This window comes from Rana temporaria, chromosome 2 (genome assembly GCF_905171775.1).
Source record: "Rana temporaria chromosome 2, aRanTem1.1, whole genome shotgun sequence".
In the NCBI taxonomy this organism is placed as follows: domain Eukaryota; kingdom Metazoa; phylum Chordata; class Amphibia; order Anura; family Ranidae; genus Rana; species Rana temporaria.
This window is the reverse complement of record NC_053490.1, coordinates 32,607,871-32,840,069: the sequence shown is the minus strand read 5'-3', so window position 1 is coordinate 32,840,069 and position 232,199 is coordinate 32,607,871. Positions and strand designations below refer to the sequence as shown.

Genomic DNA, 232,199 nt, shown 5'->3' with positions numbered 1-232,199 from the left:
AAAATGGTCGTGTGTAGGCTTTAACGACGGGGGAAAAAAAGCACATGCTCAGAAGCAAGTTATTGAAGGGAAATTTGCATAATCAGCCCAAAGGGTGGCGCCATTCGAATGGAACTTACGCTTTATAGTGCCGTTGTACGTCACCGCGCTTTGCTCAAGCATTTTTTTTCACGATCTTGTTTATGCAAGGCAGGCTTGACAAGAATCACGTCGAGAAAAACTTTGGCCCAGATTCTAAAAGGGCTTACAACGGCGCAACCCCATGTGCGCCGTCGTAAGTCCTAATCTGGGCCGTCGTATCTATGCGACTGATTCTTATAATCAGTTACGCATAGATAACCATTAGATCCGACAGGCGTAAGGCTCTTACGCTGTCGGATCTAAAATGCAATTTTTTTTTTCGCCGCCGTGTCGTTTTCCTGATCGAGTATGCAAATTAGCAAAATACGCAAATTCCCGAACGTACGCTCGGTCGACGCAGTGAAGATACGACGTTTACGTTAGATTTGCGACGCGTAAAGTTGCCCCTGCTATATGAGGGGCAACCGATGTTAAGTATGGCCGTCGTTCCCGCGTCAAAATGTAAAAATTACGTAGTTTGCGTAAGTCGTCCGTGAATGGGGCTGGACGCCATTTACGTTCACGTCGAAACCAATGACGTCCTTGCGACGTCATTTCACGCAATGCACGTCGGGAAATTTTAGGGACGGCGCATGCGCAGTACGTTTCGTCGCGGGAACGTGCCTAATTTAAATGATCCACGCCCCCTACCCGGATCATTTGAATTAGGCGGGCTTGCGCCGGGGGATTTACGCTACGCCGCCGCAACTTTACAGGCAAGTGCTTTGTGAATCAAGCACTTGCCCGTAAAACTTGCGGCAGCGTAACGTAAATGAGATACGTTACGCCGCCGTAGTTTTACTCCATTCTACGAGAATCTGGGCCTTTATTTTTTTCCATGACATGAAAAATGGTCTTTAGTAGAGACACTTTTCGAAGGTGATTGCTTTCATAAATTCATGCAAAAGAGGGATATCCTGGGGTCCATGGAGAAGGACAAAAAACCTTGCTTGACCCTACAGTAGGGTCATTGGGTCCAGGTGAGGGCACAACTGGTGGTGGGCACAAGCAATTTTAAAGGCACATGGGATTACTTAACAACAAGACACAGGATCGTAGAGAGACTTTTATTTTTATATATATTTGATATTATTTTTAAAAGACACTGGAAAAGACTTTATCATTAGTTACTATTTTTTGCATACATTTTGGTATATATATTGGTCACAGGTTTATTTTGTATGACCTGATTAGATAGTATATTGGAAGGCGCTGCACCATACATATACAGTATATTCAGAATAATGCTTGGCGATCTATTTGACAACGTTGTTTCCTCCCGTCTCCCTTTTCTCCGCTTTCCCTGGTGGCGGCACAGGAATTGCTATATCTAGAGCACTAATGTGGTCAGCACTTGGCCAGATGGTACATCTGTGTCCTTGCACATTTAGATTTGCATAAAAGTCTCAAACATCATGTGGAGTGGCAACATTTGCATCCTTTATCAGGGAAAAGGGAAGAAGGCAGAGGAACCAGCTTACCGGGGAAGGACAAAAGCGATCCTGTCTGGATTGGGGTCCCAAGACAGCGGCCACCACAGTCATGTTTGTACAGTAGATACCATATATACTTGAGTATAAGCCGAGTTGTTCAGCAGAGTTTTTTGTGCTGAAAATGCCCCCCCCCCCCCTCGGCTTATACTCGAGTCACCTTTTTGCGCCTGATCTCCTGGATTTTGGGGACCCGGTACCGGCCGGCCAAACTTGGCACACATGTAGCCCTACTCTTCCTCTACAAGTGTGCAAAGTTTGTTGTCTGGGGGACCTGTGGCCGGGGGGGGGGGGGCACCAATTTTTCAAAGCCAGACACCCCTTCCATAGACTTCCATGTTAAACATCAGTCTAGGCGTGAGGCACAGTGAGGCATGGGCACAGTGAGGCATGGGCACAGTGAGGCATGGGCACAGTGAGGCATGCACATGGACACAGTGAGACACAGTGAGGCATGGACACAGTGAGGCATGGACACAGTGAGGCATGGACACAGTGAGGCATGGACATGGACACAGTGAGGCAAAGTGAGGCACAGTGAGGCATGCAGATGGACACCCTATACTTATACTCAAGTCAGTGGCCCGGATTCACGTAGATGCGCGTAACTTTGTGCGGGCGTAACGTATCCTATTTAGGTTACGCCTCCGCAACTTTTACAGGCAAGTGCCATATTCTCAAAAGAAAGTTGCGGCGGCGTAGCATAAATAGGCCGGCGTAAGCCCGCTGTGACGGTATCGGTATGATATCCCCGTCAAGCATTCCCTCCTCTCCATACAAGAACATCACAGGATCATCCACACATGAGTCAAGACTGAATGCTGGAACCAAGACTGATTTATTGGCAGCTTGCTGCTGGTTATAAATACAGTTTTACAAGCTAAATCCTTAATCAAGGAACAATGGGAGCTCCACCCCCTTTTCACACACTCTGGAGTTTCTCATACAGAATATAGCCAGACAATTTGAAGCTGACCTGAGACACATTTTCTTTAAATAATGACATCAGGGAAGTTAATTACAAGGTGTACAGAACACATTAGCTGGGCAGCCTGGCACCGCATAATGAAGCAATCAGAATACATAACATGAGTCACCTCTAATCACAGTAACAGGGTTAACATCCCTTTGAAATAAGGAGCTAGCTGCAGACGGGTCATTAACATGTCAATAGCTTGTAACACATGAATCCATTTTACCTCTAACCCACAATTTAACCAAGCAGGGAGAATTACACTGACATATCCTTCACAATGGCCCCCCTTTTTCTCCCTGCTCCGGCAAACCCGGTTGGACCTTCCCTGGTCCAGTAGGGTTGACAGGTTCAGAGCTTTTAGTCCGAGGTTAACTCCGTTTGGCGTGACTGACCTCCATTGGTAACTGCTTCCGACTCAGGTATGCCACCGGGTCGTCAGATCACACGCCGGTCAGTCCCCAAGTCTTTGTGCGATCTGCAGAGTCACCAGAAGTCAGTGTGAAGACGGCGAATGGGTCTGTGCGCCGCCGTCTAGGTGTCCCGCTATGGGAGGGGCAGGTTATGGCTCTGAAGTGACAATCACAGGAGATTCATAAAAAAGGAAAAGTTATATTTGTTGAAATGCTGTAGCACTGGTGCTCAGAGTCCGGGGGGGGGAGGGGAATCAGAGCCCCATAAGGTCAGCCACCCCCTGCTCCCTCCGCAGCCGCCGGTTCTCCTCTTGGAGCTTCTCCAGCTCTATCTCCAGTTCATGGAGCCTGGGGGGGTCGGCCTGCTGTGACCTCAGGCGGTTGTTCTCCTCCTACATGCGGCTTATGCACTCCTCCAGCTCCATGTATTCACGGATCAGATCCTGCTTGCTCATGTCCTGCAGGCTTTCCACGTGGTCCTTCATCATCAGGAACTGGGTGGTGGTGTAAGGGGCCACCGGTGGGCCCTTGGCGAACATCTCGGCCCGCATCTGGGGCGCCCGCTGCGATTCCATCTCCTCCAGTCGCTTCTTCTCCTCCCAGGTCCGCTGGTTATATGACTTCCAGGACCTCTTCTTCTTGGAGGGTAGCTGGCGGTGCCTCTTTCTGCCCAGCTCCCTCCAAGGCCCCTCCGGCTCATGGCTGTCGCCCATGACCAGCTGACAATGGTGTTCCCTGTTGCCCGTAATAACAGATTGTACCATGAGGGCTTCGTAAGGGGTGCCCAATGGTTCTTCTTGACCCAGCTCCTGGGGATCCCAAGCCGAGTCTACACAATGGGCTGCTGCTGGTGGGCGGTACCCAGGTTGAGACCAATTTGATCTGGTGTTGTCATTCAGGGGGCAATTCTGCTTGAAGTGACCCAACTGTTTGCACCGGAAGCAGCGTTGTTCGTTGTCCTCCTGGCGTGGATAGCGAGGGCTCGATGTCATCGGTCTGTTAGGCGGTTGGTATCTAGCGGCTGGTGGGTGTGAGGGCGCCGTTGGTCGTGGAGGTTGTACCCGTGGTGTGACCTGGTTTGTCTTGCGAGTATCCGCATATTCATCCGCCAACTTCGCGGCCTCTGGTAGAGTCATGGGCCTGCGATCTCTCACCCAATCTTTGACATCCGTCTGGATGTGATTGTAAAATTGCTCCAGGAGCATTAGTTGCAAAATGTCCTCTGCGGTGGTGGCCTGGCTGCTGTTAACCCAGTTAGAGGCCGACAGGGACAACTGGCAAGCCCATTCCGCGTAAGAGTCTTTCGTGGTTTTGCGTGAGTCCCTGAACTTCTGTCGGTGGGACTCTGGGGTTACTGCATAACAAGCCAGGAGCACTTCTTTAACCCTGGCGTAGCTATGGATATCCTGATCTGGCACGGTCCGGAAAGCATCAAAAGCTTTGCCTGACAGTTTGCCTGACAATATTGCAACCCACTCTCCTCTAGCTATTCGGTGCAGGTTACATTGTCGCTCAAAATCTGCCAGGTAGTTATCAATCTCACAGTCCTTTTCATCAAAAGCTTTAAAAGCGCTAAACGGAATCTTCCTTGCGTCTGCTGTGCTGTACTCACTGTTTGGAGAATGTGCGGCTGCTTGTCGGACTGCTGCCAGTTTTAACTGTAGCTCTGCGTCTCTTATTTGTTTAGCCTCCTTCGCTAACAGGTCCATCACTTTCAGCACCACATCCGGCGTTGGGTTCGGGCCGAACCACGCTAGCTTCTCTCTCATTAGCTTGTTGGTTGGTGACTCCTCCTGAATCACTGGTGTCTCCATCTCTTGTACTGCTGGCGTTGCTGCAATCCCGTCCTCCTGGTCTAGCTCCATTAATTCTGCTATGATGACCCGCTTGGTTTTGTTGCTAGCAATCCTTCCACGAACTTCCAGTAGTTCTTCCAGTGTCTGCTTGGAATCCTGGTGTAAGGGAGAGTAGAAGGGAAAATCCCACTGCTGCCAACCAATTGTGACGGTATCGGTATGATATCCCCGTCAAGCATTCCCTCCTCTCCATACAAGAACATCACAGGATCATCCACACATGAGTCAAGACTGAATGCTGGAACCAAGACTGATTTATTGGCAGCTTGCTGCTGGTTATAAATACAGTTTTACAAGCTAAATCCTTAATCGAGGAACAATGGGAGCTCCACCCTTTTCACACACTCTGGAGTTTCTCATACAGAATATAGCCAGACAATTCGGAGCTGACCTGAGACACATTTTCTTTAAATAATGACATCAGGGAAGTTAATTACAAGGTGTACAGAACACATTAGCTGGGCAGCCTGGCACCGCATAATGAAGCAATCAGAATACATAACATGAGTCACCTCTAATCACAGTAACAGGGTTAACATCCCTTTGAAATAAGGAGCTAGCTGCAGACGGGTCATTAACATGTCAATAGCTTGTAACACATGAATCCATTTTACCTCTAACCCACAATTTAACCAAGCAGGGAGAATTACACTGACATATCCTTCACACCCGCCTTATTCAAATTGTGAAGAGGTGGGCGTGTGTTATGTAAATTAACCATGACCGGACGTGATTGACGTTTTTAACGAACGGCGCATGCGCCGTCCGTGGACATATCCCAGTGTGCATTGCTCCAAATACGCCGCAAGGACGTATTGGTTTTGACGTGAACGTAATTTTTCAAAATTCGACTAGGAAACAACGTCCATACTTAAGATTGGTACGCCGCATGTACGCCACCATATAGCAGGGGTAACTTCACGCCGGGAAAAGCCTAACGTAAACGGCGTATCTGTACTGCGTCGGCCGGGCGTACGTTCCTGAATTCGTGTATCTAGCTGATTTACATATTTCTAGGCGTAGATCAGCGTACATGCCCCTAGCTGCCAGCGTAAATACAGTATGTAGTTAAGATCCGGTCGGATGTAATAGAAATCTATGCGTAACTGATTCTAAGAATCAGGCGCATAGATACGACCGCTCAGACTCAGAGATACGACGGCGTATCTCCAGATACGCCGTCGTATCTCCTTTGAGAATCTGGGCCAATACGTTTTGTGGTAAAATTAGGTGCCTCGGCTTATATTTGGGTCGGCTTATACTCGAGTATATACGGTATTTCCAAATGTGCAAAGTTTATGTAAAATCGTACTCAGCAGCCAATCAGATGATACCTTTCAATTGTAGTCACAATTCACAAAGGCCATTGCTGGTTGGCTGCTGCATTTACACATCCGCGTTCTTCGCACTTCAAAAAAAATTCTTATTACCATACCATATTGTCATAATGCGTGCGAGCCTGGCCCTATGCTTTCTTCCCCCCCCACCGTTAAGATGAGATTCTCTTAGACAGAGTGGCGCTTTTCGTAAATTAATGATGAAATTTTACACGCAAGAACGGGCAATCCTTTCAAAACAACTCAGCTGGAAAAGTCATGTCCTAAGGTGAAGTCTATAGGATGTCTATAGCAGTTAATTCCTTTGTTTCATTATTTTGGTTTGGAAAATGGTAAAAAAAAGCCCTGGACTGCCTGTGTTTCCATGTGGCTATGTGCATGAAAACCCTAACAATGAATTGTTCTTATTAGCTCTATTTTGGCCTTTTTAATTTACTATTGAAAAGGATTCGCTATAAAAGTTGGATAAATGCAAAAAAACAAAAAACAAAAATGATAGATCCTACTAGAAATGCAGTGACCTACGAACTCCTGCCCATACTGCATTTATCAGCTCTGTGCAGATCACTTCTGTGGACTACAGACCCCCCCCCCCCTTCCCAGGTTATGGAGAGAGCGAGAGATGTTATGTAGTCCATTTCCAGGGTGGCTACGTTGCTCCAGGCCTTTCCTGGCACATTTTATTTACATGTAACAATCTGTATCTTTTGATAGAAAATTTCTTAGAATTCCCAAACATTTTTTTTTTTAAAGCAGAAGCCCTAGAGAATAAATTGTTGGGTGTTTCAATTTTTTAAGTCGCATGGTATTTGCGTAGCAGTTTTTGAAAAAGCAATTACTTTAGGAAAACATTTTTTTTTTAATTTGAGTGCAAAAAAATTTCTTTTGTAAAGAAATAAAACTGGATGTTGCGTTGAGTAAATCGAAAACCAAACGTGGCACACTTTAACCACTTAAGCCCCGGACCAATATGCTGCTAAATGCCCAAAGGCGTTTTTACAATTCGGCACTGTGTCGCTTTAACAGACAATTGCGCGGTCGTGCGACGTGGCTCCCAAACAAAATTGGCGTCCTTTTTTCCCACAAATAGAGCTTTCTTTTGGTGGTATTTGATCACCTCTGCGGTTTTTATTTTTTGCGCTATAAACAAAAATAGAGCGACAATTTTGAAAAAAAATCAATATTTTTTACTTTTTGCTATAATAAATATCCCCCAAACATATATAAAAACATTTTTTTTCCTCAGTTTAGGCCGATACGTATTCTTCTACCTATTTTTGGTAAAAAAAAAAAATCGCAATAAGTGTTTATCGATTGGTTTGCGCAAAATTTATAGCGTTTACAAAATAGGGGATAGTTTTTTTGCATTTTTATTAATTTTTTTTTTTTTACTACTATTGGCAGCGATCTTTTTCGTGACTACGACATTATGGCGGACACTTCGGACAATTTTGACACATTTTTGGGACCATTGTCATTTTCACAGCAAAAAATGTATTAAAATTGCATTGTTTATTGTGAAAATGACAGTTGCAGTTTGGGAGTTAACCACAGGGGGCGCTGTAGGAGTTAGGGCTCACCTAGTGTGTGTTTACAACTGTAGGGGGTGTGGCTGTAGGTCTGACGTCATCGATCGAGTCTCCGTATAAAAAGGGATCACACGATCGATGCAGCGCCATAGTGAAGCACGGGGAAGCAACAAACAGCGTAGATGTTAAGAGAAGAGAAGAAAAAGGCGCACCAGCCTAGTGTGTTACCGTTGACAATTTAATAGAATAAAAATATAAAATAAAAGCTACTCACAAGGAGAGCAACATAATCGACAATGCTGTAATGGATACCCCTCAAACTGCACTCCAAATGGGGGGGATAAAGGTGTGTCACTGCCGCCTGACGCGTTTCGAGGCTACAAGGACCTCTTCATCAGAGCCCAGCAGTGTAGACCCTTCCAAAGGCTCCCCTTATATACACATGAGCACTCATGCAATTGCCCACCCAACCGAAAGCCGCGGAGGACCTCCCAGGGGCCATCCAGGCTCCTCCCACCTAAGTGGGTGGTCCCAGAAACCTCACACAAATCAAAGGAGCAAAAGTGAGAGTGGTAGTATTAATATTGATAGTGATAATAATGTTGGATAGAAATGGGAATGGAAGTAAATATAAATAAAAATGGGAACAAGATGACAAGCGTAGATGTTAAGCCCTGTACACACGATCGGATATCTGATGGAATCTAATCCGATGGATTTTTTCGTCGGATATCCGATGAAGCTGACTTTCATCAGTCTTGCCTACACACCATCGGTCAAAAATCCGACCGTGTCCAACGCGGTGACGTAAAACACAACGACGTGCTGAGAAAAATGAAGTTCATTGCTTCCGAGCATGCGTCGACTTGATTCTGAGCATGCGTGGATTTTTGACCAATGGACAGACGATCGTTTTTTTCTATCGTTTTTTTATCCATAGGAAAATTTTGTTCTATTTTTTTTTTTCACCGATGGAAAACAAACTGATGGGGCCCACACACGATCGGTTTGTCCGATGAAAACGGTCCCTCGGTTTATTTTCATCAGACTATTCATAGGCGACACTTTAAAAGCCTTTACAGGTTACCGTTTAACCACTTAAGGACCGCCTCCTGCACATATACGTCGGCAGAATGGCACGGCTGGGCACAGGCACGTACAGGTACGTCCTCTTTAAGTGCCCAGCCGTGGGTCGCGGGACCCGATCGCGACCTGGTCCGAAGCTCCGGGATCGCGGCCACGGGACCCGCGGACCTGATCGCCGCTGGAGTTCCGCGATCGGTCCCCGGAGCTGAAGAACGAGGAGAGCTGTGTGTAAACACACCTTCCCCGTTCTTCACTGTGGCGCTGTCAATGATCGTGTGTTCCCTGATATAGGGAAACACGATCAATGATGTCACACGTCCAGCCCCACCCCCCTACAGTTAGAAACACATATGAGGTCACACTTAACCCCTTTCAGCGCCCCCTAGTGGTTAACTCCCAAACTGCAATTGCCATTTTCACAGTAAACAATGCATTTTTATAGCATTTTTTGCTGTGAAAATGACAATTGTCCCAAAAATGTGTACAAATTGTCCGATGCGTCCGGCATAATGTCGCGGTCACGAAAAAAAAAACGCTGATTGCCGCCATTATAGTAGTAAAAAAAAATTATTAATAAAAATGCCATAAAACTATCCCTTATTTTGTAAACACTATAAATTTTGCGCAAACCAATCGATAAACGCTTATTGCGATTTTTTTTTTACCAAAAATAGGTAGAAGAATACGTATCGGCCTGAACTGAGGAAAAAAACTTTTTTTTATATATATTTTTGGGGGATATTTATTATAGCAAAAAATATTGATTTTTTTTTTCAAAATTGTTGCTCTATTTTTGTTTATAGCGCAAAAAATAAAAACCGCAGAGGTGACCAAATACCACCAAAAGAAAGCTTTATTTGTGGGAAAAAAAGGACGCCAATTTTGTTTGGGAGCCACGTCGCACGACCGCGCAATTGTCAGTTAAAGCGAGGCAGTGCCGAATCGCAAAAACTGGCCGGGTCCTTTACCTGCATTTTGGTCCAGGTCTTAAGTGGTTAAATTTACACAGGAGGTCTGGTGCTAGAATTACTGCCCATAATCTGACGTCCGTGGTGATACCTCACATGTGTGGAATTTCTTTCTGTCACGAGGAATATAAACATCACTTGTGACAGCAATAGGCATGCAACAGGTACTCTTTATGGAGAGATCTGGGCTCTAGTTTACCCCGAATCCCTACTCTGCCCTTAAAAGTATTTGATGACACTAAGACCAGTGAGATCAAAGGCTTTTCATTTTTTTAAAAATAGCGCCGTATACAGTGGAACCTCGGATTGCGAATAACGCGGTTAACAAGCATTTTGCAATACGAACACTGGGGTAGATTCAGGAAGCAATTACGCCTGCGTATCCATAGATACGCAGCGTAATTGCTAAGTAGCGCCGGCGTATCAACATTCTGTATTCAGAAAGCTAGATACGCCGACTGTAGCCTAAGATACCACTGGCATAAGGCTCATTATGCCGTCGTATCTTAGGCTGCATTCTGACGCTGGCCGCTAGGTGGCGTTTCCGTAGTTGTCAGCGTAGAGTATGCAAATTGCATACTCACGCCGATTCACAAACGTACGCGCGCCCGGCGGTCGTGTTTTACGTCGTTTTGCGTTAGTCGCTTTCGTCATAAGGCTGCTCCTGCTATTAGGAGGCGCAGCCAATGGTAAGTATAGAAGTCGTTCCCGCGTCGCGATTTTCGAAATTTACGTCGTTTGCGTAAGTGAATCGTGAATGGCGCTGGACGCCATTTACGTTCACGTCGAAGCAAATGACGTCCTTGCGACGTCATTTACCGCAATGCACGTCAGGAAATTTTCCCGACGGAGCATGCGCAGTACGTTCGGCGCGGGAACGCGCCTAATTTAAATGATCCACGCCCCCTACGGGATCATTTAAATTACGCGCGCTTACGCCGGCCCCTTTTACGAAACGCCGCCGCAAATTAAGGAGCAAATGCTTCGTGAATGAAGCGTAGCTCCAGTAATTTACGGAGGCGTAGCGTAAAAACGGTACGCTGCGCCGCCGTAGCAGTGCGCGCCCCTACCTGAATCTACCCCACTGTATTTAAAAAAATCCTGACTCGGTTTGTGAGTGTTGTCTCGCAAAACGAGGAGGAATTGAAGCCACAGCTGTGTGTAGTACCGCGTTTGGCTTGTGGTGGAGGGCGCCGGAGCCGTTCCCAAGCCTTTCCAAGGTTTTTTGAGTTCAGTTCTGTCCTCGGGCCTTTCCAAGTCTCTCCGGCGCCCCCCCCCCCCACCTCTGGCCACATGCGGTATTGCATGCCATTGAAGTCAATGCGGAACAAATTATTTTCGCTTCCATTGACTTTGATGGGGAACCTCGCTTTGATATGAGAGTACTTTGGATTAGGAGCATTCTCCTGGAACGGATTATGCTCGTAATCCGAGGTTCCACTATACAGGAAGTGATGTAATTGTCATTAAAATGTCCCCAAAAGTTGGAGTTCTTTAACTGACAAAGGATACTTGGAAAATGCTAAAAATGAAGAAGCTTTACAATCTGCTGGAGTAACACAAGGGCACAGCTGTACAGAAGGCTTGGGATCTTTGGGCCAGATTCACGTAGCCCGGGCGCAGCATAACGTAACCGATTTACGTTACACCGCCGCAAATTTTCTGTCTAAGTGCCCGATCCACAAAGCACTTACCTGAAAATTTGCGGCGGTGTATCGTAAATCCGTCCGGCGCAAGGCGGGCCAATTCAAATGGGGCGGGTACCATTTAAATTAGGCACGCTCCCGCGCCGGACGTACTGCGCATTCTCCCGACGCAAATTTCCCGACGTGCTTTGCGCGAAATTACGACGCGCCGACGTTTTGTGAATCGCGACGTGAAAAAAAGAAAAATATTTTTTTTTTAAAAAAATTCAAAAGCGACGTGGGAAAGACGGGTATACTTTTACATGGTGGAGTAATTTTCCACTTTGTAAAAGGTGCCCTATCTTTGCGGCGGCAAACTAAGGCCCCGTACACACGAGAGGATCCATCCGCTGGAATTGATCCGCGGACCGGCTCCAGCGGATAGATCCCCTGGTGTGTACAATCCAGCGGATCTGTTTCCGCGGATTTTTCTCCCATGCGATGGATTTCAAGCGGATAAAAATTTGAAGACATGCTTTCAAATCTATCCGCTTGAATCCATCCCAACGGACTGATCCGCTGGTCTGTACAGACTCACCGGATCAATCCGTCCGAAGGGATCCCCCCGCATGCGTCGTAATGATTCGACGCATGCGTGGAATTCCTTATATGACAGCGTCGCGCACGTCGCCGCGTCATCATCGCGGCGACGGCGCGACACGTCATCGCGAGGGGATTTCAGCGCGGATTTCGATCCGATGGTGAGTACACTCCATCGGATCCAAATCCGTGGAAATCCTCGAGAGGATTTATCCGCGGAAACGGTCCGGTGGACCGTATCCGCGGATAAATCCTCTCGTGTGTACTAGGCCTAACACTCGCGGCGACGTAACGACGGGAAAAAGCTGTAACTCCTAATTTGCATGCCCGACGCTGGTTTACGACGCAAGCGGCGGCCGCGGTATTGCATCCTAAGATCCGACAGTGTAAAACTATTACACCTGTCGGATCTTAGGGATATCTAAGTGTAACTGATTCTATGAATCAGTCGCATAGCTAGAAACAGGGATACGACGGCGTATCAGGAGAAACGCCGTCGTATCCCTTTTGTGAATCTGGCCCAATGTGTCTTCCTGGTGTCGGGTCAGCAGTAAAGCGTCCTAGCCATCTGGCATGGTTCTCGCTGTATGTATGTGGAATCTCATACAGGATGCGTGTTCTAAAACAGGAACCAGTGCATAGTCATTAGATTAGAACACCTTTTTGAATTTTATCATTTATGCCAGGACAATAAATTGCATGATCAATTTCCTGTGTTGACCATTAGACATGAGCGGAATTGAGGGTTTTTGTTTAGTCAAAATTTTGGCGAAATGTTCTGGAGTCAATGAGGAAGTGAAATTAAAGGGGTTGTAAAGGTAAATGTTTTTTCACCTTAATGCATCCAAACATAGGCCATCGTTCTTATAGGCGGCGGGAGGGGACACCCCCCCCTCCCGCCGCCCTGCGCCGGATAGGAAGCATAGAGATGACTGGTGACCAGATGGTCACCAGTCATCTCTATGACCGTCGGAGGCCCGGGCGCGATGTGATGACGTCACGCCCGGATACCCGTAATCAAACAAAGCCGCGGCTAGTGAGCATTAGATCTGTGAAATTTTTTTCACGATCTCATTCTTTCCAGCCTGGAGGAGAGATGTGGGCTCTTATTGACCCCACATCTCTCCATAAAGAGGACCTGTCACACACCATTCCTATTACAAGGGATGTTTAGATTCCTTGTAATAGGAATAAAAGCGATCAAAAAAAAAAAAAAAAGTGTAAAAAAAAGTGTAAAAAAAAAAAAAAAAAAAAGGGTTTTATTAAAACGCCCCTGTCCCCGGTAGCTCGCGCTCAGAAGTGAACGCACACGCAAGTCCCGCCCACGTATGTAAACGTCTTTCAAACCACACATGTGAGGTGTCGCCGCGTGCATTGGAGCGTGTGCAACAATTCTAGCACTAGACCTCCTCTGTAACTCTAAACTGGTAACCTGTAAATGTTTTCAAAGCGTCGCCTATGGAGATTTTTAAGTAACGAAGTTTGGCGCCATTCCATGAGGGTGCGCAATTTTAAAGCATGACATGTTAGGTATCTATTTACTCGGCGTAACATCATCTTTCATATTTTACAAAAAAATTGGGCTAACTTTCCTGTTTTGTTATTTTTTAATTCATGAAACCATATTTTCTTTCCAAAAAAAAGGCGTTTGAAAGATTATTGCGCAAATACCGTGCAAGATAAAAAGTTGCAATGACCGCCATTTTATTCCCTAGGGTGTCTGCTAAAAAAAATGTGCTAGATTCAGGTAGGGGCGCGCATAGTTACGGCGGCGCAGCGTATTGTATTTACGCTACGCCGACGCAACTTACAGGAGCAAGTGCAGTATTCACAAAGCAACTCCGTAAGTTGCGGCAGCGTAGCGTAAATGGGGCCGGCGTAAGCGCGCGTAATTCAAATGTGGAAGGGGGGGGCGTGTTTTATGTAAATCTATGATGACCTGACGTGATGCGCCGTCCGTGTACATATCCCAGTGTGCATTGCTCCCAAGTACGGCGCAACGACGTATTGGTTTCGACGTGAACGTAAATTACGTCCAGCCCTATTCGCAAACGACTTACGCAAACAACGTAAAAAAATTAAATTTAGAAGCGGGAACGACGTCCATACTTAACATTGGCTGCGCCTCCTAATAGCAGGAGCAACGTTACGCCGAAAAAGTCTTATGCAAACAACGTAAAAAACTACCGCCGGCGCACGTACGTTTCGTGAATCGGCGTAACTAGGTAATTTGCATATTCTACGCCAAAAACAACGAAAGCGCCCCTAGCGGCCAACGTAATATTGCACACAATTATACGCCGCCGCATTCAAGTTACGTCGGCGGAGGAAGCCTATTTTTTAGACGTATCTGCCTTGGAGAATTGGCGTAACGATACGCCGACGCAGATTTGAAATTACGGCCGCCGTAAATGCTTGCTGAATCTAGCCCACTATATATAATGTTTGGGGGTTCTGATTAATTTTCTAGCAAAAGAATGATGATTTGTACATGTAGGAGAGAAGTGCCAGAATAGGCCCGGTATGGAGGTGGGTATAAAAGCCCGGTATTGAAGTGGTTAAGCGGGTGAAACCTTCCAGGGCTGAAGTGTTTAATATGCACCGATGAAAACGATAGACAATTAAATCTGTTGCTTTTTTTTTTCTAGAGCAGTAAAACACATTACGCTGCCTTCAGCATGTCACAATGTGCAGCTCTACATAAGGAAAAAAAGCAAGCACTGCTTCTTTACTTTACTAGATGCTATATTATGTCAAAGCCTGAAATAAAATGACTGCCACCTAGTGGCTCTAATTTGAAGTGCTGTGTCACTGTAATAGGCCTCATGCATACTGAGTGTTTGTTCAGCTCCCCGGAACGCCTTTTCTCCCGGCAGCCTCATCTACTGAATGCGACGGCGGTGTTTATTTTTATTTTTTTATTTCTGCCTGTAATTGCTCCTCTTTAACCACTTCAGCTCTGGAAGGTTTTACTCCCTTACTGACCAGCCCATTTTTTGCGATACAGCACTGTGTTGCTCTAACTGACAATTGCGCGGTCGTGCGACGCTGTACCCAAATAAAATGTATGTCCTTTTTTCCCCAACAAATAGGTTTTTATTTTGGTGCTATTTGATCGCCTCTGCGGTTTTTATTTTTTGCGCTAAAAACAAAAAAGTGTATATTGATTGGTTTTCACAAAAGTTATAGGGCCAGATTCACAGAAGAAATACGCCGCGTCGTATCTTAATTTGTGATTAACAAACAAGATACGACGGCATTTGGCTAAGATCCGACAGGCTTACGGCTTCGTACGCCTTCGGATCTTAGGCTGCAATACTTCGGCCGCCGCTGGGTGGAGTTTGCGCCGTTTTCCAGTGTCGGGTATGCAAATTAGCTTTTACGGCGATCCACGAAGGTACTCGCGTGCGTTACGTCGTCGCAAGTCGTTTTTTTCCCGTCGCAAAGTTAAGCCTGCTTTTTCATGGCTTAACTTTAGACGAGCCATGTTAAAGTATGGCCGTCGTTCCCGCGTCAAATTTTTTTTTTGCGTAAGTACGTTACGCACGTCGCCATTCACAAACACGTCGGGGCACCGTAATTTCGCGCAAAGCACGGCGGGAAATTTCCAAACGGAGCATGCGCAGAACGTTCGGCGCGGGAACGCGCCTAATTTAAATGGTACACACCCCATTTGAATTAGGCGGGCTTGCGCCGGACGGCTTTACGCTACGCCGCCGAAAGTTTACACGCAAGTGCTTGGTGAATCAGGCACTTGCGCTGAAAACTTGCGGTGGTGTAACGTAAAGACAATACGTTACGCCGTCGCATTTGTACCTGAATCTGGCCCATAGCGTCTACAAATTATGGTATAGATTTAGGGACTTTTTTTTTAATATTTTTTTTTTACTAGTAATGGTGGTGATCAGCGATTTTTTTTTTTAAATCGGGACTGCGACATTGCGTGACACTTTTTGGGGACCAGTGACATCAATATACTGCAATTCTGTACTTCTCCCTCCACTTAGTCTGACTTGCAGCCATTTTAACTGCGGGCAGCTGAAGCTTGCATTTGCACAGACACAGAGGCACACCTCGAGCTCTGCAGCTCTCATTTTCCCTCTTATGACTCACCCCGCCTCCCTTCCTGGCAAACTCTCACAAGAATGAGAGAGAGAGAGCTGTGCATGATGTCATAAGCCTAGGCTAATGACCAGACAACAAACAGGAAGTGGGCTGTATAAGGCATTTACTGGCAGAAAAAGTTAAAGGGGCTGTAAAGGTTTTTTTTTTTTCTAAATAACAAACATGGTATACTTACCTCCTCTTTCCAAGGGTTTTGCACAGAGCATCCCTGATCCTCTTCTTCTGGGGTCCCCCACCGGTGCTCCTGGCTCCTCCTCTTCATCGGGTGCCCTCATGGAAAGCTGCCTTTCTATGGGGACACCCGTGCAGGCTCGTGCACGTCACTGGATCAGATCGAGCTCAGGTAAGAAAAAGGGGCTGGAGGGGCGCTGCAGCACAGAATGCATTAAGGTGCAACACTTTAAGGCTTTACAACCACTTTAATGTTGTTGAATATTAACCACTTCCGCATACCTCCCAACTGTCCCTGATTTGGAGCAATGTCCCTCTGTCCCTCATTCCTCCTCATTTGTCCCTCATTTTGGTCTGATCTATATAGATGTATTTAAAATGCAATTTTTTTTATCTATCAAAAAGTGTTTCCCAGCACTAAACTTTCATCTGATTTCTAAATTGCTGCATTTGTAAATTCCAAAAGCCAATATAAAGGAATAGTAGTGGTAAAAAAAGCACTTGTGGGTGTAACCAATCTTGTTTTTTTGTACAATTCTCCTTTAAGGGGGCGTGACAAGGGGTGTGTGCTATGCCTGCATACTTTTGTTGATAGGTGTCCCTCATTCCCATCTCAGAAAGTTGAGAGGTATGCTTCCGGACCACCCGCCGCAAGAATACGTCGCTATTTTGAAGAGAAATGCCGTTGTTATGGTAGCAGCTGGCTACCATAACCCCGGTTTCCTCTTCAAGAGCGGCCGGTACGCTTTCACATAAAAGTGGTCACTTTTATCGGTGGCGGGCTCCCCTCCCGTCTCTCAGGAGCCCTCCGCCGCTTACTGGAGCCATCTGCAGCAGCGGAGGCGATTGCATGTCATCTCTGCCTGTGTATGGAGACGAGTGAGGGGAAGATGGCCCCACCCATCTCCACATCATTGCAGGGCGGAAGCAACGTCAAAACTTCACTACGCTTATTGCAATTTTTTTTTTACCAAAAATATATAGAAGAATACGTATCGGTCTTAACTGAGAAAATTATTTTTTTTTTTTTTTTTTTTTTATTGATATTTATTAAATCAAAAAGTAAAAAATATGGTGTTTTTTCAAAATTGTGGCTCTTCTTTTGTTTATAGCGCAAAAAATAAAAACCGCAGAGGTGATCAAATACCACCAAACGAAGGGCCAGATTCACGTATAATCGCCCTACGCTGCGGCGGCGTAACGTATTACATTTACGTTACACCGCCGCAAGTTTTCAGCGTAAGTGCTTGATTCACAAAGCACTTGCCTGTAAACTTGCGGCGGCGTATCGTAAATCCGCCCGCCTAATTCAAATGGGGTGGGGACCATTTAAATTAGGCGCATTCCCGCGCCGAACGTACTGCGCATGCTCCGTCCCTAAAATTTCCCGAAGTGCATTGCGCTAAATGACGTCGCAAGGACGTCATTGGTTTCGACGTTATGTAAATGGCATCCAGCGCCATTCACGGACGACTTACGCAAACGACGTGAAATTAAAAATTTCGACGCGGGAACGACGGCCATACTTAACATTGGCTAGACCACCTAGAGGGCAGGTTTAGTTTTACGCGGCGTATCTCTACGGAAACTATGTAAATTTACAGCGACGGGCAAAGCGTACGTTCGTGAATCAGCGTAACTAGTCATTTGCATATTCTACGCCGACCGCAATGGAATCGCCACCTAGCGGCCAGCGTAGAATTGCAGCCTAAGATCCGACGGTGTAAGTCACTTACACCTGTCGGATCTTAGGGCTATCTATGCGTAACTGATTCTATGAATCAGGCGCATAGATACGACAAACGTATCTCAAAGATACGACGGCGTATCAGGAGATACGCCGTCGTATCTCTTTTGTGAATCTGGCGCCGAAAGCTCGATTTGTGGGGGGGGGAAACAGAAAATTTCATTTGGGTACAGTGTTGCATGACCACGCAATTGTCATTCAAAGTGCAACAGTGCTGAAAACGAAAAATTGGTCTGGGCAGGAAGGGGGTGAAAATGCCCGGTATGGAAGGGGTTAATTTGAAGCGCAAAAAATAGAACCCGCAGAGGTTATAAATTACCAGCAAAAAAAAGTTCTATTTGTGGGGAAAAAAATAATAGAAATTTTGTTTTGGTACAACATCGCATAACCGCGCAATTGTCATTCAAAATGTGAGAACGCTAAAAGCTGAAAATTTGCCTGGGCAGGAAGGTGTATAAGTGCCCGGTATTGAAGTGGTTAAGTAAATAAAATAAAAAATGTAATAGTAAAAAATTTAAATTACACCCAAGCAAATCCCCCCCCCAAAAAAAATTCCAAACATTTCTAGTGCCAGACCTCCTCCATAACACTAAACTGATGACCTATAGGGTGCTTTTAATGCATCGCCTATAGAAAATATAGGGCACTGAAGTTTGTCACCATTTCACAGGCGCACGCAAATTCAAGGTTTGACATGTTGGGTATCTATTTACTCGGTGCAACTTCATCTTTTATATTTTACTCAAAATGTTGTTAGTTTATTGCGTTTGTCTGCCCTAAAATTCACGTTAGTGGCCCAGATTCAAGAAGCAATTGCGCCTGTGTAACCATAGGTTACACAGCGCAATTGCTTACTTGCCCCGGCGTTACGAATGTTCCTGATTCAGGAACATCGTAACGCCGACTGCAGCCTAAAATCTGCGTGGCATAAGGCTCTTATGCCACGCATATCTTAGGCTGCATTCTAGCGATGGCCGCTAGGTGGCGTTCCCGTTGTGCTCAGTGTATAGTATGCAAATTGCATACTAACACCAATTCACAACGTTGCGCGAGCCCTGCGTACGCAATTTACGTAGTTTGCGTACGTCGGGTTTCGCGTAAGGTTGCACATCCTAAAAGCAGGGGCAGCCAATGCTAAAGAATACCCGTCGTTCCCGCGTTGCGAAATTTGAAATCTACGTCGTTTGCTTAAGTGATTCGTGAATGGCGCTGGACGCCATTCACGTTCACTTTGAAGCAAATGACGTCCTTGCGACGTCATTTGCCGCAATGCACGTGGGGAAAGTTTCCCGACGGAGCATGCGCTCTACGCTCGGCGCGTTTCCTAGACCTTTGCGGTAATATCACATGACATAAAACATTGGAACTACCACTATTTTATTCTCTAGGGTGTCTGCTTTCAGAAAATACAGTATCTCACAAAAGTGAGTACACCCCTCACATTTTTGTAAATATTTTATTCTATCTTTTCATGTGACAACACTGAAGAAATGACACTTTGCTACAATGTTGTGTAGTGAGTGTACAGCTTGTATAACTGTGTACATTTGCTGTCCCCTCAAAATAACTCAACACACAGCCATTAATGTCTAAACCGCTGGCAACAAAAGTGAGTACACCCCTAAATAAAAATGACCAAATTGGGGCCAATTTGCCATTTTCCCTTTCCAGTGTCATGTGACTCGTTAGTTTTACAAGGTCTCAGGTGTGAATGGGGAGCAGGTGTATTATTTTTAGTTATCACTCTCACTCTCTCATACTGTTGCTCTACATAATGATGGCCTAGGCTAAAAGAAGATTGCCAAGACCCTGAAACTGAGCTACAGCACGGTGGCCAAGAACATACAGCGGTTTAACAGGACAGGTTCCACTCAGAACAGGCCTCACTATGGTCAACCAAAGAAATTGAGTGCATGTGCTCAGCGTCATATCCATAGGTTGTCTTCGGGAAATAGATGTATGAGTGCTGCCAGCATTGCTGCAGAGGTTGAAGGGGTGGGGGTCAGCCTGTCAGTGCTCAGACCATACGCCACACACTGCATCAAATTGGTCTGCATGGCTGTCATCCCAGAAGGAAGCCTCTTCTAAAGATGATGCACAAGAAAGCCCACAAACAGTTTACTAAAGACAAGCAGACTAAGGACATGGATTACTGGAACCATGTCCTGTGGTCTGATGCACTGGCTGAAGAAGGAACCAATGAGCTGTTCCGAAACGCATCCCGCCTCTATGACACACTTCCTGCCCTCTTCCTGTTTGTGTTCCATGCTGGTTTTTGTCTCGCTTCATCTGACATCATCCCCAGGCTCCATCACCATTATGTTCCCTAAACACTCACAGCACAAATTGGCTGTTATCCTGTGGACTTCCCTGGAAGCTTTATCATCGGACTGGGACTGCCCTGCCACTGGAACATCTTCTGGACACACTTACCTGCTACATGCATGCTTCATCCACCATCTTGTAAGTGTTTTTAACCCCTTTAGGGGATATTTAAAGTTTTATATTTCTGCACTTAGAGGCGCCTTGTTTGTTTTTCTACTCACTTTTGTGCCAGCGGTTTAGACATTAATGGCTGTGTGTTGAGTTATTTTGAGGGGACAGCAAATTTACACTGTTATACAAGCTGTACACTCATTACATTACATTGTAGCAAAGTGTCATTTCTTCAGTGTTGTCACATAAAAAGATAGAATTAAATATTTACAAAAATCTGAGGGGTGTACTTACTTTTAAACGTGTGCAAAAACGGCACAGGTGCGAAAAGGTTTAATAACAAAATGTACCTTCATGGAAACCCAGGAGGCTGTAGTGGTGTAAAGTTGGGGTTTTACTTTAATATCTACATACGCTGATAAATTTTTGCTTCATTGGCATGTGTGCAGAGGAATGCTATTGAGCAAAGCTGATAATATCGGACAGGGGCTGATAAGTGAATACAGTTCCCACTGATTACTGACTAGAGTTCAACCATGGAGGTGAGCGGGGCAGCTTTGCTCCACATCAGAGGATTGCAACATCCCGTCTAATAGCCGGCAGACTTTGGACCCCGGTTTCCAGCTTTCAGGAAGCTCTCTTGTCGGTGTCTGCTCGCTGTGAGAACATGGCGATTGAGTTTGCTCCGCGCTCGGTCCCTTTGGAAAGGAGGCTGCAGACGGTGGCTGTCCTGCAATGGGTGTACTCCTTCCTGGCTCTGGGTAAGGAACCGTTTACTGTGTTGGACTTCGTTAATGCGAGGCGTAGTAAAGCGTATGCCTGTGGGGGGCGCCATGTTTTCCTGCACAGGTGTTCCCTGCAGTCCCATTCATGTCAATTGGGATGCAATGGATGCGGATACTGCTCCCAATATGACATCCATGCAGGTGCATGCAGGGGCGGTGTGACAACTGGGAAACTAGGCAGCCGCCTAGGGCGCACTGCTGCCTAGGGTGCCTGGCCACTGGTGTTTCTACTCTCTTCTCTCTGCAGAAAACAACTAAGTCTAAGCATCAGCAGGCGGCTGCCGCTCTGTTCTCACATAGTCGCAGAGGCACAGTGGCGGCAGAGGACTGTGTCTGTGTCCCGACTCCCAAATGAATGGAAGCGAGCAAACATTTATTGATGGGCACTGGTGAAGCTGCATTTGATGGGTGCTGATGAGGCTGCATTTGATGGGGGCGCTGGTGAGGCTGCATTTGATGGGCAATGGTGAGGCTGCATTTGATGGGCAATGGTGAGGCAGCATTTGAAGGGGGCTGGTGAGGCTGCATTTGATGGGGGCGCTGGTGAGGCTGCATTTGATGGGTGCTGATGAGGCTGCATTTGATGAGGGCGCTGGTGAGGTTGCATTTGATGGGCAATGGTGAGGCTGCATTTGATGGGCAATGGTGAGGCTGCATTTGATGGGCAATGGTGAGGCAGCATTTGATGGGCAATGGTGAGGCTGCATTTGATGGGCAATGGTGAGGCTACATTTGATGGACAATGGTGAGGCTGCATTTTATGGGCAATGGTGAGGCTGCATTTGATGGGCAATGGTGAGGCTGCATTTGATGGGCAATAGTGAGGCTGCATTTGATGGGCAATAGTGAGGCTGCATTTGATGGGCAATGGTGAGGCTGCATTCAATGGGCAATAGTGAGGCTGCATTTGATGGGCAATGGTGAGGCTGCATTTGATGGGCAATAGTGAGGCTGCATTTGATGGGCAATGGTGAGGCTGCATTCGATGGGCAATGATGAGGCTGCATTCGATGGGCAATGATGAGGCTGCATTTGATAGACAATGGTAAGGCTGCATTTGATAGACAATGGTGAGGCTGCATTTAATGGGCGCTGGTGGGCCCATGGGCATACATAGGAAAAGCAAAGGGGGTGGAGTCCGGGGTGGAGCCAGGGGGTGGGCAGCAAAATGTGGTTTTGCCTAGGGCAGTGATGGGGAACCTTGGCACCCCAGATGTTTTGGACCTACATTTCCCATGATGCTCAACTACACTATAGAGTGCATGAGCATCATGGGAAATGTAGTTCCAAAACATCTGGGGTGCCAAGCTTCGCCATCACTGGCCTAGGGTGTCACAAATCCTTGCACCATCCCTGGGTGCATGGCCCTGAATGCACACTCTGATGTCTGATTGGGGACAGAGTCTACATCCGTGCATCCGCATCCCACTTGACATGAATGGTACTGCCTGCATGGGGGTACACAGAACACCTGATCATCCCTATGTGGGTAAATACAGCTCTCCACAAGTGTATGCTTTAGTACACCTCATGTAAATGAGGCACTAAAAGCAAAATAGTTTTTTTTTATAAGTTTAGATAGAGTTGTGAAGAGTTAGACGTCAAGGTGATGACGTCCCTTTAGAGATTACAGAGCAGAAACGTGATACAGGATACTGTGTAGCAATACCTCTGTAGGAGCCATGGGTAACCATATATGTGACCGAATACTTCAATTGAAGACTCTCAGACAAGAGGGGCAAGACTTAGACCCAAGTGTTTGACACACTTCCCACAACCCAACTGTGCCTCCAGGTAGACAACAAAATCTTTACAGTTCAGGAAAATAGTTTCTGCTGGCTCAGGTGGGGCCCTTTTAACATTGGTGTGCTTACAGTTCTGCACCTTCAGTAACAATGTCCAGGCACAGTGGTGTCTGCTGGCTCTAAAGTAGTGTGTTGTGTGAATTACAAGACTGGCTGGTGGGAACCGGCTGTTAAAGTAGGTTATGGACAGTTATTACAACTGTGCCTTAAAACATTTGGATAGAGATTCCACAACTGCGGTTAGCAAGGATTTCAATGCACTTCTTTATGTGAGAATTTAGTAGTGGACCCCAGGCGTCACTCCAGACAAACAGGAGTTTGGGTGTTCTCTACATCATCTCTCTCTCACATAAAGAAAGGCGTTGAGCTACTAAGGATGGACGCATTACGACCAGAGCTTAGCATTTAAAATTATAATATACACCTTAAAGATTCCAATGCACCTCTATATGCAAGTGATTATCAGTACAGGACCCCAGGCGTCACTCCACGCAAACAGGAGTTTGGGGGTTCTCTACATCATATCACTTAAACATATAGAGATGTATTAGGCCACTAAGGGAGTTGGTATGAAATACCATCAACCCTTAGCATAGAAAAGTTAGAGCGAACATGTTCAACAAGTTAGGGCAAGGCCCATAAGCAAATAGCACTTGTGTCAAGCACGTAGTAAATAGGAGTTGTAGAGACAACTAATAGTTGCATATGAGAGGCAATATAGCTCAGGTAATAATAGTTGTATATGAGAGGCAAATATTGCTCAGGTAATAATAGTTGCATATGAGAGGCAAATATAGCTCAGGTAATTTGAGAGTTGATGTCCCTTTAAGATATTCCTTAGAAAGTCATAAGCACAACAGTCTATCCCAAGTAGTATGTTAATAGCCACAAGCCATAATAAATATCAGCAATTGTTTTAGGTGGAGAGTATGCAGCAGATGTACAATTGACACAATTGCTACTTATCGTTATCAGGGCTCCAGTGTAGCAACAAGGGATTTTCTGCAGTGTAGGGGTGTCAGCAAGGAAGGTCTCAAAGGTTGTCCCCGGCAACGACAGTCTGTTGCAGCAAATGCAGTAGCATTAATGCAGGAGTTGCAGGCTGGTCAAAGTTTCAGCATGGGGATCGATGGCACCAAAGGCCGAGCTGACAATAATAGAATGGTGTGCAGTCAGCACACCGCTCTTTAATGGATAGGGGCAGGTGCAGTGCATTAGCACTGATTCAAAGAGAAGCGCCATAGAAATTCTTCAATAAAATTTTATTTATTTTTTTTGAAAAATGAGAAGCGCCTTATGTTGCGGCGCACTTCCGCGTTCCACGGTGGAACGCACGTGGCGCTGGGCGATGACGTCATAGCGTGGTCGCCGTAATGCGTTCCAGCGTGGAACGCACTACAGGAAAGAGAGGGCGCAAGGAGCTTCGAGTTCGAGTCAAACTCATGTTCGACTCGAACATTGCCTGTTCGCCGAACAGCGAACAATTTGGGGTGTTCGCGGCAATTTCGAAAAGCCGCGGAACACCCTTCTAAAGTCTATGGGAGAAATCGAAAGTGCTCATTTTAAAGGCTAATATGCAAGTTATTGTCCTAAAAAGTGTTTGGGGACCTGGGTCCTGCCCCAGGGGACATGTATCAATGCAAAAGAAAGTTTTAAAAACTGCAGTTTTTTCTGGAGCAGTGATTTTAATAATGCTTAACGTGAAACAATAAAAGTGAAATATTCCTTTAAATTTCGTACCTAGGGGGGTATATAGTATGCCTGTGAAGCAGCGCATGTTTCCCGTTCTTAGAACTGTCTCTGCACAAAGTGTATTTTCTGAAGGAAAAAAAGTCATATAAAATCACTTGCAGCTATAATGAATTGTCGGCTCCCGGCAATTCAGAGAAAAGTCATTCATTAAAAAAAAAAGCATGGGGTCCCCCAAATTCAATCACCAGGCCCTTCAGGTCTGGTATGGATATTAAGGGGAACCCCGCCATCAAATTTTTTTAATAAAGGACTTTTCCACGGTGTGTGTGTGTTTTATTTTTACAATTCTTTACACTTTCTTAGTGAAATGGTAGAGGTACAATGTACCCCATTACCAATTCACTCACTGAGGGGGGTCAGGATCTGGGGGGTCCCCTTTGTTAAAGGGGTCTTCCAGATTCCGATAAGCCCCCCGCCCACAGACCCCCACAACCACCAGGCAAGGGTTGTGGGGATGAGGCCCTTGGCCCCATCAACATGGGGACATGGTGCTTTGAGGGGTCACAAACCCCCAAAGCATCCCCCCAATGTTGAGGGCATAAGGCCTGGTACGGTTCAGGGGGGGGGGCTCTCTCTCATCCCCCCCCTCTTTTCCTGCGGCCAGCCAGGTTGCGTGCTCGGATAAGGGGTCTGGTGTGGATTTTTGGGGGAACTCCACGCCATTTTTTTTTATTTGGTGTTGGAGTTCCCCTTAAAATCCACACCAGACCTGAAGGGAATGGATATTTGAGGGGACCCCCACGTCATTTTTTTTAAATTGACGGCAGGGTTCCCCTTAATATCCATACCAGACCTGAAGGGCCTGGTAATTGAATTTGGGGGGACCCCCACGCTTTTTATTTTTTATGAATGAGCCGGGAGCTCATTATAGCCGCGAGTGATTTTAAATTACTTTTTTCCTTCAGAAATTACACTTTGTGCAGAGACAGTTCTAAGCACGGGAAACATGCGCTGGTTCACAGGCATACTATACACCCCCCCCCCCCCCCAGGTACCAAATTTAAAGGAATATTTCACTTTTTTTTTTTCAAATAACAATTTTTTTATTTAGTAAAAGGTCAATACAAAACATAGTAGCATTCCAAATGTAGGAAAGAGTGCAAAATTTCAGCAGAAGGTGCTTTCATATTAAATTCACGGTTATTCATGCACTTAGTAACATTTATAAACAACTGGAAATCGAAGATAAAGGAAGGAAGAAAAGGAAGAGGAGGGAGAAAAGAGAGAAGGCGGGGAGGGGGGCAGACTAGGAGAGCAGGGATGGTGATGTACCTCGGTATTCTGGCCGTCTGGGAATATTTCACTTTTATTGTTTCACTTTAGGCATTATTAAAATTACTGCTCCTGAAAAAACGGTCGTTTTTGCATTGATACATGTCCCCTGAGGCAGGGCCCAGGTCCCCAAACACTTTTTAGGACAATAACTTGCATATTAGCCTTTAAAATTAGCACTTTAGATTTCAAACGTTCAAGTCCCATAGACTTTAACGGGGTTCTAAAAATCACACAAACTTTTGGTCTGTTCGCAGGTTCTGGTGCGAACCTAAAGGGGTGGTGTTCATCCCTACTTAGGAGGAGGAGGAGGCATGCTAGCCTAGCACCCTCCAGAACCCTGCACCCTGTACCTAGCACCTTCCTGAACTCTGCACCTTGTACCTAGCACCCTTCTGAACCCTGAGTCCTGTACCTAGCACAATCCTGAACTCTGCACCGTGTACCTAGCACCCTCCTGAACTCTGCACCGTGTACCTAGCACCCTCCTGAACTCTGCACCGTGTACCTAGCACCCTCCTGAACTCTGCACCGTGTACCTAGCACCCTCCTGAACTCTGCACCGTGTACCTAGCACCCTCCTGAACTCTGCACCGTGTACCTAGCACCCTCCTGAACCCTGCACCGTGTGACCCTGGTAGTTCCGCCACTAGAGCAGAGGTTACGAGGGGAGGAGCAAGTCGACAAAACTTCAGACAGATAATGGGGTGCTAAGCCATGAAGAGCCTGGAAATATGGAAATTAAGTAATGGAATCTTTTAAGTCCAATATTAACCACCCAACAACCATTTGTTTCATTTAAAGGGTTGGTTAGGGGAATTGTTCCAAACAACATTTGAAAGTGTCCTTTTTTTCCCTTTTGTGTGCACTCCTGTACACATGCACAGTGCATGTGATTGCACTGTCATTTGATGGTGCAGATCACTGTTTGTGTTAGGCAGAAATTCTACTTTAAATAAACACTTGAATTGCATACTGTTTATGGGAACTGCATTACCCGCCAAAGGACCTGTAATTCTGTTCAGGAGTCTTTTGATTCAGACACCCCTGCTAGTCTGCATAGCCAGGTCTGGAACGTCCTCGGCAGACAGACCTTTGCTACCCCACTAGCCTGTGGCTGGGCAATGAAGGAGCAGCAGCACACTGTTGAGGTCATCCTTCTGCTTACTCTTGTCTCTCCATCTGTCAGCTTGTTCCCTGTGCATGCCCAGGCTGGTTAATTTTACAGATTCATTTGGTGCTTTCCTGCAATCCCTGACCTCCCCTGGTCTGCCTACAGGCTTCTGCAACTCCTGTGTAACTTTTGACTTGTTAAGCATATTCATTTAATGTATTTTTATGTTTGTTTTTTTAATACAGAACTGCATTAATTGATGCCTTTTATATCTCCCCGGAGTTAAGCTTTAAGGATTTCCAGCTGTAAGCAATATTGCCTTGTGATATACAGTCTCCTCCTCTGTGAATGTCTGCTCAGCTTACCTCTTACATAATCTCAGCGGCTCGGTTTATACCGCGTGTCATTGCAGTTACTTACAGCAAGTCAGTAAAATATTATGAAATATTTAAAAAGAAGTGTTGTGTCTGTGCGGTCGGCGACATCCCCTCTCTCCCATAGTCTGGAGTCTGGACGAAGCTCAGCGAGACATGTCATTAATATTGCATCAGATAATAAGCCACCCTCTGGCCAAATGTGCACCTAAAAAGGACTGGAGTCAGCGCTGCGATAGGAATGCAAAGCAGCCAAAGCACATCAAAGAGGACCTGTCTTTTGTCAGTTACCATCCAAAGCTGACAAACATTTGGAAGAAGAGCCAGTTGTGGGCCAGGAAGCTCACTGCAGTTGTACACCGTCCCAAACCAGCACCTAGAATCAGCAATGGCAGACTTCTCCAATGGGGAAAACTTCCCTTAACCGCCAGGAGATTTACCCCAGGGGCGGCCCATCCATTGTGGGTGAATGGGCGCCGCCTCCCATAACCACCGCCACCGCCCTTCCTATCCATGCGCCCGGGCCCCTTTCAGGATGCTGGGTTCACAAATTTCTATGACGGGGTGGGTGTTTTTTTTGAAGCACCTGATTAGAGGCAGAGGCCCTAATAAGCTTCAAAATAGGGTGGGCTCGGGGCGTAGAGCACTGAGTCTGGAGTGGCCCAGTTGTGTTGCAACAGCGAATGAATATTTGCTGTTGCAGTACTGATCCTCCTCCCGGCCAATCGCAAAGAGGGTCTGTAACTGAAATCCCAAATGGGACAAGGTTAAAGCCGTTTAGGGTATAGAAATTCCTGAACACAAGGCAGCTATCGACACTCCACAATCCAGCGAACACGACCCATACAAATTCCCCCATTAACGAGACACACAGCTCTGTTTGAGGTTCAACAGGAATAGACCCCTTTTTTTGAGAAATATACATTCATATACAGTTGAGGATACTGTAGTAACCAAATGAACAATGACCCAACTCCACCCACAACATCACACAATGGTTCCTAACGAGCCCCAATACACATCTTTTAGTAGACATCCTGACTCCGGATCCTGACATATTTTACATGAGCTAATTAACTACAGCTGTTCCGACAGGACGTCATATGACATCCTGTCATTTAAAGCCTCTAGGGCGCACGCACGCGCACCCGTCGCGTCACTGGGAACACAGTGCGCGATTGCCCAGTAACTGAGCAGGGACGTGGAGCTCTGTTTATAAACACAGAGATCCACGTCCTGTCAGGGAGAGGGGAGACCGATCTGTGCCCCTTGTACATAGGGACACAGATTGGTCACCTCCCCCAGTCACCCCCTCCCCCTACACTTAGAACACACCCAGGATACACATTTAACCCCTTCCTCACCCCTTAGTGGTTAACCCCTTCCCTGCCAGTCACATTTATACAGTAATCAATGCATATTTATAGCACTGATCGCTGTATAAATGTGAATGGTCCCAAAAATGTGTCAAAAGTGTCCGATGTGTCCGCCATAATGTCACAGTCCCGAAAAAAATTACAGATCGCCACCATTCCTAGTAAAAAAATAAAATCATTATGACCCCTATTTTGTAGGAAATATAACTTTTGCGCAAACCAGGTTATTGCGATATTTTTTTACCAAAAATATGTAGAAGAATACGTATTGGCCTAAACTGAGAAAAAAATATATATTTTTTAAAAAAATTGGATATTTATTATAGCAAAAAGTAAAAAATATTGTGTTTTTTTTTTCAAAATTTACGCTCTTTTTTGTTTATAGCCCAAAAAATAAAAACCGCACAGGCGATCAAATACGAACAACAGAAAGCTCTATTAATGGGGAAAAAAAAAGGACGTCAATTTTGTTTGGGAGCCACGTCACACGACCACGCAATTGTCAGTTAACCACTTGAGACCCACGCTATAGACAAAAGACGTCAACAGCGCGGCTCTCAAGTGCCAACTGGACGTCTTTGGACGTCTTTTAAAGTGCATTACTCGCGCGCGCTTCTGGGGGGCGCGCAGCGGGTAAACACTGTCCTGGCGCATCGCTGGGAAGCCGATGCGTGTACCTGGCGGCCGCAATGTCCGCCGGGTACACGCGATCGTCGGAAACACAGCAGGGACGTGGAGCTCTGTGTGTAAACACAGAGCTCCACGTGCTGTCAGAGGAGAGGAGACCGATCTGTGTCCCTTGTACATAGAGACACAGCTTCGTTCACCTCCCCCAGTCACCCCCCTCCCCCCACACAGTTAGAACACACCCAGGTTACACATTTAACCCCTTCCTCACCCCCTAGTGTTAACCCCTTCCCTGCCAGTCACATTTATACAGTAATTAGTGCATTTTTATAGCACTGATCGCTGTATAAATGTGAATGGTCCCAAATTTGTAACAAAAGTGTCCGATACGTCCGCCGCAATATCGCAGTCCCAATAAAAATTGCAGATCGCCAGCCATTACTAGTAAAAAAAAAAATAATAAAAAAAAATCATAATTCTGTTCCCCATTTTGTAGGCGCTATAACTTTTGCGCAAACCAGTCGCTTATTGCGATTTTTTTTTTTTACAAAAATACGTCGAAAAATACGTATCGACCTTTACTGAGAAAAAAAATTTTTTTTTTTTTTAAAAAAATGGGAGATTTATTATAGCAACAAGTAAAAAAAAATTTTTTTTTTTAAATTGTCTCTTTTTTTGTTTATAGCGCAAAAAATAAAAACCGCAGAGGTGATCAAATACCACCAAAAGAAAGCTCTATTTGTGGGGAAAAAAGGACGCCAATTTTGTTTGGGAGCCACGTCGCACGACCGCGCAAATGTCAGTTAAAGCGACGCAGTGCCGGAAGCTGAAATTTCGCCTGGGCACGAAGGGGGTTTATGTGCCCAGTAAGCAAGTGGTTAAAGCGACGCAGTCCCGGAAGCTAAAATCTCAGCTGGGCAGGGAGGGGGTGTATGTGCCCAGTAGGCAAGTGGTTAAACGTCTTACGTCTGTGATTGCCAACAAGGGTTTCTTCACCAAGTACTAAGGCCCATATTCTCTCTAAAAATCCGCGGGCTGCGCTTAAGGCATTTACACTCCGCTGTCCCAACTTACAGGAGCAAGTGCTGTATTCCCCAAACACTTGCTCCGTAGTTTGGGGCGGCGGAGTGTAAATGGCCCGGCGTAGCCACGCGTATCTCCAAGGGGGCGGCTTGTATTCAAATTAAGCGCGCCCCCGATTCTAATGAACTGCGCATGCGCCGGGCTTCAAAAAGCCCAGTGCGCATGCTCCAGTTCTCGGCGGAAAACGTCAATGACGCTGACGTGTGCGTCATTGACGTAGAGTCGTATTCAAGAACGACTTACGTAAACGACGTACCCGACGAAAAAACACGACGCGGACCCGACGCCATCCGTAACATGGCCTACGTGGGACTTGCGGAAACTTACTCCTCATATAGCAGGAGTAAGTTTCCGCTTACGCAAACGACGTTACCGACGGTTACGCGACGCAAACTCGTTCGGGAATCGGCGTAGAAGGATCATTTGCATACTCAAATGAATCCTTCACGTAAATGGCATCTAGCGGCGGCCGGCGTCATTACATTTAAGATCCGCCAGTGTAAGTGACTTACAGATGGCGGATCTTAAGTGTATCTATGCGAAAATGATTCTAAGAATCAGTCGCATAGATACACGGGCCAAAAAAGGGAGATACTCCATCGTAACTTCTATGAGAATATGGCCCTCAGTCATGTTTTGCTTGGGGATCAAATACTTATTTTACTCACTGAACTGCAACTCAATTTATAACATTTGTATCATGTGTTTTCTGGATTTTTGGTTGATATTCTGGGCCAGATTCACAGAAGAAATACGCCGGAGTATCTACTGATACTCCGGCGTATTTTCAAATTTGCCGCGTTGTATCTTAATTTGTGATTCACAAACAAGATACGACGGCTTTTGGCTAAGATCCGACAGGCTTCCGGCTTCGTACGCCTTCGGATCTTAGGCTGCAATACTTCGGCCGCCGCTGGGTGGAGTTTGCGTCGTTTTCCAGCGTCGGGTATGCAAATTAGCTTTTACGGCGATCCACGAAGCTACTCGCGTGCGTAACGTCGTTTTTTCCCGTCGCAAAGTTAAGCAATCTTTTTCATGGCTTAACTTTACACCAGCCATGTTAAAGTATGGCCGTCGTTCTCGTGTCGAATTTTACATTTTTTTTATCGGCGTAAGTACGTTACGCACGTCGCCATTCACAAACACATCGGGGCGCCGTAATTTCGCGCAAAGTACGACGGGAAATTTACTAACGGAGCATGCGCAGAACATTCGGCGTGGGAGCGCGCCTAATTTAAATGGTACATGCCCCATTTGAATTAGGCAGGCTTGCGCCGGACGTCTTTACGTTACTTCGCCACAAGTTTATACTCAAGTGCTTTGTGGATCAGGCACTTACGAGAAAAACTTGCGGCGGTGTAACGTAAAGACGATACGTTACGCCGCCGCATTTGTACCTGAATCTGGCCCTCTGTGTCTATAATTTAAAATACACCTATGATAGACCTTTCTTTTCTTTGTGGGCAAACTTACAAAATCTACAGGGGATCAAATACTTATTTCCTCCCAGTACAAACAATGGGATTTTTTTTGGGCCTAGGCAGTATTTTTGTGTACTGTGGGGGAGGTGCTTTCACTAGGAGAAGGCATTGATCCATGTCCCTCGTTATCACAGGATCCATGCCTTCCCCACTGACAGAATGGCAATCTGCCTTGTTTACATAAACAGACCGACATTCTGCCTCCGTACCGTACAATCGGCGGGAGAATAAGTGTGCACAGCCTATTGCATTAGGGTGTGCACCCCAAAGCGTAAGGGATCAGAGGGATGAACAGCCGGCTCAGAGAGTCCAGTAAAGTGAAAGTAGATTTATTCAGCAAAAAGGCAAATCAAACAGAAACGACAGGCTTGTCTTGTAACACAGTTTCACACACTGGTAAAGTTCAGTCTCTGTAGCAAACAGGTTTAGGTGCACAGTTCACAGCTGTAGCCGGAGCTATAGGGCCAGATCCACAAACAAATTACGCCGGCGTATCTATTGATACGCCGCGTAATTTCAAAGTTCCCCCGTAACAAGATACGACTGAATGAGTGATCGATCCAACAAGCGTACGTCTTAGTGCGCCGTCGGATCTAAGGTGCATATTTACGCTGGCCGCTAGGTGGCGTTTCCGTCGAATTCCGTGTTGAGTATGCAAATTAGCTAGATACGCCAATCCACAAACGTATGTCCGGCGCATTTTTTTACGTCGTTTGCGTTCGGCTTTTTCTGGCGTATAGTTACCCCTGCTATATGAGGCGTATCCTATGTTAAGTATGGCCGTCGTTCCCGCATCGAATTTTGAAAATTTTACGTCGTTTGCGTAAGTCGTTCGCGAATAGGGCTTTGCGTAGAATGACGTCACCGTCGTAAACATTGGCTTGTTCCGGTTTAATTTCGAGCATGCGCACTGGGATACCACCACGGACGGCGCATGCGCAGTTGAAAAAAAACGTCATTTACGTCGGGTCAAGACGTATTTACATAAAACACGCCCCCATCACATCCATTTGAATTGTGCGCCCTTACGCCGCCAAAGATACACTACGCCGCCGTAACTTACGGCGCGCATTCTTTGAGGATACAAAAAAAGTAAGTTACAGCGGCGTAGTGTATCAGAGATACGCTACGCCCGATGGAAATATGCGCCAGGGTACGTGGATCTGGCCCATAGTCTTTTAGAAGGTTTAGCTCACCCCAGCAGGTCACAATCCAGCACCAACACTCTCCTCCCAATGTGCTGATGTCTCTCTCACTCCAAACAAACAGCATCTACCGGGTACAGATACACTTCCTGCAATCAGTCTCAGGTTGCAATCAGCTGCAGGAGATGATATCAGCTCCAGACTGCCAGGAGACACCCGCTGGTGGACACTGAAACTGCGGCCCATAGATCTGGGAGCGACAGTGCCACCAGCAGGTGAAACCTTTCCTGACAGGAGCTCTCCTCCCAAAGTGCTGATGTCTCTCTCACTCCAAGCAAACCGCCCCACTTACATTTCCAGAGCAGCTGATTAATATGCAGGTTTGAAGGGGGAAGTACCTGCCTGCCCTCCTCAGTAAACCATCCATTCACCTACTCCAGGCTGACTCTCTTTACAATATATATACTTTGGGAGTTACGACGGTGTATCTCAGGAAACTCCGTCGTATCTCTGTTTTTTGACCCGCGTATCTATGCGAGTGATTCCTAGAATCATTTTCGCATAGATACGGCCTAGATCCGACAGGTGTAAGTGACTTATACTGTCGGATCTTAAATGTAATTCACCGCCGGCCACTAGGTGGCGTTTACGTTCAGGTCTCATTTGACTATGCAAATGAGCCTGATACGCCGATTCCCGAACGAATTTGCGTTGCGTACTCGTCACTTACGTCGTTTCCGTAGGCGTAAGGTTACCCCTGCTATATGAGGGGTAACCTTACGCCAGTCCGCCGTACGCCATGTTAAGTATGACGTCGGGTCTGCGTCGTCTTTTCCCGTCGGGTACGTCGTTTTCCTAAGTCGTTCTTGAATACGACTTTACGTCAATGACGCACACGTCGGCGTCATTGACGTTTTCTGTCGTGAGCTGGAGCATGCGCACTGGGCTATTTTTCAGCCCGGCGCATGCGCAGTTCAATCGACGCGGGGGCGCGCTTAATTTAAATACAAGCCGCCCCCTTTGAATTACGCGGGGATACGCCAGGCCATTTACACTACGCCGCCGCAAACTACGGAGCAAGTGCTTGAGGAATACGGCACTTGCTCCAGTAAGTTGCGGCGGCGTGGTGTAAATGGCTTACGCTACGCAGAAAGTACGAGAATCTGGCCCAGTATCTCCCAAAAGTGAGTACACCCCTCACATTTTTGTAAATATTTTATTCTATCTTTTCATGTGACAACACTGAAGAAATGACACTTTGCTACAATGTTGTGTAGTGAGTGTGCAGCTTGTATAACAGTGTACATTTGCTGTCCCCTCAAAATAACTCAACACACAGCCATTAATGTCTAAACTGCTGGCAACAAAAGTGAGTACACCCCTAAGTGAAAATGTCCAAATTGGGCCCAAAGTGTCAATATTTTGTGTGGACACCATTATTTTCCAGCACTGCCTTATCCCTCTTGGGCATGGAGTTATGTTGCAATTGCTTGTGCTGATCAGTTTTAACAATTCTCATTGTGATTTGTTCTCCTGCAGCCCAGACTTGCATTATCCTGTTCTTCGCTCTGCTCTTCACCCGCTTCTGGATAATCAGTGTTCTCTATGGGATCTGGTGGTTTACAGACTGGGACACCCCCAGGGAAGGTGGAAGGAGGAGCCCCTTTCTGCAGAATCATGCGGTCTGGCGATACGTAAGAGACTACTTTCCTATAAAGGTGCGTTCTGACCTCATTCTATTCATTTTTTCACTGTTGACTCATCCGGAGATTGGTGTGTGTAATATATATATTAGTGCTGTCAAGCGATTAAAATTTCTAATCGCGATTAATCGCATTAATGTCATAGTTAACTCACGATTAATCGCGCGATTAAGGAGGTTCACCCTTTAAAACATTTTTTTTTTTGTTTTCTTATTTATTTTTATTTTTTTTTATAATATTAAATTGTGTTTTTTTATTTTTTTACATTTTGATCACTTTTATTGCTGTCACAAGGAATGTAAACATCCCTTGTGACAGCAATAGGTGGTGACAGGTACTCTTTATGGAGGGATCGGGGTCTAAAAGACCTCCGAGCCCTCCTTTGCACTTCAAAGTATTCAGATCGCCGAAAACGGCGATTCTGAATACTGTGTACTTTTTTAAATCCGGCGCCATTGGCAGCCGAGAAACCCGGAAGTGACGTCATGACGCCGCTTCCGTGGTTTCAATGCGGAGACTGAATCAAAGCCGCTTACGGCTTAGTTTCAGTCTGCGCCTGGACACAGAAGGCGCCGGATGGAGGATCGGGTCTCCCGGTGGGACGGGAGGCCCGGTCAGAGCGGCGAAAGGCGGCGGGAGGGGGGGATGTCCCCTCCCGCTCCTCCGGCATAACAACCGAGCGGCTTTTAGTCGTTTGTTATGTCTGGATAGCCGATCGCCCGCTCTAAACAACGGTACCGGGATGATGCCTGCGGCTGCAGGCATCATCCCGGTATAACCCCCGAACGCCGAGGACGCATATATGCGTCCCGTCGGCGTGAAAGGGTTAAGAGGTATGTGCTGACAAAAAAAAAATGTTTTAAAGGGTGAACCTCGTTAATCGCGCGATAAAAAAATTGACGGCGTTAAAATGGGTTTGTGTTAACGCCGTTAATAACGCGTTTAACTGACAGCACTAATATATATATTACACGCACACAGTAGAACCTCGAATAACGCGATACGAGCACTGGATTTAAAAAAAAAAAATCCTTATTCGGTTTGTGAGTGTTGTCTCACAACACGAACAGGATTCAAGCCACAGCAGTGTGCAGTACTGCGTTTGGCCTGAGGTGGGGCGCCGGAGCCGAGCGGAGCCAATCGGAGCTGTTCGTAGCCATTCGGAAATGCTCGGAAATCCTCCTTTCCCAGGCCTTTCCGAGTTCAGCCGAGCTGTCCTCGAAACTTTCCGAGTGTTTCTGATATATATATATATAAAATGTATGTCTTCATTTACCTTTGATAATTGTTTAAAAATATTTAACTAGCAAAAGTGTGCCTGTTCCAGAACAGGAACGTTTTTAGTGCAAAGGACAGCAATTTTAAATCGTGGGGGGTGGGAGGTCAGCCGGGTGGTCTGGGGGGGGACAGACAGTGGGGTAAAGTGCAACTGTTCATTAATGATCAATCTATATTTTTACAGCCAGCAGAGTGCGCTCTATGCTTCTTTTTTTGCTTCTTTGTGTTTACCCGTCTTTTCTTAGCTGCTCAGTTGAGTTTACAGAGCTCAGTAGCTCAAATTGTACACAAAAAAAAAAAAGTTCTCTCTTCCTGCCCTTCTCATTAAGAGCCATAGAAAGAATTAGTAAGAGAAAGAGTGTGAGGGCAAACAGCTGCCAGCGGTTCACCTTTAACCAGTTACTGACTGCATCATAGTAGATTTCCTGCTTCAAGGTGTCTCTCCGTTGCAGACTTGTGTGTGTTGTTTTATTTATTTATTTGTATATCTATCTATATCTATATATATATATATCTATATATATATATATTAATTTATATATATATATATATATATAGATATATATATATAGATATATATATATTTATATATCTATATATAGATATAAATATATATATATAGATATATAGATATATATATAGATATATAGATATATATATAGATATATATGAATATATAAAATTGATTGAACTCTTCCGCCCCCCCACGGAGCTCTTTTCTGACAGGGAATAAAATCCATCACTTCCTTTAGCAAAATCACCTTACACAAAAACACTGGCTAGGCACACAGTTCGCCCTTCAATTGCCCTAGATGTTTAATCCCTACCCAGCCAGTGTCCACCGCAATATCGCAGTCCCGCTATAAATTGATGATCGCTAACCCTTACTAGTAAAAATATATAAATAACATTTCTAGTGTATATCCCATAGTTTGTAGACGCTATGGGCCAGATTCATAAAGAATCGCGGCGGCGTAATGTATCGTCTTTACTTTACACCGCCGCAAGTTTTCAGCGCAAGTGCCTGATTCACCAAGCACTTGCGTGTAAACATACGGCGGTGTAATGTAAAGCCGTCCGGCACAAGCCCGCCTAATTCAAATGGGGCGTGTACCATTTAAATTAGGCGCGCTCCCGCGCCGAACGTTCTGCGCATGCTCCGTTAGGAAATTTCCTGACGTGCTTTGCGCGAAATTACGGCGCCCCAACGTATTGTTTGAACGGCGACGTGCGTAACGTATTCCCGGACGTCATAGGAAAAAAAAAATTGAAATTTGACGCGGGAACGACGGCCATACTTTAACATGGCTGGTCTAAAGTTAAGCCATGAAAAAGCAGGCTTAACTTTGCGACGGGAAAAAACGACAAGCGACGACGTAACGCACGCGAATACCTTCGTGGATCGCCGTAAAAGCTAATTTGCATACCCGACGCTGGAAAACGACGCGAACTCCACCCAGCGGCGGCCGAAGTATTGCAGCCTAAGATCCGAAGGCGTACGAAGCCGTAAGCCTGTCAGATCTTAGCCAAAAGCCGTCGTATCTTGTTTGTGAATCACAAATTAAGATACGACGCGGCAAATTTGAAAATACGCCGGAGTATCAGTAGATACTCCGGCGTATTTCTTCTGTGAATCTGGCCCTATAACTTTTGCTCAAACCAATCAATATACGCTTATTGGGATTTTTCTTTTGCCAAAAATATGTAGCAGGATACATATTGGCCTGAATTTTATGAAGAAATTTGATTTGTAAAATTTGCTTTTTATTGGCTATTGATGTGTGTGTGTGTGTGTACACGCCTTCTGTAATTTGACCACTAGATGGCATTATATACGTACATACATCTCCTACCTATAGACCTGTGTTTCTGCACTCAATTCTTCAAGGCGTCCCAACAGGTCATGTTTTCAGGATTTCCATTATTTTGCATAAGTGAGTTGATCAGTTTCAATGCCTTAGGAATTACCACAGCTGTTTTCATCTGAGGGAAATCCCGAAAACATGACCTGTGCCAGGGCCGTCTTTAATATTGATTGGACCCTGGGCAATCATTTTCTTGCCCCCCCCCCCCCATACAATTTCGCCCTAAGACATGCAGGCCCAGATTCTCGTAGATCGGGCGTATCTCTGCGGCGGCGTAGCGTATGTCATTTACGTTACGCCGCCGCAAGTTTTTCATGCAAGTGCTTTATTCACAAAGCACTTGCGTGTAAAGCTGCGGCGGCGTAGCGTAAATCACGCGGCGTAAGGCCGCGTAATTCAAATTCGGCGGGTAGGGGGCGTGTTTCATTTAAATGAAGCGCGTCCCCGCGCCGAACGAACTGCGCATGCGCCGCCTGTAAAAAATCCCAGGGTGCATTGCTCCAAATGACGTCTCAAGGATGTCATTGTTTTCGACGTGAAAGTAAATGACATCCAGCCCCATTCACGGACAACTTACGCAAACGACGTAACTTTTCAAATTTCGACGCGGGAACGACGGCCATACTTAACATTGGCTGCGCCTCATATAGCAGGGGCAACTTTACGCCGGGAAAAGCCTAACGTAAACGTCGTAACTTTACTGCGTCGGCTGCGCGTACGTTCGGGAATTCGCGTATCTAGCTAATTTGCATACTCGATGGGGAAAACGACCGAAGCGCCACCTAGCGGGCAAAAAACAAATTGTAGTTAAGATCCGACGGCGTAAGAGCCTTACGCCTGTCGGATCTAATGGATATCTATGCGTAACTGATTCTAAGAATCAGTCGCATAGATACGACGGCCCAGATTAGGACTTACGACGGCGTACATGGCGTTGCGCCGTCGTAAGCCCTTTGAGAATCTGGGCCACAGTACATAGCAACTAGACTCAAAATCAGTTTACTGATTCAGATCGGGCAGCGATTGTGATTGGTTGCCAGAGGTTACAACGTATCATTATCGCTTACTGACTGGTTGCTAGAGGTTACAGCACACATTACAGCTCACTGATTAGTTGCTAGAGGTTACAGCACATGATTTCTTCTTGTTGATTGATTGCTAGAGATGACTGTACATCAACACTGCTCCCTGATTGGTTGCTAGAGATTACAGCACATCATCTCCTCACTGCCTGCACACCATGGAGTGGGGTAGTGAGGGGACCCATCAATCGACAGAAAACTCCTAGAGATCCTAGAATTCCTGGGATCAGTGGCAGTGCGATGGGGGAGGGGAGGGTGTGATCAATGGCAAAGCTGATTTTTTTTACCAACTACCAATATAAAGAGGAGTTTCAACACTGACCACCAATGTAATAGGGGTTTACACTGACCACCAATGTAATAGGGGTTTACACTGACCACCAATGTAATAGGGGTTTACACTGACCACCAATGTAATAGGAGTTTACACTGACCACCAATGTAATAGGGGTTTACACTGACCACCAATGTAATAGGAGTTTACACTGACCACCAATGTAATAGGGGTTTACACTGACCACCAATGTAATAGGAGTTTACACTGACCACCAATGTAATAGGGGTTTACACTGACCACCAATGTAATAGGGGTTTACACTGACCACCAATGTAATAGGGGTTTACACTGACCACCAATGTAATAGGGGTTTACACTGACCACCAATGTAATAGGGGTTTACACTGACCACCAATGTAATAGGGGTTTACACTGACCACCAATGTAATAGGGGTTTACACTGACCACCAATGTAATAGGAGTTTACACTGACCACCAATGTAATAGGGGTTTACACTGACCACCAATGTAATATAAGCATTCACAGTAACCACAAAAGGGGGACCTTCACACTGACCGCTAGTGTGAATGAAAGAATTCTACACCAAGCCCCAATGTAATGAGAAGATTTACACTGACCACCAATGTAACAGACATTTAGCATGCGTTCACATTTGTGTGTGTCGGGAATACATGCAAAATCACTTTCCTGACACCACAGAAACGTGCTGCCCTTTAGCAGATACACAGCGGTGCCATTAATTGTTATTGACACCCATGGGCGTCCGCTCCATAGGGCAAGGGTGGGGGGCAATTGACCCCCCTTGGAAAATCGAGAAGGTGTTGAAGAGTCTCGTGGCCGCGGGCTGTCAGAGCGGTCCCGGGCCGGATGTCACACAGACACAGCGAGCAGAGTGAAGCCGCCTCCCCCTCCAGTATTTATGTGTACACAGGGGGAGGGAACCTGCTGTGACCCGGCCGTGCTGATGGCTGATCTGAGGTACTGAATGGGATGGTGGGAGGAGTGGTCTGTCTGTGCTGAAAGGGGGGTTTGTGCTGAATGAGGGTCCATCTGTGCTGAAGGGGGGTCTGTGCTGAATGGAGGGGTCTGTGCGGAATGGGGGGGGGGGGCTGTGCTGAAGGGAGGGTCTGTGCTGAAGGGGGTTCTGTACATTCTCTAGGCTATATTATATGGGCATGGAGTGAAGCTGAATTATCTCAATAGCTATTTTACACTGCCAACTGGCCGCGTTATCGGTAAAGCGCCGCTTTACCATCGTTTGAGCTGTGCTATTCGGCCACTAGTGGGGCGCTTTTAACCCCTGCTAGCATTTGAAGAAAGGGTTAAATGTGTATCACCGCTGTGGAAGCACCCCCCCTGAAAAAATTTCAGCGGACGCCCATGATGACACCCTCACGTATCTGCTGACATGTGCCTTGGCACCGATCAAGTTGACTGATCGATCAACTTTGGTACAACCAGCCTGCCGGATTTTACATACGATTATCGCTAGCGGGAAGAGAAACTGGAAAAAGGGCAACCAAACTGATAAGAGGCATGGAGGAGCTCAGCTATGAGGAAAGATTAGAGGAACTGAATGTATTCTCTCTTAAGAAGAGGAGATTGTTTATACCTGTAGGCTGTTACTCTTTTTCCAATTTGCTCAAAATGTCAATTTCAATGTCACCTACTTTACTGGTAAGGAGTTCCAAACACAGGGACTAATGGGCCAGATTCACGTAGAATCGCGGCGGCGTAACTTATCCTAGATAAGTTACACCACCGCAATTTTTCATCGCAAGTGCCTGATTCACCAAGCACTTGCGATGAAAACCCACGCCCGCGGCCTCCGGCGCAAGGCGGGCCAATTCAAATGGGCATGTGCCATTTAAATTAGGCGCGCTCCCGCACCGGACCTACTGCGCATGCTCCGTTTCCTAACTCCCGCCGTGCTTTGCGCGCCGTGACGTCATTATTTTGAACGGCGACGCGCGTAGCGTACTTCCGTATTCCCAGACGTGTTACGCAAATTACGTTGATTTTTAAATTTCGACGCGGGAACGACGGCCATACTTTAGACAGCAATACACTTGCTGACTAAAGTTAAGGCACCAAAAAAAAAGTGTAACTATGCGATGGGAAAATATACTAGCGGCGACGTAGCGAACGCGAAAAACCGTCGTGGATCGGCCGTAACTCCTAATTTGCATACCCGACGCTGGTTTACGACGCAAACTCCCCCCAGCGGCGGCCGAGGTACTGCATCCTAAGATCCGACAGTGTAAAACAATTACACCTGTCGGATCTTCTGGCTATCAATGCGTAACTGATTCTATGAATCAGTCGCATAGATAGAAACAGAGATACAACGGCGTGTCAGGAGAAACGCCAGATTTGTGAATCTGGCCCAATGTGTTCAAATCAGCTGCTCCTGTCCACCACTAGAGGGTGCTAAGAGACTTTCTATTGGGGATAAATGAACAGTTCTCCATAGTCTTAAAGTGATTGAAAAGGATCGTTTTTTTTTTTTAAATAACAAACATGTCATACTTACCTCCAATGTGCAGTTCGTTTTGCACAAAGTGGCCCCCGATCGTCCATTTCTGGGGTCCCCCCGGTGGCTCTCACGGCTCCTCCCCACATTCCACATTAGATAACCTCCTTGCGCCGCCTCAGCTCCTCAGCCCCCCCCCCCCCCTGTGTATAATGGATAGATTCATGCATTGCATGAATCTATCCATGGCTGCTGCAGCCAACCCCTAATTAGGCATCTGGCCCTTTTTTGGATGCCGGGCGCCTGAATTCCAGTGGCAGGGGGTGTTTTTGAAGCACCTAATTAGTGCCAAAGGCTCTAATAGGCTTCAAAAAAGATAAACTTTGCATTGTGTTTTCAATTCACCCAGGTGTGTTAGAAAAGCAAATAAATATTTGCTTTCCTAACACTGAACCGCCTCTCAGCCAATCGGGTGCACGGGTCTGTTACCCGTCACCTGATTGGCTAAAACGACAGGTGCTACGATTGGACGCCTATCGGGAGGAGGGGAGGAGACGCATAGAGGAAACGGGAGCCACTGTCTGACCCGCTGCAAGGTCCCACCGCTCGCTGTCGCCACCCATCGCCACAGAGACAGGTTAATGATGGGCCACAGTAGCTGCAATTGATGGGCATAGTGGCAGCATTTTATATCAGCTATAGTGGCTGTGTTTGATAGCACAGTGGCTGCAATTGATGGACACAGTGGCTGCGTTTTAAGGGCACAGTGGCAGAATTTGATGGGGCACAGTGGCAGCATTTGATGGGCACAGTGGCTGCAATTGATGGACACAGTGGCTGCGTTTCAAGGGCACAGTTGCTGCAATTGAGAGGCACAGTGGCTGCGTTTGATGGGCACAGTGGCTGCAATTGATAGGCACAGTGGCTGCGTTTTAAGGGCACAGTGGCTGCAATTGATAGGCACAGTGGCTGCGATTGATAGGCACGGTGGCTGCGTTTTAAGGGCACAGTGGCAGCATTTGATGGGGCACAGTGGCAGCATTTGATGGGCACAGTGGCAGCATTTGATGGGCCCATTGACTGCAATTGATAGGCACAGTGGCTGCATTTGATGGGCACAGTGGCTGCGTTTTAAGGGCACAGTGGCTGTAATTGATAGGCACAGTGGCTGCATTTGATGGGCACAGTGGCTGTGTTTGATGGGCACAGTGGCTGCATTTGATAGGCACAGTGGCTGCAATTGATAGGCATGGTGGCTGCGTTTGATGTACACAGTAGCTGCAATTGATGGGCACAGTGGCTGCGATTGAAGGTACAGTGGCTGTGTTTGATGGGCACAGTGGCTGCATTTGATGGGCACAGTGGCTGCATTTGATGGGCACAGTGGCTGCATTTGATGGGCACAGTGGCTGCGTTTGATGGGCACAGTGGCTGCGTTTGATGGGCACAGTGGCTGCGTTTGATGGGCACAGTGGCTGAAATTGATGTTTTTTTTCCAGAATTTTTCAGTTTCTTTGCGCCCTCCCAAAGACTTTGAGCACCAGCCACCACTGGTAGCCACATATCAGGAATATGAAATGTTGGGGTAACAAACAGTTTGACTGGCTGCTTGTGCTGCTACTTCTTCTCCCACTCTGAGCTCTGCTGTACAGGGACTGCAGGAGGCTGATATCAGGTCACATTTCACAAGGCTTGCATTAAAAATACAGCATTTAACCACTTCCGGACCGCCGCATATACATATACGTTTACGGAATGGCACGGACAGGCACATTGGCGTACCTGTACGTCCCTGCCTAGAAGTGGGTCGGGGGTCCGATCGGGACCCCCCCCCCCGGTACATGCGGCAGTTCCCGTGGCTTCAGGAGTGATCCGGGACGAGGGCGCGGCTATTCGTTTCTAGCCTCCCCCTCGCGATCGCTCCCCGGAGCTGAAGAACGGGGAGAGCCGTATGTAAACACGACTTCCCCGTGCTTCACTGTGGCGGCGCATCGATCGAGTGATCCCTTTTATAGGGAGACTCGATCGATGACGTCACACCTACAGCCACACCCCCCTACAGTTGTAAACACACACAAAGTGAACACTAACTCCTACAGCGCCCCCTGTGGTTAACTCCCAAACTGCAACTGTCATTTTCACAATAAACAATGCAATTTAAATGCATTTTTTGCTGTGAAAATGACAATGGTCCCAAAAATGTGTCAAAATTGTCCGAAGTGTCCGCCATAATGTCGCAGTCACGAAAAAAAAACGATGATCGCCGCCATTAGTAGTAAAAAAAAAAAAATTATAAAACTATCCCCTATTTTGTAAACGCTATACATTTTGCGCAAACCAATCGATAAACGCTTATTGCGATTTTTTTTACCAAAAATAGGTAGAAGAATACGTATCGGCCTAAACTCAGGGAAAAAAAAATTATATATGTTTTTGGGGGATATTTATTATAGCAAAAAGTAAAAAATATTGCATTTTTTTCAAAATTGTCGCTCTATTTTTGTTTATATCGCAACAAATAAAAACCGCAGAGGTGATCAAATACCACCAAAAGAAATCTCTCTTTGTGGGGAAAAAAGGACGCCAATTTTGTTTGGAAGCCACGTCGCACGACCGCGCAATTGTCTGTTAAAGCGACGCAGTGCCGAATTGTAAAAAAAAACCTTGGGTCATTTAGCAGCATATTGGCCCGGTCCTTAAGTGGTTAATGATGCATCAGTGGATACAGGTCTACGGTAATTTGCTCAGAATTCAGCGTTAACAAATCTTTTAATATTTTAATGTAAGTGGTTAAACTAGTAATTGCCACTTCAGTAATTAGATATTTCTATATCTTTGGTTGGGAACCTGCGACCCAAGGATTGTATGCGGCCCCTTTGGCACTCACTGCGCAGCCCTTGGAGCCCTGGCCTGCAGACAATCGTCTGTTTTGGTATTTACTCAGGCCAATTGAAGAGAGTGGATTAGGAGGTAATTGGGCAGCACTTGTGCCCTTCTCAAGTACTTGACTTATTTGTCAAGTAAGTGGGATCACCTCTGCTGTAGAATATTGGTTGAACAGAATGAAGTCCCTTCTCTTTTTTGAACACTAGGTGGCGCTTGCAGCCAGTGTATGAATGAGACACAGTTTCTGTCTTCTTTGCTGTTGCTGACTTCCAAGTTTATCTTTCTAAAGGCAGTTCTTTTATCTCTGCTGGCCATAGCTCAAGGTCTGAGATCCAGGCTCCACCACTTCTCTGTGATAATAAATAATAATAATAATAAAAAAAACATTAGCCTTAACAATACCAGGGCAATCAACAGGGCACATAAGGGTGTACACCATGCATTGCCCTCCTGCTGAACTCTATCGGAACGGAAGACACACAACTGGACCTATAACAAGAGCCCATTGTCCTCTGTAGTGCCCACACGGGCCATTCACATCGCCATTCTGGGTCATCGTTAACCCTTTAATAACTTGGGTAAAACCAACCTTAACCACTTAAGCCCCGGACCAAAATGCAGGTAAAGGACCAGGCCCCTTTTTGCGATTCGGCACTGCGTCGCTTTAACTGACAATTGCGCGGCCGTGCGACGTGGCTCACAAACAAAATTGGCGGCCTTTTTTCCCCACAAATAGAGCTTTCTTTTGGTGGTATTTGATCACCTCTGCGGTTTTTAGTTTTTGCGCTATAAACAAAAATAGAGCGACAATTTTGAAAAAAAATCAATATTTTTTACTTTTTACAATAATAAATATCCCCCAGAAATATATAAAAAAATAGTTTTTTTCCTCAGTTTAGGCCGATACGTATTCTTCTACATATTTTTGGTAAAACAAAATCGCAATAAGCGTTTATCGGTTGGTTTGCGCAAAATTTATAGCATTTACAAAATAGGGGATAGTTTTATTGCATTTTTTTCGTGACTGTGACATTATGGCGGACACTTCAGACAATTTTGACACATTTTTGGGACCATTGTCATTTTCACAGCAAAAAATGCATTGTTTATTATGGAAATGACAGTTGCAGTTTGGGAGTTAACCACAGGGGGCGCTGAAGGAGTTATGTTTCACCTAGTGTGTGTTTACAACTGTAGGGGGGTGTGGCTGTAGGAGTGACGTCATCGATTGTGTCTCCCTATAAAAGGGAATCACTCGATCGATGCGCCGCCACAGTGAAGCACGGGGAAGCCGTGTTTACTTACGGCTCTCCCCGTTCTTCAGCTCCGGGGACCGATCGCGGGACCCCAGCGGCGAGCGGGTCCGCGGGTCCTGTGGTCCCGGAGCTTCGGACCTGGTCGTGGGCGCGCGCCTGCGACCCACGGCTGGGTAGATGTACAGGACGTGCATCAGATGTAGTAGTACTTGCATCTGCCCAGCCGTGCCATTCTGCGGACGCATATTTACAGCAGGCGGTCCTTAAGTGGTTAAAGGGGTTGTATGGGTTCAGTTTTTTTTTTTTAAAACAAACATGTTATACTCACCTCCACTATACAGTTCGTTTTTCACAGAGTTGCCCCGATCGTCCTCTTCTGGGGTCCCTTGGCGGCTCTTGCGGCTCCTCCCTGCAAGAGCCAACCCCCTCCAGGGAGCTCTTTCCCGAGGGGGTTACCTTGCAGGCACACTCCTGTGTGATACACTTGGCGGCCATAGCCGCCAAGAGTATGACTTGGCCCCTCCCCCATTGCGGCGTGTCATTGATTTGATTGACAGCAGCGGGAGCCAATGGCTGCGCTGCTATCAATCTAACCAATGAACAGCCAACGAGCCATTTGGAAAGAGACGCGGGAACGAGCCCACGGAAGTTTGGGGGTCAGGTAAGTAAAACGGGGGCATGGGGGGGCCAGAGAGTACAAGGTGTTTTTTCATCTTAATACATAGGATGCATAGGATGTAAAATTTGACGCGGGAACGACGGCCATACTTTAACATGGCAAGTCTAAATATAAGCCAAAAAAAAGCAGCTTTAACTATACGCCGGGAAAAGCCGACTAGGGGCGACGTAAGAGAATGCGACGGCCGCGCGTACCTTCGTGAATCGCTGGAAAAAGACAATTAGCATACCCGACGCGGAAAACGACGCAAACTCCACCCAGCAGGCGCCAAAGTTTTGCACCAACGATCTGAAGGCGTACGAAGCCAGAAGCCGTCGTATCTTGGTTTGAGGATTCAAACTAAAGATACGACGTGGGAAATTTGAAAATACGCCGGAGTATCAGTAGATACGCGGGCGTACTTCTTCTCTGAATCTGGCCCAGTGACACTAAAATGAAGCCAGATCAAGCCCTGAACTTACGATGTATTTTTTATTTATTTTATTATTTTAGTTATTATTATTGTTATAGTTTTTTTTTTTTTGAAGAGCCTCCACAAAAATACATTGGGCCAGATTTACAGACGACTTACGCCAACGTATCTATTGATACGCGGCGTAAGTTCAAAGATGCGCCGTCGTATCTATGCCCTGTATTCAGGAACCTAGATACGCCTGAAATATGGCTTCAGCCGACCGACGTAAGTTGCCGTACGCCGTCGTATCTTGGGTGTATATTTACGCTGGCCGCAAGGGGCACTTCCGTAGATTTACGCGCCGAATATGTAAATGAGCTAGTTACGCCGATTCACAAACGTACGTGCGCCCGCTCCGCCGTTTACGTAAGGCTTACGTCCGGCGTAAAGTTACCCCTGCTATATGAGGCGCAGGTAATGCAAAGTATGGACGTCGGAACAAGCGTATCTTTTTACGTTGTTTACTTAACGTAGTACGTGAATGGGGCTGTGCATAGGTTTAGTTCACGTCACAGGCATTGAGCCGGCGTATCTTAGGGAGTAAATTCGACGTGATACTGAGCATGCACGCGCATGCGCCGTTGGTTCGGTGCTTCATTTACATGGGGTCACGGTTCATTTCCATACAACACGCCCACTACCAGCCTACTTTGAATTGCGCGGGCTTACGCCGGCCCATTTACGCTACGCCGCCATAACTTAGGGAGCAAGTGCTTTGTGAATACAGTACTTGCCTCACTAAGTTACGTCGGCGTAGCGCATATGAGATGCGCTACGCCCGACTAAAGATACGCAGCTGTACGTGAATCTGGCCCATTGTATCTTTTTATTCTGATAGAGCAGTGGTTCTCAACCTTTTAGTGCCGTGACCCCTTGATACAATTTGGGGACCCCTAACAGTAACATTTTCGTAGCGTGCGTTGTCAGCACCCAAGGCAAGAAAAGTAATTTGCACCCCTGACCCACGGAAATTTTGCGCTCCCTGAGTCCCCTCCACTCGTACAATATTAAAACCTCATATGGTACATTTTAGGATGTACTACTCTTTCTCTTTGTTCTGCTTTCTTTACCTTTTATCTCTCGCTATCCTAATTTCTTGTTTTTTCTCTTATTCTTTCTCTCCCTTTTTTCTTTCTTCCTCCACCTCTTTTACTCTCCCTTTCATGTATTCTCTATTTTTATTCCTTCTCTTACTCCTTGGTGGGGGGGGGGGGGGGGGGGGGTTGTGCTGGGGGGGGGGGGGGTGTAGTTCTGATCGGCCAACTTAGGTGCTCTTGATTAAGGTCATCTGCTGATCTGAGAACTGTAGTGGGGACGTTTAATGGCAACTATAATCACAGGTAATGTTACTCACTGTGTGTCCGACTTTGTGGTGTCTCGTAGCAGTGACACCTATGCTGAAATCAGGAGATAGGGTCTCCTCCAGCCCCTCCCACCTGACGATCCTCACCAGTCAGCGGACCTCTAGTCTCTGCCCCCCAGCCATGCCGTGAACTGAATGGGCGGCTGTGAAGAGGCTGAGTGGGCGGCTGTGGGCTTCAGGAACAGCCCAGGATTTGGTGACCCCTGGCAAATCATCTTTTGACCCCCGAGGGGGTCCCGACCCCCAGGTTGAGAACCACTGTGATAGAGGGAAAGGAGATACAGGGAAAACTTGTCAATCTAGTGATCAGGAGTTTGCTGGCTTTTTGGTTTAATGACAGATTCCTTGTAACTCTCTATCCATACCTCCCAACTTTTTGAGATGGGAGCAAGGGATGTCTATTATTGGCACGCCCCCTTACCACTTCAGAGAGAAGTGGAGAATTTGGCTGCCATATGACCGGGCCACTTTTTGCGATTCAGAACTGCGTCGCTTTAACTGACAATTGCGCAGTCGTGCGGCGTTGCACCCAAACAAAATTGATGTCCCCCCCCCCCTTTTGGTGGTATTTGATCACCTTTTTTGCGCTATAAACAAAAAAAGAGCGACAATTTTGAAAAGAAGCTATATTTTCTACTTTTATCCCCCAAAAAATATATAAAAACACATTTTTTTCTTCAGTTTAGACCGATACGTATTCTTCTACATATTTTTGGTAAAAAAATATCGCAATAAGTGTATATTGATTGTTTTGCGCAAAAGTTATAGCGTCTACAAAATAGGGGATAGATTTATAGCATTTTTATTAATATATTTTATTTACTATTAATGGCGGCGATCTGCGATTTTTATCGCGACTGCGACATTATGGTGGACACACTTTTGACGCTATTTTTGGACCATTGTCATTTATACAGCGATCAGTGCTATAAAAATGCACTGTTACTGTGTAAATGACACTGGCATGGAAGGGGTTAACCACGAGGGGGCGAGGAAGGGGTTAAGTGTGTCCTAGGGAGTGATTCTAACTGTGTGGGGGCTGGGCTACGAGTGACACGACAGTGATCACTGTTCCCGATGACAAGTCATAAAACTCTGTCTAGCTCATATGGCACCCATGTAAATGACAAAATGTTTATTAACCGCTTAATGACCGCCGCATGTACATATACGTCGGCAAAATGGCACGGACAGGCAGAACGACGTGCCTGCACGTCGCTGCCTAGACGTGGGTCGGGGGTCCGATCGGGACCCCCCCGTACATACGGCGGTCGTTAATCGTGTTGGAGTGATCCGGGATGAGGGGGCGGCTGTTTGAGGGGGCGCCCCCTCGCGATCGCTCCTCGGAGCTGAAGAACGGGGAGAGCCGTATGTAAACACGGCTTCCCCGTGCTTCACTGTGGCGGCGCATCGATCGAGTGATCCCTTTTATAGGGAGACACAATCGATGACGTCACACCTACAGCCACACCCCCCTACAGTTGTAAACACACACTAGGTGAAACATAACTCCTTCAGCGCCCCCTGTGGTTAACTCCCAAACTGCAACTGTCATTTTCACAATAAACAATGCAATTTAAATGCATTTATTTGCTGTGAAAATGACAATGGTCCCAAAAATGTGTCAAAATTGTGCAAAGTGTCCGCCATAATGTCGCAGTCACGAAAAAAAAAATGCGGATCGCCGCCATTAGTAGTAAAAAAAAAAAAAATGTATAACAATTCAATAAAACTATCCCCTATTTTGTAAACGCTATAAATTTTGCGCAAACCAACCGATAAACACTTATTGCGATTTTTTTTACCAAAAATAGGTAGAAGAATACGTATCGGCCTAAACTGAGGGGAAAAAACGTTTTTTTATATATTTTTGGGGGATATTTATTATAGAAAAAAGTAAAAAAAAGTTTCAAAATTGTCGCTCTATTTTTGTTAATAGCACAATAAATAAGAACCGCAGAGGTGATCAAATACCACCAAAAGAAAGCTCTATTTGTGGGAAGAAAAGGACGCAAATTTCGTTTCGGTACAGGGCTTTAGTGGTTAAGTAAACCAAATATATATTTTCACCTGGGGGGGGGGGGGTGGAGGGAAACCACAAATGATGCGAAACCTTAACAGAGACGTTATAAGCAATTTTTATGTGAGCGTGTCTTGTGTTGGCTGGTGGAGTCTGAAGTGGTTTAAAAAAAAAAAAGACAAGATCCCAGGAATTTAATGAGGACAAGATCCAATCGGGACAAGGGTCCCAAAATCAAGATTGTCCCTGGAAAATCGGGACTGTTGGCAATTATGTATGTAAGAAGCTGCTGCCTGTTCACTTCCTGGATTTACACAGACACACAGAGGCACACCTCCAACTCTGCAGCTCTGATTGACCCTCTTATGACTCATCCTCCCTCCCTTCCTGGCAAAACTCTCACAGGAGTGAGAGGGAGAGAGAGAGAGAGAGCTGTGCACGTTGTCATAAGACCAGGCGAATGACCAGACAAGAAACAGGAAGTGGGCTGTATAAGGTATTTACTGGCAGAAAAAAAAGAAATTACTATCCGCAGTTAAAACAACAAGAGCAGAAGATTTACCGTATTTACCGGGGTATAGCGCGCTCCTAAACTTGACCCAGATTCCTGTGAAAAAAATTTTTTTTGTACTTACAGTTTTGGTGTCTTCCGCGGCGTCCATCGGCGGCCTCGTCGGGTCCGACGTCCGTCTGCGGCTTCGGGTGTCCTCTTCGTCGGGTCCGGCGTCTTTCTGCGGCGTCCTCGCGTCCTCCCCGCTCGTTTCCCGCGCCGAGTTTGAATACTGCGCCGACATATACCGAGCGCAGTACACTCGTGTATCGTCGGGCAGGCTCGGCTACTCTCGTGGTGACGTCCTGTACGTCCAGGACGTCAATGCGAGAGGCGCCGAAACTGCCCGAAGATACACAAGTGTACTGCGCTCGGTATATGCCGGCACAGTATTCAAATTCAGCGCGGGAAAGCGGGTATCGACGTATACCGCGCACCCACGATTTTACGGTATACGCCGATAAATACGGTAATAGATGGAAAGATGAAAAAATGACTGAAGTTCCATTTTAATATTACTGGTTGGGGAAAGAAGAATGAGACGTTCAGGAAATCCTGTGTATGGAAAGGTGTTTTTATTGTCAAGGTTGAAGGGCAGACCAAACTCTGAGAAGTCTAGGCAACCGGTGGAATCCGTCAAGTGTTGCGGCGTCTTGAGGGTTAATCCACAGATGCCATTCATTGTCCCAGCCTTCCAATCCTCCTGTCCTCCGCTGTCCCTGAAAACTGACAGGTCCCACTGGTGTGATCAGATTATGTAACAAGCTGGATTTGAGGTGTTGGCGTATGTTAGCGGAATACAAAAGACGCCCATCTCTAAACCATTCATTCAAGTTCACTTCTCTAGAAACTTGTGACCTAAATGACTCTCTATGCTTATCGGCCACCATTCTCTGCTAGTGTGATCATATAGATTAACCACTTCAGCCTCTTAATGACCGGGCCATTTTTTGCGATACGGCACTGTGTTGCTTTAACTGACAATTGCGCGGTCGTGTGACCCAACAAAAATTAAGGGCCCGGATTCAGATACAATCGTTTATCTTTTGGCGGGCGTAACGTATCTCAGATATGTTACGCCGCCGTAAATTAGGGCGCAAGTTCCGTATTCTGAAAGAACTTACACCCTAAGTTACGGCGGCGTAACGTATGTTGTCCGGCGTAAGCCCGCCTAATTTAAATGTGGATGATGTGGGTGTGTTTTATTTAAATTACATGTGACCCCGCGTACTTGACGTTTTTTTCAAACAGCGCGCCGTTCGTGAAAGAATCCCAGTGCGCATGCTCGAAATTATGCCGCAAATCGTCATTGCTTTAGACGTGAACGTAACTTACGTACAGCCCTATTCGCGAACGACTTACGCAAACAACGTAAACATTTTAAAATTCAACGCGGGAACGACGTCCATACTTAACATAGGATGCCCCTCATATAGCAGGGGTAACTTTATGCCGGAAAAAGCCTAACGTAAACAACGTAAAAAAATGCACCGGGCGGACGCACGTTTCTGAATCGGCGTATCTACCTAATTTACATATTCCTCACGTAAATCGACGGAAGCGCCACCTAGCGGCCAGCGTAAATATGCAACTAAGAAACGACGGCGTAAGAGACTTACGCCAGTCGGATCTTAGCCAAATTCCGGCGTATCTTGTTTTCTGAATACAGAAAAAGGATACGCCGGCGCAGATTAGAATTTACGCGGCATATCAATAGATACGCCAACGTAAATTCTTTATGAATCCGGGCCTAGGTTTTTATTTTTCCTACAAATAGAGCTTTCTTTTGGTGGTTAATGGTCACCTCTGTGGTTTTTATTTTTTGTACTATAACCAAAAATGACTGACAATAAAAATAAATAAAAAAAAATATATTTTTTACTTTCTGCTATAATAAATATCCCCCCAAAAAATATAAAAAAAATGTATTCATCAGTTTATGCCAATATGTATTCTATTTATTTCTGGTAAAAAAAAATCGCAATAAGCGTTTATTGATTGTCTGCGCAAAAGTTTATAGCGTCTACAAACCATGGGATAGATTTATGGACTTTTATTTTTATTGCTTTTACTGGTAATGGCAGTGATTTTAGAGGGACTGTGACATTGCGGCAGACAAATCTGACCCCAAGTGACACTTTTTGGGGACCAGTGACATCTTTCCATTGATCAGTGCTAATAATAATGCACTGATCAATGTATAAATGGCACTGGCAGGAAAGGGGTTAACACTAGGTGGCGATCAAGGGGTTAACTGTGTTGCCTAGGTATGTTCTAACTGTTGGGGGGATAGGCTTACTGGGACAACACAGAGATCGCTGTTTCTGAACACTAGGAACAGCAGATCTCCATGCTGTCCCCTGTTAGAACGGGGATCCGCCTTGTTTACATAGGCAGATCCCCAATCTGCCTCTCTGTACCGCCATGGCAGGTGGCCAACGGACATCGAGTCCACTGTATCTCATGCACCGACCGACATACAGGTATGTTGTTTCGTGTAGCCGGGCTGCCCTGCCACAGTATATGTGCGGTTGGCGGTCCGGAAGTGGTTAAGCTTTTTTTTTTTTAGTGCACATGCTCAACATCAAATTTAGAGAATGTCTTTGGGAAAAAGACATATGAGTGCTGTCAGCACTGCTGCAGCGGTTGAAGGGGTGGGGGGTCAGCCTGTCAGAGCTCAGACCATACGCAGCACATTGAATCAAATTGGTCTGCATGGCTGTCGTCCCAAAAGGAAGCCTCTGCTGAAGAAAAGCAGACTAAGGACATGGACTACTGGGGAGCTACAGTTCATTGAGGGAACCATGAATGCCAAACACACCTCCAAGACGACCACTGCCTTGCTAAAGAAGCCAAGGGTAAAGGTGATGGACTGGCCAACCAAGCATGTCTCCAGACCTAAACCCTATTGAACATCTGTGGGGCAACCTTAAAACGAAAGGTGGAGGAGCACAAGGTCTCTAACATCCACCAGCTCATCATGGAGGAGTGGAAGAGGACTCCAGTGGCAACCTGTGAAGCTCTGGTGAACTCCATGCCCAGGAGGGTTAAGGCAGTGCTGGAAAATAATGGTGGCCACACTTTATTCTGCTGTAGCCAATGACAGTTCGACTTGGCCTTGTACTTTGGTTTATTGTCATGTTGAAATGTCCAAGTACATCCCATGTGCAGCTTCCTGGCTGATGAATGCAAATGTTCCCCCAGTATTTTTCATAACATACTGCATTCATCTTGCCAACCAATTGGACCAAATTCCCTGTGCCTTTGTAGCTTACACATCCCCAAAACATTAGCAATCCACCTCCGTGTTTCACAGTAGGTATGGGGTACCTTTCATCATAGGCCTTGTTGACTCTTCTCCAAATGTAGTGCTTATGGTTGTGGCCAAAATTTTGGTCTTATCACTTCAAATGACTTTGTGCCAAAAGGTTTGAGGCTTGTCTCTGGCGGTTTGGCGTATTGTAAGCGGGATAATTTGTGGCATTTGCGTAGTAATGGCTTTCTTCTGGCAACTCGACCATGCAGCCCATCTTTCTTCAAGTGCCTCCTTATTGTGCATCTTGAAACAGCAACACTACATGTTTTCAGAGAGTCCTGTATTTTACTTAAAGTTATTTGTGGGGTTTTCTTTGCATCCCTAACAATTTTCCTGGCAGTTGGGGCTGAAATTTTAGTTGGTCTACCTCACCGTGGTTCGGTTTCAACAGAATTTTTCACTTCTTGATTAGAGTTGAAACACTTCTGATTGGCATTCTCAATTCCTTGGAAATCTTTTTATATCCCTCTCCTGTTTTATACAGTTCAACTACCTTTTCCCGCAGATCCTTTGACAATTCTTTTGTTTTCCCCATGACTCAGAATCCAGAAACGTCAGTGCAGCACTGGATGAAAGATGCAAGGGTCTGTCAGGAGTCCAGAAACTCATTGACCTTTAATACACACACACTAATTACAAGCTGGGATTTTTTTTTTAAATCTAATTTTATTGAATAAAAGTTTTTGTCAGCTAATGTAGTTCTACCCCATAGAAGGATTTTTGGGTCCCCCTATTCCAGTGGCGGTGCGTCCATAGAATGCGCAGGAGCGCTGCCCCCTCTCGCTCCTGCACTGCCACTGAAAAACAATACATAGATTCATGCATTGCATGAATTATGTATTGTCGCCGCTGCCCACTATTCAGATGGCCGGGCCCCTGGCTCTGATAGGCTTTCCGATTACAGCCTGAGGGCTGTAATCGGCTTCCAAATAGTTAACCAGGGGACGCACAGGGTGTGCGTTCCTTGGTTAACACTGACACTGACTCACCCAATCAGGTTCACCGGATCTGGTTACCGGTAACCTGATTGGCTGAAGCGACATCGAGGGCGGGACTACTTCGAGGGATCGTGGAGGAGGATTCGAGGATGGCTGACCGAGGAGGGGGGGACAATCTGGCTGCATTTTAGATGCAAACTGGTGGCAATTGATGGGCACAGTGGCGACAATGGCATGGCACAGTGGCTGCGTTTGGCATGGCACAGTGACGACAAGTGATGGGCACAGTGGCGAGAATGGCATGGCATGGCACATTGGCTGCGTTTGGTATGGCACAGTGGTGACAATTGATGGGCACAGTGGTGACAATGGCATGGCACAGTGGCGACAATTGATGGCACAGTGGCTGCATTTGGCATGGCACAGTGGCGACAATGTCATGGCCCAGTGGCGACAATTGATGGCACAGTGGCTGCGTTTGATGGGCACAGTGGTGACAATGGCATGGCACAGTGGCGACAATTGATGGCACAGTGGCTGCATTTGACATGGCACAGTGGCGACAATGTCATGGCCCAGTGGTGACAATTGATGGCACAGTGGCTGCGTTTGATGGCATGGCACAGTGGCTGCATTTGATGGCATGGCACAGTGGCGACAATTTTATGGCACAGTGACGACAATTTTATGGCACAGTAGCTGCATTTGATGGGCACAATGGCTGAGTTTGATGGGCACAGTGGTGGCAATTGATGGGCACAGTGGCGGCAATTGATGGGCACAGTGAGGCTGCAATTGATGTTTGTTTTTGTCGTTTGTTTTTTATTGTCAGTTAAAGCGGCGCAGTGCCGAATCGCAAAAAGTACTTTGGTCTTTGACCAGCAATATGGTCCGGGGGTTAAGTGGTTAATGAATTGTTATCATGTGATAATTTAGGTCATTGTTTTTTATTATTGCAAGCGCTGTAATATTTATATTCTTTTGATCTGTCAAGTGAATAGCACCTTGAGTACAGCAGCTGCAAGATATTTTGTTTATAATTTGTTCACAATTTTTTACTTCTAGCGTGAGTATATATATTTCGAATTTATTTTTTCACAGGTAATATTAAAGCCTCCTCCCATATGAGACCGTCTTAGGTCACTCTCCTATTGCACCTGAAATCCCACTAAATCATCTTAGACACCTTCGTAAATCTACGCCCTAAATTTAGCAAAGCAGCTGGCTTTGTCATGGAAACCTCTCTGGTCGCTGACCCGAAAAAAACTGAATTTAGCTTACTCTGTATTATCCATAAGACTAATCCAGGAGAGTTAAACAAAAGCCTTGGCGAAGCTTATGTGAAGTAAAAGTAAGCGGCATGCCGGTGACCCGCCTCCAGATGCGGCTTAGAGGTTGTAGATCAAGTCAATAAGAATGATAATGGGTTTGTAATATGAGATAATTATTGTATAGTGTGTTTTTTTTAAGTATCATATTATCCCTACAGTTGCCACAAAAAGTATGTGAACCCTATTGGAATGATATGGATTTCTATACAAATTGGTCATAAAATGTGATCTGATCTTCATCTTAGTCACAACAATAGACAATCACAGTCTGCCTAAACGAATAACACACAAATAATTAAATGTTACCATGTTTTTATGGAACACGCCATGTAAACATTCACAGTGCAGGTGGAAAAAGTATGTGAACCCTTGGATTTAATAACTGGTTGAACCTCCTTTGGCAGCAATAACTTCAACCAAACGTTTCCTGTAGTTGCAGATCAGACGTGCACAACGGTCAGGAGTAATTCTTGACCATTCCTCTTTACAGAACTGTTTCAGCAATATTCTTGGGATGTCTGGTGTGAATCGCTTTCTTGAGGTCATGCCACAGCATCTCAATCGGGTTGATGTCAGGACTCTGACTGGGCCACTCCATAAGGTGTATTTTCTTCTGTTTAAGCCATTCTGTTGTTGATTTACTTCTATGCTTTGGGTCGTTGTCCTGTTGCAACACCCATCTTCTGTTGAGCTTCAGCTGGTGGACAGATGTGGTGGACAAATGTCACCAAAGGAACATTTTTTTTTTAGCTAAATAGCTTCCTTTACCTTACTGCAGTCCTGGTTTCATATCCTCATTGTTCGTTTTTGCTCTAAACCTTCTCTGTTCTGAACACTTCCTGGTTGTCTGTTTCCTGATGAAAAAAGTCATGGGAACTTTCTCTCTGTGGTCACTAACTTCAAGGAGGTGTGATTACTGTGTGTCTAAAACCCCTCAGCACCAATCAGTTTTGTTTTCCAAACCATCACTGCCCTGTATTGGCTATGTGGCTCTGTACAGCAGAGAGGCAGGAAACATACAAAAACGAAACTAGAAACTATGGGCCAGATTCACATCCAGCGGGCGCAACGTAACTTTTCTGATTTAAGTTACACCGCCGCTAATTACACAAGTTAGTGCCCGATCCACAAAGCACTTACCTGGAAATTTGCGGCGGTGTATCCTAAATCAGTCTGGCGCAAGGCGTGCCAATTCAAATGGGGCGAGTCCCATTTAAATTAGGCGCGCTCCCACCTTGGACGTACTGCGCATGCTCCCGACGCTATTTTCCCGACGTGCTTTGCGCGAAGTTACGTTGCGCCGAGGTTTTGTGAATCGCAACGGGTAAAAAAGAGATGCGGCGGGATAAAAAATTTGACAGCGACGCGGGAAAGACGGGTATACTTTTACATGGTGTACTAACTTTACACTTTGTAAAAGTAGCCCTATCTTTGCGACGGCAAACTAACACTTACGGCGACTTCACAAAGAGAAAAATCTTCGTGGATCTCCGTAAGTGCTAATTTGCATACCCGACGCTGGATTACGACGAGAAATTCCCCCAGCGGCGGCCGCGGTACTGCATCCTAAGATCCGACAGTGTAAGTTCATTACACCTGTCGGATCTTAGGACTAGCTATGCGTAACTGATTCTATGAATCAGCCGCATAGTTAGAAACAGAGATACGACGGCGTATCAGTAGATACGCCGTAGTATCTCTTTTGTGAATCTGGCCCTATAGGTACATTATATGATTGATTTTTATCTATTTTTAATCGTTTTTAAAAGGAATCAGTTAACTATTATGTCTCTATACCCTGTAAACAGTCATTTCAGCATACTTTTTTTTTATTTATTTACAACTTTTTTAAGAGTTCCCTTTACTGGAACTAAGGGGCCAAACCCAACCCCTGAAAAACAACCCCACACTATAATCCCCCCTCCACCAAATGTTTTGGACCAGTGCACAAAACAAGGTCCATAAAGACATGGATGAGTGAGTTTGGGGTAGAGGAACTTGACTGGTCTCAACCCGATAGAACACCTTTGGGATGAATTAGAGAGGAGATTGCAAGTCAGCGTCCAACATCAGTGTCTGACCTCACAAATGCTCTTCTGGAAGAATGGTCAAACAATCCCATAGACACACTCCTAAACCTTGTGGACAGCCTTCCCAAAAGAGATGAAGCTGTTATAGCTGAAAAGGGTGGGCCAACTCAATATTGAACCCTACAGACTAGACTGGGATGCCATTAAAGTTCATGTGCCTGTAAAGGCAGGCGTCCCAATACTTGTGGTAATATAGAGTATACATTATCCAAAATGGGAAAAAATTTGCCTTTAATTCTACTTTTTCTACATTTATTTTTATTATTAAAGAAAACACTGTAGTGGGGTGATGGTCCTTCACTTTATGTCTTTTTATTGTAATATCTAAAACACAAATTATTTAAATGACAGGTTTAGGGGATGCTTTAAGGCCTCGTACACACGATAGGTTAACCAGAGGACAACGGTCTGAAGGACAATTGTCTTAGGTTAACCGATGAAGCTGACTGATGGTCCGTCATGCCTACACACCATAGGTTAAATAACCGATCGTGTCAGAACGCGGTGACGTAAAACACAACGACGTGCTGAAAAAACGAAGTTCAATGCTTCCAAGCATGCGTCGACTTGATTCTGAGCATGCGTGGGTTTTTTTAACCGATGGTCGTGCCTACTAACGATCGGTTTTGACCTATCCTTAGCAATCCATTGGTTAAATTTTAAAGCAAGTTCCTATTTTTTTAACCTAAGGTTAACTAACCTATGGGGCCCACACACGATCGGTTTTGACCGATGAAAACGGTCCTTCAGACCGTTGTCCTCTGGCTATCCTATTGTGTGTACAAGGCCTAAAGCTGCACGCACAAAGTCTCCCAGGGAGGAAGGAGCCTGATGGAGGTGCTCGCCGGGACGCGCTGCTAGTTTGAGCGGCTCCGTGGGCTCCATGGATCCCTCAGGCGGGTGTTAGCCCGGTCTCCCTCGTCCCTCCCGCACCCTCCCCCGCCCTCCACCCCCCTCCCCGCCGCACTACCTGGTTGCGCTGTGCGGCCGTGCTGCTTCCTGCTTCTTGCTTCCTGGAGATGCCGGGACTGGATTCATTCATTCGCTCATTTCTCTGAGCTCCGTGCACCCGGCGGGCTGTGTGGGCGGTGCAGTTTGAGTCAGCAGCGAGAGCTGACAGCGTGTCAGCGTATAGGCTTTTCAGCGTGTAGGCTTGTCAGCGTGTAGGCTTGTCGGCGTGTAGTTGGTAATGCTGATAGCTGATAGCTGACAGCCACAAACTATAAACCACAAACTATAAGCGGTGTGCGGGGAATGGTGTGTGGGGAATAGTGGGGAATAATGTCTCCCTTTCCTGCCCTCTACCCCCCTGCAGCACACATAGCACACATAGTCCACATAGCCCACATAGCGAGCCGACCAAACATCAAGAGCTGGGAGACGCAAGAGTCAGGAGAAAGGAGATAAGAAGACTTGAGTTTTGGTGCACAGGAGGTGCCCCACAGACCAAAGACGTCTTTTTTTTAGAGGTCCACCAACGGGTAACTATGGTCAAAGCTTGCTCCTGTAATTGACTATAATTGACTATGATTGACTGCAACAAATGGTGAGTCACTTTTTCCTTTGCTTTTATCTACTGGTGGTTCCTCTATTGAAAATATTGTTATCAGTGGATAAGATGGACTGATGAATTGAGAATATAATATTTTTTTTTTTTTATAACAAATTTTTTGATAACAAATGATAATCTTTCTATCGGCCTTATACCGCCTCACATATATGATTCTCACCTATAAATCTCCTATAAATCTGCCGGAGAGCCATTTAGCTGCCGACCCGCTAAAAGGGTAATATTTTAATCACTACTTTTTTCATTAGTCGGCTATTCAACTGTCTGTGTACTTTGTAGTGGAACAACTGGTCAGAATTGAAAACTCCTATTTAAATCAATAGCCGACTGATCGGCTGCGACCAGTGTATTGAGGTGGTCATTTGACCACCATTATTTCTGTGAAGAAATATCAGAGTATAAGGTACAAGAAATGAGAGGTCGCCCAGTTAGGGGAGCTGTAGTAAACGCCCCCAAAATAAGTGCTAGCCCTGGCACTATAAAAAAATATATGACACAAAACGCCTCCAAAGACTGTACTAGTGAAACATCCGGGACCAAAAGCAGACTATCAGTGGGCCAACAAAAAAACGGACAGAGAAGGTATTCTGAAACGGTTACAATCACAGAGACAGATGAGGATGTCGCTGACCTACAGGGTGCCACTCATAAAGACTTACCTCCATCAAAAATAGAGTTATTAGAGATGTTTTCGCGATTAGAATTATCCATCTCACGAATGGAGCTTTCGTTAAAAAACGAGATATCGATTGTACATGAAGACATGAGCCATTTATTAAGAAGAGTGGAAGAAACTGAAGAAAAACTGGATAGCCAAGCAGCGGGAGTTAAAAAAGCAAATTAAGGAATTACAAATGGAACAAAGGAACTTGCGATACCGAATGGAAGATCAAGAAAACCGAAACCGGAGGAAAAACTTGAGGATCTGCGGTTTACCGGACCAGGATGGAGAAGATCTCCAAGAGAAACTGGATAAATTATTCGGTCACATTTTGGGTAAAATAGAAACCGAAAAAAATCAAATTTGAAAGAATCCATCGGATTAGAAAACCGGTGGAATTGGCAGCGGATATACCTAGAGATGTGATCGCAAGATTTCATAATTTCCAAGATGAAGAGCAGATTTGGCAGCGTCTTAAAACCATTAGACCGGTTACATTTAATGAGGCTGATTTACAGATTTTCCCGGACCTTGCTACTGAGACCCTCTCTAGAAGGAGATTATTAAAACCGCTACTTGAACATTTGAAAACACATGGTATGCAATACTCATGGGGTTTTCCAGCATGTTTAATCGGGAGGAAGGAGGGCAGGTCCACGACCTTAAGGTTCCCTGAAGAGTTGACAAAGTTCTGTAAGCGATTGGACATTCCGTTGATAGAGATCCCTGGTTGGAGTGAACCACACAAGAAGATATCTCCAATACCGGGTCAACAGACATGGCACCTTATCTCATGAAATAAAAGAGGAAAATAATTAGGAAACGATCCGAATAGGATAAATAACTAGATTTAGAAAAGATGATGTGAGACGTAGTGGGGCCGAATGTAAAGACGGTGGTGTGGGGGTAGGGGGGGGCATGGGGGGGCCGGGTGGCGCGGGCTTGGGGGGCTGCCAGGGCCCAGGGGGTTGCTCATCCGCCCCCATCCTTAAGTTGGGGGGGGGCTGGTGGTGGCGGTTCCGGACGTAGCCCCTTTTGCAGAGCTCAACCTCCGGGGCGAGAACCGTAGGGCCGGGTGGAGTAGGTGGGCCACGGATCCATGTGCCTATCCAAGGCCGTAATGCCCCAATTGGTAGGGGATGATTAAGCACTAGCTCAGTGCGAAACGCGTCGGCTGTTCCCCTGTTCCTTTGCTGTGACCTTGTGAAGTGATGTATTTGTTGTTCATTTGAATAAAAAGACAACCTTTTTGGTTATTGGAGTGCGGCTATCCATTTCCTCTCTTCGTATCTCATGCATGGTCAGTGCATTGCCAGCACCCACGGTATCCTGAGTCAGTCTACTCTACATAGCGACCCACCTGGAGCGGTGATCCTCTTTTTTCTCTGGTAGGGGGGAGGGGGGGGAGACATAGGGTGTACGGGTTGGTTAGAGTGCAGAGTAAGTTGGGGGAGGTGGGGGGGGCTGGGGAGAGGGTTTCGGGAGGAGATGTGGGGAGGGAGGGTCGGTATGGGGGGAGTATCTCAGAATATTTGTTTTAGAAATAAGACACCTGAAGCGGTTTTGCCCATATGCTTACTGGTAAATCTGTTAATATAAAGATTGAGATGAACCATCCTATAGAGATCTACAATAACAATAATAAAATTGCGGGAGCGGTAGTGGAGAGGTTGACCATCTGGTAAATAGTATGGGTACTTTAAAAATACTCTCATATAATGTTCGGGGGTTAAACACCCCCTTAAAAAGGGGCGATATTCTAAGAGAAATAAACATCTTAAAGCAGATATAGTACTCATACAAGAGACACATATCTCGCAGGAGTCAAATCTTAAAACAAGTTCACCGGAATACCCATTATGGTATTACGGTGACTCACCAACTAAACGGGCTAAGGGAGTCGCCATAGGTTTCGCCAAGGAAGTAAGATTTGTCCTAGGAGAGAGAAAAGTAGATCCCGAGGGGCGGTATCTCATACTTAGAGGCAAAATAAATGAAGTGGATTATACGATTGCAAATATTTACTGTCCAAATAAGAACTCTATAAGATTTTTTAAGGGGGTCATCGAGATGTTTATGGATTTTAAGATTGGCCGGGTTGTCGTTGCAGGTGACATGAACCTCTGTCTGGATCCAGATGTAGATTGTACGTCACGTGTACAGCGGACTGGGGATGCACAAAGAAAATCACTTAAAAATAAATTACATCAACATCAATTGATAGATGTCTGGAGAATACAGCATCCGAAAACACGTGATTACTCATTCTACTCCGCTGTACACGGGACGTATTCCAGAATCGATTTTTTTTTTGTAGATCACAGTTCATTGGATGTAGTGACAAGTTCTGGCATTGGAATAACTACCCTGTCGGATCATGCGCCTGTATCAATTAATTTAAAAATCGAGGGAGCACCTAAAAGTAACATCACATGGAGACTTAACAAGGATTTAATACAGGATGAAGAGGTCGTAGAACGGATAAAACGGGAATTAGAATGGTATTTTAGGACAAATAGCTCAGATCACATGTAGGAAGCATTAGTTTGGGAGGCTCACAAGGCCTACATTAGGGGCATACTGATCGCAATAGGATCAGAAAAAAATAAAAGAAAGTAAGAAGAAATATGATGAGTTATATAAAACTATTTATGATCTCGAGCAGATTCACAAACTAACAGGAGAGCAGGAAGCGGAACGCACAGTTATCCTAAAAAGAGAGGAATTAATAGATCTTATTGAATATGAAAATAGAGCGACTTTCCATCGATGTAAGAAAGAGAGGTATCAATAGGGCGAACTGTCCAGAAAATATCTAGCTAAAGGGTTTAAAAATAAACCGAAGGGTAATTTCATAGAAAGTATTCAAACGGGCAAAGGGGGCAAGGTTCACACAACATCGGAGATCGCAAAAGTATTCCAAGAATACTATGGGAAGTTGTACTCAATAACTCAAGGGGACCCCCCCCCCCCGATAAACTTAAAAGGAGATGTGAAAATACAAAAAAAAATTTAAGTAACACATGTTTAAATAAAATCCCTTTGGATAAAATTAGCTTGCTAGAGGATCCTATAACAGAAACGGAAATTCGTAATAATTTAAAGGAGTCACCAAAGGGGAAAAGCCCAGGCCCTGATGGGTTAACGAACACATATTACCTGAAGTTTAGCGATATTCTGGTCCCTCGATGTGTTCTTACATAAATGGTATAGGCACTAAGTGGGATATTCACCGTGAGGCATTAGAGGCCGCAATCACAATAATTCCAAAGACAGGTAAAGACCCCTCTTTATGTTCTAGTTTCAGACCCATCTCGTTATTAAATGCGGACGTAAAACTGTTTGCCAAAATTGTGGCCGGTAGAATGAAGATAATCATGAAAGATTTAGTACATACTGATCAGGTAGGCTTCGTTCCCGGTAGGGATAACAGCATTAGAACACTTCTGCTGACACAGAAAATAAAAGATAGTAAGTCCCCAGGTCTACTCCTGGCAATAGATGCCGAAAAGGCGTTTGACAGGGTAGACTGGGGATTTATGCTGAACACATTAGAGTTCGTTGGGATTGGACCAAAAATTATGGGGTGGATAAATGCTCTGTATAATCACCCAACGGCTAGAGTCAAGGTAAATGGGAGGTTATCAGGGTCATTTGAGATGTTTAATGGGACTAGACAGGGATGTCCCCTGTCCCCTTTATTGTTTATCTTGTCTTTGGAACCATTGCTAGCTGGGATCAGAAACAACCCGGACATCAGGGGGATTCAAACAAATGACGGGGAACATAAACTATCAGCATATGCTGACGATATTTTATTATATATAACGAATCCAATTATTACTCTCCCGAATCTGTTAAAAACCCTTAAATCGTATGGGGATGTATCAAATTTTAAAATCAACCCTCTAAAATCAGAAATCCTTAATATTAGTGTGAATGCACAGGATGTACGGAGATATAAGCAAGAGTTCCCATTTATTTGGAAAGATACCGAGTTAAAATATTTAGGAGTTAATATTACATCATCCCCTGAGTTAATTTACTTACAGAATTTTATTCCGTTATTAAATGATATCAAAATAGATTTAAAAAAAATTGCATCTAGACAAAGATCTTTGTTAGGGAGAATAAATTGCTTTAAAATGTTTATCCTCCCCAAAATATTATATAAAATACAAATGTTACCGATTGCACTTCCGGGCACTTACTTTAAAATATTAAAACAGTTATTAAATAGGTTTATATGGCGGAATAAAAAAACACGTATAAGTATGGAAATACTAATTAGAGATAAAGATCACAGAGGTTTGGGGGTACCGGAAATTTATACATATTATATGGCTATTCACATGGCACGGGTGGTCGATTGGGTTAGAGATAATAAAGAGAAAAGGTGGGTTAGATTGGAAAGTAATTCAAATAAGTCACTGTTAGGAAAAGAGATTTGGATACTGCCACATTTTAGACAACAAAATGCGCACATGCACATGATCACATTGGCATCTATGTCAATTTGGGATAGGGTACACAAAAGGTATAGATGGGGTTATAATTCCCCACTAATCCCACTAACCGACACCAATTTTTTTGCACCTGGGAAAGTAAGCCTGTGCGGCAATTGGATTAAAAAAACAGATGCACAATTAAAAGATATATTAAAAGACGGTAAAATTCTTACCTATCAGGATTTAAGTAAAAAAAAAGAATGGCTCGAGCTGAATAGGTGGCGATATATACAGTTGACGCATTTCGTGGATTCCTTCCCCTCTCCGCTTAGGTCAGATAGAAATTTGCTCCCTTTGGAGCGTTTGTGTTTAGCACCAGACGGAAGGGGGGGGGGATCTCCTCAATTTACAAAATATTGACGGGATTGAAAAACCTTGGGTTTTCTCCGTATATCAATAAATGGGAGGAGGAATTGGAAATTGGCGAAACCGAGATAGACGTCACGAAAATATAAAAAATTACACATATTACCTCAACTAACTGCGCACTGATTGAAATGAACTTTAAATGTTTAGCACGGTGGTATATAACCCCGGCCATAGCACACCGTTACCAAGATGAAACCACCAAATATTGTTGGAGGGGCTGTTTGGAACTGGGAACTATGTCACATATATGGTGGACCTGTCCCAAAATCAAAACTTATTGGAATAATGTATTATTAGTAATTGAGGAAATTACCGGAATTAAAATACCTGCCGATCCGTGGGTCTGTTTGTTCCACGGGACAGCAATGTCCACTAATCAGTATATGAGAACCTTACTCCCCCATGCACTAGATGCAGCAAAGAGCTTGATTCCCAGACAGTGGAAGGACCCTATGAGTCCATCAGAAAGGAGTTGGCTTTGTAAAATGAATGACATCTATTATGCCGAACACCTCAGGTTCATGGGAGAGGAAGGCGAAGTAGGATTTAAATTAAAATGGCAGGACTGGGTTAACTTTAAGCTTTCATCGAGATACATTGATAGAATGATATAGGGTAGGAAGGCAATGGGCAAAAGGGAGATACAATACAATACAATACGAGATGGATATTCGGAGATAGGGGAGGGGGGTGGAAGGGCTAAGGGCGGGGGGTGGGAAGAGGGCATGTTTGGTTAGGGTAAATTAAATGTATTTATGTACTGTTTGAATATCTATCGGCATAGGCTTTTTACATTCACACGTTTTTTTTTTGCAATTATTAACGTTTCTCCAACTATGATGTGAACTAAGGAGACTGCGAAAGAACGCAAATTGATTAAGTCTCCTGATAGTTCTCTGAGGCGGAAAAAAATTAAAATAAAGCTGCACGCAGTGTTACAGAACGGCCCTGTTTTAAATGACAGTGTACTTTGGCAGCGCATAGTTGGCCATTGAATTGTTATTTTTCAGATGATAATCATTTCACAAGTGCATGTAATGGTCACAAACCTTCCCTTTCGAGGGCTGCCAAAGACCGTTTGATTCAGTCAGTGAGGACATCATTGTAACAATAGAGCGGACCTAACCGCACATGCACAACAAAATCTTTCCCTTTGGCTGTCACCTGTGTTGATGGGGGGAACCAAGCAATTTCCTTTCCATCCACCCTTGATGGATCGAAAGAAAATTGCATAATCTATAGGCTGCTTTAAAGACTCTGGCCTGGATTCACGTAACACTTACGCAGACGTATCTACAGATACGCCGCGTAAGTGTCAATGTGCGCCGTCGTATCTATGCGCCGTGCCCATAGAACTAGATACGCCTGAAAATAGGCTTCCTCCGACCGACGTAACTGTCCTACGCCGGCGTATCTTGGGCGCATATTTACGCTGGCCGCCTCATTGCAAATATGCAAATGAGGGAGATACGCCGATTCACGAACGTACTTGCGCCTGTCGCAGTAATTTACGCCGTTTACGTAAGGCGTACGTCTGGCGTAAAGTTATTCCACATATAAGGAGGCGCATCCCATGCAAAGGTATGGACCACGGAACAGCCGTCGTATTTTACGTCGTTTACGTAGGACTACGTGAATAGGGCTGGGCGTAGGTTACGTTCACGTCGTAGGCATTGAGCCATCGTATCTTAGGGAATATATTCAACGTGATTTTGAGCATGCGCGCGCATGCGCCGTTCGTTCGGCCCTTCATTTGCATGGGGTCATGCTTCATTTAAATGCATCACGCCCACACTCCACCTACTTTAAATTAGGCGGGCTTACGCCGACGGATTTAAGTTACGCCGGCGCAACGTTGGGAGCAAGTATTTTGAGAATACTGTGCTCGCCGCTCTACACTAGGTCGGCGTAGCGTATTTTCTATACGCTACGCCGGCATAACTATGCGCCCAGGTATGTGAATCTGGCCCATAAAGTATACTGTGCATACATCTACATAATGGCCAATGTTTCTGGGGATCCAAGGGGGCTCAATACTGCTTTGACATGGAAAAATATACTCAAAGCTTGCCATAGATGGATTCAAAATTTGGCCAGTTCAGCAGGGACCAGACAAATTTAGAAACTGTATTTTGTCCTCCCTGTTTGACAAAAGTCAATTGTTAGATCAATGCGTTAGATCATGTTTTTGAAAACTTTTGGAGATCACTGGAAAACTTTTGTCAGGTATCTCTGTTAGAATACATTGTCCCTTCTTTATGTGGATGGAGGAATCCCCTTCAGGTAAAGTGCTACCAGTAGGCAAACTAGGCAGCCGCCTAGGGTGCACTGCCACCTAGGGCCCAGCCATGACCAGTTGTTGCTGGGTCCAATCCCCCCCCCCCCAGAACGTCCTTCCCAAATACAGTAAAACCTTGGTTTGCGAGCATAATTCATTCCAGAAACATGCTTGTAATCCAAAGTACTTGTATATCAAAGCATTTTTTTTACAGGGTATAAACCTCTAAGTGTAGCAATAAGTTGCTAAATGTTGTACCTTCATTAAATGTAACCATATTACTACACTTAGAGGCTCCTCTCTTCTTTTTTATACTCAGTTGTGACATGACGCTACTCTTATATCAAGATATCGCTTGTATATCAAGGCAAAATGTATTAAAACGCTCTCAAACCAAGTTACTCTCAAACCAAGGTTTTACTGTACCAAGTTAGCATATCTGCTGCCACAGCCAAGCCACCAATCAACAGCGCAAGCTGTGCAACAATCAAGAGCCCCCCCCCCCCCGCTCCTTAAATGTTCCTGAATGTACAGCAGCTGACATCATTCACCGCTGGTTGGGTTGCTAAGACCTCCCATGTCCTAGCAACGAATCACTTGTTTTCCTGTCCCAGCATTCAAAGGAGGAGGAAATTCCTCCTCCAAACCTATCTGGTCCCAGTTCCCAGCCTTCCAGTTTCCACCTGTCCTGTAGCTGACTGTTGCAATGAGAAGGAATAGATCTTAATATAAGCTGGGGTCTTCACAATATTCCCTCCTCCTCTTCCCCTACCCCAACTATTCTCTTAAAACTCTCCACTCTCCTTACCCCACTCTGCTCTTCCTTTCTATCTTTGGGGATTCTATTGAAAGGTAATGGGCTCTAGAGACCATGATGTAAGAAGGTTTTTGGAACTCTGATGTAATGGGGCTTTAGGGACCCTGATGTAAGGTAGCTTTGAGGATCCTGATGTAAGAGGAGTTTTTTTACAGTTTACTATTTTCGAGCTACAGGGGAGGTCTAGTGCTAGAATTGTTGCACGCGCTCTAATGCATGCGACGATACCTCACATGTGGGGTTTGAACGGCGTTTACATATGTGGGCGGGACTTGCATGCGTTTTCTCTTCTGCGCGCAAGCTACTGGGGATAGGGACGTTTAAAAAAAAAAAAAATCATTTTATTTTTATTTTACTTAATTTTTTTATTTTTACTTATTTTTTTATCACTTTTATTCCTATTACAAGGAATGTAAACATCCCTTGTAATAGTAATCATTGTGGCAGGTACTCTTTATGCAGAGAAGTGGGGTCAATAAGACCCCACATCTCTCCTCCAGGCTTACAAGCATGAGATCGTGAAAAATCATTCACCGATCTCACGCCGACAGCCGCGATTGCGGCTTTGTTTACTTCCGGTACCGGGCGTGACGTCATGACGTCGTACCCGGCCTCCGACGGTCATAGAGATGACTGGTGACCATCTGGTCAGCAGTCATCTCTATGCTTCCCCAGCCAGCGCCGGCCGATTCGCTCTCTGGGCCCCCGATGGCACGGGAGAGCACGGAGAAGCACTGGATGGCGGCGGGAGGGGGGGGACGTCCCCTCCCGCTGCCTATAAGAACGATCAAACGGCGGAACTGCCGCTTTGATCATTCTTATTGTGCACAGAATCGCTGGCAGAAGACGGTGATATCTGAATGATGCCTGTAGCTGCACCCATCATTCAGATATCACCGCACAAAGTCAAGGACGTCATTTGACGTTCAGCGGTTGTTAAGTGGTTAAGAAATTGATTTATACACACAGAGGGTCTACACAAAAATATTCCAATATTTGGGACAGATGGTTGGAGGATGGGGAAACCTGTGTGTGATTGGTACATACCCAGTGAAGACTACCTGTATACCTGTGGCACACCATGAGTGTTCGTTGGATTAAGCGGCCACCTGCCTCAAGGCACCTGTGTACTGTGTGACTGTACATCTTGTATCATACTTGCATATTTCAATACACTGACTAGCGTTTGTAAATGTTTTTATATTGTTGAATGTACTTGAATGACTTGTTATCTGCTTTATATCAATAAAGTCGTTTTTTTCCCAAGTAAAAAAAAAGGGGGTCAGGCCCAGGGGACTCAGGCCTAAAGCTGTGTAGGGGCCCCAACATTTCTGAAGGTTGCCCTGTTCCTCACACACTGTGCTGATGTTCCACATATCACTGCACAAAGCTGTGTCCTACAAACTTCAACCAATTCATGAAAAAGAGGTACCCAGCCAATGAGGTGCCACGCAAGCTATGCTGCGTGCAACATCATTCCTCCCAGCTTCCCAGTCAGTCTCCACACAGAGCTACCTGTGATTAGAGTTGCCATTAAAAGTCCCCACTACAGTTCTCAGATCGGAAACTGACCTTAATGAAGAGCACCTAAGTTGACCGATCAGAACTCCCCCCAGCACTGCCACTGATTCCACCCACCACCAACACTGCCACTCATCCCAACTCCCGCCAGCACTGCCGCTCACCCCCCACCCAGGAGTAAGATAAGGAATAATAATAGAGAATACATAGAAGGGAGAGGAAAAGAAGGGGAGGAAAAAAAGAAAAAGGGAGAGAAAGAATAAGAGAAAAAAAAGGAGACGGCTAGAGACCAGTGCGGTCCACATTGACGTGGATAGTCAGTCAGTCAGTTCAGTGCTAGTCAGTGGAGAGTAGGACACTTCCCGACGAGTCTGCTCTCCCAGGGCTAGTCAGAACAGGCAGTCAGCCAGCTCAGGTTAGCAACGTCCAGCCAGTAGTGCTCAGGACTACCGATCCTCCATCCCCTGCTGACCACCCTCCTCGACCTCCCAAAGGCATCTCCTCCCAAGGTAAGGCCTGATCCATCTGGCCAGTCTGTCCTCCAACCCGGGGATCGAGTTGCGGCCGTCCTTATCAGGATAAGCCGCGGCCGTGCCCCCGGGAAACAGACGACTCGCATCCCCCCATCTACACCTCCTTCCCATCCCTAATACCGCACCGCCATCCCCCGCTACCCCCCTACTATCTTGGGACCCGGAAAACCCCGCTATTGGTTCTCGGGTGCCGCATCCGCGTCCAGGAAAGTCCGCGGCTTCAGTTGCGGCCTGGCCGGACGCCCGTGAGTCACCCAGCCATAGCCTCCCCGCCACTCACACACCCCCAAAAAAAAAACAGGCCCCTGAGGATTCTTCCCCTCGTCGCCCCTGCATATCCTCCCCCCTCCCCTCTTGCTGTCCCTGTACCACAGCCCCCGCCTCGGGCCTACTCCAGGTCGGCGGCCATCTTGGTACACCATTTTAAACAAAAACACCACTATCACCCACCCCGCCCACAATCCTGTTTCTGCCTGAAACTAGGTCCCACCGTTTAAACCAGGGGTATGTACCCCCTATTCCCCCCCCACAAAGTAATTGATCCAGGGTTTGCCGATCGCCAGCGAGGGATCAGGAAGGAATTTTTTCCCCGGTCGCTGCAGATTGGCACAGCACGCCTGGGGTTTTTCGCCTTCCTCTGGACCAATTCAGGGAGGGAAGTCTGAACGAGTGGTGCTTCACTTGCTCATTCGTCCTCCCAGCGCCTATCAAATCCTCCTATCGTCATCTCCCCCTGTGTAATTTTTGCAACCATGGGTTATTTAAAATACTCTGCAGAAACCATCAGGGAACTGAAACCATTTGCCTCTACACTTCCAGCGGTCACCAAAAAAGCGCTAAACAGTGAGCGACTGTTAAGAATCGATCGACAGAAAACAACACGCAGCTACACCAGCCCAAACGCATATTATGCGCTTTGGTCAACACAAGATCGGCAGTAAAACACTGTCAAGAAATCTATGATTTCATCCTCCAACACGATCTAGACTGCCTCTTCATCACAGAAAGCTGGCTTACAGCAGACTGCAACACCATTCTGGGAGAACTGGTGCCAGCAAATTATCGCATCCAAATGCAGAACAGAGTGGGGCAAAGAGGGAGAGGCCTGGTGGTGATCCACAAGACGCACCTCGCGATCACCAAACCAGTCCTCCAAAACTCGCTTCCATTTATGGAAACCCTCACTCTACAGCTGCAAACAAATCCCCAAGACATGGTCCATATTCTACTTTGCTATAGACCACCAGACCCAAAAACGCACCTCCTCACGTCATTGACAGAATTCATCTCCTCACACACCCTAAGCATCAAACATTTTTTGATGCTTGGGGATTTCAACCTCTGGGCCAACTCCTCGCTGGACCCCGTAGCCGACGCCTGCATAGACCATCTGGAAGGGTTAGGTCTGCAACAACTAATATTAGGCCCCACTCATGTCTCAGGTCATACGCTAGATCTCATTTTCAAACAAGATTTGGAAATTGATGTCCTCGACAATGAGCCGCTACCATGGACCGATCACCATGCCATTAAATTCAAAATCACCAATAACCCCAGCCCAAAAAAAAAGACAAAACCGGTGACAACTCACTGGACTAGATCTCAAAAGAAGCTCCACTCGGAACTCTTCAAAACAACATTAGGAAAAAAAATAAAAACAACCCAACAAAAACAAACAGCCACAGAAACACTTGACGCCATCAACAAGGCGCTGATACAGTCAGCTGACTTGGTGGCACCAAAACGCAAAACTTGCATCCGGAAAAACAACACCAGCTGATTTAATGACCAGCTGACGTTGCTAAAGCAAGAATGCAGAAGAGCAGAAGCGGCTTGGAAAAGGAACTCTTCTAAAAAAAACACGTCATTTACAAGATAATAACAAAGAAATACCACAAAGAAATCTTTATGGCCAAAAAAAATCACTTCTCCAACATCATCGCAAATGCCCTAAACCACCCCCGGGAACTCTTCAAGCTGGTTTCGCAGACTATGAATCCAGCTTGTTTAGAGGCCCCCAACTCTGATTCACAAGAATTTTGCAATGAATTGTCGGATTATTTCATTAATAAAATTGAAAAAATCTGCAACAGTATTCAGCAAAATGGAATTGTCACAAACCCTTCCCCAAATCCCAAACCAATTACCCACTTAAATCCACCGCAACCACCAAAATTCACTCTAAAACCCATCACAATCAATGCCACCAAAATCATCATTGGGACTCTGCGTAATAGCACAGCTCCCAATGACATCATTCCCACTAAACTGCTGAAAGAAAGTGCCGATATACTGGCATCAGCTATCACGCAGCTCATCAATCAATCTTTCAAGGAGGGCACGGTGCCCACCTTGCTGAAACAAGGTACAATAAAACCTATCCTAAAAAAAAACACCCTTGACCCCTAATGCCGCGTACACACCATCACTTTATGTGATGAAAAAAAACGACACTTTCTGTGAAGTAAAAAATGACGTTTTTGAAACATCACTTTTCAAAGACGAAGTTGCCTACACACCATCGTTTTCTCACAATGATCTTGCAAAGTGAGGTTACGTTCCACCACGTTTTACCATTGAAGCTCGCTTCATAAGTAGCTTCTGGGCATGCGTGGATGAAAAAACGTCTTAGAAAACGACGTTTTTTGCTACACACGGTCAATTTCTGTGAAGTAAAAAGTGCACTTTTGAAAAACGACACATAAAATTGAAGCATGCTTCAATTTTTTTTGGTCGTTTTTTACAAGACATAAAACGACGTTTTCCCCCACACACAGTCAATTAAAGTGACGTTTTTAAAAACGTCATTTTTTTTCATCACATAAAGTGATGGTGTGTACGGGGCATAAGACCCAAACAACCGGAGGCCTATAACAGGTCTAAATGTTTTCTCCAAGGTAATGGAGAAAGTAGTTGTACAACAGCTACAACGGCATTTAGACACCCATAAATTACTCGACACGTTCCAATCAGGCTTCCGTCCGGGGCACGGAACAGAAGCGGCGTTGCTCAAAATATGGGATGACGTGCTAGAGGCCGCAGATGAAGGAGAATCTTGTCTCCTGATCCTGCTGCACCTAAGCGTGGCTTTCGACACTGTAGACCACGGACTACTACTAGCTAGGCTAGCCGAAGTGGCCAAAGTCGCGGAAGGTGATTTACCCTGGTTCTCCTCCTTCTTGGAAAACCGATCACAAACAGTGAAACTGGGATCTTTCAGCTCTGAAAAACGTACGGTATCATGCCGAGTCCCTCAGGGGTCGCCCTTGTCACCCGTATTGTTCAATATCTATCTCCGCCCCCTCTTTGAAATCATCAGGAACCAGAAGCTACTTTACCACTCCTATGCAGACGACACACAACTGTATTTCCGCATCTGCAACAAAAAGGATCATTCTCTTGGACTAGAGAAATGCCTTACTCTAATAGATAGCTGGATGACGTCCAGTTATCTTAAACTCAATGGTTCAAAAACATAACTTCTTCTGTTTCACGCAAACCGGAAAAATCACCCCGCGGCAACATGGACTCCCCCATCCATTCTGGGAAAAACTATCATCCCTAGCACCAAAGTCAAAAGTCTCGGAGTAATCTTCGACTCACCCCTTTTATCCTGAAAGAGGACATTGCAGTCGTGGTGGGAACAATCATCAATTCCAGACTAGACTACGCAAATGCCCTCTATCTAGGACTCCCCAAATACCAAATCACTCGTCTGCAAGTCGTTCAAAACACGGCCGCTCGATTAGTGACTGGCAAAAAAACATGGGAATCAATCTCACCTTCGCTGAGATCCCTTCATTGGCTGCCAGTAAAAGACAGAATCACTTTCAAGGCACTCTGCCTAACGCATAAGTGTATTCACGGAAACGCCCCCCAATACCTATGCGAAAAAATAAAAGCCCATAACCCAAATCGCATTCTGCGATCCACCAATCAAAACCTCCTCCAGATACCCAAAGCCAGATACAAGTCCAAAGGAGATCGAAGATTTGCAGTCCAAGGACCTCGGCTGTGGAATGCGCTACCAACTACCATCCGACTGGAGTCGGACCACTTGGCCTTCAGGAGAAGGATTAAAACCCATCTCTTCTGAGGTCAAATAGGGTTCCTTTCCAATGGAATGGAAACAGCGCCCAGAGGCGATTCAGTTTGCATGTGCTGCGCTTTACAAGTTTTTCACTCACTCAGAGAGAGAGATTGGGGGGACAAGAAATTACGAATGAGAGAGAGATAAAAGAGAAAGAAGGGAGAACAAAGAGAGCGTGCGGTACATCCTAAAATGTACCATAAGGGGTTTTAATACTGTACGAGTGGAAGGGAGTACTAAATGTCCATGGGTTAGGGGTGCAAATTACTTGTCTTGCCTTGGGTGCCGACAACCCGCGCTACGAAAATGTATTTTACTGTTAGGGTTCCCCACACCTTGGGAAATTTTATTAAGGGGTCACTGCATTAGAAAGGTTGAGAAGCACTGATCTATAGACAAATTAGTGCTAGGTGCACTTTAAATTTTTTAAACCGTGTGTCAAACAGTGGAAGTCATAACATTGCCTTGAATAAATCTGAAGTTAAACATTAAATTGTATGGAGTTCCTACTCCATGGGTTGAGCACCCGGAGGAAAAACATGTTTATGTGGAAGTTCTGCTGGTTATAATGAGTTCAAGGTTAAAAATGTAGTAACTGGAGAGGTCAATGATTAACTGATTAGGGAATCGTCTCAAATCGATACATTAGAGACCAAGATGATGGTAGGGATTGGACAAGACACAGATAATGATCACCAATAGTACTCTGCACTGACGGGGTTTATCGTGGAGACACCCAGTTGCTGACACTGGAATTTATTAGCTGGATTCTGCCCTGAACAGGATCTACTATTCCTGGAAAACAACAGGGACACTCTGAACATGTTTCTATGTACAAAAGAAATAGGAAAATACATGTAATTTAATGACCAATTGACATTTCAGTTTAATCAGCTAAACAGTTCCAGGGGCATCAAACTAAAGTTCTTTAAAATCTTATGCCTCGTACACACGATCGCGATTTCCGACAAGAAAACTACGTTGAATGGCTGAAATGTGTCTTGCATACACACGGTCACACTAATCTTGTCTGAACGCGGTGACATACAACACGTACGACGAGCCGAGATCAATGAAGTTCAATAGGCAGTTTGGCTCTTCTGCTTGATTCTGAGCATGTGCCTTTTTTGCGCATCACGAAAATTGAGATCCTGCTCTCAATCTTTTCTTGGCTGGAAGTCTGAGGCCCCGTACACACGACCGAGTTTCTCGGCAGAATTCAGCCAGAAACTCGATCGGAGCTGGATTCTGCCGAGAAACTCTGTCGTGTGTACACTTTTCACCGAGGAAGCCCACGAGGAACTCGTCGGACCAAATAGAGAACATGTTCTCTATTTCCTCGTTGTTCAATGAGGAAAGTTGGCCCGCCGAGATGCTCGGCGGCTTCAACACAGAACTCGACGAGGAACTCGATGTGTTTGGCACGTCGAGTTCCTCGGACGTGTGTACGGGGCCTGACAGAAAAAGCGCGATGGAGCATACACACGGTCAGAATTTGCGACAAAAAGCACTTTTCTCTTCGGGAATCGCGATTATGTGTACGAGGCATAAGGCTGATTAGTGTATGGCTGAATAATAAGACATACAGATTCCTCCATCCACACAGGAATTGAGGATATTGTGTTTAAGCAGTGAGACCCAGTCCTGTCAGAATTCTCTAACCAGTAGTTGCAGCTGAATCCCTGAAGCCACTGATTATTCAAAAATTCAACATGTTCCTGTAGCACCCTGCTAGTTAGGCTGTTAGATACATTTTAGTTTTTGGCTTGCTCTGTTATTAGAGGAGCAGTGATTGTTTGGTCTGTTCAGGGCTTCACAGGCTGAGATTTGGACTTCCTCCTTTGTCTAGAAGAAGTTTCTGGAACATAGTGAGTGAGGGAGAATCCAAATGACCAGCAAGAATATTGAGCTGGACCTAGCCAATCCCTGCGGAGGTCTGTCAAGATGGTGGCTAGGATGCTGTTAAATAATCTGGAGCCCTGAGGAGATTGTCTTTCACCCCTGAAGGGAGGGAGCGGTGAGGGGGGGGGCTGCTTGCCCCTGGAGCCCTATGGACTGAATACTGGACTACTTTACCAGAGGCCGTACCTATGGACTGACTGTGTGCCAGAATCCAGTGAGTAGATCCTCTTTACTTGTTCTTAAAAGAGATGTCCAGTCTAAGCTCGTTTGGCTGGCCCTCTCCTATGGGTCACAGGAATGCAATTCGTTTTGCACTCCCGTGACCCATTTTCAGCAGGGAGCGGACTGAAGTCCGCTTTCTGCTGACATCACAGGAATCTGTCCAGGCACCGCGTCATTGCGACAATGGAAGTCTGGATCTGCCAGGTGCCTGGACTGAAACTTGTCTCAACCTCTCAGTGAGCCGACGAGAGGTCGCTCCCCACCCCTCTACAGCTCATCGCTCCAGTGAGCATGGAGGAGTAAAGCGGAGAGATGCCGATTGACTTTGAAAACCAAGCCATTGACAGTGTTCGATAGCTTGGTTCTCAGTGTAGAAGTGACCTAGTCACCTAGGTAAGTATGATGGAGGGAAAAAAAATAAACCCATACTTCTCTTTTAAGCTACTTCATGGTTCCCAGCCGTCAACCATGGACTGTTCCAGTCTGCCTTTCTGTACGCAAGCTACTTCATGGTCTTCAGCCATGAATCGTGGATGATTCCAGTCTGCCCTTCTGTATTCAAGCTACTTCAAGCCTTCAGTTGCACTCTGCATTTACATGTGGTCAAATTATTTCATGGTCCCCAGCTGTGAACCGTAGACTGCTCCAGCCTACCTGCACTAGTGCTGTTGCTACTGTGAAGGAAGTGTCCTCAGCCAACAATACCTGGTGTTACCTGATGTTTTGGAGTATGCCACATCACCCCAAATCCTCTCCCAAGTTCTATTAGTAAACAAACTTTAAAAAGACAACCCCTAGACTTATCAATGTGCAGGGGGAGTGGACTGTTGCTTTATGACTGGCTGCTTCTTCACTGATTTGAGAAAGAACCTGTCTAATCTACAGCAACCCCTAAGGGGGTAGCGCTACATCCCTTTGACAGAAGTCAAATAAAATAATCTACTTCTGTAGAGACCACACACAATGAATGAGATTCGGCCGGTCCCTCCTGGCTGAAATATCAGTCAGCGTATGACCAGCTTTACGGTTGGATTTTCATGCTTGGACACAATCAAGTAGCAACCCATCCCAAACTTGTTTACATCCAAAATGGTTTTGAAAAGAAACACTGGTTTTGGTGACTATGGAGGGTTAGGGGGCTGTTTTGCTTAATCCTTGGCCGAAGGCTGAGCACTGATCAAGCATGGCCCTGAGCTTGATCAGCTTCAAAATATTTTAGAAGTGACATTAGGGGGTCTAATAAAGAACCTGTCACCTGCACTAAGTGTAGCACTACCCCCGCAGGAGCCGCTGGTTGTTGTTGGGATCGGTATGCTAAGTTACCTCTTACCGTTGTCCAGGGGTGAAGTGGATGAGTAGACCAGTGAGCGAATGTCCAGACAATAAATAAAGGTTTTCTGAATGCTTTATTCTCGGCCCAACATGACCAACGTCAACATGAGGTAGAGAGGAAAGGTTGATGAAGCAATAGAGAACTTTGCGGTATCAGGCCTGGATATGAAGCAAGCAATCTTGCTCTCAGTAGTAATAAACACAGTTCGTCGCCACTCTAGCCAGAGTGGGTGAAGTGCCCCCGGACAAACTCCTGCCACGAGTTTGGCAGCCGAAGTGTCACTCTAGGTTGCTGGGAGGAACAGGTCTCTGCCACAGACCCGGCTCTAGGGACCTCTGCCACAGGCCTAGTACTTGAATGAGCTAAATGGATTGAGCGAATCCTCCCAGTAGATTAAGTTAGGGTCACCGGGTGACAGTTGAAGTGTACCTGTCAGTGTCCCGGTCACCAGATCCCTGATGGTTCGTTCAAGCCCTATTGGACAACCTGCCTCCGGGTTCTCCTCAAGCCGAGACCCCACCAAACGGCATACAGCCTGGGATCTCCTTAGTAGATGGGGGACCCAGTAAGTCACTGGGGCCCCTTAGTAGCATCAGTTGCTCCAGGCCAGGAGGGCCCAAAGTCTGGAACTCTACGTAGCGCGTGACCCAAGGCCAGGTAGGGCCCACGAAGGGGGGAAAAACCCTGAAGGTGGGTGTCGCACCTGGAACCAGGAACCCGCGAAGAACCAACAAAAATGGCGTCTGCCACAGATATACTCTCCCCCAGCATGTCCCGCGAGGGAAAACCCCTCTAATTGGCTGCTGGGGAAAAGCGGCTCTGCCAGAACCCCTCTAGCGCCAACTGTCGCCCAGGGGTGGGATCGGCACCCCTGGAGCGCAGACTGACCCACAGGACAGTTCAGGAATGACAGCAGCCCAAATTTAGCAAATTCTGAATGGAAGCAAAATAACTCTCCCATTCTCCACTAACTTTAGCGTAGTGCCCATACTGAAATTAAGGGGGGCGCTACATAAGCTATTACCCAGGGTTATCAGTTCCATGTGATAGCAATATAGTAAGTAATTTTTTTTTTTAATATAATAAAATACATTTAAAAAGGCCCCAGTTTTGGCACATTTGGGATCTACAGTATTTACTCAATGTAGCCTCATCTTTTATATTTTCACAAAAAAATGGTTATTGTGTTTGAGTGCACTATTTTTGTATTTATTTTTTACTGATAAACAGTAGTAAAATTATGATGTAAAAAATTTAAATGGCACCATTAAATTTTACAGAGCCTCTACTTTCAGAAGATATATAATGATTTGGTGCCGGTTCACACTAGTGCAAAGCCAAAAGCCTGCAAATCCAGTGCGGTTTCCCGCATCGCACCTGAATCGCACAGTGGTTCACACTGAGATCTGCGAACCGCTGCGGGTGCCAATGTAAGGTTAATGACACCCCCAGATTGGTCAGCAGATCGAGGTGTGAACTGTAAAATGGAGCAGAAATCGGATCGCATAAGTGTGAACACCCATGCGATCCGATTCCAGTGCGGACCCAAAAAAGGGTCCTGCACAATTTTGGTGCGAATGTGATGCGATTTCAGTCGTGCAGTTTGTATGGCTGAAATTGCACCACACAGATATCGCATGTGAGCTGAACAACAATGCGGTGCAAATCACATGTGATGTCTGGCATCGCACTAGTGTGAACGAGGCCTCAAGGTGATTTAAATTTTTTTTTTGTGGGGGGGGGTTTTATATAATAAACATGTTATACTTACCTGCTCTGTGCATTGGTTTTGCCCAGGGCAGAACATGTTATACTTGCCTGCTCTATGCATTGGTTTTGCCCAGAGAAGCCCCTGAACCTCCCCTTCTGGGGTCCCCTGCCAGCGCTCTCAGCTTCTCCACCCTTCCAAGTGCTCCCATAGCAAGCCGCTTGCTATGGGGGCACTCTTGTGTGCACACTCCCGAGATGGGCTGTGTGTGTGTGTCCATAGACTTACACAGCGCAGCTCGCCCCCACCCCCTGCTCCCTCCTCCATAGAATTCAATTGACAGCAGCAGGAGCCAATGGCTGCTGTTGCTGCTTCTGTCTTATGAGGAGAGAGAGCAACAATGCTGCTCTCAGGCACAGCGCTGGATGGAGATTGGGCTTGGTAAGTATTTGGGGAGGGGCTGGGGTGATCTGAACATGAGAAGTTTTTTACCTTAATGCAGAGAATGCTTAAATTTGGAAATTTCTTGATCATACATCACGGGACACAGAGCCTTAATTACTTAATGAGTTATGTAGTCACCACAGGTGATTGGACACTGGTTAACCCAATTAGAATTGAGTTCCTTCCCTATATAATCCCTCCCAAATGGAGAGTGCCTCAGTTTTTTCACCAGTGTTAAGGTGGTTGGTCACGTTCAACATTTGCTAAGAAGAAAAATGCTCTTTTGATGGTCTGGCTGCGGAGACCTAGAAGCTATAACCGGATCCATTCCTCGGGCCGATATCAAAGGCCTAAGATGGTTGGTACCCGGGCCTCGTCTAAGAAGAAACAAGGTTTGCCTGTAATGTCTCTCTGCAGAGGTCTGGGCTCTGGGATCCAGACTTTGGTGTACTAATACATCTGTGGCACGAAAAGTTTCTGGCAGAGTCTTCTACAGGTCCAGGTATGAGGTTTTCTTTAATAAAACCCTTTGTAAACCTGAAGGTTGGCACAACTTGTCCGCCGTGATGGGTGAAAGCTGGAAATACTTTTAGTAGCCTTTCCTGTGGTGTGGATCAGGTAAGAAGAGAATAATTTTATTTATGTATTATCTTCTTTGGAGTAGGATGTCTTCCTAGTTTTCACCACTGGAGGGAGTAATTGCAAACCTGGTGTATTCTTACATAGCCATCCAGGAACAAGCTCAGTGAAGTCGGTCAATAAAAAACGCCACTCAGCTCCTTCCGCTGCAGGCTGTGCCACAAACGCATAAAGGGGTCCCCCAAATGATACCCCAGTAATCTCTCCCTCTCCTCTTCGCCGCCCTGGGTGCCGCCATGACAGTGGCGCGTGCATGCCGGGAGCGCGTTTTTATGCTGTCTAAATGGGCAGATGGAGAGGGGGAGGCCGTGGTTGCACGTGCCCGTGCGTGGACATAGCACACCTGTGTGCAGGAGCGAGGAGGCTGATGAAAGCCCAGCATGCCAGAAACCTTCTGTAAGCGCCATGGACACCAACCTGTGGGCTGTAAGCATCCCTGTGGATTAAACCAGGCAAACCATGAGACTCCTACTTGGCATCAGGTTGTACAGTGAGCTAATATATGTGTATTGTAAGACTATAACACAACAGTGATTGCATTTTTTGTGGATAGTATCTTTGCTTTAAAGTAAGGACTATGTTCCCGAGAAGAAGGGAAAGGGCTGGTAAAGAGGCATCAGAAGATCCCCGCTTATGGCTAAGAAATCTGAGCTTGCCTGCAGTTTACCATCCCCCTCTGCCAGCCTGATAGCAGCCACACAGGATGAGCCCCTGTCTGGTTCTGCAGCATCTCCTATGGCAGCTTCTGTATACGTCACTGAGGTCGCTTTAAAAGTTGCTTTGGATGGCCTGGAAGGAAGGATTGCTACTATTATCTCAACCCCCTTAAATAATAGAAGAAAACGGAGTAGATCTCCTTCATCTGCTATGGCTCTCTCATCAAATGAGCCTTCTGAGGGTGAAAAATCCCTCTCTGGAGATGAGGATCATGTGCAGTCTCAGGATTTAGAGGATGAGAGGATTCCTGCTACCTCTCAGTCGCTAAAGATGCAGGTGCAATTTTATGCAGAGATGGTGCGTGCCACTTACAAATTGCCCCCTGTGGAAACTTCTATGTCCTCTGTTTCCTCTTTGGGATCTCGGAAATCCCTGTAGGCTGCATGCGCCTTTCCAGTTCATCCCTTGCTGGATAAACTGATGACTGAGTTCACCCAGATGAAGTGTTTCTCCTCCTACGCAGTTTTCCCTCCTTTATCCTATGGAGGAAGGTTTCACTAAGAAATGGGGGGGGGGGGTACCTGCTATAGATGCAGCTATTTCTTGTGCAAACAAAAGCCTGACCTGTTCTATAGACAATGCGCAGGGCTTTAAGGATCCAACTGATAAAAAGCTGGAGTCCCTATTGGGGAAGGGAAGGGCCAGGCAGCGTCGAAATTACTATTGCAGATTTGATCGACAAGTCATTATTTAGGCCTATGGTTAGAAAAGAAGATTCCTCCTTTTCAAGTGAAGGCGCACTTGGCTAAAGCAGTTGGTGCTTAATGGGCAGTGCATCACCAGGCCTCCATGGCTACCAGCTAGATGTGAAAGGGTATGAGGATGCCGCCGTGGAACACTTATTGCTTTGCTCAAAAACGGAGGTACTCTCCATTTGGGAGGGGGTTATATAGGGGAGGAACTCAATTCTAATTGGGTTAACCAGTGTCCAATCACCTGTGGTGACTACATAACCCATTAAAGCGGGGGTTCACCAAAAAAACATTAGATTGAGGCTAATTGGGGGAAGCACAATCGGGTGTTTTTTTTTTTTAAATCAATGCAGTACATACCATTTTAGAGATAGATGTTCTCCGCGGCTTCCGGGTATGGACTGCGGGACTGGGCGTTCCTATTTGATTGACAGGCTTCCGACCGTCGCATACAGCCCGTCTTGAGTTGCCGAAAGTAGCCGAACGACGGTGCGCAGGCGCCGTATAGAGCCGCACCGACGTTTGGCTTCTTTCCGCAACGCGTGACGCGCTGTATGCGACGGTCGGAAGCCGGTCTGAAGCCTGTCAATCAAATAGGAACGCCCAGTCCCGAAGATCATACCCGGAAGCGGCGGAGAACGTCTATCTCTAAAAAGGTATGTACTACATTGATTTTAAAAAAAACACCCGATTGTGCTTCCCACAATTAGCCTCAATCTAATGTTAAAAAAAAAATGTCGGGTGAACCCCCGCTTTAAGTAATTAAGGCTCTGTGTTCCGTGATGTATTCCCAAGAAAAGGACTTTACAGGTAAGCCTTATTAAAAAATCCTATTTTTTTACATGTGTGCAAAAGGTAAAAAATTACTCCAGCAACAAAAGGGTTAAAGGTGTACTTCTCCTCCTTTTGGGGTAAATGCTGTCCTATATCACTGAATATACGCTGCACTCCCCCTTTAAGAACTGGAGTAATTTTCAACCACCTTGTAGCAATATCCGTTATTCTCTGAATACAGGGAGACAATGATAGTGGAATGGCGTTCCGGGAGGAAGTTGTAGACTGTAGATTGACATTAGCACAATATCCGGCTGTTTTAAATACGCCCTTAAGCTGATAAATAGTATAAGCCTCTTATTTGTCTTTCTGTCAGTTGTGACTCTTTATCCAAATGTTTCCTGACTTTGTGATGTTTGACTAACAAGTCGTAATCTCTTCTTATATGGCCTTTCTCCCACCTGCCGCGCACAAATCCTTCAGACTTCTAGGAAGTGTCTCTTGGAAATGTAATGCCGCGTACACACCATCACTTTATGTGATGAAAAAAAACGTAATTTTCTGTAAAGTAAAAAACAACGTTTTTGAAACTTCAATTTTCAAAAACGATGTTCCCTACACACCATCGTTTTTTCACACTGCTCTAGCAAAGCGAGGTTACGTTCACCACGTTTTTCCATTGAAGCTCGCTTCATAACTAACTTCTGGGCATGCGCGGGTGTAAAAACGTCGTTTTTTGCTACACACGGTCAATTTCTGTGAAGCAAAAAACGACGTTTTGAAAAACGACACATAAAATTGAAGCATGCTTCAATTTTTTTTTGTCGTTTTTCACAAGACATAAAACAACGTTTTCCCCACACACGGTCATTTAACCACTTAAGCCCCGGACCTTTAGGCAGCTAAATGCCCAGGCCAGATTTTGCGATTCGGCACTGCTTCGCTTTAACAGACAATTGCGCGGTCGTGCGAAATTGGCGTCCTTTTTCCCCCACAAATAGAGCTTTCTTTTGGTGGTATTTTATCACCTCTGCGTTTTTTTTTTTTTTGCGCTATAAACAAAAATAGAGCGACAATTTTGAAAAAAATGCAATATTTTTTACTTTTTGCTGTAATAATTATCCCCCAAAAACATATATAATTTTTTTTTCCCTCAGTTTAGGCCGATACTTATTCTTCTACCTATTTTTGGTAAAAAAAAATCGCAATAAGCGATATATCTTGTTCCCTGTCTCTCTCGGACTTTCTCCCTCCCTCTCTCCTAAAGCCCAAGTTGGACCTCAGGCTAGTCCTAGATAAAGGAATGATTATATATGTAGCGCTGCCCCCAAAAGTCACTGGCCCGGATTCAGAAAGAAGTTACGCTGGCGTATCTATTGATACGCCGCGTAACTTCTAGGATGCGCCGGCGTATCTTTTTTCTGTATTCAGAAAACAAGATACGCCGTAATTTTGCTAAGATCCGACTGGTGTAAGCCTCTTATGCCGTTGTATCTTAGTTGCATATTTACGCTGGCCGCTAGGTGGCACTTCCGTATATTTACGCGAGGAATATGCAAATTAGGTAGATACGCCGATTCACAAATGCACGTACGCCCGGCGCATTTTTTTACATCGTTTACGTAAGGCTTTTTCCGGTGTAAAGTTACCCCTCATAAAGCAGGGTTAAGTCATGTTAGGTATGGACGTCGGAAACGTACGAACAGCGTCGTATTTTACGTCGTTTGCGTAAGTCGTCCGTGAATGGGGCTGTACGTAAGTTACGTTCACGTCGAAAGCATTGACTATTTGCGACGTGATTTCGAGCATGCGCACTGGGATACGTCCACGGACGGCGTATGCGCCATTCGAAAACAGCATCAATTACGTGGGATCATGATAGTTTAACATTAAAACACGCCCACTACCAGCCAAATTTGAATTAGGCGGGCTTACGCCGACGCATTTACACTACGCCGCCGTAACTTAGGGCGCAAGTTCTTTCTGAATACGGAACTTGCGCCCTAAGTTACGGTGGCGTAGTGTATCTGAGATACGCTACGCCCGCCGATAGATACGATAATGTATCTGAATCTGGCCCAATGTATTTAGTGCAGCGCAATCCTGAAGGTGGAACAGGGAATGTAGTGCCCAAAGAAGCAGGGTTTTCTGGTGGCTGTGGCATGATGACTTGATCACCGTGGAGAAGCTGAAGCAAGCTGGATGCACTGTGTGGCAGGTGTGCTAGAAAGGAACCAGACGTAGCGGGTAGCTGGGAAACCCGGTAGGAGAATCTGAAGCCGGGAGGGGGGTCATACACAGTAAGATCAGTCTTTAAAGTGGGGGTTCACCCTATTAAAAAAAAAAAAAAAAAATTTTTTATTCTATCATAAAATTCGTCATCGTAGCGCGAGCTACAGTATGCCGGTCTTACATTTTTTATCCCCGTACTCACTGTTTAATCCTACCTAGACGATTCCGACTGTCCACGGGGAATGGGCGTTCCAATCCAGACGGAAAGTGATTGACGGCCGGCTCTGGCGCGTCACGCTTCTCCGGAAATAGCCGAAATAGGCTTGGCTCTTCACGGCGCCTGTGCATAGCCTGTGCGCAGGCGCCGTGAAGAGCCGAGACCTACTCCGGCTGTCTTCGGGGAGCGTGACGTGCCAGAGCCGGCCGTCAATCACCCTCCCTCTTGCTAGGAACGCCCATTCCCCGCGGCAGACGGAATCGTCTATGTACGATTAAACAGTGAGTACGGGGTTAAAAAATGTAAGACCGGCATACTGTAGCTCGCGCTACGATGCCGAATTGTATGCTGAAATGTTGTTCAGCAGGGTGAACCACCGCTTTAAGCAGATTCTGGATTCTGGTAGGGTCACTGGAACAATATCATTCATGGTAAGACGGGCGAGGCAGATTTGGTGAGTCAAGCAGTGAAGCAGGCAGAAGTAGGTCAGAATATAAGCCAGGGGTAAAGCCCAGAGATTAGGATAAGTGGGTAGAGGAAGCCGGGTCATTCAACGAGAAGTCCAATAACAGAATGCAGGACCATGGGGAACACAGGGGAACTGGTGATAATCCAGCAACTCAGTGATCTCAGCAGTGGGTTTATATAGGCAGTGGGTGTCAGCATCTATCACAACCTGCACCTGCGTACTCCTGTTAGCGCGGTCGCGCATCTGTGTACGCCAATGCGCCTGGAGGTTTGTCTGGTGAAGCCATGATGAGTATTGGCGACATTGCCAGTCCTATGGCCATTTCCTTAACAGGCCAAAAAGACAGAAGGAAAAAATACATGCATCCATTTATGTCATAGTCTTTCTACAGAATGCCTGAGCAGTGACCATGTTTTCCTAATGCTATCCAATTTGTTTAGGTTGAAAATCTGTTCCAGCACCATGGACAGTTCAGCCTGATTCCTATTGGTATGAATGTGTACACTAAGGTGCTGTGTAAGGAAAAGTTGTGAGGGTTTTTTGCTGGTAAATTATACTATCTTACCCTTCCAATTTGTTTTCTACTCCCAGCATTTCTTAACCCGCCTTACTATTGGGTCATCCCCAGATGGATCTGTCCCTACCACCAGCTCCTCCACAGGGCTAGTCCCTGAGTGCACCCAACATTCTGTTCCAGTGTTTATTTGCTCTGCTTAGGGCCTTTTTAATAAAAATACACATAGGAACATTTTTGCCAGGCTTGCCCCCTCTATGGTCTCACCAACAGATACTCAAGTAGTGGAGCTTCCAATTTGTTGATGTTTCCCAGAGCCAGACATTTGGATGCAACAATCAAGTGTGACTTTAATGTAACCACTCAAGTTCACCCATCTATCGCCTATGCCTAACATCGCCACACTTATCCTGACCACCCCCATCCTTAGCCCTTTAAGGTTAGCTTCAGATTTGTCACAAATATTTAGAAAATCATTTCCCAACCCCTGATCAAATAAAGTCAAATCTCACCACAATACTCTCTGATGAAGTCCTCCTCCAAAGACTTAGGGGCAGATCCACAAAAGGGATACGCCGGCGTATCTACTGATACGCCGTCGTATCCCTGTTTCTATCTTTGGAACTGATCCACAGAATCAGTTTCTCATAGATAGGCAGAAGATCCGACATGTGTAAGGGACTTACACTGCCGGATCTTAGGATGCAGTACCGCAGCCGCCGCTGGGGGCATTTCTCGTCGAAATCCAGCGTCGGGTATGCAAATTAGCACTTACGGAGATCCACAAAGCTTTTACGCTTCGTTTTTTCTCCGTAAGTATTAGTTTGCCGTCGCAAAATTACGGCTGCTTTTACAAAGTGTAAAGTTAGTACACCATGTAAAAGTAGATCCTTCTTTCCCGCGACGCTGTCAAATTTTTTTTTAAATTTTTTTTTTTCCCGCCGCATCTCTTTTTTTTCCCAACGCAACTTTTTTTACCCAGCGAGATTCACAAAACTCGGCGTAACGTAATTTTGCGCAATGCACGTCGGGAAAATCGCGTCGGGAGCATGCGCAGTACGTCCGGCGCGGGAGCGCGCCTAATTTAAGTGGGACTCGCCCCCATTAGATTGGGCACGCCTTGCGCCGGCCGGATTTAAGTTACACCGCAGAAAATTTCTAGGTAAGTGCTTTGTGGATCGGGCACTTAGGTAGAAATTTTCCGGGGGGGGGGAACTTAAATCCGAATATTTAAGTTACACCCGCTGGCTGTGGATCTGGCCCTTAGATTTGTAATCTAGTTCTGGTCTTTTTTTCAGTTTGAGGCTGGGTTCACACTGGTATGACAAACGCTCCGACATTGGGAGCTCATGCCGCATGACATGTGACAATCAATGTTTCCCTATGGGAGCCGTCTTAACTGGTCCGAAGCAAGTCGGTCCGACTTTGAAAATGCTCCCTGTACTACTTTGGTCCGAATTTGATCCTACTTCAGCCCATTGCATATCATTGAAGTCGGATCAAAGTTGAATCGCCGTTTTCCTGTTCCGACTTTAGCATGCGACTTGTGCTCTGATTACCTTGAGGGGGAACTCCACGCCTTTTAAAAAAAAATGTCATGAGTTCCACTTATTTGGAGGTTAGGGACATGCACCTGAGGGCTTGCCATCAGGCCACAATGGGTGCACAGGAGAAGCTCCAGAGGTTGGCAAGGAAAATCCACTGCTGGAGGTAGAGGACTTGTGACATGATGTGGCCATAATATGTGAGACAAAGGGGGCTAAAACTAGGCTTTAACCTTTTTCCCTAATTTGGAATTTTGCCACCTGGTGCTTCAAAAACCATTTCTTGGCTCAAGTAATGAGGAATCAACTAGCCCATTGGACGTAGAGAACACGTCTCAGGATAAAAGGTAAGTATTGGGAAGAGCCTATTGGCTTTACCAGATAGTAGGTATCACGAGGGCCAGATGGACCGAATGTTAGTTTTTAAAGTAGACCGGGCATAAATCCAAGCAATCATGGGTGTAATCCAGGACCAGAACATTAAGACAGATGACAGTCAGACAGACCTCTATCTAGAACAGGGGCGTCCAACATTTTGACCTTCTTGGGCCACATTGGAAGAAGAGGAATTGGCCACACATAAAACACACTAACAATAAGGATAGCTGAAAAGCAGAAAAAGTTGGGAAGATCACAAGCTAACGATCACTGATATATTTGAGTAATAAAACTCAAATTAATGTTATATTTTTTTATTGTGAAAGACTGTTTATGATAAACGAACGCATCAATATCTGGATGGCTGTATTAGCAATTCTCAATGAATTCTCAAGGTGCACATCAGATATTATGAGGAACGACCACAAAAGCTAAATTTGAGACCCTTGAGAGGGGATTTGATTGTGATATACAAATATCTCAACAGTGACTCCCGTGGGAGTCTATGCCGAAAGTGGGTGCAACTACCTTTATTATACAGGTATCTGCACCCCCCTCCCCCCTGAAAGGTGCCAAATGTGACATTTGAGGGGGGAAAGGTTCCAAAAAGCGAAAGTTCAATTTTTGGGTGGACCTCCGCGTTTCATGGTCAGGGCGAAAAGGATGTGGAACTCCCATCCACAATCGGTGGTGTTGGCAGGAAGTATGGCTAGTTTAAAAAACTTTTGGACGCGCATCTTAGCAAAAACATATGGGAATATGTGGAAAAAAAATCCACACACACCTACACAGGTTGAACTGGACTATTGTCTTTATTCAACCTTACCAACTTTGTAACTATGATTTTTCTAACAGGGTACCAAGAACGCTAAGGTCTTAGCCAAATTGGGTAACTATGATCTCATGTCTATGGGTGCTTTAGGGTGACTATAGAGCAGGGGTGCCCAACCAGTGGCCGGGGGGCCACATGTGGCCCGCGGAGCCCTCTGAAGTGGCCCGCAACCTCCTGCTCTGGGATGGTGGGTTGGCAAGCTCAGATCACGGTTTGCCAATCTGCCATCCCAGAGCATCAGTTTTGTGAAAGAAGCAAGTGGTAGTGCAAGCAAGAGACTGCGCAGAAGAGCCACATAGACTGATGCCTCCTGTATAGCACTGGCTCCTTTCATAGGAGGAGTGATGCCAAATGCACTTTGCCTGGGGCCACAACAGCCGGTGATACCTGAATGGAAGACTTATTAACCACTTCATATGACGTCCTGGACTTTCAGTGTGGATATCTGAAAGATGCCTGCAGCCACAGGCATCATTCAGATATACATCTTTTCAGACGGCGAATCCCTGCACCATAAGAACGATCATAGCGGCGGTTCCGCCGCTTGATCGTTCTTATAGGCGGCGGGAGGGGACGCTCCCGCCGCCATCCGGTGCTTCTCCGGGCTCTCCTTTGCCATCGGAGACCCGGAGAAACGATCCGACGGCGTCCGATGGAAATCATAGAGTAGACTGGTGACCAGATCTCTATGATCGTCAGAGGCCCGGGCGCGATGTGATGACGTCACGCCCGGGTCCTGGAATGTAAACACAGCCGCAAACGCGGCTGAAAGCATTAGATCGGTGAATTTTTTTTCACGATCTAATGCTTTCCAGCCTGGAGGAGAGATGTGTGGTCTTATTGACCCTGCATCTCTCCATAAAGAGTACCTGTCACAAACCATTCCTATTACAAGGGATGTGTACATTCCTTGTAATAGGAATAAAAGTGATCAAAAAAAAATTACAAAAAAAGTGTAAAAATAAAAGAAATTGAGTAAAATAAAAAATAAAATAATAAAATAAAATAATAAAAAACATTTTTTTAAACGCCCCTATCCCCGTTAGCTCGCGTTTAGAAGCGAACACACACGTAAGTCCCACCCACATATGTAAACGCCGTTCAAACCACACATGTAAGGTATCGCCGCGTGCATTAGAGAGCCAGCAAAAATTCTAGCACTAGACCTCCTCTGTAACTCTAAATTTGTAACTTGTAAAAAAAAAAATAAGCGACGCCTATGGAGATTTTTAAGTACTGACGTTTGGCGCCATTCCATGAGTGTGCGCAATTTTAAAGCGTGACATGTTAGGTATTTATTTACTCGGCGTAACTTCATCTTTCACATTATACAAAAAAATTGGGCTAACTTTACTGTTTTGTTATTTTTTAATTCACAAAAAATTATTGCGCAAATACTGTGCGAGATAAAAAGTTGCAATGGCCGGCATTTTATTCCCTAGGGTGTCTGCTAAAAAAACATATATAGTGTTTGGGGGTTCTGAGTAATTTTCTAACAAAAAAATTATGATTTATGCATGTAGGAGAGAAGTGCCAAAATAGGCCCGGTATGGAAGTGGTTAAAGGCATGTTTATTACTAAAATCACAGTGTATATCCGTGCATATCTGTTCTGCAGTGGTTACTGGGCTGCTTTCAAACTGATCCACAGGTGCAGCGTGGTGCACCTGTGGGTTACCTGCATTGAGCCATAGGCTTGGTCCTGTGGGTTTGGTCCAGTTTCAGAAAGTGAACCACATCTGCAGGATATAATAGAATTCTACGGCAAAGTGCAGCTTACCCGCAGGAAAGCCACAGGTGCGGTGTGGGTAAACCTTTCACCCGATCAATCTAACCCTCCATTCATCCTGGAGCGGCAGATGTAAACGGTCTTGTGTCCCTTCCATCTGGGCTGATTGGATCAAAGGGCCCATAGAATAGAGTGGGCTGTGTCTGTGTCCTCTTTCCATATGCAGAGTGGACACAAGCCTATCATCCACCCGCTCTGCTCATTGTGGCCCGCGACCGGTAATGAAGTCGCTTAAGTGGCCCTCGCCCTTCAAAAGGTTGGGCACCCCTGCTATAGAGGGTCAGATGTCTACGTAAGAATGATAGCTAGAAAACATTTGCCCATTCTTTTGTGGAACCTATTGCCAAGTGTCTTATGACTCGGCTCAAAGACAGAACAATAGTGGGTCACTCCCTTCTCTCTTCTCAACAGGGCCGATCCTAGGGTCACAGGCTCCTGGGTGCAGAAATATTTCTGGTGCCCCCACATGGGCGTGGTCATTTTACTAACCCCTCCCCTGTACAAATGTTTATATGGCAATGACTCAACCGCAGAGATGCTCCCCCACAAAGTCTTCATTACCCTGGGATCCTTACATGATCTGTTAACAATAAACAAAATACAGGAAGAGAAGCAGAGTACTTTATTGGGACCTGTAAGGGGGGGCTCTCTGATGGACACAGAGAGGGCTTCTGTTAGAGAGTTTGTTAGAAAGAGCCCCCAGACATACTACAGACATGATACAGGAGATGGTCAGAGACTGCAGACATAGTACAGGAGATGGTCAGAGACTGCAGACATAGTACAGGAGCTGGTCAGAGACTGCAGACTTAGTACAGGAGATGGTCAGAGACTGCAGAGATAATACAGGAGCTGGTCAGAGACTGCAGACGCAGTACAGGAGATGGTCAGAGACTGCAGACATAGTAAAGGAGATGGTCAGAGACTACAGACATGGTACAGAAGATGGTCAGAGACACATCAGTTCTTGACGGACATATACTTATGCTCAGAACACTAGTTCTGGACGGACACAAACAAGGAGAGAAGGAGGGAGGGGAGAACTCTGCCACTTCGGCGCCCCCACCTCTGCAGGCGCCTGGGTGCAAAGCACCCTGTGCACCCTGCCTTGGATCGGCCCTGCTTCTCAATGAGTGGGGTAATCAGCCAACCTCACTTTCTTATTACACACACAAATTTTGCGGTAGATTCAGAGAGAATTTACGCCGGCGTATCCATAGATACGCCACGTAAATTCAAATCTGCGCCGGCGTATCTACTTTCTGTATTCAGAAAGCTAGATACGCCGACATTAGCCTAAGATACGACTGGCATAAGTCTCTTATGCCGTCGTATCTTAGGGTGCATTCTGACGCTGGCCGCTAGGGGCGCTTCCGTTGTTGTCGGCGTAGAATATGCTAATTACCTAGATACGCCGATTCACAAACGTACGTACGCCCGTCGCAATGTATTTACGTTGTTTACGTTAGGCTTTTTCGGCGTAAGGTTGTTCCTGCTATTAGGAGGCGCAGCCAATGTTAAGTATGGACGTCGTTCCCGCTTTGAAATTTAAATTTTTTACGTCGTTTGCGTAAGTCGTTCGCGAATAGGGCTGGATGTAATTTACGTTCACGTCGAAACCAATACGTCGTTGCGCCGTACTTGGAAGCAATACACACTGGGATATGTACACGGACGGCGCATGGTCATCATACGTTTACATAAAACACGCCCCCCCCCTTCCACATTTGAATTACGTGCGCTTACGCCAGCCCCATTTACGCTACGCCGCCGCAACTTACGGAGCAAGTGCTTTGTGAATACTGCACTTGCTCCTGTAAGTTACGGTGGCGTAGCGTAAATACGATACGCTGCGCCGCCGTATCATTGCGTGCCCCTACCTGAATCTACACCTTTATCACTCCCCAGGGTAGCCCTGAAACTGCGCGGGCCAGTTACCCATATAACTATTTCTTTAAATGTTATGCTGCATGTATTTTTATATTTATTCAACATTTATCACAAAAAAATGTAGTTACAGTGCAATGACTAGTGGGGGGGTTATATACTGTTTGTTTTTTAGTAGCTTACAGGATACCGAACTCGCGGAGAAGGGGCTCGGCCTGGTGATCATTAACCAACAAAGCTCTGTCATTGTTTTGTATATGTCACCTATTGAGCGATATCAACCAGAATCTGTTTGTTTTCCTAGTTTGTGTTTAACTAGAATGGGAAGCCTAAACAGAATTGGACTTGAACTCGAGGGGACTCAGGTTCAGGGTGAAATCTCCGAGGACACTGAGAGCTTAATAAGCAAAATACAATTCGGTGTAATAGAATTTAAATGGTAGCGATGCACAAAATACATGTTTTATTTATCTATGGGGGTCGATGACTGGCATTTATATTTTACCTGGGGCCAGATCACCACAGGAAGGCCCTTCTTAACCACTTCAGCTCCGGAAGATTTACTCGCCTTCACGGCCAGGCTATATTTTTGCGATCCGGCACTGCGATCACCTCTGTGGTTCTTCTTTTTTGTGCCATAAACAAAAAAGACCGACAATTTTGAAACAAAAATTTTTTTTTTACTTTCTGCTATGAAACATATCCATATTGTGTTTGTCGTCCATAAGAGAGGATGGCCCAGCGTGCCGCTCGTGCCCCGAGACGAAGTGACCTATCACGAAACGCGTCGGGCGGAGCGAGCGACGTGCTGACGTCATCCCCTCTCATCGTTGTAATCTCTACACGAGCGGTCTTTTTTCCTGTAAGCGCTACAGGTTTGAATGCCTATGAAAATTGTCTGAAATGTGAGTTGTTTACTTATGTGCCTGTTTTAAATAAAATACCCCTGGTTTTATGCTATGGAAGCACTTCTTTCTTTCATATGACCGCTGCCATTGAGTATAAGTGTGAAGCTCTGCTGTATCGTGAATATACCACTAACCAGTTCCCCTGTTTGGAGTGATATGCTGGGTTTGGTCCATGAGGACCTTTGAATCTGGTAAGCAGATTTTTATCAATGGTGGTGGATTCACATGAGGTTCGCTGGGACCACAAGCAGTTATCAGCCGGATTGTGCACGGGTGTTCTAATCTGACACTTTTCTATGGACTTTATTCACTCACTGGGATATTTATTCAATAATTGACTATTGAGTTTGCTTCTCCCTTTTTTTCAATAATTTTTGCATGATCAATTTATTTTTTCACTTATTGCAACTCCTTTTGCATTGGCTGGAGAGGACATTGATCTATATACACGCTTGTTTGCAGGTTGGGTTCCCAGTTGGTCGGAACCATAACATATTTTTTTTTAAAGGTAAATTTTTATTTTGAAATTTTTGTACATACAAAACAGACAATACAAGAAACACACATCCTAGGCGAACATCGCCCGGTACATCATTTTACAAAACTTTGGTAGCTGGTACACATTGAGCATTTTCATAAAAACGCACAGAGAAAGGTGGGAGAAAAACAACAGAATCGTTAATTTACTCACTTAGATCTATTCAACGGGCAGAGGTATCAGTCAAAGTTCAAGGAGCAGGAGGTATGGTGCTCTCGGAATCAACCCACGAGCCCCAGACCTTCAAGAATTTTTTTGGACACCCTCTGGCCTCATATGTCATCTTATACAGCGGTATAGCACGATTGATGGTGGTGAGCCAAAAGGTAATGGTAGGTAAGGATGGAGACTTCCAGTGGAAGGTTATAGACTTCTTAGCATAGAACAGTACTATCCGCAGGAAGGTTTGCATATTCTTAGATATAGTCTCATCATCAATGTGGCCCAGTAAACACCTCAGAGGATTACATATATTGGGTATCTCAGTCAGCGAGCTAATGAAGGCCGTGACCTCCGACCAGAACTTCCTAATCGGAGCACACTCCCACATCATATGAAAGAACGTGCCATCGGCCGCGCCGCATCGGGAGCATAGCGCTGAGGGGATTCTGCTCAGTTTGAACAGTAAGCATGGTGTGAAGTAGGATCTATATAACAGTTTGGTCTGTATTACCTTGTCACGGGACGAAATGACAGAAGGGACCTGGAGGGGCAATACCTCCTGCCAGATCTCCTCCGTCAGTTCAGGGATGTCGGCTCTCCAGCTAGCAGCCGCTTTGCTCAGCCTTTGAGTCGTAGTGTGCAGGAGAGACCCATAATATGTGGAGACTAACTTGGTGTGCGAGGGGTCAGTTAGTAGTCGCTCCAGCCGAGAAAGCTGGATGACTATGTTACGAAGGCCAAACTGCGTTGCTGCAGTGTGGCGTATCTGTAGGTAAAGGAAGTAAGCCGTGCGTGGCAGATTATAGTCTCTACGAAATTCCTCAAAAGTACGAAACACATTGCCTGAGAACAGATGTAAAATAGTTTTTACCCCCCTTTTCGACCAGTATCCCCCATCCGATCTACGGAAAAATTCCGGAAGGTTCGGATTCCCCCACAGTGGAGTGTTCGGTGAGTATGTATTACTGCTGGAGGGGACTTGCAATTTAGTGAGTTTAATAATCCGTAGAGTCATAGCTATAATACTCGTTCCCTCCCGCCCCCCAAGTGACATACGATGAATCAAATTTTGCAGGGATTCATAGGAGGTGAGGATGGCTGCCTCCAATGCAGTGGCTGCATTGTTGGCTTCGGGGTAAAACCACCAGTGTACGTGGGCCAATTGAGAGGCAATATAATACATTTGAAGGCAGGGGAGGGCCAATCCGCCCTCCAGTACTGGTAACTGAAGGGTGTCCTTGGCAATCCTGACCGCCCCCCCTCCCCACAAAAAGGAGGTGAGGATGGAATCTATCTCTTTGAATTTATTTTTTGTGACATACACTGGCGAATTACCCAAAACATACAGAAATCGTGGCAAGAAAATCATCTTAAAAATATTAATTCTACCCAGTAATGTTAATGGAAGATTAGCCCAGGTTTTGAAAGTAGTTTTCATGCGCCCTATGAGGGGGTCTAAATTAGTCTTGACATAGGAGGCCATGGGATGTTGTATTATGACTCCCAAGTACCGGAAGGAGCTGACTATCTGTAGTGGACAAGATGGTGGTAGCCGGACCGACGTCGCCTGGTCCATCATAAACAGAATGGACTTGTCCCAATTAACCTGGAATCCCGAAAAGCGGCCAAACCTCCCAATGAGATCCAGCAGGGCCGGGAGGGACGACTGGGGGTCCGACAAGTATATTAACATGTCATCAGCGTAGAGAGATACCTTCTCCTCTAGACCCCCGATCGTCAGCCCCGCGACTGCCCCACAGGACCTCACCAACGCCGCCAGAGGCTCTATTGCCAGCGCAAAGAGCAGCGGCGACAGAGGGCACCCCTGTCTGGTGCCTCTCTTTATTGGAAAGGGATCAGATATGGCTGCGTTCACTCTTAGTCTAGCAGTGGGCTTCGAGTACAGTAGTTGCACCCACCTGATAAAGGTATTGCCGAATCCAAACTTCGCCAGGACCTCCAGCAGGTAAGGCCATTCGACCGAGTCAAATGCCTTATGTGCATCTAAGGACAGAACGGCCCTAGAGCCCATCTCTTCATGGGTTGCCTGCAGATTAGTGAATAATCTACGTAGGTTGATGGAGGTCGATCGCCCCGGGATGAACCCGGTTTGGTCTGCACCAATAATGGTAGTAATGACCGTGTTCAGTCGCCGGGCAAGTACCTTTGCTAGAATTTTTACGTCCGAATTAATGAGTGAGATCGGCCTGTAAGATTCACAGAGGAGGTGATCCTTGTGTGGCTTAGGAATAAGGACAATCAGTGCCTCTGACATAGAAGGCAGCAGCTGCCCCGTCCTGATAGCAAAAATCATACACCCTGCCCAGATGAGGCACAAGCAGATCCCTGTACTGCATATACCACTCGATGGGGAAACCATCCAATCCCGGTGTTTTGTTTCTGGCAAAGGATTGGATAGCCTCCCCAATTTCCTCAGCCGTCAGAGGAGCGTCAAGGAGTGTCGCCTGTTGGGCCTGAAGCCTAGGCAGTGAGATTTCAGAAAGATAGTCATCCAATTCCACAATTGTGTAATGTGCTCTAGTAGCATAAAGGGAAGAATAAAATGTGACAAAGGCCTCCATGATCTCCTTATTCTGTTCTACTACAATTCCCCCGGAATCCTTAATCCTAGGTATACTACAAGGCTGGTAGTCCGGTCTGGAGAGATACGCCAGGAGGCGACTGTTTTTATCCCCAAACTCAAAGATCCGCTGATTCTGATACAGCAGCTTCTTCTGAGTACGCTCCAAAAGCACCAGGTCCAGTTCCCTGGCCCCATGCTTCCAAGCGGCGTGTGTCTCAGGAGAGGGGGTCGCTGAATAAGCGGCCTCTGCCTCTCTGAGAGACCTCTCTGCATCTGTCAGTCTCGATAGCGAGGCCTTGCGCGTCTGACCAATGGCCGCAGCAAAAGAGCCACGTGTGGTGGCCTTAAAGGCGTCCCACACCATCGGAACTGAGGCGCTCTGCCTGTTAGTCACCCAGTAAGAACCCATCTCTGTCATACACTGGTTCACCACAACCTCATCCGCCAACCATAACGGGCTTAGCCGCCACACTCGATAGGAGGAGGGAGAGGTGCCCAGGGCGAGGTCCACCAACAAAGGGGAATGATCAGACACCGCCCTAGGGAGGTACTTGACCTCAGTCACCGAATTCAACAGATCTGACGAGACCAAACATAAATCAATACGGGATAAAGTACCGTGAGACTCAGAATGACAAGAATACTCCCTCCCATCCGCATGCTTCCACCTCCAGACCTCCACCAAGTCAAATTGAGTTAAAAAGGATCCCAAGGGGGTGGGAGGTAGTGTAGAGCAACGCAACCTATCTATGGAATTATCCAATACTGTATTGTAGTCACCCGCTATCAATAAGGGACCCTCCGCTATCGCCAATATGGAGTTCATTACCCGCTCAAAGAATACTTTAGTGAATGGGGGCGAAGCATATAAGCTAGTTACCGTATATGGTTTACCCATGAATTCTATCACGACAATCACAAAGCAACCATTAGGATCAAGCTTAACATGTTTAATGCTAACTGGTGCAGATTTGGCAATAAGGATGGAAGTGCCCCTGGCATAAGTAGAGTATGTGGAGTGGAGAGCATAAGCGATTTTTGCCCGCTTAAGGGCCATTACTCTAGAGCCCTGGAGGTGGGTTTCCTGGAGTAGGATCACATGCGGATTATGACGTGCCAAATATTCAAACATCAACGATCTTTTCACTTTTGAATTAAGCCCCCGTACATTCCATGACACAAAACGTAATTTAGACATGAAAAAGCATGTAGTGTATGGCTGGAGGAACCCATTCCTCGCCGCACGCCGGGAGTGGCCAGAAACTGGCGCCCGACGCACCACGAGGGATGCGTACACTAAGGAGTAAGTCAGAAACATATAACAATGCTCCAGCAATACATAATATTAGGTGCATAGTAGCAAGGCCAGCTAGTCTGACCCATAGATAAACATGCAACAACAAGTACCAGCATTTCAGAAAAAGTGCAAAAAACACAAAAACAGTCCCGAACAAAAGTCCCTGAACAGCCCAGCCCACCCTAACCCTCCCGGCTCCCAAACCCAAACATATGAGAGCTTTGTTCCCAAAACCAAAATTGCAAGGCGGGGTGGCCATGACTCAAACCCCCCAACAACAATCCCTGAGAAGTGGTAAAGGTCCTTAGACGCTGGCTGCTGTCCGCAACCGCACAGAACAAACATATCAGGTGATCCCGAATCAGGATGGAGGATTCAAAAAACATCAGGTAAGGTGTTCAAAAAATGGGGGTAGAAAAGGCAAAGAAAATAATAGTAAATGCATCAGCAGGAACAGGATGACCACAGCCCTCCAGGCTGGACACATAGTGTGCAAACCATGGCACAGCAGGGGAGTACCCCACCACCCCAAAATATTTGAGAGAAGGGTTGTCAAGGAAAGTACACTCAGCATGTTCACTTTCAGTGTGGGGGCGACCTTCGGTCCTGGTTCCTGCGTTCCGGACGTCCCAGGGTGTCCACCCAGTGGGATGCCTCCTTAGGATCAGTAAAGAAGTAGGCCTTGCCCTGGTAGATGATTCTCAGACGAGCAGGATACAGCATGCCGTAGGGAAGCTGAAGCTCACGGAGCCTGCGTTTAATGGCGATGAAGGTGGCCCGTTGCTTTTGTGTGGCTACTGAGAAATCAGGAAAAATGGTTATTCCGCTTCCATTAAAGGACACTCTTCCCTTCTCCCTGGCAGCTCTGAGAACAGCCTCCCTGTCCCTGAAATGAAGCAGCTTGATAATCATGGCCCGTGGTGGGGCCCCAGGAGGAAGGGGGCGCATGGGGACTCTGTGTGCCCTTTCAATGGCGAATAGTGGCGAGAAGGTAGGAGCGCCAAACGTGGAGATCAGCCATCTTTCCATAAACATTTCTGGGGTCCTACCCTCAGACCCCTCTGGGAACCCCAGGAAGCGAAGGTTACTCCTCCGTAAACGGTCTTCCATTTCAGTGAGTCTATCTGTAGTGTGTTCCTGGGCCTGGCGCAGCTCCCTGACAGAGCCCTGCAATGGACGGATCTCATCCTCTAGTGTACTGATGCGTTGTTCAGCATTAGACACTCTATGGCTGAGGTTGTGGACATCCTGCTTCAGAAAGGATAAGTCAGTTTTAATAGAATCCATTTGAGTGGTCAGGGATGCATGGCTATGCTGGATGGCAGCCATGATCTGAGACAGGGATGGCTCTGTGGGGCCTACATCAGCAGCATCCATGTCAGTGTTCTCATGGTCAGAGTCCCTGGCTGGTAATATGAGGAGGGGGTCTTCTGGGCTCAGAATAGGGGGTGAAGAATGTGACTCACCCTTCCCTGCTGGTTTTTGCCTCGGTGTAGCCCTGGAGGAGGATGGCTGGCTGCATAAGCCTGTAGCATGGTGACCAGCACCATCTTTCCCAGTTTCACATGGTGGGGCCTGCGAGACGAATCCTGAGGCTTCCTCCATCGGTGGGCCGTATTTGACCATCTCCCGACGGGCACAAGGCTTCCTGGAAGCTGTAGGGATCGGTGGAATCCTCGGATGGCAATCGGTTCAGCAGGATTGAGGTAGGATTGTGTGCAGCATGGACAGAGCTCAGGCAAAGCACCTCCTCACATCATGGTCGTTGGCCACTCCCCGGAACCATAACATATCACTGTGTATCACTGTTATTCATATGTATCACTGAATTTGTGTCTATTTTTATTTTTAGGTACAATATATATTTTTTGGGCTTTATGCCCTCCAATTGTGTTTCTTAATGAGGAATACCAATTTTCTGGTTTAGCGCAGTTACACCTTTATCATGTCTTTCCTATGTTGTTTCACATATTAATTGCTGCTTATTAACCCAGCTTTTCTACTGTACATAGCGCAGTTGTTTCCAATTTTTCCATATCCAATAAAAAAATGTAAAAAAATCAAATTTCTTCCTCAATTCAGGCAAATATGTATTCTGCTACATATTTTTGGCAATTTTTTTTTTTTTTTTTTACCAATAAGCGTATATTGATTGGTATGTGCAATGTTTAGCATCTACAAACTCTGGGATATATTTATGGAATATTATTATTATTTATATATTTTTTACTAGTAATGGTGTTACTGTGACATTGCAACGGACAAATCAGACACGGAGTGACACTTTTTTGGGGACCAGTGACACTAATACAGTGATCAGTGCTAAAAAAAAAGATGCGCTGTCCCCGTACTAATGACCAGTGGTGGTGGGTGGGTTTTTCTTCTGCGGGGGCGACAAACAAGCACCCCCTTCCCTCCAGGCGGCTGGTGGCGTGGCACTGATTGCACCCCCCTGGTGGTGCGGCACTAACAGCACTGCCCGCCCCCCCACTGACTCCACACACACCAACCCCCCCTCCGGGAGGCTGGCGGACAGGCACGATCTAGGGCAGGTGGGCTGTGCTGTCCTCTGCTTCTCTCCAGGGATGCGGGCAGCGCCTCCAGTGTTCGCTCCCGCGGCTTCCTCCACTGTGTGTCTCCTCTCTGTTCCTTCTAAGCGCTAGTCATCCAATAGGATCGCCTGAAGCTTTGGCCAATTCTCACGACCTGCCTCCTGATTGGCAGGGAGGAACTTGAGTGTGTAAATAGCAAAAATTAATTTGCTATTGTCATACAACTGAGTGAGATCGGGGTAAAGTGCTCAGCGCCCCAAGCCCACCCTTTTTTGAAGCCTATTAGAGCCTCTGGCTACCTCTGGCGTTATCTGACATTCATTTTTATATGTCCGGCATTATTAGGTATTTGGTTTTAACTATGGAGGAGGGGATATTGTACTGATATGGAGATGTCCTTATGTTTTTTCTAGCCCTATGGGGCATTTTTGGACCCCCCCCCCTCCTCCCAAGCACATTGCATACTTTTTAGATTGCCCTCCTGATTCTTATTGGAATAAAGTTGTATCTGGACTTTTTAGCAGTAGTGTGGTGTTTCATTTTTGTTAAGCTTAAAAAAAAAAAAAAACAGATAGAGGATCTAATCCTAAGAGGTTATTCATACCACAACATACAGAAAATGCCCCGCTGTTCTCCCCACTGCCCCCCTGTCCACACCACTGCCCTCCTGTCCACCCCACCAACCCCCTGTTCACTCTACTACCTTCCTGTCCACCCCACCAACCCCCTGTTCATTCTACTGCCCTCCTGTCCACACCACCAACCCCCTGTTCACCCTGCTGCTCTCCTGTCATTCACACCACCCCCATGTCCACCCCAACAACCACCCCTGTTCACCCCACAGCTCCCTGGTTTTCCACACCACCCTCCCAGGTTCTGTATCAAATATCACTTTGTGTATTTGTGTATTTAGAACCATTTACAATCTTCAATTTTCTGTGACGACTTAGTTTTGCCAATTTACCATATTCTGGAATATGCATACTTTTGCTAGTCTAAAGCTACCAGAGTTTAAAAAATAAATTTGGGGTGCAAGGATCAGGATTAAGCAGTGCACAGAGTTCTGGTGTCTATATTAGGTAATACTGAGTTGAGGGGTCAGAATTAGGTAACACAGAAAGTTCAGGGGTCAGGATTAAGTAACACGGAAAGTTCAGGGGTCAGGATTAGGTAACACAAAAAGTTCAGGGGTCAGGATTAGGTAACACAAACTTCAGGGGTCAGGATTAGGTAACACAGAAAGTTCAGGTCAGGATTAGGTAACACAGAAAGTTCAAGGGTCAGGATGACATAACACAGAAAGGTCAGGATTAAGTAACACAGCAATATTAGGGGTCAAGAGTAAGTAACAGGGATCAGGATTAGGCAACACCTAAGAATTCAGGGGTCAAGGGTAAGTAACACACAGAGTTCAGGGGTCAGGATTAAGTAATGCTCCGAGTTCAGGGGTCGGAGGTAAGTAATATTTAGGGGTCAGGAGTAAGTAACACAAAGTTCAGGGGTCAGGCATAAGTAACACTGACCCCTGATCTTTCTGTGGTACTTCATCCTGAAAGAGGGGTGCAATCAGCGCAAATATATATAGAAAACCTCCATAAATGCTGCTCAAGGCGAAAGCGAAAGGTGCAAGAATACAAAAAAGAGGGGTGCAATCAGCGCAAATATATATAGAAAACCTCCATAAATGCTGCTAAAGGCGAAAATCATCCTGACCCCTGACCTTTCTGTAAGTAACATAGAAAGATCAGTGGTCAGAATGAAGTACCACATAAGAATTCAGGGGTCAGGATTAAGTACCACCTAAGAATTCAGGGTCAAGGGTAAGTAACACACAGAGTTCAGGGGTCAGAATTAAGTAATGCACCGAGTTCAGGGGTTGGAAGTAAGTAATATGGGGTCAAGAGTAAGTAATACACCGAGTTCAGGGGTCAGAGGTAAGTAATATTTAGGAGTCAGGATTAAGTAACAGAAAGATTTGGAGTTAGGGTGAAGTACCACATAAGAATTTAGGGGTCCGGATTAAGTGCTACATAAGAATTCAGGGGTCAGGATTAAGTAACACATAAGAATTCAGGGGTCGGAGGTAAGTAATATTTAGGGGTCAGGAGTAAGTAACACAGAAAGTTCAGGGGTCAGGAGTAGGTAACGCTGTGATGTTTAGGGTGTCAGCTCCTGGGGATAAATAATGGGTTGCCCATTGCCTGGGGACTGACCCCTTGCAACAGAGACAGGGAAACTGGAACAGAGGTTAACCTTATGCTCATTGTTACTATAAACATCCTTGGCAGCGGTATAGTTTTATCCCAACCTTTAGTGACCCTGATTTTTGTGTTTTGCAGTTAGTGAAGACAGCAGATCTCGACCCTCGCCAAAACTATCTGATTGGTTTCCACCCTCATGGTGTTCTGGTGGCTGGAGGCTTCACCAATTTCTGTACGTATGCCACTGGGTTTCCTGAGCTGTTCCCCGGGATTACACCATACCTGATGATGTTACCGCTCTGGTTCCGAGCACCATTCTTTAGAGACTACATAATGGCCGGAGGTAAGTTCCATTTAAGTAAGTCAACAGAGTTCAGGAACAGTGCACGCACACATCAGGAGATGGGGCTGAGGTGCCACAGAAAATTATTAAGGCTCATGGCTTTTAGTTAATCAGCTGTAACGCATGGGGGGGGGGGGGGGGGGCACATATAGAACTCAAGGGCTGGCTACAAAGGCACTACGATGAGGAGAGATTATATGTTGGCAAACATTAAAGCCTCTTGATGGTCATTGGCGGATTGGCTGAATTCCACACTTTGCTTCAGTCCTGAAAAGTTGTACAAGCTCCTTTACTGTACTGAAATAGCTTACTCTGAACTTACACATGAATACGGACACATGAAAAGGGGGGTGGCGGTTTCCTGTCAGAATAGCGGATGTGGAGAGAGCATGGGGGTGGTGGCCATGGATAGAGGGGGTGGCGCTCCCGTGCCCCTAATGGATGGGCCGCCACTGATGACTAAACACTTTGAGATTCCAGCCCATAACTGATGCTTCTTATGAACAGCTATTTTAAAATGTTTGGGCCAGATCCACATAGAAATGGATCGGCGCAGCGTATCAGGGATACGCTACGCCGACGTATCTTACCTGGCTTTAAGTCGAATCCAGGAAGATTTTGCGCCGTAAGTTACGGCGGCGTAGTGTATTTCTGGCGGCGGAATTTAAATCGGCGATTAGGGGGCGTGCTTCATTTAAATGAAGCGCGTCCCCGCGCCGATTGAACTGCGCATGCTCCAATTCGAAATTTCCCGCCGTGCTTTGCGCGAAATGACGTCGCAACGACGTCATTTTTTTAACTTAGACGTGACTTACGTCCATCCCTATTCACGGACGACTTACGCAAAAAAAAAAAAAATTTCGACGCGGGAACGACGGCCATACTTAACATGGCAAGTCTATCTATACGCCGCATATAGCAGCATATAGCAGCTTTAACTATACGCCGGAAAAAGCCGACTAGAGACGACGTAAGAGAATGCGACGGCCGCGCGTACGTTCGTGGATCGTCGGAAAAAGCTCATTTGCATTCCCAGACGCGGAAAACAACGCAAACTGCACCCAGCGGACGCCAAAGTATTGCATCTACGATCCGAAGGCGTACGAAGCCGTATGCCTGTCGGATCGAACCCAGATGCCTTCGTATCTTGGTTTGAGGATTCAAACTAAAGATACGACGCTGGAAATTTGAAAGTACGCTGGCGTATCAGTAGATACACCAGCGTACTCTCTCTCTGGATCTGGCCCTTTGTCTTTTATAAATCAAAGTAGCTTTAACCACACCACCAAACTAATTTCAATAATTGGAACAAGGTGCTAACTATTAACTCCAATTCACTTTTGTTGAAGTAATTAATTCATGGGTTCACTTATTTTCTGATTGTTGGTATCAGGAAGCAAATTTGGGACTTGCATGAAATGCATATTTTATTCGCCTTCCTCTGAATCAGCTGGGGCTTTGTATGTGTGATATGTGTCTAACTACCTGCCCTTCATTGTTATCCTTTCCTAGGACTGATCCCCTCTGACAAAGAAAGTGCTTCATATTTGCTGAGGGACAAGAAGGGTGGAAAAGCAGTAGTCGTCGCAGTGGGTGGAGCTCCGGAGTCACTGGATGCACGACCTGGCGCTTTCACGTTGCTAATAAAAAACAGGAAAGGATTTATCAGGCTGGCTATACAACATGGGTAATGCTATTTAACCCTTTCGCTGTTAGAGACTTTTTTTCTGTTTTTTTGCACATGCTACAAAAAATATATTTTAGGCCTAAAGTTTACAGTACATGAAACCCCCAAAACATTGTTAGCTAGATTCAGTAAGAGTTAGGTCGGCGTATCAGGAGATACGCCGACCTAACTCAGAATCTGCGCCGACCTATGTTTAAGTGTATTCTCAAACAGAGATACGCTTAAACATATCTAAGATACGACGGCTTGCGCCGTCCTATCTTAGGTTGCAATATTTCTGCTGGCCGCTAGGTGGCGCTTCCATTGCGGTCGGCGTAGAATATGCAAATCAGTAGATACACCTATTCACGAACATACGCCTGGCTGCCGCAGTACATTTACGCCGTTTACGTAAGAGATAGGCCGCCTAAAGTTATTCCATCAAATAGATGGAATAGTAATGTTAAGTATGGCCGCCGTTCCCGCGTCGAAATTCAAAAATTTTACGTCGTTTGCGTAAGTCGTCCGTTAATAGGGATTTACGTAGTTTACGTCCACGTCGAAATCAATAGGCCCGTGCGGCGGACTTAGACGCAATGCACACTGGGAAATGTAGGCGCCCGGCGCATGCGCAGTTTAAAGAAAACGTAGAAAATGTCAGGTCAAGCCCCATTAACATAAAACACGCCCCCTCAGCTAAATTTGAATTAGGCGCCATTACGCCCGCCCGGTTTACGCTACGCAGCCGTAACTTAGCAGGCAAGTACTTTGAGAATCATGTACTTGCCTCGCTAACTTACGGCGGCGTAGTGTAAAGAAGCTACGCTACACTGCCGCAAAGTTACGGCAAGCTATGTGAATCTAGCTATATATATTTTCTGAAAGCAGACACCCTAGAGAATTTTAAAAGAGAAGTATGGGTTTTCAATTTTTGTCAAATTCATACTTACCTGGGTGGATGCAGCATCGGTTCGATGCTGCGTCTGTGCCCCGGCGCCTCCAACACTGAGAACGGAGAGATCAAACACCGCCGATCGCTCGGTTCTGACAGCTTCCCGAGCAAAGAGCTATAGACTGTCAGTGACAGCTCTCTGCTTATTGGAGTGCTGGGCTGTGGAGGGGGCAGAGCAACCGGCTCAAGCTCTCTGTGGCTCACTAAGGCCCCTTTCACAACTGCGGACTGTATGTCCGCTTTTTCATCTATCCGTTTGCGGATGAAAAAGGGACATACATTGGTCCCTATGAGATTGCGGGTGTCAGCTGATGAACATCTCGTCCCTCTCTGCAATGCTACGATTCTGCAGACGGAAGAAAACCCTATTTTTCCTTCCGTCTGCGGATCGGATGAACACGGACACGCGGTTCGTGTTCATCTGATCCCCCCATAGGGGACAGCGGAGAAAAGACAGGGTGGTCCCTGCACAGTGCGCTGGGACAGCCCTGTCATCCGCCGGCTCAGCGGGGATCAACAAAGCGATCCCCGCTGAGCATACGGAGGTGGATCATTACTGATCCGCCCAGTGTGAAAGGGGCCTAAGAGGCTGAGCCGGGTGTCGGTCCAGGGATCTGGCAGATCCAGACTCCATTGTTGGGATGACGCGGTGCCTGGACTGACTTCTGTGACGTCATCTGAGAGCGAACTTCAGCCTGCTCTCTGCTAAAAATGGGTCACAGGAGTGAAAAATTAATTGCACTACTGTGAGCTTTGGCTGTACTTCTACTTTAATGTTGAATGATTTTAGCGCAACAGTTTAGGAAATGCATTAAATAAATTCCCATCACAACAAGCCTTAAAATTGTGCCCATGAAATGGCGACAAGCTACAGTACCCTATATTTTACATTGGTGACACTATAAAAGTCCCTACAGCAGGTCATCAGGGAACGTGAAGGGGGGAACCCAGAGTAAAGTTGTACATATCGCTTCAGGGTCAGCAAGGAGAGGTGAGTGGACGGATGTTCTCTTGGGGCCCCCAACTCTGCCTGGCGGCAACCGCCATGCCAGTTCAGGGAGTGTATTACCAGGGATGTTCAGAAGCAATCGGGTGGTTGCACAACTGCCAAATTGCTTCTGTCTGACAGTCAGCTTGTCCAATACACACTCTCAGACCAGGGGGTAACTCCGGCAGAGGAGCTCGGGAGCTGGAAGGGAGCCTCTTCTTACACGGTCATGGAGAGGTGTTGTCATGAATAACCTCGGCCACCAGAGGGCGCTAGCGGCGCATCGGCACGCGCAATGCGCGCGCAACCACGGCATCGCGCTCGTGCACGCGCGCACCGGCGGTAACGGCGCACGGGAGCGCGCACCGGCGGTAACGGCGCGCGGGCACGTGCAGGCGTCCATTTGGCGCCAAAACAACCTACTTAAAGTGTCCTGGGAGCCTGGCCCCTTGCTGTCCGGTCTGCAGCGTTTCCTGAGACCACCTGTACCTGTACCTGTACCTGTACCAACTACTCCTGCTTGATCCAGATCCTGATACCCGGCTTGTCTTCGTTGTTCCTGTCTTCCGCCTGCCCTGACCTCGGCTTGCTCTGACCATCCTTCTGCCTGACCCCTGGTACTCCGCTGACCGTCTGTTGCCGACCCGGCTAGTCGACCTCTCTGTTACCTGGGCCTCTCCTGTTACCAGTCCGGCTGCTCCTGCCTATCCAGTCTTCTGGGACCCTGTCCAGTCTTCTGGGACCTGCTGCGGCCAGACTTTCAGAATACCTTCCTTTCCGGCTTACCTGCTGTTCCAGTGCTCCTGCATCCAGGCTGCTACTTACCGGCCTGCACCTGCCTCTCAGAGACTTCCTTGGACTCCGCAGAAGCTCCATCCGGCCCCTGCACCAGCGTCATCCCTGGCGCTTGTGCGACTCTGCATTCCCGCTCCCCCTGTCTACTCTACCAGGGGTCCGGGATCAGAGGAGCAACAGCAGCCACTTCCTGCACGTCGGGCTCATCCTTAAGGTACGTGACAGTACCGGATAGCCATGTCCGAGCCCGCGCAGGGAGTGGATCCGATGCAGGAACTCTGCCGCCATTTGGAAGGACTAACCCAGGCCGTCCGAACCCTGCAAGAAGGTTACACACGTCTGGAAAATCGGGTCCAAGCCTTGTCCACTCCTGCCACAGCCTCTGCGACTTCAGGAGCATCCGCTTCGCCATCAGTAATAATGCTGCCACCTGAACCTAAAGTTCCCATGCCCGAGAGGTTTGCGGGAGAACGTAACAAATTCCGAGCCTTCCGCAACGCTTGCGAATTATACTTCGCCCTCCAACCCCGGACTTTCTCTCTGGAAGCTACTAAGGTGGGCTTCGTCGTTTCGCTACTGTCTGGCGAACCGCAAACCTGGGCTCATCGCCTCATGGAGATCAAGGATGAATCACTTGACAACTTAACCGCCTTTTTCCAGGCTATGTCTCTGCTTTATGAGGACCCGCATCAGACCGCCACTGCAGAAGCCGCATTACATGCTCTACAACAGGGTCGCAGACCCGCCGAAGACTATGTGTCCGAATTCCGCAAATGGTGTTCTGACACAACCTGGAACGACTCGGCTCTCTGCTACCAGTTTCGCCTTGGCCTGTCCGAACCGCTAAAGGACGAGCTGGCCCGGGTAGGAGTTCCTGGGACCCTGGACGCTTTAATCAACTTGACCATCCAGATCGATCGACGCCTGAGGGAGCGCAGGACTGAAAGGACCACTGCTCCATCCCGTCCGGTCTGGATGATGCCACGGGTACCTTCCACGTTCAATCCACCTCTACCAGCGCCCACAGCCTCTTCTACCCCTGATAATTCAGAGCCTATGCAGCTAGGCCTCCTTCGCCCTTCACTTACTCCGGAGGAACGACAACGCCGTAGGGCCAACAACCTGTGCCTGTATTGCGGGGAGTCCGGACACTACGTGAGGACCTGTCCTGCCAAGCTGCGTAAGTGTCAATCCTTGTCGTCTGTATCCCTACCTGTCCGTCCAAGCAATTCCACTCATCTGGCTATCCTTGTTTTATTCCAGCTTCCAGGAAGAACTATACAAACCAGCGCTAATTATTGATTCAGGAGCCTGTAGCTGCTTTTTGGATCAATCATTTGCCTTCAGATATCAGATTCCTCTCCGCCCCAGGACTACTGGACTTTCTGTGTACTTAGCAGACGGCTCGGTGTTAAAATCTGGTCCCGTTACCCAGGAGACCCAGCCTCTTGCCACCACCATTGCCGATAACCACCACGAACTCTTATGCTTGGATGTGATCAACTCCCCTCTGTTCCCTGTCATACTGGGAGTACCATGGCTCCAAGTCCACAACCCCCAGATTGACTGGGCCACTGGTAAAATTGACTTCAACTCTCCATTCTGCCGACAGCATTGCCTGCAACTACCGTCTCCACCCCTGCCATTACTCTGTTCGGACTCTGACATTGAGACTCGTCAATCCGTCCCAGAAATTTATCATGACTATCTGGATGTTTTCAGCAAAAAGGGGGCCGAGACCCTCCCACCCCACAGGGCCTATGACTGCCCCATCGAACTCCTCCCTGGTGCCGAAGTCCCCTTCGGAAGGATCTTCCCCTTAACCGGACTTGAACTTGAGACCCTGAAAACCTATATCGATGACAGCTTGAGGAGGGGGTTCATCCGTGCCTCCACGTCACCCGCGGGTGCAGGCATCTTTTTTGTTGAAAAGAAAGACCATTCCCTTCGCCCCTGTGTGGACTACCGGGAACTCAACAAAATAACTATTAAAAACAGATACCCTCTTCCCTTGGTACCCGAACTATTTCAGCGTCTGGGGTCCGCGGTCATTTTTACTAAATTGGACCTCCGAGGGGCCTACAACCTTGTCCGCATACGCGAAGGCGATGAGTGGAAGACCGCCTTCCGTACCCGTTTCGGGCACTTTGAATATCTAGTCATGCCCTTTGGGCTCTGTAATGCTCCGGCAACATTCCAACATTTTGTCAATGACATTTTTAGAGATTATCTGGACCTCTTTGTGATTGTCTATCTGGATGATATCCTAATCTTCTCCCCTTCCCTAGAGAAACACCGTGTACATGTGAGGAAGGTGCTTGAACGTCTCCGTATCCACGGACTGTACGCAAAACCCAGCAAATGCGAGTTCGAGCGCCCCAGTATACAGTTTCTGGGACTTATCATCTCTGTAAGGGGCGTTGAGATGGATCCTCAGAAAGTTTCCGCAATACTTGACTGGCCAGCTCCGACTGACAGAAAAAGTGTTCAGCGATTCGTCGGGTTTGCGAATTTTTATAGGAAGTTCATCAAAGCCTTTTCCAACATCATTTCTCCTATAACGGACTTGACTAAACTGTCTGCTCGGTTTCGCTGGACACCAGAGGCCCAAGCAGCCTTCGAAACCCTGAAAGGCTTGTTCACCTCGGCATCCATTCTGAGACATCCCGACGCAAGCCTGCCCTACATTCTTGAAGTGGATGCATCTGAAACCGCGGTTGGAGCAGTCCTCTCTCAGAGGCAGGGTCCCAAGGCATTGCTATATCCCGTCGCTTACTTTTCCCGTAAACTATCTGAAGCAGAAAAAAATTACGATGTTGGAGACCGAGAGCTGTTGGCGATAAAAGCCGCCTTGGAGGAGTGGCGGTACCTCCTGGAAGGAGCAGCGCACCCGATTTTGATTTTTACAGATCACAAAAACCTGGAGTACCTAAAGGTAGCCAAGAGACTTAGACCACGCCAGGCCAGGTGGGCACTTTTTTTTACAAGGTTTTCATTCCACATCACGTACAGGCCAGGGTCGAAAAATGTCAAACCGGATGCTCTTTCCCGCATGTACGCCAGTTCGGAGCCTCCCAATCCTCCGGATACTATTCTGTCATCAGGGAACTTTTTGCTACTACAAAGAGACTTGGTACCCCAGATCAGGCAGGCATCCGCTGGCATTTCTTTTCCACCTGATCCGGAGCTACAATCCAGGGACGGTCTGCTATGGTACCGGGATAAGATCTTCGTACCCGAGGGGCTGCGAGTTAATGTTCTGGGCTCCTGTCATGACCACAAGCTGGCTGGGCACTTTGGGATACAAAAGACCGCTGAACTTCTGCAACGCACCTTTTGGTGGCCCCAACTTCTAAAGGACTGCAAAGAGTATGTGGAATCATGCACTACGTGCATTCGAAACAAAGGTAGTAAACTCAGAGCCTGGGGGCTCCTTAAACCATTACCCGTACCGGAAAGACCTTGGAGAAGGATCTCCATGGACTTCATCGTGGAACTTCCCCCATCAGAGGGCTTCACCACTATCTTTGTGGTAGTGGACAGGCTGTCTAAGATGGCACACTTTGTCCCCTTAAAGGGCACACCCTCGGCTCCAGAGACGGCTAAAGCCTTCATCAGAGAAATTGTCAGACTCCACGGCGTTCCTGCGGATATTGTGTCCGACCGTGGAGTACAGTTCACATCTAGGTTTTGGAGGGCACTTTGCAGTAGTCTCGAGATTGGCCTATCGTTTTCCTCAGCATACCACCCCCAGTCAAATGGGCAGACGGAGAGGACGAATCAGACCCTTGAACAGTATCTCCGCTGCTTCTCGTCCTTTTCGCAAGAAGACTGGGTTTCTCTGCTGCCCTTGGCGGAGTTCGCCTATAATAATTCTATCCATTCGGCCACCAAACAGTCTCCTTTTTTTGCCAACTACGGGTTCCACCCACTGTTCCTCTCTAATTCTGTTCCAGAAAGTACGGTACCCGCCGTTCAAGACACCTTGGATTTCTTTAACTCAAATAACAGGATCCTGCAGGAAACCATGACCCAAACACAGGAACGTAATAAGGAAATCTTTGACAGGAGAAGAAGGGGGAACTCAACTTAGTACCCGGAACTAAAGTTTACTTGTCCACTTTGAACTTAAGGCTTGCATGCCCTACGAAGAAACTGGGTCCTAAATTCGTGGGTCCCTTTGCTGTCAAGAGAAGGATAAACGAGGTGGCCTACGAACTTGACTTACCGGAGTCCTTTCGAATCCACCCGGTGTTTCACGTGGCCCTGCTCAAACCGGACGTCCCCAACTCCTTCCCTGGACGGGATACCGATCCCCCAGAACCAGTATTAGTCGACGGTGAGGAGGAATTTGAGGTGGAATCTATCCTGGATTGCAGGAAGAGACGCAACCAAATTCAGTTCCTTGTTAAATGGAAGGGGTATGGGCCAGAGGAAAATTCATGGGAACCGGAGAACAACATACACGCCGAAAGACTAATTCAGTTGTTTAAAGACTCTCACCCGCTGAAGATGACTCAGTTGGGCATCCGGAGGCTGCCCCTTGGGGGGGGGCAATGTCATGAATTACCTCGGCCACCAGAGGGCGCTAGCGGCGCATCGGCACGCGCAATGCGCGCGCAACCACGGCATCGCGCTCGTGCACGTGCGCACCGGCGGTAACGGCGCACGGGAGCGCGCACCGGCGGTAACGGCGCGCGGGCACGTGCAGGCGTCCATTTGGCGCCAAAACAACCTACTTAAAGTGTCCTGGGAGCCTGGCCCCTTGCTGTCCGGTCTGCAGCGTTTCCTGAGACCACCTGTACCTGTACCTGTACCTGTACCAACTACTCCTGCTTGATCCAGATCCTGATACCCGGCTTGTCTTCGTTGTTCCTGTCTTCCGCCTGCCCTGACCTCGGCTTGCTCTGACCATCCTTCTGCCTGACCCCTGGTACTCCGCTGACCGTCTGTTGCCGACCCGGCTAGTCGACCTCTCTGTTACCTGGGCCTCTCCTGTTACCAGTCCGGCTGCTCCTGCCTATCCAGTCTTCTGGGACCCTGTCCAGTCTTCTGGGACCTGCTGCGGCCAGACTTTCAGAATACCTTCCTTTCCGGCTTACCTGCTGTTCCAGTGCTCCTGCATCCAGGCTGCTACTTACCGGCCTGCACCTGCCTCTCAGAGACTTCCTTGGACTCCGCAGAAGCTCCATCCGGCCCCTGCACCAGCGTCATCCCTGGCGCTTGTGCGACTCTGCATTCCCGCTCCCCCTGTCTACTCTACCAGGGGTCCGGGATCAGAGGAGCAACAGCAGCCACTTCCTGCACGTCGGGCTCATCCTTAAGGTACGTGACAGGTGTCCTGTAACAGGAGCTAGGAGAGACAGTTGGTCTGCACGTCCGGAGTAAGTCCTTCAGGAAGGATCCAGGGCAGGTGTCGGTGAGTGGCTGGGTGCAGAGCCAGAGGGAGAGATTGTGGAGTTTGCGTCAAAATCTTATTCCATATACTTTGGGGCTGAGTGACAGGCCCATATTGGTTTAGGGTGGCAGTATGTACAGTGGGGATCGAAAGTTTGGGCACCCCAGGTAAAAATTTGTATTAATGTGCATAACGAAGCCAAGGAAAGATGGAAAAATCTCCAAAAGGCATCAAATTACAGATTAGACATTCTTATAATATGTCAAAAAAAGTTAGATTTTATTTCCATCATTTACACTTTCAAAATTACAGAAAACAAAGCTGAGACCTGCCAGTGTCATGGATTGTTCTCAATCATCGTCTGGGTAGACCAGGTGATGTCAATCTCAAAGGTTTTAAATGCCCAGACTCATCTGACCTTGCCCCAACAATCAGCACCATGGGTTCTTCTAAGCAGTTGTCTAGAAAACTAAAACTGAAAATAGTTGACGCTCACAATACTGGAGAAGGCTATAAGAAGATAGCAAAGCGTTTTCAGATGTCAATATCCTCTGTTCAGAATGTAATTATGAAATGGCAGTCATCAGGAACAGTGGAAGTTAAAGCAAGATCTGGAAGACCAAGAAAAATATCAGACAGAACAGCTCGCAGGATTGTGAGGAAAGCAATTCAAAACCCACGTTTGACTGCACGATCCCTCCAGAAAGATCTGGCAGACACTGGAGTTGTGGTACACTATTCCACTATAAAGAGATACTTGTACAAATATGGTCTTCATGGAAGAGTCATCAGAAGAAAACCTCTTCTACGTCTTCACCACAAAAATCAGCGTTTGAACTTTGCAAATGAACATATAGACAAGCCTGATGCATTTTGGAAACAAGTTCTGTGGACCGATGAGGTTAAAATAGAACTTTTTAGCTGGAATGAGCAAAGGTACGTTTGGAGAAGAAAGGGCACAGAATTTAATTAACAGAACCTCTGTCCAACTGTTAAGCATGGAGGTGAATCGATCATGCTTTGGGGTTGTATTGCAGCCAGTGGCACAGGGAACATTTCACGAGTAGAAGGAAAAATGGATTCAATAAAATTTCAGCAAATTTTGGATGGTAACTTGATGCCATCTGTGAAAAAGCTAAAGTTAAAGGAAGGATTGCTTCTACAAATGGATAATGATCCTAAACACACCTCAAAATCCACGGGGGATTACATCAAGAGGTGTAAACTGAAGGTTTTGCCATGGCCTTCACAATCTCCTGACCTCAACATAATTGAAAATCTATGGATAGACCTTAAAAGAGCAGTTTGTGACACAGCCCAGAAATCTCAAAGAAGACTTTTGTAAGGAAGAATGGGCAAAGATACCTCAAACAAGAATTGAAAGACTCTTGGCTGGCTACTAAGACGCTTCCTGAAGACGTTCACAACGAAACGTACGTCGAGGCGGTACCTATTCACGCACGGCATTTCGTCACTTCCTGTCCCGCTGGTTCCGATCGAATCTGAGGTGGAACGCACGCCGGAGACTCGCTTGATACTCGAGTCTAGCACCCAGGATATGCCATCATTTTTTAAGCAGTAGCACACTGCACCTATTTTTTTTTTCTATTATTCATTTTTTTAAGTGTATTTTGTGTGTGTACTCGAGAGAGAGGAGCCGGACTGCAGGAGTTGGGAGTAGGTAGGCCTCCCCCAGAGGCAATCTGCCACCTTTCTCCATGCCCCGGGTGGCAATGGCGGGTGTGTGAGGGGGTCCTCCCACACAGCCCGCCCTACCTGCTCCGTTTTGAAGCCCAACGGGGCAGAGGGACTCCCTATAAGGGAGTGAGAGGATTTGCCCGCTCAACCAGCCCCATTAGTCCTTCGCCTCTCTTTTTTAGAGACCGCGTGGTCAAAGTGCGTGCATGTTAACCCAATTTCGAATGCGTGTAAGTGTGGTGGTTTTTGTGGGAGGGGGTGGGCGTACTAAGCACAGGCTTACCTCGCATAGCACACTCACCGGGAGCCGGGCTGAGACCACCAAACTCAATTCACATGTAGCCGAGACCGGGATCCGAACCCCTAGCTGCAGAGGTGAATGGCTTATCAGCGCAGTGCCAATCGCGTTGAGCCACCGCAGCTCCCTAGACGTTTTTAATAAACAAATTACACTATGTTCGGCATTACTCTATTTTTCATGCATCAACTGGGATATCTCTGATCACGAGTTAAGTACTGTCAAGATCCATCTGACCATACAGGTTTGCCTGTAAAAAGCCTTACATGACTCCTTTTTTGATACCAAAGTAAGAAGCAATACCTTGTGGTAAGGAGCCATCTATATCCATTCACTTCGGGTGTATTAATTGGTGACGGTGGATTTCTACTGATCTGAATAAGAGCACGCATCTGTTCATCACCAAGGATCTATTTGGACCTTTGTCTAGGATCACTGTATATATATTGGACTCACTTCCTTTATTTTAATTTTAACTTATTTTTATTATTAATGTCAAAGTACTGGCACTAAGCATCTGTTAGCACTAGTGGTGTTTAACTGACTTTTCTACTAGATCATTTTGGTTTTAGGTGTTTAAGTATTTAGCTTGTATCACATTGCTGTATTCACATACGTATTTGTTTTACTTAGCACTGGTAAAATTATTGTCAGCGCACACACCCCCCATACCACAGTTTATAATCTATTGATTATATTGGGTTACAGCTATAGTTCACTTTAGTTTAATTTGGCGCAAGATTTAATTTGCACATATTGCTACTAAAAGCGTTTACAAGCTGTGATACTTGCCAAAGGGGGCAGTACAAGATATTAACTCGGCAGGGTGCCCAAACTTTTGCAGACGCCATTTTTTTTTCTGTCATTTTAAGAGTGTAAAAGATGGAAATCAAATCTAACTTTTTTTTTACATATTATAAGAATGTCTAATCTGTAATTTGATGCCTTTTGGAGATTTTTCCATCTTTCCTTGGCTTCGTTATGCACATTAATACAAATATTTACCTGGGGTGCCCAAACTTTCGATCCCCACTGTATTGCTTTAACACAAGCCTTGTTTGTTAATACTTTAGTTAAGATTAAATAATACCTGCCTGTTTGGGGCTTTAGGACTTTACTATGTGTAATATAAAAAATGTAGTTCTATGTATTTCTCTTTCAGGGCTTCCTTGGTTCCGGTATTTTCCTTTGGGGAAAATGAGCTCTTTGACCAGGTGGACAATCCTAGAGGCTCTTTCCTCAGAAAGATGCAGGAGAGGCTGCAGAAGATGATGGGGGTGGCCCTGCCTTTGTTCCACGCTCGAGGAGTTTTTCAATACAGCTTCGGTCTGATGCCCTATCGGAGACCAATTCACACTATTGGTACGTTTTTTTCCTTCTAGAGATTTTCAAAAATAAGTTTTATTGTTTTACTGATCAGCTATGAATAATCTAGAGTAGCATTTTCTTTCAGTTGTGGCCCCTTTTAACCACTTGCCGACCGGCACCTGTACATATACGTTGGCAGAATGGCATGGCTGTGCAAAGCCATGTACCTGTACGTGGCTTAGAATTTGCCGCCGTGCATGGCACGCGCGCCCGCAGACTCGATGTCCGCCGGGTGCCCGCGATCGTGGCAGAACGTAAGCAAGGCATTTCCTTGTTCTGCCTAGTGACAGGACACTGATCTACTGCTCCCTGTCATCGGGAGCAGTGATCAATGTCGTGTGACACTCGTAGCCCAGCCCCCCTACAGTTAGAATCACACCCTAAGACCCACTTAACCCCTTCCTCGCCCCCTAGTGTTTAACCCCTTACCTGCCAGTGTCAATTACACGGTAATCAATGCATTTTTATAGCACTATTCGCTGTATAAATGACAATGGTCGCAAAAAAGTGTCCGATGTGTCCGCCATAATGTCGCAGTCCCAATAAAAATCGCAGATCGCCGCCATTACTAGTAAAAAAATAAATTAATAATTAAAATGCCAAAATAATATCCTCTATTTTGTAGACGCTATGGGCCAGATTCACAGAAGAGATACAACGGCGTATCTCCTGATACGTCGTCGTATCTCTGAGATACGACGACGTATCTATGCGACTGATTCATAGAATCAGTTACGCATAGATAGCCCTAAGATCCGACAGGTGTAACTTGTGTTACACCGTCGGATCTTAGGCTGCAATTCTAGGCCGGCCGCTAGGTGGCGAGGCCATTGCGGTCGGCGTAGAATATGCAAATGACTAGTTACGGCGATTCACGAACGTCCGCGATGCCCGTCGATCTAAATTTACGTCGTTTCCGTAGCGATACGCGTCGTAAAGTTAAAGCTAAGCCCTAGGTGGTCTAGCCAATGTTAAGTATGGCCGTCGTTCCCGCGTCGAAATTTAAAATGTCACGTCGTTTGCGTAAGTCGTCCGTGAATGGCGCTGGACGCCATTTACGTTAACTTCGAAACCAATGACGTCCTTGCGACGTCATTTAGCGCAATGCACGTCGGGTAATTTGACGGACGGAGCATGCGCAGTACGCTCGGCGCGGGAACGCGCCTAATTTAAATGGTGCCCGCCCCATTTGAATTAGGCGGGCTTGCGCCGAGCGGATTTACGTTACACCGCCGCAAGTTTACAGGTAAGTGCTTTGTGAATCAGGCACTTACGCTGTAAACCAGCGGCGGTGTAACGTAAATGGGCTACGTTACGCCGCCGCTGCGTAACGTAAATCTACCTGAATCTGGCCCTATAACTTTTGCGCAAACCAATCAATATACGCTTATTGCGTTTTTTTTTTTTATACCAAAAATATGTATAGGAATACATATCGGCCTAAACTGAGGAAAAAATATGTTTTTTTTTTAAATTAAACGTGGGATATTTATTATAGCAAAAAGTAAAAGATAGTGTTTTTTTTTCAAAATAGTTTTTTTGTTTATAGCGCAAAAAAACAAACAAACGCAGAAGTGATCAAATACCAAAAGAAAGCTCTATTTGTGGGAAAAAAAGGACGTCAATTTTGTTTGGGTGCCACGTCGCACGACCGCGCAATTGTCAGTTATAGAGATGCAGTGCTGAATCGCAAAAAGTGCTCTGGTCAGGAAGGGATTAATTTCTTCTGGGGCTGAAGTGGTTAAAAACTGTTCAAGAATCTCGAAGGCACCCCCAGTCTATAATATAAAAAAATTAAAACTTTACTTATCAATGGGACACCCGAGCATAGGACAATGAATGCAACTGCCTTGATTAAATCAACTTTATACCAGAAGCTCTCTGATTAGATCCTTTCATGACACCAGAATAACCCTTCACATCAGAATCCCCCCATGACATCAGAGGTATTTCCATCCCCATCATGTCATAGTAGTTGCCCCCACCCAATCACGTCAGAGACCCCTATCAGACTTGCCTCATCATATCAGAGCCCCCGATCACACAGTCCCCCCATCACAGACCCCCCTTGATGACATAGTTCATTAATCACAGGCTCTCCAACAGGCCCTAAACCAGGGCAAACCTGGTCCTATGCTTGCAGCACCCTGGTGGCGAAACGCTGATCTAGAACATGGGGCCTCCCAGCAATGACATTACATGCTTCATTGTGCATTTAAAAAAAACAACTCCAGATGTAAAATACAATGATCACCGTCCTGGTTTAAATCTCCTCCTGAGTGGGACAGGAATTGATAAATTCCACCATTGGTACATAATTAGTCTGGTTGAAAAAAAGGGAAAAACAAAAAAAGAAAATTCTTACAAACCTTTTTAATCCTGACTCGGTTTGCGAATGTTGTCTCTCAAAATGAGCAGGATTCAAGCCTCTGCGGTGTGCAGTACTGCATTTGGCCAGAGGTGACACTCGGAAACATTCGACAATATTCAGTTCCCGAGTGTTTTCGAGCCTTTCAGTGGGATTCTGAATGCAGCTGAGCAGTCTCCCAGTATTTCCGAGTCTCTCCTGTCCCCCCCACCTTTGGCCACATGCAGTATTGCATGCCATAGAAGTCAATGTGGAACAAATTATCTTTGTTTCCATTGACTTCTATGGGGAAACTCGCTTTGATATGCGAGTGCTTTGGATTACAAGCATTCTCCTGGAACGGATTATGCTCGTAATCCAAGGTTCCACTGTATACACAATCCTATACCCACAGTTGATCCAGAGCAAAACAGCGAAGCATGATCCAATTTGTTCCAGCGGAGGGAAAAACTTCCTTTCTGATCCCTGAGAGTCAATCGGATATTCCCTGGATTGGTGGTTCACAAAACAAGAAAACCCCTATCAGGGTTCTATCCCTTCCCCACTTTCTAGAATGCAACTTCACCACTTCCATACAGGGCACTTATACACCTTCCCTCCCAGACCAATTTTCAGCTTTCATCGCTGTTGCACTTTGAATGACAATTGCACGGTCATGCAACACTGTACCCAAACTAAATTTTTATAATTTTGTACCCACAAATAGAGCTTTCTTTTGGTGGAATTTGATTGCCTCTGGGATTTTTATTTTTGCAATTTTTTTTTGTTTCTGTTATAAATTATTGTAAATGAGTACGTTTTCTCCTCCACTGATAGGCACTGATGGTACTGCACTGACAGGCACTAATAAGGCGGCACTGATGGGCACCGATGAGGTGGCACTGATGTGGTGGCATTGATGGGCAATGATGATGGGCACTGATAGGCGGCACAGATGGGCACTGATAGGCGGCATGGATGGGCACTGATAGGCGGCATGGATGGGCACTGATAGGCGGCATGGATGGGCACTGATAGGCGGCATGGATGGGCATAGATGGGCACTGATAGGTGGCACTAACGTATGTGTTGTACTAATGTATGCCAATCAGTGCCAAACAATGCTTGCCAATCAGTGATGCCCATTGTGGGCACTGATTGGCATCCATTGCGGGCACTGATTGGCATCCATTATTTCTGTCATCCCTGGTGGTCTAGTGTGTGTTTTGCATCCCTGTGTTTTGCATCCCTGGTGGTCTAGTGGCATCCCTGGTGGTCCAGTGTGGGCATCCTCGGGGGGGCTGTGCTGATAATCGATCAGCACAAACCCCCCCTGTCAGAGGAGCAGCCGATCGGCTCTCCTCTACTCGCGTCTGACAGACGCAAGTGAGGAAAAGACGATTACCGGCTTTTCCTGTTTACATCGTGATCAGCCGTGATTGGACACAGCTGATCACGTGGTAAAGAGTCTCCTGCAACATCGATCGCCGCGATGCGCGCCCCTGGGGGCAGCGGCTCAATATCCTGAGGACGTCATATGACGTCCACTCAGGATATTGAAACCACTTTGCCGACGTCAATCTGCAATTGGCGGGCAGCAAGTGGTTAAAGGGATTGTAAAGGATTTTTTTTTTAATCTAAATAGCTTCCTTTACCTTACTGCAGTGCTCTTTTCATGTTTTTGCTCTGATGTTGCTGTATTTCTTCTCTTATCTGGACACTTCCTGGTTGTCTGTTTGGAGATAACCACAGTGACGGGAGCTTTCTAACTGTGGTCAGTAACGTGCTCGCCCCCGTCCTCGGGACTCCAGCAGTGCGTCATGCTCGCTCTCTACATGATACAGACTTCAAGGAGGTGTGTCTAAAACCCCACAGCACCTCCCCCTTGGATCCGTTTCGTTTAGCAAACCATCACTGCCCCACCTGGACCCCGCCCCCTTGCTTTCTCAACAACTCCCATACGAATATATTTATCATCAATTTAAATTTAAAATGCTCCAGTTGCTGATAATACATTTTTTGTAAATCTTACCATTTTCCTTTGTTTTTTTGTCCTGTTGTTGCTGCTGGCTTCTGTTGTCTATGGCTCTGTGGGTGGGTTTCCAAGCTTGAATATTAATCGTTGGGCGGTATAGTGGGAGGTATAGTGGGCAGTGTATTCAAAAACTGTGAGCGAGCTCTCGTGCCCATTTTTTTAAACTGCGCATGCGCGATGCGCAAAAGGATACCGGGGAATGTAGTTCTAAGCACTACGGCGACGTCACTCACACGAACGAGTGCCGAGATGCAGGAAATCAACAGCAGAAACCAAACTAGAAACTACAGGTACATTATATGAATGAATTTAATCGCTTTTTAATAGGTTTTAAAAGGAATCATAAAACTATTCTGTCTCTATACCTTGCAGACAGACATTTTAGCAAAAAAACTCCTTTAATGTTGACCTAGCATCAAAATGTTAAAGGAACACTAAAGGCAAACTTTTTTTTTTTTTTTTTAAATAACAAACATGTTATAAACATGTTATACTTACCTCCACTGTGCAGCTCGTTTTGCACAGAGTGTCCCCGAATCCGGTCTTCTGGGGTCCCTCGGTGGCTGTCTCGGCTCCTCCTCGCAAAAGCTTTCCACCTTCATGCGAGCTCGCATGGTGGAAAGCGTTTGCGAGCGCGCTCCCGTGATACAGCGGCGGGCATAGCCGCCGACTGTATCACTCGGCCCCGCCCCCTGGTGCGCCGCGTCATCCGCTGTGATTGACAGCAGCGCCTGTTTCGCCTTAATGCATAGGATGCATTAAGGCGAAAAAACATTTACCTTCACAATCCCTTTAAGTGCAGCACAGTAAGCGATGTGTAAGTATAACACTTCCAGGTATTTATTAATAGTGTTGAGCGGAATACGCCATATTCGATTTTGCGATATATCACGAATATATAGCCGAATATTCGTGAAATATTTGCTAAAATCGAATATTCGTGATATTTTATAAAAAAAAAAAAAGAAATTGATTGCGAAATTTTGACAACTGTGGTAGGAGAACTCTGATTGGCTCTGATGCAAAAGAAGGGCGGAGAAAGTATTCGCGAATATTCGGAAATCGAATATTCGCGATTGCGAATATTCGGCAACATAAAAGGATCGCCTCAGCTTAGCTACTCGGCCCAGGGTCTCTAATCATACCAGCAATGCTTTTAGACGTCGATAGGATGTGATCTGTTTTAAAAATAAATTTGAAAAAATATTCGGAATAGCGAATATTGGCCGCGAAATTCGAGTTATTCGCGAATATTCGAATATGCCATATTCGTAACGAATATTCGAAATGCAAATATTCGTGAGCAACACTATTTATTAACTCTCATTGAGATCACAGTACTCCCCTTGACATGAATGGAGCCATCTATATTCAGGCATCATCCACAGTCACCATCTGCTTCCTCCACTGAGATGCCGATTCATCTCACACAGATTAGCCCTGTTGCAGCCTCTCACTTTGTGACTCTGATCACTGGGGGAGAAGAGACTGAGGAATATATTTCCTCCTGCCTGCAGCAGACTGATGATATCTTCTCAGCCTAGGCGAAGTCATTGGATTTGTGTTTTAATGATAAAATTTAAAGCTTTTAAAAAATGATACTGTTCATTGTGATTTACAGTATCAGGAATGTATTAATGCAGACATGTAAGGTTAATGAAAGTTACATTTTATAAATCACCACTGTCATCAATGATAGGGCGCGATTTCTTCCATTGATACCAATGGTGGGGCACTATTCCTCCTACTGATGCCAACAATAGGGCACTATTCCTCAGACTGATACCAATGATGGGACACTATTCCTCGCACTGATACCAATGATGGGACACTTTTCCTCCCACTGATACCAATGAAGGGACACTATTACTCCCACTGATACCAATGAAGGGACACTATTACTCCCACTGATACCAATGAAGGGACACTATTCCTCTCACTGATACCAATGAAGGAACACTATTTCTCCCACTGATACCAATGAAGGGACACTATTCCTCCCACTGATACCAATGAAGGGACACTATTACTCCCACTGATACAAATGATAGGACACTATTCCTCCCACTGATACCAATGATGGGGCATTATTCCTACTACTGACACCAATGATGGGGCACTATTCCTCACACTGACACCAATGATGGGGCACTATTCCTCCCACTGATACCAATGATAGGGCACTGTTCTTCCTCTTACCAACCACAGGCACTTTGTAACTGGCCACCAACCCGAGGCAATGTTTACTCTCACCGATGCTGGGCTTGGGAAATTTTCTACCCCCACTGGCCACAATCAGACCCCTCTAAAGTCTGAAGGACAGTAAATGGGCCCTTTGTTTGAAAACTTTGGAGGCCCCTGGTGTAAAGGGTAAATTGTAAAATGCACCTTTCAATAACCATACATGTCTACATTAGTACATTCCTGATATATTACAATGCATAACAGTAGTATAAATTTTCTAACTTTTATCATTAACTCCAATTTAGTGATGATGGATGGGAGGCGTGGAGAAGGAAGTAGGGAAGCCAAAATCTAAGCAGAATAAACTTCAGCGGTAAATGATCACAAGTCTCTACAACTGACTTTGAGCGCACTTCCGAGGATGAGTTCATCCAGTGGCCAAGGGACAAAGGTCTGTGCTCACTACAGGAGGGATCGTCTTTATTAATAATACTGGCAGGCCATTAATCAAAGTTCCCCGGATAAAAAATTGTATTTCCAAATTTAGATCCATTCCTCCATCTTTATAGCCAAGAGACTTTGGTTCTCCTAATAAATGTTTATCACCGGCACAGTCTGTAAAAAACAATAGCAAGTCCAAGTAAAGAGCGGCGGAGGGATTTTTTTTAAAGTCTAAATTGGATTGTCTTCAAGGGGAAAATGCATTGAAATGTCAGGCCTGGATTCTCACAGGACTTACGACGGCGTAGCGCCATGTACGCCGTCGTAAGTCCTAATCCGAGCCGTCGTATCTATGCGCCTGATTCTTAAAATCAGTTACGCATAGATTTCTATTCTATCCGACCGGCGTAAGTGTCTTACGCCGTCGGAGCTTAAGTGCATTTTTACGCTGGCCGCTAGGGGCGTGTAAGCTGATTTACGCGTCAAAATATGTAAATCAGCTAGTTACGCGAATTCCCGAATGTACGCCCTGGCCGACGCAGTAAAGTTACGCCGTTTACATTAGGCTTTTCCCGGCGTATAGTTACCCCTGCTATATGGTGGCATAAGTGCTTCGTAACAATGTATGGCCGTCGTTCCCGCGTCGAAATTTAAAAAAGTTACATCGTTTGCGTAAGTCGTCCGTGAATGGGGCTGGCGTCCTTGCGGCGTACTTTGGAGCAATGCACACTGGGAAATTCCACGGACGGCGGACGGCGCATGCGCCGTTCGGGAAAAACGTCAATCACGTCGGGTCACAGAAGATTTACATAAAACACGCCCCCTGATCCAAATTTGAATTAGGCGGGCTTACGCCTGCCGATTTACGCTTACGCTTACGGAACAAGTACTTTGAGAATACAGCACTTGCCTGTCTAAGTTGCGGAGGCGCAACGTAAATCAGATACCTTACGCCCGCACAAAGTTACGCAAGCGTACGAGAATCTGGCCCTCAGTGTTCTAAAATCATCACTCCAGACTGGAAGTAATAAGATTTAATAATGACTCTGCAAGGGCCGACGAGCAATATTGGATTTGGATTGATCCAGGTTTTAGCCAATCAGTATAAAGTGAACAAAACAATGCAATATTCTGCTGTAGGTAAACCCAACGCTGTGTCTAGACACTGCAAGTGGGTGGGCTCACTGCGCCCCGAGGCCAACCTTTTTGAAGCCAATTAGAGCCTAAAGCCCTGTACACACGGCCCAGAATCTCCTGACGAGATTCTAGGCAAGATTCTCTTGCCGGCCGAGTGTATACACACTCCATTCAAAAGAACCGCCGTTCTTTTGAATGGCACGAACGCGGTGACGTCATCGACTACGACGAGCATGCACTTGTCACATTCGATGGCGTCACCGCCGTCTTGCTACACCCTACTAATGCCTTGGAAGCTACCGCGCATGCGTCAAAGTCATTTCGAGCATGCACGGATTTCCACGGCGACAGGTAAGTATACAGGCGCTCTGGTTTCTCGGCAGGAAAACACTGCTGAGAATCAGGATGAGAAAATAGAGAGCAGGTTCTCTATTTTTCTCGTCTAGATTCTGGGCAGTTTTCTTGACGAGAAACCTCAAAGCTTCGTACACACGCACGGTTTACTTGGCAAGAAAGCTCTGCCAGCAGTTTTCTTGCTGGTTTTTGCCGAGAAAACCGAGCGTGTGAACGAGGCTTCAGGCTGTAATCACGTGCTTCAAAAAATAACAAATACATTTGTAGAAATCTATGCGTCCGGTGTCCCGCATGGAAATTAGGGGGCAGGGCATGGAGATTAGGGGAGAGGCACCCCTGCGCCCCTTATGGAACGGCCGCCGCTGACCACAATACATTGTCACATTATTAGGAACATACAATGACAAGCACTGAACGTAGAATGGTATAAATAATGAACCAGAAGAAGGAAAAAACAAAAAATTGTCTTCCTTTAAATGTTGCCATCATCCCAAATTCATAGGGAAAAAAAACTAAAAGGGCATAAGTACTCCCCGGTACAACAGGATTTTAAGGGCAAACAGAGAAAATTAAAATATGTTAAAATATATAATTTATTAAAGAAAAAACGTATTATTTCTTAAAATAAATTGTTTGTATGCAAATATAAAAATATGTGAAACACATTTGGGCCGGATTCAGGTAGAATTGCCCATTATTTACGGAGGCGAATTTTCTCCGCTACCCTTGATTCACGGAGCAGAAGCTTCGTGAATTGCGCGGGCGCGCCGGCAAAATGCCCAGCGCTAGAGCACGCAATTTAAATGATCCCGTAGGGAGCGGGAATCATTTAAATTAGGCGTGTTCCCGCGCCGATCGTAGCGCGCATGCTCTGTCGGGAAACTTTCCCGACGTGCATTGCGGCAAATGACGTCGCAAGGACGTCATTTGCTTCAAAGTGAACGTGAATGGCATCCAGCGCCATTCACGATTCACTTACGCAAAGTACGTAAAATTCGAATTTCGCGACGCGGGAACGACGGGTATACATAACATGGGCTGCCCCTGCTAATAGCAGGGGGAAGCCTTGCGCGAAAACCGCCGTACGTAAGCGGCGTAAATTGTGTACGCAGGGCTCGCGCAACGTTGTGAATCGGTGTTAGTATGCAATTTGCATACTATACACTGAGCACAACGTGAACGCCACCTAGCGTCCACCGCAAGAATGCAGCCTAAGATATGCGGGCATAAGAGCCTTATGCCGCGCAGATCTTATGCTGCAGTCGGCGTAACGAGGTTCCTGAATCAGGAGCACTCGTTACGCCGGGGCAAGTAAGCAATTGCGCTGTGTAACCTATGGTTACACAGGCGCAATTGCTTCTTGAATCCGGCCCATTGATAATTCGCACATTATACATAGAATAGTACAATCATAATTTGAAACATTTCAGGAATACCAATCCTTTCTTTGGAGCCTCTTGGTAGGAGAAAGTCAAAATATATTCCAAAATTAAGCAAAAAGAAAAACATTCAGAAAATAGTTCCAAAGAATCATTGACATAATTGAAGTCACATATGTATCAAAATGTTTCATTGCTGTTAACAACAACAATGAAACATTTTGATACATTTATCTACAAATCTAGTACTTGGTATGTACAATGGATGTAATATGTGGCTTCAATTACGTCAATGATTCTTTGCAACTTTTTTCTGAATGTTTTCTTTTTGCTTCATTTTGGAATATATTTGTACTTTCTCCTACCAAGCGACTGCACTTCCAAGTGCACTTTCAGTGCAATTTCAAGTGCACTTTGCACTTAAAGTTTGCACTTGTAGTGAAAAGTGGATTTGCCTTTCGCAAATAACCCCCATTGTGTTTTTATCAAACTTGTCACTCTTCTTTTGTTTATAGTGCAAAAAAATAAAAACCGCTGAGGTGATCAAATACCACCAAACGAAAGCTCTCTTTGTGGGGAAACAAATCATAAAAATGTAATTTGGGTACGGTGTTGCATGACCGCGCGATTGTCATTCATGTGCAACAGCACTGAAAACTAAAAATTGGCCTGGGCAGGAAGGGGGTGAAAATGCCCTGTATTGAAGTGGTTAAATAAAAAAATAGAGATGTACAATAAAATAAAACAAAAAAATAAAACCTTTTTTTTTTTTTTTTTTTTGAGGGTGGCTACCTTTTGTTCATTATGGTACCACTGTATGTAGGAACCTAGCCCCACCCTCACTTGCTCACTCCTGAGATGGACTATGGGATGTATAGTGTGCTCCTTTCAAACAAATAGAAATGAATAGGGCAAAGGAGAGATTCAGGAGCCAATAAGTAGTGAGCGTGTATGGATTATTTTTTTGGAGAATATGTTTAGTGTCACTTTAAAACCCATCCACGGCATGAAGAAAAAACATTACCCTTGCAGTAGGGGCCCCATATCCTGTTAAATATTTGCTAGGTCTAAGGCAGTGGTTCTCAACCTGGGGGTCGGGACCCCTTTGGGGGTCAAATGATGATTTGCCAGGGGTCATCAAATCCTGAGCTGTTCCTGAAGCCCACACCAGTCTCCCAGCATTTCTGCAGCTGCCCAGCTGGGCTGTTCCTTGAGCCCACAGCTGCCCGCTCAGCCTCTTCACAGCCGCCCATTCAGTTTACGGCATGGCTGGGGGGCAGAGACTAGAGGTCCGCTGACTGGTGAGGATCGTCAGGTGGGAGGGGCTGGAGGAGACCCTATCTCCTGATTTCAGCATAGGTGTCACTGCTACGAGACACCACAAAGTCGGACACACAGTGAGTAACATTACCTGTGATTATAGTTGCCATTAAACGTCCCCACTACAGTTCTCAGATCAGCAGATGACCTTAATCAAGAGCACCTAAGTTGGCTGATCAGAACTACACCCCCCCCCCCCCCCCCACCAAGGAGTAAGAGAAGGAATAAAAATAGAGAATACATGGAAGGGAGAGTAAAAGAGGGGGAGGAAGAAAGAAAAAAGGGAGAGAAAGAATAAGAGAAAAAACAAGAAAGACGGCTAGAGAGGGATGGGGGAAAAAACAAGAAATTATGATAGCGAGAGATAAAAGGTAAAGAAAGCAGAACAAAGAGAAAAAGTAGTACATCCTAAAATGTACCATAAGGGGTTTTAATACTGTACGAGTGGAGGGGACTCAGGGAGCGCAAAATTTTCGTGGGTTAGGGGTGCAAATTACTTTTCTTGCCTTGGGTGCTGACAACGCACGCTACGAAAATGTTACTGTTAGGGGTCCCCAAATTGTATCAAGGGGTCACGGCACTAAAGGGTTGAGAACCACTGGTCTAAGGGGAGCCTGCTGCAGAACATGTGCAAGGGTCCCGCTATGGGACTTTAATAAAGGGCCCTGCAATGGGAGTATAGGGCCCAGGGATCTTGGAAATGGGCCTCAGGACTTCATGGTTTCTTGCACTGGGGCCCTGAAGGTTGTAGTTACGCCTCTGTATTTATTCCTAATGAACACCCAGGAATTACAAATGTATGTATAAAAATATGCTACCAAAATTAAAGCCCTGTGTGTGCGCCACCCAAAAATGTTTATATTATGTTGGGGTAACTACAAAACACTTAAAAGCTATGGGCCAGATTCACGTAGAATCGCAGCGGCGTAACGTATCGTAGATACGTTACACCGCCGCAAGTTTTCATCGCAAGTGCCTGATTCACAAAGCACTTGCGATCAAAACTACGCCCGCGGCCTCCGGCGCAAGGCGGGCCAATTCAAATGGGCGTGTGCCATTTAAATTAGGCGCGCGCCCGCGCCGGACCTTCTGCGCATGCTTAGTTTCGCAATTCCCGTCGTGCTTTGCGCGCCGTGACATAATTTTTTCGAATGGCGACGCGCGTAGCGTACTTCCATATTCCCGGACGTGTTACGCAAACGACGTTAAATTAAAAATTTCGACGCGGGAACGACGGCCATACTTTAGTCAGCAATACGATTGCTGACTAAAGTTAGGGCACCCAAAACGACGACTAAATTTGTGACGGGAAACTAGACTAGCGGCGACGTAGCGAACGCGAAAATCCGTTGTGGATCGCCGTAACTCCTAATTTGCATACCCGACGCTGGTTTACGACGCAAACTCCCCCCAGCGGCGGCCGCGGTATTGCATCCTAAGATCCGACAGTGTAAAACAATTACACCTGTCGGATCTTATGGATATCTATGCGTAACTGATTCTATGAATCAGTCGCATAGATAGAAACAGAGATACGATGGTGTATCAGGAGATACGCCATCGTATCCCCTTTGTGAATCTGGCCCTATGTGCAGAATAGTGACGTCGCCAAAAAATATATATAAAAAACTGCTCTGGGGCTCAAAGGGAGTTAGGAAAAAGTCCCCGGACTCAAGTGGTTGGTACTCCAAAGGTCTTCTTGGAAAGTAGTAAACAGTGTGCAGAGGACAAACTGACGTATTGATGTCAGTTGTATCGGTAAGTGAAGCCTGCGAAGTGCAGTGAAGTGGAATTATTATGGCAGATGGATGGACGTCCTGCATTCTAGGAATAGATCGAAATAATTAATGAGTCACAACCACTCCACAATGGTGGATAGAATGGAGGGTAACACCTGTTCTCTATCAGTGACGTGGAACGATGTTACAGGGAAACACAACGGAAATAGTACACTAAGATATCTGAATTAGTATTGAGGTTAATGGACTGTTCAAGTCCTGCTTAACAATTTAGCATTGAAACAAACATAAGAGACACAGGTTGTGTGTGTACAATCTTTAACCAGGCTCTACGAAACAAAGTAGATGCTGGTAATGCGCTGTCTGGCTGGGCAAACTACCACTTTAATCACTGGCAAAAAAAAAGAAAAAATTAATTAAAAAGGTATTCATTAGTTTAAAAGTGGACTTACTAACATAGGGCCAGATTCACAGAATAGATACGACGGCGTATCTCCTGATACGCCGTCGTATCTCTTGTCGTATCTATGCGGCTGATTCATAGAATCAGTTCCGCATAGATAGCGGAACTTTTTAATTTGACTTACACCGTCGGATCTTAGGATGCAATACCTCGGCCGCCGCTGGGTGGAGTTTGCGTCGTTTTCCAGCGTCGGGTATGCAAATTAGCAGTTGTGGCGATCCACGAAGGTTTTCGCGTTCGTTACCTCGGCGCAAGTCTTTTTTTCCCGTCGCAAAGTTAAGTGTGCTATTAACATGGTGTAAAATTACTCCACCATGTTAAAGTATGGCCGTCGTTCCCGCGTCGATTTTGAATTTTTTTTTTTTCGGCGTAAGTACGTTACGCACATCGCGATTCACAAACACGTCGGGTCGCCGTAATTTCGCGCAAAGCACGTCGGGAAAATTGCGAACGGAGCATGCGCAGAACGTCCGGCGCGGGAGCGCGCCTAATTTAAATGGTACACGCCCCATTTGAATTGGGCGGGCTTGCGCCGGACGGGTTTACGTTACACCGCCGCAAGTTTACAGGTAAGTGCTTTGTGAATCAGGCACTTACACTGAAAACTTGCGGCGGTGTAACGTAAACGGGTTACGTTGCGCCGCCGCAATTGTACCGGAATCTGGCCCATAGAACCTCTGTCGGGTCTGTCATCTATGTATGCATATATTTACATCTATTGATTTTTGTGTCCATTTTTGTATTTTGTATACATACATGTGTGTTTGTGTGTATATATATTTAAATATACATACATTTAACATGTATGTATGTACAGTATGTATGTATGTATTAATTTTCTTACATACATATATTTACATTTATTTTTGCATTTTTGCATTATTTATTCAGCATCTTTTTTTGCATTATTTATACTTTATTTATTTTTGCACCTATGTTTGCATTTTGTATACATATATATTTTTTGTATCTATTATACAGGGAGTGCAGAATTATTAGGCAAGTTGTATTTTTGAGGATTAATTTTATTATTGAACAACAACCATGTTCTCAATGAACCCAAAAAACTCATTAATATCAAAGCTGAATATTTTTGGAAGTAGTTTTTAGTTTTAGCTATTTTAGGGGGATATCTGTGTGTGCAGGTGACTATTACTGTGCATAATTATTAGGCAACTTAACAAAAAAAAAAATATATACCCATTTCAATGATTTATTTTTACCAGTGAAACCAATATAACATCTCAACATTCACAAATATACATTTCTGACATTCAAAAACAAAACAAAAACAAATTGGTGACCAATATAGCCACCTTTCTTTGCAAGGACACTCAAAAGCCTGCCATCCATGGATTCTGTCAGTGTTTTGATCTGTTCACCATCAACATTGCGTGCAGCAGTAACCACAGCCTCCCAGACACTGTTCAGAGAGGTGTACTGTTTTCCCTCCTTGTAAATCTCACATTTGATGATGGACCACAGGTTCTCAATGGGGTTCAGATCAGGTGAACAAGGAGGCCATGTCATTAGTTTTTCTTCTTTTATACCCTTTCTTGCCAGCCACGCTGTGGAGTACTTGGACGCGTGTGATGGAGCATTGTCCTGCATGAAAATCATGTTTTTCTTGAAGGATGCAGACTTCTTCCTGTACCACTGCTTGAAGAAGGTGTCTTCCAGAAACTGGCAGTAGGACTGGGAGTTGAGCTTGACTCCATCCTCAACCCGAAAAGGCCCCACAAGCTTATCTTTGATGATACCAGCCCAAACCAGTACTCCACCTCCACCTTGCTGGCGTCTGAGTCGGACTGGAGCTCTCTGCCCTTTACCAATCCAGCCACGGGCCCATCCATCTGACCCATCAAGACTCACTCTCATTTCATCAGTCCATAAAACCTTAGAAAAATCAGTCTTGAGATATTTCTTGGCCCAGTCTTGACGTTTCAGCTTGTGTGTCTTGTTCAGTGGTGGTCGTCTTTCAGCCTTTCTTACCTTGGCCATGTCTCTGAGTATTGCACACCTTGTGCTTTTGGGCACTCCAGTGATGTTGCAGCTCTGAAATATGGCCAAACTGGTGGCAAGTGGCATCTTGGCAGCTGCACGCTTGACTTTTCTCAGTTCATGGGCAGTTATTTTGCGCCTTGGTTTTTCCACACGCTTCTTGCGACCCTGTTGACTATTTTGAATGAAACGCTTGATTGTTCGATGATCACGCTTCAGAAGCTTTGCAATTTTAAGAGTGCTGCATCCCTCTGCAAGATATCTCACTATTTTTGACTTTTCTGAGCCTGTCAAGTCCTTCTTTTGACCCATTTTGCCAAAGGAAAGGAAGTTGACTAATAATTATGCACACCTGATATAGGGTGTTGATGTCATTAGACCACACACCTTCTCATTACAGAGATGCACATCACCTAATATGCTTAATTGGTAGTAGGCTTTCGAGCCTATACAGCTTGGAGTAAGACAACATGCATAAAGAGGATGATGTGGTCAAAATACTAATTTGCCTAATAATTCTGCACTCCCTGTATATATATATATATATATATATATATATATATATATATATATATATATATATATATATATATATATATACTGTATTTATTGGTGTATAACACTTACTTTTTTACCCTGAAAATAGAGGGTAAACTGTGCCTGCGTGTTATACGCAGGGGGCTGTGGAATTTTTTTCTGAAACTTCACTCTCAAAGTTAGTGTCTCCTTCAGCGCCCCCTGTGGTTAACTCCCAAACTGCAACTGTCATTTTCACAATAAACAATGCAATTTAAATGCATTTTTTGCTGTGAAAATGACAATGGTCCCAAAAATTTGTCAAAATTGTCCAAAGTGTCCGCCATAATGTTGCAGTCACGAAAAAAATCGCTGATCGCCGCCAATTGTTGTAAAAAAAAAAAAAAATAATAAAACTATCCCCTATTTTGTAAACGCTATAAATTTTGCGCAAACCAATCGATAAACGCTTATAAACGCTTATTGCGATTTTTTTTTATATATGTTTTTGGGGGACATTTATTATAGCAAAAAGTAAAAAATATTGAACTTTTTTCAAAATTGTCGCTCTATTTTTGTTTATAGCGCAAAAAATAAAAACCGCAGAGGTGATCAAATACCACCAAAAGAAAGCTCTATTTGTGGGGAAAAAAGGATGCCAATTTTGTTTGGGAGCCACGTCGCACGACCGCGCAATTGTCTGTTAAAGCGGCGCAGTGCCGAATCGCAAAACCTGGCCTGGGCATTTAGCTGCCTAAAGGTCCGGGGCTTAAGTGGTTAAGCTTCAGATAGAGGCAGACGTGCAATATTTCCCATCTAGTACAAAGTGTTCAATGTATTTGTCTGGAGCTTCTTTTCAGGGAGGAGAAGGATGAGGCTTCTACTAGGAGGGACATTCTGGATCTTGCTGACAAGCTTGATATGGTGACAGCACATCAAAGAGATAGATAAATAATTCCTCTTGTGCCCGGCACTAATGTGACGAGCAAACAGTGCATTGTACTCAATGTTCCTCTAGATACTGTTACATGCCGGCTGCTGTCAGGTTCGGTATTATTAGAAGAAGCTAATTGCACTAATGTCCACTCTCAGACCGTGTTTTGTAAAGTCAGCACTGGGGTGAATGATCCAAGGCTTGACTTTTTCCATATTGTGACTCAAGGAGGGGCTATTGTCAGCTATTAAAGCACAACTCCAGCCACAACCAGAGCAGGGGTGAGTCAGAACCATTGTTAACCACTTAACCCCTGGACCATATTGCTGGTCAAAGACCAGAGCACTTTTTGCGATTCGGCACTGCGTCGCTTTAACTGACAATTGCGCGGTCGTGCGATGTGGCTTCCAAACAAAATTGACGTCCTTTTTTCCCCACAAATAGAGCTTTCTTTTGGTGGTATTTGATCGCCTCTGCGGTTTTTCGTTTTTGCGCGATAAACAAAAATAGAGCGACAATTTTGAAAAAAAATTATATTTTTTACTTTTTGCTATAATAAATATCCCCCAAAAATATATAAAAACTGCACATCACCCTGAACACACCATCCCCACCGTGAAACATGGTGGTGGCAGCATCATGTGGTGGGGATACTTTTCTTCAGCACGGACAGGGATGCTGGTCAGAGCTGATGGGAAGATTGATTGATTGATTGATTGATTGAGTCAAATACAGGGCAATCTTAGAAGAAAACCTGTTAGAGTCTGCAAAAGGCTTGAAACTGGGGCGGAGGTTCACCTTCCAGCAGCACAAGGACCCTAAATATACAGCCAGAGCTACAAGGGAATGGTTTAGATCAAAGTATATTCATGTGTTAGAATGGCCCAGTCAAAGTCCAGTCCTAAATCCGGCAGCGGGAGGAGGGCATCTCTCCCACCGCCGATAAAAGTGATCTCGTGGAGCTGGTGGGGGACCTAAAAAGAAGAGAATCTGGGCTGCTCTGTGCAAAATCACTGCTACAGATTTTTTTTTTTTTTTAAGAAAAATGTCAACCTTTAGAACAGTGGTTCTCAACCCGGGGGTCGGGAAACCCTTGGGGGTCAAATGACAATTTGCCAGGGGTCACCGAATCCTAGGATGTTTCTAAAGCCTGCACCGCTCTTCCAGTCTTTTTGCAGCTGCCCAGCTGGGCTGTTCCTGGAGCCCACGGCCGCCCACTAAGCCTCTTCACAGCCGCCCATTCAGTTCACGGCATGGGTGGGGGGCAGAGGCTCGAGGTCAGCTGACTGGTGAGGAATGTGAAGTGGGAGGGGCTGGAGGAGACCCCACCTCCCGATTTCGGCATAGGTGTCACTGCTGCGAGACACCACAAAGCTGGAGACACCGTGAAGCCGGAGACAGAGTAACGCTACCTGTGATTAGAGTTGCCATTAAAAGTCCCCACTACAGTTCTCAGATCAGCAGATGACCTTAATCAAGAGCACCCAAGTTGGCTGATCAGAACTCTCCCCAGCACTGCCACTGATCCCACCCGCCACCAGCACTGCCACTCATCCCAACTTCCCGCCAGTACTGCCACTCATCCCATTCCCCCCACCCCCCACCAAGAAGTAAGAGAAGGAATAAAAAATAAGTTTACTGTTAGGGGTCCCTACAACTTGGGAAATTTTATCAAGGGGTCACGGCACTAGAAAGGTTGAGAACCACTGCTTTAGAATCACTTTAACTGTTATGCCGCATACACACGATCTGATTTTCCGTCAGAAAAAACTTGGATGGTTTTTCCGACGAAATTCCGCTCAAGCTTGGCTTGCAAACACACGGTCACACAAAAGTTCTCTGAACTTTAGAGCGTCAAGAACGCAGTGACATACAACACTACGAAGAGCCGAGAAAATGAAGTTCAATGCTTCCGAGCATGCGTCAAATTGTTTCCGTGCATGCATCGGGATTTTGCGCGTCGGAATTGCTACAGACGCTCAAGTTTTCCGATAGGAATTTTTTTCCGTCTGAAAATTTGAGAACCAGCGCTCAAGCTTTTCTTGGCGGAAATTCTGACAGCAAAAGTCAGATGGAGCATAGACACGGCCGGAATTTCCATTCAAAAGCTCACATCTGACTTTTGCTGTCGGAATTTCCGATCGTGTGTACGGGGCATTAGAAATCTGTTCATTCAAGAAAACTTTTCCACCTTGCTTCTGCAAATTTTCTTGCCAATTCACTCAAAAGTGCCCGTTAAATCGACCCCAGTAACGACTGGAAAATCAAATGAAAATTCTTAAAAAAAAATGTTTTACAAAATGTTTTAATGAAATTCTTTGTCTGTGAGGGTATTATTTCCTGGATTAAACTATTGTATAAAACACCTAAGGCATGCATCCGAATAAATAATACCCTCTCATCATCCTTTGATTTATTCAGGGGAACGAGACAGGGCTGTCCCCTATCCCCCTTACTTTTTTCCCTCGCCTTAGAGCCTTTAGCGGCTGCTATAAGGGGGAACCCAGACATACAGGGTTTTAGGCGGGGAGCACTAGAGGATAAATTGGCATTACAGTATATGCAGATGATGCGCTGCTGTTCCTGGGCGACACGTCTGTATCCCTGACCCATCTTATGGAACTGATTCACACTTTTGGAACTTTTTCCGGTTTTAAAATAAACTGGGATAAGTCTACTCTTCTTCTACTAGACCCGCTGATGGGGCCTTTACCGCAGATTGCTCAACAGATTAAAGTAGTGGATACATTCAAGTATTTAGGTATTATGGTCCATCCCAATTTAGATCAATATATCAAATTAAATGTGGAACCTGTCCTTAAAAAGTTTCAGGAAAAAACAACTAGTTGGATCAAGTTGCCGCTGTCCGTGGTGGGGCGCTGTAACTTGATCAAAATGATCTGGAATCCTCAGTTACTCTATGTGCTCCACAATGCTCCCATTTGGATTCCTGCTCACGTGTTTAAGAGATGTAATACCATATATCGGGCACTAATATGGAGGAAACAGGTCCCAAGAATTAAACTGGAAACTTTACAGGAGGTGAAGGAGTTGGGAGGCCTAGCGGTACCAAACCCATTTTTTTATTTTGTTGCTGCACAGCTACAACACCTGACAGGATGGCTATGCCCGGAAACCTCGGACCCCATTAGAAATATAGTGGGTACCCAGGTGACTGGGGATAATCTAGTGGAATGTGTGGACGCGGGGGAACTGGGTGCTTTGGACCAGTACCCGACTTTTATACTTATAAATAAGATATGGAATAAAACCAAACAGCACCTGCAATATATGGGATACACTAGTTGGTCACGAATATGGAAGAATTGTAACTACCCAGAACTTAATAAACTACAAAACTTTTCTAACTGGGAGAGACGGGGAGTAAAATACATCTCACAATTATATTGTGGAGGCGAACTCAGGGAGTTTCAGTCCCTGAGGGATGAATTTGATTTGCCCAACACGTCTTTTTTTCAATACCTACAACTGCGACACGCTATTTCGGCGCAGGCTACAATCTCGATATGGGAACTTACTAGACCGGTAGTGCTTACGCAGCTAACTATGGCGTCATCCAGGAAAGGACAAATCTCGTCCTTGTACAGCTCCCTTCTCGACCACGTCTCTAAGGCGATGACTTTGAGATGTAGAGCTGGCTGGGGGGACGATATAGGACATATCTCCGATGAAGAGTGGGATGCAATACTGGGAAATGTTCTTAAGGTATCGCTCTCATCGACACAGAAGCTTACGCAGCTTTTTATTATCCATCGTACATACCGTACACCTGAAAAGCTGTATAAATGGCGTAGAAGAGATGACCCGTTTTGTCCCCGATGTCTTGTGGACAACGGGACGCTTGTGCATATGCTGTGGAGGTGCCCGAAGCTGCAGCGCTATTGGGCTGCGGTGCTGGCCACTATCAATAGCATATGGAACCTTCAATTGCCTATTGACCCCAAACTTTGTCTGCTGGGTTGGGTAGATGAAGAACTATATACGCCATATACCTATATTGCTATTCTCAGGACCTTATTCCTGGCTAGGAAACTTATTGCCAGGAAATGGTTATCTGCAACAGCCCCCACTTACACAGAGTGGACTACATCTGTAAATGACTCTCTTGTCAGGGAACAACTTGCTTATAAACATCGGGGTAGTCCGGGAAAATTTGAGAATATATGGGATCCCTGGCTGGATACTCCTGGTTTGGCACCACTGCGGCTGGTACAGAATAGAATCCTTGGAGATGGTTTTATGGCAGATGTTGGGTTGTTCTAGACGTATTTAGTGAAAAGGGATTTTAATGGGTTGTTGAGAAGGGAAGGAAGCAAACACTATTTTTGCGCAGTTCCTTGGAAGAGGTAATACCACATGGTGTGGAGTCAGGGCTCTTTCTATTCATTGTAGACAATAGCTGAGTGTTAAATAATCACAGCCATCCCTGATTGTGCCCTGATGTCTAGGGGAGTTTGGTACCCTGCCTTGCCCACTTCTTTGGATAGGTGGCAAGGGGAGGAGGAAAAAGGAGATAAAGAATACACTTAATTTGCATAAGATCTGAGTGAATCGACAGGATAAGCCTATGCTACTTTTGTTGACCACTATATAATTTCCTCTGCGAATAGTGGAGGAAATAAATGTAGGGGCGAAAAGTATAAATGTGCTGTATTGATCTCCCCTTTTGTTTTGCTTTTTGTTTTTTCTTGGTGTTTCTTTTCCTTTTACATGGGTCCCTGATGATATGTGAAAACTGTTTTGCAATATATTTTGTAATGCATCTCTCAAAAAAAGAGGGGGGGGGGGGAAATGAAAAAGAAAGAATGTTTGTATTGTATATGTTTGATATGTCTATTTTTCAATAAAAAAAATATCTGATTAAAAAAATAAAAAATTCTTTGTCTAGCTTAAAACTAGAACAGCAATTTTTGGTGGACTTCCCCTTATTTTGATGTTCTCTTTTGCAATACCAACGACTTCTATTTCATTTTTCTTACAGTTGGAAAGCCAATCAAAGTGACGGAAAATATGACCCCATCAGATGAAGAGGTGGACAAGCTGCACAAACTCTACATGGAGGAGCTGAGTGAATTGTTTGAGGAGCACAAAACTCAATTTAACGTCCCGGCTGACAAACATCTATCCTTCGTATAATGACTACAATAAGCCCAAGTGACTCTCGTACACTCAACCCTGGCATAAAGAGAGCCTAAAGTCATATAGCCCACTCCTGTATTAAATTGTATTGTAATTGTTCTGTCTGCCCTCGTGTTGTAAAGCGATGTGCAAACTGTTGACGCTATATAAATCCTGTATTATTAAAATAATAATAATAATAATAATCAATGGGATTATTTCACAATTTGTTTCCCCTGCTACACTCTGTGGTTCCTCCTACCAGACTGTACATTTGGAGGTAATGTCGTATACAAGCTAGCAGGAGGAACCACAGCGTGCAGTGGGGGAGCACGTTCTTTACACACCCATGTGTGCGATACTTGCAGCAGCTGGGAAGATCTGCATTTTTAGACACACAACCACTAAAAAGGTCAGAATGTTGCCCCTTCTTTTAGCATTTGAACTCTTCTGCGCTTGTATAACCACCTAATGAACACGGGGGAAATTTTGGGAGGCAAAAATAAATACAGATTTTAGGTAATTATGTGTCTTTATTATAAACACATTTAATAAGTGAATCAATATATATGTTAGCTGTATGAAGGCATCATTTATTATATGTCTGTTATTCTGTTTTTACATTTTTTACAGCCCCTGCAATTCACTGTCTGACCCACTCTATTGTCCTTTTCAAAGATTGGCTCTCTGGATTATATGGTGTAACCAGATAATACCAACGCAAATAAATTCTATTCTTGAGTAAAACACAGTGGCAATTATTATTTCTAATCAATTGAAAGGGACACTACATTGAAACTAGAAATCTGAATTCCATGCAGGGAACATAGCTTTGATATTTGCTTTGGTTCAGTATACTCGACCAACCTCCTGCTGAAAATTACCTGGTTGGTAGTTGGAGGGGGGGGGGGGCAATTCTGTAGTCCTAACATGCTTCCTGTCCTAGGTTTAAAGGAGAGGGTGGATGGAAGCAGATTGACAATAGGCAAAGGACCTACAATGCCATCACTCTAAACCAACAAATGGTTACAAGCAGGGCCGCCATCAGGAATTATGGGGCCCCTTACACAACTTCAGGCATGGGGGGGAGGGGGGGTGCTGCCGCCTGAAATTGAGAAGGCGGGGGGGGGTGCCGCAAATTGAGAAGCGGGGGGCCCTTTACAAAAAAATAAGAAATAAAGAAAAATATATATAAAAAAGGGGGGCCCTGGGGGCCTCTGGGCCCATTAATAAAAAGAAAAAAAGAAATAAAAAAAATATATATATATATTTTTTTTTTTTAAAAGGGGGTTGCCATCTGGGGCCCTGGGGACCTATGGGCCCTTTAATAAAAAAAAAAATCTCTAGGCCCTTTAATAAAAAATAAATAAAAAAAATATATAAAAAAATAAACATTTATAAAAAAATATATATATATAAAAATAAAAAATAAAAGAAATAAAAAATATATATAAATGTTTTTTATAAAAAAAAGGGGGGTTGTCATCCGGGGCCCTGGGGATCTCCGGGCCCCTGGGGACATACGGACCCCTAAAAAAAAAATTGTCCCTTTAATAAAAAATAAAATAAAAATATATTAAAAAAAATATATATATTTTTATAAAAAATAAATAAAAAAAGGGGGGTTGCCATCCGGGCCCCTGGGGACCTCCGGACCTCTAAAAAAAAAAATTGTCCCTTTAATAAAAAATAAAATACAAATATATTAAAAAATATATATATATTTTTTTATAAAAAAAAAAGAAAAAAGGGGGGGTTGCCACCTGGAGCCCTGTGGGCCTCCGGTCCGCTGGGAACCTCCGGGTCCCTTACAGGTGTACTGCCTGTACCCCCCTGATGGCGGCCCTGGTTACAAGGTGAGAACCAGGGACTTTCTAGGATGGCACCCCTGGGTATAAAGTTAAAGCGTAGGTATAAAAAATATATTTCCAAATGTATTAGTCACATTACACAAAATAATCCAATACAATGCTCAGGACCTTCTACAAGGACCTCCTAGATGGGTACTAGGTTAAGTAGCTTAAGTTACTGGCTGACTGTAATTAGTGTAGCTGCACAGGGCCGATCCTAGAGTCACAGACGCCTGGGTGCAGAAATATTTTTGGTGCCCCCACATGGACTAACTCCTCCCCTTTACAAATGTTTCTATGGCTACGACTCAAACACAAAGATGCTCCCCTAAGTCTTCATTAGTGTCCCCCATCAGAGTCTCCCCCAGCAGGTGTCCCCCCATCAGTGCCCCCCACAGCAGGTGTCCCCCATCAGAGCCCCCCCACAGCAGGTGTCCCCCCATCAGAGCCCCCCACAGCAGGTGTCCCCCATCAGAGCCCCCCCACAGCAGGTGTCCCCCATCAGAGCCCCCCACAGCAGGTGTCCCCCATCAGAGCCCCCCCACAGCAGGTGTCCCCCATCAGAGCCCCCCACAGCAGGTGTCCCCCATCAGAGCCCCTCCCCACAGCAGGTGTCCCCCATCAGAGCCCCCCACAGCAGGTGTCCCCATCAGAGCCCCCCCCCACAGCAGGTGTCCCCCATCAGAGCCCCCCTACATCAGGTGTCCCCATAGATCAGTACTTGTCCAATAGAGCCATGTAACTCGGGTGCGCTGGGAGCAGAAGCAGATTACAGGGGGGCGGGGCATACATGGCATCTTTGGTCACTTGGAGGGTGGCACTAGGAGAGCATTTCTGGGAGTGCACAGGATGATTGGCAGCATCTCCGGCCAACCCAGAAGCCTCTCATCACACCGCCGATGGGAAAAGAGCCGACACACGCAGAGGGGGTGGGGCAGACAGGAGACTGCTCCATGCGCACTGGACAGAATTAATTAGTGGAGCCTAGTACTGGAAAAAAAAGTGGAAAGTAAAAAATATTAATTTTTTTTAAATTGTCGCTATATTTTTGTTTATAACGCAAAAACTAAAAACCACAGAGCCGATCAAATACCGCCAAAAGAAAGCTCTATTTGTGGGGAAAAAAGAACACCAATTTTGTTTGGGAGCAACGTCGCACGACTGCGCAATTGTCAGTTAAAGCGACGCAGTGCCGAATCGCAAAAAGTGCTCTGGTCTTTGACCAGCAATATGGTCCGGGGGTTAAGTGGTTAAGCTTATTTAAGTGATCAGACTCCTTCCCACAGCACAACACACCCGTCTGTTTTTACTGTGCTGCAGTGTGTATTACAGCTGGCCTGTCCTTAGAATCCTCGCGCTATACACATGGCTGGAAATATCAAGTTCTCTTCCTACTATGCAATTTTAGGCATTACCTCAGGATCTCAGAAATAATGTCCCACATGTGAGGAGATTCACAACTTCAGACTGTCAACTTTTTTTTATTCCCCATAATATTTTTTAGCTATGATAATTATTTATGACTATTACTTATGTAGCGTTACCCCCGTAAGGTCTGCTGAGTAATTGTGGTCCACCTGTAACCCTGCCCGCCCAGCATTTACTTCCAGACACTCCAAAGCAAAGACCAAGTCTATCAGCTTTTTTTGGTGTTTTATTGAGGGATTAGAATTTGGATGGGGTTAAGGAGTTCATGGGATGCCCAGAAAATGATTCTTGCATGGTTTGGGACAATTCAGATATTCTCCTCCTGCACAACACTTGCTGCAGACTATCTCTCCTTCTCCCTTCATAACAATTCTTCAGGTGCAGCTAGCACATGACTAGGTTTAACTCTGGTTCCAGCCGGGCCTTAGCAAAGAGTACCTTATAACAGGCAGGGACGGCGGGTCCCTATAGTGTAGCAAAAAAACACTAAGTGTTAGCTGCCCTTTTTGGTGGACTACTGATCCCAGTCAGCCCTTTGCAGACCCTGGCAGCTAGGGTGACCACATTTCCAAACTACCATTCAGGGACACCCTCCCTTCCCCCTCCCTTCCCCCTCCCTTCCCAAAAATCAGCTTGTGGTGTAACGAATCACAGCACAGTGATTGGACACAAGAGGCAGGTTTTATGATATCTCCAATCCCAAGCAGGGGGCAGAATTGTGCTTCTCCAGGCATTCCTGGCCAGGACAAGTACTGTCAGTGAGTAAAGCAGGGATGTGGCGGCCTTTTTTGGGGGCATCAGATTGGCCCGGGGACGTGGCTGTGTCAAGTTTCATTCTGGGACACTGTATTGTCCTGGAATGAATGTGCTCGGGACAGACCTGCAAAATGCGGGAATGTCCTGGGCAATCCGGGACACGTGGTCAACCTCCTGGCTGCAGCAGCCTGACTTCACTGCCAGTAACACCAGTCTCTCCTGCTGGCTCTACATCCATCTCTGACTACCTCCCACTCCTGTCCGGCATGTCTCTCCCGACTGTACCTGCCACTCGCCGACACCTGATGCATCCCTCCTGGAGACTTGCCCAGCAGTATTCCTCGCTGATCTCTCCTGCTCCTGTTCAGGATACTCCTTGGGTTGTATGGGGTTCCTGTTCAGCTCCGAGCCCCTGGTCCAAGGTCACCCCCCCTTCTTCCACAAAGGCCCCGATAGCCTAATACTCCATCTCCAGTCCTTCCACCTGAACAACTCCTCCCCAGCTGGGCTGACTTTAGGGCCTGTACCCTGCCAATCCAGGTTGGCGATTGGTCAGGGCTCTTTAAAACACCCCAGACAGCTCCACCTCGCTTCCCCTTCAGAAGGGAGGTAACTAGGGATGAGCTTCGACTCGAACATCGTATGTTCGACCGTTCGTCGAATTGCGAACGTTAAGGGCCGTTCACGCCAAATTCGGGTGGCGCGTCACGGCCCATAATTCACTGCGGCATCGCAGTGCATTACTGGCTGATGATTGGCCAAGCATGCACTATGACCCGCATGCTTGGCCAATCACAGCGCCGTCTGTACACAGAGCCATAATTGGCCAAAGCCAAGGTGGCTTTGGCCAATTATGCCTCAGGGGATTTAGTACACGCCCCACACTATATAAGGCCGCCTGGAAGTCTGCCTTGTGTAGTGTGTTCCGGCGTGCTGAGAGATAGAGAGAGTGAGCGAGAGACAGTGCCATTTAATTTGATTTAGATAGAGCAGGCAGGTGAGTCAGTTGGCTGCATTTACAGTATGTAGAGGATATATATGCATCCCAGGTGTTGTATATATATTTATACACTGTATTCAGTTTAGCTAGAACTGTTCCTGTTATTCTCTTCATAATATACTGACAGGCAGGCAGGCGATTGTGCTAGCTGCGGTATTTTCACTTAGTGTACTGTGTCCTCTGCACAGTGTGCACCTAAATCTTACCTGAATACAATTGCTGGTGTTCTCATACAAATACAGGCAGGGACCACCAGGATTCAGCTTTAGTGTCCCTTGCACAGTGTGCACCTAAAGCTTACCTGAATACAATTGCTGGTGTTCTGATACAGATACAGGCAGGGACCTCCAGTATTCAGTTTTAGTGTCCTTTGCACAGTGTGCACCTAAAGCTACCTGACTACAATTGCTGGTGTTCTCATACTAATACCACAGCTCCAAGTATTGTTAGTTAGTGTACTGTGTCCTTTGCAAAAATGTACTGTTTTTTAGAGCCGGCAGTTGGCTTTCTTGGGATAACAACCGATGCGGCTAAGAAGCCACTCGGCTGTTATGTTAAGCAGCGGAAGGGAATGTCCCCCCCCCCATGGCTCTCCCGGGCTCTCCTGTCCGACTAGGAGGCCTAAGCGACCAGCCAGCTAGTCGGAGACCTGTACAAAGCTGGAATCGGCTTTTATCGTGCGCGGTATACGCCGATAAATACGGTATTTACTTGGCAAAACATCATCCTTCTCATTATACATTTTTTTTTACCTAACTTTCCTTTTTTTTTATTCAGGAATGTGTATTTTTTCTGTTGTTGCTGTGTAATGTAAGGGGGCCCAGAGGTGAGGGGGGGTGTGTAAGGTAAAGGGAGTCAGAGGTGCGGGGCTATGTAATGTAAAGGGGTCAAAAGATACGGGGCTGTGTAGTGTAAAGGGGTACAGAGATACGGGGCTGTGTAATGTAAACAGGTCCAGAGGTGCAGGGGGGTTGTGTAATGTAAAGGGGTCAAGAGATACGGGGCTGTGTAGTGTAAAGGGGTACAGAGATACGGAGCTGTGTAATGTAAACGGGTCCAGAGGTGCAGGGGGTTTGTGTAATATAAAGGAGTTCAGAGGTACAGGGGCTGTGTAATGTAAAGTGGCCCAGAGGTGTGGGGCTGTGTAATGCAATGGGGGCCAGAGGTGTGGGGGCTGTGTAATGTAAAGGGGTACAGAGATACGGAGCTGTGTAATGTAAACGGGTCCAGAGGTGCAGGGGGTTTGTGTAATATAAAGGAGTTCAGAGGTACAGGGGCTGTGTAATGTAAAGTGGCCCAGAGGTGTGGGGGCTGTGTAATTTAATGGGGGCCAGAGTGCATTCACATACATTGAATCTGGACCGTAAGTGGAAAAAGGTTGCTGACCCCTGCTTTATGCTGAATCTAAGCAATACTACTTCTTTATGCAGATCACTTTGCTAGAGAAAAGCAATATCTGCCTGTATTGTGGATACATGACAGGTGCACTTTATATACACCCATTGCCTGACCTCTCCATACACCTCAGGTCAGGTAACTTCAGGAAAGGACCGTACAAGGATAACATCCTTACGTCAAAACAATTTGTTCCTTCTTTGTGATAAACACAGCTCGTGCATTGCACAATTATCAGTTATGATGAGACCTTGGAGGTGCAGGCCGCAGCCTTCACTTGGTTTCCCATTTTTACTCATAGCACATTTTGCAGAAACCTCTTTTCTCTATGGATGTGTAACAATACTGCTATTAGCATACTTGTTCCTATAGAAGGAAAGCACAAACAGTAACTGTTTCAGCTCCTTAATCTGTAACATGCATACTGCCGCAACACGTAGGTGTAATGGAGCTCTAATGCATGCCCGCCAAATTTAGAACTTGAGAATGACGGGACATGCTGGGTCAAATGATGTGCAGCTTTCTGTGGCAAAATATAGGCATGGCTGCATTACCATACTTACCAACATTATGATTTTGGGACACTGTTCACCCTGCCCATGGTCTGTAGTTCCCTTCGAGACCCCAGCTCTAAAGATGTGCGCACTACATATCATGCTCACTTTGTGGATGGAACCACCGTGCCTTACATATGCAGTAGCTGAGATCCCCTGCAGTTAATATTTTTAGGGGTTAATGCGCATGTGGACAGAGGGTCAAGATGCATTACTAACCTCTGAACTCTTAACCCTGAACCTTGTGTTTTACTTATTACTGACCTTGATCTCGGTGCATTACTTACTCCTGAACCAATCCTGAACTCTGTGTGTTACTTATTCCTAACCCCTTATCACGGTGCATTACCTACTTATGACTCTGGACCAGGTGCATATCCTAAACCTGAACTCTTTGGGGCAGATTCACGTATAATTGTGCGGGCGTAACGTATCTGATTTACGTTACGCCTCCGCAACTTACACGGGCAAGTGCTGTATTCTCAAAGCACTTGCTCCGTAAGTTGCCGCGGCATAGCGTAAATCGGCCGGCGTAAGCCCGCCTAATTCAAATTTGGATCAGGGGGGCGTGATTTATGCAAAACTACTGTGACCCAACGTGATTGAAATTTTTTCGGAACGGCGCATGCGCCGTCCGTGGAATTTCCCAGTGTGCATTGCTCCAAAGTACGCCGCAAGGACGTCATTGGTTTCGACGTGAACGTAAATGACGTCCAGCCCCATCCACGGACGACTTACGCAAACGACGTAACTTTTTCAAATTTTGACGCGGGAACGACGGCCATACTTAACATTGGCTGCGCCTCATAAAGCAGGGGCAACTTTACGCCGGGAAAAGCCTAACGTAAACGTTGTAACTTTACTGCGTCGGCCGCGCGTACGTTCGGAAATTCGCGTATCTAGCTAATTTGCATACTCGACGTGGAATTCGTCGGAAGCGGCACCTAGCGGTCAAAAAAAAATGCAGTTTAGATCCGACGGCGTAAGAGACTTACGCCTGTCGGATCTAATGGATATCTATGCGTAACTGATTCTAAGAATCAGTCGCATAGATACGACGGGTCAGATTAGGATTTACGACGGCGTACAATAGCGCTGCGCCGTCGTAAGTCCTTTGAGAATCTGGGCCTAAGTGTTACTTAATCCTGACCCCAGAAATCTATAGATGCTTAATCTTAACCCCTGAATGATGTGTGTTACCTAATCTTGACCCCTTAAATCTGTGGGTGCTTAGTCCTGAACTCTGTGTGATTCTTAATCCTGACCCCTGAAATCTATGAATGCTTACTCTTAACCCTCAGGCCCCATTCACACCTGAGCATAGCGATTTCAGGCAGAAAGTCGCGCAATTTTACAGCGTTTTGCTGCGATTTTTAACAGGTCAAAAGGCCGCTAATTTAAAAAGCAGAAAAATGCCCCAAATCTGCCTTAAAAAAAGTCTCAGGACTTGTTTGAGCTTCAGGCGTTTTAGAGCTTCTGGCGTCAGGCGTTTTGGAGTGGAGATGTGAACCATCTCCATAGAGAATAGATTTTTTTCCCCTCCAGCGTTTTGTAGCTTCAGGCTTCAAGCTACAAAACGCTCAGGTGTGAATGGGATCTTAAATCTGTGTTACTTAATCCTGACCCCTGCACCCTGTGTGTTACTTAATCCTAACCCCTAAACTCTGTGTGTTACTTAATCCTGACCCCTAAAAACTTTGACCCAGATTCTCAAAAGAGATACAACGGCGCATCTCCAGATACGCCGTCGTATCTCTGCCTAGCGCCCTCGTATCTATGCGACTGATTCTTAGAATCAGTTACTCATAGATATCAATTAGATCCGACAGGTGTAAGTCTCTTACGTCGTCGGATCTTAACTGCAATTTTTTTTTGCCCGCTAGGTGCCACTTCCGTCGATTTCCCCGTTGAGTATGCAAATTAGCTAGATACGCAAATTCCCGAACGTACGCGCGGCCGACGCAGTAAAGTTACGACGTTTACGTTAGGCTTTTCCCAGCGTAAAGTTGCCAGCCAATGTTAAGTATGGCCGTCGAAAATTTAAAAAATTACGTCGTTTGTGTAAGTCGTCCGTGAATGGTGCTGGACGTAATTTACGTCCACGTCAAAACCAATGACGTCCTTGCGACATCATTTAGAGCAATGCACGCTGGGATATTTTAGGGACGGCGCATGCGCAGTTCGTTCGGCGCGGGGACGCGCTTCATTTAAATGAAACACGCCCCCTACCCGCCGAATTTGAATTCCGCCGGATGATTTACACTACGCCGCCACAACTTTACAGGCAAGTGCTTTGTGAATAAAGCACTTGCCTGAAAAACTTGCGGCGGCGTAACGTAAATCAGATACGTTACGCCCGCCCATTTTTACGCCGATCTGCGAGAATCTGCCCCTATGTGTGCTTAATCTTAACCCCTGAACTCTGTGTTTTACCTAATCTTGACCCCTTAAATCTGTGGCTGCTTAATCCTCACCTCTATACTTGATCCTGACCCCTGAAATTTATAGATGCTTAATCTTGACCCCTGAACTCTGTGTATTACTTAATCCTGACCCCTGAAATCTATGGATGCTGAACTCTATGTGTCATGTAATTCTAACCCTGAACTCTGTATGTTACTTAATCCTGACCCCTGCACTCTGTATGTCACCTAATCCTGATCCCTGTGTTCCACTTAATCCTGACCCCTGATCCCTGTGTGTCACTTAATCCTGACCCCTGAACTCTGTATGTCACTTAATCCGGACCCCTGCACTCTGTGTCACTTAATCCTGACCCCTGCACTCCGTGTGTCACTTAATCCTGACCCCTGAACTCCATTGATCCATAGCAGCATAGGTTCAACTGGTTCTAGCTACTGATAAGAACATACATTAAAGTGGAGTTTCCATCCCAAATTTATTTTTTCATTATTGTGCTCATTAGACCTAAAAAAGTACTCATCTGGAAATGCCTGTTGCTATGCGGTCCCACAAAATATGCCTTTGAAATCACCTAGGATTCTGACATCATCTCCCTCTAATGCTCCTGGGAAATGTGTGTCATCATTTCCCAGGATGCAGTGTGCTACCCAATTATCACTCCCCATCCAAGACTTCCAGGAAGTAAGTGCTTGTAGGCTTCACAATGCCCACAAGCAAAATGACAACGGTGTGGACATAGTTTTATAAACTATCTTTTTTGAATAACTATGCGGATCGGCGGATTGTAAAATAGTAAGTGACCAGACTTATATTATAAAAACGCAGGATGAAAGGACATACATTTAAAAAATGCTAATTGTGGTTGGAACTCCGCTTTAAAGAGCTTTTTCCTAGTGGGGAGGGTATTTTTTTGCTTCCTGCTGGAATAATTGAAATCTCTACATACATGTATAGTTTTACTTTGGACCTATGTCTTTCTTTCGTCCTGAAGAGTTGTACTTATTTGAAGTTCCTGTTCTCGTTGCTGGTTGATGATGTTTTATAGGAGAGTGCAGCTGGAATATTAATAATCTCTCTGCTTAGGGTGACATGATAAGATAAAGTGCAGGTGCGGTCAGCTGTACCGGTCTTGTGTATGCAAACAGCTCCGACCTTTGTAATGAGAGTCTGAAGGTCAGTCTTGAGTTTCCCAATGTGCCAATGTATGTGCAGTGAAGTATTATTACCCTTTTTATTGTTTAACATATGTTTCTGTTTACTACGCAGCATATAAAAAAGTTTAAAGTTGAACTTCAGGCAAATAATAAAGATACAAATTAATGCAGCTATTTTTATGTCTATAGTCTGGGCACATATAAGCTTTAATGTATCATTTCGTGTACTTTTTTTTAATACAAGCAATGCGAGTACCTGCATTTGACTTACAGGTATTCGCCTCTTGTTATCCCCTGTCGAGCAAAACTTACAGGGAGAAGCAGCACAAAAGAGCAAATCAGTTGTGCTGCACTGCTCATGTGTTCATCAGTCCGCTACTGCTTCTTCATTCACAGTCCAATCACAGACTAGGGTGTCTCCTGCCAAGGCTCGGGAAACAGGGGCAGGCAGGAAGGGAAGCTGCCCTGGGCAATGTTGTAACATGGAAGGTGGGGGTGGGGGGGGCTCTGCAAGGAGATTTGGGGTAGGGGATTTGACCCCGGCCTGAAAGGCCATCGCCGGGGTCCGTTGGATGTGCGCACCCTAAAGGTGGATGCCGGACCTGGAACCCGCGGGAAGAACCAATAAAGATGGCGTCTGTCACAGATATACTCTCCCCCAGCATGCTCTGCGAGGGAAAACTCCTCTAATTGGCTGCTGGGGAAAATTGCTCTGCCAGAACCCCTCTAGCGCCACCTGTCGCCCAGGGGTGGAAACAACGCCCCTGGAGCGCAGGCTGACCTACAGGACATTTCTGGAATGACAGCAGCCCAAATTTGACAAATTGTGAATGGGAGCAAGAATAACTCTCCCATTCCCCACTAACTTTAGCGTAGTGCCCATACTGGAGGTAAGGGGGCGCTACACTTCGTTTTTTGGACATGCTTGGACATGCTAATAACTCTCCCATTCCCCGTTTTTTGGACATGCTTGGACATGCTAATAACTCTCCCATTCCCCACTAACTTTAGCGTAGTGCCCATACTGGAGGTAAGGGGGCGCTACACTTCGTTTTTTGGACATGCTAAAAAACTTCGTTTTTTTTCATGCCGAAAAAACATCGGGCTAGATTCAGATAGATCTACGCAGCCGTAACTTAGAGCGGCAGGTCCTGTTTTCAGAAAGAACTTGCGCTCTAAGTTACGGCGGCGTAGTGTAAATGGGCCGGCGTAAGCCCGCCTAATTCAAATTGTCCAGGCAGTGGGCGTGTTGTATTAAAATGAGCCTTGACCCCACGTAATTGACGTTCCTAACGAACGGCGCATGCGCCGCCTGTGAACGTATACCAGTGCGCATGCTCGAAATCACGTCGCAAATAGTTAATGCTTTCGACGTGAACGTAACTTATGCACAGCCCTATTCGCGTACGACTTACGCAAACTATGTAAACAACGGAAAATTCGACGCTGTCCCGACGTCCATACTTAACATTGGCTACGCCTCATATAGCAGGGGTAACTTTACGCCGCAAAAAGGCTAACGTAAACGACGTATCTTTACTGCGACGGCCGGGCGTACGTTCGTGAATAGGCGTATCTAGCTGATTTACATATTCTAGGCGTAAATCAGCGTACACGCCCCTAGCGGCCAGCGTAAATATGCAGTTAAGATACGATGGCGTAGGAGACGTACGCCGGTCGTATCTTAGCAATATTTAAGCGTATCTCAGTTTGAGAATACGCTTAAATATACGACGGCGGGGATTCGGACTTACGACGGCGTATCTACTAATACGCCTGTCGTAAGTCTACATGAATCTGGCCCATCGTGTGTACGCGGCATAAAACTGCAAAGCTAAGACTGGTAAAGAGAAGCAGCATTGGGAGCCAATCAGTTGTGCTCATGTGCTGTCAAGGAACATGCCTAATAGGAGGAGAGAGCAAAGTGACAGGGATGAGCCTCCTGCTTTACCTATTAACTGTCCAGTAAGTGTTACCCAACTGCAGCAGAGTAGTAAACAGGTCTCCTGCCCTCTTACACATGGTTGTATTTAGCTCTTTGCCTTACATTCAGCTTCAAAAAAATGTAACACATATAAGTTTATGTCCTTGTTTTGCATGCTGTCTTTGAAGCTACAGTGTGTCAGAGCCTGGGTTTCACCTCTGGACCTCTACTGTGTCTGGCAGTAACTCTTCTCACTGAGCTACATGAGATGCTGGATAGGTTCGTGCCTGATCCATTGGACAATCCTGCCTTGTGTCTTGTTTTCTGCTGAACGTTGAACACTTTGCTCCTCCCACGAACTTCCTGATTTAAGCCATGTCTCTGCACTTCCTGTTTGCCAGATTAGTGTGCTCTTTCCAGCCAGTATCTCTCTCCTGTCTTCCCTGCTGCTGTCCATATTTGCTACCACTCATTATCGATACTTGGCTTGTTCCTTTACTATATTTCTGCCTGATCCCAACCTGCAACTACTCATTACTGACCCTTTGGCTTGTTTGCTGACTATGCTTCTGTTTGATCCCTATCTGCTTATCTGCTTCTGGAGCCTGACTTGCCAACCTCCTGGTGGGGCATTCCTGAGGACCCGACCTGCTATTAACACGCAGCAAAATTCATCTCCACCATCAGGAACTCTGGTGAACCACCGGTAAGTACTTGGACTCTGCACCTCAGGTGATCCCGGGTCATCTGCCAGGGTGACCTACCTGTGCACCTATCCTGCTGGTTCCTGTGTGAGCTTCCCACTGCTACAGCAACTGGTCTTTGAGCCTGTCCCCTGATCGTGACACAGTGTATTATAATCCTCCAAGACATATAGCCATTGCAATGCAGTGTTTATGGCATGTTTCAATCGATAATAGAAAACAAAGGGAGAACAATGATTGCTCTATCTAACCAGTCGTGTTTTTTCTTTCACAGTGCTAAGACTGCAGAATTCACAAAGAAAAGTTCTTTCTTATCACAGTTCACACGGCACTGTTCTCATAAACCCGACTCTCCAAGGTTACTTCTACATTCCTTCTACATTTCTTTCTCTTTCTTACAGAATTTCTGCACTGACTGTGTGTCCAATGGAAAATAGGTCATTGCCGTTCCAGGTTTAGCAATGGAAACCCTGGACTAGTCATGTTAGCAGGTCCTCCAGTGGTGGCCAGCAATGCTACATGTTGGCCTAGGAACAACCTCCTGCTGCCTCATGGGACACAAAGGGAATGGTGCTTACTGACTCTTCTACCATCTTGTCTCCATGCCTACACACCAGGCCCAGGGCCCTGCAACAAGAATCCAATTCCCTTCCCCCAATAAAGAATGGCCCAGATTCAGGTAGCAATTGCGCATTATTTGCGGAGGCACAGGGCAACGATTTTGCCCTGCGCCCACGCAAATAATTTGCGCTGCCCTCGATTCACGGAGCAGTAGCTCCGTAAATTGCGAGGGCGCGCCGGCAAAATTGCCCGGCGTAAGCGCACGCAATGTAAATGATCCTGCCGGGGGCGGGAATCATTTAAATTAGGCGCGCTCCCGCGCCGAGCGTACAGCGCATGCTCCGTCGGGAAACTTTCCCGACGTGCATTGCGGCAAATGACGTCGCAAGGACGTCATTTGCTTCAAAGTGAACGTGAATGGTGTCCAGTGCCATTCACGATTCACCAACGCAAACAACGTAAAATTCGAACGTCGCAACGCGGGAACGCCGGGTATCCTATAGCATTGGCTGCGCCTGCTATTAGGATGTGTAACGTTACGCGAAACCCGACGTACGCAAACTACGTAATTTGCGTACGCAGGGTTCGCGCAACGTTGTGAATCGGTGTTAGTATGCAATTTGCATACTATACACAGATCACAATGGGAGCGCCCCCTAGCGGTCATCGCTAGAATGCAGCCTAAAATCTGCGTGGCGTAAGAGCCTTATGCCACGCAGATTTTAGGCTGCAGTCGGCGTAACGAGTTCTCTGAATCAGGAGAACTCCTTACGCGGGCGCAAGTCAGCAATTGCGCTGCGTAACTATGGTTACACAGGCGCAATTGCTACCTGAATCTGGGCCATTGTCCAGTCAAATCTTGCTTTCCCAATGCTTTACTGAATTAAGAACAACATCTCAGTCTCCGGGTACACCTTCCAAATAACAGATAAATGCATCCTACTCTGAGGGCTTGCCAGCCAGCATTCCATTCTTAACTATTTTTAACATGTGTCCTACCCCAAAGTTACTGGAAAATTGGATAGGATCTACAAAGGGGAAATCTCTTATGGCACCTTACTACCACATCTTGAATAACTTTATGACTACTTCTTTTTATCAGACCCTCCTCCAACTTTTCCTTCCACTTGTATACCAACTGCCCAGAGAAAAAGATTTTAACCCAATAGGGAACAAGGTTAGATCAGCCTAAAAGGGGTCAAAATCCCTGCTGACAGTACGCAAAAAGAGACTATGGGCTAGATTCAGGTAGGGGGACGTAAATTTGTGCTCTGCGTAGCGTATGTTATTTATGCTACGCCGCCGCAATTTAGAGAGGCAGGTGCAGTATTCACAAAGCACTTGCTCCGTAAGTTGCGGCGGGGTAGCGTAAATCTGCCGGCGTAATCGCGCCAAATTCAAATTGTCAAGAGGTGGGCGTGTTTTATGTAAATAAAACATGACCCCATGGAAATGACGTTTCTCACGAACGGCGCAAGGGCCAGCCGTGAATGTATCCCAGTGCGCATGCTCCCAATCACATCGCAAATAGTCAATGCTTTCGACGTGGACGTAATTTACGCAAAGCCCTATTCGCGAACGACTTACGCAAACAACGTAAAGTTTTCAAAATTCGACGCGTGAACGACGTCCATACTTAACATTGGCTATGCCTCATATAGCAGGAGTAACATTACGCCGGAAAAAGCCTTACGAAAACAACGTAAAAAAATCCGCCAGGCGCACGTACGTTTCTGAATCGGCGTATCCAGCTCATTTGCATACACTGAAATCGACGGAAGCGCCACCTAGCGGCCAGCGTAAATATGCACCCTAAGATACGACGGCGTAGGAGACTTACGCCGCTCGTATCTTAGCCTAATTTAAGCGTATCTGGTTTCCAGAATACGCTTGCATTTACGACGGCGTAGATTCAGAGTTATGTTCAAAGACCAGTAGCTACAGGAGTAGAAATACTTCCACTGACCAGCAGGATAAGTATACAAGCAGGTCACCCTGATGGATGACGCGGGCTCATCCAAGGTGTGGAGTCTAAGCACTAACTGGTATTAACCAGAGCTCCTGATGGTGGAGATGGGTTTTGCTCCAGGTCGCAGTGATCAGGATCACCCCACCAGGAGGTGAGCAAGCCGGGGGCCAGTTGCAGATATAGCAGGTAGGGATGAAGCAGAAACGTAGTCAGTAAACAAACCAAAGAAGGGTGAAGAGTATTAGTAAAGATACACACAGCAGCAGGAGTAACAAGCGTGGGATATTAGCTGGAGAAAGTACAATAATTCGGCAAACAGGAAGTACAAAGGCATGGCTTAACCACTTCCATACCAGGCACTTACGCACCTTCCCGCCCAAGCCAATTTTCAGCTTTCAGCACTGTCGCACTTTGAATGGCAATTGCGCGGTCATGCTACACTGTACCCAAACAAAATTGGCGTCCTTTTTTCCCCACAAATAGAGCTTTCTTTTGGTGGTATTTGATCACCTCTGCGATTTTTTTTGTGCCTCCACCGGAGGCTCTTTACCTTGATCGGAGATGCGGGGTGTCAGACTGACACCCCGCATCACCGATCGCCGCGCTGCGCGCCCCCACGGACGTTCTGGAACGTCCAGTCAGGATTTCAAAACCACTTCCCGGACGTAAATCGGCTATAGGCCGGGCGGGAAGTGGTTAAATAGGAAATTCAAGTGAGAAGGAGCAAAGAGTTGAAGGTTCACCAGAAACAAGGTTCAAGGCAAGAATGTCCAAGGAATTGTCCAGATGGCTCAGCAAGAAGAGATACTGCCAGATATAGCTGAGGTTGCAGCATCGGATCCAGTTCCTGACATGTAAAAAGTTAGGCTGAGGGATGGCCTTATATGAAGTTAACATAAAAAAAATTCTCCACTTGTCCTCAGGTCCTATCAATGTATTAGAATCTGGTTATTTATATATATATATATATATATATATATATATATATATATATATTTTTATATATATATATATATATATATATATATATATATATTTATATACCAGTAGAGAACCTTTTGGACATGCCAATGACATGGCTTTTTAAGCAAAGCAAAGTGATAGCTTTTTTTTAAAATTTTATTGCACCTACTACTGTGTCTTCTTGTGAAGGTGGACACCTTGGCAGAACAGCATGGCTTAACCTCCTTTTGCCAGATCTGCTCTCCGATGCCTACCAATTGGTGATCTTATAAAGCATAGATCCATAGAATGGATAAAGTAAAAGCAAGGAGATTCTTGCACTGCAGGTGCTCAAGTACAGTAAAACCTTGGTTTGCGAGCATAATTTGTTCCAGAAACATGCTTGTAATCCAAAGCACTTGTATATCAAACCATTTTACAGGGTATAAAAGAGAAGAGAGGCACCTCTAAAGCCGTGTACACACGGTCGGTCCAAAAAGATGGAAACGGACTGGAGGTCCGTTTCATCAGTCCAAACCGATGGTGTGTGGGCCCCATCGGTCAGTTATCCTTCAGTCAAAAATTTTAAAACTTGCTTTAAGATTGAACCGATGGACGCCTAACCGATAGGTCTAAACCGACGGTTAGTATGCAAAAGCATCGGTTTAAAACCCGCGCATGCTCAGAATCAAGTCCACGCATGCTTGGAAGCATTGAACTTCATTTTTCTCAGCACGACGTTGTGTTTTACGTCACCGCTTTGGACTCGGTTTTTTAACTGATGGTGTGTAGGCACATCAGACATGACGCTACTCTTATATCAAGACATCACTTGTATATCAAGGCAAAATTTATTAAAACATTTTGCTTGTCTTGCAAAACGCTCTCAAACCAAGTTACTCTAAAACTTAGGCCCGGATTCACGTACAGCGGCGTATCTTTGAGCGGGCGTAACGTATCCTATTTACGTTACGCCTACGCAACTTAGACGGGCAAGTGCAGTATTCTCAAAGCACTTGCTCCGTAAGTTGCGGCGGCGTAGCGTTAATAGGCCGGCGTAATGTGGAAGATGTGGGCGTGTGTTATGTAAATGTTATGTGACCCCACATAAATGACGCTTTTTACGAACGGCGCATGCGCCGTCCGTGGACATATCCCAGTGTGCATTGCTCCAAAGTACGCCGCAAGGACGTATTGGTTTCGACGTGAACGTAAATTACGTCCAGCCCCATTCACGGACGACTTACGCTAACGACGTAAAATATTCAAAATTCGATGCGGGAACGACGTCCATACTTAACATTGGTACGCCGCATGTACGCCTCATATAGCAGGGGTAACTTTACGCCGGGAAAAGCCTAACGTAAACGGCGTATCTGTACTGCATCTGCCGGGCGTACGTTCGTGAATTCGCGTATCTAGCTGATTTACATATTTCTAGGCGTAAATCAGCGTACACGCCCCTAGCGGCCAGCGTAAATATGCAGTTAAGATACGACGCGTAAGAGACTTACGCCGGTCGGATCTAATACAAATCTATGCGTAACTGATTCTAAGAATCAGGCGCATAGATACGACGGCTCGGACTCAGAGTTACGACGGCGTATCTGGAGATACGCCGGCGTAACTCGTTTGAGAATCTGGGCCTAAGGTTTTACTATACATCTTCCTCTCCAGCAAAGAGAACAGTGAAAAGAACAGTAAGAAAATTGCCAAATTTCACGTAAACCGCGTACGACGGCACTATAAAGGGGAAGTTTAAATCCAATGGCGCCACCCTTGGGGCTGCTTTAGCTGATTTTGTGTTAGTAAAAGACGATTCGCGCTTTTCTGTCTGTTACAGCGTGATGAATGTGCTATCTCCATAACGATCGCTACTTTTACCAGAACGAGCGCTCCCGTCCCCTAATTTAGTCTGAGCATGCGTGGATTTTTAACCGGTGGACGTGCCTACAGACGATCGTTTTTTTCCTATCAGTTAGTTAACCATCAGATAATTTTAAAACAAGTTCCTAGTTTTTTAACCGATGGATAAAAAAACGATGGGGCCCACACACGATCGGTTAGTATGATGAAAACGGTCCATCAGACCGCTTTCATCAGACAAACTGATCGTGTGTACGCGGCATTCCAGATATGATGCTACAGTACAGGAGCAGTTCATTAACCACTTGCCGACCTCCTCATGTAAATATACGTCAGCAGAATGGCACGGACAGGCACATGCACGTACCTGTACATCCTCTGCTTGACGTGGGTCGGGGGTCCGATCAGGACCCCCCCCGTACATGCGGCAGTCGGTAAGCCTTGGGGAGCGATCCGGGACGACGGCGCGGCTATTCGTTTATAGCCGCCCCGTCGCGATCGCTCCCCGGAGCTGAAGAACGGGGAGAGCCGTATGTAAACACGGCTTCCCCGTGCTTCACTATGGCGGCGCATCGATCGAGTGATCCCTTATATAAGGGAGACTCGATCGATGACATCAGTCCTACAGCCACACCCCCCTACAGTTGTAAACACACACAAAGTGAACCCTAAATGTTACAGCGCCCCCTGTGTTTAACTCCCAAACTGCAACTGTCATTTTCACAATAAAGAATGCAATTTAAATGCATTTTTTGCTGTGAAAATGACAATTGTCCCAAAAATGTGTCAAAATTGTCCGAAGTGTCCGCCATAATGTCGCAGTCACGAAAAAAATCGCTGATCGCCGCCATTAGTAGTAAAAAAAAAAAAAAGCAATAAAACTATCCCCTATTTTGTAAACGCTATAAATTTTGCGCAAACCAACCGATAAACGATTATTGCGATTTTTTTTACCAAAAATAGGTAGAAGAATACGTATCGGCCTAAACTGAGGAAATTTTTTTTTTTATATATGTTTTTGGGGGATATTTATTATAGCAAAAAGTAAAAAATATTGCATTTTTTTCAAAATTGTCGCTCTATTTTTGTTTATAGCGCAAAAAATAAAAACCGCAGAGGTGATCAAATACCACCAAAAGAAAGCTCTATTTGTGGGGAAAAAAGGATGCCAATTTTGTTTGGGAGCCACGTCGCACGAGCGCGCAATTGTCTGTTAAAGCGACGCAGTCCCGAACTGTAAAAACCCCTTGGGTCTTTAGGCAACATATTGGTCCGGGGCTTAAGTGGTTAAATTGCTCATTTACAATGGGAAATTAAGATTCTAAAAAAACTCTTTATTTTAATTTTTTTTCCCTTTCCCTCATATAAAAAAAGAAAATAGTGCCAATCTGTACCTCCCCTCTCTATTTTCTAGTGCTGCCCCATCTTGGTTTTTGTTCCATCACAGGAAGTCCTCTTTGGGAAGAACGACGATCTGTCATTTTGCCTATTTTCTGTGAGCCCAGCCTGTCCTTTACACACCTCAGTCCTGGAAGAATGCCTGCTGGTACCAAAGGAAAAAAAATACCTTGGTGATGTCACTGGTCTGCCCAGAAGACCGCTGGAAACAGAGATGTATAGGGCTTTGAGGGTCAAGTGGGGTGGGGGTTCTGCTTTTAGGGTATTTTAAAAGGGTTTCCTATGAGAGAGCAGATCTTCACCTTTTGAGTTTTTTTTTTTTTGTTTTTTTTTTAGTTCTGGTCACTTTAAAGGATCAAAAATTAGGCCTCGTACACACGACCGAGAATCTCTTCGTAAAAGAAACATTGTTTTCCTCGGCGAGTTCCTTGTTAGGCTTGTCGAGAATCTTGACAAGCTTTCTTTGCGTACACACTGTCAAGACAAAATCTCGTCGTTCTCCAACGCGGTGACGTTCAACACGTACGACGGCACTATAAAGGGGAAGTTCTATTCCATTGGCGCCACCCTTGGGGCTGCTTTTGCTAATCTCGTGTTAGTAAAAGTTTGGTAGGAGACGATTTGCGCTTTTCAGTCTGTTACAGCGTGACAAATGTGCTATCTCCATTACGAACGCTACTTTTACCGAAGCTGCGCTCCCTTCTCATACTTTATTCTGAGCATGCGCGCGTTTCTAAGCATACACACGAATGTGTTTCTCGTCGTAAACCAGCCCGACGAGGAAATCTTTTTTTCTCGTCGAGATCCATGACAGTTTTCTCGACGGAAAACATACACACGACCGTTTTCCTCTGCAAAAAAGCTCTGCCACCAATTTTCTCGAAGGATTTTGTCGAGTTAAACGGTCGTGTGTACGAGGCCTTAAGCTGTGTACACGCGATCGGTTTGTCTGATGAAAACAGACTGATGGACTGTTTTCATCGGAAAAAACGATCGTGTGTGGGCCCCATCGGTTTGTTTTCCATCGCTGAAAAAAAATAGAACCTGTTTTAAATTTTTCCTATGGATAAAAAAACGATAGAAAAAAACTATAGTTTGTGTGGAAGCCCATCGGTCAAAAATCCACGCATGCTCAGAATTAAGTCGACGCATGCTCGGAAGCATTGAACTTCATTTTTTTCAGCACGTCGTAGTGTTTTACGTCACCGCGTTTTGGCACGGTCAGAATTTTGACTGATGGTGTGTAGACAAGACTGATGAAAGTCAGCTTCATCGGATATCCGACGAAAAAATCCATCGGATTAGATTCCATCAGATATCCGATCGTGTGCACAAAGCATTAGAGTTACATTACAATCCCACAGGCAGCATCATTTTATTGTCAATCTGTAATACTTACAGTGCCTTGAAAAAGTATTCATATCCCTTGAAATTCTCCAAATTTTGTCATGTTACAACCAAAAACGTAAATGAATTTTATTGGGATTTTATGTGATAGACCAACACAAAGTGGCACATAATTGTAAAGTGGATGGAAAATGATAAATGGTTTTCACATTTTTTACAAAAAAATATGTGAAGAGTGTGGCGTGCATTTGTATTCAGCTCCCTTTACGGTGATACCCCTAACTAAAATCTAGTGGAACCAATTGACTTTCAGAAGTCACTAATTTAGTAAATAAAGTCCACTTGTGTGTAATCTCAGTATAAATACAGCTGTTCTGTGGAGCCCTCAGAGGTTTGTTAGAGAACCTTTGTGAGCAGACAGCATGATGAAGGCCAAGGAACACACCAGACAAGCCAGGGATAGAGTTGTGGAGAAGTTTAAATAAATATCCCAAGCTTCGAACATCTCAAAGAGCTCTGTTCAATCCATCATCCGAAAATGGAAAGAGTATGGCACAACTGCAAACCTACCAAGACATGGCCGTCCACCCAGGGCTGGACTGGGACAGAAATTTGGCCCTGGAATTTATCCAGACTGGCCCACCTTGACAGGTCTCTCCCATGACAATCAGACAACTCCCGCTAACCCCCCCCCCCCCAAAAGTGACAGAAGTGAGAAACTCCCAGGCCATATCTGTTGAGTCAGCTGTCTGTCCCCTCCCCCATGCTCCTCTGTTGTCCCCCTTGCTCCTCTGGTCCTCCCCCTGCTTCTTTGTTCCCCCCAGGTGAGCGGGGAGGGAGAGGAGGTGAGCGCTGCAGGAAGGGAGAGACAGAGGAGCGGAGGGGGGCGGCAGTCCACTGTCACTGAAGCCGGCCCACTGAGCCATCGGCCCACCGGGAAACTCCCTGTAGTCCCAATGGCCAGTCCATCCCTGCGTCCACCTAAAATGACAAGGCAAGGCAACCATTATTCAGAGAAGCAGCCCATGGTAACTCTGGAGGAGCTGCAGAGATCCACAGCTCAGGTGGGAGAATCTGTCCACAGGACAACTATTAGTCCTGCTTTCCACAAATCTGACTTTAATGGAAGAGTGGCAAGAAGAAAGACATTGTTGAAAGAAAGTCATAAGAAGTCTGGTTTGCAGTTTGTGAGAAGCCATGTGGTGATACAGCAAACATGTGGAAGAAGGTGCTCTGGTCAGATGAAACCAAAATGTAACTTTTTGGCCTAAAAGCAAAACGCTCTGTGTGGCGGAAAATGTATGCCGCGTACACGCGATCGGAAATTCCGACAAAAAAAACATGGATTTTTTCTGACGGACTGTTGGCTCAAACTTGTGTTGCATACACACGGTCACACAAATCTTGTCGGAAATTCCGACTGTCAAGAACGCGGTGACGAACGAGCCGAGATCAATGAAGTTCAATAGACATATCGGCTCTTCTGCTTGATTCTGAGCATGCATGTTTTTTTTGCTCGTTGGAATTGCATACAGACAAGTAGATTTTCCGATAGATTTTTTTTCCTGTCGGAAAAATTAAGAACCTGCTCGCAATCTTTTGTTGGCGAAAATTCCGACAGCAAAAGTCGGATGGAGTATACACACGGTCGGAATTTCCGACCAAAGGCTCACATCGGATTCTTGTCGGAATTTCCGATCGTGTGTACGCGGCATAACAATGCACATCACCTTGAACACACCGTCCCCACTGTGAAACATGGTGGTGGCAGCAGTTGTGGGGATGCTTTTCTTCAGTAGGGACAGGGAAGCTGGCCAGAGTTGATGGGAAGATGGATGGAGCCAAATACAGGGCAATCTTAGAAGAAAACCTGTTAGATTCTGCAAAAGACTTATGACTGGGTCAGAGGTTTAACCTTCCAGCGTAACAACGACCCTAAACATACAGCCAGAGCTACAATGGAATGGTTTATGTAACGGTCAGGGGTTAACGCCGTTACGATATTCCATTCCACCAACCCAAGACAGCTTCCAACACTCCACAATCCAGCAGACAGGACCCATTGGATTTCCCCCAGACAAACGAGACACACACAGCTCTGTTCTCTGGTTCCAAACGAATGACACTTTAATGGTAAACTTAGGTTTCTTATATACAGTTAGAAAGCATGCTGCAGCAATCAAAGGGACAATGACACACTCCACCCACAACATACACAATGGATGCTCAATACACATTCCTTTAGATAATGACATTCAGATAATCTACATGAACGAATTACTAGTCATTTACCCAGACGTTCTGACTCCGCCATAAGCTATTCTCACCTGATACACAATACACATTCTTTTGTAGACGTAATTGACATGCTAATCCACTACAGCTGAAAAGTCAGCCATCTGACCTTTCAGACTGCCAACCCCCAACACATCTATCATCAATAGACTTTCACACAACAAAATATCTTAGGAGCCAGACTCAATTAACACCTCAACAGTATGTGTCCCCACATGAATGAGTCACTCTCCTATTGACCTGTTGGGGTCAGAATTAACCACCTGTAATATTTCAAGATATCCTGCAATACATGAATTATCATTACTGTCCCAACTCATGTAATCCGAGATATCAATTCTGAGTCATCCTATGCCCCTATTGGACATGACCCTAGACCCAAGAGTCATTGGTGAAGCTGGCACAGGAGTACCCCGCATCCTTCAAAAGTCTCTGGGTATCACGGGCCATTCCGTTACAGTTTAGATCAAAGCATATTCATGTGTTAGAATGGCCCAGTCAAAGTCCAGACCTAAATTCAATTGAGAATCTGTGACAAGACTTGAAAATTGCTGTTCACAGACGCTCTCCATCCAATCTGACAGACCTTGAGATATTTTGCAAAGCGGAATGGGCAAAAATGTCTCTCTGTAGATGTGCAAAGCTGGTAGAGACATCCCCAAAAAGACTTGCAGCTGTAATTGCAGTGAAAGGAGGTTCTACAAAGTATTGACTCTGAATACAAATACACTTTTCACATACCGGTATTTATTTGTAAAACATTTTGAAAACCATTTATAATTTTCCTTCCACTTCACAATCATGTGCCACTTTGTGTTGGTCCATCACATAGAATCCCAATAAAATACATTTATGTTTTTGGTCATTACATGCCAAAAGGTGGAACATTTCAAGGGGTATGAATACTTTTTCAAGGCACTGTATATCAGTCACAGAAAATACTTTTGTAACAACTGCTCACAAATTCTACATATTGCAATACCCCCCCCCCCCCGCCCTCATCATACTATCCCCCAGCAATCATCCCCCACACCACCACCGCTGACTTCCCAAGGGTCTCTGATACTGTAGCCATGCAACTTGTACAGTCCAGTACACCAGACAGAGCTTGGCTCATACAAGGGATTACAGAGATGTGGCTTTCGGTTGTGCAATAATATATTTGCTTCTGATAATATTTGGGAAGGGGCCAGGGATGTAAAAATAGCTGACTAAGTTCTCTCGCTCCTCAGATTATATTTAGTCTTTCAGTTCAAAGTAAAGCAGCAGAATGCCAGATACGGCTATTGAAAGCAGCAGGAAAGCATAACATTTAAGTGATAACTTTTTACTGTCAAATGGAAAAGATCAAAAGTTTGCTCAAGGGAAAGTTCAGCATTTTGCACTTAAAACGATTTGACGGTCAGACTAGACTATGTGCTAGGTGGCATTAATTCTTACCCTGGCATTCATCATATACAGCTGCCAACTAACTTGCTAAATCCCTATACCTGGCAGGGCTTCTAAATTCCCAATGGGTATGAATTGGCAGCTCACAAATACAAACCAGATTTTATTTGATGCAAGCTTGGACTTAACGGGAACAACCAGAGTTTTTCTTAATTTGGGTATTATGCTAAAGCAGAAGAATGTGGCCCATAACCCTTCTGCACATCTTTTAAAAAAATACCCTTAAATTTAGCTATCTTCTGGAAGTTCAGATGGCTTCCTTGGGTCCTCTTCTCCCTGGTAAGGGTGGGTGGTCCTCAGTGGCGTAGCGTGGTTTGTCAGTGCCTGGGGCGAGGCAAGAAATTTGCGTCCCCCTGACCCATGGACTTGCCTATTTTCAGCTATCTCCAGTCTGGTCACATGATCCACTATGTGAGACAGCGGTGGCTGTAGGGAAAAATGAGAGTGTGCTTGATAATGACTGGATAAGCCTGGAGTGGAGACATCATGCATATGTTCCTATGTCCCATCTGTTGTTGGCGCTCCCTCCTCTTCACACTCGTCACAGCGCCCCTCTAAATGTTGCGCCCGGGGCGGTGGCCCCCCCCTCGCACCCCCCACGCTATGCCACTGGTGGTCCTCGGAACTGTTCTCTGCATTATAGTAATGTAAGCTCAAGCTGACATGGTGAAGTATCTCCAAGGGGTGTGTCAATGACAGCCTGGGTTCTCAGGAATTGGGTCAAGACATTGAAGTGGGGAGTCTGCAGGGGACAGCTGCAGAAAGGAGGCGAGTATTGCCCCCATTATTTTTCATATTGCTGAACAATTGAATTTTTTTTATAATTTTTTTTTTTATAATTTTTTTTCCGCTCAGTCTTAACTTTCTTGGCGACTTTCTCATGGAAGATGGACCCCCCATCGTCTCCGTAGAAGTTTTAGCATCATATGCGGATATATAGTTGCTTTTTCAAAGTTTACTTGCTAGTCACTTTTTATTTTTTTTCCTTCTTATTATCAATTTGAGTAAAAAGTAAGTTGACGTTAGGAAAAAGAATAAGGGAATACATTAATTGAGCTGGCTATCCCCCCCTCCCCACCCCCTTGTCCCCCCCACCCCACCATCTCGTGACTCCACTACCCTTCCTTCACTAATTTAGACCTAATAATACTTAACCTTTCTATAACTCTCTCAAGTTTTCTGCGTAACCCCTGTTTTTTTTTTTAACTCTTTCCAATTTGCCCATTTATCCCTGTGATCCACGCTCTCCTCATCAACCCTGTCCTTCCACCCCTCCCTCCTATAAGTTTCCTCCACAGATTCCATCCACTCCCACACTTGTGGGCTTTCTACTTCCCTCCACTTTTTAGGTATCAATCGTTTAGCTGCGTTGAGCAGGTGGGGAGTCAGGGATCTTTTATATTCTTTTATGGTCTCTTCCCCCCCGTGGAACAGAACTACCCATGGGTCTTCTTTTATCTCTTTCTTGATTATTACCTTAATCAGTGACAGAATTTTTTTCCAATAGTTTTTTATTTTTGGACAGTCCCACCACAGGTGAGCCATCGTCCCCCTTACGGCATATCCTCTCCAACAGTCTGCTGGCTTTCCTTCTCTGTAGTTGCTGGTTTTGTCTGGGGTAGCGTACCACCCCGTTAGGCATTTAAAATTCATCTCGGCAGTCCTTACATCTATTGCGGAGGTATGAGTCATATTGATAATTCTTGCTGCTGACGTTTTCCCTCTAGGTACATCTAATTCTCTTTCCCATTTTAAGATGTATTTTGGGATCTCTGACTCATCCCCTTTCAACAGAAACCTATATATTTTGGAAATATTACCTTTTGAACTATCAATAGTACAAAGTTTTTCGATCGGTGTATATTCCTCACCTGGGCGCACGGGTTGGGGTAGATGCTTAATAAAAAGTGAAAGCTGTGAATATCGCCATTCGTCTAACTTCATAAATTCTATCTTGGCTTTAATCTTGTGACGTGTCAAGATTTTACCCTTTTGAATTATATCCCTAACCTGAATTCTATTTCTAATCCAATTTCCACCTACCTGTTTAGTCCCTGGTGCAAAGTATTCATTATCTTTAAGATCCATCAGTGGGGAATTAAATTTCGATTTCAATTGTTTGTGTAGTCTATCCCAGACCCGAAGTGCGTTAAATGTAATTTCGTGTGTGGAAGTGTATAAGGTTCTGTATTGTGGTGGGTTCCAAATTATTCTCCCCAATTGTGCCCTTGCAAGTGCGCATTCAATGTTAATCCATCTTTTGTCATGGTTTTCTTTGGCCCACTCTATAACCCGTGTGAGGACCGTTACATAGTAATATTTTCTGATGTCTGGGACCGCCAATCCACCCATTTTCTTATTCTGTTTTAGTACTTGGGCAGAGATCCTCTGTTTTTTATTTTTCCAAATGTAGTTCATCAGCAGAGAGTTTATTATTTTAATGTACGTCTGTGGCAATGCTACTGGGACCATTTGAAATTTATATAATATTTTTGGGACTAAGACCATTTTTACAAGGTTTACCCTTCCGAACCATGAAATTGGTCGGTTGTAGGTCGTTTTAATTTCTCGTTTAATTTTATTTAACAGGGGGATGTAGTTGATTCTATACATTTTCTTTAGGGAATGTGCTAGTTTTATACCCAGGTAGTTTATCTCTTTTTGCCATGAGAAATTGAACGCCGTTTGAAGGTATCGTTTTTCCTCCTTAGAAATATTGACGTTCAAAATCTCCATCTTAGAAATATTCATTTTAAAATTTGAGACCTTGCCATACTGTTTTAGGTTTGCCATTAAATTGGGAAGTGTAGTTCTGGGGCTATTTATAAAGAATAGTATATCGTCCGCGAAGGCAGCTATTTTGTGCTCCTCTTCTCCAACTCTGACTCCCGTAATATCGGGGTTATTCCGTACCATTGCCAGGAGAGGCTCCAGCGAGAGAACAAAAAGGAGAGGGGGCACCCCTGCCTGGTCCCATTCCTCATCTCCAAAGGTGCAGATAGGGTCCCATTTATTTTAATCCTGGCGCAAGGGTGATAGTACAGCGTTTTAATCCTCCCCATCATCCTCGGGCCAATTCCTATGTTTTCTAGCGTTTGGGTCATGAGCCCCCAGTCTACCCTGTCAAATGCTTTTTCAGCGTCCACTGACAGGAGTAGACGGGGGGACCCACTTTCTTTAATTTGCCGAAGGAGAAGGAGAGCCCTGACCCCATTGTCCTTACCCTCCCTGCCTGGTATAAAGCCCACCTGGTCCGGATGTACCATGGTTGTCATTATCCCCTTCATGCGTTCGGCCAAGATCTTGGCATACAATTTTGTATCTGCATTTAATAATGAAATGGGCCGAAAGCCTGAGCAGAGTGTATTATCTTTTCCCTCTTTTTTAATTACGGTAATTGTTGCTTCCAGTGCCTCCCGACTCATCTCATAATCGGCCCACAGCCCGTTAAAATAGCGGCAGAGTCTAGGTATCAGAGTGGAACTAAACTTTTGCAAATATAAGGTCGTGAAGCCATCCGGCCCTGGGCTTTTCCCCTTAACTGAGTTTTTTAGGGCGTGACCTATTTCCTCCTCCGTTATAGGCTCCTCCATTTTTACAGTTACTTGATCATCTATCTTAGGCAAGTTTGCTTTCTGTAACACTGACCTTATTTTGGCCCCTTTCTCACCGGGGTTCCAATTCTTTTGTTGTACGGCGTATAGGCCTTCGTAATAGTTTCTAAAGACTTCAGCTATATCACTAGTTGGATTGGCTAGTTCCCCATTCTTTTTTTTTGATCTTTTCAATGAAGTTTCTAGTTTTCTTTTTTGTACCATTCTAGCTAAGTTCTTACTAGATTTGTTCCCCCAAATGTATCTTTCTCTGACCCTTCTATTTAGTAGTCTCCTTGTTTCTTGCTCTGAGAGTGCTCTATATTCATCTCTTTTTAAAGTCAATTCGTGGAATGTTTCTCTCTTTTGGCCCTGTGTTTTATGGTCTTGTTCCAACTTATAAATTTCTTCTATTAAAGTTTTTAATTTCCTGGTGCTTTCTTTCTTTTTCCTTGCTCCCTCAGCAATAAAGATCCCTCTTATATATGCTTTGTGAGCATCCCATAGGGATGCCCCCGAGATCCCCTCCGTGTCGTTCTCCTGGAAATCGAATTCCACTTCCTTTTGGACTCTCCCTACCACCTCTTCGTCTTCAAGTAAACTTTCGTCCAGTCTCCACGCAGGTGGATTTGTTTTCTGTAGTGATGTACTAATTTTTATAGTTATAGGGGCATGGTCTGAGATTGTCGTAATCTCAATTCCCGTATCCATTACCCTCTCTAGTAATCTATGGTCTATGAGGATATAATCTATCCTTGAGTACGTCCCGTGCACAGGGGAGTAGAAAGTGTAATCGCAGGTTTTGGGATGAAGGGTTCGCCATACATCTATCATTTGATTATGTAACATTTGTTGTTTCAATTCTTTTAACTGCTCACTACTAGTCCCCTGTGCCCGGGACGAACTGTCAAGAGCGGGATTCATACAAAAATTGAAGTCCCCCATTAACACCACATGTCCTACCTCGAAATCTTTTAATTTTCTTAGGATTTTGCTTACATATTTGACCGGATTCACATTGGGGGCATAAACGTTTGCCAGGGTGTAATCCACCCCTCCTAATTTTCCTTTCAGGAATAAGAATCTACCTTCGGGGTCAGTCAGTCTATCCCCCAATGTGAACCGGACATCACTAGCAAATCCTATAGCGACCCCGCGGGACCTCTTTGATATTGTGTCTCCATAAAACCATGTAGGGTAATTAGGGGAATACATCTTAATGTTGGACTCTGATGTTAAGTGGGTCTCTTGTAAGAAGACAACCTCTGCCTTATAGTGCTTCAGTTCACTAAGAACTTTGAGTCTCTTAACATGGGAGTTCAAACCTCTCACATTATATGAGAGAAAACTAATTTCTGTCATCTATATGTAGTTTGAGTGTAGTTATAGCTATCTTGTGGAGTCTCCGAGATGGTCCCCCCCAATTCCCTCCCTACAACCCCCCCACCCCCTCCCAACCCTTCCCTTGGCCCACTCTTGGCCTAGGAGCCGCTATTGGTAACCTCCACTCCTTCCCCATCAGCTCCTCAACTGGTGGTGATGCTCGAGGATGCTCCTTAGCTGCCTCTTCCACTCTGTCCAAAAGCCCTCCTAGGTCAGTTCTTAGCCTATTGATTTCTGTTTTTATCACGTTTTCCATCCTCAATAACATAGAGTTCATCTCTGCTTTAGTTAGCGGTTGTGATTCCTGACCCAGCTCTTCTAATCTACTATGCTCGGGGTCACTTTCAATTGTCGTTTCTCCTTTCGAGCAGTCTGAGCTGCCTTCCCCCGATTTAGTCTTTCTTCTTTTTTTCAATTGTTTTTACGAGTCCTGTACTTTAGGGGTTTCCCTCTTGGGTCAAATACTGCTGTATCGAACTAGTCCCCGCGTTACTTTTGGGCGCCTTTGAGGCGATGCCTCTCGTGGATCTATTCATCTTGTTTTTATTAGTGGCTCTAATTCTCTTCCCCAGTTTGAGGGTAGAAAGATGATTTGTCACGACCCCTCTCAGCAAGCTACTCAGAGGCCCCACGGACCGTGTGTGTTTTTTCTCTCCGGACGTCAGACCGTGGTAGCTATCTTAGACTCGGTACTGAGGGGTGCTCCGGGTGTGCCGGATATGCCAATCTACGCCACTTACTCCATGGGCCAAGCCCGAACCATCCCGTGCAATTTGCAACAGTTCTACTCTCTAATATTAAAAGGGCCTGATTCCCCCAGTAAGCCGTACCGCAGAAAGAAAGAGAGTAAGATCCTATGGATCGCTTTACAAGTCCTTATATCATGGGCCCCGCTAGTTTCCCTTTTTTTTTTTTTCATACGTCACAGATCATGAATCAGAAAGGGACCTCATAGAAAGACAGAAATACACACTTCCTATTCTTCAGTATAGCACACCAAAGTAGATTTGTACCGCTAGACCCTGTGATGAATTTACATGGGAGTTCCTCTTAGGACTTAAATCACAGTAGACAAAAAACAGCTTTCATACATGAGAAGTGTAAGTGTGGAGTAGTCCTGGGCAATCCTGGGCAATTTAAGCCAGTTCTATCTCATGCAGGCAGAGGTCCTGTCTCCCCCAATAAAGATTCAAAACAAAGTGAGAGCATGAGGTCCAGTAGTCTACTATAGTCTACTATTGCTATTCCTTTTAGCACTAGTCCTGGTCGTTTCACAAGTTGCGGGGGGTGGCGGGGTGCCCGACCCGACTCGGCTCAATTGAGCGCCTCACCAATCCCTTAGCTCATCTCGCCGGCCGTCGCTGGGCTGTGTATCTCCATGGAGGGAGCCGTGATGCAGTCCCCGCTGACACTGTCACTGCACGCATCCACCAAGCCCCGCTCGGTCGTCCGCTGAGATGCAGGTAGTCCGCCTAGGGATCGTGGGGAGCTCTGAATGTGCTCTGTACAACCTGGGGACCCGCACATACACTGCGTCCCCTTACAGGCGTCGGATCTTTAGGCAGGGATGAATCTCCCGCACGGTCCTCTGGTCAGTCAGCCTCTCACGTTGCCATTAACCATCGGTCCGCCGATGGAATCGTCGGAGTCTCAGCGCTGCAGACGCCACTGGCAGCCATGGAGCTCTCGGCACCTCCCACCCCTCTCCCGCGTCACGTCACGTCCTCATCACGCGCCCCCCTGTGTTGTTAGAATTTTTTTTTTAAGTTGACTTTATGCCCGTAGGCAGGTAGTGGTTACTGCTGCCTCAATGGGAAGTTAGGGGTTAACCATACTCCTGGGTTTTTCTTGGCTAGTTTTTCTTGGGCCCAACCCTCCGGTCCTGTGTGCTATAAAAAAAGACAAGGGCCCGGATCCTGGAGGAGAGAGAGAGGACTTACACACTTACTCATAGAGGGATGCTCTGCCTGGTGCCAATACCGGAATCTGGATGGCCTGAACCCTGCTGAAGCCGAAGCTAAGTTCCAGAGTTGGACTCAACCAATATTGGATTTTTCCTGAACAAGATATGTTGGGGCAGCTAAAAGCCTACAGTAATGTCGCAGACACACGATTGGAAATTCCGACAAGAAAAGTCCGATGTGAGCTTTTTGTCCTAAATTCCAACCGTGTGTATGCTCTATCGAACTTTTACTGTCGGAATTTCCGCCAACAAAGGATTGAGAGCTGGTTCTCAAATTTTCCGACAGAGAAAATTCCTAAAGGATATTCCGTTCATCTGTACCAATTCAGACGCGCAATATTCCGACGCATGCTCAGAAACAATTGGACACATGCTTGGAAGCATTGAACTTAATTTTCTCGGCTCGTCGTAGTGTTGTACGTCACCGTGTTCTTGACGGTAAAAAGTTCAGAGAACTTTTGTGTGACCGTGTGTATGAAAATCCAATCGTGTGTACGCAGCATTAGAGACTAGGTATGTCAGGGGATGTTTGCACTTTATCTTGGGCTGTCAATTGTCATTGTCATCATGTTAACTTGTTCTTCAAGTAAAATGTTTGAAACTTTGCCTGGTCTGAAGTCACTCAAGGGGTGCAATGCAAGTAACCGACACATATAGTCTACAGCTCGGGTCACTAAAACACATTGGGTATGAAGACATCAGTACAAGCAGTTCATACAGTGTGAAAATACAGTGTTTACCAAGGGTAATAAAGATTTCTCTTTAAGCGTGTAGGTGTGAGCTTGCCGAGCCGAGCATATGCTGTATTCGGCCGGCGGGGGGCGAATTTCACAGAGGCTGTGCCGCGCGGCACCGGCGAGTGATGTATTAGGACATTACGCCAGGAGGTCGGAGGAGCACAGCACTGGAGCAGGAGTCAGGACTCGGAGGCTGAGCAGCACGCGGCGGCGGCGGAATGGAGGAGTCTGCTTTATCCAAGCAATTCAAAGTTCGCAGGGGAGTCGGGGACGGACAGAGTGACAGACTGCCCAGCCAACAGTGACATCAGGTGATGGTGGCAGAGGGGGATCCGATGGAGGCAGGGGGTGATGGTGGCACCACAGAGGGGGACGATGGAGGCAGGGGGTTAATGAAGGCAGGGTGTGATGGTGGCTGCGGTGGCACTGCAGAGTCGGATGGAGGCAGGGGGAGATTGGAGGCAGGGGGTGATTGGAGGCAGGGGGTGTTGGTGGCAGGGGCCTGGGGGTGATTGGAGGCAGCGGGAGATTGTGGCACCGCAGAGGGGTGAAGGCAGGGGGTGTTGGTGGCAGAGGGGGATGGAGGCAGGGGGTATTGTGACTTAATAATTTGCCCTTCTTATATTGAAAATAACAAGAATATGTTTTTTTACCTTAATATCTACCTTAAATCACATTGCTATTTGCCTAGCATACTTCTTTGTAGCCTAAATACTGAAATTTGCACCTAAAAATTTAATTTAGTAACTTTTGTGAAATGCCAGTAAAAACGTGACTGCGCCAGTAAATTTCGGGTGTCGTGCCAGTAAATTTCAGTCTGGTAGGTTGGCAACACTGGTCTGTACTTACAATGTCCCTGGGTAATTGGCTGCTTCCCTCCAATACCAGACGATACCAGACAATTCCTCAGTGGATCTTCCAGACTGAATCCTCAGTGAAACCACCGCTTAGCTTCAGTCTTTTTTCACAGAAACAGTCCCCCCAGCTCTGCCATAGCTGGACCTCGATGAGCACAGGTAGAATCTTCAGCTGAGCTTCCTAGAGGTGCAGCAGCCCTTCAATCTGGAAACTTCTCCTCCTGGACAAAAACATGTCTGCCTCAAGCCCCAGACTATGTAGTCACTCTCCAGCCACCCCCAGGGATTGGCTAAGACCACATAAATATTCAGGCTGCATATTTGACTCTCCCAACCCATTATATTCTGGAATCCTCTAGAAAACATAGGGAAGCAAACAAACCTAACTTTGTAGTCGATGAGCAGGCATGATTCTCAAATATTTGATGTTTATGCTACGTTAAGGACAACAACGAATGATCGCCGCTATTTGTATTACCGGGATCTGTTGCATTGAATCTAGCACTGGGGCTGTCGTACAATACTTCCCGCCCACAACAATTGACAGACGTATAAAATACATTGAACTAGCGTGGTTGGGTACGCCCCCTGAAGACGTTCACAACGAAACGTACGTCGAGGCGGTACCTAACCACGCACGCATATCGTCACTTCCTGCATCGCTGGTCCCTAGCACAAGCCGAGGTGGAACGCACGCCCGGACAACGAGCGCGGCATCCAGTATCCAGTATCCAGGACCTCTTTCCGCTACTACGCGAGCTAGCCCCAGTGCCGGGTTCAAGGCACCCTAAATGGTAGGCGGCCACTTGGCTCCCTCTACTTTACATTTTAAATAAAAAACAAATTACACTATGTATGGCATTACCTTTGTTTTACATGCATAAATCGGGCATCCAACCAACAACGCAAGCATCACTGCCAGGACGTTACTATCATTAGCAGGTGATCCTGTCACAAGCTTTAATGTTCCCTTTTTTGGTAACAAAGTAAGGGACATTAATATCTGGTAAGGAGCCATCCAATTCTCACATTTTGGTGATAGTTTTAAAGGTGAAGGTGGAAACATCGCTCTATCTGAAAACATAGCACGCAGCACTTTACTTCATTTTTGATTCAACAGCATGCAAATCTTTTTCACCGTTTGAGGAATCAACTGGGACAATAGACTTTCACTTGAATGATATTACTTATTTAATAGAACTTGGTTTATTTTCACAGTTTCTAATTATTTATCTATTTCATTTATTCGGCACAGCAACTTGTGCAACTTATCACTGGTACATAGTTCACTCTAACAGGACTTTTTACTATAGTAAATACAGGTGCTTTATATATATTTGCTTACGAATTTCAATTATGTATCACAAAATATATATATTTATTTATTAGCGCACCCATTTTCACACAATTTTACACTGCATAATCTTTTGATTACTACTGGGTAGCAGCTTAAAACTATATATAAATTAATTTAATTTTATTTTAATTTAATTTATTGGCGCGAGATACAACATACAACAATACCAGAAATCCAATAGATTTTTTATCTACGCTGACATGGACATATTTAACTTTATGAAGAGCCGGCAGACTAACATAGAGGACATTTTTCAAGAAACACCTAGTCCTAACTTAGACCTCGAAAGGGGGTTTAAGCAATTGCAATACGATATGGAAAAGCAGATCCGTCTATGGTGGGACATTGCGTCATTCGAAATGTACATTAGCAAAAACCTCACCCCTCGCAGTCTGAGGTGGGATGTACACCCGAATGACGGAGCTGAAGATCTCTCACTTATAGACGACTGGTTCCAGTTCTTTAATGCATGTGAACAAAAATTACTTCAGTTAATGATTAGACGGCGCAAAGCCAAAAATGTACTGGTAGAAGCCAGCATTAATGACTTAAAAGAAAAAATGGGGCCGGTCATTGGTTCTGAGGAGTACTTGGAGAGAGCACAGAGACTACAAGTCCATCTGTCCAAGTACGACGCAGACATCAAAAACAAGAAGCTCAAAAAGTACCAGAGGGACATTAGAGATTACGAGGAACACAAAGCATATAAATGGCAAGCAGACCTTGATCCAGCTAATTCCGCTGAATCACCTGTAGCTAGGAACAAGGAAGTTTCGAATAAAATTTTTAATAATACTAGTAAAGTAAAACAAACTAATAAAACTCACACTCCTAAGAAAATCAAGCTTCCCGCATCCTCTAAAGGGAACACAAACCAATCGGGGAGGGTTCCCCCCCCCCCAAGCAATTATGACAATTATCCAGCCCAATACGACTACTATCCAGCACCGTATGGAGGACCGAATTATAATCGTCATGGCCCACCAGATAATTACATAGGGGAGTATGACCAATACTATCATAACCCCCCACCGAGTCAATATATACCCAGACCTCCAAGAGGCCAATTCAGAGGGAACTTTAGGGGAAGACCGGCTCAACAACCAAACCATCCGCCACAAGGGGGGGAATGGAGAGGATGGAAAGAACCCTACAAAATCCCCTACAAAATCCCTCAAAAAATCCCCACTACACCAACCTACCCCCAGAAAACAAACAACGGAAAAGAGGGAGAAGAGGGGGAGCCAGGACGAAAAAGACCTCGAGACGATTGAACGAGGGCATATTCAATCTGGCAGGGGTGGATTTCTCCAGAGCCGAACTGGAAGTCTTGTCAAAAGGAATGAAATTCTGCCCGGATAAAAATATCAACAAATTCGAGGTTTACATAGAGGTCGAAAAATATATAAGAACATTAAATATCAAAAAGCATTTCTCACAACAAAACAACAGTATATCCACTGTTGTAGATGATGGGTTTGTCCATACAGGATTGAAGAACAATTCTGTTTTCAATCCTAAAAAGGGCACCCATCACCACGTAGAGGTTTTTAAAAACATGATTCAAGGAGACATTAAAGAATTGGAGGTAAAACACTTTAATAGTAATGGTTTGATATCAGAGGGAATCAAACAGTTAGAAGCAAACAAAAACATTATTATTCGCCCTGCCGACAAGGGGGGAGGAGTAGTAGTGCTTACCAAGGACAGTTATTATGGAGAAATACAAAGATTACTGGGAGATATTACCACCTACAAACCACTTCGGGGAGACCCTTTGGTTAAACTTAAGGAGAAACTCCAACTATGGACGTCAGAAGGCTTAGCAAAGTCCATACTAACCACCAAGGAGGCATTATATCTAGTTCCTAACACACCTAGGACTCCAGTTCTTTATATAGTACCTAAGGTACATAAGGATAAAATAAACCCACCAGGAAGGCCCATTATAAGTGGGATCGGATCCTTATATTCCAGGATAGGAGAATATCTCGACACCTTTTTCCAACCGTTGGTTATACAAGGTAAATCATACCTGAAAGACAGTCGGGAACTTATTAAGTCCTTATCTTCTCTAACATTAACAGAGTCTACATGGTTAGTTACAGTAGACGTAGAGTCTCTGTACACAAACATTAGACAGGAGGATGCCATAGAAGCAGTAACACTGGCACTCAGAACTGATCCCAGACTACCAGAGGTCCAGATAAAATTTCTCATCGATGGACTCCGACAGGCGATGGGAAACAATTATTTCTGGGCACTGGGGCGGTTTTATAACCAAATCAAGGGAGTTGCGATGGGGGCTCGTTATGCCCCCAGTGTTGCAAATTTGGTACTGAATAAATGGGAAGAAGAAACCATCTACCATGACAACCATGTCCCACTCATCTATTACATGAGGTATATAGATGATATTATCCTCATGTGGGAGGGACCTTGGGTTACACTCCAAGCCTTCCTGAATAATTTGAATAACAACCAATATGGATTAAAATTTACGGCAACCTCCAGTTTGGTCTCCATCAACTATTTGGATCTAACTTTAACAAAAAATGATAACAAAATCAGTACACGCACATATTTTAAAGGTACAGATAGAAATGCATTTGTGCCAGTGAACAGTTGCCACCATCCCAAGTGGTTAAACACTATTCCGAAGGGACAGTACATGCGGATTCGCCGCAATTGCGACACTACTACTGATTTTCAATCCCAATCCCTGATCTTAACGGAAAAATTCAAGGAAAAAGGATACCACTCCCAGGCAGTGGCGGCCCGTCCATAGGGGCGCCCGGGCGCCGCCCCCCATCACACAGTCAGTAAAAAAAAAAAAAAAAAAATTTTTTTTTTTTAAATCTGTCCCTTTAAGAATTTTTTTTTTCCCAAAAAAGGGCCTTATGTCCGCGCGCCGGACGCCGGGAACAGTCCTTTAGGAGTAGCGCCACGTCTGTGCAATCACGGGATTGCAGACGCGGCACTACATTGGCACAAAAATTATGCCTTTGTGGCGCTCTCCATCGCGCCACTTGCTTCTGGCGCGATGGAGTGTATTGTTATGGCCGGGCGGGTGCATACACTGTCTGTGTGCACCCGCCCGTCTCTGTGCTCGTTCCGACGTCACTGTAAAAACCGGAAGTGACGTCGGGTCAGCGCGAGCTCACTGCGCCCGACCGAGGAACAGGTAAGCCTGCCTGTCTCTACATCGGCGGCCGCTTCACAGCAGCATCCAACCCCTCCCGCGATTGGCACTATCGTATTATTCTTCGGTGGCCCCCCCCCGCTTATTCTAAGTTTTTTTTTCGATTTAATATTTGGCGGCCCCCCCCCCCCCCCCGCTTATTCAAACTCTTTTTTTTTGTAATATTCGACGCCCCCCCCCATCCCCCGCTTATTCAAAGTCTTTTTTTTATCTAATATTCGGCGGCTGGCATCCACCCTCCACCCCCCCTGCTTAATCCAATTTCTTTTTTATATATTTTTTAATATTTTTTTAAAATATTTTTTAATATTTAATATTCAGCGAAAATAATGCCAGGCAACAACCCCCCCCCCAATGTTTTTTTTAATTTAATATTAGTTATATATATTAAGATTATTAACAGTTTATTTTTTATATTTGATTCAATTTAGCATTAAGTATAAAAAAAGTTTTTTTTTTAATAACTGGGGGGGGGGGGGGGGGTTGGTCTGGTGGGGTAGTGTTACCGCCCGCTGTAGTGTTACTTGTGCTGTAATGAATTTTTACAAAGAAAAGAAATGTTGTTAATAAATGGGTAAATGAATTATAAAAAAAAGATTTTTCCAATAACGGTTATTAAAAAAATCTTTTTTTTATAATTCATTTACCCATTTATTAATTCATTTACCCATTTATTAACAACATTTCTTTTCTATGTAAAAATTCATTACAGCACAAATAGCGGGCGGTAACACTACCCCACCAGACCACCCCACCCCCCCACCCCCCACCAGTTATTAAAAAAAATTTTTTTTTATACTTAATGTGCAGGGAAAATATCGGCCGTCAACACCACCCCACCCCCCGCTTGAAAATTGTCCTGCGACTTGGGACTGGAAAGTTGCAGGATAAGTTGGACCCGATGATTTCCAATGAGAACTGTTCATATCTGTGCAACTTTGAAGTAGTCCCTGCATTACTTTTGTCCCACCTTGATGTGACTTGAGGTCCATAGACCTCCAGAATACATAGGCATTGCTTCAAGTCGCTGCAAAATCGCACCAAAAAATTGGGGCAGAATCTTGCGACTTTCAGGCTAATGCAGTCTGAAAGTTGCACAATTCTACTGCAATTCTGATGTGACTTAAAGCAATGCCTGTGTATTCTGGAGGTCTATGGACCTCAAGTTGCATCAATGTGGGACCAAAGTAATGCAGGGACTACTTTGAAGTCGCACAGATATGAACGGTTCTCATTGGAAATCATGGGGTACGACTTGTCATGCAACATTTAAGTCCCAAGTCGCAGGACAAGTAATTCCTGCAGTCTCTGGTAATCTTGTGCAGTATGTCCGCAGTCTCTGGTAATCTTGTGTAGTATGTCCGCAGTCTCTGGTAATCTTGTGCAGTATGTCCGCAGTCTCTGGTAATCTTGTGCAGTATGTCCGCAGTCTCTGGTAATCTCCTGCAGTATGTCCGCAGTCTCTGGTAATCTCTTGCAGTATGTCCGCAGTCTCTGGTAATCTTCTGCAGTATGTCCGCAGTCTCTGGTACTCTTGTGCAGTATGTCCGCAGTCTCTGGTAATCTTCTGCAGTATGTCTGCAGTCTCTGGTACTCTTGTGCAGTATGTCCGCAGTCTCTGGTAATCTTGTGCAGTATGTCCGCAGTCTCTGGTAATCCTGTGCAGTATGTCCGCAGTCGCTGGTAATCCTGTGCAGTATGTCCGCAGTCTCTGGTAATCTTGTGCAGTATGTCCGCAGTCTCTGGTAATCCTGTGCAGTATGTCCGCAGTCTCTGGTAATCCTGTGCAGTATGTCCGCAGTCTCTGGTAATCCTGTGCAGTATGTCCGCAGTCTCTGGTAATCCTGTGCAGTATGTCCGCAGTCTCTGGTAATCTTGTGCAGTATGTCCGCAGTCTCTCTGGTAATCTCCTGCCCATTTCGAGTCCTTCATTACTAACAGTGTCCTATTTTAGTTTGTTTGCACCGATCTGTAAGGCTGCGCTATATACCATGATTTGTGATGCTGGGGCTATATACTCTGTGCTGTGACGCTGAGCTGTATACTCCTGACATTGAGTGGAAGCAAGTGGAATACAGGGGACGGAGTGGTGGATTCTATAAGGGGTGTGGCTTATGAGAAGTGGGAGGGACCAAATGTGGAAGGGCGGGGTATTGCGCCCCCCCATCATAAAACTTCACCAGCCGCCACTGCTCCCAGGCACTTGAAAAAAACACACTGGAAGTAAAAAACATGGACCGTGACCAACTTTTGATCTCAAGGAAAAAGGCCCCCTTTTCAGGAAATCTGGCCTTCTTCTCGGGCTTTCACCGACAATATTTACAAATTGAGAAAATTTTTAAAAAACACTGGCCCATTCTGCTCAAAGACAACGATTTGGCTGCATTATTACCATCCAAACCCAAATTTGTCTACAGAAGGGCACCAGGCCTTCGGAACATAATAGCCCCAAATGTACCTGACCCTCCCCCTCGACCTCCCACCTTTCTTGATGGAACAGGTTTCCATCACTGCACAAGGTGTAAATCATGTAAAAGTACGACCAGAAAAAATAGAAAAATAGTCAAATTCAAATCTAACAATACCCAAAAAGAATACACTGTAAAATCACTAATAACTTGTGATTCACATCACGTTACATATCTATTAGAATGCCCGTGTTCTCTTCAATATGTAGGCCGCACTACCAGAAAACTTAGAATAAGAATCAATGAACACGTGGCTAACATTAAAAATGGATTCCCTAATCACAGTGTATCCCGTCACTTTGACCAACATCATGATCGAGACCCTAGTAAACTTTCTTTTGTTGGCATAGATAAGGTTAGCAGACATTGGAGAGGCACTAACATGACACAGGCCATCTCCCAAAACGAGACCATGTGGATCCATCGTTTGGGGACGATGCATCCGCATGGCCTCAACATTGAACTGGACCTCAACTGCTTCCTTACAAATTACTAAACATAGTGTTGAGTTTTAAATAAGTCGATTTAGTATTATCATCTCCATTTGATATACTTTTAAATTTCTTTGATTTTATGATATACATATTTTTAATACTCTTGTTGTTAATCATACAATAATCAGGGTAGTATACGCATGGACCGATTGGATGTACTTATCATCCAACATAATTTCAAGGCCCACTTATGTATATTACATAAATAAGTAGATATGGACTTACTGCCTTATATCTACTACTAGTATTTTTAGTATTTTAATTCATTTTTTAATTTATTTTAAAATAATTATATGTCTGTTCATATTAAAGACAGCAAGCCTTTTGTATTAACATAGGTTTTGTAAACAAATGTTTAGCACATATACTTTGGCATGATTCAATACCCTAACTTTGTAGTCGATGAGCAGGCATGATTCTCAAATATTTGATGTTTATGCTACGTTAAGGACAACAACGAATGATCGCCGCTATTTGTATTACCGGGATCTGTTGCATTGAATCTAGCACTGGGGCTGTCGTACAATACTTCCCGCCCACAACAATTGACAGACGTATAAAATACATTGAACTAGCGTGGTTGGGTACGCCCCCTGAAGACGTTCACAACGAAACGTACGTCGAGGCGGTACCTAACCACGCACGCATATCGTCACTTCCTGCATCGCTGGTCCCTAGCACAAGCCGAGGTGGAACGCACGCCCGGACAACGAGCGCGGCATCCAGTATCCAGTATCCAGGACCTCTTTCCGCTACTACGCGAGCTAGCCCCAGTGCCGGGTTCAAGGCACCCTAAATGGTAGGCGGCCACTTGGCTCCCTCTACTTTACATTTTAAATAAAAAACAAATTACACTATGTATGGCATTACCTTTGTTTTACATGCATAAATCGGGCATCCAACCAACAACGCAAGCATCACTGCCAGGACGTTACTATCATTAGCAGGTGATCCTGTCACAAGCTTTAATGTTCCCTTTTTTGGTAACAAAGTAAGGGACATTAATATCTGGTAAGGAGCCATCCAATTCTCACATTTTGGTGATAGTTTTAAAGGTGAAGGTGGAAACATCGCTCTATCTGAAAACATAGCACGCAGCACTTTACTTCATTTTTGATTCAACAGCATGCAAATCTTTTTCACCGTTTGAGGAATCAACTGGGACAATAGACTTTCACTTGAATGATATTACTTATTTAATAGAACTTGGTTTATTTTCACAGTTTCTAATTATTTATCTATTTCATTTATTCGGCACAGCAACTTGTGCAACTTATCACTGGTACATAGTTCACTCTAACAGGACTTTTTACTATAGTAAATACAGGTGCTTTATATATATTTGCTTACGAATTTCAATTATGTATCACAAAATATATATATTTATTTATTAGCGCACCCATTTTCACACAATTTTACAAAGCAAACAAACCTGCAGCCTGCAGAGTCCAAAACCGCTTAAAGCAATTATAAGCTCCTCTACTAATTACAGTGCATTAAAAAAAAGAGCAAAATGTTCCTGTCTTTCCTTGCAACCTATCTAGGAGGCTGCTACACACATATACAGTATACAATAACAAATATAAACCAATAGTGTACTAAAATCTAAATTTTAGAAATGGTGAGCGCGTGTCAGGGGTGGACTGACAACTCATGGGGCCCCTGGGCAATAGAAGATTATGGGGCCCCCGGGCTTACAGATGGCCACCACGCCAGAAAGCATTGCATAGGCAGGGCAGCTAAAATCTCAAGATTTTCACATCAAAAGCATGTCGGTTTTGGACATATCAGGGACAGATATAGAAAAAACACAGATTTTTACATACTGTCCCTGGTTTTATTGAGCCTGGCAACCCTGATGGGACCCCCTGGAGGCATGGGGCCCTCGGTCAGTGCCCGAGAGTCCCAATGGTCAGTCCGCCCCTGGCGCGTGTTGTTCTTTCAAAAATTTTGGAATACAACTTCTGGCTGCACTGATCAAATGTGGTATGACTGAATGCTTATACGTTTTTTTTTGGTTTATTATTATAGTGCAATTAAAAGAAAACTGGGTCAGCAGGGATCGTCAAGTACTGTACGTTTTTGAGATATGCCCTCAAACCTCTGCCCAAAACAACTTTAGGGTGTCACATTTCCAGAAGATGTGTAAAATGTCTCCTGTGGTGAGACCACATCTCCAACAGATGTCCACTGGATTGAGAGGATCAAACAGTGAAGCCTAAGTGGTGTGTAAAAATTTGTATATGTATCCTTTTTTTAAATCTTCATGCCACTCCTGTAATATTGAAGAGTTGTAATTTTTTTTTTTTTATAATCAAAATGTTTTATTATTATTAACAATATTCCATACAACATTATACATTCTTATGTTCCATCTTTTACTTACTAGACACAGTTTAACATTGCAGGGAAAATCTAAGATTGTCATATCAAAAAAACCTATCATTTATTTTGCCCCCCCCAAAAAAAAAGAGAGAGAGAGAATAAAAAATGAGATATAATTCACCTCTCCTCCTCTGCCTCACCCCTCGTTACGGTGGATTCTATCTACTTTGTCCCTATACCCTCCATTCCTTCTGTTTGCATTGTGTGTTCTCCTACTATGTCCTTCTATATCCCGCAAAAAAAAAAGGAGAGTGGGAGAGAGAAAAAAAAAAAAAAAAGCCCACCATCCTACTCCCGGACCACTATTGGCCCTTGTGTCTGTTCTTTTGGAAAAAGAAAAAAAAGAAAAATTTATAAAAAATATATAATAGTATTAGTTGGCCTTGTGCCTAGTGTTTTACTATTAGTCTCCCGTGATTATGTGTATCGGCCTTCATGGCCTTTCTCCCAGCTAATTCAACCCAGTGCAACTAATTAGAGAAACAAAAAGGAAAAATTGGCCCCTATAAAATGAAGGGAGGGGTATCCCCTCACCTGCTTCCTGTGTATGTGTGCGGCAGCCGGTGGTGAGAGATGCCGACTGCCGCACACATATACAGTGCAGGTCAGAGGGGCTTGCAGCTCCTTCCAGTGGCGTACGGGGACGGTGTGCAACATCTAGAGGGGCAGATGAAAAAATGTTTTGCGCCCGCTGTCCCGTCTCCCGAGCACGCTGTGCGGTGTGCCCTCAGGCAGGCAAAGTTGGCGCTGTGTGTGTGCGCTGTCCCACGTGGATCTCCACAGCAACGCTGATCCTGCCGTCCCGAACAGTCAACATTGCGTGGAGATTTGTGGGGGGGGGGGGGTTTGCAAACAGGAGGAATGTGAGGGGGAGGGAATTTGTGCTAGGAGGGGTGGGGGATTTTGGTTAAGAGGAAGAATGGGGGTATTTGACCCCTGTACCCTTCCCTACTGACTCCTGTCTTCTGTGCTGCTGACCCGTTTAATATGTTCTACTGTCTCCTGTCCTCTGTCCTGCTGACCCCTGTACCTTGCCCTACTGTCTCCTGTCCTCTGTCCTGCTGACCCCTGTACCTTGCCCTACTGACTCCTGTCCTCCATCCTGCTGACCACTGTACCCTTCCCTATTGACTCCTGTCCTCCGTCCTGCTGATCCCTGTCCTCTGCCCTGTGACCCTTCCTCTCTGCCACACTGACCCCTGCCTGCTGACTTCTGTACAGGTACAAGGAAGCCCAGGTTTTGTTTAACCACACTCCTTAACAGTGCCGATCCTGGGGCCCTAAGCAAAATGACATGTCACATTAAAGTTGAGAAGCGGGGGGTGGGGACGCTCACATTGAAGAATAAAGTTGAGAAGCGGGGGGAGGGGGGTGTTCTTTCTGCTGTCGGAAATGACATCTTACATTAAAGTGAGAAGCGTGGGGTGCTGACTTCTTACCTCTTCTCCCATGCAGCCAGCGAGTTGAGAAACGGGGCCGAAAATGACTTCTCACCAGGCGGGGCCTCTAGTATTTTGGGGGGCCCTCCACAGCTTTGCGGGGCCCTAAGCGGCTTGCATAGTGAGCCTATAGGGCGGATTGGCCCTGCTCCTTAAACCCCTCCCAGTGTTAAGAGTTTGGCCATGTCCACATTTTGCACGCGCCGCAGATCACTTTCTCTATCAAGTGTCCCTCATTTTGAAGTTCAAATGGAAGGTATGGATATGCCCTGCAGCTATCATTGGAGGACATGCAGACAGGAAGTGGCTCTAAAGTGCTGCAGGAAATAAAAAGAATTGTAACGAACTATCAAAAAAAAGTTAAAACAGTATTATTTTAATAAATGTCGCCCAACTAGGGTTTACGTCTACGTTAAGCTGACCAAAGCAGAAAATGTGTGCGTGGCAAATTGAATGCTTGTATGTGTGGTTATTATAAAAGATTTCTGGCTACATTTCTGCGGCTCAGCAGTCAGACACCTGGCATGGACAATGTAAAAATAACACCAAGCTTGTTCTATTTTGAGTCTGTTCCCTATCAGAAACCTTTATCATTTTCACCGGTGCAGAAATGGCTGTGACTTTCACCCCTTGCTGAGCTTCACAAAAAAGTAACCCTGTGTTCAGGCTTAGAATAAAATCCATATAAAGTTACTTGTAATAGAAGAATTCTGTGGTGGCCAGTATCTTCTACCTTCCCTCTATTCCAGCAGCACAGCCTCTATTAGTCTATTTGCCATTCTGGGTTGCCGGAGGCTCTAAGTGGCTAGAAAATGGTTGGGCTCGGGCGCTATTGCCTTCCAGCTTCTCCTCCCGGCCAATCAGAACAGGAAGCCAGGAGGAGAAGCTGAGCAAGCCATGGAGGGGCTGAGTGCGGGGGGACCGTGGAGGGCTGAGTGCGGGCGGGACCATGGAGGGCTGAGTGTGGACATGTTGGGGGGTTTGTTTGCCGCCCCCTCAAAATGTTTAGCACCAGCTGCCACTGTTCACTTCTAAAGCCTACCTCTAAACAGCCCACCCCCATTAAGCCTGTGTCCCTCTAGCTAATCCCCCCCGGTGATTTTCAAAAAAGACGAATACCCAATCTGCTACCACTAACTTTCTTTCTTCAAGGACGCAAATTGTGAGGGTCCTCCTTTGGAGGTCAACGTTACTGCCTGGTGAACACTTCCCCTTGGCTGTCCAATGACATTTCCTTACTGGTTCCTGAAGACTTCAACGGTAGAGGTATGATGCCACTGGAATCATGGGTCCCAAACTTTCACTCCTCTGAGTTGCTGAGTGGAAGGGTCAGGCCCGTCGGAACAGGACAGGCAAAACAAGCAACTGCTTGGGGCCCCGAGCTGGCCTGGAGCCCCAGCAGAGCGCTGCTTCCTATAAATGCTGCAGCCTGTAGCGTGGCCGAGCTCCTTTCCTAATTCCTCCTGCAGTCCGGCCGGGTACCGCAACCACGTGGTACAGGAGATGCAGTTTCCTGTTCCCGGCCAGACTGACAGGAAGTGCACACACTCAGTACTCACTTCCTTTCAGTCCGGCTGGGAACAGCAAACTGAATCTTCTGCAGCGCGGTATGCGGTAAGGGGGGGTAAAAACAACATGGGGGGGAACTGGGGAGGCAGTCAGAAGAACTACTAGCTGACACTCGGCAGCAGCAGCTGTATGTGGCGGTATGCGGTAGGGAGGGGAGAGAGGGTTAAAAATAACAAAAGAACATGGGGGGAGGCAGCCCCCCCCCCCGCTTATCTGGTTTATAGCAGAATAATTTTTTACACTTGTCTCAACTTACCCCCCCGCTTCTCAACTTGAAACTCAGCAACACCCCCTCCCCCGCTTCTTGCTTGGGGCCCCCAAATTCCTTCAAACGGCCCTGGGAAGGGTGCTTACTACATTATTATACTGCCTGGTGGACACTTTCCATTGGTTGTCCATCAATGGTTTATTCACAGGTTCCTGAAGACCCAACAGTGGAATGTGAACACCACTTGAGGCAGTAGGACCCAAATGTTCATTAATTTGGGCTGCACAGTGGAAGGGACCTTCTTTGCCACTGTCCATTGGTGTTTCTTCACTGGTTCTGAGGACGAAAACAGTGGACTGATGATGATGCAACATGAGGCCCTGGGTCCTGAATTTTCATTCTTCTGGGCTGCCAAATAGGAAGAGGGTTCTCTTGGAGGTTACTGACTGGTGGCAGTGGATAGTCATTAGCATGCATTGATCATGGGTTTCTAAAGACTCCCGCAGTGAAGTGATAACAATAGAAATGGGAGCATGAACAAAGTTATGCCTTGTACACACAATCTGGATTTCCGATGGGATAAAATCCGATGGAATTTACCGTGGTCCAAAACGCGGTGACATAAAACACTACGCCGAGCCGAGAAAAATTAAGTTCAATGCTTCTGAGCATGCGTCGACTTGATTCTGAGCATGCGTGTTTTTTTCTCCGTCGGAGTTCTACACAGGCGATCGGAATTTCCGATAGGAAAAAGAACATATTCTATTTCTAAACTCAGACGGAAAAAAGTCAGCTAGGGCCCACACACGATCAGAATATCCGATGAAAAGATTCCGTCTGACTTTTTTCATCGGAAATTCCGATCGTGTGTACAAGGCATTAGAAAAAAGTTAGGTTGACAATGGGCACAGACTTCAGAGGTTAGCTGTTGATTTCCACTTGCAGAAGAGATGGGGCCAGATCCACGAAGCAGTTACGCTGGCGTATCTATTGATACGCCGCGTAACTTCTAGGATGCTCTGGCGTATCTTTGTTTTGTATCCACAAAACAAGATACGCCTGAAGCTGGGCTAGATCCGACTGACATACGTCTTAGTACGCCGTCGGATCTAAGGTGCATATTTACGCTGGCCGCTAGGTGGCGCTTCCGTTGATTTCCGCGTCGAGTATGCAAATTAGCTAGATACGCCAATCCACAAACGTACGTCCGACCGGGGCATTTTTTTACGTCGTTTCCGTAAGGCTTTTTCCGGCGTAAAGTTACCCCTGCAATATGAGGCGTAGCCAATGTTAAGTATGGACGTCGGGCCAGCGTAGAATTTTCCGTAGTTTACGTTGTTTGCGTAAAACGTTCGCGAATAGGGCTTTGCGTAGAATTACGTTCACGTCGAAAGCATTGGCTTGTTGCGGGTTAATGTGGAGCATGCGCACTGGGATACACCCACGGACGGCGCATGCGTCCTTAAAAAAAAACGTAATTTACGTGGGGTCAAGACGTATTAACATAAAACACGCCCACAACTTAGTGATTTGAATTGCGCGCCCTTACGCCGACACATTTACACTACGCCACCGTAACTTACGGCGCAAATTCTTTGTGGATACGGGAAATACGCTGTAAGTTACGGCGGCGTAGTGTATCTGAGATACACTACGCCGGACTTACAAATGCGCTGCGCTACGTGGATCTGGGCCATGGTGTGGAGGGTCACATTAGCCAATTATTAATCGGTTTTCATTGTTCTGACCAATCAAGAGTAATGAATAAGGAAATATGGTTGGTTGATATTCATTGAGGAATTTTGATCATTGCTATTGCGTATTGGAAAAAACAGGAAATGCTGAGAAGTTTATGATAACAAATGAAAAATTAAGATTCTTTTTATGTTACATTTCTATATAGAAAGTTTCCAAACAAAAATGAAAAAAGAAACGAAAAAAATAAATAAAAAATAAATAAAAGCAAGAAAGTCATGTGACCTCCAATAGCAAAAAACTATATAATGATGTAACACTTTATGGTATTTTGAAGCACTAAAACCTCATGGTACATCCATTTATCACTGCAATAAATCAGCAGGATTATAAATGACTCTGCAGGTGCTTGGACAGTTAGAAAAACATATTGTTTTCTGGAAATAAATTGGGTCAATGAGTCACACAACCGATAACTAAAAATTAGATTAATATTTCAATAACAGGTAGATGCCAGTAGGCTTAAAGGATCACTAAAGAGATTATTTTTTTTAAATAACAAACATGTTATACTTACCTCCAGGTAAGTGGCCCCGATCCACGTCTTCTGGGGTCCCTTGGCGGCTGTCTCAGCTCCTCCTCGCAAGAACTCACCACCTGGTGGAAAGTTCTTGCGGGCGCGCTCCCGTGATACAGCCGGTGGCTATAGCCACTCACTGTATCACTCGGCCCCGCCCCCCCGACACCGCGCCATTGGATATGATTGACAGCAGGGTGAGCCAATGGCTGCGCTACTTTCAATCAACCAATGAATGAGCCGAGAAGCCGACCGAGAAGGCTGTGCGTTCACGGCACAGGACTTTCAAAGGGTCAGGTAAGTAAACGGGGGCTGGGGGGGGGGGGCGCTAATGCTGAGATGTTTTTTCACCTTAATGCATAGAATGCATTAAGGTGAAAAAACACATACCTTTACAACCCCTTTAAAGTGACACTAAACAATATCCTTATTCTCCAAAAATATTCCATACACACCCACTACTTAAAGGGGAGGTTCACCCCCCAAATAACATGTATATAAGATCATATTCTTTATACTTCCAACATGTACAGTATGCCCTTTTTTTTGGCTCTACATACCTTATTATGGCTATTTTCCACCCGAATTCCGGGTACTCACTCCCGCGGGAGTAGGCGTTTCTATGCAGAGGCGCAATGTCACCTGGGACTTCGCCCAGATGATTGACGTCCTTGAGAAAAAGTTCCCCCCCCGCGCCCCCCTATTGCGTAAGCGCGTCACGAGAGTCACAGAGTTTCCGAAAGTAGCCGAACTGCGAGTCAGCTCTATACGCCGTATAGAGCTGACTCACACACTATATAAGTTTCGCCATTGTTGAAAGAAAGCAATAAGAATTGTTATTTTCTGTTTGCGAGAAGCCATGTGGGGGACACAGAAAACATTTGTGGAAGAAGGTGCTCTGGTCAGACGAGACTAAAATTTAACTTTTTGGCCTAAAAGCAAAACGCTATGTGTGGTGGAAAACACTGCACATCACCCCGAACACACCATCCCCACCGTGAAACATGGTGGTGGCAGAATAATGTTGTGGGGATGCTTTTCTTCAGCAGGGACAGTAAAGCTGGTCAGAGTTGATGTGAAGATGGATGGAGCCAAATACAGGGCAATTATAGAAGAAAACCTGTTAGTCTGCAAAAGACTTGAGACTGGGGTAGAGGTTCACCTTCCAGCAGGACAACGACCCTAAACATACAGCCAGAGCTACAATGGAATGGTTTCGATCAAAGCATATTCATGTGTTAGAATGGCCCAGTTAAAGTCCAGAGCTAAGTTCAATTAAGAATCTGTGGCAAGACTTGAAAATTGTTGTTTACAGACGTTCTCCATCCAATCTGACAGAGCTTGAGATATTTTGCAAAGAAGAAGAATGGGCAAAAATGTCCTCTCTAGATGTGCAAAGCTGGTAGAGACATCCCCAAAAAGACTGTAATTGCAGTGAAAGGAGGTTCTACAAAGTATTGACTCTGGGGGGTGCCATACAAATGTACCCCCCACTTTTCACATATTTATTTGTAAAAAATGTTGAAGACCATTTATCATTTTCCTTCCACTTTACAATTATGTGCCACTTTGTGTCGGTCTATCACATAAAATCCCAATAAAATACATTTACTTTTTTGGTTGTAACATGACAAAATTTGGAAAATTTCAAGGGGTATGAACAGGGCCGCCATCAGGGGGGTACAGGCATTACACCTGTAAGGGGCCCGGAGGTCCCCAGGGGCCCGGATGGCAACCCCCCTTTTTTTTTTTTAGGGCCAATTTTTTTTTTTAGAGGTCCGGAGGTCCCCAGGGGCCCGGAGGCCCCGGATGGCAACCCCCCTTTTTTTATTTATTTTTTATAAAAAAAATATTTTTTATATATATTTTTATTTTATTTTTTAATAAAGAGCCATTTTTTTTTTTAGAGGTACGGAGGTCCCCATATATATATAATATTATTATTATTATTATTAAAGGGCCCAGAGGTCCCCAGGGCCCCGGATGGCAACCCCCCTTTTTTATAAAAAAAATTATATTTTTTTTATATATATACTTTTTATATATATATTTTTTTGTCTATATATTATATATATATATATATATTATTAAAGGGCTCAGAGGTCCCCAGGGCCCCATGTGTGGCAAACCCCCCCTTTTTTTATAAATGTTTATTTTTTTTATTTTTGTTTATATATATATATGTATATATATATATATATATATATATATATATATATTTTTATTATTATTATTAAAGGGCCCTGAGGTCCCCAGGGCCCTGGATGGCAACCCCCCTTTTTTTCATAAATTTTTATTTTTAATTTTATATATATATATATATATATATTTTTTTATTATTATTATTAAATGGCCCAGAGGTTTCTTTTTTTTCATTTTTATTAAAGGGCCCAGAGGTCCTGGATGGCAACCCCCCTTTTTTGTAATTTCTTTATATATATATATATATATATATATATATATATATATATATATATATATATATATATATACACACACACATACATTTATATATATATATATATATATATATATATATATATATATATATATATATATAATGAAAGGCCCCAGATGGCAACCCCCTTTTTAAAAAAATATATATATATTTTTTTATATATATTTTTTATTAAAGGGCCCAGAGGTCCCCAGGGCCCCGGATGGCTACCCCCCTTTTTTTTATATATTTTTTTCTTTATTTCTTCGTTTTTGTGTAAAGGCCCCCCCCGCTTCTCAATCCGTGGCAGCTCCCCCCCCCCGCTTCTCAATTTAAGGCTGCAGCACCCTCCCCCCCCCCCCCCGGTTCTCTGGTCCAGGGGGCCCATGCCTGAAGCTGTGTAAGGGGCCCCATAATTCCTGATGGCGGCCCTGGGTATGAATACTTTTTCAAGGCCCTGTACGCTTAATGGGATTCTTTTTTACCCAAAATATGTATCAGAATTCATGTCACTTTTTTTATTGGGTATGTTTTATAGCAGAAAGTAAAAAATATTGGGCTAGATTCAGGTAGGGCGGCGCATTTGTATGGAGGCGTAGCATATCGTATTTACGCTACGCTGCCGTAAATCAGAGAGGCAAGTGCTGTTTTCTCAAAGCTGTTGCCTCCTAAATTACGGCGGCGTAGCGTAAATGGGGCCGGCGTAAGCGCGCCTAATTCAAATGAGTATGAGGGGGGCGTGTTTTATGTAAATGGGTGGTGACCCGACGTGATTGACGTTTTTTAAGAACGGCGCATGCTCCGTCCGTGTACATATCCCAGTGTGCTATGCTCCAAAGTACGCCGCAAGGACGTATTGGTTTCGACGTGAACGTAAATTACGTCCAGCCCTATTCGCGAACGACTTACGCAAACGACGTAAAAAAAAAAAAAAATTCGACGCGGGAACGACGTCCATACTTAACATTGCGTACGCCTCATAGAAGCAGGAGCAACGTTACGCCGGAAAAGCCTTACGCAAACAACGTAAAAAATTACGCCGGGCGCACGTACGTTTGTGAATCGGCGTATCTAGGTAATTTGCATATTCTACGCCGAAAACGACGGAAGCGCCAGCTAGCGGCCAGCGTAAGTATGTACCCTAAGATACGACGGTGTAAGAGACTTACGCCAGTCGGATCTTAGCCTAATTCCGACGTATCTTGCTTTCTGAATACAGAAAGAAGATACGCCGGCGCAGATTTGAATTTATGCGGCGTATCTATAGATACGCCGGCGTAAATCAATGCTGAATCTAGCCCATTGTTTTTTATTTCAATTTTTTTTGTCATTTATAGCAGCTGCCCAGGGGCCAGATGCGGCCCTTTGCATGCTTTTATCCGGCCCTTGGAACACTATTTAATCCACTGATACCAACAGGGGGGCTTAATTCCATCCAACTAATGCCTATGAAGGGGTACAATTCCTCCCAACGACACCAACAATGAAGCCTAATAACACCAATGATAGGGTACGTTCCTCCCACTGACATCAATAATGGGGCATTATTTTTCCCCACTGATGCTGGGACATTTTTTACTCCCAATGGCCACAGTCCGGCCCCCTTAAATTCTGAAGGACAGTAAACTGACCCTTTGCTTAAAAAGTTTGGAGACCCCTGGGCCCAGATTCACAAAGGGCTTACGACGGCGTATCTATGCGACTGATTCTTAGACTCAGTTACGCATAGATATCCATTAGATCCGACAGGCGTAAGGCTCTTACGCTGTCGGATCTTAAATGCAATTTTTTTTGCCACTAGGTGTCGCCTCCGTCGTTTTCCCCGTTGAGTATGCAAATTAGCAAAATACGCGAATTCCCGAACGTACGACCGGCCGACGCAGTGAAGTTACGACGTTTACGTAAGGTTTGCGCACCATAAGGTTGCCCCTGCTATATGAGGGGCAACCAATGTTAAGTATGGCCGTCGTTCCCGCGTCGAAATTAAAAAAATTACGTTGTTTGCGTAAGTTGTCCGTGAATGGGGCTGGACGCCATTTACGTTCACGTCGAAACCAATGACGTCCTTGTGACGTCATTTGGAGCAATGCACCCTGGGATATTTTCCAGACAGGGCATGCGCAGTACGTTCGGCGCGGGAACGCGCTTAATTTAAATGCTCCACGCCCCCTACCCGGCTAATTTTAATTAGGCGGGCTTGCGCCAGGTGATTTACACTACGCCGACGCAACTTTGCAGGTAAGTTATTTGTGAATCAAGCACTTGCCTGTAAAACTTGCGGCGGCGTAACGTAAATGACATAAGTTATGCCGCCACAGAGATGCGCCGATCTCTGTGAATCTGCCCCCTGGTTTATAGCATTAAAAAAAAAAATGCAGTGGTGATCACATACCAAAAGAAAGCTTTATTTGTGGGGAAAAAAAATTACTGGTACATAAGTTTAATTTATATAAAGTGTTGCATGACCGCGCAATTGTCAGTCAAAGTAACGTAGTGCCGTATAGCAAAAAAAGGACCTGGTCATGAAGGGGGTAAATATTCCAGAGGTCAAGTGGTTAAACCAGAGTTTAGTGTCACTTTAGTTTCTATATAGATACATCCCTCTGTATTACGTTGGTACTCTTTGCCACAGTCTCCTATAGTATTTTTTTTTTTTTCCAGAAAAGTTTTTATTGAAAGTTAATGTCAATACATTCAGATATGCATTACATAAGTAAGTGGTTAATATGACACAAATAAAGTTGGCAAAGAATATCATATAAACCTTACATGTGTACAAAGGCCAAATGAAGAACAACAGATCGTAACCCGTCCCCAACACATGTCTTCTGTACCGAAGGTATATTTGCATATAAAGAAGGAACACCAATAAGGGTCTCATTTATCTAATACCCATCCTAATAAAGTAAACTAGTGAATATAACGTTTAAATGATAAAATAGCTCTTATCGCTCTATCCTTACACATATATCCTAGTTGCAGACATTTAAGTAAATAAACAGAGACTATGAGGAGCAATTCCCCGTCCCGTATACCCCCTTCAGAAACATTAGCTGAATACTGGAGAGGGGGGATAGGAACAAGGAGAAGTTCAATAACGCAAACATCTGGTCAAAAACCTAAATGTTTTTAACCTTCTGCTGAAAAACGAGTCCCAGGTAATAGAAACCTCGGGCCTACCTATAATTAAGAAATTCCTTTCCGAAAGGCTTCAAATCCTCCCAATGAAATTATGATTTTATTTCACACTCCGCAGGTGCACGCATTCGTGCACTACCAAGGGGGTTAAAAGAATATGAAAGGAGTTGAAAGACAGAGCAGTGCAAGATAAAAAGTATGTCTATAGCTTTTTTACCAGAAAGACCTCGGTCAGAGAAAACGAAAAAAGATCTAGCTATAAAAGGAATTCGAATCATTAGGCGGGAACCTATGTTGAGTTATGAGTAGTGGGGGTCCTATATAATGTCCAACATCTCCAAATGTGTCTAAATTTTTCCGAGTTGTCATTAGCCTGATGAATCAACCTTTCCATCATCTCTATTTTATCCACCCTCACCTGCCAATCCAACAGTGTAGGCGGAATGGGGTCCTTCCACCGTATCGGGATACATTGAGTAGCCGCATTGATTAAGTGTAATACAAGTGATTTCCGATAGATTGATTGTGGCAGAGAGGTGTGATGAAGAAGATACTGCCCTGGGGTAAAGTCAGGTGTATAGGAGGTAATCTTGGCAATATGCGAATGTACCTCCTGCCAAAAGGGCTGTAGTTTCGAACAGCTCCACCAGATATGTAGGAGAGTACCCACTTCTCCACCACACCTCCAACAAGTCGGTGACACTGTCGGGTAAAATTTGTGTAATTTGCTTGGGGTTCTGTACCAGTCTCCTATAGTATGACTCTGATGTAACTCACTCAGTCACTCTGCATGTTGCTTAATCGCTTGCTATGGGTAATATTAAAAGCTGTCCAAGATCAAATGCTATTTATGGATGGAGGTCAGTTGTCTGACACACTTGGATCCCTTGGTGAGATTTTTGCACCAGAGCTTTGTCCCTGAATGCAGTCAGTCAAGGAAGATCCTTCCTCATGGTGTACTCCTGTGTCATAAACTAATAGCTGGATTCAGAAAGCTTTACGCCGGCGTATCAGTAAATACGCCAACGTAACTCTGAATCTACGCCGTCCTAAATTTAAGCGTATTCTGGAAAGCAGATACGCTTAAATTAGGCTAAGATACGAGCGGAGTAAGTCTCCTACGCCGTCGTATCTTAGGGTGCAATTTTTCTGCTGGCCGCTAGGTGGCGCTTCCGTTGAGTTCGGCGTAGAATATGTAAATGACTAGATACGCCGATTCACGAACGTACGTGCGCCCGGCGTATTTTTTTATACGTCGTTTACGTATGGCTTCTTCCGGCGTAAAGTTAGTCGAACAAATAGCTGGTCTAGTCAATGTTAAGTTCAAATTTGGTTAATCTACAGACGTCCCTTACCTGCATAGAGAGTTTTCTGGTAAAGGTGAACTATGGCATTAAGCCTTGTCTAAACAAATGAAATGTACACTCATAGCAATAATTAACAGACTGCCCAGACTGTCAATTAGCTAAAATTGGGTAATAAATGAACTTATATAGTTATTTTGTATGGGGGACCATCTTTACTGATAAGGGGCAATGTATATTACATCAGAATACCTGTGTCTGCAGCAGAGGTGAATGGGTTTACTTCCTGACAGTGAAGATGATGAAGACATGTCCATCCAGGTTGAGCGTTTATTATAACGGTACAGCCCTTCTGGTATTTGTATTCAAAATTCTGCACAAATTTCATGTTTCATATGAGACTTCAGGTCTGTTATACCTAATAAAGTAATTCAGTCTGCCAGAAAAAGCATAAAAGCTAGTGCTGGGCTTTCTGGAAAGTCTAGCATGCTTTTTATCAGGGGGTTATACATTGACTATATACAGGGAGTGCAGAATTATTAGGCAAATGAGTATTTTGGCCACATCATCCTCTTTATGCATGTTGTCTTACTCCAAGCTGTATAGGCTCAAAAGCCTACTACCAATTAAGCATATTAGGTGATGTGCATCTCTGTAATGAGAAGGTGTGTGTGGTCTAATGACATCAACACCCTATATCAGGTGTGCATAATTATTAGGCAACTTCCTTTCCTTTGGCAAAATGGGTCAAAAGAAGGACTTGACAGGCTCAGAAAAGTCAAAAATAGTGAGATATCTTGCAGAGGGATGCAGCACTCTTAAAATTGCAACGCTTCTGAAGCGTGATCATCGAACAATCAAGCGTTTCATTCAAAATAGTCAACAGGGTCGCAAGAAGCGTGTGGAAAAACCAAGGCGCAAAATAACTGCCCATGAACTGAGAAAAGTCAAGCGTGCAGCTGCCAAGTTGCCACTTGCCACCAGTTTGGCCATATTTCAGAGCTGAAACATCACTGGAGTGCCCAAAAGCACAAGGTGTGCAATACTCAGAGACATGGCCAAGGTAAGAAAGGCTGAAAGACGACCACCACTGAACAAGACACACAAGCTGAAACGTCAAGACTGGGCCAAGAAATATCTCAAGACTGATTTTTCTAAGGTTTTATGGACTGATGAAATGAGAGTGAGTCTTGATGGGCCAGGTGGATGGGCCCGTGGCTGGATTGGTAAAGGGCAGAGAGCTCCAGTCCGACTCAGACGCCAGCAAGGTGGAGGTGGAGTACTGGTTTGGGCTGGTATCATCAAAGATAAGCTTGTGGGGCCTTTTCGGGTTGAGGATGGAGTCAAGCTCAACTCCCAGTCCTACTGCCAGTTTCTGGAAGACACCTTCTTCAAGCAGTGGTACAGGAAGAAGTCTGCATCCTTCAAGAAAAACATGATTTTCATGCAGGACAATGCTCCATCACACGCGTCCAAGTACTCCACAGCGTGGCTGGCAAGAAAGGGTATAAAAGAAGAAAAACTAATGACATGGCCTCCTTGTTCACCTGATCTGAACCCCATTGAGAACCTGTGGTCCATCATCAAATGTGAGATTTACAAGGAGGGAAAACAGTACACCTCTCTGAACAGTGTCTGGGAGGCTGTGGTTGCTACTGCACGCAATGTTGATGGTGAACAGATCAAAACACTGACAGAATCCATGGATGGCAGGCTTTTGAGTGTCCTTGCAAAGAAAGGTGGCTATATTGGTCACTGATTTGTTTTTGTTTTGTTTTTGAATGTCAGAAATGTGTATTTGTGAATGTTGAGATGTTATATTGGTTTCACTGGTAAAAATAAATAATTGAAATGGGTATATTTTTTTTTTTTGTTAAGTTGCCTAATAATTATGCACAGTAATAGTCACCTGCACACACAGATATCCCCCTAAAATAGCTAAAACTAAAAACAAACTAAAAGCTACTTCCAAAAATATTCAGCTTTGATATTAATGATTTTTTTGGGTTCATTGAGAACATGGTTGTTGTTCAATAATAAAATTAATCCTGACAAATGCAACTTGCCTAATAATTCTGCACTCCCTGTACATGTTTATTTGTAAAAAATATATATACAAATATATATATATATATATATATATATATATATATATATATATATATATATATATATACATTATAACAAATATAAAACAAATTTATAAACGTGTACTAAAAAAGTAACTCAGTCTACTAGAAAGCATAAACGCTAGTGCTGGGCTTAATTACTAGAAAGTCTAGCATGCTTTTTGTAAAAGAGGGTTAACCACTTGACAACTGGGCACTTAAACACCCTTAATAACCAGACCAATTTTCAGCTTTCGGTGCTCTCACATTTTGAATGACAATAACTCAGTCATACAAAACTGTAGCCAAATGAAATTTTTGTCCTTTTTTTCCCACAAATAGAGCTTTCTTTTGGTGGTATTTGATCACCTCTGCGGTTTTTATTTTTTTCGCTATAAATGAAAAAAGAACGAAAATTTTGTAAAAAAATAAATTTTTCTTCATTTCTATTATAAAATTTTGCAAAAAATGAATTTTTCTTCATAAATTTGGCCTAAAATGTATACTGCTACATATCTTTGGTTAAAAAAATAAAAAATTTGGATATTATTTAGTCTGGGTGAAAGTTATAAGGTCTAGAAGCTATGGTACCAATTACTGAAAATTGATCAATTTGATCACATCTGAAGTACTGATGGCCTCTCTCATTTCTTGAGACCCTAACATGCCAGAAAAGTACAAATACCCCCCACATGACCCCTTTTTGGAAAGAAGACATTCCAAGGTATTTAGAAAGAGGCATGGTGAGTTTTTTGAAGTTGTCATTTTTTCCCACAATTCTTTGCAAAATCAAGGTTTTTTTTATTTTTATTTTTTTCCACAAAAGTTTCATATTAGCAGGTTATTTCTCACACACAGCATATGCATACCTCAAATTACACCCCAAAACACATTCTGCTATTCCTCCTGAGTATGGCGATACCACATGTGTGAGACTTTTACACAGCGTGGCCACATACAGAGGCCCGACATGCAGGGAGCGCCATCAGGCGTTCTGGAGCACCCAGACCAGTTCTGACATTTCTCTCCTACATGTAAAAATCATCATTTATTTGCTAGAAAATTACATAGAACCCCAAAACATTATATATGCTTTTTTAGCAAAGACCCTAGAGAATACAATGGCGGTCGTTGCAACTTTTTATCGCGCATGGTATTTGCAAAGCAATTTTTCGAACGCATTTTTTTGGGAAATAAAAGAGTTTTGTGCTTTTTAAAAAAAAAACATTAAAGTTAGCCCAATGTTTTTGCATAATATGAAAGATGAAGTTACGCCGAGTAAATAGATACCCAACATGTCACCCTTCAATATTGCACACGCTTGTGGAATGGCGCCAAACTTCGCTACTTAAAAATCCCCATAGGTGACGTTTTAAATGTTTTTACTGGTTACATGTTTTTAGTTACAGAGGAGGTCTGGGGCCAAAATGATTTCTCTCGCTCTAACGTTCGCAGCGATACCTCACATGTGTGGTTTGAACACCGTTTTCATATGTGGGCGGGACTTACGTACACATTCGCTTCTGTATACGAGCACGCGGGAACAGGGGCGCTTTAAATATTTATTTTTTATTTTTATTGTTCATTTTACTTTATTTATTTTAGTTTGACACGTTTTTCCCCAAAAATAAATGTTTTGATCACTTTTATTCCAATTACAAGGAATGGAAACATGCCTTGTAATAGGAATATAGCATGACAGGTCCTCTTTACAGTGAGATATGGGGTCAATAAGACCCCACATCTCACCTCTAGGCTGGGAAGCCTGAAAAAAAACAAGAAAAAAAACGATCCTGGCTTCGATCGCAGCGGTGAGTCAGAAGAAGCACCGGAGGGCGAAGGGAGTGGGGACGTCCCTTTTTGCCTCCCGTAAGAACGATCAAGAGGTGGAACAGCTGCCATGATCGTTCTTATGGTGTAGAGAATCGCCGGCTGAAAAAAATGATATCTGAATGATGCATGTAGCTGCAGGCATCATTCAGATATCCCCGCACAAAGTCAAGGACCTCATATGACGTGGGCGGGAAGTGGTTAAAACACATTTTTTTCCCCAGAGTATTTTCTGGGTATTGCAGAGTATTGGCCGGGGTATTGCAAAGTATTGGTGCGGGGGTATTGCAGAGTATTGGTGTTGGGGTATTGCAGAGTATTGTGCGGGGGTATTGCAAAGTATTGGTGCGGGGGTATTGCAGAGTATTGGTGCGGGGGTATTGCAGAGTATTGGTGCGGGGGTAACGCAGAGTATTGTGTGGGGGTATTGCAGAGTATTGTGTGGGGGGTATTGCAGAGTATTGTGTGGGGGGTATTCCAGAGTATTGTGTGGGGGGTATTGCAGAGTATTGTGTGGGGGGTATTGCAGAGTATTGTGCGGGGGGTATTGCAGAGTATTGTGTGGGGGGTATTGCAGAGTATTGTGTGGGGGGTATTGCAGAGTATTGTGTGGGGGGTATTGCAGAGTATTGTGTGGGGGGTATTGCAGAGTATTGTGCGGGGGTACTGCAGAGTATTGCGCGGGGGTACTGCAGAGTATTGCGCAAGGGGTACTGCAGAGTATTGCGCAAGGGGTACTGCAGAGTATTGCGCGGGGGTATTGCAGAGTATTGCGCAAGGAGTACTGCAGAGTATTGCGCGGGGGTTTTGCAGAGTATTGCGCGGGGGTTTTGCAGAGTATTGCGCGGGGGTTTTGCAGAGTATTGCGCAGGGGGTATTGCAGAGTAATTGCGCAGGGAAGGCAGAGCATTGCAGAGTATTGCGCAGGGAAGGCAGAGTATTGCAGGGGTTAATGCAGGGATGGCTGAGCAGGGATGGATGGATCTGTGACTGCAATAGTCACAGATCCATCCCACACTGCTGCTGCCATCCGCGCTCTCCTCTCACACTGTACCGATCGGTACAGCGAGAGGAGGGAGGAACCGGCGTCATCAAATGACGCCGGTTTGTTTACCTGTGATCGCGCTGTCATTGGACGGCGCGATCACATGGTAAAAGACCGCTGTTGTCGGTCAGTTACCGAGATCTGTGTAGCGCCGGGTCTCATAGACCCGGCGCGCACAGAATTTTCTGTGTGCGCGCCCGAGGCGGCGCGCATCACTGCTTCTGGTGGGCGCCGTTTCAGAACGGCGACCCCCAGTTAAGCAACCACCTTGCCGCCGTTTTTGGACGGCGGCTGGTGGTTAAGTGGTTAAACATTCACTATATAAGAAAAATGTATTTGTAAACAAATAATAATAATATATACATTCTAAAAAATATAAAACATACATTTATAAACTTGTACTAATAAAGCAACTCAGTCTACCAGAAAGCGAAAAAGCTAGGTGAGGGCTTTCTTACTAGAAAGTCTAGCATGCTTTTTAACAGGGGGTTATATATTCACTGTATAAAAAATAAATAATATACACATTCTAAAAAATATAAAATGCACATTTATAAACTTGTACAGTGTAAGCTTGTACTAAAAAGTAACTCAGTCTACCAGAAGGCAAAAAATCTAGTGCTGGGCTTTCTTACTAGAAAGTCTAGCATGGTTTTTTAGTAGAGGGTTAAACATTCAGGGGCAGATCCACATACATAGACTGCGCCCGGCGCAGATGTGAGATACGTTACGCCGCTGTAACTTACCTTGGTTTGAATCCTCAACGAATTTGCGCCGTTAGTTACGGCGGCGTAGTGTATCTCTCGCGGCGGAATTCAAATTGTGCGGGTAGAGGGCATGTTTCATTTAAATGAAGCGCGTCCCCGCGCCGAACGAACTGCGCATGCGCCGTCCGTAAAAACTCCCAGGGTGCATTGCTCCAAATGACGTCGCAAGGACGTCATTGTTTTCAACGTGAATGTAAATGGCGTCCAGCCCCATTCACGGACGACTTACGCAAACGACGTAAAATTTTCAAAATTAGACGCGGGAACGACGGCCATACTTAACATTGAGTACACCACCATATAGCAGCTTTAATTATACGCCGGAAAAAGCCGAACGGAAACAACGTAAAAAAATGCGACGGCCGCTCGTACGTTCGTGGATCGTCGGAAATAGCTAATTTGCATACTCGACACGGATTACGACGTGAACGCTACCTAGCGGACGCCGAAAAATTGCATCTAAGATCCGACGATCCGAATTTCTTTGAGGATCTGCCCCTCACTGTATAAAAAAGAAATAATATACACATTATAAAAAAATATAAAACGTACATTTATAAGCTTGTACAGTGTAAACTTGTACTAAAAAGTAGCTCAGTCTGCCAGAAAACATAAAAGCTAGTGTTGGGCTTTCTTACTGGAAAGTCTAGCACTCTTTTTAGCAGAGGATTATACAGTCACTGTATAATAAATGTTTATTTGAAAAAAAAAATATACACATTATAAAAAATATAAAATGTATATTTATGGACTTGTACAGTTTAAACTTGTACTAAAAAGTAACTCAGTCTACCAGAAGACAAAAAAGCTAGTGCTGGGCTTTCTTACTAGAAAGTCTAGAATGTTTTTTAAAAGAAGGTTTAACATTCTCGGTATAAAAAATAAATAATGTATACATTATAAAAATATAAAACGTACATTTATACATGTACTAAAAAGTAACTCAGTCTACCAGAAGACATAAAATCTAGTGCTGGGCTTTCTTAATAGAACGTCTAGCATGCTTTTTAGAAAAGGGTTATACAGTCAGTGTATAAAAATAAATAATATTCATATTATAAAAAATAAAACATACATTTATAAACTTGTACAGTGTAAGCTTGTACTAAAAAGTAACTCAGTCTACCAGAAGGCAAAAATCTAGTGCTGGGCTTTCTTACTAGAAAGTCTAGCATGTTTTTTAGAAGAGGGTTAAACATTCAGGGGCAGATCCACATACATAGACTGCGCCCGGCGCAGATGTGAGATACGCTACGCCGCTGTAACTTACCTGGCTTTGGTTTGAATCCTCAACGAATTTGTGCCGTTAGTTACGGCGGCGTAGTGTATCTCTCGCGGCGGAATTCAAATTGCGCGGGTAGGGGGCGTGTTTCCTTTAAATGAAGCACGTCCCCGCGCCGAATGAACTGCGCATGCCCAGTCCGTAAAAACTCCCAGGGTGCATTGCTCCAAATGACGTCGCAAGGACGTCATTGTTTTCAACGTGAACGTAAATGGCGTCCAGCCCCATTCACGGACGACTTGCGCAAACGACGTAAAATTTTCAAAATTAGACGCGGGAACGACGGCCATACTTAACATTGAGTACCCACCATATAGCAGCTTTAATTATATGCCGGAAAAAGCCGAACGGAAACGACGTAAAAAAATGCGACGGCCGATCGTACGTTCGTGGATCGTCGTAAATAGCTAATTTGCATACTCTACGCGGATTACGACGTGAACGCCACCTAGTGGACGCCGAAAAATTGCATCTAAGATCCGACGGCGTACTAAGACGTACGCCTGTCGGATCTAACACAGATGCCGTCGTATCTTGTTTTGTGGATACCAAAACAAAGATACGACGCGCAAAATTCGAAATTACACGGCGTATCAAGAGATACGCCGCGTAATTTCTTTGAGGATCTGCCCCTCACTGTATAAAAAAGAAATAATATACACATTATAAAAAAATATAAAACGTACATTTATAAGCTTGTACAGTGTAAACTTGTACTAAAAAGTAGCTCAGTCTGCCAGAAAACATAAAAGCTAGTGTTGGGCTTTCTTACTGGAAAGTCTAGCACTCTTTTTTAGCAGAGGATTATACAGTCACTGTATAATAAATGTTTATTTGAAAAAAAATATATACACATTATAAAAAATATAAAATGTATATTTAATGACTTGTACAGTTTAAACTTGTACTAAAAAGTAACTCAGTCTACCAGAAGACAAAAAAGCTAGTGCTGGGCTTTCTTACTAGAAAGTCTAGAATGTCTTTTAAAAGAAGGTTTAACATTCTCGGTATAAAAAATAAATAATGTATACATTATAAAAATATAAAACGTACATTTATACATGTACTAAAAAGTAACTCAGTCTACCAGAAGACATAAAATCTAGTGCTGGGCTTTCTTAATAGAACGTCTAGCATGCTTTTTAGAAAAGGGTTATACAGTCAGTGTATAAAAATAAATAATATTCATATTATAAAAAATAAAACATACATTTATAAACTTGTACAGTTTAAACTTGTAATAAAAAGTAACTCAGTCTGCCAGAAGACATAAAAGCTAGTGCTGGGCTTTCTAACTAAAAAGTCTAGCATGCTTTTTAGCAGAGGGTTATACATTCACTGTATAAAAATAAATAATATTCATATTATAAAAAATATAAAACGTACATTTATTAACTTGCACAGTTTAAACATGTACTAAAAAGTAACTCAGTCTACCAGAAAACATAAAAGCTAGTGCTGGGCTTTCTTACTAGAAAGTCTAGCATGTTTTTTAGCAGAGGGTTATACATTTACTGTAAAAAAATAAAATAATATACACATTATAAAAAATATAAAACGTACATTTATTATCTTGAACAGTTTAAACATGTACTAAAAAGTAACTCAGTCTACCAGAAAGAAAACAAGCTAGTGCTGGGCTTTCTTACTAGAAAGTCTAGTATATAATAAATGTTTATTAGTAAAAAAATAAATAATATAAACGTTATAAAAAATGTAAAATGTACTTTTATAAACTTGTACAGTTGAAACTTGTAATAAAGTCTGCCAGAAAGCAAAAAAGCTAGTGCTGGGCTTTCTTACTAGAAAGTCTAGCATGCTTTTTAACAGATACATTCATTGTATAATATTAATATATAATATATTATTTGTAAAAAAAAAATGTATAATATACACATTATAAAAAAATATAAAGCATACATTTGTAACTGTAGGGGGAAACATTTTGAAAATTGAGCATTATAATTGGTTTTAAATCATTTTTTTATTTGAATAAGTAGGAAAGGGTTAGAACCCCTGTCTGGTTTTTATTGCTGTCTGTGTCCCTGCTAGGGATATTTACTTGCTTTATTTGTCATGGTGTGACCATGGTCACTGGTACTAAAAAGGAAATTGGCCCAGGAACAGAAATAGAGAAAATTCTTCCAATGGGGACACTTGTTTGCGTAACAGCTGCCTTAGAGAGGATTTCCTTTAGTTTGAAGAGATTTCTTTCACTTCCTGTTTTGTCTCTGACACTGGAAGTGAAGGAAATTCTCCCCAGTGGGACACAGTCAGCAAAAAAAAAAAAAAAAAAAAATACAGAGGTTCTGATCTTTTTCACTGAATTGAAAACTAAGGGCCAGATTCATGTAGAATTACGGCGGCGCAACGTATCCCGTTTACGTTACTCCGCCGCAAGTTTTCAGCGTAAGTGCTTGATTCACAAAGCACTTACCTGTAATTTTGCGGCGGCGTAGCGTAAAGCCGTCCGGCGCAAGCCCGCCTAATTCAAATGGGGCGTGTACCATTTAAATTAGGCGCATTCCCGCGCCGAACGTACTGCGCATGCTCCGTTTTGAAATTTCCCGCCGTGCTTTGCGCGAAATGACGTCACCCGACATAATGTTTTGAACGGCGACGTGCGTTACATACTTTCGTATTCCCGGACGACTTACGCAAAAAAAAAAAATTTGAAATTCGACGCGGGAACGACGGCCAGACTTTAACATGGGCTGTCTAATTTTACACCACCTAAATAGCAATCGCAACTTTACGACGGTAAAAGCCGACTAGCGACGACGTAAGAGAATGCGACGAACGCGCGTACCTTCGTGGATCGCCGTAAACAGCTAATTTGCATACCCGACACGGAAAACGACGCAAACTCCACCCAGTAGTGGTACCCAGAAGTATTGCATCCTAAGATCCGAAGGCGTACGAAGTCATACGCCTGTCGGATCTTAGCCAAATGCCGCCGTATCTTTGTTTGTGAATTACAAATAAAGATACGAGCAGATACTCCGGCGTACTTTTTCTGTGAATCTGGCCCTAAGGGCCAGATCCACGTACCTTGGTGCATATTTCCGTTGGGCGTATCGTATCTCTGATACACTACGCCGCCGTAACTTACAGTTTTTTTTTTGTATCCTCAAAGTATTCGCGCCGTAAGTTACGGCGGCATAGTGTAACTTTGGCGGCGTAAGGGCGTGCAATTCAAATGGATGTGATGGGGGCGTGTTTTATGTAAATACGTCTTGACCCAACGTAATTGACGTTTTTTTTCAACTGCGCAAGCGCCGTCCGTGGGGGTATACCAGTGCGCTTGCTCGAAATTAAACCGGAACAAGCCAATGCTTATGACGGTGACGCCATTCTACGCAACACCCTATTCACAAACGACTTACGCAAACGGCGTAACATTTTCAAAATTCGACGCGGGAACGACGGCCATACTTAACATAGGATACGCGTCATATAGCAGGGGTAACTATATGCCGAAAAAAGCCTTACGGAAACGACGTAAAAAAATGCGCCGGCCGGACGTTTGTTCGTGGATTGGCGTATCTAGCTAATTTGCATACTCGACGCGGAAATCGACGGAAATGCCACCTAGCGGCCATCGGAAATATGCACCTACGATTCGATGGTGTACTAAGACGTACGCCTGTCGGATCGAGTCCACATTCAGTCGTATCTTGTTTTGTGGATACAAAACAAAGATACGACGGGGGAACTTTGAAATTACGCGGCGTATCAATAGATACGCCGGCGTAATTCGTTTGTGGATCTGGCCCTAAAAGTTTTTTTTAGATTTTTAAGTCCGGTCTGTAGAAATGAAATGTACAGTAATGGTTAACAAATTGTCTTAAATGTCAGTTAGAATTAATAGATGAACCTATATATATAGTATAGTTATGTTGTATTGTCAGGCAGACTACTCATACAGGGCAATGTTTATTACATCAGCATTTCTGTGTCTGGAGCAGAGGTGAATGAGTTTATTTCCTGACAGTGAAGATGATGATAATGACATGTCCATGAATTGTCCATGCAGAGATCATCCGCTGATACAGCCAGCTAGCACATGGTAGACCAACTCTCTTTAATACTGTCTGTATGCGTTCCAGTTTTAAAGTGGACCAGCATTTGTAAAGTGAAGATTAGATGTTATAGGAAAAGAAATAAAAAATTGTGCTTAAAGTGAAACTGCAGTCTGCTCACTTAGGGCCAGATTCACGTAGGTGAGCGGCGGCGTAACGTATCGTAGATACGTTACACCGCCGCAAGTTTTCATCGCAAGTGCCTGATTCACCAAGCACGTGCGATGAAAACCTACGCCGGCGCAAGGCGGGCCAATTCAAAATGGGCGTGTGCCATTTAAATTAGGCGCGCTCCCGCGCCGGACCTACTGCGCATGCTCAGTGTCGCAATTCCCGTCGTGCTTTGCACGCCGTGACGTCATTTTTTCGAACGGCGACGCGCGTAGCGTAATTCCGTATTCCCGGACGGCTTACGCAAACGACGTTCATTTTTAAATTTCGACGCGGGAACGACGGCCATACTTTATACAGCAATACGATTGCTGTGTAAAGTTAGGGCAGGTAAAATAACGACAAACTTTGCGACGGGAAACTAGACTAGCGGCGACGTAGCGAACGCGAAAATCCGTCGGGAATCGCCGTAACTCCTAATTTGCATACCCGACGCTTGTTTACGACGCAAACTCCCCCCAGCGGCGGCCGCGGTATTGCATCCTAAGATCCGACAGTGTAAAACAATTACACCTGTCGGATCTTAGGGATATCTATGCGTAACTGATTCTATGAACCAGTCACATAGATACTCTGAGAGATACTCCGTCGTATCTCAGCTGTGAATTTGGCCCATAATTTGTAATAAAAACCTCTTTGCAATTCTGAAGCTTCTCTCCAACCATTTTGCATATTATTTTATATATACTGTGATTCTGTACTTGCCAAATATGCTTCAGAAATCTCCCTCCACTGTGTCTGACTGCAACCATTTTAACTGTGGGCAGCTGAAGCTGCTGCCTGTTCGCTTCCTGGATTTGCACAGACACACCTCCAGCTCTGCAGCTCTCATTGGCCCTCTTATGACTCACCCTCCCTCCCTTCCTGGCAAACTCTCACGAGAATTAGAGAGATAGCTGTGCATGATGTCATAAGCCCAGGCTAATGACCAGACAAGAAACAGGAAGTAGGCTGTATAAGGTATTTACTGGCAGAATAAAAATGTTTTACTATCTGTGACGAACCCTCGTCCCCAAACCTGACTATGTTCGCTGTCAATGCTTCCTCTGTCCAGAACCAGCACTATCCAAGACTCTTTAACCCACCCAGTCACCAGACAATAGGGATGAGCCGAACACCCCCCCGGTTCGGTTCGCACAAGAACCTGCGAACGGACCGAAAGTTCACGCAAACTTTAGAACCCCATTAAAGTCTATGGGACTCGAACGTTCGAAATCAAAAGTGCTAATTTTAAAGGCTAATTTGCAAGTTATTGTCGTAAAAAGGGTCTGGGGACCCGGGTCCTGCCCCAGGGAACATGTATCAATGCAAAAAAAGTTTTAAAAACTGCAGTTTTTTCGGGAGCAGTGATTTTAATGATGCTATAAGTGGAAAAAAGAAGTGAAATATTCCTTTAAATGTTGTACATGCTGGGTGTCTATAGTATGCCTGTGAAGTGGCACGTGTTTCCCGTGTTTAGTACTGTCCCTGCACAAAATGACATTTCTATAGGAAAAAAAGTAATTTAAAACTGCTTGCGGCTTTAATGTAATGTCTGGTCCTGTGCAAAGGACACTGAATCAAAATACTGCAGGTCCCTGCTTCTATTTGTATGAGAACAACAGCAATTGTATTTAGGTAAGCTTTGGGTGCACACTGTGCAAAGGACACAGTACACTAAGTTAAAATACTGCAGCTAGCACAATCACCTGCCTGCCTGTCAGTACATTATGAAGAGAATAACAGATCTAGCTAAACTGAATACAGTGTATAAATATATATACAACACCTGGGATGCATATATATCCTCTACACACTGTAAGTCACTGTAACTGACTCGCCTGCCTGCTCTATGTAACTCAAAATAAATGACACCGTCTCTCTCTCTCTTTTTGTCTGTCTTTAACCACCGCCGCAACACACTACACAAGGCCGCCTTATATAGTGTGGGGCATGTACTAAATCCCCTGAGACATAATTGGCCAAAGCCACCCTGGCTTTGGCCAATTATGGCTCTCTGTTTTTTTCGCACTGTGATTGGCCAAAGCAAACTCGAAGCTCATCCCTACTAGACAACACCAGTCTTGGAGTACATCAGGAATAGCCTTTGAGATCTCAAACAAATATATACACAAGGATGACAATACAAACTGTAACCAGAAACCTAATTAACATGAGCTAATTATCACATTTTTTAGACGGCCTAGGTGACTCTGAGACATGACCTTTAGGACAGACTTGCCGTCTTTTAGCTCAGAAGACACAATCAACATTATCATCATAAAAAGAAACACAAAAAACCTTCACACGATAGCAGAGTTAATTAACACAAACGACAATGGGTGAAATACTCTCAGGCCTCGTACAGACGAGAGGATTTCCGCTGGAAACGGTCCGCCGGACATTCCTCCTCCGGATTTTGATCTGATGGCTTGTACACACCATCAGATCAAAATCCGCACGGAAAACATCCGCAGTCACGTGTTGCGACGTGTCCGCGCCGTCGCTGCGACGATGACGCGGCGACGTGCGCGATGCTGGAAGGTAAATTCTTCCACGCATGCGTCAAATCATTCCGACGCATGCGAGGGATGGGGATCGGACGGACTTATCCGGTGAGTCTGTACAGACGACCGGATCAGTCCGCTGGACTGGATTCCAGCGGATAGATTTCTTAGCATGCTAAGAAATTTTTATCCGCTGGAATCCGTTGGCTGGACAAATGTCCGCCGAAAATTGTCCGCTCGGGCCTACACACGACCGGATCTATCCGCTGGAACTGATCCGCGGATAAATCCCAGCGGATAGATCCGGTCGTGTGTACGGGGCCTTAGGCCTGGTACACACGATAGGAAAGCCAGAGGACAACGGTCTGAAGGACCGTTGTCCTAGGTTAACCTATGAAGCTGACTGATGGTCCGTCGTGCGTACACACCATCAGTTAAAAAAACGATCGTGTCAGAATGCGGTGACGTAAAACACAACGACGTGCTGAAAAAAACGAAGTTCAATGCTTCCAAGCATGCGTTGACTTGATTCTGAGCATGCGTGGGTTTTTAACCAATGCTTTTGCATACTAACGATCGTTTTGACCTATCGGTTATCAGTCCATAGGTTATATTTTAAAGCAAGTTCTAATTTTTTTAAACTCAGGCCTCGTACACACGACCGAGAAACTCGACAGAATCCATCAAGAAACTTGGTGGCAGAGCTTTTTTGCCGAGGAAACCGGTTGTGTGTATGTTTTTCATTGAGGAAACTGTCGAGGAACTCGACAAGAAAAAAAGAGAACAAGTTCTCTTTTTCCTCGACGGGAGTCTCAATTTCCTCGTCCTGTTCCTCGTCGGGCTGGTTTTCGACGAGAAACTCGAGCGTGTGTATGCTAAGAAATGAGCGGTGAGACAGGAGTAAAAGTAGCATTTGTAATGGAGATAACACATTCGTCACGCTGTAACAGACTGAAAAGTGCAAATCGTCTCCGACCAAACTTTTATTTAACACGCAGTAACATGAGATTAGCAAAAGCAGCCCCAAGGGTTGTGCCAGTGGAATCGAACTTCCCCTGCCATTGTATGTGTTGTACGTCACCGCGTTTGAGAACAAGGAGATTTTGTCTTGACAGCCTGTACACAAAGCAAGATTGTCGAGTTCCTCCACAAGCCTAACAAGGAACTCGTAGAGGAAAACGATGTGTCTCGCCCGACGAGTTTCTCGGTCGTGTGTACGAGGCCTAAGGTTAAATAACCTATGGGGCCTACACACGATCGGTCTGGATTGATGAAAACGGTCCTTCAGACCGTTGTCCTCTGGTTATCCTAAAGTGTGTACGAGGCCTAAGAGCCCACACTAGCCTTATTTACAACAAACACATTATAGCAGACAACAGACAGGCAAGTGGCTGGAGTAGATGACATCAGCATCTTCTATGAGCGCCGACATTATGAAGCAGTCACTATTTATAATATGGCATATACAGGGTTCCCAGAGTCTGAGTGTTTTGGGGGACACGGACTTGAATCCAATGTAACATTACTTCAAGGTCCCCAGGCATACACCTTGCAAAGAGTATTGCTCCCTTAAAATCCAGGGCCCATAATCAGAAGGCAAGAGGCTAGCATTCAGTCCTCTCCAAAAGCCTCTGTCCCGGCTAGGTCTGTCACACTATCCAAAGTTAAAACAACAAGGGCAGAAGATTTAGGCCCCTTTCACACTGAGGAGTTTTTCAGGTGGTTTAGGTCTAAAAATAGCGCCTAAATTCCGCTCCAAAAGTCCTGCCAGCAGCATCTTTGGAGCGGTGTGTTTACCGCTCCTTCACTGCTCCTTCCCATTGAAAACAATGGGACACCGCGGTAATACCGCCAGCAATGTCCCTCTGCAGAGGCGCATTGCGGGCAGTATTAACCCTTTTTCGGCCGCTAGCGGGGGTCAATACCGCACCGCTAGCGGCAATTCCAACGGTATAGCGCCGCTATTTTTAGCGGCGCTATACCGCCACCGGGCACCGCCGCCGGGCACCCATGATCGCTCGTTACAGAGCGAGAACCAGGAGCTGTGTGTGTAAACAGCTCCTGGTCCTGTCAGGGCAGAAATGCCTGACCGTCTGTTCATACAATGTATAAACAGTGATCAGTCATTTCCCCCAGTCAGTCCCACCCCTCCTTCAGTTAAAACACACCCAGGGAACATACTTAACCCCTTCCTCGCCCCCTAGTGTTAACCCCTTCCCTGCCAGTGGCATTTTTATAGTAATCAATGCATTTTTATAGCACCGATCGCTATAAAAATGCCAATGGTCCCAAAAATGTGTCAAAAGTGTCCAAAGTGTCCGCCATAATTTCGCAGTACCGAAAAAAATCGCTGATCGCCGCCATTACTAGTAAAAGAAAAATATTAATAAAAATGCCATAAAACTATCCCCTATTTTGTAAACGCTATAACCTTTGCGCACACCAATCAATAAACGCTTATTGCAATTTTTTTTTACGAAAAATAGGTAGAAGAATACGTATCGGCCTAAACTGAGGAAAAAAATAGTTTTTTTATATATATTTTTGGGGGATATTTATTATAGCAAAAAGTAAAAAATATTATTTTTTTTCAAAATTGTCGCTCTATTTTTGTTTATAGAGCAATCAACAAAAACCGCAGAGGTGATCAAATACCACCAAAAGAAAGCTCTATTTGTAGGAAAAAAAGGACGCCAATTTTGTTTTGGGAGCCACGTTGCACGACCGCGAAATTGTCAGTTAAAGCGACGCAGTGCCGAATCGCAAAAAGTGGCCTGGTCTTTGACCAGCAATATGGTCCGGGGGTTAAGTGGTTAATACATATATAAAGGAAGAAAAAGGGAAAAAACATTTTTTTAAAGGAGGGGGGGGAGATATAATCCCTAAGGCCGGGTACAGACGAGCAAACATGTACGATGAAACCGGTCCGTCGGACCGTTTTCACCGTACATGTCTGCCCGGGGATTTCTGTATGGTGGCTGTACTCACCATCATACAGAAATCCGCGCGTAAACAATACGCGGGGCGTGTCCGCGCCGTCGCCGCGACAATGACGTGGCGACGTGGGCGGCCCTGCCAGTTCAATGCTTCCACGCATGCGTCAAAGTCATTCGACGCATGCGAGGGATGGCGGGCTCTCGGACATGTACGGTAGGTCTGTACAGACGACCGAACATGTCCGAGCGGGCAGGATTTCAGCGGGCTGTTTTAAAACAAGTCCAGAAATATTTGCCCGCTGGAAAAAGGCCCGGCGGGCAAATGTATGCTGGAATCCTGCCCGCTCGGGCCTACACACGACTGAACATGTCTGCTGAAACTGGTCCGCGGACCAGTTTCAGCAGACATGTTCGGTCGTGTGTACGGCCCATAATGGATTCATAGTGCAAGTGTGCAAATCAGATATCTAGTGATGAATTAATATATATCCAAAAAAAAAGGAAAAAATTAAGAATTACTTCTGTAAGTAGTTTCATAACCAACTAATTTCTAGTGAAAAGTATTTTATATATATAATAACTACTAAGAAGGCTCCCACTCAAAGCCTAATTATATTTAAAGGGCCAAATCTTCAAAGGAGATACGCAGGCGGAACTGCTGTTCAGCCTGCGTATCCCTGTGCCTAACTTTGGAAACCATCCTCAAAAGGATTTTTCCAAAGTTAGGCAGAAGATCTGACATCTGTAAGACACTTACACTGTCAGATCTTAGGATGCAGTACCGCATCCGCCGCTGGGGGCATTTCTCATTGAAATGCCGCTTTGCGTATGCAAATGAGGACTTAAGCAGATCCACAAAGCTTTTAAGCATTGTGGTTTCTGCGTAAGTTACGATTTGCTTGCGCAAAACTAGGTCTGGTTTTACAATGTGTAAATTTAGTACACCATGTAAAATCAGACCTTTTTTTCGATCGTCGCGATTTTTTTTTAAATTAGAATTTTTTTTCCCGGCGCGTATTTTTTTTTTTTCCGACGCAACTTTATTGTCCCGTCGCGATCCACAAAGCCCGCCGTAAATTACGTTCGCGCGCTGCCCGTCGGGAAAAATGACGTCACACGCATGCGCAGTACGTCCGGCGCGGGAGCGCGCCTAATTTAAATGGGAATCGCCCATTTAAACTAGGAACGCCTTGCGACGGACGGAGTTAAGTTGCGCTGCCGCAATTTTCCGGGTAAGTGCTTTGAGAATCGGTACTTAATTTCGGAAAATTGCGGCAGTGTAACTTAACTCCCTAAAGTTAAGTTACGCACGATTTTTGAGAATTTGGCCCAAAGAACCTAACTACCCAGAAAAAAAAGGGGGGAGGGGGGATATATTCCTCTAGAGGTTCATAGTGCTAGTTTACAAATCTAATATCTAGTGATGAATTAATAAAAAAGAAAAAATTAAGAGAAACATTTTTTACTGCGACATTGCGGACGACAGATCGGACACTTTTGACATTTATACAGCGATCAGAGCTAAAAATTTACACTGATTACTGTATACTGTAATTGTCACTGGCAGGGAAGGGGTTAACACTAGGGGGCGATCAAGGGGTTAACTGTGTTCCCTGGGTGTGTTCTAACTTCAGGGGGGAATTGGCTACCTAGGACATGACAGAGATCACTGCTCCCGATGACTGGGAACAGAAGATCTCTGAGGCCTTGTACACACGACCGAACATGTCCGCTGAAACTGGTCCGTCGGACAAGTTTCCGCGGACATGTTCGGTCGTGTGTAGGGCCGACCAGACAGTTTCCCGGCCTAGCGGACAGGTTTCCAGCGGACAAAAGTTTCTTAGCATGCTAAGAAACTTGTCCGCTGGAAGCCTGTCCGTCGGACATGTCCGATGGTCAGTACGACTCATCATGTCCGCTGGCCCGAAATCCCACACATGCGTCAAAGTGATTCGACGCATGCGTGGAAGCATTGAACTTCCTGGTGCGATCGTCGCCGCCACGTCGCCGCCACGATACCGCGTATTCTATCCGCGGGGAATTTGGTCTGATGGTGTGTACACACATCAGACCAAATGATCCCAGCGGACATGTCCGATGAAAACAGTCAGCAGACCGTTTTCATCGGACATGTCTGGTCGTCTGTACGCGGCCTGACGCGTCACTAGGCAGAACAGGGAAATGCCTTGTTTACATAGGCAGTAGCCCTTTTCTGCCTCAGTACACAGCGATTGCGGATCGCCGGCGGACTTTAAGTTGGCGGGACCCGCAGGCACGCTCCCACGGCGCCTGCCCGCCGGCCTCCCTGCACAGACCGACGTACACCTCTGGCGGTTTGTGCAGTGAACGACTGACCTGCCACCGTATAATGACGGCGGCCGGTCGGCAAGAGGTTAAGGCAAAACAAAGGTCGTTTTGATCCCGGTGTAGGGTGAGAAGATTTTGGGAGTGGAGTTAAAAATGTAGGTATATCCAAATCTTTTTCTTTTTTTTTGGATAGAGAAGGGAAGGGATAGAACTGCTGTCAGGTTTTTATTGCTGTCTGTTTTCCTCTCTATTTGTCCTGGAAATCACTGGGCCAGATTCACAGTTATCTGCGGCGGTGTAACGTATCCCCTTTACGTTACACCGCCGCAAGTTTTCAGCGCAAGTGCCTGATTCACCAAGCACTTGCATGTAAACTTACGGCGGTGTAACGTAAAGCCGTCCGGCGCAAGCCCGCCTAATTCAAATGGGGCGTGTACCATTTAAATTAGGTGCGTTCCCGCGTCGAACATTCTGCGCATGCTCCGTGTGAAAATTTCCTGACGTGCTTTGCGCGAAATTACGGCGCACCGACGTATTTTTTGAACGGCAACGTGCGTTACGTCGTTTCGTATTCTCGGACGTCTTACGAAAAAAAAAAATTGAAATTCGACGCTGGAACGACACCCATGGCTGTTCTAAATATAAGCCATGAAAAAGCAGGCCTAAGTTTGCGACGGGAAATAACGACTAGCGACGACGTAAGAGATTGCGACGAACGTGCGTATCTTCGTGGATTGCCGTAATCAGCTAATTTGCATACCCGACGCTGGAAAACGACGCAAACTCCACCCAGCGGCGGCCGAAGTATTGCATCCTAAGATCCGAAGGCGTACGAAGCCGTACGCCTGTCGGATCCTAGCCAAAAGCCGTCGTATCTTTTTTGTGAATTACAAATAAAGATACGACGCGGCAAATTTGAAAATACGCCGGAGTATCAGTAGATACTCCGGCGTATTTCCTCTGTGAATCTGGCCCACTGTGCCTGGAGTTGGGGGTTTAAATCAAACAAATACGTTAAAGCATTGAAAGTCACTTATTGGGGGAAAGATCTCTTCCCTATATTTATTTTTTCTGATTTGCAAACTCAGCAAAACTCTATATGTGAAGGGAAAGTTTCGGCCTGACCCCATTGCAGAGAGGTGAGAGGGCGCAGCCACTGACAGTTTCAACACTGATGCAAAGCTGACCCGATTGTGCAAGTGAGTGCAGGCAATGTGCAATATGTCTGTTACATCAGAGAGCCGAGAGGGATCCCCCTGATAGGCGGCACGTTGCTCGATTGCCCCAGAGTCATGAAAACTTGAGTCATTACTGAGATTGGATTGTGCCAAAGGGCACTTAGATGTAATACAATCAGGTTCACATATATGTCAGCTTAAAGGGGATTTCCATCTTCAGCCATATGCTGTTCAAACCATAGAAAAGAGGCAGAACTACCCCTGTGTGACATATACCTTTTTAACCACTTCAGCCCCGGACCATTTGGCTGCCCTAAATACCAGAGCACTTTTTGCGATTCGGCACTGCGTCGCTTTAACTGACAACTGCGCGGTCGTGCGACGTGGCTCCAAAACAAAATTGACGTCCTTTTCCCCCCACAAATAGAGCTTTCTTTTAGTGGTATTTGATCACCTCTGCGGTTTTTATTTTTTGCGCTATAAACAAAAAAGAAGCGTCAATTCTGAAAAATGTTGATATTTTTTACTTTTTGCTATAATAAATATTCCCAAAAAACATAAAAAAAAAATGTTTCCCTCAGTTTAGGCCGATACGTATTCTTCTACATATTTTTGGTTAAAAAAAATTACAATAAAAGTCTTCTGTGTGCAGCAGCCCCCCTAATACTTACCTGAGCCCCATCTAGAGCCAGCGATATTGCAGGAGTTTCTCGGCTGCCCGAGACTCCCCTCCTCATTGGCTGAGAAAGTAGCATGCGCCATTGGCTCCCGCTGCTGTCAATCAAAGTCAGTCGGTCAATGTGGAGAGAAAGGGGGTAGGGCCTGGCTGGGACAGCGGCTCTGTGTCTAAATGGAAAAAAGGAGCTGCGGCTCGGTTGAGGTGCCCCCATAGCAAACTGCATGCTGTGGGGGCACTCAACAGGAGGGAGGGGCCAGGAGCACCAAAGAGGGACCCGAAAAGAGGAGGATCTGGGCTGCTCTGTGCAAAACCTACTGAACAGAGCAGGTAAGTATAACATGTTTGTTATTTTTAACTAGAAAAAAACAAGACTTTAGTATCAAGCCTTCTACACACGACCGAGTTTCTCGGCAAAAACCAGCAAGAAACTTGCTGGGAGATATTTTTTTGGCAGAGGAAACCGGTCGTGTGTACATTTTCAACGAGGAAACTGTCGATAAACTCGACGAGCCAAAAAGAGAGCAAGTTCTCTATTTCCTTGACAGGAATGGAGAAACTTGGCTTGTCGAGTTCCTCGACAGCCTAACAAGGAACTCGACGAGGAAAACTATGTGTTTCGCCCGTCGAGTTTCTCGGCCGTGTGTACGAGGCTTCACTTTAAATCTGAAGTTTACCCTGCTTATATTTTGCCCTGGTCCCTCCTTTCCCCCTTATCAATATGCTAATGACATTTTGTTTAAAAAATCTTTCTTTTTTCATTACATACCTTATTTTACACTCCCTTGCTGTCAGAATACACAGAACAGCCCTGCAGCCATTGGCTGCAGTCATTTTCAGGCAAGTGGTAGAGCCGGTTCCCCTTTAAGGTGCCTCCTCCCACTGGTGTTTGGGCAGTGCCAGGGAATGAGGTGGGCCAGACTGCAGAGGAAGCAAAAGAGGTAACATCTGTCTGTGAGCTCCTGAAATCCCCCCTCCTGGAAGAGGACAGGGTTCCCTGGGGCTCCCCATCCCAGCCCAAGATAGCGAGGGAGAGAACATTGGAAGCTGGGTTACCCCTCTTTCCCTCTGTAGGGACACAAGTAGCCACTGGCCAGTCCTGGGACCAAGAGTCAGTTCGGTTTTAGAACTGCATTGATCTATTGAAGCCAAGTACCAAATGAGGCTTTCAGTAAAAAGAGCGTGAGAGAGTTCTACTGGTGTCCCCAGGACTAAAGAAGGTGCCCAGTGACTGGAGCCCCTGGGGAGTGAAGGGGGTGAAGCACACAGCCAGGAGGGTGGATCAGGGGTTGGTCTCTGCCCGCCACCCACACATGGGGAGAGTCATTGGACAAAGTCCGTTTTTTCCCAAGAGGTCACTTTACACTGGGGGTCGGCTCGGTTGCTCATTATGGCCACGAGAGAGGTTACCTGCCACTCGTCAAATGGCTGTTCAAGCAGCTTTTATCTGACATAGTGTTCTGTAGATGGACTTCTGTTTAACTGTAATAGTCACACATGGATCAAAAACTCAGCCCTGTCAGAGCTAAACCATCCAAATTTCCATCCATCTATGGCCACCTTAACATTGGTGATCAGAAGCCAGTCTTACCAGATCTAATTTAGTAGCTGTGACAGCTTAGTCTGTGTGCTGGGCAGGGCCATTTGGAGGAATTTGGGGGACCCAAGCAAAATGGGGGCCCCAAACACCCCCCCCCCCTGCACACAAAGCCTACGTTATCGCTACACAAATTTTTTACACCCATGTTCCTTATTATTCCTCCCCCCTCCCTAGTCCTTATGTTTTTCTATTCTCACCTCCCCTTCTTCCCTGTAGGCAGCCGCTGTAGCATGGCGGAGCTCCTCTTCCTCCTGTCAGTCCGGTGTTCTATCATTATGGGTTCCCGGTCCCCTATCAGATAGTACCCGGGCCGGGTACCGCGCAGTACAGGAGATTCAGTTTCCTGTGTTCCCGGACGGACTGAAAGGAAGTGAGCACTCAGTGTGCACTTCCTCTCAGTCCGGTCGGGAACAGGAAGTTGAATCTCCTGTACCACGCGCGGTACCCGGCCGGACTGACAGGACTCCAGGAGGAAGGAAGAGGAGCTCGGCCACACTACAGCCTGGGAAGGGGAAGTTGGGGGCCCCAGGCCAGCTCGGGACCCCAAGCAATTGTTTGTTTTGCCTGTCCTGTAGCAACGGGCTTGGTGCTGGGACACACATGATCTATTGTATTCCCACCATGATCGCATGATGCATATATGTAGCTCTACCGAACATGTGACGTCATGCTTATATGTGTTACGCCATCATCAGCAGTGCCTTGGTTGAGAAAAAGACAATACTTTGTAGAACCTCCTTTCACTGCAATTACAGCTGCAAGTCTTTTTGGGGATGTCTCTACCAGCTTTGCACATCTATAGAGTGAAATTTTTTCCCATTCTTATTTGCAAAATATCTCAAGCTCTGTCAGATTGGATGGAGAGCGTCTGTGAACAGCAATTTTCAAGTCTTGCCACAGATTCTCAATTGGATTCTAAACTGTTCCATTGTAGCTCCGGCTGTATGTTTAGGGTCGTTGTCCTGTTGGAAGGTGAACCTCCGCCCCAGTCTCAAGTCTTTTGCAGACTCTAAAAGGTTATCTTCTAAGATTGCCCTGTATTTGTCTCCATCCATCTTCCCTCTCCCTTCTGAAGAAAAGCATCCCCACAACAAGATGCTGCCACCACCATGTTTCACGGTGGGGATGGTGTGTTCACTGTGATGTGCAGTGTTAGTTTTCCGCCACACATAGCATTTTGCTTTTAGGCCAAAAAGTTAAATTTTGGTGTCATCTGACCAGAGCACCTTCTTCCACATGTTTGCTGAATGCCCCACATGGCTTCTCGCAGTCTGCAAAAGGGACGTCTTATGGCTTTCTTTCAACAATGTCTTTCTTCTTGCCACTCTTCCATAAAGGCCAGATTTGTGGAGTGCACAACTAAAGCCTCGTACACACGACCGAGTTTCTCGGCAAAAAGCAGCAAGAAACTTGCTGGGAGATATTTTTTTGCCGAGGAAACCGGTCGTGTGTACATTTTCGTTGAGGAAACTGTCGAGAAACTCGATGAGCCAAAAAGAGAGCATGTTCTCTATTTCCTTGACGGGAATGGAGAAAATTGGCTTGTCGAGTTCCTTGACAGCCTAACAAGGAACTCGACAAGTTACCATGGGCCTCTTGGCTGCTTCTCTGATTAATGCTCTCCTTTCCCGGCCTGTCAGTTTAGGTGGACGGCCATGTCTTGGTAGGTTTGCAGTTGTGTCATACTCAGATGATAGATTGAACAGAGCTCCGTGAGATGTTCAAAGCTTGGAATATTTTTTTATGACCTAACCCTGCTTTATACTTCTCCACAACTTTATCCCTGACCTGTCTGGTGTGTTCCTTGGCCTTCATGATGCTGTTTTTTCACTAAGTTGCTCTAACAAACCTCTGAGGGCTTCATAGAACAGCTGTCGTTATACAGAGATTCAATTACACACAGTTGGACTCTATTTACTAATTAGATTACTTCTGAAGGCAATTGGTTCCATTAGATTTTAGTTAGGGGTATCAGAGTAAAGGGGGCTGAACACAAATGCACGTCACACTTTTCACATATTTATTTGTAAAAAAAAAAAATTAAATCCATTTATCATTTTCCTTCCACTTCACAATTATGTACCACTTTGTGTTGGTCTATCACATAAAATCCCAATTTACATTTATAACTTAATACATTTAGGTTTTTGGTTGTAACATGACATATAATTAGTAGTAATTATTGCAAGTTTACTTCTTATAATGACAAAATGTGGAAAACTTCAAGGGGTATGAATACTTTTTCAAGGCACTGCATAGCCAGCAACACTGATCGTTGTATTCTAATGGCGGGGAAGCCTCAACTCTGTCAGAATACAATGGCCCAGATTCAAGAAGCACTTGCGCGGGAACAAGTGTGATTTGCGCCGCGCAAGTACTGATTTGCTCCTATGCAAATTTGCGGCTGATTCTGTAAACCAGTTAAGCCTGAAATGCGGCCATTTTCCCGCGCACGCAGCCTAGCTGTTCCTGCGCAATTTTCGCGCAATTTTGCGCGGGGTGTAAGTTGCGCCTTCATGGAATTCCCTCAGCGAATATGCAAATTAGGTACTGCCGATGATTCAGAAACATGCGCGTGTGATGCGCATCTTGCGCTGGAAGCGCGCAAGCTTTTTTCCCTGGGCAAACTTGCTCCTGTTAAAAGCAGGGGCAAGTTAGCAAAAGATGGCCAAATGTCATCTGAAGGAGCGCGCAACTTCAGCAGCACCTAGACAGACGATCTGAACAAGCAGAGCACCCACATTTTCGGGACCTCACATCTGTGCACCAACATGCCAGGGGCAGCTATGGTTCTTGATATTCTATTGACTGAGCCGACTCGTAGGAGGGCACGGGAGAGGGAGAAGGGGAGGGGTCCACAATGGAGGGGCTTGCCCTGGAGGGGCTTGCCCTGGAGGGGGATGACGTGCTGGGCGGGGGGGTGGTGGGTTGCACAGGGATGGTGGTATCCTCCTGGAGGGAGCCAGAGTCCTCCTGGATGAGGAAAAAGGAATCCTCCTCCAATACCACTTGCTCCTCCATACTTGGCCCCGGTATGATCTCCTCCTGGACCAGCATAGCCAGAATGTCCATGGGGCCTGACTGGACCCCTGGCTCTGGTATGGATGGGCTGGGTCGAGCCGCAGCCGAAGACGGCCCAGCTTCTTCTTCCTCATCACCACCTGTGGATGACACCAAAACGACATATTTTGCTGGTGCAACACACTTCTCATATGTTCACTTGTACCCCCTCCCATGATGCACAGCAGATATGAAAGAAAAATAATACTTACATCTTCACTTCTACCCACAAATATGTTCACTTGTACCCCCTCCCATGATGCACAGCAGATATGAAAGAAAAATAACTTACCAGTCCCCAAGTTCCCAACAGTGGAGTCGTACCCTTCAAGTCCCTCCACCTGCTCCTGCACGAACGTTTGTGCAATAAGCTGCTCCTCCTGATTGAGCCGGATCATACATCGCGGACCACCTCCCGTGCCACCGGTATGCTTCCTGATAAGAGCCAGTTTTTCACGGACCCTGCGCCTCATATCATTTAATTTCTTCTGGATGTCATCCCAGGTACGCACTTCATTACCCAGGGCATTGATGTCCAGGGCAATGGCTTCATATATAGCCCTCCTTTGGGCAATGGTGGTGTTTGCCCACTGGGCACCATATAGGACTTCCTTATGCTGCTGGAGGGCAGCAATCAGGATGTCCATCTCCGCAGCCACATAGTTGGCCTTCCTTTTTTTGGTCCCTTTGGGAGGTGCCATGTCTTGCAAATGGGCTGAATTTCCTTGCTCAGGGGGGGTAGGAAAAAGCAGGATGAAATTCAGCAAAGAACCTGCGCAAGTCTGCTCCTATTTATTTGCTCAGTGCAAGCAGCTGAGCAGGATTTGCCCTGAAAGTATGCTAGCAAACCTCTGCTGAGCCGAAAATTCCTCATTTACATAGGGGCACACCCACTTTGACTTGCACGGCCTTGCGCCCTCAGCTTTGCCTTAAACAGGAGCAAATTAAATGAACAAACGATTCCTGAATCAGGTGGCAATTTGGCAAAATTGCTCCAGCGCAGAGAAATTCAGCTGAGCGGCTCAGGTGTAAGTAATGGGCAAATCTACCTGAATCTGGGCCAATAACTCAGCAGGGAGGATTCCTCCATCCACCTTGGATTTGTGGATGGGAAAATTAGATACATTTTTTTTATGTTTAACCAGCTGGTTGAGCAAAAAGAAAAGAAATGATCAATGTACAGTGGAACCTTTGATTACGAGCATAATCCGTTCCAGGAGAATGCTTGTAATCCAAAGCACTCACATATCAAAGCGAGTTTCCCCATATAGGAATGAAAAGAATTTGTTCCACATTGACTTATATGGCATGCAATACCGCATGTGGCCAGAGGTGGGGGGGCACGAAGAGACTCAGAAACACTCGGGAACAGAGGGGTCGATTCTCGTAGGGGCGCGCAATGATACGGCGGCGCAGCGTATCGTATTTATGCTACGCCGCCGTAACTTACAGGAGCAAGTGCTGTAATCACAAAGCACTTGCTCCGTAAGTCGCGGCGGCGTAGCGTAAATGGGGCCGGCGTAAGCGCGCGTAATTCAAATGTGGAAGGGGGGTGTGTTTTATGTAAATGTATGATGACCTGACGTGATTGACGTTTTTTACGGACGGCGCATGTACATATCCCAGTGTGCATTGCTTCCAAGTACGGCGCAACGACGTATTGGTTTCGACGTGAACGTAAATGACGTCCAGCCCTATTCGCGAACGACTTACGCAAACAAAGTAAAAAATTAAAATTTCGAAGCGGGAACGACGTCCATACTTAACATTGGCTGCACCTCCTAAAAGCAGGAACAACCTTACTCCGAAAAAGCCTAACGTAAACAACGTAAATACATTGCGACAGGCGTACGTACGTTTGTGAATCGGCGTATCTAGGTAATTAGCATATTCTACGCCGACAACAACGGAAGCGCCCCTAGCGGCCAGCTTCACAATGCATCCTAAGATACGACGGTGTAAGAGACTTATGCCAGTCGTATCTTAGGCTAATGTCGGCGTATCTAGCTTTCAGAATACAGAAAGTAGATACGCCGGCGCAGATTTGAATTTACGTGCGTATCTATGGATATACCGGCGTAAATTCTATCTGAATCTACCCCAGAGTATTTCCAAGCGTTTCCGAGTATTACCGAACAACTCCAAGTGGCTCCGATGAGCTCCGACGCCCCCAGACCTCTTGCCAAATATAGTACTGCACACAGCAGAGGCTTGAATCATGCTCGTTTCCCAAGACAACACTCGCAAACCAAGTCACTCGCAATCTGAGGTTCCACTGTATAAGTGACTTTACTTCCCACATTTTCTTAAGCTGGGTACACACTATTAGTTTTTTCTCGCTCAACCTTGTGGGTTGAACGTAAAAAAAAACTGTCAGTTCCAGTCGGAGCCGCTCTACTAATCATGCAAGGTTAGTTCAGCAACCTCACCTACTGAGCTGCCATTGGCTGAGAGCGCAGACTGGGAGTTGGTCGAATTTTGGTTTTACAGCATGCACATCCGACAAAAGCTTTTGTCGGACAGACCACCTTACATACGGTCCGAATGTCAAACTTTTTTTTTTTTAACCACTTGCCGACCGCCGCACGACTATTTACGTCAACAACATGGCACGGGCAGGCAGATTGGTGTACAGGTACGTCCCTTTAAATCTGCCACCCAGCGGGCGCGCGCGTGCCGCCGCATTACTCGCGAGTGCCTCGATGTTCCAATTGCGGTCAGCAAGGGCAGAACAGGGGAATGCCTTCTTAAACAAGGCATTCCCCTATTCTGCCTAGTGACACTGTCACTGATGACCGTCCCCCGTGATCGGGAACGGTCATCAGTGATGTGCCCTGCCCCCTAACAGTAAGAATCACTTCCCAGGGAACACTTAACCCCTGCAGCGCCACCTAGTGGTTAACCCTTTCACTGCCAGTGTCATTTTTGCCGTAATCAGTGCATTTTTATAAAATGGTGTCAAAAGTGTCCGATGTGTCCGCCATAATGTCGCAGTCACGATAAAAATCGCTGATCGACGCCATAACTTGTAAAAAAAATATTATTAATAAAAATACCATAAAACAGTCCCCTATATTGTAAACACTATTAGCTGGATTCAGGTAGCTTGCCGCAACTTTAAGGCGGCGTAGCGTATCGTATTTACGCTACGCCGCCTTAAGTCAGAGAGGCAAGTACTGTATTCACAAAGTACTTGCCTCCTAACTTACGGCGGTGTAGCGTAAATGTGGCAGGCGTAAGCGCGCCTAATTCAAATTAGGCTGAGGGGGCGTGTTTTATGTTAATGGGGGGGTGACCTGACGTGATTGATGTTTTTTACGAACGGCGCATGCGCCGTCTGTGTACATATCCCAGTGTGCATTGCGCCAAAGCATACTAGCGCGATCTACAGTACGCCTATATTTTATTTTTTGTCGCCGTACTCACAGTTTACTGCCGTAATGAAGTTTCAGACTCCCCGCGGGGAATGGGCGTTCCTATGCACATTTTTTTGCGCCGTACTCACAGTTTACTGCCGTAATGACGTTTCGGGGAATGGGCGTTCCTATGCACAGGGAAGATGATTGACGGCCGGCTATGGCGCGTCACGCTTCCCGAAGATAGCCGAAATACGACTTGCCTCTTCACGGCGCCTGCGCAGTCAGCTCCGATGTCTGTGCGCATGCGCCGTATAGCGCCGTGAAGAGGCAAGTCCTATTTCGGCTATCTTCGGGAAGCATGACGCGCCATAGCCGGCCGTCAATCATCTTCCCTGTGCATAGGAACGCCCATTCCCCGAAACGTCATTACGGCAGTAAACTGTGAGTACGGCGCAAAAAAAAAAAAAGAAAGGCATACTGTAGCTCGCGCTAGTATGCTTGATGTTATCATAGAAACTTGTTTTTTAGGGTGAAACACCGCTTTAACAGAACCAATCCAATTCATTTTAAAAACAAAACACTGCCCTGGATTTGTTTGTTTTTGTTCTGTGGGTCTCTTTACTTCACATAAACATGAAACAAGTGTAAAAACGAAAGTGAAACTACAGGTACATTATATGATTGATTTTTATCTATTTTTAATCATTTTTAAAAGGAATCAGTTAACTTTTATGTCTCTATACCCTGTAAACAGTCATTTCAGCCAAAAAAAATGTTTCCTTTAGTGATCCTTTATACTTAGGACGGTGCAGATTCCGAGTTAGGTCGGCGTATCTACTGATCTTTCTGAATCCACCTATATAATTTTTGAACAAACCGATCAATAAACGCTTATTGCAATTTTTTCATCAAAAATATGTAGAAGAGTACGTATCAGCCTAAATTGTGGAAAGAAAAAAATGTTATATATATTTTTGGGGGACATTTATTATAGCAAAAAGTAAAAAATATAGAATTGTTTTTAAATTGACGTTTTTTTGTTTATAGCGCAAAAAATAAAAGTCGCAGAGGTGATCAAATACCACCAAAAGAAAGCTCTGTTTGTGGGAAAAAAAGAACGTCAATGTTGTTTGGGAGCCACGTCGCACGACCGCGCAATTGTCAGTTAAAGCGACGAAGTGTCGAATCGCAAAAAGTGGCCCGGTCATTGACCAGCAAAATGGTCCGGGGCTGAATTGGTTAAACGGTCGATGTCTCCCGACATTCAGCCGGTGTGCTGTGCGTGGGGCTTTAGTAACAGTAAAGTAAACTAATTGTGAGATGATTATCTGCCTGATTAGATACATGAATAGTACAAGGACAAGACAGCTGTAAAAAATCCATACTACATTCCTGTAAAAAAAAAAAACCAAATAAAAGTTAATTAAGAAAATTTATCAGAAATTCGAGCAGTTCAAAGATTAGTCTCTGGGACTGGCTGTGTGTGCGGACTTGAGTCAGTGTGCGACTTTTGTACAGTAATTATATTGATTATTGGCCTACATGACAAATAGTGCTTGATAATTAATTAGAAGATATGTTATTTATACTAGCCAGGGACAAGCAAAAATGTATCTTGCAGAATGATTCTGGGATTGTGGCTGTTTGACTGATCTGGATATCTGGGAATACTTGGCAGCTTGCAACAAAAAGTGTTCAGAGATTTTCAGCTGGGATTCTTTGGCAGCAAGTCCTCTCATAGGGGGTTGATTTACTAAAGGCAAACACACTGGGGGTTATTTATTTACGAAAGGCTAATCCACTTTGCACTACAAGTGCAAACTACAAGTGCAAAGTGCACTTGAAATTGCACTGAAAGTGCACTTGGAAGTGCAGTCGCTGTAAATCTGAGGGGTAGATCTAAAATGAGGGGAAGCTCTGCTGATTTTATTATCCAATCATGTGCAAGCTAAAATGCTGTTTTTTATTTTCCTTGCATGTCCCCCTCAGATTCTACAGACACTGCACTTCTAGGTGCACTTTGCACTTATAGGCCCAGATTCACAAAGCACCTACGCCGACGTATAACACGTTACGCCGACGTAAGTGCCAATATGCGCCGGCGTATGTGTGCGGCAGACCCACAAACCAACATGCGCCTAAAAATAGGCTACACCCAGCCGGCGTATCTTGCACACACCGGCGTAGGGTGGGCGCACATATGGGCTGGGCGCATGGTGCTGCTCCCATTGATTAGCCATTCAAACATGCAAATGAGGGAAATACGCTGATTCACGAACGTGCGTGTGCCCGGCGCATGGTACGCGAGATGCGCGTAAGTTGTACGTCCGGCGTAAAGTTATTCCCCATACATGAGGTGCAACCCGGTAACAGACATGCACAGGTCTGCACCAGGGAACACAAGCCGGCGTATTGTGCGTTGGACGTGTGTCTGGCTGGGCGTACGTTATGTTCACGGCGTACGCGGTGATTCGACGTAGCTTAGGCAGTTGTGCCGGCGTGGTTGTGAGCAGGCGCAGGGGGGTGCTGTGTATGCGTCCACGTCACGGCGCATGCGCAGTTCGTGATACGTACCTGTCTGGCGCTCGGCCCATCATTTGCATGGGGTCACGCCCACTTCCACCTACGCCGGTGTGCGCCTTCGAAACCTACGCCACTGTGGCGCAGCGTTGGGAGCACTGGCTTGCTGAATGCAATGCTTGCCTCTCCGCACTACGTTGGCGTGGCGTACGGTGATTGCTCTACGGCGGCGTAATGTGCGCCTTGCTCTCTGTGATTCTGGGCCATAGTTTGCACTTGTATTGCAAAGTGGCTTTGCCTTTCGTAAATAACCCCCAAAATGTTTGATTTTTCCCTCACTTTCAGTCCTGGTGGCAATGGTCTTAGGACAAAGAGAGAGAGGGTGATTCTACTTAGTGGTGACAAAGACAGCAATAAAAAAAAACTGACAAGGGGTCTAACCCTTTACTTCTTTCTCCAAACTAAAAAAATGGTTGTGTGCCTAGGGCACAGGTGTCAAACACAAGGCCCGCGGGTAAAAATCCCGCCCTCCAGGCCATTTCATGTGGCCCTCGCAGCTCCAGCTCTTATTCCAGACCCTGTACTTTCTGCTTTCAAGCAAGAAAGAAGAAAAATGCATTTTTGCTTGCACATGATTGGAAAGTGCACAGTCTATTTGCCTTTAGTAAATAACCCCCAATGTGTAAAAGCAGTTTGTAACCTTTTTCTGATAAATACCGATGTTGCAATCAGCATTTTGAAAAGTTCCTCAGCATTTTTAAATGTTTCCTATAACATAGCAAATCTTCACTTTTTTGAGTTTATGTCCACTTCAAGTCCCTAAGTAAGTGTAGCACCCTCTACTTTAGGTAGGTGCTAGAAGTAGGATTTTTGTAGTGCAGGTAAATTTAATCTGTTTGTTTTGATCTGTGTGGGCTGGGAGTGGCTCAGTGTAGGCTGGTGACTCACAGATAGCATCATCTTTCGATTAACTCCCTTCTGCTTCTAGAGGATTCTAGAAAAAAGAGAGGTGGAGCTGTCTGGGGTGTCTCAGGGAGCCCTAACCAATCCCCAACTAGGATTGGCAGGGGGCAGGCCTCCTTGATATACCCAGGGTCAGCCCAGCTGGGAGGGGGTTGTCAGGTGAAAGAAGCTGGAGATGGAGCACTAGGTTGTCGGGGCCTTTGAGGCACTCCCCAGTCTGGGGGAGGGGGCATGACCTTAGGCTTGAGAGGTTCGGATGCAAGTTGGAGCCTTCCTGAGTAACAAAGGAGGATCTGGACAGGAGGTACAGAGAGGGACAGAGAAAGACAGTGGGATCTAGTGTTCTCGGGCAAGTCTCCAGGAGGGATACACCGGGGTGCAGCCAGGAAGGCTGGTGAGTGACAGGCACAGTTGGGAATGCTGTATAGGCATGCCAGAGCGAATTGTGAGTAAGCAGTCTGAAGCCTCGTACACACGACCGAGGAACTCGACGGGCGAAACACATCGTTTTCCTCGTCGAGTTCCTTGTTAGGCTGTCGAGGAACTCGACAAGGTAAGTTTCTCCATTCCCGTCGAGGAAAAAGAAGACCTGCTCTCTTTTAGGCTCGACGGGATCCTCAACAGTTTCCTTGTCGAAAAATGTACACACGACCGGTTTCCTCGGCAAAAAAAAAATCCCAGCAAGTTTCTTGCTGGTTTTTGCCGAGAAACTCGGTCATGTGTACGAGGCCTGAGATGGATGTAGAGCCAAGAGGAGAGACTGTGATGTCATGGGCAGTGAAGTTGGGCAGCTGCAACCAGGAGGGCTGACAGTGCCTTAAGAGGACTGACTGAGAGCAGGAGTCCACTATAGGTCAGCTAACACCATAGGCCCCGTACACACGTCCGAGGAACTCGACGGGCAAAACTCATCGTTTTGCTCGTCGAGTTCTGTGTGAAGCCACCGAGGATCTTGGCGAGCCAACTTTCCTCATTGAACAACGAGGAAATAGAGAACATGTTCTCTATTTGGCTCGACGAGGAACTCGTCGGCTTCCTCGGCCAAAAGTGTACACACGACCGGGTTTCTCGGCAGAATTCAGCTCCGATCGAGTTTCTGGCTGAATTCTGCCGAGAAACTCGGTCGTGTATACAGGGCCATAGACTTTCCTATTTTTGCTGCTACACTAAAGGGGCCCACGGTCCCTGCCTGCAAACAGCAGTTTCTAAGGCCTGACAGAGTCACAGTTGGGACTACCGGATTCACGTAGAACCGCGTATCTTTGTGCGGGCGTAACGTATCCTATTTACGTTACGCCTCCACAACTTTGACAGGCAAGTGCCGTATTCTCAAACCAAAGTTGCGGCGGCGTAGTGTAAATAGGCCGGCGTAAGCCCGCCTAATTCAAATGTGGTAGATGTGGGCGTGTGTTATGTAAATTTAATGTGACCTCACGTAAATGACGCTTTTTACGAATGCGCATGTTCCAAATTAACCCGCAAGAAGCCAATGCTTTCGATGTGAACGTAAATGACGCCCAGCCCTATTCGCGAACGACTTACGCAAACAAAGTAAAATTTTAAAAATTTGACGCGGGAACGACGACAATACTTAACATTGGTACGCCGCATCTACGCCTCATATAGCAGGGGTAACTTTACGCCTGGAAAAGCCTAACGTAAACGGCGTATCTGTACTGCGTCGGCCGGGCGTACGTTCGTGAATTTGCGTATCTAGCTGATTTACATATTTCTAGGCGTAAATCAGCGTACATGCCCCTAGCGGCCAGCGAATATATGCAGTTAAGATCCGACGGCGTAAGAGACTTACGCCGGTCGGATCTAATACAAATCTATGCGTAACTGATTATATGAATCAGGTGCATAGATACAACGGCTCGGACTAAGGCCGCGTACACACGGTCGAACATGTCCGCTGAAACTGGTCCGTGGACCAGTTTCCGCGGACATGTCCGACCGTGTGTACGGCCAAGCAGGCAGGTTTCCAGCGGACAAAAGTTTCTTAGCAAGCTAAGAAACTTGTCCGCTGGAAACATGTCCGTCGGACATGTCCGATGGTTAGTACACCTAATCGGACATGTCCGCTGGTTATGACGTGTAACCAGCGTCCCGAAATCCCGTGCATGCGTCGAATTGATTCGACGCATGCGTGGAAGAATTGCACTTTTGTGTTTGAGAACGTCGGTGTCTTCTACGTCACCGCGTTCTCTGTCCGCGGGGATTTTGGTCTGATGGTGTGTACACACATCAGACCAAAAGCTCCCAGGAGACATGTCCGATGAAAACGGTCCGTGGACCATTTTCATCGGACATGTCTCCTCGTGTGTACGGGGCCTCAGAGTTACGACGGCGTATCTGGGGATACGCCGGCGTAACTCGTACGAGAATCCAGGCCTAGAAGTGTAAATAGAGGTTCCAACCAATCATCTTACTGATTCCATTATCGATTCTGGGCATCCCATAATTTTCCTTACCCTATCCAAGTTCAAAATCCCTTAATAAAATACAAAACAAACATACCGACTGTTTGTTGTCTCAAGAGTGACTGGAAAGTGAATACCAGGCTGGGGTAAGGTGACAGGTGGACCACAATATCCAGCAGCCCCTTTGGGGGTACCGCTACATAAGGATCATGAAGGAGTATTGTAGCTGATAACATTACCAAACATGGACTTGGTCCCTGCTGGCTCAGTTACCTCTGTATCTGTTTAGTTCATTGGGCGCTGAACATCTGCCACCCTTGTTCCAAATGTCCTCATCTCCCACCTTGCACATCAAACTCCCTTCCAAGATGCTGAGCCAATGAAAGTCTGAGCCCATCTGCAGCAACCCAGCCAAGGCCACATTTTTGTCTCTAAAGTTTGGACGTTTGTCTGATCTCCATGGGACTGGTAAATCTCAGTGCCACCTCAGTTCTATACAATGTGAGAGCAAAAAAAAAAAAAAAAAAAAAACCTGGTTCCATTTCATCACAGTAATGATCAAATGTTTGTTTTTATTGTTTACTTCTGGAAAAAAAAGATGGTAGAGAATGTAAATGTAGCCAGGTGCTGGGCAACAGAAATACGGAAAGAAAGAGACATTTGAGTTGACGAACTAAAACATGGAATTGCATGGTAGCCAATCAGCTACTTACTTCAGATTGTTCAAGTAACCACTTAAGGACCGCCTCCTGCACATATACGTCGGCAGAATGGCACGGCTGGGCACAAGAACGTACAGGTACGTCCTCTTTAAGTGCCCAGCCGTGCCCACGACCCGGTCCGATGCTCTGTGACCGCGGCAGCGGGACCCGTGGACCCGATCACCGCTGGAGTCCCGCTATCGGTCCCCGGAGCTGAAGAACGGGGAGAGCTGTGTGTAAACACGGCTTCCCCCTTCTTCACTGTGGCGCCTAATATAGGGAACCACAATCAATGACGTCACACCTACAGCCACACCCCCCTACAGTGAGAAACACAGATGAGGTCACACTTAACCCCTTCAGCGCCCCCTTGTGGTTAACTCCCAAACTGCAATTGTCATTTTCACAGTAAACAATGCATTTTCAAATGCATTTTTTTGCTGTGAAAATGACAATGGTCCCAAAAATGTGTCAAAATTGTTCGAAGTGTCCGCCATAATGTCGCAGTCATTAAAAAAATGGCTGATCACAGCTTTAGTAGTATAAAAAAAAATGAATAAAAAATGCAATAAAACTATCCCCTATTTTGTAAACGCTATAAAGTTTGCGCAAACCAATCGATAAACGCTTATTGCGATTTTTTTACCAAAAATAGGTAGAAGAATACGTATCGGCCTAAACTGGGGAAAAAAAATGTTTATATATTTTTGGGGGATATTTATTATAGCAAAAAGTAAAAAATATAGAATTTTTTTCAAAATTGTCGCTCTATTTTTGTTTATAGTGCAAAAATGAAAAACCGCAGAGGGGATCAAATACCACAAAATAAAAGCTCTATTTGTGGGAAAAAAAGGACGCCAATTTTGTTTGGGAGCCACGTCGCACGACCGCGTAATTGTCAGTTAAAGCGACGCAGTGCCGAATCGCAAAAACTGCCCAGGTCCTTTACCTGCCTAAAGATCTGGGTCTTAAGTGGTTAAAGGAGAAGTACAGTGGAACCTCGGATTCCGAGTAACGCGGTTAACGAGCGTTTCGCAATACGAGCACTGTATTTTGAAAAGTCCTGACTCGGTTTGCGAGTGTTGTCTCACAAAACTAGAAGGATTCAAGCCAAAGCGGTGTACAGTACTGCTTTTGGCCTGAGGTGGGGGGGGGGGCGCCGGAGCAGAGCCATTTGGAAATGCTTGAAAAACCCTGGAAATACTTAGTTCCCGAGCCTTTCCGAGTTCAGCCGAGCTGTCCTTGGGCCTTTCTGGGTGTTTCCGAGGCTCTCCGGCGCCCCCACCTCTGGCCACATGCAGTATTACATGCCATTGAAGCCAATGTGGAACAAATTATTTTCGTTTACGTTGACTTCTATGGGGAAACTCGCTTTAATATGCGAATACTTTGGATTACAAGCATTCTCCGAGATTCCACTGTATAACCAAAGCTTGTTTGGCTGGGCTTCTCCTATGGATCACAGGACTGCAATTTGTTTTGCACTCCTGTGACCCATTTTCAGCAGAGAGTGGGCTGAAGTCCACTGTCTAGTGGCGCCACATAAGTCAGTCCAGGCACCACGTCATTGTGACAATTGAAGTCGTGATCTGCCAGGTGCCTGGACTGACACCCGGCTCAGCCTCTCAGCGACC

The 232,199-nt window shown here is 45.4% G+C and overlaps 1 protein-coding gene across 1 annotated transcript; it reads left to right on the top strand.

Annotated features, from left to right (window-relative positions):
- The first annotated feature begins 21,009 nt into the window (after positions 1 to 21,009).
- MOGAT2 (monoacylglycerol O-acyltransferase 2) lies at positions 21,010 to 139,996 on the top strand. The gene is made up of 6 exons (XM_040340029.1): positions 21,010 to 21,237; positions 34,830 to 35,008; positions 103,893 to 104,097; positions 105,610 to 105,784; positions 117,055 to 117,254; positions 139,113 to 139,996. The coding sequence occupies exons 1-6, from the start codon at positions 21,144 to 21,146 to the stop codon at positions 139,265 to 139,267; spliced, it is 1,008 nt and encodes a 335-aa protein (XP_040195963.1). The 5' UTR covers positions 21,010 to 21,143; the 3' UTR covers positions 139,268 to 139,996.
- Positions 139,997 to 232,199: the final 92,203 nt, after the last annotated feature.

Excerpts from the sequence above, each read along its gene's own strand:
- MOGAT2 (XM_040340029.1), top strand. The coding sequence starts at position 21,144 with ATGGCGATTGAGTTTGCTCCGCGCTCGGTCCCTTTGGAAAGGAGGCTG. Across the intron at positions 21,238-34,829 it reads GTACTCCTTCCTGGCTCTGG|CCCAGACTTGCATTATCCTG; the intron begins GTAAGGAACCGT and ends GTTCTCCTGCAG. Across the intron at positions 117,255-139,112 it reads GAGACCAATTCACACTATTG|TTGGAAAGCCAATCAAAGTG; the intron begins GTACGTTTTTTT and ends TTTTTCTTACAG.